This window comes from Oncorhynchus kisutch, linkage group LG5 (genome assembly GCF_002021735.2).
Source record: "Oncorhynchus kisutch isolate 150728-3 linkage group LG5, Okis_V2, whole genome shotgun sequence".
NCBI lineage: Eukaryota > Metazoa > Chordata > Actinopteri > Salmoniformes > Salmonidae > Oncorhynchus > Oncorhynchus kisutch.
Genome location: NC_034178.2, coordinates 59,550,386 through 59,828,924, shown reverse-complemented (window position 1 = coordinate 59,828,924; position 278,539 = coordinate 59,550,386). Strand labels below are relative to the sequence as shown.

Sequence of the window (278,539 nt, the reverse complement as noted above, 5' to 3'; positions counted from 1 at the left end):
GCTAGTACAGTGAACGAATACCATGCTATTGTTTGAGGAGAGTGCACAGTTTTGAAACATGAAAAGTTATTTATAAACCAATTAGGCACATTTGGGCAGTCTTGATACAAGATTTTGAAAATAAATGCAATGGTTCATTGGATCTGTCTAAAACTTTTCACATACAATGCTGCCATCCAGTGGCCAACATCTAAATTGCAGCTGGGCTGGAATAATACATGATGGCCTTTCTCTTGCATTTCAAAGATGATGGTATAAAAAAATACAAAAGAACAGTTGTTTTTTTCTTTGAATTATCTTTTATCAGATCTATTGTGTTATATTACCGTACATTCCTTTCACATTTACACAAACTACAAAGTGTTTCCTTTCAAATTGTACCAAGAATATGCATATCCTTGCTTCAGGGCCTGAGTTACAGGTAGTTAGATTTGGGTATGTCATTTTAGGTGAAAATTGACAAAAACAGGGTTCAATCCTTGACGGCCTACCCCGGTCAAACCCTAACGACGCAGGGCCAATTATGCGCCACACTCTGGGACTCCCAATCACAGCCAGTTGTGATACAGCCTGGAATCAAACCAGGGTCTGTAGTGACGCATCTAGTACTGAGATGCAGCACCTTAGACCGCTGCACCACTCGGGAGCCCCAAACATCATACTTTTTAAATCTTAGCTAGCAAACCAGACAAGTAGTCATCATCATGAATCACGTTGACAATCTATTGGCAAATCCTTTTCAATCCTTGTCATATGAAGAGAAATTATAGATAAAATGTACCGGTGCTCATCGGCCAATGGACATAAACATTACACAACAAGTTGGAAATCGCTAATTCAACAATAAGTGGTTTGGAAGGATTCAGTGGCTGACTACAAGCGTTGCAAAGTAATCACTAGGTTGCTATTCAGTGGAGTTGTGTGGTCCACGTCTGGGTTTAAGGGTCTCTTTTCTAAGCTTAAAAGGATAAATGTTCACATGCCATGGGCCAGAAAAGGTTGAATACATTGGCCATGCTGTCAGTCCAAGATGACTTCTGACGCGTTCAAAACAACTGGGAAGTCGGCACTGGGAAATATCAGACTTCAGTGAGTTCAAGAAAACTGTGAACTCTAGAAAAAAATTTTGCTCTGACTGGGAAAATACGTTTTGAACGGTCATCCAACTCAGAATTCCAAGTCGGGATCTCGGCCTCTTTCTAGAGCGCCGACCTGAAGATCACTGATTCAACCAAACATTGATGATGAAGTTCGATTACAACATTTGCCCACAAGGACCGCCGCGCCACCTTCCTGTTCAAGTGAGCACAACAGTGTGAGTCCTTGTCTTGTATGCTGCTGCATAAATGATGTAATATGCCAGGGAGATATGTATACTGTAGCTAAGAAAGCCTACTATTCTGACTTGGTGGTGCACATGTAGCCTATAACCTGTTTTAGAAAAATGTAATCATCAAATATTGTAAGAGCTTTCATTGTCTGCTTATATGTCCTCTTTATTCATCCTACGGTTCTGACTTGGTGTACAGGGAGAATATTGTAAGAACGGCCCATGTTCTGAATTCTGTCACTGTACATTTCAAAAGTGCTGAACAAATAGTTATATTGACTTCGTCCATCCTAGCTCGCTCATTAATGTCTTAATCGAAATTACAGATTGCCTCTTATCCGCTCGTCGTCCCCTTATGCCATAGTTTGTACATCTCAATTGTCAGTAGAAACCACATTTGTTTAAGCGAGTTAGCCATATCAGCTGTTTTTTTTACAGAAGTAAATGAGGCTGAATGAACTGTTTCGCTGCCAGACAAGGCTCTGCTGATAGCCAGGTGTAGCAGTGGTAAGGATTCATGGTGCTGAAAAGAAAGCTCTGCTGTTGGGACAGCTTTATGTAGGCGCTAACAGTTTGTGGGCACCATTTGTCACTGTTATAGTGCAATTAATGTATTGTTTAGTGTTGTGTAGTGGCTTAGCTGGCATGCATGAACTAAAATATATGAATGTTTATCCCACCAACATTTACATGCTAAAATCGCCACTGCTAAGGTAATAATGTGAGAGATAAAAGAAACAATGGCAAGATGTAAAAATCAAATGAGAAATTTTAACAAACCTTACATTTGAGCAGAGCATTATAATACAGAAATGATGCAGAAAGGCCAGAAAGAAAAAAATCCTTGCCGTTGCGAACCAAACAACCAAAGCCTAATCCTACTAAGTGAAATATCACAAAAGCATTAACACAAATTAAAGTTATGAAGAGTATTTTCCAAACTGTTCTAATAAAGTGTTTAATGTCCTAAAGTTACAGATTAATAATTGGGAATAATTATGAAAGTCAGAGTCTATGCTATTCTCATTCACAGATGTATTTTGAATGACAAATATTTGAGCCCACAATAAGTGAAATTGAGCAAACAATACCAAGATCGAAAAATAAACTCAGCAAGAAAAGAAACAGGACCCTGTTTTCAGGACCCTGTCTTTCAAAGATAAATCGTAAAAATCCAAATAACTTCACAGATCTTCATTGTAAAGGGTTTAAACACTGTTTCCCATGCTTGTTCAATGAACCATAAACAATTAATGAACATGCACCTGTGGAACAGACATTAACATCTTACAGATGGTAGGCAATTAAGGTCACAGTTCTGAAAACTTAGGACACTAAAGAGGCCTTTCTACTGACTCTGAATAACACCAAAAGAAAGATGCCCAAGGTCCCTGCTCATCTGCGTGAACATGCCTTAGGCATGCTGCAAGGAGGCATGAGGACTGCAGATGTGACCAGGGCAATCAATACATTGCAATGTCCGTACTGTAAGACGCCTAATATAGCGCTACAGGGAAACAGGACGGAGAGCTGATCTTCCTCCCAGTGGCAGACCACGTGTAACAACACCTGCACAGGATCAGTACATCCGAACATCACACCTGCGGGACAGGTACAGGATGGCAACAAAAACTGCCCGAGTTTCATCAGGAATGCACAATCCCTCCATCAGTGCTCAGACTGTCCGCAATAGGCTGAGAGAGGCTGGACTGAGGGCTTGTAGGCCTGTTGTAAGGCAGGTCCTCACCAGACATCACCGGCAACAGCCGTGGGCACAAACCCACCGTCGCTGGACCGGACAGGACTGGCAAAAAGTACTATTCACTGACGAGTCGCGGTTTTGTCTCACCAGGGGTGATGGTCGGATTTGCGTTTATCATTGAAGGAATGAGCGTTACACCGAGGCCTGTACTCTGGAGCGGGATCGATTTGGAGGTGGAGGGTCCGTCATGGTCTGGGGCGGCATCATCGGACTGAGCTTGTTGTCATTGCAGGTAATTTCAACACTGTGTGTTACAGGGAAGACATCCTCCTCCCTCATGTGGTACCCTTCCTGCAGGCTCATCCTGACATGACCCTCCATCATGACAATGCCACCAGCCATACTGCTCGTTCTGTGCGTGATTTCAGTGCTCTGCCATGCCCAGCGAAGAGCCCGGATCTCAATCCCATTGAGCACGTCTGGAACCTGTTGGATCAGAGGGTGAGGGCTAGGGCCATTCCCCCCAGAAATGTCCAGGAACTTGCAGGTGCCTTGGTGGAAGAGTAGGTTAACATCTCACAGCAAGAACTGGAAAATCTGGTGCAGTCCACGAGGAGGAGATGCACTGCAGTACTTAATGCAGCTGGTGGCCACACCAGATACTGACTGTTACTTTTGATTTTGACCCCCCCTTTGTTCAGGGACACATTGTTCCATTTATGTTAGTCACATGTCTGTGGAACTTGTTCAGTTTATGTCTCAGTTGATGAATCTTGATATGTTCATACAAATATTTACACATGTTAAGTTTGCTGAAAATAAATGCAGTTGACAGTGAGAGGACGTTTCTTTATAATGAGAAGTCAAAAGAAAATTTGACCTAGCCCGATTCTATATTATTCCAGCAATGTGCAACCTACCTACAATGCATATAGTAGCCTAGGCCTAATAAGAAAGGAGGATGAGGAAAAAATGCGAATTGGTTTATAATTATCCAGTTCTGAGGACAGCAGAGTTGCTCTGCAGCCCATAATGATTTACAACCAATCACCAATCAACAAATCACAACCAAGATGCACATCTTGCAGGGTCTTTGACTGTGTCACTCGCTCCATCTGTGCGCTTTGGGCACACACAGATAGCCAGATAGGCCTAGACTACTACAAATATCTTTCGTGCCACAGCTCCACAAGAGTAGAATAGGCTATTCGCAAAGACTTGGCTCCAATAAATATATTTTGTCAGTCAGGATTCCTCTCGTACTTCCACCAGAGTAGAATAGGCTATTCGTGAAGATTTGGCTCCAATAAATATATTTTGTCAATCAGGGACGTCGCTAGGCCTATTTTAGGGGGGCTTTAGACCCCCAAAGATATTCTTTAGCCCCCCACAAATAAATAAATATATCAGTCAATATATTTTCTCTGTGATTTCTTTTTTTTTCGTCAACCGTTTCATCGCATCTTAAACTTCTTACCGAGCGGGCACTGAGAGGGGGGGGGGGGGCTTCTGCTGCTGCAAAGGCTGCTGTTCGCACTAGTGACAGGTCTACGTGTATCTAACATGTTGGTTAACGTTAGCCACTGCTGTGGCTTGAGATTGCTAGCTAACAGTAAACTGGCAGGAAAAGGCTCTAACAGGACGGATTAATGCAGATAGGCTACGATGTGAATTTGTGGTAAGTTAGAACAGAGAGAGAGAGTATTCAAGAATGTTATCGCAACTATTAGACTTTGGTCATAATCAAAGCTTTCTTAACCAATGCGTTTTTTTTGTGAGGTATCCTACATTTTCTGTCTGCCAATAACATTATTGCATGTCTAATCAAACATTTAAATGAAATAATTCAATAACTGTACATATCTGATCAACCTGTAACCTGTGTACATCTCTCTTACACTATTTTCATACAAATATTAACACTTTAATGCATGTTATTGTGGCATCACATATTTACATATATTACCTGAACTAAACTGAGCCTTTGTTCATAGAATATAAAACAAATAGGATCTAAAATGTTGTTGAAAGAAAGTACAGAAAGTTCAGATGCCTTCATCATCCTTTTTCTTTACTCTGCTCCAGGACCTAGGGGTTGTGCCAAAAATCCAGACATGGATCCAAGTCCAGAACAGACTATGGGAGGTGCACAGTACTACATAGAGCCATGACTACATGGAACTCTATCCACATCAAGTAACTCATGCCAGCAGTAAAATTAGGTTTAAAAAACAGAGAGAAATACACCTTATGGAACAGTGGGGACTGTGAAGCAACACAAACATAGACACATGCATACAAACACACAATAGCATACACACTATACACACATGTACACATGGATTGTTTTGTTATAGATAATTGGTAGTAGAGTAGAGACCTGAGGGCACACACTTAATATGTTGTGAAATCTGTTATGGATGTATTGTAAGGTTTTTAAAATGTATGACTGCCGTAATGCTGCTGCACTCCAGGAACTGCCTTAGCAGTAGCTAATGGGGATCCATAATAAATATAAATACATGATGTCTTCTATTACCAACCACCCTCCAACTTTTCATAACATCATCTACAACCACTGTTATTGTCATGTTGTCATTATCTGCTGAGAAAGTTATTGATCTATCATACTGGGCACATAATGTGAGATAGCTAAAAACACTAGCACTGCAAACACTCAGAACAAAAAGAGCAGCAGGACCTGGACTTTGGATTTCAGTCTATGATTGCCATGTGAGTGTACCAACAAAAATAGCAACGTTTATATATTTAAATCTTAAATATTGCCCGTTTGGTTTTCACAGCTGGTTCACAGGTTGTTCATTGTTGTAAATTGTAACGTATCCCTTGATGGTATTTGTTAGTTTAGCATTATTCATTGTACCCTAGGACCTACAGTAAATATATATTCAACCACAAGGGAGGACGAATGAGCTATGATTCTTTTTTAATAGAGGACTACTGAAATAATATTATATAACCTTACAAATAATATTCTTTCAGTGTAGATAAGAGACGGCCAATGTAAAATAACAACATTCCAGACAAGCCAATGTATGAATCAAATGTATTTGCATATGAATGGAGGGTAAATTAGCTGACTTTGTGATCTGTAAGGTAAGTAACATTAATGTGTGTGGGGATGCATCGAAACAATTTCTTTGGTGTATTACCGCGATGCCTGTTAATTCATAAAAAGCAGAATAGCACTTTGATAATCGGCTGATGTAAAAAAGGGCTTAAATATCAATTTGATTGATAAATTTTTTAAGATAGTAAATATCATTAGCACAATGGTTAGCCTATGCAAATGAATAGGAAAACATTTCAAGCTTATTAATAGGACTACATTTAGCCTAATTGGGAACAAATATAACATGTGAAAAAGTCAAAGGATCCTTGTGGTAATGGCTGGAGTGGAATAGGTGGAATGGTGTCAAATGCATTAAACGGGTCATGTTTCGGAGGATGCATGACTCAACCTTCGCCTCTCCCGAGCCCATTGCAGCAATGAGAGAAGATCGTAATCACGAAATTGGGGAGAAAAAAAGAGGTACAAAAAAATTTAAATATAAAGTGAATGTTTTCATAAGCCTATAGGTCTACCAATAAACCATGTTGAGGCTGAGCAAGACCTTCGATAGACTAGTAGACTATGCAGAAATACTAGTGTCGTTAATCATTGTTATAGCCTAGATCGTTTTATATAATCTAGACCGTTGTGTTTTCCACGGCTAAGCAAACAAGGGGTAGCGTATGTTTTTTGCTTTTAACCATAAGAAATTTCCACAGAAATGTATAGTCTATGCAATAAAATGCAAATTAATTACTTAAAAATCATACAATGTGATTTTCTGGATTTTTGTTTTAGATTCCGTCTCTCACAGTTGAAGTGTACCTATGATAAAAAATTACAGACCTCTACATGCTTTGTAAGTAGGAAAACCTGCAAAATCGGCAGTGTATCAAATACTTGTTCTCACCACTGTATATAAACTCAGCAAAAAAAGAAATGTCCTCTCAGTGTCAACTGCATTTATTTTCAGCAAACTTAACATGTGTAAATATTTGTATGAACATAACAAGACTCAACAACAGACATAAACTGAACAAGTTCCACAGACATGTGACTAACAGAAATGGAATAATGTGTCCCTTGTCAAAATCAAAAGTAACAGTATCTGGTGTGGCCACCAGCTGCATTAAGTACTCTGCAGTGCATCTCCTCCTCATGGACTGGACCAGATTTGCCAGTTCTTGCTGGGAGATGTTACCCCACTCTTTCACCAAGGCACCTGCAAGTTCCCGGACATTTCTGGGGGGAATGGCCCTAGCCCTCACCCTCCGATCCAACAGGTCACAAATGTGCTCAATGCGATTGAGATCCGGGCTCTTCGCTGGCCATGGCAGAACACTGACATTCCTGTCTTGCAGGAGATCACACACAGAACGAGCAGTATGGCTAGTGGCATTGTCATGAAGGAGGGTCATGTCAGGATGAGCCTGCAGGAAGAGTACCACATGAGGGAGGAGGATGTCTTCCCTATAATGCACAGTGTTGAGATTGCCTGCAATGACATCAAGCTCAGACCCATGATGCTGTGACACACCGCCCCAGACCGTGACGGACCCTCCACCTCCAAATCGATCCCACTCCAGAGTACAGGTCTTGGTGTAACACTCATTCCTTTGACGATAAACGTGAATCCGAACATCACCCCTGGTGAGACAAAACCACGACTCGTCAGTGAAGAGCACTTTTTGCCAGTCCTGTCTGGTCCAGCAACGGTGGGTTTGTGCCCATAGGCGACGTCGATGCCGGTGATGTCTGGTGAGGACCTGCCTTACAACAGGCCTACAAGCCCTCAGGCCAGCCTCTCTCAGCCTATTGCGGACAGTCTGAGCACTGATTGAGGGATTGTGTGTTCCTGGTGTAAATGGGGTTGTTGTTGCCATCCTGTACCTGTCCCGTTGGTGTGATGTTCAGATGTACCAATCCTGTGCAGGTGTTGTTACATGTGGTCTGCCACTGCGAGGACGATCAGCTGTCCATCCTGTCTCCCTGTAGCGCTGTATTGGTCGTCTCACAGTACGGACAGTGCAATGTATTGCCCTGGCACCATCTGCAGTCCTCATGCCTCCTTGCAGCATGCCTAAGGCATGTTCACGCAGATCAGCAGGGAACATGGGCATCTTTCTTTTGGTGTTTTTCAGTCAGTAGAAAGGCCTCTTTAGTGTCCTAAGTTTTCATAACTGTGACCTTAATTGCCTACCGTCTGTAAGCTGTTAGTGTCTTAACGACTGTTCCACAGGTACATGTTCATTAATTGTTAATGGGTCATTGAACAAGCATGGGAAACAGTGTTTAAACCCTTTACAATGAAGATCTGTGAAGTTATTTGGATATTTACAAATTATCTTTGAAAGACAGGGTCCTGAAAAAGAGACGTTTCTTTTTTTGCTCAGTTTACATAGACATTTGAAATGTCTTAGTTATTTTGGAACTTCTGTGAGTGTAATGTTTACTGTTCATTTTTATTGTTTATTTCACTTTTGTGTATTATCTACTTCACTTGCTTTGGCAATATTAACATACGTTTCCCATGCCAATAAAGCCCTTGAATTGAGAGGCGAGATCACGTGGGACCATTCTAGCCAATGAGAAGGCAGGTATTGTGTCGCCCTGAAGAAGGCAGTGATGCCGAAACGTTGGTGATTTACCCAATAAATTACTGGAAGTTTATATATGGAGTGTGCAACTCTATTTTTATAGTTTATTGGCCGTTGGTCAGCACCTCCACACAAAATATTTTCTGGGTGTGCGTGCGCCAGCTTGTTTTTTATTCTGGTATCGTGTGACCAACAGGTCATAAATATAAAATACTTTTTCTCCAAGTTGCCGGTTTGCCACGTGGGTATTTATATCATCCATTCGTAACAACCTAAACATCACAAAATGTATTTTCAATCAAATAAGCCTCACATAATAAATAAGATGACCAAATTCCACACTCGCATTGACCTCCATACAAAAACGACTTGCTTGGTGGGCGAAAAAACAAGCAAAAACACCACTTACTTAAAGAGACAGATTTTGAGCCAAGTTACGCCTCTCACTTCTCCTCTTCCTCTCTGCTTGGAACATTCGGCACAAAGGATGTGCAATCGATCTCCAAATCATACATTTTTCTCCGACCAGTACGGTCTTTGTATATTTGCTTCACTGAGTACTTCTGGTAAATAGACAAAAACTAAATACAGAACATATTCTATGCAGTCTTTATTAAAGGAACTTAAGCGCAATAACAGCACAACTCAAAATACCTTTCATGATTGTTTAAGCCATTTAACTTGAGGCTTTAACTTGTTGTCCGATGAAACAAAATCATCTAATATGTACAAACTCAAAACTTAAAATAGTGGTCATCCTCATAACATAGAAATGTAACGGAGTGTACTTTTCTGGTTGCAACAGCTTTCTCATTTAGTAAATACCTTAATCATCGTTGGACCCCCCCCCTCCCCTCCCCTCCCCACCATACACACACACACACACACACACACACACACACACTTCAGCAAGAAATTCAGAATGAACGTGAACATGCTTTAACAGGGAGCTGAAGTCTATAAATAAATATCTTAATGTTATTGTTAGTCTTTATCCAAGTTTCTGTACCATGAGATACAGTTGTGAATTGGCAACCATCGATGCTGTCTCCTCAACAAAAAAAACACACAAGAGATTGTATTTTAAACTGATCTCACAATTTTCACAGGTAATTTCTCTAAACAGGGTCGTTCGTATTCACTATGAACCAAACAGAAGCAAAAGGGATGAAACAGGAAGGGACTACCTGAACTTTGTTTTCCGTTACAAAACACTTTGCTACAGTGTGCACGAATGAATACAACCCTGGTACTATCGCCTTAGATCTCCTTTAACCTCTTCATCCTCATCTCAACTAACTGATGTTGATCTTCATCATGGAACCAATAATGATGCCTGTAGAAAAAAACAAGTCTTTGCTTCTAGTCTTTGAATTTGCATATATTCTGTTCTACATGCTCAACTCAAAGAGTAAACTTCTTTTAGAGTTGCTCTCGATTTGATGGGATGTCAACAAAAGCATCGCAATGGAAGCCACTCTACCAGGGTGGCTAGGGGCCTGGAGTAAGCCACTCTACCAGGGTGGCTATGGGCCTGGAGTAAGCCACTCTACCAGGGTGGCTAGGGGCCTGGAGTAAGCCACTCTACCAGGGTGGCTAGGGGCCTGGAGTAAGCCACTCTACCAGGGTGGCTAGGGGCCTGGAGTAAGCCACTCTACCAGGGTGGCTAGGGGCCTGGAGTTAGCCACTCTACCAGGGTGGCTAGGGTCCTGGAGTTAGCCACTCTACCAGGGTGGCTAGGGTCCTGGAGTAAGCCACTCTACCAGGGTGGCTAGGGGCCTGGAGTAAGCCACTCTACCAGGGTGGCTAGGGGCCTGGAGTAAGCCACTCTACCAGGGTGGCTAAGGTCCTGGAGTAAGCCACTCTACCAGGGTGGCTAGGGGCCTGGAGTAAGCCACTCTACCAGGGTGGCTAGGGGCCTGGAGTTAGCCACTCTACCAGGGTGGCTAGGGGCCTGGAGTAAGCCACTCTACCAGGATGGCTAGGGGCCTGGAGTAAGCCACTCTACCAGGGTGGCTAGGGGCCTGGAGTAAGCCACTCTACCAGGGTGGCTAGGGGCCTGGAGTAAGCCACTCTACCAGGGTGGCTAGGGGCCTGGAGTAAGCCACTCTACCAGGGTGGCTAGGGGCCTGGAGTAAGCCACTCTACCAGGGTGGCTAGGGGCCTGGAGTAAGCCACTCTACCAGGATAACTAGGGGGCCCGGGGTAATTTATAATATCAAAAGCAGCCTTTGCCCTATTATCCCAGAGGACTACTTTCCCTTTTTCTTATTTGTGTATAATTTCTCCACTTCCACGCAAACACAACCCTGTTTATCTCTTTTTTCCTTCCCTCCATCTTCCTCCTCCCCCTCTCACTCTAGTTTGCTGAGAAAGTCCAACAGTGCTTGGTGGAACTCCCAAGGTTTGTCCATGTAGCAGGCATGGCGCGCCCCCTCCATCTTCAGGACTGAGTGGTGTGGGAGCTGCATGAGATTCTTGTGGGACTGGGCCCCCAGGTTGGTGTCCAGTGCTCCAAACACAATCAGAGTAGGAGTCTAAACAGGGACATAGGAGCAAGCAAGGATCAGGAAACAATACATCTACTCAGAGCTGCAAAATTCTGTCCACTTTCCCAACATTTTCTAGAGCTCCAGGTTGGATGATTCCTGGAATCAGGATGGAATAAGAAAGAATATCAGAAACCCTCCAATCAGGAACGTTACCAGAATTTTCCAACCCTACATTAGTGTTTTACTATAAATTTGTGGACAGTATTACTACTCAGATTAGAGTCAAAATAAATGTCAAAGGCTGTTCTCAACGTCTAAAAACAGATTCTGTCATTTGTGCAAATGCATTACAGATACAGGTCACGAAAAATACCACGGTGTCTGGTTAGACTGTAAACTCTCCTTCCAGATTCACATTAAGCATCTCCAATCCAAAGTAAAATCTAGAATTGGCTTCCAATTTCGCAACAAAGCATCCTTCACTCATGCTGCGAAACATACCCTCGTAAAACTGACCATCCTACCGATCCTCGACTTCGGCGATGTCATTTACAAAATAGCCTCCAACACCCTACTCAACAAATTGGATGCAGTCTATCACAGTGCAATCTGTTTTGTCACCAAAGCCCCATTTTCTACCCACCACTGCGACCTGTACACTCTCGTTGGCTGGCCCTCGCTTCATACTCGTCGCCAAACCCACTGGTCATCCACCCTCCAGGTCATCTACAAGTCTCTGCTAGGTAAAGCCCCGCCTTATCTCAGCTCACTGGTCACCAAAGCAGCACCCACGCGCTCCAGCAGGTATATCTCACTGGTCACCCCCAAAACCAATTGTTCATTTGGCCGCCTTTCCTTCCAGTTCTCTGCTGCCAATGACTGGAACGAAATGCAAAAATCACTGAAGCTGAAGACTCATATCTCCCTCACTAGCTTAAAGCACCAGCTGTCAGAGCAGCTCACAGATCACTGCACCTGTACATAGCCCATCTGTAAATAGCCCATCCAACTACCTCATTCCCATACTGAATATATTTATTTATCTTGCTCCTTTGCACCACAGTATCTCTACTTGCACATTCATCTTCTGCACATCTACAATTCCAGTGTTTAATTGCTATATTGTGGTTACTTTGCCACCATGGCCTATTTATTGCCTTACCTCCCTTATCCTACCTCATTTGCACATACAGTATATAGACATTTTCGACTGTATTATTGACTGTATGTTTGTTTATTCCATGTGTTGTATGTGTAGAACTGCTTTGCTTTATCTTGGCCAGGTCGCAGTTGCAAATGAGAACTTGTTCTCAACTAGCCTAACTGGTTAAATAAAGGTGAAATAAAATAAATAAATAAAATACCCATAGCTCCATTCTGCTCCCTGGTGGTTATTTTACATTCAAAACTAGTCCGTGACATTTTTATGTAAACAAAACCTGTAAATATCCGTATCAGAAAAATGACACTGATTTATTACTGATAGAGGCTCTGAGTAATTTAATTTAATTGTGAATAGAGTTAAAACACATCAACTATGATTGTGTGTGAGCCCAGTCAGGGATAACCTTAAACCAATCACGGACTTCCACTGATCTAAGACGACAAGACCTGCTGTTTGGTGTATTTCTCAGTGCCAAGAGAACCATTTAGCTGTGCCCAAGACCATTATGTCAGATACTAACTGCTTAAGAGTGACTATATACAGTAACCCTTACAAAGTAAACTAAATGTACAGTGCCTTCAGAACGTATTCAGACCCCTTGACCTGTTCCACATTTTTTTTGTTACAGCCGAATTTAAAATGGATTAAATATAGATTTGTTTGGTCACTCGTTACCCCATAATGTCAAAGTGGAATTATGTTTTTCTTTTTACAAATTAATAAACAATAAAAAGCTGAAATGCCTCGAGTAAATTAGTATTCAACCCCTTTGTTATGGCAAGTTTAAATACATTCAGGGGTAAAATGGGCTTAACAAGTCACATAATAAGTTGTATGAACTCACTCTGTGTGCAATAATATATTTTAACATGATTTTTGAATGACTACCTCAACTCTGTACCCCACACATACAATTATCTGTAAGGTCCCTCAGTGAATTTAAAACCCAGATTCATCCACAAAGTAGAGGGAGGTTTTCCAATGCCTTGCAAAGAAGGGCACCTATTGGTAGATGGGTAAAAATAAGGAATATCCCTTTGAACATTGGTGAAGTTATTGATTACACTTGGAATGGTATATCAATACACCCATCACACTAAGGATACAGTCATCCTTCCTAACTCAGTTGCCGGAGATGAAGGAAATCGCTCAGAAATTTCACCATGAAGCCAATGGTGACTTAAAAACAGTTAAGAGTTTAATGGCTTTGATAGGAGAAAAACTGAGGATAGATCAACAACATTGTCGTTACTCCACAATACTAACCTAGTTGACAGAGGGAAAAGAAGAAAGCCTTTACAGAATACAAAATATTCCAAAACATACATCCTGTTTGCAACAAAGCAATAAAGTAATACAGCAAAAAATGTGGCAAAAATAATTAACTTTTTGTCCTGACTACAAAGTGTTAAGTTTGGGGCAAATCCAATACAACACATTACTGAGTTCCACTCTCCATATTTTCAAGCATAGTGATGGCTGCATCATGTTATAAGTATGCATGTAAGCGTTAAGGACTGGGGAGTTTTTAGGATAAAAAAATTAATGTGAATGGAGCTAAGCACAAGCAAAATCCTAGAGGAAAACCTGGTTCAGTCTGCTTTCCACCAGACACTGGGAGATTAATTCACTTTTCAGCAGAACAATAACCTAAAACACAAGGCCAAATCTACACTGGAGTTGCTTACCAGGAAGACAGTGGCCAAGTTACAGTTGACTTAAATATACTTGTAAATCCACGGCAAGACCTGTCTAGCAATGATCAACAACCAATTTGACAGAGCTTGAATAATTATTTTTTAAATAAATTGGAAAATATTGCACAATCCAGGTGTGAAAAGCTATTAAAACTTATCCTGAAAAACTCACAGCTGTAATCGCTGCCAATGGTGCTTCAACAAAGTATTGACTCAGGGGTGTGAATACTTATGTAAATTACATATTTATGTATTTAATTTTAAATTAGTAAACATTTCTCAAATATGTTTTCACTTTGGTTTATTGTGTGTAGATGGGTGAGAAAAAAAACATTTAATACATTTTGAATTCAGGCTGTAACAACAAAATGTGGAATAAGTCAAGGGGTATGAATACTTTCTAAATGCACTGTATGCCTTCAAGTAATCATTGCCATCTTTACGGTGACATTTCCGCACTGCTTCCACTGCTACTACTAGAAGCGTCCCACTGGAAGCTGGTTCACAACCCAAAAAAGTATCTAGTTCCACGCAAAAATTCATCCAATTCTTTGCTTTTATTAGGTTTATGTATCAGACTGAACTCCCAACCACCCAGAATTACAGCTCTCACCTGGATGCTCTGGTACTGCTGAGGGGTGTAGCTGCGGGTTCCTACTGGGGCTATGGGGATGAAGCCGTGCAGCTGGGCACTGTGTTTCATAAGGAAGGGGATGGAGTAGTGGCCGCTCATAGAGGGGCTGAGCAGCACCGCTGTCCTCACGCCCAAAGCCTCCATAAACCTCCCCAGAAGGTCCACCCGATGCTGGTCTGTCTTCACAGCATCCGAGTCTGGAGAGTTACCAAATCCTGGAGGGAGAAAAGAGAGTGAGAGAGAAGATAAATAACTGATAAAGCATTATAAAATACCTTCTCCATCCCATTTTGGCATTTTGTGTGGGTGTAAAAAAAACATTTGTAGAATTCAATGAGAACCAAGGAACCTAACTTGATATGTATTTAAGTTCAGTAATTATATTGTTCCCTTCCAACTCCTTCACACTGCCATTTCTAACAGTTGGGTCAGTGATGCTGTGCTACACAGTGAACAACCCCGTGCAGCACATTAAACCACAGATAAAGCTGAAATCTGCAGTAACATTTGTTATTGTTTCGTTGTTGAAACAGAGGAAAAGAGCATCCAGCATCGTGGTTTTAAAAAATCATTACATACTGTTCTATCGTACGTGCAATGATGTCTGAGGGAAAAAAGCAGTGTTGGTTGTTTGAAGTAACTTCTTTGTTGCTGTAAAATCCCAAACAGATGTGGCAGTTTCGCCATTAAGGATTCCAGCTTTAAGTGGGCTTTAACTGCATTTCAGCCAGTTAAACAACATAACATTCTCAGGCTTGAATGTTATTGTAGCTCGAACCTGGTAGGTCCACAGCCAAGGCCTGGTATCCGTTTGTGGCCAGTAAGGCCAGGGTGCCCAGTTCCTCCCAGGTTTTGGAAGAGAAAGCTTGGCCATGGAGAAGGACCACTTGCAGCCTGTATAGGAAAGACAACCAGGTGTTTAAGTCACTATTTATTTCAGTCCTCCCGCACTACTGTAATGGCAATCCAGTGACTAACAGTTGCACAGGGTAATCATAATTATTGAGTAACTACAGTGCTTATGCATCAACACATCTTTAGTTAAATCTGTTTACATGGGCTTGGGTTCTCTGCAATTCTTACTTTATGCAGTTTCAAGATAAGAGGTTGCTAGGCTAGGCTAATTTGTATGAGGAGGGGGTTCGGTGTGTGGATGTCTGACCATTTTTATTGCTGCTGGAGGTGACTACCCTCACCTGGGCAGTATCTGCCTACCAGATCCATCGACCGGCAAAGCTTCCCTGAAGAAGAGTGGAGGGTCCCCGGGTAGCTGCCCTGTGCGGACGGACACGTTGATGGCAGGAGGCGGAGGAGGAGAGACAGCCACCAGGCCCATCCTCTGGACATCCAGCGAAGGCTCCATGCTGCCCTGACGAATGGACGGCAGTAGCAGGTACAACAGAACAGTGGCCAGCAACACCAGGCCCAGCACAACAAGACGGTTACGTAGAAAATTCATTTCAGCCAAAGTTGGATGATCTGGAGAGAATAACAGAGATTCGGGATTTAGTAAGAAGCCAACAAAATGTCCATAAGTAGTTTCTGATATACTAAAATATCCATAAAGAGGTGAGTATTTGCCTGTGGAGTACTCCATAATTAATGCTTCTATGACACTTGTATATTTTGATGATTATGTTTAAAGCACTGAACATTATTATGATAAAGTTAGTGGCTAGTAGTGCTGAACTGAATGGCAGCGAAGGTAGGACACGAAATAGTTCCAGTGTCAATACACCCATCCATGTGAAATTAAGCTAACGTTGTTAGCTACCTAGGTACCTAACTAGCTAACATGCATGATATAAGCCTTCTTCACGACAGTCATTCGTCCCGTGACACAAATTTCATAGCTAACATAAAATTATTTGAAAATATACCTCATAAATAGCTGGGTGCCCGCAGCTGTTATTAGTCTAAGGCAGTAGTGAATGGATGCGTAGTGAAATCCTTTGCTATTTGCAGTGGCAGATATAAAGTGTGTTTCACATAAATAATTCCGGAAAACAACTATTACTTTGCGTTGTTTTCGTTCCAAGACAAATCCAGGTACCTGTAAAACATATACAATTAATATAGCTCAGTATCAATTATGGAATAATTAACTACTGAACTATGACATCTACAAGATATTATAATGAAACGTTTTTCATTTAGATCAAATAAACGGTTGTTTCTAATCGAACACATTTGTGGCTGCACAACAATATGGCGGGGTAAAAGCCAGGTTATGGCTAGACGGGATGCAGCTTTTGTCAAATTACCATCATATTTGACTTTTTGCAGCAGGTTATGATAATTTACGAAGCAGGTTAAGAGAATGAACGTAGCAGGTTAGGATACTTGTGTTAAGGTTATGACAAGAGTTATGGTTAGTGTTAGTAAAATGCTAAATAAATCAACTTTTGGTGTTAATTTGACCAAAGCTGGATACCTTCTAGTCTTGACCGGGTAACCACGGCAGAAAAAGAACGGAGTGACTCGATGTTGTATTAGGTTTGTATCTGGTACATTTGTGAATTTATTAGGCATAGCTATCGTGCTTTCTGTCTCTCTGCGGAAGTTTGTTATTTAGATGATTAGATGGTTCCTCATCCTGAAAGTAGTCTATGGTAGAAAACCGAATCCATGGTTCGGTTTTTTTTCGCCAACATCCGCTAACTTTACCCACAGCTAGCTAGCTAACAGTCAATGGATGTGATATCAACCGTGCAATGTAATTTATTTTTTATCTCAATAATATGAAAGTAACTTCAAACCAAATAATTGAGTTAGTTTGGCCATGATAGCGTTCAACTTTGAGATCCTCTGATAATTTGCATTCTGCTTTGCTTCTCAATTGAAAAGTGCACATCTCGTGTGCCTATCAACAATGAGAAGGGATTCTTTATCTAACATTTAGAAAGATGTTTGTAGATTTATTTTTGTGTGTTTGTGTGCTTCTTTGGTGATACGTCTCAGAATAAGACGATAACATGGAGTCCATTGATTTGGAGAGGGAGGACCCTTCTAGCTCACTATCTGGATATGCCAATGGAGAGATAATGACCCTGGAGATCTCAGACGTCTCTCCAGACTTGCTTGTTCTCGAGGTAAAAGACAACCTACCTGAAAGTAACCATGGCAGCCTAGACATGGAGATGGATGCTGACTTTCATAATGATGATGGGCATGGTAAGAAAAGAACAAGGGTATTGGTTTGTGGGTTAGGATAACTTGTTATTAACTGGGTTAACTGTGAGGTCAAAATAATCTAAATGTTGTACTTGTTGCCTCTGTCTTTTTTAAAGGTTTTGCGAATGTGGAACTCCAGTTCTTTCCATGTGATGCCTGCGAAGCCTCTTTCACTAGTGAACCAGAGCTGGAGCAGCACTTCATAAGCTCTCATTCAATATGTGATGTAGCAAGTGAGAGAGGAAGACCGAAAGCCAAGTCAATGGAAACAGAAGGTGTCTCACCCCTGCACACCTGCATGACTTGTGGGAAGGTGTTCAAATACCTAACTTCATTTCGAAAACATGAGGACACTCATATCAAAGCCCTGTACACCTGCAAGACTTGTGGGAAGGAGTTTAAATACCTAACTTCATTCACAAAGCACCAGGCCACTCACATTGTACCAAGACTGAGAGGAAATGGAAAGTCAATCATAGCAGTAGGCTTAAATGTCAATCAGAAAGTGAAAGGCCTTCACACCTGCAGGCACTGTGGTAAGGCGTTCAAATACCTAACTTCTTTCATAAAGCATGAGAAGACTCACAGGATAACCAAAAAAAGCAGAAAAAAACAGAGGAACCCTTCAAGTTCTGAGATTATTGTACGTCTTGAAGGCAATAGGAAAGATGACACAGAAACTTGTGTAAGGGCCACCAAGAAAAAAAGGAAGAACATCAATGATACTGAGGATCAGGATGCATGTATTCTAATATCTTCTGATGATGAACTAGCCAACACTGCAGAGCAGAAAACACCTGACTCTAACCGTTCTCCTCCTTTTCCTTCTGACTCTAACCGTTCTCCTCCTTTTCCTTCTGACTCTAACCGTTCTCCTTTTCCTTCTGACTCTAACCGTTCTCCTCCTTTTCCTTCTGACTCTAACCGTTCTCCTCCTTTTCCTTCTGACTCTAACCGTTCTCCTCCTTTTCCTTCTGACTCTAACCGTTCTCCTCCTTTTCCTTCTGACTCTAACCGTTCTCCTCCTTTTCCTTCTGACTCTAACCGTTCTCCTCCTTTTCCTTCTGACTCTAACTGTTCTCCTCCTTTTCCTTCTGACTCTAACCGTTCTCCTCCTTTTCCTTCTGACTCTAACCGTTCTCCTCCTTTTCCGGCTGACTCTAACCGTTCTCCTCCGTTTCCTTGTCTGGACTGTGGGAAGGTTTTTAAGTTTTTCAAATCTTACCAAAAACACCAGAAAAGACATGCTTGGGCACAGGGCAGAAGTGAAATAGTGCCTCCTAAACAGGAGCACGGACCAGAAGTGAAACAACAGATTAGATGTCCAGTTTGTGGTAGAGCATTCAACAAGCTTAAAGCTTGCACCAAACACGAGAAAATGTATCATCGGGAAAATAACTTGCGTAAAAACAAATTTTCTTTAACGTGCTGTGAATGTGACCGTCATTTTGAAAAGGCAGATATTTTCCAAAAGCATAAGTGCTTCCACCTGCGTAAGCATGTAAAGGCTTTCATAGAGGCAAGTAGGGTGAGCCAACAGGGGGATATTTTCTATTGTCAACTCTGTGTCCTAAAGCTCACCAGTGGACTGGAGTTTGAGAATCATGCCAGGGAAATGCACCCAGACCAATACCGCAAAACCTTAAAAGCAGTAGGCAATGTCAGGACATGTATCATTAAAGACACCTTGAAAGGCTTGCCGACACAAAGGGATCTGGAGGCAACTGAAATAGACTTAAACACTGTAGGAGAGACAGAGGAAGATGTATCGAGACAATTTATTTGCAAAGATTGTGGGGACTGTTTCATATATCATGTTTCGTTTAATTTTTGTGGGAAATGTTTAAAGGATCGCAAAGACTCTAGGAGAATTCGGGAGAGCAACGTAAAAGCCTCCAAGCTGCACCACTGTGAAAAATGTGGACTTGACTTTGGCCGAAAAGATCACCTAAAGCGCCACAGCTGTTCTCATTCTGGCAGTTCCTTTATCTGTTTTGATTGTGGCGTTGGATTCAGGGATCCAGGAGAGTTGCGGACGCATGAAAAGACTCATCAGGTGAGAAACCACATCTTCCAACTGCGTGAGAAGCGATGTGAACATCAAAAGGAACTGATGTTGCATCATGAAGTTGATCATCCAGGACCAGACGGTTATACATGCCACCAGTGTGGCAAGAAATGTAGTACTGGGGAAAAGCTGGGGAAACACAGAATGATCCATTCGGCCAAAACTCCCCATGTTTGTTCATATTGCGGTACAAAGTTCAAGAGGCGAGAGCATTTGAGACGGCATGAGAACCTGCACACCAATGAGAAACCTCACCTTAGTCATTGTTATGGAGATACATTTGGGCGGCAGGAGGACTTAAAGACCCACCTCGGTAAAATGCACACAATGTTGAGAAGTTTTCTTTGTAAGACTTGTGGGACAACGTTCAAGGACCGTAACTCTCTCCGGAGACATAGATATCACACTCACACAAAGGCAGGTAAGGTGTTCCAATGTGAAGAGTGTGGCCTAAGCTTCAGCCGGGCGGATCATCTGAAGCACCACAAGTACACACATTCTACTGAAAGGCCCTTCTCATGCTCAATGTGTTACAAAGTATTCCACATTGCAGAAAACCTCAAGAAGCATGAGCGAAATCATAGAAACAAGTGGTTGGAGTACCTCAACACCCACCGCCACAATAACACACCCAAGCAGGAGAGCCATGTTTCTGAGCACTCCAAGTGGAAACTGGGCTGGTCTGAAGCATCTGCCCTACTAAAGCTCATTCAGAGCCACTCCAAGCAGCAACATCATACCTGCTATGTTTGTAAAACTACTTTCAGAGGGCTTTACTATCTGAAAAGACACCGTCTACTAAACTGTCTTGGACAAAGGAGTAAAATTATGAATTCATTCTGATATGGAACTGTTCAATAACTCACTTTGGTGTTGATAATATGAGAGATTTAGAAGATTAATTTAATTTTGTAGAACTTGTTGTGTATTTGTATATAGTGAGCTGTGGTTTGGTATCTTGTTATTTAAATGTTATTGTAGACCCTCATAGCCATCATACCAGAGCCAGTGTTGCCAATATTAGACTGCTGTGCTATAGTAGGATTACATTAGGCACAGACGTCAGTTCAACATCTATTTTACATTTTTGTAAACTAACGTGAATTCAAAATGAAATCAGCAAAACATTTCACCATGACATTGGATTTAGGTACCAAGTTGGGTGAAAAAAAATCCTGTACGTTGATGACTTTTTGCAAATACGATCATTTTCCCACGTAGATTCAAAGTCATCACATTGTTTCCACGTCATTTCAACAAAAACATCTATGTTGATTAAACCAGTTTTTGCCCTGTGGGATTTCTGGGGAAAGAATCATTTCCTTAAAACTGGTGCAGAAGAATGGAATGGTGTACCAAACCTTATAAAATCCATCCCTACACTAGGGAGTTTTAAGAAACCTTAAGAGGAAATAAATGGTTTATGGTAAAATGCTGTAAAACTACACAAGCTAAAAGAAAGTATAATTGTATCAATGAACATTACTTGGTCATCTATTTTATTCCTTTTACTGTTTCCTCCCTATTGATGAGATATATTTGAGATGTTATAATTAAGCAATAAAGCCTGACGAGGTGTTATATATTGCCAAACTACCACAGCAAAAGGCTGTTCTTAGGTGCAACGCGGCATGCTTTGATACAGCCCTTAGCCCATATAAAGCAAACTCCTGATGTGCCTTAATTATATTATAAACTGGTTACCAATGTAATTAGAACAGTAAACAAGTAATTATGCATCATACCTGTGGTATATTTAAGCAATACGGCCCCGGGGGGGTGTGGTATATGACCAACATACCACGGCCAAGGGCTGTTCTTATGCACGACGCAACGCGGAGTTCCTGGATACAGTCCGTAGCTGTTGTATATTGGCAATATGCCACAAACCCCTGCGGTTACAAACGTAATTACAATAGTAAGGAAGTAATTATGGGTCATATCCGTGGTATATTTAAGCAATAAGGCACCTCTGGGGTTTGTGGCATATGGCCAAAATACCAGAGCTACGGGTTGTATCCAGGCATGCCACGTTGTGCCTAAGAAAAGCCCTTAGTTGTAGTATATTGGCCATATACCACCCCCCTCTGGCCTTATTGCTTAAATATACCACGGCTTTCAACCAGTCAACATCCAGAACAAAAACTACCCGGTTTATAATCTTGTGTATATTTTGTTTTTGTGTATTTTCAAGGGGACCACAATGGAAATACGTTTTAAATTGTGTGGTTGTATTGTGTTTAAAATGGTCCAATTCTATCATGCATTTCAACAATGACAATTATAAAATCAAACAATTCATTTTGTTATCTTGTTTCCTGTATCAAATACCCACTGAAGAATGTCTATAGGACCAGGCATACATATCAAAATATCCTTCAACATTTTGTTATTGAAGCAGTTAGGAAGCTTGCATGCATACTTTATAGTATATTCTTACTCTTACCTCTTTTGTAACATTTTGGAAATGAACAATGAAACAGATGTTGATGATCAATAAAACAAAGAGATGGTGTAATAAAAAAAACACTATCCTTTTTGTTCCAAAGTATCCTCATGGAGTGATCACAGAGCATCATTGTGGTCCAGACTTGAATAATGACAGATTAGAGGATGGTATTGTGTTCATCTCTCACCATCCACACCTGGCGTTTCACAATACCTTGGTTTTCTTCTCTTACATCTAACTCGTATTTATTTAAGACGGCTTCTCTTTCTAAACAATTAATACCATACAGTATACTCTCACATATACAAAAAATCCTGTATAAGAAGGTAACGTTCACTGAAAAAGGTCAGAAGTATGGATTAACTGCTCAGCATCTGACCGTAAGGAGCTACAGAAGGTAGTGCTTACGGCACAGTACATCACTGGGGCCAAGCTTCCTGCCATCCAGGACCTATATAATAGGCTGTGTCAGAGGAAAGCCCATTAAATTGTCAGAGACTCCAGTAACCCAAGTCATAGACTGTTTTCTCTGCTACCGCACAGCAAGCTGTACCGGAGCGCCAAGTCTAAGACCAAAAGGCTCCTCAGCAGCTTCTATCCCCAAGCCATAAGACTGCTGAACAATTAATCAAATGGCCACCCGGAGTATTTACATTGATCCCCCCCTCCATTTGTTTTGTACACTGCTGCTACTCGCTGTTTATTATCTATCCATAGTCACTTCACCCCTACCTACAGTTGAAGTCAGAAGTTTACATGCACCTTAGCCAAATACATTTAAACTCAGTTTTTCACAATTCTTGACATATAATCCTTGTAAAAAATTCCCTGTTTTAGGTCAGTTAGGATCACTACTTTATTTTAAGAATGTGAAATGTCAGAATAATAGTAGAGAGAATTATTTATTTCAGCTTTTATTTCTTTCATCACATTCCCAGTGGGTCAGATGTTTACGTACACTCACTTAGTATTTGGTAGCATTGCCTTTAAATTGTTTAACTTGGGTCAAACATTTTAGGTAGCCTTCAATAAGCTTCCCACAATAAGTTGGGTGAATTTGGCCCATTCCTCCTGACAGAGCTGGTGTAACTGAGTCAGGTTTGCAGGCGTCCTTGCTCATACATGCTTTTTCAGTTTTGCCCACAAATTTTCTATGGGATTGAGGTCAGGACTTTGTGATGGCCACTTCAGTACCTTGACTTTCTTGTCCTTAAGCCATTTTTCCACAACTTTGGGTCATTGTCCATTTGGAAGACCCATTTGCAACCAAGCTTTAACTTCATGACTGATGTCTTGAGATGTTGCTTCAAAATATCCACATAATTTTCCTGCCTCATGATGCCATCTATTTTGTGAAGTGCACCAGTCCCTCCTGCAGCAAAGCACCCCCACAACATGGTGCTTCACGGTTGGGATGATGTCCTTCGGCTTGCAAGCCTCCCCCTTTTTCCTCCAAACATAACGTTGGTCATTATGGCCAAACAGTTCTATTTTTTTTTTCATCAGACCAGAGGACATTTCTCCAAAAAGTACGATCTTCGTCCCCATGTGCAGTTGCAAACCGTAGTCTGGATTTTTTATGCCGGTTTTGGAGCAGTGGCTTCTTCCTTGCTCAGCGGCCTTTCAGGTTATGTCGATATAGGACTCGTTTTACTGTGGATGTAGATACTTTTGTACCCGTTTCCTCCAGCATCTTCACAAGGTCCTTTGCTGTTGTTCTGGGATTGATTTGAACTTTTTACACCAAAGTACGTTCATCTCAAGGAGACGGAACGCGTCTCCTTCCTGAGGGGTATGACGGCTGCGTTGTCCCATGGTGTTTATACTTGCATACTATTGTTTGTACAGATGAACATGGTACCTTCAGGCGTTTGGAAATTGTACAGATGAACGTGGTACCTTCAGGCGTTTGGAAATTGCTCCCAATGATGAACCAGACTTGTGGAGGTCTACAATTTATTTTCTGAGGTCTTGGCTGATTTCTTTTGATTTTCCCATGATGTCAAGCAAATAGGCACTGAGTTTGAAGGTAGGCCTTGAAATACATCCACAGGTACACCTCCAATTGACTCAAATGATGTCAATTGGCCTATCAGAAGCTTCTATAGCCATGACATAATTTTCTGGAATTTTCCAAGCTATTTAAAGGCACAGTCAACTTAGTGTATGTAAACTTTGACCCACTGGAATTGTGAATTATAAGTGAAATAATCTGTCTGTAAACAATAGTAAAAATTACTTGTGTCATGCACAAAGTAGGTGTCCTAACCGACAAGAAATTACCTAACCGACAAGAAATTTGTGGAGTGGTTGAAAAACGTGTTTTAATGACTTCAATCAAAGTGTATGTAAACTTCTGACTTGTACATGAACAAATTACCTCACCTAACCTGTACCCCCACACACTGACTCGGTACCAGTACCCCCTGTATATAGCCTTGTTATTGTTACTTTGAATTATTTGTAGATATTTTTTACTTTAGTTTATTTGGCTAAAATGTTCTTAACTCTTCTTGAACTGCACTGTTGGTTAAGGGCTTGTAAGTAAGCATTTCACATGTATTCGGCACGTGACAAATAGTTTGATTTGATTTACATTTTCCTATCAATCTAAAAATGTCATAAAGATCCTGTGAATTGGCTAAGATGTTATAGAGCTTTAGTAACATGTTTGTTAATGATTGTTTTGTTTACTTACCTACCAACTAGAGTAACAGCAGTCTTGCATTCACAGTCTATTGATTTATGGAATTCACATCTTGGCCACACATTGCCTTTAATAGTCCAACTGTACACGCATCAATAGTATTACAAGTGCTAGAAAATGTGGATGCTGTTGAATGAGTGAACAGCAGTACCCTTCCTCCTGGAGGGTCGGAACTGGAAGATTGGGGGGGCTTGAAGTCTGGTTTTAGTTATAAAACAAGGCTTTCTCTGTACTCCTAGCACAATAATATTGCTTTTGGCACCATGAGATTACCCCCCTTACACTTGGAAGAGATTCCCAAAAACGGAGGGGAAAAAGAGGAAAAGTGAAATGTTGGCAAGACACAGAGGTAGGTAACTCAGGAGAGCAAGTTACCAAGGTGCAAAGGCCTTCACGTGAAAACCTTACCAGACACGTTGCAGCCTGCTCCCCGGGCGCCTGAGGCGATGACGTGGACGTCGATTAAGGCAGCCCCCTGCACTTCTCTGATTCAGAGGGGTTGGGTGAATCCATCCAGTTGTGCAACTGATTAAGTATGGCCTTTTCCCTTACTTTTCTGATGCCATTAAATCCAACTACAACTTAATGTGTCACTGTACTGACCATGAATGGTTAAAACATGCTTTTCCAAAATGTATGTCAAACTGCTCACTGTGTTTGCAACACGTGGTATGTGATTGTGAACTCCGACCCACCATGATGTTAATAACGGCAGCACAACAGCTCCAAGATACAAATTCATTGAGAGCCTTCTCATATTTCAAGTTTAATGTAATAAAAAGAAATGACTAATTACACTTAATTACAATTACATCAAATGTACATGTAGGAGAGTAAATGAGAATCATGTTTGGGACATAAATAAGAGCATTGAAAACGATAGACCCTCACTGAGGCCCCTGAAGAAGCCTACGAGAGGACAAAGCCATTTTCTTAGGAATTTGGTTTCAGGCAACAGAAGGCAGAATAGAGTAAAGACAAAATGAGCAAAAGTGCTTTCAGCTTTGGTTTACAATCCTCACAAACACTCAGAAAACATCAACACAGAGAAAATGTAGATGCACCAGAATAAGAATCATGACAATAAGGATGATGACCACAGACACGTTATGCCAAACACTCGTTGGGACAGGCACTTCGCACTGTCATCTGTGTAGATGAGTGATGTGTTTACAAATATCAAAGAATATGTTGTGGACTACAAACATTTCTTACACATTCTTAGATGAGTTGTTTCTTGTTAATGTGACTGAGGTGCTAAAGTGTTGCAAAAGCAGTCAGCGTACGACACAGTAGATGAAATGAGTTCCTTGCCACAATGCTAAGCTTTACTGAAGGTCATGAATATTCAAATGAAGCAGTCTTTTCCAAATATTCCAGTTATTTTCCACAGTATCATTAGAGGCATAAAAAAAATAAGACCATAGAAAAAGAGAACATTACAAAAATATGTTGAAAATTGCTGTTGATTTTCCTCGCTGTATCTGCAGTTGGACCAGATCAGAACTGGGTGAGGGGGTAGCAGTCTACCCGAGGTGTGCACAGCACAAGTCTCTTTGGACAGAATCTTCACAGTAGGAGTCCCTTCATAGAAAAGTAGCATTCTTGTGTGATGCGTTAGCTTCTCTGTTGTTGAAGATTCAATTCCCTCATAAGTTTCAACATGAGTAAAAAGAGAGAGGCATATTCTAACAAACTACTGTCTAACTAGTAACCCAGGTACACTTCTAACTAATGACAGTTTACTTAGACACACACACAAACTCAATAATACAGCTGGTTAGCATTCATACACCTTGCAGACATCTTAGTTCTAGTTCTGGCTGTTAGCTCCAGATGTCTTCCAGCTCTGGTGAAGGGAGGGATAGATCACTACAGTATGGACCTTCATTTCTGCCACACTTGCAGCGCACCCACTCCCTAAAAACATCAAGTCAAAATAGAAGGCTTGTTGTTTTGCCCACTTCAAATGCTGTCCCTTTAGCTTGTGTGGGTAACTGAAGGGTACTGAGGGGTATCTTCAGTCCCCTCCTTCCTTCATCATGTTGAGAAGCAGGCACTCCCATGTCCTCTCCTCCATGGATCAGTCCCACAGAGCAGCTAGTGCCCATCCCTGACCAGGAAGCCCCCTGAGCACCAGTAGAGGCCAGGACTAGATCCAGGATCAAGGTGTGGTGGTGGTGGCTTCCCCCATATTGCACGGTGTCAGCTCCTGCTCCTCCCAGCCTCAGTGGAGCACAGTGAGAAGCCCCAGAGGGAGCAGCAGAGTCAGTACAGACCAGACTTTCCAGACAGGGGCAGCACCACTCTTCCCCAGCTCTCTCTGGGCACAGCCCTCGCCCTTGTACCCACTGTAACACTGGCACTGGAAGTGTTGACGGTACCCAGCCAGCTCCCCCTGGCCTAGTTGCCCAGTCACCTTCAGCCTCCCCCTCTGGCTGCTGATGCTGTGGGTGAGGGGGCTGAGGTGCAGGTAGGCATCAGTGTCTGAGTGTTTGCGGAGGCAGCGGCCATGGAAGCCGCACAACTTCTGACTGCACAGTTCTGCTGCTGTGGAGACATTGAATAGGTACCGGCCCAGTGGACCCCGGAGGTACTCACTCAGACTGGAGCAGCTGGCCTGGAGAGAGAGACACACATACATACAGCGAAACACACACACACACACACACACACACACACACACACACACACACATATATATACATACATTGAGACACACACATATACCCACAGAGTGAGACAGAGGCACAGACTCAGAATGGAAATGAGAAACTCAGACAAAAAGAAAGTGGAGAATTGGAGGTCAAGTGTGAAACGGGGCAAACAGAGACACCAACACATGTTAGCATTTAATGTGGATAGACAGGAAATTGTCGTTACATAGTAGCTACAGGGGGGAACACCAGACTGATGACTCAAACTAGGCATAATCTATGAATGATCAAATAGGTGTGTCCCCCAAATGGCAACCTATTCTCTACAGGGCCCTGGTCAAAACTAGTGCACTACGAAGGGAATAGGGTGCCGTTTGGGAAACACCCCAATTGGAACATTCATAGATTATGCATAGTTTGAGTCATTATGTTGGGAATAGGGAATCTTCAGGGACAACACTCCCATTGCTGCAGCCATAAGTATGTTACAGAGGGGAACACCAGACAGAGGACTCAAACTAAGCTATGCATAATATTGAATGATTAAACAGCTTGAGTGATGAGAACACTCACATTGCTGCTGGCGTAGGTATGATCTCCCCAGATGATGACCCCAGATGCTCCCAGGGCTACACTCTCCCCAATAGTGGACACCAGGTCTGTCTGCACACACACACAATCACACACACACACACAAGTTAAGTATGGAAGTTGGCAGGCCATTATGAACATACTGGCCATGTTTGAGATCGACTACATTGCAGTCGGCGACGACCCGTCAAATCATAATGAGTTGTCATCATGACGTCGGGTGATTTGTAGTTCAGTCAGTCTGCAGTGGCTGACTACAGTGACATTAACTGTAACACACGCACCCTCTATGAACAGGAACACACACATCATTTATTCATTTCTTTAACACTGACCAGCTGAGCTGACCCACACCCTTCATGTAGATGATGAGGTCACATTATATGGAAAAGATGGTGATTCAGAACAGAATGTCAGAGGAACTGACACATATCTCTTTACTCCCTGGTTTAAACACACAGACAGATGTGTCACTCCCACGCACATCCTTTCACTCCGACACATCCTTATGGAGGCTTCAGACACACTCAAAGTAAGAAATGAAGCATGATACAATATATAGGCTAACCATGATCTCTCGTTCCTTCAGAATAATCCTACAAACACACCTTCTGTCTCTCCCTCTCTCCTCCAGTGTGTCCAGTCCCACTGTGTCCAGTGGGAAAGTAAACACTGATGCCCAGGCTGTCTAACAGCAATTTATTCATCCACACACAACAAACCTCACTGCAAACATACGCTCACACACATTAGTACCAACCTCTCCAAACGCACCTCTTCAGCTCACACCAACCTCTCATTTAAATATATTCAGGCAGTAATCTATTTCCAATTGTCTTTTGACTCACTACTACAGTGAATTTGTCTAACTCCCCTCTTCTATCCCTTGGTGAAACAGCTGCAGGAAATGTAATCTAAACTGCTGACAGAAATGGGAACCAGCAAACAAACGTCACTCTTCAGACGAGCAGTGGAGTTTTTCCACAGCGTTTTCAACAGAGTGGTTAAACAGTACATTCACATGTACATGCACGCACACACACACCACACACACGAAATTCACTTGAACTTGGAGACAATCTGTCTTCCTTCCTGCATTTGTCCTAAACAGAGAAAAACTGGACAGTAAAGAGCGAAGGGAATTATTTAGACTAGGCTAATGGCTCTACTATGGCCCAATAATTCATTCATGACTCTGGTGTGGGTAAGAATCAGTTGCTGCTTGAGATACTGTATTTTGTGCGCAATGGGTGTGTGTGTGTACTCCAGATTAGTGCATGTGCATGTTATTGGAAGGTTGGCCAAAGGTAATGATATTTGGTGTAGAAACCGCAGAGAGACATATTTAGGTTTCTGGGGAAACACAGGCAACTCTGTGTTGCTGGACATGCGAAGCCTGGTCATGTAGGAGTGTGTGTGGACATGTGAATGTTCTATATTTAGCCCTGACATATTAGCCTGGCTTTCTTTAACACTATGCGATCCAGACAACAATGCATTCAGATCCTCATGGGCCGGTTTCCCGGACACAAGTTAAAGGGATACTTTGGGATTTTTGTCAATGAGGCCCTTTATCTACTCCCCAGAGTCAGATGAACTCCTGGATACCATTTGTTTGTCTGTGTCTAGTACGAAGGAAATTTGAGGTAGTTTCGTGAGCCAAAGCTAACTAGTGTTAGCACAATGACTGTAAGTCTATGGGTATCTACTAGCAGGAGTAATTAACAACCTACTTCAAACTGCACGCAAAGACATAAAAATAGTCCAGGACTTGGCTTAATCTGTGTCTGTAAAACCACCAGCCCTATATTTTTAGGCCCTGGTTAGAGTAACACTTGCCTTGTAAGACCAGAGGGGACTGCACTCTTGGTTAAAACTTGATTTGTTTAACACTTTTTTGGTTACTACATGATTCCATATGTCTTCTTTTTACTATTTTCTACATTGTAGAATAATAGTGACGACATAAAAACTATGAAATAAGACATATGGAATCATGTAGTAACCAAAAAAAGTGTTCAACAAATCAAAATATATCGCAAAGAGTTGCTATTTGAAAAATCTCAAATATAAAATATATTTTGATTTGTTTAACACATTTTTGGTTATTCTACAATGTAGAAAATAGTATAAATAAAGACAAACCCTTGAATGAGTAGGTGTTTAAAACTTTTGCCCGGTAGTGTACATCAGGGTTAATTCAGTCTCACACACAGACACACTTTATCGACAAAAAACAACAACAAAAAACCAGTTGTGGTAAGAGGCAGCTGAGAATTTCAAAGCTATAGTGTGTCTGATTTCTTACCGGAATAACAAAAACAGAGATATCAGGTCTCTGCATAGCACAAGTTATGGTCATGATGAAGAAGGCGAATCATATCTACAGTATAGGGACAGAATCAGGCCTATAACATGGGCCCTCTCACCTCAGTCAGCGGAGTCAGCTCGTTGGCATACGTAGGCCGGGTATAGACAAAGACAGGCCGTGCCAGCGCGTCACCTGCCGATGCCAGACGCATCCCCTCCTTCACCCGGTTGCGGACAAACTGCCGTCCAAACATGGTGGAGCGCAGCACTGTGCTCATGTAGACAGATGGGAACAGGGCCGTGCTCTCAGTCCATAGCCAGGTCAGCTGGTCATTGCGAGCCACCTCCACGTCAGGGCAGCGACCAGTGTAGTTCTCCAGGCCGCTTCGGTAGTCATGGTTGTAGCAGTCTGGAAACAGGTAGAACCCCCACAGCTGGTTGGGCCGCAGGCTCTTGGCCAGCCGCAAGGTCTCCAGCATGAATTTCCGGGCCGACAGCTCAAACTCCTGCTGGGCCACTTTCCCCACGCGCTCCAGGGGCCACTCCAGGTTTTTGCTGGCCACCAGTTGCCGGGATTGGTTACGGTATACGTCCTTGATGTCCCAGTTGCGGATCCACAGCGGACGCCACTCCTCCCAATCGATGACGGCAAGGCCTTTGGCGTTTGGTTCACTTATGTACTTGTGAACACCTTCGGGCATCTTCTCGTAGTGCTGCGTGAGGCTGGCAGCCTGTGGGAGCCCACCGTTCACCGCGGTGCCGTCCCGCTCGTAATACGGATACAGCCCTAACCGGTCCTTATAGAAGATGGTGAGGTTCTGTCTGACAAAGCCCTCGTTGGGCGACGCCACTATCTGGAACTGCTCCAACGGGAAACGCACACCATGCCGGGGGCGGCAGTCCTCTGTCGGGGCATTCCAGGCAAGGAGCAAAGGCTTCTGGGAGAACATGGGCCATCTAGTGGGCTTCAGTTCTTCAACTCCGAGGACATTCCAGGGAGTGAGCAGAGCCAGGAGCAGCAGCCAGGGCAGCTGGCCAGTCAGGGCCAGGAGAGAGTGAGGCGCTACCCCCATGGCCACCTTCTCTGCCCTGGAAGAGAGACACAATGTCAATGTAGCTCTTTACAATCACAGCCTAGGAAATGAGCCTCTCCAGTTTCTCAGTAGACTATATAATTTGGCAGTGATACAAAGAGAGCTATTTTTACTGAATGAAATGGCATGTTTACTTAATATACATTTCTCCAGGTGCCCTCACAAACCATTTCTAACTGTGTTATGTAATAATATGCCTTGAGCAAGAGTGTGTGTGTTTTCAACTTCAAATCAACATTAACTTCCTTTCACAACACTGATTGGCACACATATGGTAGGAGATTGCCAACCATTATGACAGGGCTAGCTTGTAGGATATCTCTGAAATATAAGAGAGTATCTTGGTACTACTAAATAAAATTTGATTTGATTTACTCTTCATACTAACATTGTTGGAAGGTCATGTAGCCCTGCAGTAAATAACACAAACAAAAGTCTGACAATGCATGGGGAGATAATATTTCCAGGGTTGGGTAGGTTACTTTCTAAATATAATCCGTTACAGTTACCTGTCCAAAATTGTAATCAGTAACGTAACTTTTGGATTACCCAAACTCAGTAATGTAATCTGATTACATTCAGTTACTATTAGATTTCTTTCCCCTTAAGACACATTAGAAGAAGACAAAAATGTATGTTACCAATTGAACAACATCTATTGCAGGATAAATCAACGTTAAAGTTTACATAGCTGCCCATATATGGATGTAAAATGTTACTTTATGGGTTGGTTATGTAGGCTTCTTCTAACCCATTGCTTTCTACTACATATAAAAATAATATGATTAAATTATATATTTACATTAAAAACCAAAGTCTATCAGAATTCCAGTCATTCAAATAAATATTATACCCCTTGATCTTCAAGAATAGGATTTGGAAATATGGAATTATAGATTAGACAAATTGATTTACCTGAGCATAACTCCAAAACGAAGGACTTATTAGCCAGCACTACTCTGTTCTTTATGATTTTGTGGTCATGGAGGACTGATTGGGCTCATTGATTCCAGTTAAAAAATAAATGCTGCACTCATGGAATGACATGCTTTGAGCACTACTGAAAAGTGCTATTTACATGTGAAAAATGAATGCTTTATGCTGCATTTGCTATAGACCTATTGTTGACCTTTTTGTTGGTGACACTTTTTGATATCTTGATAATATGCAGCTGTTTATTGGGCAAATCCACAGATGAAACAATAACAAAATCTCCACCCCGCCTCTGTTTTGGTAAAAAGCTGAGGGATGTGCCTGGAGAAATGTAACCACTCTCAGATTAATAGACAGAACTACGGATGGTAGGACTGACCATCCACGATATCAAAAGTATTGTTTTAACCATGTTATGAGGCTATACAGTGTTTGTTCACATTTACAAACATTTGAGAAAAACAAGATGATATTTTGAGATCTCATGGAGTGTGACAATTGAATTTAGCTCATGAGGCATTATAAATTATATTATTCAAGAATCAAATAGATATATATATAATCTATAAGTCAAAAACATTATGTAGCAACTACAGATTGCCCCTTTAAATCTATCAAAAATGTGATTTTGAGCATGTGTCCATTAGGCCTATGGATTTTTATTTTATCAGCATGAATTTGATTGAGCAATAAAAGCCCCACTTTTATTCCATAGGCCGCTGTTGCAAGAGTGTACTTTTCACTGGATGTCCACTGGTTTCAAAAACAATGACTGCAAGGCAGTTTAAACTTCTTGAATTCAACCATTATTGGGTTCAAATACACATTTAGATTTGTGAACAGCCATGCACAACAACCACAATCCGTAAGGCGCAAATAACTAAATGAGAGCAGTGTGATTCACATCAATGCGCTATGTAGATATCAATAACAAATTAAATCCATATCACCGTAGAGTACACCACTGCTGTTATCCTCACCTCCAAGCGTTAATTCAAATTCGATAATCTTTGGATGCCGACAGTAGTCGCAACATTGGACAGTAGCCTTCAAAAGCCTATTCCTGCGATCGATCAAACACATTTTGTGTGTCATCATAGTGGTCTCTGACTTGTGGTCAGACTCGCTCAAGTGGAACAAATTTTAAACTTTTTTTCAATGCTTGAATGTCATTGGGAAAACAAGTCTAAAATATGTTTTTCGCTAACATCCTTTCTGAATTTAAAAGTAACCCTTGAAGTAATCATCTAGTTTTTCAAAAGTATCTGTAATCTGATCACAATATTTTTGCTGGTAATGTAACGAATTAGTTACCGTTTTTGTAATCCTTTACATGTAACGGATTACACCCCAACCCTGATTATGTCTGTGGACCCAAAAAATACCGATGACTGCATTTTACCCTGTTTTCGTGTTTATGCTGGCCTCGAAACGAATCGAACAATACACTCAAATGTAAAACCAAACCAGCTCACCAGTTTCAGACAATGTGAATGATTATCATTACTTGCTAATTCGTTAATCAAATAAGTAATTATATGCATACCAAATTCACCACAAACTAGTACGAACACGCGACGTAGTTGTACACGCGCACAACGTTAGCACGAGCTAGTTTCACAGTCCTTGCATTTACTCATCACATTGTAGCCAAATACAATAACTGAAATTGAACGATACAGTTGCGAACTGTGCAATAATGTTACACTACTTGCTACTGTAGCAACACACGTTTCACTAGATGACCAGGGGAATCTGACCTGTAGCAGACGACTAGATCAGGACAACGGTTTATTCCACTAATGTGGTTTCAAACAAAAAACGACAAGAATCTGCCGGCATCCTGGTATACATATCTCCTCATGATGGAAATGTTCCACCAGTCTTCTTGCTAATAACATATTATAATCAATACATTTTTCGGGAAAATCCACTCTTGCCAACAACGCATCGCGCCCAGTTCCAAGCAGAGAAACAATGCTCCGATGTGCTACGAGTTTAGAACTGCTCGTTCCATTCTACGGGAAAGGGGGGGATACGTTCAGAAATTGACTTCAATGTTTAGGTCACTTCGTCTTGATGAAGAGTAATACATATATGTCATTGGACAAATTAGTGTCAATATATATTTATGTGTATGTTAAAGCCATACTAATGTATTTGTAGCGTTTTTGGTTTGACGTTTGTTTACGATTACTCCCTTTAAATGTCAATAGTGGCTTAGTCTTCGAATTTCGCTGAGGGGTAGGATATCACCCCGAAATGTGTTCTTTAAATTAAGATAGGAGATAGTCACATGTACGAACCAATCCAATTAATTATGTTTATGTAGGTTTAGGTAGCAGATATGTGGGTGACTAGCACTGCTAGCTAGTCTATAAATACCACGTGTTACAGGAGTGTGGATGTCCACTTTAAACGAGCCAATCCTACTTTTAGACTGCGTGTTTGTTATAATTCAGTCATCTTAATGTAGTCCTTACTGATACTTCTCAGTAATTGACAAGCTATGTGACCATACTCTTTCAAATCTTTCAGGAAACAGAAATAAAGCATACAGCTGTCTAACTTCATTCACACATTTGCAGTTCACCCCCTAGAAAGCATGATGTCCACTGACCATGTGCTGTGGACATAGCTGCTGTTCCTGTGAAAGTTGGGAGCGACCACTGACTCTCCGTGCTGACTCACCTGACAGGGTCAAACTTATGAAGGGGAAAGCGTCTCTCATGGCTGCTGACCAAGCAGGTTAAGACCTACAGCAGGATTTTCTCGCTCTCTTTCTCACTCTGTTTGCTTGTTCGCAGATGTAATTTCAGTACAAGGAACACAGAAGACCAGACCATTTTAAGTCAACTGGGATACCTTAAAGTAACGTATCATGTAAACAGGGCCTGCCTGCTTTACATCAGTCCCAGGTGTATCTGCCTGTAGTCTTGTCTATCGCCACTGAATGTCCATGGTTTAAAGCCTTCCCCTCTCTCTAAGCCCTGTGGAGCGGGCAGTAACCAGGAATTGCTACTAACTAACACACACCTGGAGGTAAACTACAGTAGTAGTGAAGCCACCGTGCTTCTACCTCTTCATTGCTTAACTGTTCTTTTAGGCTGGGTTTCTGTATAACCACTTTGTGACAACTGTGGATGTAAAAGGGGCTTTATAAATACCTTTTGATTGTATATAACCTGGTTATTGTTATTCTTATTGTGTTACTTTTTATTATTACCTTTATTTTAGTCTACTTGGTAAATATTTTCTTAACTCTTCTTGAACTGCACTGTTGTTTAAGGACTTGTAAGTACGTATTTCATGGTAAAGTATACACTTGTTGTATTCGGCGCATGTGACAAATAAAGTTTGATTGAATGATTGACCACAGTAGAGTGCATTTACCGCAATGCAATCAGTGCCTTAGTATGCCACCCACACACAGCTAGGCAGCTACAGGCACAGATGTGTGGTGCTTTGAAGTCTGGCCTAGGGTCCACTGCTGTGAAATCCAGACAGGAATCTACTTGACAGGAACAAATCATTCAGCAAACCAGAGGTGATTTGACAGAGTGTTTTTTGAGAGGAGGGCAGTGCAGTGCAGAGAGGAATGACAAAGATGTTGTGGAAATGTGTTTTGTAGTTTGAAGTAATTATCCAAGGAAGAAACTCTCTAGCGGGGAAGTTTAGGGGTGGATTTGTTTTATGCTACACTCCCTAATTGATAGCATGCTAACAAAACTCATAACTTTTAGACAAGAATCTCCTATGCATAGACTACACACATGAAACTACTATGAAGAAGCTGAAAACACATGAAAATAGATGTTAGAGTAAATTGGAATATTATCAAATTAAAATGACCTAACACACTGTGTGTGATATGTTTAGACATTTTACAAAAGGCATCAATGTGATGTACCTCCTGCCATAGCAGTGTTACACTCATCGTTGGATGATAAATGACCGGACCAAGGTGCAGCATAGTAGGTTTGGAGAACTTAACACTGGGAAAAACAATGAACATAAACCGAACACAAAAGCTAGTTGTGTCTTAAAGCAACAAACAAAAACGAAAGTGCACAATTCTGTAAGGCAAAATAAACTATACAGAAAACAAGATCCCACAAAACCCAAAAGGAAAATGACAACTTATATATGATCCCCAATCAGAGACAACGATAGACAGCTGCCTCTGATTGGGAACCATACTCAGCCAAAAACACAAAGAAATAGAAAACATAGTTTTTCCCACCCGAGTCACACCCTGACCTAACCAAACATAGAGAATAATAAGGATCTCTAAGGTCAGGGCGTGACAAGCAGACAATGAGAAATGGTGTCTGAAATGCAACTGGTAATCAACCTTGGTTAATTGATTCAGGAGTAGAGCACATTACTTTTAGATGATGGATACATGCATAGTAAGAAATGGAGTAAAAAAAAAAGGAATGCAGACAAATATGTTATAGTCAAATGTTGAATAAATCGGTCTCTGAAGTTTTTCCCACTTACCCAACAGAGGCTAGACTCCTTTTCCTTGCAAATACACTGAAGAGGACTGGATGTGTTGTACAGACCAGTTTCTTTCCCCACTATAATGTTGGCTGAAGTGTCCTGGGTCCCCCTGCATTGACAATCCTTTGAGTGTGTCAGTAGTTAAATGCAGAGATCCAGCCTTACATCTTATTTCAACCTCTGACAGACCCCACCTCTGTCCCGCCCATGCAACCATGCCAAATAGACATCAGGCTCATGAACTCAATAAAATATAACTCACCCCTCTCACCAAGGTTAGGTTTAGTTAGACTTAGGGCTCAAACAAACCAGAAGGTACTTCCTTCCCTCTCATGCTCATAAGAGTCAATTCCGCCCTATCCCTTAATTTAATGGTTAACTGACAGGTTGTTGGATCAGGTATTATACTAGGTATCAATTCTGAGGCATAAAGATTACTTATTTTACTAGACTAATTATGAGAAGACAATCCCCAAATGCCCAAACCCTACAAAAATCCTGTGTGTGTGTGTGTGTGTGTGTGTGTGTGTGTGTGTGTGTGTGTGTGTGTGTGTGTGTGTGTGTGTGTGTGTGTGTGTGTGTGTGTGTGTGTGTGTGTGTGTGTGCGTGCGTGCATGCGTGCGTGCGTGCGTGTGTGTGAGAGAGAGAGAGAGAGAGGCACATATTAGGGTTTAGTGTCGAAGCCAGGGGTTTCCTTTGTTTTTGTCACTGATCATCTGACTGAAGTATGACCTCAAGCGTCTCCCATTGTCCAGCTATTGTCCTGCTCAGGGTATAAAGTTAATTCTGACCCTGTACTGGGGGAAAGGGTATGCCTGGGGTCACACACACACACGCACACACACAGACACGATAACGCTTAGGGCTAGCGTGAAACGTCTCCGGCAACCCATAGTTTTTAGTCTAATCAGCACTTTAAATGCTGTTGAAAGTACATTCAAATGAGCATGAATGTACATACTGTTCTTTGCATTGGGTATTTTTGGTGACTGTTGACACAAAAGACCTCTGTGGTAGGAACATTGCCACTTTGTGCTGCATTGTGTTGAGCCCTATATAATAGACACTTTCTCATTGCGTGATAGACACTGTCCTTAGTGTGTCCCTGTATAGGCAGAAACAAAAGCTGCTTTTATACGCTGGGCAAAAGCAAGGTCATAGATCAAAGCCAATAACAGTCACTAAACTAAGAAGCTAGGCTTGTGAATAATCATTAGTGCCAGTTAGTGGGGTTGGTGCTGAAGTGAGATGGATAAGGGTAAAATTAGGGTAATAATCACAGTATTAACTATGTTAACTATGATCATCAAGTTCTGACCTTCATCAGGTTACTCAGTCTGAAATATATGTAGGGTTTAGCAGGAACTTTGTACTAGTCTCGTGCTACCAGACATCACACAATATTCTAGTTTGTTTCTATGGATAAACATAGAACGACTGGAGTCAAGGCTATCTTGGTACAGACTTTCAGCTTGTGTTATGGATGTGTAGCTACTGCTAGTGATGGTAGTAATTATCCTTTTCCTTGCCACCATCATATTTCACATTACATAACTATAGGATAGAACTGGGAAGAGCCTTCGGATGCCTCCAATCAAAATGGTTTGCATTCCGCTCATGCACAATGTAACAGTTTAGAATTCCGAACTCTGAAGAGGTAACCCGAGACGAGACAGGGCCGGTTCAAAGACTCCGGTCTGACTGTCCAGCAGGGAGAATGTCACCTTTGACCCTGCATTAATCTACATCCCCATAAAACCACAGGTCTGTTAGGACATACGAGATGGCCAGGGATAACAGAAAACCCACACCAGGATGTGGAAAATGGCTCCTTGAATCATTGGCTTTCCAAATAGCTTCTAGTCTTTCTTTGGCTTTCGTTTTCTTTCCTATCCTTTGGCTTTTCTGATGTGTTTACATTTGATTACAGTTTGGTTGGCTCCAGTCCCACCCACAAACATGTTTCATGGTAATTCACTAATTACAACATTAAGCAAAATTCTTTGAAATGACAATTACAATAAGTACTATGCAAAACATTCTGAAGTGAGCGCCTTGCTATATGACAGCCAGGGACAGAAAAAAGAATGGTTCCGTTCTTGGAAGTGTGATGCTAGAAAGAACTCTTCTTCTACTAATACTTGTTCTTTCCCTAAACTGAAAGAAAAATGTCCTCCAGAGGGAATGGGCATTGAGTTTCCTCATAAATACTCTGAGACTGCCACAATAAGGCCTACAATATGTGAAATAAAAACAATATGCTTGTATAAAAGCCAACGTGAACAAATAAGACACTCATTATCCCTTTTCTTTGGACCCAAAGAGAATTTGGGGTTTCTTGAAAGCCCCAAAGAAAGATTATGAAGTTCAGAACACAACCTACCAAAAAAACAAAACTTTCCATCTCACCTGTGCATGGCCCTTCACCAAACCTCTGGAATATTATTGTAGCTTTGTGGAAAAGTACAGAGATAAAACAAACTATTAACCGTTGTTTAATCTCCCTCCTGTGACGCAGTGCACACAGCGACTCACAGCAGAGTTTTTTGAAGGCTGAAAAGACTTGAACAAAACCTTGTATAAAAGCAATAAAGTGAAGTGGACCATGACACAGCATTATTTTATCCTCTAAGCAGACAATAACACAGACTTCTTTGCAGGACAAACACACACATTCAACATACACTTTCAGATGGGCAAAGAACAGGGTGCTAAAAGACACCTGAGTCATTCCATGTCATATCAACAAGCCATGACACCCACCATCTCACATGGTTCTGAAATCATTTCTGTAGTTAGAAACAGATTCGCATTCCTGCAACATTATTTTGTTGAAATATAGTTTGATCGCTGAGAAATTAAGCTAATTGATTGCACACAAATTGGCCATTTTCATTTATATGAGAAATATAATATTCAATAAATAAAGTACCTAACATCCAATTCTAACAGTGAGTAAGACATGAGGAATTCAAAGAAATTGTCGAAAGCCACCCACACCAATACTACCCTAACAATGAGTATACAATATCAGTTCTCTATGTCGGAGAATTAGTATGCAGCTGCGGCTCTGAGAATGTGTTATTCATGTAATGTATTCTCAGTGAATTTGGTACGTTTTTTCCTGCCCTGTTCAGAAAAATGTGTTATTGAAGTTATTTCCCATCCTACATACTGATATTACCAGGTCTGACTAGATGGTGCTGTTTCTGCTGTTAGGTGATGTAGGATGTAGGATGGGACATAAACCTAACAACTTCAATGACCCTGGGTGGCTTTTGTCAATTTCTCTGGATTCCTCACTGTTAGAAAAAAGCTTGGTCCAAACCGGATGTTAGGTTAAATTAAAATGGCATATTTGGGTGCAATCAACTTAATTTCTCAGAAAAAATTCAACAAAATAATGTTGCAGGAATGCTAATCTTAACTGTCTGAGATGTGTCCGTAGAAAAACTCTTTCTTGTGGTTTTTGGAGGTGGAACGACCCACCTTCCTCATGAGTAATAAATAGGAAAAGGTATGAGAGTGAAAGGTAGCCCCACGAACACCAACACACCGACCAGTATACCTGCTGTTGGCCTCTGCTGTTTCCTGTGCAGTACACTCTTAGAAAAAAAGGTGTTATCTAGAACCTAAAAGGGTTCTTTGGTTGGCCCCATAAGAAAACCCTTAGAATAATTATTTTTGGTTTCATATAAAACCCTTTCCACAGAGGGTTCTAGATTGAACCCCAAAGGGTTTTACCTGGAACCAAAAATGGTTGTCCTATGGAGACAGCTGAAGAACCCTTTTGGAAGCCTTTTTTCTCGGAGTGTAGTTGGGGTTGTTTCCTCCACCCTGTGTACACGTCAGTGACATCCTTCCCAGGTTTCAATTTCCCCTCTTAGCATGTCCAGACCCATAGAGGACGGGGGACAGGAAGACGCCTTCCATAACAACATTGGTGGACTGTGGCTGCAACTACAGCGTGACAAAGTTGACCGCACATCAGCAGAGTACCCGCTATTGTGACACCAGGGCCAAGGACATGCCACATGCTGTTGCTGAACATAATGGTATTGCCCTGGGAGCAATCTACAGCTGCCAAATGCGCCAAGGTCAAGGGCACACACAGACTCACACTCGTGTTAACACAGAGCTTCACAGCCTTCAATAGTTTTATAATGTGAGACGCAAAATAATGTCTCTCAAGCCTGTCAACCAGATCTAATGTTAACCTCTGTAGTGAAATAATGTTTGAAGTAGTGCCTTTAGTAATCTTAGTAAAACAAAGTTCTATGCAATATCTACAATTCACTTTTCATAGACACAATTTAGTGGATGACAATTACAACTTTTCAAGTAGTGTTCTCCAGACGACACATGCCTAGATCAGTGGTAGAGAAACTGCAGCAGAAGCAGCGTCTGTGGCATCTATCCACTACTCTGAAGTTTAATGAAGTCACAGCATAAGTACTGTGGGTCATCTGCTAGCAATCAGACAAACACAATTTACAACAGAACGGCATGCTATGTGCAAAACACACACACACACATCCTCCAACCTAGAATAGTGACAGAGCGGAAGGACCACTTTAGAAGTTATTTATAATGTGTAGAAACACACCCTTACATGATTGCTGAACTCCATCCTCTCCTCCCTCTCCTCCCAGACACGGTACCACCCTGGTTGTCAAACAATGAGTTACTGGGCTTGTTCGAAACTGCAGCCAGCCTTGCATGAGACTGCCGACTGACTGATCTACAAATAACCTTACATCATAAATAATTACTCATTATTATTTGTAGATCATTCAGTCACAATTGACTGAAAATGCATCACATTGGCTGCAATGTCAAACATGCCCAATCACTTTCCTAACAGTGTAAAATGATTTTTTTAATAATATGGCTTGACACTGCAGGAGTCATCTGTGCCCAGAACTCAAGCACAGTCATGTACAGAGCCTTCTATTTACAATAGAGACATTTACATTAGAAGGCTCCCGTCATGTCTAGCTAGATTTGACCACTATGTATACCTCTTCCATGGAGCTCAGAGTTAACTGAGGATACAAGAAGCAATTTATCAGACAAAAGCCCATAAAACAGACAGACATGATGGGCCCATATGGCATAGATTATAAGATTAGAAACTCCCACCCCTTACCCAATTAAAACATATCTTGCTGTCTGCAGGGATCTCAGAGTCTGTCCTCAGAAGGAAATTAGAGACTACAGGGGACCCGTGTGTGGGTGAGTAGCCAATGGGGCTCGGAAATTAAATTAACGTCCCCCTGAGAGGCAGGCTAGAGAGGTGCGTGTCTGTGGACATGGTGATTCAACAGATTGTGCCATTGTGAACATGAATGTGCTCTGGCCCAATGTTGATCTTTTCCACTTTAGGCAAAGGTCTGGAAGTATACACCCGTTAGATAGGGCAGGCTTCCACCACTTCAATATGACTGGCCGATAAAGTCATCTGAAAAATACAACGTCTGAAAATTTCCCTTGGAGCAATGCTCTTATCAGTTTGTCAGTACAATGATGTTGTATTGGGCAGAGGGAATCACCTTTCTGTTGGGGTCGCTAGGGGAAAAGCTTGAGCCAATCACTAGTACAGGAGGCTAAAGGGCAAAGATCAAATGACAAATACTGCCCCTTGTGGCTGAATCAGGCACAACTATTGTTACCAAACAAATAACTAGCCTACTGATATTGTTGCACTTCCTTTGTATAGTGGTCTCAGGCCTAGTTACATGGTCTGTAACGTGATTGAATGTGTGCGTTTATATACTGAACAAAAATAAATGCAACATGCAACAATTTCAAAGATTTTACTGTTACAGTTCATATAAGGAAATCAGTCCATTGAAATAAATAAATTAGGCCCTAATCTATGGATTTCACATGACTGTGCAAGGGTGCAGCCATGGGTGGACTTTGGAGGGCATAGGCCGACCCACTTGGCAGCCAGGCCCATTCACTGGGGAGCCAGGCCCAGGCAATGAGAATTTGTTTTCCCCCACAAAAGGGCTTCACGACAGACAGAAATACTCCTCAGCACACCCACACCCCACCTCAGATGATCCCGCAGGTGAAGAAGCCGGATGTGGAGGTCCTGGGCTGAAATGGTTGCACGTGGTCTGCTGTTTGGAAGTACTGCCAAATTCTCTATTACGACAGTGGAGGCAGCTCATGGTAGAGAAATTAACATTCAATTCATCATTGGCATTGTGTTGTGACAAACCTGCACATTTTAAAGTGACCTTTTGCCCCCAGCACAAGGTGCACCTGTGTAATGATCATGCTGTTTAGTCAGCTTCTTTATATGCCACACCTGTCAGGTGGGTAGATTATCTTGGCAAAGGAGAAATGCTCACATTTGTGCACAGAACGAAATAAATAAGCTTTTTGTGCATATGGAACTTTTTGGGGATTTTTTATTTAAACTCATGAAACATGGGACCAACACTTTACATGTTGGGTTTATTTTAGTTCATTGTATGAGAAATCAGTGTTTGAGGACCGTGTTGGGTGCACATGTGCCCAGGGAGACAGCAACCTTGCCTTAGGTCCAGCTCTGACTTGACTCCTTTGGGTTGGCGAGCCCAAGCGGATTATTATGTTTAGATGGTGACGGAAACAAATGTATAAAAAACTACAAACAAGCATACCTAAACTAAAGAGACAACATCAAAACGAAATGCTTTATGGCCACCAAACCAACCCAGCAGCCTCATGGCTCTCAAGCTGGGACACTGACCAACTGAATTGGCAGCACCTGATGTGCTTATCAACCAGGCTCAACACCTGGACAAGGTTGCTGCTGCCCCCTGGCAGGGGAATGGAGTGTGGAAGTGGTAGTGAGCGGTCTCAACTAAGTAACCTATTCCATAACACAGATATGGGGAGAAGAGAACACAGAAATCCCACAGTTGAAAGAGGGAGACATCAGTTTGTGTAATGGTATGTAGAAGACAAAGGGACCATGACCCAACTGGATACATTTTGAGTTGTAATTAAAAATAATGCCATTATAACAGTTCAAATAAATTAACAGTGAAATGTATTACGCTAAAGCAGTGAAGGAACAGAGGACTTTCCCAGGGGGACTAAAGTTCGTGCTTCTCTGTACATGTGTCTGAAGCCTGGGCCAGTGCTAAAAAAAAAGAGACAAAAAAAAAGCAATTCAGTAGGTTTGCAGAGCTAGGATCAGACCCCAGCCCGTCACTCAAACATTTCATAAAGCCCTGGTCTTGACACCATGATCACCACAGCCAGTCAAACATTACAACACGTTACATTAAGATAAGCTTACATCACATTGGCCACCAATTGTTTAGCTCCATCATGGGGAAATGAGAAGCAGAGCCATCGTCACACATGGTGGAAATTATATCAAGCCATGGTGTTTTTTTGTTTTACTTGTAAACATAAAATGTGCATTAAATATTTCTATATCTCTGACCTCAGGATATGGCCCTAATAGCTGAAGCCCTATCATTACTCTGGAAGCTCTGAAGACTGAACAGGTATCGGAAAATCTCACCCCTTAATGCGTACAGATGGTAAATTAACTCTCTAGGGCAGGGTTTAAAGATATAGGATTGCCGGCCTATTTTGAGAGACTCTACTTAACAGCCCATGGTTCAACTCATATTGTCCCATTACATTCTTCTTACAACGTACAATGGATCCTCCTACCAGAGCACACTGCTGCTGTGAGACAGGCAGACAAGCTGTTGTCACACTTCATTCCATATCCACTAACACACATACTGTATATATTGAACAGGTTGAGGGTAACGTGAGCAATAATTATGTCTTCAGCCATCTTAACTGACGTGTTTCACAGATCATCGACGGTCTCCGTAAGTGGCCAGGTACTACTTTGTGTAACGTGACTGCACACAGGCCACACTTTACAGAGTCCACATGCAGGGGCTCAACACAATCATGTGTTTAGACAGCCTGTCTATCATCACAGGTCAGGGCTCCGGCCAAACATCATCACAGGGAGACCACGGTGGTTTAGAGGGCTTCAGGGTTAAGTATAGGTGGAGAGGGAAACAGGGGGACGGAGTTGACACATTGGCTAGTCTGAGTCTGGTCTCAAAACGTGGCTCCAGGCTTCATCAAACCTCACAGAGAACGACAGGGAAATCCACATGGATGCAGGGGTGCTCCAGCTTTATGGTTCCCTATATGAAAAAAAAACAAAAAGAGACAGAATGATGAACTAAAACACATGATCATTCATTAGTTACCTAAACATTCAGATGTGAGATCAGGATATTGGATATCGCCATATCGGATATACTGGTGTGGGTGGGGGTGGGACAATTTTCATCATGCATACTAGGGGGGTGTCCAATAGAGTTTATATTGGAGAAATTCAGATTGGAAGCAAACAGGAACTTTTGTATTTGTATTCCAAATGGGGGCCGTTACCTGACAGAGGGGGCCGTTACCTGACAGAGGGGGCCGTTACCTGAGGTATGAGGTTTTTCTGGATCTTCTTCAGTTTGGCCCTCTTGCGGCCATTCTTCGTCACAACCGTCTCCTCATAGAACTCGTGGGCCAGGTCTCCATCCTCGTCGAAGTACAGGGAGCTGAAAGCAGATAAGACATAAGGGTTACTGCTGGGTGTGGTCTAGTCTGATTAATCAGGCTGTAATAAACAATTAATTGGTATGTACAGCCTTGGACTAATTCCTGCAAAATCGTGTAAATGTTCCTTACAAGCCAGAATGTTGAATATAATATAATTTAAACTTACTCTACCAATTGTGAGGTTTATCCGTAAGCTGCTCGATTTTTTAAAACAAAATATCCACAGGAAAGTATTGCTTATCACAACTTTTTAGAGAGCCGGGTTGATTCGGTTCAGTACCAAGAAAAGTTTGTTTTATATTCAATATTCTGTTCTCTCAACAATAGCTATTGAACCAAGCATTCCATGACAATGAACAGTGGTACAGTCTGAATTAGGGGAGGATGGAGAACAAATAGACACCTTTTTTGTATGCCAATTTCAATTGTTCTCCATCCTCCCAAATCAGAATATATAAATGTTCATTGTCATGGCATGCTTGGTTCAATAGCTATTGACAAGAGAAAACCAAATATCCAACATAAAACAAACTTTACTTTGGTGCTGAACCGAACCATACACCTACTGGCTCTCTAAAAAGTTGAGTAAACAATACTTTCCTGTAGATATTTGGTCAAATTTCAAGCAGCTGAAGATCAAACCACACAGACAACCAGTAGAGTAAGTTTAAAATGTAATTTTATTCAACATTCTTTCTTGTAAGGAACATTTTAATTATTTTGCAAGCATTAGTTTGAGGCTGTATATACCAATTAATTGTGTTACAGCATGATTAATCAGACTAGGTGTTCTCCACAGATACACTACCTGTTTTAGAACACCTACCGGTACTCATTCAAGGGTTTTTCTTTATTTTCTACATTGTTGAATAATAGTAAGACATCAAAACTATGAAATAACACATGGAATAATTTAGAAACCAAAAAAGTGTTATATAAAATACATTTTGATTTGTTTGAGACTCTTCAAATAGCCACCCTTTGCCTTAACGGCAGCTTTGCACACTTTTCAGCGGCAAGGACTGGGAGACTAGTCAGGATCGAGGGAAAGATGATCGGCGCAAAGTACAGAGAGAGATCGTTGGTGAAAACCTACTCCAGAGCGCTCAGGAACTCCAACTGGGGCGAAGGTTCACCTTCAAACAGGATAACGACCCTAAGCACACAGCCAAGACAACGCAGGAGTGGCTTCGGGACAAGTCTCCGAGACCTGAAAATAGCTGCACAGCGACGCTCACCATCCAACCTGACAGAGCTTGAGAGGATCTGCAGAGAAGAATGGGAGAAACACCCCCAATACTGGTGTGCCAAGCTTGTAGAGTCATACCCAATAAGATGGGGTATGCTACAATTTCTAAAACCCTGTTATTGCTTTGTCATATGGGGTATTGTGTGTAGATTGAGGGAATTTAAATTAAATCTATTTTAGAATACGTCTAACGTAACAAAATGTGGAAAAAGTCAAGGGGTCTGAATACTTTCCGAATGCACTATAGGTACTTATGATGCTGTATTTACCTTTGTCTGGTAAACACGAAGGGCGTCGCCCTTTGGAAACTTCGGAGCCTCGCCAGCGACTGTTCGTCGACTCCCTCTTTGGTTGGATCACCATCAACACTGCCTGAACCAGCAAAAGGCCAATAACCCTTGGTTTTGGAGCCACTACCTCCCATCTTCAACTGTAGGACATTATTTTCTTGGCCAGACTGCACCCAGGAGATGTAGCTAGTTGGTGCTCGATGAAGGTGTTGACAGTTCGAGACAGGGACGTTGTTAATCAAGTAGAAGACAGTAGCTAGCTCGAATCTAAAGGAATTACAGAGAAAGGAAGTTACTAGAAGCTAGATATGGATGAATGGTGACAAACATTTCCCTGGCAGCTGCTGGTTTTGCGAGAGACCACATTACCTGCAGTCTTAGCTATGTTGACATCTTTTGCTAGCTAGCTAGCCATTTGTTACTATTTAGCATGAGTTAGTGGTCTTTCATCTAGTATTCTATACTCAAGCAATAAGGCCAGATGGGGTGTGGTATGTGGCCAATATACCATGACTAATGGCTGTTCAAGATCACAACACGGAGTGCCTGGATACAGCCCTTAGCTGTGGTATATTGGCCATACACCACAGACCCCCAAGGTGCTTTATTGCTATTATAAACTGGTTGCCAATGAAATTAGAACAGTAAAAGTAAATGTCATACCCGTGGTATACGGTCTGTTATACAACAGGTGCTTCTAATCCTGAATGCTAATTGGTTAAAACCACTTTCCAGCCGGTGTCTATTCCACAAATTACCACCGGCTAAATCTGACGTTAAAATGCCCATTTACTCATGCCCATTCCATGTGACTACGCAATCCACTGTCTCATCAACCCAGCCGGGCAATATATAAAGTTGATCTCCACTATAAAAAGCGTCTAGACATTCTCACATTTGTGGGCTCCTGAGTGGCGCAGCAGTTTAAGGCACTGCATCTCAGTGCTAGAGGCATCACTACAGATCCTGGTTAGATTCCAGGCTGTATCACAACCGGATGTGATTGGGAGTCCCAACTTTCCCATTGTAATGGGAATGTCAAGAGTCAGGATGAGATACAGCCTCTCAGCCAGTAGAAATCATGAATCAGATGGTATTGTTTTTACAGATATATACAAAGAAATGTCATTTGAAAAAAGCTACAAGAAACAAAGTACTGTTTACACTTTCCAGCTTCAGTTTGAAGTGATTATGTTAGTTGTGTTGTTGGCTAGCTCCTATCAACAACAGTGACGTGAAGAGAGAGCACATTTTCTATGCCAGGCGAAATCACGTCTCATTTGCTCATTGTTATAGATGTAGCCAAATAAATGTCACTAGAAAGCTGCTTAAACAAATGCAGCTACTGTTGTTATTCTGGCTGCACTGTTTGGCGTGACTAAGTTAGCCATAGTTGGCTAGCCAGCAAGCAAGGGATAAGAACGTTGCCAGCCAGTATGGTAATAGAACATTTAGAACGAAAGACTGGGTCGCGTCCATAGATACAGGACAAAAAGACTGAATGGCTGGGTCGCGTCTCTGGCAACCGAACTGATAGAACGAAAGACCAGCCAGCCAGCTTGGATAGCAACACAAATTGTCAGGACTATAGCTTGTGGAAGGATGAAAGAGTATGAATAAGTTAATCAAAATAACATGAACATGTCAATCATTATTTGAATATGTTGCTAACCCGTTGCATAAAATACTTTGCCTCGTCCCTAACACCACCCCATGCCAATATACACTCCAAACACCAGCTTCTCGGTCATTATCACTTAATTATAAACTTGCTGGTTCAGCTCTGAATGCTAATTGGCTGACAGCCATGGTATATCAGACCGTAGAACACGGGCATGACAACATTTATTTTTACTGTTCTAATTACGTTTGTAACCAATTTATAATAGCAATAAGGCACCTTGGGGGTATGTGGTATATGGCCAACATACCACGGCTAAGCGCTGTATCCAGGCATTCCGTGTTGCGTCGTGATTCAGAACAACCGTTAGCCGTGGTATATTGGCCATATAAACACACCCTCGTGCCTTATTGCTTAAATATACCACGGCCGATCAGCATTCAGGCCTCGAACCACCCAGTTAATTTTTTAAAAACATAGCAAACGAGCATGGTAGGATTTGAGGCTGGCGTTAGTTTCCCAAACCAATATAGCTTAGCTAGCTGTTAGCGAGCTGTTTACACCAACGACGCCCTGTCATCATCCGTAGCTATCTAGCCGACAACTCACTTATAGCTTTCCTGTTAAATAGCAGCATGTCATATCTGAAACAGGTTGAAGTATTGAGCTTGGCAGAACATTCCAGCGTGTCTGAGGCGTGATATGCTAGTTGTAGCTAAGGCCCTTCAGAATATCAGATAGCTAGCTACAAAACGCCATACGTGCTGTCACGTTTCCATTTGATTGTTACATGCTTGAAAGCGCATTCACTATCGCCATACCCAGAGTAATTTCAGCGTGATGTCGATTGAAATCTAGGAAGTGTCAACTTCCTTTGACGACGAATGCCTTCAAAACACAAACAGCTCTCTCACGCTGAAAAAGCTAGACACAGCTTTCAGCCTCTCCCTCACTTCCGTCAAATGGAGGGAATGTACCTGCGTCACTTCCAGTCTATTTGTTTTATTACTTTCCTTGTTGGGAAGGAAAGGAGATGAGGAAAGAGAGCAGATAAGCAAAATAGTCTACTCTAAAGTGGGTGATGTAACGTTAAGTCAAAGTAACTTATCTTTTTATTATTGGAAATATGAACACTGCAAAATATATTTCTTTCCTTAGATATGTAATTCCCATAATAAAACATGCATGACACTGGCTAATTAAAAGTTTAAAGGATTTATCTGAGTCATTTTGACAAATGGCTTCCCAGAAAGCTGGGCCATGTGCAGTAGGAAGAAAATATTTTTTTAAACAGGGAGAGACCTAAACTGTCCCTGTAAGAACACAGATTTTTGTTTTTGATTGAAATACATTTTTGCTACAGTATGCACTACTGAACACAGCCCTGGTCTAAAACGGTTGTCAAGTTTCATCACACGTCCCTAAACTAAGATAGAAATCTAGAGAAAGCCCACAACAGATTGGCATGTCAGACGCATTCAATGATCCCTTTATTAACAAGGGGAATTATTGGAGTAACAACAGCTCAATACAATTACATTTTCAGTTATTGCAACCTCCCCCAACATCTGAGCAGCAGAATACATTTTCCCAGTGGAAAAACTCCAGTTCTCCAGTTAAGCGGTGTCCATAGCAGGACATCTACTGGGTGTCCAGTCAATGACGTTATCGTCGGTCCTCACTCCTCAGACAACTTCTTCCAGTCATTCACAGTAGTGCCCAATCCAGGCCTCACAACACCCATAGTAGTAGCCCACATGTTTGCTCTAAATATCTCTACCTTCTCTCCTAGCTTACACTACTATGTCCCTGGGCTGAGTTAGTCGGCAGGCGACTGCCGACTAACTCATCTACAAATAACGACTCATTATTATTTGTAGATCAGTCCGTCAGTCACAATTTACCCATGATTCATTACAATGTTGATCCTCTCGAACACGGCCAAAGTCTGTCTCAAGGACATGTTCATGATTGATCTAACCCCCTTTGGCCGTAGTTGCCATCAACAGCTGCAGAGGTTGTTGTGCTGTGCTCTGCTACATCAAGGACAGCTCTAAAGACCTTTGAACATATGGCATATTGTGTACCATGCTCCTGGTGGCTGCTGGTCAATAGTGTGCATGCCTCTCCACCATGATGCCATTACATCACATCAGCCTGGGGTGGTGATGTTGGCCACTGCCTCCTTCACCCTGTCCCTGCCCAGAGCGTAGCAGAGTAATTACTCTGTCAACACTTTACAATACACTTCATTTTCAGTATTGTGCATATGAGAGCCCTCTTTGTGTATTTTTTGGACATAGAAATATATTTTATTTCTATGGTTTTGAAGATGACTCACATTGACCTCCCCAGTCTCATTCAACACCAGACTGAGGACTATCTCACTAGGTCCAGCACACAGACGCAGGTGGAGCGGCCGCTCGTCAGACAGCTTACGGAGGTATACTAGAAAAGTAAAACAAAGAGAGATACATAGCCATAATATGACCTTTGAACAGTCTCTATTCCTTTGATACTTTTTTGAGTTTAATGTTTACTGTTCATTTTTGATTGTTTATTTACATTTTGGCAATGTAAACATGTTTCCCATGCAAATAAATAAATAAGAGAAAGAGAGAGAGGACATGTTCATACATTGTGTTTGGTATCATATTAAGTTGAAATTATTTGAGCACGTTCATGACAGTGCTTTTAGGTTATATTGCCTATGGACACTCACTCTGGTTTTGACGTTCACTTCGCTCAAACAGGGCGAACTTGGCCGGGTTGTCCACCACAGTGAACTTGTTGAGCAGGGCCTCTATGACCTCTCGTACCTGTGTCCGGGAGCCTATGTGCAGGTGTTTGGCTGTATCTTTGGGGAGGTAGAAAGAGGTCCGGCACTTCATTCCCCCATCCAGCTGCCCCGATTCCTGTGGTGAAGATGCCTTCCAAGGGGGTGGGAGTGACACGGGACGAGTCAGCTTAAAAAGGACCCTGATGAAGCCAGTGTATGATCCGTCTCGGTTCTGAAAAAAGGATACAGGAACATAAGTCCTTAGATGGATTGTCAATGGGCATGTCAATACAGTGTGAACATAACGTGCCTGAGGAACTCATACACTGAACAAAAATATGAATGCAACATTTAAAGTGTTGTCCCTATGTTTCATGAGCTGAAATAAAAGATCCCAGAAATGTCCCGTACGCACAAAAAGCTTATTTCTCTCAAATTTTGTACGCAAATTTGTTTACATCCCTCTTAGTGAGTATTTCTCCTTTTCCAATATAATCCCTCCACCTGACAGGTGTGGCATATCAAGAAGTTGAATAGTTGAATAAAGTTGAATAAATAAATGCAATATAAATATAGGACAAAACACACATCACAACAAGAGAGACAACACTACATAAGAGACCTAAGACAACAAAATAGCAAAGCTAGTGAGCTCTATCCCAAATGGATCACTAGACTATACACCCTTGTGGAGATCTGAGAAGACTTGATTGCTATAAGAAACATTGTGAAACTTCCCCCTAGCCTATCAGAGGGCAAGGGGGAGCTATTACAATTTTTACATTTACATTTGAGTCATTTAGCAGACACTCTTATCCAGAGAGACTTAAAGTTAGTGCATTCATCTTAAGAAAGCTTAAGATACCACATGTGACATCTTCTCTGGTCTGCACAAGTGCATAGGGTCTAGGGGCCCACTTGGGATTGGCCATATATTTTTGATGGCCGTTGCAGTTTCCTTCTTCACTTAAAATACACAACACAGAAAAACATGCAGTCCAAAGGTTATTTTAGAAGACAAGAATGTTCCCATGCTCCTGCTATCCCCTATGCTCTAAAAACACCAGGTTTCCTGCTGATAGGGTCGTGCTCTGGGACAAGCTCTCACCTGATTGGATGAGAAAACAAATCCAAAAAGCAGGCGGTTTGTCTCATGGAGTAGTTCACATATTTGAGAAATAATCGACTTCATCTAAAGTAGTTTGATTAGTTATCTTTATTAATATGCAATAAGACAGATCTGATTCCCAATCAATAAACATCCTATTGGGATGAGTACACAGTATATGGGAGAAATATAAGGCTCTATCACACTATAGGAAAAAGAGATTGCTTCAGAAAACATGCTCACACGCTTATATATATATATTCCTTCTTGTGTGAATGTCTGACTCTCTCAACTCTCACACAAATTGACATGGATATACACTGAATAACAAATATTAAGAATACCTTCTCTTTCCATGACATAGACTAATCAGGTGAATCAAGGTGAAAGCTATGATCCCTTACCGATGTAACTGGTTAAATAAACTCAAAATCAGTGTAGATGAAGTGGGAGGGGAGACCAGTTAAATAAGTATTTTTAAGCCTGGAGACCATTGAGACATGGATTGCGTAGGTGTGCCATTCAGAGGGTGAATGGGCAAGACAAAATATTTAAGTGCCTTTGAACAGGTATGGTAGTAGATGCCAGGCGCACAGATTTGTGTCAAGAACTGCAACACTGCTGGGTTTTTCACACTCAACAGTTTTCCGTGTGTATCAAGAATGGTCCACCACCCGAAGGACATCCAGACAACTTTGACACAACTGTGGGAAGAATTGGAGTCAACACTTTTGACACCTTGCAGAGTCCATGCCCCGATGAATTGAGGCTGTTCTGATTGGTGTACTCAGTGTATATACCCACAAACCAACACACATACAGTGATCGCATGCACACTCACACGCACACACTGGGTTGGATACTTACTCGCACAGCTCAGGCTCTGTTTGTAAAGGCCCTAGATGAATTCTCCACACAGGTCGCACCATGTGATCTGGGTGTAGCTGCAAGGCTGGAAGTCATGTCCCTTCCCACCCTGCCCTGTGAACAACGAGGGCCCCTCAACTCTCACACTGTCCTCCACCAGCTGGACCACCTGGCTGGACCTCTGGGAATCTCTCACCTGCCTGGGAGTCAGGGGTGCTGCTGGGGACGGAGCGGCTGGTGGTTCCGGTGCCAGCTCAATGCGATCATTTAGGCTGAGATCTTTCAGCTCAATCAGCTCACACTTGGAGATCCCGTTGACCCAGGCAAACAGCCGAGCAATGGCCTGTGGGGGCTCACTGCCCATGGTTAGCATGGACTACACCTACACCTGGTCCATGCAGCGAACTCAGTCTCGCTGTTATTAATCCGTCCACGGACCATCGCACCATCCGTATTTTAAGCCTTGATCATGTCAGATGATGTCTATCTTGCAGAGAAAGTGTTGGCGTGATGAGCAGTGATGAGCAGTGTGCCAGAACAGGTGTCAGCTGAACAACATCTGTTCTTGGAGTCCTCTTCAGGCTCTGTCACAGACCAGCCAGGCTTTCTAAATCAGAGGGAATTTTAAAAATAAATCTTTCTACAGGAGTTCTTTAATCACAATCAGACTTCATCACATCCCAGTATCCTGACTGCTGTCTATACCTGGAACAGAAAGACAGAAGATGAACCAGCTGACTGCACTCATTCCTTTCACCATGCCATTCACAGACTTCATTTTCATCCACCAAAACTAGAGAAAGATTTAAATTCTGTTTAACAGTTCAACAGCAAGAAAAGTAGTTGGTAGAATACAGCTGGCTCTGGCTACATATGAAATATAGCCTACAAATGGAGAAAAATGTAGATTAATATTTGTTGGCCAAAACCAGGATTCATAAGATTATATATAAAATGTGGGACAAGTTGACTAGTTTAATCTTGCACGAGAGCACAGCAGAGAGCATAGCTTTCACGTGACAGCAAATGAGGAAGATATTTCAGACATTCAATGGAAACTTTTGACATGACAGAAACATGACAGGCCACTGGTATTCATGTGACTGTTGGGAAAGAGGCACTCCGAGGGGATTGACATGAGGAAATTATCCATGACTATACAGACTGTAGACAAAAAGGCACTATTCTACTAGGGAATGCATACAATTGAGAGGTTGAATGAAAATTGCCTATCTATTGCTATTCCAAGCATGTGCAGTATGCTCATTTAGGCTATAACTCCTGGAATAGAATAAAGGATTTCCTTCACTCTGAATTGAAAGTGATATATCTTGGCTAAAAGAGCAGCCCTGACAGAGGTCGACCCCCTAGACCCCCTAGCTGTGACCAAGTCAAGTGCAACTATAATATTTTTGATATTACGAATGCAGTTGTTGGAGTTGGAACGATTGTGTCCCCTATAGCGTAATGTATTGACAAGAATAAGAACAGGCGCTGCACGGTCACACCTCGCCAACTGGGCTACCGCTACGTGTAGCTCAGCAACAACTATCCACATTGGTTACAAATTAGTTACACAGACTCGACCATGTTTAACAGTTTTTTTAAAAATCTATAGGATAAAAAAAAGGAAAGCCTATAGTGTATATTGGTGTTAAATTGTAATTTACCATTGGAGATGTTATTGAGGTCATCACATCGTTTCTTTAAACGCAATTTCACACTAGGCTATAGATATATATACATTCCAGAACATCACTATTCTCGATGACAATGCTAATAACGACCAGTTAACCACCCGTTTTAATCCGATGGCTACCCAGTTTTAGTGACACCGCGCGCGACCCCCCATGTTGCACCACAAACTTTACGTTCGTAAAAGAGGATTTTGGAAGTCTGCTCACCTCCTCATCATTGGTTACGTATTAACCGTGGGCAAATGTTGACTGGGGTCCAAGGTTTAGGGCCACAGGTTAGTTTTTTTCTCCCCCCAAAACTGTCAATGCCATCAATGTTTGCGCATGCACACTGTCGTCGAGAGATTACCGATGCCTAATCCGGTCCTGTTTCATGTCGTTCCCCACTCATCCGTTTACCCGGATAGCTTCTTCTCCATCAAACAGAGCAGAATATTTCTACATTTACTACTTCCAAAGGCTACAAATTCCTGGAAGTAAAAAAAAAATGTAATTGTTCACATGAAACAAATTGCAAGTACATGCCAATAGAAAGCTGTCCAGCGCTGAAGGTGCTGAAATCGATCAGCAGCAAGGTCTGAGAGAAAGTAAGACAGTCCATTTTATGAGATGTGATATTAAAATACTAGACTAGGTATGTCATTTTGAATATTAAAATATTAATCAGATATGATATTCCAAGACAGTGTGTAATTTCTAATTCACCAAATGCCCTATAGAGAAGTTGGCTGTCTGACTGATTAAATATTAACATGTTCAATGTTTTGGAAATCATCCGAAGAGAATCCTCGGGTTAGAAATATGGAGCCATGTTCTCCAAAACACACAGTGGAGATGTAAGCAGAGAAGTTAGGCTATATTGTATGAATTTTAAAGGCAATATATAGAACAAGATGAATGTGTGATAAAGTGATAAACAGCAGGTGTGGGCTATGGGGAGGCAGACCCCCCCCCCTATAGTGATCTGCATGGTTGGCATATACACGATCATGTTCCCTGCCGTTTATGGTTTGCGCCCAGCATGAGTTTATGTTCATCCTTGATCTTCTTCCTTACTCAGAGAGGAAGTCCTATCTTTATCAGGGCCAAGGGAGGGACTCCAAGAGGCCCATAGTAGATAACAAACACTGGGCTGAGAGAGAGTCTGACACTGGGCCATGGGTCACAATAGTGGGAGGAATCCTCTACTTCTCTCCCATTGGAAAAAAAACCCACACTTTTAATTGTTTTTCAATTCTGAAAAGTGAAATGAATCCCCTCATTTCAATGAATCAATCAGAGTAGGCAGTACTCTGCAGAGTAAACCAACATTAATGAACAGGATGCAAAACTGATTCACAAGAAATATGTTGGATTATTAATATTGACCCAGTTGGAAATCCTGAACCGAAACCATTTCATGAATTACAAGAAAGTGTATTCCTACCTTTTGTTGTGTTGTATAAACAGTTTCTTTTCTCATTCTTGAAAAAGCAAATAGAAGGCAAGAGGAAAAGGTCATGATGGCAAACAGCTTGTTTCCTTCCTGTCCATTTGTACACAGTTGAAATAGAAACTAAGATACAAGTAGTGTATAATCAAAACAGACAGACAGACAGAAAGAGAGAGGAAGAGAGAGAGAGAGAGAGAGAAAGACACAGATAGAGTGACAGAGAGAAAGAGAGAGAGAGCGAGACAGAGAGATAGACAGAGAGAGAGAGAGAGAGAGACCGCACCAGCTCCCCTTGGGCTCATGCGGTGGAGGAGATCTTCGTGGTCTGTACTCAGCCTTGTCTCAGGGTAGTAAATTGGTGGTCTGTTGATATCCCTCTAGTGGTGTGGGGAATGTGCTTTGGCAAAGTGAGTGGGGTTATATCCTGCCTGGTTGGCCCTGTCCGGGGGTATCATCGGATGGGGCCACAGTGTCCCCCGACCCACCTCTGTCTCAGTCTCCAGTATCTATGCTGCAATAGTCTATGTGCCGGTTGGCTAGGGTCAGTCTGTTATATCTGGTGTAATTCTCCTGTCTTATCTGGTGTCCTTGTGTGAATTTAAGTAAGCTCCCTCTAATTCTCTCTCTCTCTCTCTCAGAAGACCTGAGCCCTAGGATCATGCCTCAGGACTACCTGGCCTGATGACTCCTGGCTGTCCGCAGTCCACCCGGTCGTGCTGCTGCTCCAGTTTCAACTGTTCTGCCTGCGGCTAGGGAACCCTGACCTGTTCACCGGACGTGCTACCTTGTCCCGGACCTGCTGTTTTTGAATTTCTCTCTCTCTCTCTCTCTCTCTCTCTACTGCACCTGCTGTCTCGACCTCAATGCTCGGCTATGAAAAGCCAGCTGATATATACTCTGTGAGGTACTGACCTTTTGCACCCTCTACAACCACTGTGATTATTATTTGACCCTGCTGGTCATCTATGAACGTTGGAACATCTTGAAGAACAATCTGGCCATAAATGGCCATGTACCCTTATAATCTCCACCCGGCACAGCCAGAAGAGGACTGGCCACACCTCAGAGCCTGGTTCCTCTCTAGGTTTCTTCCTTTTTCCTATCCACATCTGCAATGTTTGCTGTTTGGGGTTTTAGGCTGGGTTTCAGTATAGCACTTTGTGAAATCTGCTGACATAAAAAGGGATTTATAAATACATTTGATTGATTGAGCGAGAGAGCACATGGTGTGAGCACATGTGCTTTTCGAGCACAAGTAGACAGACAGTTGGTTGCAGTGTCTTCATGTTCAAATCAATTCAAATTTTATTAGTCACATGCGTGGAATACAACAGGTATAGGTAGACCTTACAGTGAAATGCTTACTTACGAGCCCTAACCAACAATGCAGTTTAAAAAATATGGATCAGAATAAGAATTAAAAATAACAAGTAATTAAAGAGCAGCAGTAAAATAACAATAGCGAGACTATATACAGGGGGGTACCGGTACAGGGTCAATGTGCGGGGGGAGGTAATTTGTCCATATAGGTAGAGCATGACTATGTATAGATGATAACAACAGGGCGTAGGGCAATGCAAATAGTCTGGGTAGCCAATTGATTAGGTATCCAGGAGTCTTATGGCTTGGGGATAGAAGTTGTTTAGAAGCCTCTTGGACCTAGACTTTGCACTCTTTTCAGTTGGCGCTATTCCTGTGGGGGAATAGCTTTTGTCATGCCCTCTTCACCACTGTCTTGGTGTGTTTGGACCATGATAGTTTGTTGTTGATGTGGACACCAAGGAACGTGAAGCTCTCAACCTGGTCCACTGCAGCCCCGTCAATACCAGGCAGTGATGCAACCAGTGCTTTCAATGGTGCCGCTGTAGAACATTTTGAATATGTTACGCCCTGACCTTAGAGGGCCTTTTTATTTCTCTCTTTGGTTAGGTCAGGGTTTGATTTGGGTGGGAATTCTAGTTTTCTATTTCTTTGTTGGCCGGGGATAGTTCCCAATCAGAGGCAGCTGTCGATCATTGTCTCTGATTTGGAATCATACTTAGGCAGCCTTTTTCCCACCTGTGTTTGTGGGTAATTATTTATTTTCTATGAGTGTTTGTGTGCGCCACGTTCTGATTTACCAGTTTTTTTTGTGAAAGGTTTCACTTCGATTTAAGATGTGGAATTAGATGCACCCTGCGCCTTGGCTCATTTATGATATGGAGTTTGAAGACAGCGAATGTGACAGAGGAACTGAGTACCCATGCCAAATCATAGTCCACAATCATCTTCTTTGTCTTGAACATGTTGAGGGAGAGGTTGTTGTCCTGGGACCACATGGTCAGGTCTCTGACCTCCTCCCTATAGGCGGTCTCGTCATTGTCTGTGATCAGGCCTACCACTGTTGTGTCATCGGAAAACTTAATGGTGTTGGAGTTATGCCTGGCCATGCAGTCATGAGTGAACAGGCAGTGCAGGAGGGGACTGAGCACGCACCCCTGAGGGGCCCCTGTGTTGAAAATCAGCGTGGCGGATGTGTTGTTACCTACCCTTACCACCTGGGGGTAGCCCGTCAGGAAGCCCAGGATACAATTTACAGAAGGTGTTTAGTCCCAGGGTCCTTAGCTTATTCATGAGCACTATGGTGTTGAACGCTGAGCTGTAGTCAATGAATAGCATTCTCACGTAGGCGTTCCTTTTGTCCAGGTGGGAAAGGGTAGTGTGAAGTGCAATAGAGATTGCATCATCTGTGGATCTGTTGGAGTGGTATGCACATTTGAGTGGGTCTAGGGTTTCTGGGATAATGGTGTTGATGTGAGCCATGACCAGCCTTTCAAAGCACTTCATGGCTACAGATGTGAGTGCTATGGGTCGGTAATAATTTATGCAGGTTACCTTAGTTTTCTTGGGCACAGGGACTATGGTGGTCTGCTTGAAACATGTTGGTATTATAGACTTAAACAGGGAGAGGTTGAAAATGTCAGTGAAGTCACTTACCAGTTGGTCAGCGCATGCTCGGAGTACACGTCCTGGTAAACTGTCTGGCCCGGCAGCCTTGTGAATGCTGTCCTGTTTAAAGTTCTTACATCAGCTGCGAAGAGCGTGATCACACAGTCTTGCGGAACAGCTGGTGCTCTCATGCATGTGTTCAGTGTTCTTTCCCTCAAAGCAAGCATAGAAGTAGTTTAGCTCATCTGGTAGGCTCGTGTCACTGGGCAGCTTTAGGCTGTGCTTCACTTTGTAGTCTGTGATAGTTTGCAAGCCCTGCCACATGACGAGCGTCAGAGCCGATGTAGTACGATTTGATCTTAGTCCTGTATTGATGCTTTGCCTGTTTGATGGTTCGTCGGACAACATCATGTGACAGATCATGTGACACTTAGATTGCACACAGGTGGACTTTATTTAACTAATTATTTGACTTCTGAAGGTAATTGGTTGCACCAGAACTTATTTAGGGGCTTCATAGCAATGATGATTTTTTGAAACATGTAATTTTTTTCATTTCACTTCACCAATTTGGACTATTTTGTGTACATCCATTACATGTAGTTGATACCCCAAATATGTATTTTTTGATTTTATGAAAAAGTGTCTAAAGCATGTAATACAACACTCCAAACCAACTCGTATTACATCACACTCTCAATCTGATTAAAGCTTTTGCACTCACATGTTTTTTTCACTGTGACATAAATCAATGTTTGAATAATGCCGTTTACAACAACTAAAATGTGCAAATATGTATTCATAGAACAGTGGAAAACAAAAATTGAGTGCAGAGATATTATCCAGAATGAGATTCTGTTGTAATATGAGGTAGTTTGGAGTGTTTTATAACCAGTCTCTCTGTGTTTCATAATTTTTGTGTAGCCCATCTGATGTTGTCTGGTCAAAAAGAGTATGACACTATTGCCGCCCATAGCATTGAATGCAAGGGAAGCCAGTAAGCATTTAACCTCCCTTGATAAAAAAAGTATAAAATTATATCCAATTAGCGTTGAGCTAAACTGAGTGAGCTCAACTGTGAATTTTTTATTTATTTATTTATTTTACCTTTATTTAACCAGGTAGGCAAGTTGAGAACAAGTTCTCATTTACAATTGCGACCTGGCCAAGATAAAGCAAAGCAGTTCGACAGATAAAACGACACAGAGTTACACATGGAGTAAAAACAAACATACAGTCAATAATGCAGTATAAACAAGTCTATATACAATGTGAGCAAATGAGGTGAGAAGGGAGGTAAAGGCAAAAAAGGCCATGATGGCAAAGTAAATACAATATAGCAAGTAAAATACTGGAATGGTAGTTTTGCAATGGAAGAATGTGCAAAGTAGAAATAAAAAATAATGGGGTGCAAAGGAGCAAAATAAATAAATGAATTAAAATTAAATACAGTTGGGAAAGAGGTAGTTGTTTGGGCTAAATTATAGGTGGGCTATGTACAGGTGCAGTAATCTGTGAGCTGCTCTGACAGTTGGTGCTTAAAGCTAGTGAGGGAGATAAGTGTTTCCAGTTTCAGAGATTTTTGTAGTTCGTTCCAGTCATTGGCAGCAGAGAACTGGAAGGAGAGGCGGCCAAAGAAAGAATTGGTTTTGGGGGTGACTAGAGAGATATACCTGCTGGAGCGTGTGCTACAGGTGGGAGATGCTATGGTGACCAGCGAGCTGAGATAAGGGGGGACTTTACCTAGCAGGGTCTTGTAGATGACATGGAGCCAGTGGGTTTGGCGACGAGTATGAAGCGAGGGCCAGCCAACGAGAGCGTACAGGTCGCAATGGTGGGTAGTATATGGGGCTTTGGTGATAAAACGGATTGCACTGTGATAGACTGCATCCAATTTGTTGAGTAGGGTATTGGAGGCTATTTTGTAAATGACATCGCCAAAGTCGAGGATTGGTAGGATGGTCAGTTTTACAAGGTTATGTTTGGCAGCATGAGTGAAGGATGCTTTGTTGCGAAATAGGAAGCCAATTCTAGATTTAACTTTGGATTGGAGATGTTTGATATGGGTCTGGAAGGAGAGTTTACAGTCTAACCAGACACCTAAGTATTTGTAGTTGTCCACGTATTCTAAGTCAGAGCCGTCCAGAGTAGTGATGTTGGACAGGTGGGTAGGTGCAGGTAGCGATCGGTTGAAGAGCATGCATTTAGTTTTACTTGTATTTAAGAGCAATTGGAGGCCACGGAAGGAGAGTTGTATGGCATTGAAGCTTGCCTGGAGGGTTGTTAACACAGTGTCCAAAGAAGGGCCGGAAGTATACAGAATGGTGTCGTCTGCGTAGAGGTGGATCAGGGACTCACCAGCAGCAAGAGCGACCTCATTGATGTATACAGAGAAGAGAGTCGGTCCAAGAATTGAACCCTGTGGCACCCCCATAGAGACTGCCAGAGGTCCGGACAGCAGACCCTCCGATTTGACACACTGAACTCTATCAGAGAAGTAGTTGGTGAACCAGGCGAGGCAATCATTTGAGAAACCAAGGCTGTCGAGTCTGCCGATGAGGATATGGTGATTGACAGAGTCGAAAGCCTTGGCCAGATCAATGAACACGGCTGCACAGTAATGTTTCTTATCGATGGCGGTTAAGATATCGTTTAGGACCTTGAGCGTGGCTGAGGTGCACCCATGACCAGCTCTGAAACCGGATTGCATAGCAGAGAAGGTATGGTGAGATTCGAAATGGTCGGTAATCTGTTTGTTGACTTGGCTTTCGAAGACCTTAGAAAGGCACGGTAGGATAGATATAGGTCTGTAGCAGTTTGGGTCAAGAGTGTCCCCCCCTTTGAAGAGGGGGATGACCGCAGCTGCTTTCCAATCTTTGGGAATCTCAGACGACACGAAAGAGAGGTTGAACAGGCTAGTAATAGGGGTGGCAACAATTTCGGCAGATAATTTTAGAAAGAAAGGGTCCAGATTGTCTAGCCCGGCTGATTTGTAGGGGTCCAGATTTTGCAGCTCGTTCAGAACATCAGCTGAATGGATTTGGGAGAAGGAGAAATGGGGAAGGCTTGGGCGAGTTGCTGTTGGGGGTGCAGTGCTGTTGTCCGGGGTAGGAGTAGCCAGGTGGAAAGCATGGCCAGCCGTAGAAAAATGCTTATTGAAATTCTCAATTATGGTGGATTTATCAGTGGTGACAGTGTTTCCTATCTTCAGTGCAGTGGGCAGCTGGGAGGAGGTGTTCTTATTCTCCATGGACTTTACAGTGTCCCAGAACTTTTTTGAGTTAGTGTTGCAGGAAGCAAATTTCTGCTTGAAAAAGCTAGCCTTGGCTTTTCTAACTGCCTGTGTATAATGATTTCTAGCTTCCCTGAACAGCTGCATATCACGGGGGCTGTTCGATGCTAATGCAGAACGCCATAGGATGTTTTTGTGTTGGTTAAGGGCAGTCAGGTCTGGGGAGAACCAAGGGCTATATCTGTTCCTGGTTCTAAATTTCTTGAATGGGGCATGTTTATTTAAGATGGTTAGGAAGGCATTTAAAAAAAATATCCAGGCATCCTCTACTGACGGGATGAGATCAATATCCTTCCAGGATACCCCGGCCAGGTCGATTAGAAAGGCCTGCTCGCAGAAGTGTTTCAGGGAGCGTTTTACAGTGATGAGTGGAGGTCGTTTGACCGCTGACCCATTACGGATGCAGGCAATGAGGCAGTGATCGCTGAGATCTTGGTTGAAGACAGCAGAGGTGTATTTAGAGGGGAAGTTGGTTAGGATGATATCTATGAGGGTGCCCGTGTTTAAGGTTTTGGGGAGGTACCTGGTAGGTTCATTGATTATTTGTGTGAGATTGAGGGCATCAAGTTTAGATCGTAGGATGGCTGGGGTGTTAAGCATGTTCCAGTTTAGGTCGCCTAGCAGCACGAACTCTGAAGATAGATGGGGGGCAATCAGTTCACATATGGTGTCCAGAGCACAGCTGGGGGCAGAGGGTGGTCTATAGCAGGCGGCAACGGTGAGAGACTTGTTTTTAGAGAGGTGGATTTTTAAAAGTAGAAGTTCAAATTGTTTGGGTACAGACCTGGATAGTAGGACAGAACTCTGCAGGCTATCTTTGCAGTAGATTGCAACACCGCCCCCTTTGGCAGTTCTATCTTGTCTGAAAATGTTGTAGTTTGGAATTAAAATGTCTGGAATGGTCCTGCACACCAAAACAAAGTGTCAAGGGAAGCCAGTTTGGATCTATCTTCACTCCAAACACATCATATCAAAGTACCAAACAACAGACAGAAAACTTGAATTGTTGCATCTCATTGTGTTGTTGTCATCCGATGGCTAAATAGCTAAAATGAGCCCTTTCCTAAATTAGCCATGAACGGAGATAGGGATTTGGACTTATGGTTTTAATTATTTCTCCATACTGGCCAATCATTATAACGGTGATTCTGATCTAACCATAAATTCATACATTGTGCCCCTGTCTGAAGAGGATGGAAGTTCAAAATGTGGCTAGATGTAGTAGGCTAATGTTAACTATTTGGTTCATTGTTGCCCATGAAAGGAAGTTAGACTAGAGAGCAAGCATTTTAGTCAGGTAGCCTAGGTCAACAACTAAAAGTGTGTACTGTATGCCAGAGTCATAGACTGTTTCGTCAACATGAAAGAGAGGAGGATGACATTGGGGTTTCTCTACAAGTAGGGTTAACATGTTTTTTCTACTTGCACGCACACACACATACGGAGAGAAATCAGAACCATGGACAGCCACATCATGTTTAGCTTATGTTGATTGGCCAATTTTTTTGTTGTATCTTTTAGTTGTCACTGTGAGCATAGGGGATTTGATGTTGAAATGTTGAAGTTGAAATGGTGCTGGAATAGTGGAGGCTGTTCCTGTTTTCTTTCCGACTTGCGGTAACTCTCTGTGGTTATAAATTAATAGTTGTTTTAGTAGTCTGAAAATGTAAATATTAACTTGCTTGCTGTATGTCATGTAACCGTTACATGCAATATGCTTTGTGGACTTTACCGGACCTAGGTAGCTCTCCGGTTTTGTGATAGAAAAAAATGTGCGGTTCAATTTATTCTGCCACTGTTTCTTCTTATTGTCCCTGCCTTCGGCCTATTTATCACAGTGGCAAGGCAAATGATCAGGTTATAAAGAAAACAACGCAATTATCACAACACATAGGTTGTAAAATGGCATTTTCTTCTGGCTTGGGTTCCCCAGTACTTTTACCCACACACCGCTACTGTTTATAACATGCTTAGACACATTTTCATGATGCATTGTAGTCCATATAGCATGTGATGACTCAGCTAAATGTGACAACCAATTTTCTCTGTAACGAAACAAAATATTTAAAAAAGGTTTGGGGGATCAACTACAAGCACAGAAAGAGTGAAGATAAGGCCACATGTAAAAATGGGTGAACTTCTCCTTTAAAGCATTAATAGAAGCTTTACTGTAGAGCTCTTTGGAGGACCAACATGCATTATGCCTAGTGCCCAAAAATATCAGTGGTTTACATTAGTGCAACTTTGTTTTGGTCACATCTACTCCTGAACTAGTTTTAATGTCAAAGTGGAAGAGCATTTCATAGCTTGGTAATTGTTTCAAATTGTGTGTTAACTTTACTTTGAGCAAAGAAGTGGTATGGAATCACCAATAAGGATATAATTGGATAGCACATGTCAGCATGGCCTAGTAGAAAAGTGTTGTATAGAAGAGAATTACACAGTAGTGTAGTAGTGTATACTTACTAACTTCATATGTGGAACACAAAGCGTCCATGAGACAGCGCTGTTGCTGCCGATCATCTGCCTTTCTGGGGATGTTTTTTCATGACAGGCCTCAGTTCTTCATCTCCTTCACGGTTCTTTTGGGTGGCCAGCAGAGGGTGGTCTTTGGAAGTATTTAGTCATGTAAAAGTATTTTGTATCTGAGAGCCAAGGAGAAAAGGACAGTTGGTTTTGTGTCTAAAACTGGAAGTGGTGATATTGGTTGTTGATAATGATGTTGCTTCTTTGTTTTCTTTGCATTGCCTTTAGGCTTGAATGGACCAATGCACATTTCTTGCGATTCATTTATTTTCTCCAAAGTTGACACTTGTGCAGTGCCCCCAAAATGGCAGGTCTTGAAACCAGAGGACTAGATATCTGCTAATATTGTACTAGTTTTAACACTCAGGTATGAAATTCCAGCCAAATACGTAAGATGTCATATTTACAGATGTGGAAGACTGACTGCAATGTCGTGTCAAAAAGCCGTGCAGTATTTGCTTCCATCCTATCTGTAACTCCCGCACCTGTCTTACTATAAGGACATACGCATCATTTTTCATCATATCCAAATCCATTATCCTTCACAGATTCCCAGCTGCAAGAGTGCAATTGAAGGTTGAGTTGAACATAAATCTTGCAATTTCAATAAAAATACATTTAGCACATTGGTTTGTGTTTCCATGTGAATATATGTTCAAAAAACATCTGTGCAAAGAGCATCACGTCAGTGTAATACACAATCAAAATGATGTAATAACGCAAGTTAAGTGTTTTATTCACTGTTAAAATGATATTAACAAAGTAACACAGTCGTCATTTTATGCTCGCCTCTATGCTGGATACATGTGGTGACTGACTTCCTGATCTCACACAGTCAGTTTGCAACACTGGTCTACTCTTTCAGACACTGGTCTGCTCTTTCAGACACTGGTGAAAAGATCAACGTGGATAAAAAGAGAATAAAAAATGAGAGTATAATGTACAAAAAAAAGACAGATGAATTCATTTAGATCATTATAAATAAATAATTTTGGTAAATTCATACATTGAAATAAAAGGACAAACTAGTAGAGGCGAGCCAACATCAAGATGTTAAAAAAAGAACATTGCTACTAAGAAAAACTAAAAATAACATATGGATATGGAGTTCTCCTCATGATGACACTTAAAACAAACAAAAAAGAAGCACAGTAAAACAATTCTGATTGGGAGGGAGGATGGGGCTTCTTCCTCCAAGGAAATAATCATCTCTATTAAAAAGACTGGGATGATTGGCTGAATCATTTGATGGACACAAGACCGGGCCAACTAGAAAAAGGTTAAGGAGGTTGCGAGGTGAGGTGGAGGAAAACATCCAACATACATGATCGACTAGAAACAGGCTGTAAGGATAAGGACAGGTAAGTAAGCAGGGTAGAGTTGAGGTTGTGAGGGGTGTGTGGTGGAATCCCCCATTCTTTTATAGTCCAATAGGTGGAATAGGGAGTTGAGACTAAACTGAAACTCCACACAAACGTGGGTAATATATATATTTATATATATATATATATATATATCAGACATTTATCCTGGCTCCTGTAGCCCAACTTGAGTTCCATGTACAATTCCAGTGGAGAAAAATAACCCGGAGGCCCGATCCATTCCCCTCACGTTATGATTTTGAGATGACATCACAGAAAGAAAAACGTATCAACCAACCACAGAACAGCACAGACCAGCACAGACAGACCCAAAGCACTGTAGAGCTACAGAGATACACTACTGAGAGAAGCTACTTACACGGACTGTCTGTCTGCCGTGCGGTCAGGGATACACCTAGCTACCTCTGACAGGCTACACCTGTGTGCTGCTTGCTTCTCATTGGGTAAGGCCATCAATCCATCCATACCTACACAACGGGCTGGCTTAACTATGCCACACAAATGGCCACATGGTGGGTTACCGTAGTCATTGTTAACTACTGTAGCTAAATGGTTGTGGGTTTGTCGCTTTCTGCAGGTATACACCCAAGTCATGCTACAGAGTAAACCTATGGCTCCAATGGATGCTTTATGGACCTGTACTCATAAAAGGGTCTCAGAGAAGGAGTGCTGATCTAGGGCTAGTTTTGCCTTTTTGATCATAATGAAAACATTAGATGGACAAGGGGACCTGATTCTAGATCAGCACTCATACTGAGACACTTGATAAATATGGGCCCAGAACTATAAACTGTTTGTGACTGTATATGATCCATATCCCTATTTGTATAGTGCAAGTGTCTTAGTGTTTTTGTAGCTCTGGTCCAGGGTGTTACGTGCAGCTTGCAGAGTGTTGGCAAGCTGCACGTAATGCTCTGGACTAGAGCTAGTGGAGCCTGTCCCTTGAGATGGACACCAACCTGTCTGGATGCTCAGTAGTTCTGTCTGAAGTCGTTACGAAGGGGAAAGGGTGTACTAAAGGTGTAAATGCTAAGATTCAAGAAAAAGACCCCTTAGTGTCGTTTAAGGCTAAACGAACAAATGAGAACACATTGTCCGAACCCACCCAGGTCAGCCCCCTGTGTTATCAAAAGGCTGACATGGATGTACATTCATTTGACCTTTTAAGGTCTCTCTTTGAAATAAAAGTAACTCAAATGGCCGCCTCGGCAACCAAGCTAAGGGCGCCGCCGTCATTATGACAACTTGATCATAAGAACATACTGTCTCTCTATCCAACCCTTCCCCTTGAACTTTTAACTCAACCCTGGCCCAGTCTGAACTCTCTGTATAAACAACGAATGATTATAACCACCATTTACAAAATATCAACAAGATCAGTTTAGAATATTAGTAGAATCAAAACATCCAGGTCACATATACTGTATTGTCTTGTCATCCTTTCCAACAGGGGGACGCTACAATATCTAGCAAACAGCTAACGACTCTAAAAGCACTTTTTTTTTTTTATGCAAACGGTCCAACAGATGATTACATCGTTCCATCTGATGTGAGTTCAGTTCAGACAGTGTCCTGACTGGCCTCAGAGATCGTCATGGGGGTCTAATAAGGGGATGGCGGGCAATGCTAGAAGATATAGCCGGAGAGGGAGTGCTTGTTCATCTCAACTGGTCCCTCTCAACAAAACGTCAATCCATTCCCATCCATGGTCTCCAGTGCTCAGCCTCACCAACCTCAGGGGCTTGGGCAAATCTTCAGTCTCTTCTTCAGTAAGATATTCAGCATAAGGATTTGTTACTCTGTCTTGGTTAGCACATGAGGTACAACTCATTCTCTCTCACTCATTCGCTCATGGGAGAGTCTGTGTGTGTGTGTGTGTGTGTAGGGGGGGCTATGAAGGTTAGCCATGTTAGAGCTGGGATGGGGGGTTGTCAGAGTCTAAGAATGCTCATTGTCCTGTCACCTCAATGACATCATCGTCCGAGCTGCTGCCACCGTTCTCTGTGGCTAGATGGTGGGAGTCAGGCTGGCTGAGCGCTGCACCCAGGAGGCTGGAGGGGGAAGAGGGGTAGTGGGAGAGGAAGTTGGAGCTTCCTCCAGTGCTGGCCGGGCCTCCTCCCAGGGTGTTGGGGTACATCGTGGGCTCAGGCAGGAGGGACTGACTGTAGTTCAGAGGGAAGCCTGGGGACAGCAGACCAGTCACGCTGGGGTTCATCAGGAAGGGGGGAAGGGTGGAGGAGGAGGAGGATGTTGAGGCCGAGGACATGGGCATGGTGTTAATGGTGGAGGAGAAAGAGGTGGAGGACAAGGAGGAGGTGGAGGATGAGGGGAGGTGTCCATTGTTTCCTGTGGCTGAGGAGGCATGGCTGAGGAGATCCGCCCCTGCCGAGGGGAACATGGTCTGCAGGTCTCCCAGAGTCTGTCCTGCTGACTGGAGGAACGGGGACGAGGAGCTGCCTCCCATTAGCATCGGGTGGCTCATGTGTCCCCCCAGCAGGGCCTGGTTCAGGGGGGGGAAGTTGAGCCCTCCACTACCCAGGGAGAGACCCGGGAACCCGGTTGCAGATGAGCTGCGTTTGCCCCCCGCCTGCTTGTGTCCACCCGCTGCTGCGGTCATCTTGCGTTTGGAGCATCGCAGAGCCTCACTGATGCTCATTCCGATGTCCTCTCTGAGCTGCCGGCTGAGGTCCGACTCCGTGTTCTGACTGTACTGCTGCGTTCTGCTCCCTCCCTCTCCATCCCCTGTAACCATGTCCGACGGCGACGGCAGCTCATTGCCCATGGCGACGGTATCCACGTTGACGGCGTAGCGGCTGAGCTCTCTGAGAATCTCAGGGCTCTCGGGGGTAGAGGGACGGGATGCGCTGTCGGGGCTCAGCCGCTGGCGCTCCATGGGAGACAAACAGCCGTTACCGATGGCGTGGAGCAGGGAAGCCTGGGAACCTGCGGCAAAGAGGAGGGTAAAAAGAGTAATTATTCCCATAACTGAGCATGTTGATCTTGTCTCACCACAGGTGTCCCGCAGGGCTCCGTACTAGGTCCTCTCTGGTTATCTATGTAGTCTGAACACCAAGTCACGTTGTTTTGTCATATCCTGTCACATGGATTCCTCATCATGTAATGTAAAGTACTTTGTGTATGTACAGTGCACCTCTGTTAGTAGCAGATCCTCCCTGCACTGCTCTGCTGAGCTTCCCTGAGCGGATGGCAAAAATCCTCCCGTCATTGGTCCTGATGTAGGTACCTGTGAGGAAGACAGCAGTTAATGGCGGATATCAACTCAAACTTGATTTGTCATATCCACAGGATACAGAGAAGTGTGCACAATGCAATGAAATGCTTACTTGAATGCTCTCCTCTCATGACATTAGTTAATAAAACTATACAAATATTCAGGAAAAAATAAGGCAAAGTAAGAAACATAAAAATAAGCATGCAGGGAAGCACCAGTCAGTTTTGATTCTTAGGTTAAAGTACCGAGCCCTTTCTATAAATGAGATAACAACCTGGGAATTCAGGTGTCCATGTGGATATTGTAAACCGCTCTCCAAGGTGTGCACAGTATTTCAATTAGAGTATGTAGAGAATTAATTGAACTACACATGCAGGTAGATAGGAGGTACATCTTCTACTGTTTTTGTTATTATCACCTTTTGACCCTTTGATCACATGGATGCTCTCTCCTGCACCGATACGTGCCTGGACATCCGTGGTGCTGTTGGCTCCAGGGATCACTATATCTGAAGGGGCAAACAGAAAGAGTTAAATTATTTCCAAACAATACCACGGGAGTATCCCAAATACACCCTATTCTCTATAGGCCCTGGTCAAAAGTAGTATACACCCTATAGGGAATAGGGTGTCATTTGGGACGTAGCTCCTATATCACTGGTCTATCCTAATGCAGCCCCAAAGCATTTCACCTGACACAAGACCAGGAGTTATTCCTAACCCGTCGTGTTCATTAGGCCCAAAACAGAAGAAACCGCTCCGAAACAGGGAAGTACCATCTGACCTTGTCCAATAAGAAAGGCTAATTTTCATTGTACGTGACAAAACGTTTTGACACGATGTGCCCTAATGAACGTATGTGCCCTAATGAACCCTTACCAAGAGTATCAGTGTCTATCAGTACCAATTCAATTAAAACGTTATTGTCCCTGCAGGGATATGTATTGTACCAGTGGTAGTGACGATCCTCTGGACATAAACACCGGCCTTCTGCAGGTAGTTGACCGGGAAGCTGACCCCGGAGCTGGAGCCGGCCATGCCCATGCCCGCCATGCGAGGCATCATAGGGATGGGGGTGGACTGGACGGGCCGGACGCTGGCCATGGGCTTCTCATCACCCCGAGCTATGGGACGCCTAGGGGATTCAAAAACACACGAGGATCATACCATTACACAGTCTGATGTGGGACAGTTTTCTAGACTGATGATATCTGCAGATGGCATGGTTGAGTTTGGAGGCTAGAATGATCATTTGTACGGATAGGCTGTTGTTTAGGCCTGCTTAACAGGCTTACACAGCGCTGTTGAAGGATTGGTTATGGATGCTGTGTGATAGGGGTAGGATAACGAATTCATTGGACGACTCGCCAGTTGCGCTGGTTGAAGGCTGGGATGTTGGTGAGTGTCTGGTCGCTGGTTGGGTAGTAGTGGGCGTAGGAAGGGCGAGAATAGGGCACAGAGGCACGCTTCTCGTCCTCATAGCTCTTCTTAGCAGCTCTCTTCTCTGCTTTAGTAAGCTTGGACTCCTTCCGGTCTACAAGCAGAGACTCATGATGGAAGGGTTCCTGGTGGGGTACAGATCAACAGGGATGTTAGTGTGGGTGGTGTGTGTGTACCATATTAATACAGTATCCATGACGGTGTGTATAAATATTTAGTGGCCTGTTTACTAGGTACACCAATCTAGTACCGGGTGTACCTAATAAACCGTGTGAGTGTGTATCTGTGTGTACCTTAGTGATGAGGTGGGGGTAGATCTGACAGGCTTGGCTGATGACCGTCTCCATCTCTTCGTGAGATTGCAGAGGGGCTTTGGCCGGGTCAGGCTCCTCCTCTGCAAAGTGCAGCAGCGACTCCACCTCCTTGCGGGTGAAAGTCAGTACTGGGTTCAGGTCGTCCACCACGCGGTCTGGACACAACCAATCACAGTGTGTTACTGACCACTGGACATAGCCAATCACAGTGTGTTACTGACCACTGAGATTCCCCTGTACTATGCCGCCATTTGCATTTCAACTTCAATATCATGCCATCCCACATTCAATATATTTAACCACACACACTACACTCTTATCAGACATGCCCTGTCACACACACAGGAGCATAATCACCGTCACTCCCCCCCCCACTCTCTCTCCCTCTCTTACCAGACATGCCCTGTCACACACACAGGAGCATCATCACCGTCACTCCCCCCCACTCTCTCTCCCTCCCTCTCTCTCTCTTACCAGACATGCCCTGTCACACACACAGGAGCATCATCACCCCCCCCCCCCCCCCCACTCTCTCTCCCTCCCAACCTCCTTCCCTCCCGCTCTCTTACCAGACATGCCCTGCTTGGAGACCTGCCGGTCGTAGATCTTCTTCTCCAGGGTGAAGTCACAGACCAGGCGGTAGATGTGGCAGCGCTTCTTCTGGCCGTAGCGGTACACCCGACACACCGCCTGGGCATCGTGACACGGGTTCCATGACGCGTCGAATACCACCACCCGGTTGGCCCCGATTAGGTTCACACCCAAGCAGCCCGCCCTGCAAGTCACAACCCAGGCTTATTAACAACTTGCGCAAGTGTGTTTGTGTAAGTGAATGGCTGATCATGTTTTTTTAAAAGGGACGGAGAATATATCCAATGTGTGTGAATAAATATCTTTGTGTGCACAGGTGTGTCTAATTGAGTGTATATGGCTGCGTTTACACAGGCAGCCCAATTGTGATATTTTGTCCAATTATAGGCAAAATAGTTGATCTAATTGTTCAAAAGACCAATTAGTGAAAAAATGATCAAAATTGGGCTGCCTGTGTAAACACAGCGTTTGTTGTGTATTTGAGTGAAGAATATATAAGCACAGAAATATAATTACTAGAAGGGGCAGAGCTCATCAGACCACAGCAATTTCACTTACATTTCTATGTGTGTGTATCAGTGTGTCTGTACAGTCTATTACCTTGTTGACAAGAGGAAGACCCATGTGGAGGTGTTCTCTGGGTCGTTGAACTGGTTGATGAGTTTCTCTCTCTCGGAGGCAGACGTACTCCCATCCAACCCTGGGGGAGACAACCGACACATTCACTACATAAGCATCATGGGGTGATTCTAGACAAATAGGTGATGTCCCAAATGGTACTCTATTCCCTATGTAGTGCACTACTTTTGAACAGGGCTCATATAGGGGTCTGGCCAAAAGTAGTGCACTATTTAGGGAATATAGTGCCATTTGAGACACATACACTGTATCTAGTGTAGTGTGGTAGCCAATCCAGTAGGGGGCAGTATATTTAAATAATTAACCCAGAGATCGATGGCTGAGAAAAAGCATGGCTCTTTCTTAATTCATCTTTCATGAATTTCTCACATTGTCTCTTATTGCCTCCATTTCCAAACCCATTGGAGAAGAAGATCTGATGGAGACCCTGGGCCTTTCCTTACAAGACAGTTGAGAAGGAGGTGAGGAAATAGGATAGTGATGCACCGCTATGACATTTTTGGCCGATACCGATATCCGATATTTTCCTTGCCAAAAAAACCCCCAATACGATACCGATATTAATTTTTTTTGCTGCCTTTTAAGCACTCTAATACAGTTAAATAGTTAACACACACACGGACGCAGACGGTCTAAGGCACTGCATCTCAGTGCAAGAGGCGTAACAGCAGTCCCTGGTTCAAATCCAGGATGTATCACATCCGGCCGTGACTGGGAGTACCATACGCACAATTGGCCTAGGGTCGTCCAGGCCGTCATTGTAAATAAGAATTTGTTCTTAACTGACTTGCCTAGTTAAATAAAGGTCACACACACACAAAAAAGTTATTTTGATTACATTTACATATGTCCCCATTACCAGTAAAACATAATCAAAACCTATTTCTTTCACTTACTTGCTGTGCTGTTTCATTGTTAATTTATTCAGTCGTTTCCAGGATTTCTATGGAATGGCGTTTGGTTCTTTGCATGTCAAAAAAGATACACATAAACTAACACTATTTGTCGTGTCAACTAACACTATTTGTCGTGTCAACTAACACTATTTGTCGTGTCAACTAACACTATTTGTCGTGTCAACTAACACTATTTGTCGTGTCAACTAACACTATTTGTCGTGTCAACTAACACTATTTGACGTGTCAACTAACACTATTTGACGTGTCAACTAACACTATTTGACGTGTCAACTAACACTATTTGACGTGTCAACTAACACTATTTGACGTGTCAACTAACACGATTTGACGTGTCAACTAACACGATTTGACGTGTCAACTAACACGATTTGACGTGTCAACTAATACTATTTGACGTGTCAACTAACACGATTTGACGTGTCAACTAACACGATTTGACGTGTCAACTAACACTATTTGACGTGTCAACTAACACTATTTGTCGTGTCAACTAACACTATTTGACGTGTCAACCAACACTATTTGACGTGTCAACTAACACTATTTGACGTGTCAACTAACACTATTTGATGTGTCAAATTAGCTTGTTGACCAATCAGGACCTGAATATGACGGCACGTCACACAATAAGTTAACGCGTTCATAAATCTTTTACGTAGTTATTACACATTGATTACACAATCACTCATATTTCATATGTCTCAACGGTTCATCGATACGTATGTTATGATGCTGGTAAAGTTGTCTCGCAGTCATAAAAAAAGCAAGCTAGCTCATGGATGCAAACAATGTTCTTCCCCAAAACATAGCAAAACAACAATCTGTTTCAGTAGCTATAGTTAGCTAGCTAACTACATAGCTAGGTGTCATCATCTAAAATAACCCTAATTTATAAGACAGTTCTTATTTGATTAATGGTGGTCGGACCCATCTATATGAAGCTAGCCACAATAAGGATTCGCCACAATAGTGGACTTTGCGGTTAGCCTTCAAAATAAAAGTATGTAATTGACAGTGATGCAAATGAATACAAATAGTAGAATTATGCCCAATTCTACTATTTGTATTCCTTTGCATCACTGTCAATTACATACTTTTATTATCAAGGCAAACCGCAAATTCCACTATTGTGCCTAATTCTTATTGTGTCTAGCTTCACAACACATAACCCGGTCCGGTCAAGCATCACTAGCCAGATGAAGCTAGCTGGCTGCTTATAAAGTTAGCTTTGGGCAACAGGGTTAAGTAGTTGGTTAACTATTTATTTTCATGAACTGAAGTTCAATTTCAATAGGCGAACAACAACTGGCAACCTAGCTAATACTTACTCACAAGGATTCCTAAATCATTGCTAAGAATAATGAAAATGACTTCAGTTTCTACAGGTCATTGTTTTCAGGCTGGTTGTATTGGTGCTAGCGAGGTACCAAGCTAAAGCTAGCTACCCCAGACGTTGCGGCCCAACAAATGATGCTTTATTACCAACGTGGTATTGTAAACACATCGTTCGTAGCCGGTGTTTGTAGACTATTTTGTACAGCTTTGACAGTGCTACTGTATCTTTTTTGACATACAAACACCCAAATGGCATTCAATAGTATGCATGTCATGAAGCTAATAGCAGTGACACTATTACTGTGTAACTCCGGTAGGGCAACACCTGAAAAATAGAGCACTTGGTAGTATGTACCGGTGTTCGACCAGTCGGTGAAAGCCAACATCACTCACGACAGTGAATGGTTGATTGTCAAGGGCAATGAATTCCATTATCTTGGCTTTAATGGATTTTCGCCTTTAGTTGTCTTGCTGAAATGTTCTTACTCTTTCAAATGACTGCTCGATCCACACAGCAGACATTGTGTGGGCTAGGTTAGGAATGCTGTGCTGCACATGTAGCGCAAAATTTTACATGGCATCATTACGTCATGTACCTACGTTTATAGGTATGCACGGTAGCTTTGACACCGGTTTTTAACATTGGCGTTAAACTAGACATCGGGCCGATACCGATGTTGGCATTTTTAGCTACTATTGGCCGATTCCGATATGTTCACCGATATATCGTGCATCCCTATATAGGATATGAGGAATCACAGAAAGACTGATTGAGATTAGAGACCATAAGTGAGAGTAGATTTGTTCAGTTAGCGGATTGAAGCCAAAATATTCCACAGGACAGGATGCTGTGAAAACAAGCTAACTAGTCTAATCGTCTGGAACAACAGAGTACATTAGTGGGATCTGGGTTCAAATCACAGCTGAGCTAGCACAAATGAAGAGTCAAAGGGTTGCCATGGAAATAATAATGACAGGGTCTGGGTAGTAGTGGTTGCCATGGGAACAGGGTTGTGCCGTGTGTGTGTGTGGATGATGACTCACTGTAGTAGTTGATGTTGCGGACCCAGGTCTGGTTCTGGCCTTGGTTGTCGGGGGAGACTCGGCCTGCTGGCAACGGCCGTCTGGACAGGAAGCCTTCAATGACCGTCAGGGTGGACAAGCTCTGACTGATGGACATACGTCAAACACACACAGATTAAAAATACATTCAAGTCAGTTAGTATCACATGGATACTTCGAGGTGAAAAGCAAAAACACACATTTCCAGTCTCTCTAAGGACAATAAAGTCTAAGTATGACTATGCTCATAGGGAGTGTTTGGATGAAGTGTTCCATGTCAAACATAGGAAGAGGTCCAACCTGAAGACCAGGATCTTGTCTCCTCTGCTCACACTCTCGTCAATCAGGTGGAAGAGCAGCAGCATCTTGGCAGAGTTCTCCAGAACCCCAGTCTGGTAGTTGTTCATGATGTCCTTGGCCTGGAGTGACAGAGATACCGGACAGGAGATGGGTGAATGAAGGTCATTCTTTCACACCAATGAGGACATCTTAGGTTTTACTAGAGATGTGCATCTTTCCCTTTCAAGATGATTCGATACATGGGCTCTGATATGATACAGGAACAATACTTTTTTGCTTGATTAGATTAGGTTCAATGCGATGCACTAACATTTGTTTCATAAACACATTCAAAAAGCAAACATTGCCCCCAACTGGTAGTGGTGCCCAGTTTCCCTTGTGGCTCAGGTGCCTACATCCACCATACTGTTCAAAAGTTTGGGGTCACTTAGAATGTATTTTTTAATATTTTTTAAAGAAAAGCACATTTTTGGTCCATTAAAATAACATCAAATTGATCAGAAATACAGTGTAGACATTATTAATGTTGTAAATGACTATTGATTTTTTTATGGAATATCTACATAGTGGGCCTCTGTACACCGATCACTCCAGTGTTCCAATGGCACGTTTTGGTAGCTAATCCAAGTTTATCATTTTAAAAAGCTAATTGATAATTAGAAAACCCTTTTGCAATTATGTTAGCATAGCTGAAAACTGTTAAAGATTAAAGAAGAAATAAAACTGGCCTTCTTTAGACTAGTTGAGTATCTGGAGCATCAGCATTTGTGGGTTTGAGTACAGGCTCAAAATGGCTAGAAACAAATAACTTTCTTCTGAAAGTCGTCAGTCTATTCTTGTTCTGAGAAATGAAGGCTATTCCATGTGAGAAATTGTCAAGAAACTGAAGATCTCGTACAACGCTCCCTTCACAGAACAGCGCAAAACTGGCTCTAACTAGAATAGAAAGAGGAGTGGGAGGCCCCAGTGCACAACTGAGCAAGAGGACAAGTACATTAAAGTGTCTAGTTTGAGAAAATGACACCTCACAAGTCCTCAACTGGCAGCATCAATAAATAGTACCCACAAAACATCAGTCTCAACGTCAACAGTGAAGAGGCGACACCGGGATGCTGGCCTTCTAGGCAGAGCTGCAAAGAAAAAGCCATATCTCAGACTGGACAATAAAAATAAAAGATTAAGATGGGCAAAAGAACACAGACACTGGAACTCTGCATCCTGGAGTCGCCTCTTCACTGTTGAAGTTGAGACTGGTGTTTTGCGGGTACTATTTAATGAAGCTGCCAGTTGAGGACTTGTGAGGCGTCAGTTTCTCAGAACAAGAAAAGACTGATGAGTTTGTTTCTGGCCATTTTGAGCCTGTAATTGAACCCACAAATGCTGATGCTCCAGATACTCAACTAGTCTAAAGAAGGCCAATTGTATTGCTTCTTTAATCAGAACAGGTGCTAACATAATTGCAAAAGGGTTATCTAATTAATGATCAATTATCCTTTTAAAATTATAAACTTGGATTAGCTAACACAAAGTGCCATTGGAACACAGGAGTGATGGTTGCTGACAGGTGTACAGAGGCCCATTATGTAGATATTCCATTTAAAAAAACAATAGTCATTTACAACATTAACAATGTCAACACTGTATTTCTGATCAATTTGATGTTATTTTAAATGGATAATTATTTTCTTTTTTTCTTTTAAAAACAAGGACATTTCTAAGTGACCCCAAACTTTTGAACGGTAGTGTATATGGTGGATGTAGGCACCTGAGCTGAGCCATAAGGGAAACTTGGCATCTACCAACACACTACCAGTCGGGGGGCAATGCTTGCTTTTTGTCTCCTCCCACCATCACCCACGAATGAATGTCATTTTTGCAGATTAAAAGTGTTTCAGCAAGTAATGTATCAACATTGATCTGTAAAATGAGCTATGACATAACCAATGAATATATAGCACAACTTTGGATTCCACCCCCATCTAATAATCGAATGGTTAGTGAGATTCTCTTCTTCTGCCGCTTCGACCGTGTAGTGTGGGTCGAAAAAGTGATCGCTGTCCTCGTTATGAAATGATCAACTTTACCCTGTATATCTACAAATGACCATATACTGATTGCTTCAAGTAAAACTTGCAGAATTTATGCTGATGGTGAACCTGAACAATGGAAATAAAATGTAATGTAAACCCTGATCAGCATGTATAGTCAGATGAGTTGTGTCTCCGGCAGTAGCTTAAGCTACTTTTATTCAGGTAAAACACAATTTTCAAAGCGCATTATATAAAAATAACCTATCAAATTACACCGGTTGTCACTCAACTAATCAAGACTAAGATTGTGCAAGCAATTTTACAAACATTTGAATGCTATCCTGCGACACGTAGATGTGTCAAATGGGCGCACAGCATGCAGTTTGACTTGGCTACTAATATTGCCTGGGGTTGTTTGGCATGCAAAATGACATGTAGATCAAAGACTGTCAACATAACGGCATGCTTACTTCCGACCCTTAAGAAGAGGAAGCAGTGGTCACAAAAGATTAGGTATTTTCTGAAGGTAGAAAGTTATTTGAGCAGCCCCCAAAAAATTATGAACAGGCGATTCGTAACGTTTGAATTCGTTTTCTGACCGATGAATGCTACATTTGGATCGGTTTGGGGTCCCGTGTACCAATGCGCTCATATCTTAAACATTTAATCCGGGGAACGATGCGTATTGGTGAATCGTTACATCCCTAGGTTTTACAATATAACTTCAGAATCCTTACTGTGGAAATTCATGCAATAATGAGAACAGCATTCAGTCTGGTTTAACCAGGGTTGTATTCATTAGTGCACACCGCAGCAAAATGCTTTGCAACTGAACATGAAAACAAGCATTTCTTATTGGACAAACTCAGGTAGGTGAGGCTATAGGTTTCTACCCGTTTCGGCCCGTTTTCTTACTAATGAATAGGACCCAGGCTAACATAGGAGAAGTATCTAACAAGTTCCCAGCTAGCCTGTGGGTAGAGAGTGGTGTTGTGGTGATACGTACCCATGCCAGCCTGTGGGTAGAGAGTGGTGTTGTGGTGATACGTACCCATGCCAGCCTGTCGGTTGAGAGAGTGGCGTTACGTACCCATTCGTAGGTGATGACTTGATTGGCTCTCTCCTGGATGGGGTTGAGTGGGGGTAGGGCGACGTTGATCCGGCTGTTGGCTGAGTCGGCAACTTTGGCCTTCAGGCTGGCGCCAGGGCAGCGAGGGTTGGCGGCCGCCGTGATGTCATCCAGGTCTAGGTCCTGCTCGTTGGCTAGGTTCTCCTTCTGAAGGGTCTCGTACAGCACGTCAGGGTGGTTCCAGATCTACGTACACATCAAAGGACTGACTTTAATAATGTTACTGATTCCAGGTTAAGATCGGGGTGTAATTCCTGGCTATGCTAACTAACCCACAGCAGTACCCTATCGTCACTATGGTCTATTGCAGAGGTATTCAACTCTGTTCTACCTGATCATTAATTGCACCCACTAAATCAGTCTCTTATTTGTAAACAACAGCTGGTGCACGAAATCTAAGGCAGTCTCTAGATTTTGCACACCTGTTGTATTCGGCGCACGTGACAAATAAACTTTGATTTGATTTGAAAAAATGCAGTGGAACTGACTTTGAGGTCCAGAGTTGAGTTTGAGTGGTCTGTTGTATGCCTGTCTGTCTCTGTCTAATCCCACAGCACCAGTACAGCAATCTCAACCTCACCTTGCAGCAGACGCAGAAGGCCTTGAGTGGGTTAAGGCCCAGCCAGCCGCTGTTGCCTGCCTCTCTGAAGCGGTTCATAAACTCAGTGTAAAGGGCCCTCTGCAGCGGTGACAGGCGCACCATGATCACATGCTCTTCCTTGGAGGGGAGCTGGTCCCGCAGTACGTCGTGGCCTCGCCTGGGACAGACACAGATTATTATCAGACTGCATATACACCTAACCAATCCTTCACAGATCTATAGGAGAGAGTAGGGGCTAAGAGTGAGGGGTTGATTTAGGATGAGAAACCATACTTGACAAGAGAGAGGCTGGAGAAATCGTGAAAGAGAGAGTGAGAGAGACAGAAAGAGCGATATAAAAAGCAAAAGGTGAGGAGAGGTAGGTGAATAAATAAAAAAATAGTCTGCACTCTTCTCTGCTCTCACCTCTGCACGAAGCCCTCCAGCAGACTATGGAGGACGTGACTTCGATATCTCATCACCCTGGCATCCTGCGGCGTGCTGTCCACACACTGCCCGTTCAGAATGGGCCTCTCGAACATGTTACTGAACTCCTGCCTGGTGCCCAGGAAATCAGGCCTGACAAAGTCCACCATGCACCAGTACTCTATCAGGTTGTTCTGCAGGGGGTATCCTGTGAGGACCACACGTCGCCTGGAGCGGATATTCTTCAGGGCCTGCGAGGTGCTGGCATGGCAGTTCTTAATGCGGTGGCCCTCATCACAGATCACCACGTCTGGACCGGGCCTGGCCAGGGCCTTCTCCATACCTAGAAGGAGGAGGAGGAGTGAGAGAGTAAAACACAAGGTAGGAGAATGTGTGTGTGTTTGTAAGTTGTGAGAAAAAAAAGAGTAACATAACTAATAACATAAATGATGATGAATGGATGAAATAATAACATTCTCTGATCTATTATTAGTAGTAGAATGTCATTGCAATTCATCAGCCTTGGCATTTTAATATGGTCATTTATGCAATTTTTTTCAAAGCATTACTCATCCAGTGTCTAGTGAACTGCTGTCAGCCTACAGTTTTGTATCTTTATATTGGTGATACATTATCTCATATTCATAAAGCTTCTCAGAGTCAGTTTTGCATTTTAGGATCACAATAAATAATATTAGCTGGACATGTGGGACCTGATCCTAGATCAGCACTCCTAATTTGAAACTACTACTACTCCGGCCCCAGAACACCTATAGTGGGCCCTGCAGCGACCTCTAACCACTGACCCCTTACCTTTCATGAGCTCCTGCTGCCTCTCCTCTTCGTCCAGGTCGATGATGACGGGTCCCTGGGGCTTCTTGGACTTCCTCTTCCTGCCTGTCACAAAGCTCTTCTTCAGGGACAGCAGGCGGTACATCTCATACCCCATCAGGAGGACACCTCCATCCCTGGACCAGTCCTCCACTACCTTAGCCCGAGCCACCGTGGTTCTGTAAGGGCACACACAATCATACGTAAGCAATGTTACGTACACATGCTCTCTCACACAGGCACACATCAGGGCTGTCATTAAGTACCTCATGGCTATACCGTACACACGGCAGTACACAAACGGTGGCAGCACACACGGCAACGCACGCGTACACACACACACGCGGCAGAACACACACACGGCAGACCCCACACACACGGCAGAAGACGAACACACACACTCGGCAGAACACACACACGCGGCAGAACACACACACGCGGCAGAACACACACACGTACGCACGCGGCAGAACACTCACACTCGCACGAACACACGCACGCGGCAGAACACAGACACGCACCCGGCAGAACACAGACACGCACCCGGCAGAACACACCCACGCACCCGGCAGAACACACACACGCACCCGGCAGAACACACACACGCACCCGGCAGAACACACACACGCACCCGGCAGAACACACACACGCACCCGGCAGAACACACACACGCACCCGGCAGAACACACACACGGCAGAACACACACACGGCAGAACACACACACACACACACACATGGCAGAACACACACACACGGTAGAACACGTGGCAGAACACGCACACACACACGGCAGACCCCACACACCCGGCAGAACACGAACACACACACACACTCGGCAGAACACACACACACGGCAGAACACACACACACGGCAGAACACACACACACACGGCAGAACACACACACACGGCAGAACACACACACACGGCAGAACACACACACACGGCAGAACACACACACACGGCAGAACACACACACACGACAGAACACACACACACGACAGTATACAATTGACACAGTGCAGTGTGTTAGTCAGCTTTACTATATAAAATGTCACATACTTGTGCTCGTCATTGAGGATGTGGACTCTGAAGGTGCGTCCTGTGACGATGGCAGGGTCACTATCAGGGGGAAGGGCCTCTTGGGTGGGAAGCCACAGGTTAAACTCCGCCAGCCAGTTCTGAAGGGTGTTCACCTGGGGAGAAAGAGAGAGATAAAGACACAGCTGTGCTCACAGACAGACACACAGGGGAGATGAACAGAGAGCAATGGGAGAATAGAGACAGAAAGCAAGAGAAGAGAGCGAGACACACTCATCATCTCCTTAACGGTCTACTCACAGGGACGATGGCCAGTACGGTGTGGGCCCCGGTGTGTCTGAGCAGGATGTCTATAAAGGAGATGACCTGCAGGGTCTTACCCAGACCCATGCTGTGGGCCAGGATACAGCCAAACCCGCTGCTGCCCTTATAGCGCTCCAGAGACTCCACCAGGTTATCATAGAGGAACCGGATCCCACCAACCTGGGGAGGGAGGGAGAGAGGTAGGTAAGAAGGGGGAGAAAAGAGATGGAGCGAGAGAGGGGGGGGTAAGTGGGGGAAGGAGTGAGAAGGAGATGAGGGATGGAGGAAGAGAGAATGAACTAAATTAAATAATGCATGCAGTGTTAGTGAGTTAGTGTACCTGGTGAGGTTTGCCAGTTGTGGGGTGAGATACAGGTCTTTCTCCTCTGTGGGGTGCTGCAGTGTGTGTGTGTATGCGTGTGCGCGCGTGCATTAGTTAACGTACCTGGTGAGGTTTGACGGCCCGGGCCAGCTGTGGCGCGAGGAACAGGTCTTCTTCCTCTGCGGGGTGGTTGATATTAACTAGGACCCTCCCCTGGGCATCTGGTTGGTTGAGCGAGTCGTTGATATGCGCGCCACTGCTCTCCGCCGTGCCCCCCACACCTTCGTCCTCGTCCTCATTGGCCGACTCACTGCTGATCTGCAGGGCGTCGTCGTCCCCAGAGCTCAGCTCGATCACGTCTGGGAGGAATTTCATCGATTAGATGTATTTATTATTCGGGTAAACAACGACACAGTTAAAAACATCAAAATAACACACTTATTTCCACTGTGGTCCTGGAAGACAGCAGGCATCATTAGTTCCGAGCAGGAAAATTGATATTCATAGTTCATGCCATTAAGCGTTCGTAACCTGACAGCTAACCAATTACTGTGTATATATATATATTCCTGTTAGTCCAACCAAGGAACGTTATAACTTCAAGGTCCTACCTATAACATTCTTTGCCCTTCTAGAGATCTGAAAGGATTGGACAGGTCTAAGAAATATGTTAATAGCACCGCCTTACCTTCTGATAGATAGGCTATGGGGAAGTTACACCATATTATGTACACCAATCGAATAGTCTCAGATCTCCACAAGTGCATAGAGTCTCGGGGTTCAATTTGGTACACAGCCAGAGAGTTGTGGTTGTTCCCTTTATTTGAGCAGTCCTCCTACAGTCTTACCGTCTCTGATAGCAGGTCTGACAGCAGGTCTGATAGCCAGTCTGATAATGGGGATAGCTGGTGGCTTGACATCCTCCTGCTTCTCCTCCTCCTCACTACTGTCACTGCTGTCCAGGCAGATGACGTCCTGCCTGGCTAGGAAAGCAGCCTCTAATGACCCCTGACCTTGACACTCCTCCTCCCCAGGCCTCAACACCGATTCTATTGGAGGAGAAAGGGAAATGCACTGAGAACAATGCGAGAAAGAGAGAAAAAGAAAGAGAGAGACACAGACAGGCAGAGCAGGATACGGGTAACATGGAACCCAATCCTGCTGCGTGCGTGCGCCATCGTGCATACATTTATTTTGTCCCCCTACACCAAACGTGATCACGACACGCAGGTGAAAATATCAAAACAAACTTTGAACCAATGATATTAATTTGGGGACAGGTCGAAAAGCATTAAACATTTATGGCAATTTAGCTTGCACTTGCTAGCTAATTTGTCCTATTTAGCTAGCTTGCCGTTTTTAGCTAAATTGTCCTGGGATATAAACATTAGGTTGTTATTTTACCTGAAATGCACAAGGTCCTCTACTCCAACAATTAATCCACACATAAAAAAAACGGTCAACCGAATCGTTTCGAGTCATCTCTCCTCCTTCCAGGCCTTTTCATCATTTAACTTATATGGTGACTGGCATCTAAACTTTCATAGTATTACCACAACAACCGGCAACAGTTCGTCTTTCAATCACCCATGCGAGCAGTGTGGGTGCAATAATTGAATAACATAGATTCCTACATTTATTTTGTGACGCGGGTGGTGTAGACAGGGTATAAGTGAAAGATCGAAAGAGAAGGGATGAGCACAGTACATCAGAAAGTATTACATTTTTTGCGGGGGCTTTGTCTAAAATGTACTAAAATTATCTATTTGACATAGGCGGGTTGGTTGTTTCGCAAGAAAACCGACATATGCACAACTATGGGGCAAAACAGACGGGGTTGGCTAAGATTGTTGACAATATACCAACTATATTTTGTCTCCAATGTTTACTGAAAACCCAAATACATTTGCAGAATGAGCACTTGTTGTCTCAAATATATCGTTACAGTTGTTGGTTAGCTAGCTAGTGAATTTTTGCCGTATTAGCATATACGTGACATGAGTCAAAACATGGTATCTAGAACAAGATAAAACTAGCTGAAAAGTGCCACCTACAATTCCCCACATTGCAGCTTCTTGCTAGCTATCTAGACATTCAGAATCACAACCCCACACAGACCTCTGCCCCAACTACATTTTAATAAAACAGTTTGACAGTGTTATTGAGTGCACCCCATAAAAAAGAGGCACTGGTAGAAGTGGCGCTACAGTCATTGGCTCCATGTGTAGCCAGTGAAGTGGGAGATTTCGAATCAATGTTAAATGTAATTTAAATAACCAAATTAAGTTGGCTAAATAAGAAGGCTTAGGCTACAATGATCAACCAACAAGTAGGCCGTTTCATATCAATAGAGTTGTTGTAGACAAGGACGCCTCAAAATGGCCTTAAGTAGCCTTGCTACTTTAGCTAGCTAGTTGGCTACTGTAGCTAGCTAGATTCTTTACAACGATTTTATACAGCAAAGACAGGCCGCAACAAATTTGTCTAAATTGCACGAATCGGTTTGGTTACTTTCTCCCTTAGTCCTACACACATTGACTGTCACATTCACTGGCCCCCACCCTTCCCCCACTCTTCTGCTGAAATAAGCAGAGCTCTCTCGCAAGAGTGTTTCCATTGAAGCCCCCCCCAAATGTATTTTCTTTGTCCAGAGGGTGGTTTGGGGTAGAACTCTCACCTGGGGGAGGACAATCTGTGACAGGTGGTGCTGTATAGTCCTTCCTCTGCTGCTCTAGACGCCTCAGCCTCTCTAACTCCTCCTGCTGGGCTGCCTTGGTTACTGCTTCCATCTGGTGCTCCTTTAGCAGCTTCCTGTTCGGAGGAGAGGACGACGGGTTAGAGGAGAGGAGGACTTGTTAGACGAGAGCACAGAAGACTGGTTAAAGTAGATGAGGACAGTGGACAGGTTAAAGGAGAGGAGGACAGGTTAGAGGAGAGGAGGACAGGTTAGAGAGAGGAGGACAGGTTAGAGGAGGAAGAGGACGGGTCAGAGGAGGAGGATGAGGACAGATCAGAAGGGAGGGGGGGACGGGTCAGAAGGGAGGGGGACGGGTCAGAAGGGAGGGGGACGGGTCAGAAGGGAGGGGGACGGGTCAGAGGAGAAGGCGGGGGCGGGTCAGAGGAGAAGGGGGGGCGGGTCAGAGGAGAAGGGGGAGGCGGGTCAGAGGAGAAGGGGGGGCGGGTCAGAACAGAGGAGGGTGGGTCAGAAGAGAGGAGGACGGAGGGGGGGGGGGGCAAGTCAGAAGAGAGGAGGACGGAGGTGGGGGCAGGTCAGAAGAGAGGAGGACGAAGGTGGGGGCAGGTCAGAAGAGAGGAGGACGGAGGGGGGGCGGGTCAGAAGAGAGGAGGACGGAGGGAGGCGGGTCAGAAGAGAGGAGGACGGGTCAGAAGAGAGGAGGTCGGAGGGGGGCGGGCCAGAAGAGAGGAGGACGGAGGCAAGTCAGAAGAGAGGAGGACAGAGGTGGGGGCAGGTCAGAAGAGAGGAGGACGGAGGGGGGGGGGGGTCAGAAGAGAGGAGGACGGAGGGGGGCGGGTCAGAAGAGAGGAGGACGGAGGGGGGCGGGTCAGAAGAGCGGAGGACGGAGGGGGGCGGGACAGAAGAGAGGAGGACGGAGGGAGGAGGGTCAGAAGAGAGGAGGACGGAGGGTCAGAAGAGAGGATGATGGGGGGTGCGGGTCAAAAGAGAGGAGGACGGAGGGGGGGCAGGTCAGAAGAGAGGAGGACGGGTCAGAGGAAAGGAGGACGGGTCAGAGGAAAGGAGGACGGGTCAGAGGAAAGGAGGATTATACATTGGCCCCACCCTATCAAACAAATACCTGATGTTCTTCCTCATGTGTGCTGGTTTAGAGGTCTTAGCAGGCTTAGGGTCCTTAGACTTGGAGACCCTCGGTTTCTTCTTTTTGCCCGCAGAGGGCTTGTTCTGGCTGGGGCTCTCAGGACCGGACGAAGGGGTTTGGGACTTTGAAGCCTTGGAGGCCCTTGGTTTCTTCTTTTTGCCCACAGAGGTCTTGTCCTGGCTGGGGCTCTCAGGACCGGACGAAGGGGCCTGGGACTTTGAAGCCTTGGAGGCCCTTGGTTTCTTCTTTTTGCCCGCAGGGGGGATGTCCTGGCTGGGGCTCTCAGGACGGGACGGAGGCTGGGAGCGAGATGCAGGTCTCGAGTTGGGCTGAGAGGAAGGCCTGGAGGCAGGCTTTTTGTCCACAGAGGGGATGTCCTGACTGGGGCTCTCAGGACGGGATGGGGGCTGGGAGCCATCGCCAGACGGGGGCTTGGATCGAGACGCAGGTCTCGAGTTGGGCTGGGAGGAAGGCCTGGAGGAAGGCCTGGAGGAAGGCTGAGACGGGGGCCCAGAGGTAGGCTCTTCCGAGGGTGAGGTAGCTGAGGGGGAGTCCCTCCCTCCCTGGGTCTCCATCTCTGTACTGCCATGGCCACTCTCTGGCCGCTCTGTGGGACAGAGGAGCAGAGAATGACATCAATCAGTCAACTAATTATTAAATCAGTGTCTGGGAAACTGGCCAATAGGGTTAGAGAAATAGACAAACCCTTTTGGGAAAGCATTGTTTGTTGGGAACTTTCTCCAATCCCCCTTGGACACTATTGAATGGTGTTGAATGCATTCAGTTGTACAACTGACTAGATATCCCCCTTTCCCTTACAGAAGCATTGGTTGATCAGTTTCTGGGGTACTTTCAATGGAGAATCTCAATTGAACAACATTCTAAGTCCAGGATCCGGCTTAATGATGTGTCTTGGAAATCGTCCTTAAATCCTAACTCTTGTATTCTTTAATGAGACAAATAATCATTTTCTCTATGGTTCATTCATTGCTATTACTGTATGACCCCAGTAAGACATGTTACATACAGTGTTTGCGTCCCAAATGGAACCCTATTTCCTTAATAGTGCACTACTTTTTACAAGGCCCTTAGGGCCCTGGTCAAAGGTACAGCACTAGAAAGAGAATAGGGTGCCATTTGGGATGCATCCAGTGTCTTCATTAGTCTCCCATCCTTCTCGGCAGCCAGGCTGTGAGAGTTAGTGGGGCCTTGCCTGGTGTTCCTTACCCCTGGAAGCCTCTCACATTCTTGGCATTGAACACATAGTTTGGAGGCGTTGCTCAGAGCAGATGCAGGCAGCTCCAGGATGGAAGTTTCATTCCAGCAGCATTCATCAGAACCTGCATTCTCCTGCCTGTGGTTCTGTCTGTTCTAACATGTTGCTGACACTAGTCCGTCTGTAACAATGTGGGACACGGTGGCTCCGAGACTCTCTCCAAGTGCCTGGCTCACTACCTGACTGTTGTGTCCCCCAAATGGCACTCTATTCCCTCTGTAGTGCACTACTTTTGACCAGGTACCATAGGCCTGGTCAAAAGTAGGGAATAGGGTGCCATTGGGGACACGTACTCTGTGTAATTGATTGGTTGACTACATAAGTTCACATTTTAAATAAAGATGTTTTGCGTCAGACTGCTGTACAACAATTTTAAAACAGACTCTGCGATATGACGTTGCAACTGAGCAGCAGGATGAAGTGAGAATATTAAGCGCAATGCAAGAAGATGCACTCGCACAGAGTATCTGCAAATGTGGATGGGTACGGTTCGCTCTGCTGCAACGTGGTAGCTGCAGCACAACAGTGGACAAGTGCGGTTTACTTTATGTATCACCTACTCTACCTTTAACAGATATAGTATTTAAAGTGAATTAGAATGACTTCTAGAATGTATTAATTGTGAGTAGTAAACTAGAGGCAAATCTACGGAGGTGACACCTTCCCCCCCGCCACTCACCGACTGCTTCATCTTCATCATCCCCATCGTTGTCACCCTCATCATCAATCTCCTCCTCTTCCAGATCCTCCTCTTCACTGTTAACGCTGGGGTCCAGGTCACTTCCTGAGATCGATTCTTCAGACATGGCGTCCCACAGAGCATTACCTACACATCCTCACTTGGGGTACCTGCAATCAAATAGAGCACACACCGCTTTAGCCATTATGTCAAACAACAAAGCAGAGACCCCATTTAAAGGGGTAGGTGACCTAGGCCAATTCAGGGTAAGGAAACAAATATGTAATTTTGGCGAACTCTCTTTAAGCTTGGCAAAATGTGCAGAGTTTATTGTTGTGAAGTGGGCTATCTTGTTGGCGGTTGGAAAATGTAACGAAAATGTGGAAAAACAACAAAAGCATGATAACATAAATCACATCAGCAAGTAGATCGTTATCAATCACATGGTTTCATTTTCACTTTCGTCATCTAAGACAGAGAAGTGCTTGCAATAGAACAATACAGTGAATTATAAACTGTCATCACTTTACTCTGCCTCTTCTAAAGCTTGCATTCTCAAAGTGTCAGAGAGAAAAGAGTAAAAGGAGCTTGTGTGTGTGTGTGTGTATTTATGTGTGTGAGCGAGAGACAGAGAGAGCGTGAGCGAGCTGGCCAATTACATAAGACCTAAGTTACATAACTGGCCATTGCCACTCAGGCTGTGCCTTCCCTTGAACAGGCTAACCCAATAGACACACAGAGCATGGTCTCTCTGCCCCTTTCTCTCACCTCACTCACATACAAAAGCCTACATACAGTCTCAGGGCAGGTCCGAAACGGTTCGTTCAGATGGTTATGAAACGACTGTGTCAGGTCCGAGTGTCACAGATCCCGCCCACACACGCAAGACAGACATTCTCTCACGCACTTTAAGTCTACCGTTCTCCTATCAATGAAAGATGCAGAGTATGCTGCAAAGCTAGAAATTAGATATTTTATGTCATGTCTCTTATAAATGTGTGGAGTAGCAAACTTGGCAAGGCTCATACTTGGTCATAAGAGTTGACGGGCAAACTACAGTGCCTTCAGAAAGAATTCACACCTCCTGAATATTTCCACATTTTGTTATGTTATAACCTGAATTTAAAATGGATTACATTTAGATTTTGTGTCACTGACCTACACACAATACCCCATAACGTGAAAGTGGAATTATGTTTTTCAACATTTTTACAAATTAATTCAAAAGGAAAAGCTGAAATGTCTTGAGTCAATAAGTTAGTGTTTCCAAACTCAGTTCTCGGGAACCCAAAGGGTGCACGTTTTGGTTTTGCCCCCAGTACTACACAGCTGATTCAAATAATCAACTAATCTTTAAGCTTTGATTGTTTGAATTGTCTGTGTAGTGCTCGGGCAAAAAACTAAATGTGCACCTCATGGAGTCCCGTGAACAGAGTTTGGGAAACACTGCAATAAGTATTCAAACCCAGCGTCATGATACGCCTAAATAAATTCAGGAGTAAAAAGGTGATTAACAAGTCACATAAGTTGCATGGACTCACTCTGTGTGCCATAATAGTATTTAACATGATTTTTGAATGACTACCTGATCTCTGTACCCCTCAGTCAAGCAGTGAATTTCTAACACAGGTTCAACCAAAAAAACAGGGAGGTTTTCCAATGCCTCGCAAAGAAGGGCACCTATTGGTAGATGGGTAAAAATTAAATAAAAAGCAGACATTGAATATCCCTTTGAGCATGGGGAGGTCAATTAATTACACTTTGGATAGTGTAGCAATACACCCAGTCAGTACAAAGATACAGGCGTCCTTCCTAACTCACTACAGACCCTGGAAACCGCTCTTGGATTTCAGTGAGGCCAATGGTGACTTTATTAAAACAGTTAGGAGTAAACGGAGGATTGATCAACAACATTGTAGTTACTCAACAATACTAACCTAAATGACAGAGTGAAAAGAAAGCTTGTATGGAATAAAAAATATTTCAAAATATGCATCCTGTTTGCAATATATGAAAAAAAACTGCAAAAAATGTGGCATAGAAATTAACTTTATGTCCTGAATACAAAGCATTATGTTTGGGAGGCAAATCCAACACAACACATCAAGGAGTAACCACTCCACATATTTTCAAGTCTGGTGGTGGCTGCATCATGTTATGGGTATGCTTGTCATCAGCAAGGACAAGGGACTTTTTTGGGGGGGATAAAAATAAATGGAATAGAGCTAAGCACAGGCAACATCCTTGAGGAAAACCTTGATCAGTCTGCTTTCCAACAGACAAATGTACCTTTCAGCAGGGCAATAACCTAAAACACAAGGCTAAATATACACTGGAGTTGCTTACCAAGACGACACCGAATGTTCCTGAGTGGCTTAGTTACAGTTGACTTAAATCTGCTTGAAAATGAATGGCAAGACTTGAAAATGACTGTCTAGAAATGAGCAACAACCAGATTTAAGAATTTTAAAAAGAGCAATGTGTAAATGTTGTACAATCCAGGTGTGCAAAGTTGTAATCGCTGCCAAAGGTGATTCTAACATGTATTGACTCAAGGGTGTGAATAGTCATATAAACGGAGATATTTCTGTATTTCATTTTCAATACATTTGCAAACGTTTCTAGAAACCATAAAAGGAGGCTTGTATAATGCAGAGATGACACTTTACTTAAATATGTATTTTATTTAAGATATTAGACACAATGTTGAAGTAAAGACCCCTGTCATCTAAAATCAACACTTGTATTTAGTTGGGGATAAATTATTTGCCTTCAGTTAGTTGGGGATAAATTATTTGCCTTCAGTAAGTTTAAGAAACATTGCGTTGTGCCTGGTAATTCTGTTACCAAAAACCCATGTCTCAGAAATGTTCTAATTTCTCTCCCTCGTGGAGGATAATGAAAGTTCACAGAAGTAACAGAAGTTAGTTGTAGTGTTTTACAGATTTTTTATTTATTAATTCAACTAGGCAAGTCAGTTAAAAACAAATTCTAATTTTACAAAGATAGCCTACCCCAGCCAAACCCTCCCCTAATCCGGACGACGCTGGGCCAACTGTGCGCCGCCCTATGGGACTCCCGATCACGGCCGGTTGTGATACAGCTCGGGATCGAACCAGGGTCTGTAGTGACGCCTCTAGCACTGAGATGCAGTGCATTAGACCGCTGCCCCACTCAGGGGACCTGACATCAAGTTTGTTTAGGAATTATTAAGTGATTAAAACTCTAATTTCCCCCCCAAAATCAGTAACAGAATTTCGGGCATTGAATTAGCTACAATGGGGAATCATAGTAGTCACAAACCACAGTTTGCCACTGTCCTCCCACTGACATACTGTTATGTTCAGCTCAGAAGTTATTTTTCTTCTTCTATTTCTGTCATCTGGTGCTCAAAGCAAGACTGTGAAAAGAGTCTGGACAACCCTCCCTCCCTCCCTCTCACTAACCCACTCGCCAGTTAATGTCACCTACCCTCATTCCATTTACTGTAACAAGCATCCTGAAAAGTAGTTGAAATCTGGTGTCAGCCCTGACCAGACCGAATCTGAACCAATCATAGACGTCTATGTTTCACAAGTTTGGACAACACAGTAGAGAAGTTGTATGATTTGTTAAACTTAAAATCAATGGCTTTTGTTTGGCATGCATTTTAAAGTGACAAATGAGTCAAATCATAATTATGTAACCGTGGAATTGCCTATATCTATCTCACTAGCTGTGTTATTCAGGTTTTCTATGTAGGCTAACAGGGACTGTATTCATAGAGTGACTCACAGTAGGAGTGCTGATCTAGGATCAGGTTCCCTCTGTTCATAAATTATTATATAAAAGGCTAAACTGATCATATACCAGCTTTGTGGATAGGGGCCCAGAGCTGATTGAGAGAACACTAGAGGTGAAAACCGTGTGTAAAAAAAACTAAATATAGTGTCAAATCTGACAGAGGAAGAAAGCTGCAGCATTGAACACAGTCAGAATCACAGATCGCCGCCTGCCTCTCAAACTCAAGAATCTCAACATTCAGTTTCTTTGTGATCGGTATCCATGGTGAACCCAGATAGAGTCAGCCGATACATTATAAGGTTTTCAATAATACATGCATGTCCAGCATAAAATATTTATACATTCCTGCACAGCTGCTTACAAAATATCAACTGTATGGCCACTACACTGAGCAGCATGTAATAATACCTCTCCTCCTGCATATCAAACTAGGATCCCAAGGCAATAATTGTGTGTTATTTGAATTTAGATTGAAGAAAACATAACTTCCTCTCCCACACACTACTACTGAGCCATAGTGCAGTGTGTTACATAAACATGCTAAATAAATGCAAAATATTATATCCAACTCTAGCTTCTGTAAGTAGCTATGACGAACAGCCATAAATAGGTAGCTGATACCTGGCTTACTTGTTTTCTGTACCCACCCTCCTAATGTTTAATATGTTATTAGTTAGCGAACATCAACATTATAAAAAATGTCGAATCTACGAATATTAGCAAGCAAATCAGATACTGGGTTTTTTAACGCTAATCTGGGTTGGAACACTGCTAAGAAATAGCTAGTTAGCTAACGTTAGCACTAGCTACCGTGCCCATTCAAAAGACAGTATTATTCTAAGGCTGGGTAAACTAGCTACCGCGATAGCTATAACCAGATTATCTACTATCTTTTGTTTTGCCACAATTAGTTAGCTAGCTAAATCTGAACGATTTCTATGAATGTGAACAAACAAGTCGTACTAAATACAGCCAGATAGCAGCTAGTTCGTGCGTGATTGAGCAGCTAGCTTGTTGTTAGCGAGCTAGCATCATGTTAGCATACAAATCGCTGTTTTCAGCCAACGTCTATTGTCCAGGGGATGGCTAATCTAGAAAGCCCCTTATGTTACTGAAAAACAAGTTAAATTCGAAACAAAAAGGTGCCAAACTATGTACTTACATTTTGATTTCCCTTAGGAAATAGTGACGATATGTTAATGATTAATCTTTTTTTTAATAAACAGTGTAGCTAGCTATTTTTTGATTCCCCCCTCACAGTTTCTTCAAGGGTAACAGTAACAATGTTCCCTGCACGCATGGAAAAACAACACGCCAGAACATAGTTCCGGAGGAACACTCGAATTCCCCAAAACGGTTTAAAAGCAGCCCAAAACTGCTTTCAGGCAGGGCCCAAAATTCCTATTTTATTTAAGTTTGTGTTGTACTCAGCAACACGAAATAATTGACTCAATGATAATAGCATAGTAATTAGAGCATTTATGTAATTTGCCTATAAATGCACACCACGAGAAAGTATATTATGGCGCCATCTGCTGGATAAATGGATTGAATGACGGTCGTCACTAGTTACCACAGCCACAAAGTCATAATTATGGCTAAACCAGTTTCCCACTGTACTGTTTTTGTCTAAATCCCGTCTATTTCTAAAATGTATCTGATTTTAAACCTAACCACACCGCTAACCGTATACCTGACCCTAACCTTATATTAAGACCAAAAAGCACATTTTGTTTTCATGAATTTGTATAATAGAGCAATTTTAGGTCGGCTATCTAGTGGAAACCTTCTTGAACGCGACTCTATCGAAGTCGCATCTAAATTACGTAGATTTCAGGCGTCCGAGCTGTCATTCTTTTGTGTTTATCTCTCAACTAGCTACGACGTTTTAGAAATGCATTTTTCTTCGTTCCGTTAGCTAATTGGATAAACTATATGTAGTGATTCTATAAATATGGACTGGCGGACTAGATTTAATATCAATTGACTGTGTGTACATGCAAAAATGAACAAAGGGTGGCTGGAGCTCGAGAGTGACCCGGGTAAGAAGCTAACGCTAGCTAACATTAACCAATTCGTTGTCAAATCTAATCTGTAATCGAAATGTTTTATAATCTATGTTTTACTGTCACCAAACACATCAACACGTTTAATAATAGCAATTAACGTTATAGTCGTATGTCATTACCACAGCTAACGTTAATCGCTATATTGTTCCTTAGCCAGTTGCACAAGGAGGAATAATAATCTCTATGGTCGATGCCATAGTGTTAAACGCTTCATTAACGTGTGGGTTTTCTATGGTGTTTGCAGGGCTGTTCACGCTCTTGGTGGAGGATTTTGGTGAGTTGATTTGACAGGCTGGTTGTTAAAGTAACATGTACTAGATAAGTTTGAATAGCACATACTTTGAGCATCCCTTTGTGTGTTTTGCATGTGTGTTTATAATGTAGGTGTGAAGGGGGTCCAGGTAGAGGAGATATACGACCTACAAAGCAAGTGTCCAAGGTATGGAGTCATGCTAATCAGGCTAATGTCACTATCTGAAATGGCACCCTATTCTCCAGCCAAAGATGTATTCTTAAGGAGCCTATCGTTATACCCCTATGTTATTTTCAGAGGTAGGCTGGCTCTGTCTGCCAAAATAGCCAAATACTCCATCTAAACGTGAATTGATACACAGTTGTGGTACGGTTATAGAAACATAAAGCCCTCTACTTTAATTTCACAAATGCAAAATACACACTTAGTGTTTTAACTGACATTATAGCCAAAAGTATTTTTCAGTGACAACACGTTTCTGGCGGCCTTCTTCCATTACACACAGGTGTTTCAGAGTTATCTAGATAGATAGCTAGCACAGGTGGTCCCTCTGTCTTCCGTAAACACGTGCTGTAACATTGCTGCGTGGGAACACTAACCCTATAAAGGTGTATCAATTTATAGTTTTATTTTTTAAAGTTATTTATTGCTAATATGAAAGACACTATACAGTTGAAGTCGGAAGTTTACATACACTTAGGTTGGAGTAATTAAAACAAGTTTTTCAACCACAAACTATCGTTTTTTGCATGCCACGAGTAATTTTTCCAACAATTGTTTAGACAGATTATTTCACTTATTATTTCACAAAATCACTGTATCACAATTCCAGTGGGTCAGAAGTTTACATACACTAAGTTGACTGTGCCTTTAAACTAGAGGTCGACCGACTAAACGGAATGGCCGATTTTAATTAGGGCCGATTTTCAAGTTTTCATAACAATCGGTAATCGGCATTTTTGGACACCGATTATGGCCGATTACATTGCACTCCACGAGGAGACTGCGTGGCAGGCTGACTACCTGTTATGCGAGTGCAGCAAGGAGCCAAGGTAAGGTGCTAGCTAGCATTAAACGTATCTTATAAAAAACAATCAATCTTAACATAATCACTCGTTAACTACACATGGTTAATGATATTACTAGTTTATCTAGATTGTCCTGCGTTGCATATAATCGATGCCGTGCCTGTTAATTTATCATTGAATCACAGCCTACTTCACCAAAAGGGTGATTTAACAAGCGCATTCGCAAAAAAAAAGCGCTCTCATTGCACCAATGTGTACCTAACCATAAACATCAATGCCTTTCTTAAAATCAATACACAAGTATATATTTTTAAACCTGCATATTTAGTTAATATTGCCTTGTAACACAAATTTCTTTTAACTAGGGAAATTGTGTCACTTCTCTTGTATTCTGTGCAAGCAGAGTCAGGTTATATGCAGCAGTTTGGGCCACCTGGCTCGTTGTGAACTGTGTGAAGACCATTTCTATCTAACAAAACTGTAATTAATTTGCCAGAATTGTACATAATTATGACATACAGCAATATTTAGACTTAGGGATGCCATCCGTTAGATAAAATACGGAACGGTTCTGTATTTCACAGAAAAAAATAAACGTTTTGTTTTCGAATTGATGGTTTCCGGATTTGACCATATTCATTTCTTTTTTTTATTGAACCTTTATTTAACCAGGTAGGCTAGTTCAAATCAAATCAATTTCTTTTTGTCACATACACATGGTTAGCAGATGTTAATGCGAGTGTAGCGAAATGCTTGTGCTTCTAGTTCCGACAATGCAGTAATAACCAACAAGTAATCTAACTAACAATTTCAAAACTACTGTCTTATACACAGTGAGTGATGGTACAGAGCAGCATAGGCAAGATACAGTAGATGGTATCGAGTACAGTATATACATATGAGATGAGTATGTAAACAAAGTGGCATAGTTAAAGTGGCTAGTAGTTGAGAACAAGTTCTCATTAATGACCTAAGGCTCGTATTTCTGTGTTATTATGATTAAGTCTGATTTGAAAGAGCAGTCTGACTGAGCGGTGGTAGGCAGCAGCAGGCTCGTAAGCATTCATTCAAACACCACACAAATGCAGGAGCATTTGCCAGCAGCTCTTCGCTCTGCTTCCAGCATTGTGCTGTTTATGACTTCAAGCTTATCAACACCCGAGATTAGGCTGGCAATACTAAAGTACCTATTAGAACATCCAATAGTCAAAGGTATATGAAATACAAATGGTATAGAGAGAAATAGTCCTATAATAACTACAACCTAAAACTTCTTACCTGGGAATATTGAAGACCCATGTTAAAAGGAACCACCAGCTTTCATATGTTCTGAGCAAGGAACTTAAACGTTAGCTTTTTTACATGGCACATATTGCACTTTTACTTTCTTCTCCAACAATTAGTTTTTGCATTATTTAAACCAAATTGAACATGTTTAATTATTTGAGAATAAATGGATTGTATTGATGTATTATATTAAGCTAAAATAAGTGTTTATTCATTATTGTTGTAATTGTCATTATTACAAATATGTGAAAAAAAATAAAATAATTGGCCGATGAATCGGTATCGGCCTTTTTTGGTCCTTCAATAATCGTTATCGGCATTGAAAAGTCATGATCGGTCGACCTCTACTTTAAACAGCTTGGAAAATTCCAGAAAATTATGTCATGGCTTTAGATGCTTCTGATTTGAGTCAGTTGGAGGTGTACCTGTGGATGTATTTCAAGGCCTACCTTCAAACTCAGTGCCTCTTTGCTTGACATCATGGGAAAATCAAAAGAAATCAGCCAAGACCTCAGAAAAAAATGTGTAGACCTTCACAAGTCTAGTTCATCATTGGGAGCAATTTCTAAATGGCTGAAGGTACCACGTTCATCTGTACAAACAATAGTACGCAAGTATAAACACCATGGGACCACGCTGCTGTCATACCGCTCAGGAAGGAGACGCGTTCTGTCTCCTAGAGATGAACGTACTTTGGTGCAAAAAGTGCAAATCAATCCCAGAACAACAGCAAATGACCTTGTGAAGATGCTGGAGGAAACAGTTACAAAAGTATCTATATCCACAGAAAAACGAGTCCTAAATCGACATAACCTGAAAGGCCGCTCAGCAAGGAAGAAGCCACTGCTCCAAAACCGCCATAAAAAAGACAGACTATGGTTTGCAACTGCACATAGGAACAAAGATTGTACTTTTTGGAGAAATGTCCTCTGGTCTGATGAAACAAAAATATAACTGTTTGGCCATAATGACCATCGTTATGTTTGGAGGAAAAAGGGGGCTTGCAAGCCAAAGAACAGCATCCCAACCGTGAAGCACGGAGATGGCAGCATCATGTTGTGGGGGTGCTTTGCTGCAGGAGGGACTGGTGCACTTCACAAAATAGATGGCTTCATGAGGTAGGAAAATGATGTGGATCTATTTAAGCAACATCTCAAGACATCAGTCAAGATGTTAAAGCTTGGTCGCAAAGGGGTCTTCCAAATGGATAATGACCCCAAGTATACTTCCAAAGTGGTGACAAAATGGCTTAAGGACAACAAAGTCAAGGTATTGGAGTGGCCATCACAAAGCCCTGACCTCAATCCTATAGAAAATTTGTGGGCAGAACTGAAAAAGTGTGTGTGAGCAAGGAGGCCTACAAACCTGACTCAGTTACACCAGCTCTGTCAGGAGGAATGGGCCAAAATTTACCCAACTTATTGTGGGAAGCTTGTGGAAAGCTACCTGAAACGTTTGACCCAAGTTAAAACAATTTAACAAATTTTTGTGGACCGCTGTCTGTTGACTAACTCCTATCACCCCCCCCCCCCCCAGCCCTGTGTATGGCTTCATCTTCCTGTTCAAGTGGATCGAGGAGCGAAGGTCTAGGAGGAAAGTCTCCACTTTGGTGGATGAGACCTCTGTCATTGATGATGACATTGTTAATGACATGTTCTTTGCCCACCAGGTGAGTCTGTTTAATCCTTGACTACACTGTACGGTTCAGGGCAGTCAGTTTGCCTTAATACATATTTGAATGCATGGAGGCTACAGTGCTTTCGGAAAGTTATCAGACCCCCTGACTTTTTCCACATTTTGGTAGGTTACAGCCTTATTCTAAAATGTATAAAACAAAATGTTTTCCTCATCAATCTACACACTAACCCATAATGACAAAGCAAAAGCAGGATTTTAGAAATGTTTGCTAATTTATTTTAAAAAAAACATTTACATAAGTATTCATCCCCTTTACTCAGTGCTTTGTTGAAGCACCTTTGGCAGCGATTACAGCCTCCAGTCTTCTTGGGTATGACGCTACAAGCTTGGCGCACCTGTATTTGGGGAGTTTCTCCCATCCCTTCTCTGCAGATCCTCTCAAGCTCAGGTCAGGTTGGATGGGGAGTGTTGCTACACAGCTATTTTCAGGTCTCTCCAGAGATGTTCGATCGGGTTCAAGTCCGGGCTCTTGCTGGGCCACTCAAGGACATTCAGAGACTTGTCCCAAAGCCAGGTTTTCTTCAAGGATCTCTCTGTACTTTTCTCCGTTCATCTTTGCCTCAAACCTGACTGGTCTCCCTGTCCCTGCTGCTGGAAAATATCCCCACAGCATGATACTGCCACCACCATACTTCACCGTAGGGATGGTGCCAGGTTTCCTCCAGAAGTGACATTCAATCTTGGTTTCATCAGACCAGAGTCTTGTTTCTCATGGTCTGAGAGTCTGTACGTGCCTGTTGGCAAACTCCAAGCGGGTTAGGTGCCTTTTACTGAGGAGTGGCTTCCATCTGGCCACTCTACCATAAAGGCCTATTGGTGGAGTTCTGCATAGATGGTTGTCCTTCTGGAAGGTTCTCCCATCTCCACAGAGGAACTCTGGAGCTCTTTCAGTGACCATCACATTCTTGGTCACCTCCCCGACTAAGGCCCTTCTCCCCAAATTGCTCAGTTTGGCCTCAGTTTGGCTAGCTCTAGGAAGAATGATGGAGGACATTGTGTTCTTGGGGACCTTCAGGGCTGCAGAAATGTTTTGTTACCCTTCCCCAGATCTGTGCCTTGACACAGTCCTGTCTCTGCGCTTTACGGACAGATGGCTTGGTTTTTCCTTTTATATACACTGTGATCTGTAGGACGTTTTTATATAGACTGGTGTGTTCCTTTTCAAATCATGTCCAATCAATTGAATTTACCACATGTGTACTCTAATCAAGTTGTATATCTAAAGGATGATCAGTGGAAACAATATGCACCTGAGCTCAATTTTGAGTCTCATAGCAAAGGCTCTGAAATGTTTTTTTAAATTTTGCATAAATTAGTAAAAATGTTTTCGCTTTGGATTTATGGGGTATTGTGTGTGTAGATTGCTGAGGATTTTTTTTTAGAGTAAGGCTGTAACAAAATGTGGAGTTGTCAAGGGGTATGAATACTTTCCGAAGACACTGTATATTGTTGTCAGAAAGTGGTGCATTCCGTCATTTCCTACGGTGTCCTAGGAAGGCATTGTTTTTCTTTTTATGCCATTAAGTTCCTTTCAGTTATTATTTTTGTGTCTAGCTGATCCCAAACTCCTGCGCCACCCATGCACTTCTGAGTGTGCTCCTGAACTGTAGTGGGGTTGAGTTGGGCACTACCCTCAGTCGCATGAAGACTTTCACTAAAGGCTTCGGCCCAGAGGTGAGGTGTACACACGCCACACACCTCTCTACAATTTTTACTGTGGTGTCGTGATTAATCAATTTTACATGATGGTATTTTATGTTCTTTCAGAGTAAAGGCTACGCCATTGGAAATGCCCCAGAGCTGGCTAAAGCACACAACAGCCATGCCAGGTAGGAGGCACTGTTGCACCTGTCCCTCCCTATTGTGTATGCCCCTTCATTCTGGGTCTAGCACAAGGTTTTATTCACTAGGCACGTAAGAAAAGACTGAAACAGGAAATGACCTACCTGAACTTGTCCAATAAGAAACGATTGTTTTCATTTTTCGTTGCAAAATGTTTTGCTATGCTGTGCACTAACAAATACAACCCTGCTGTATACAAATGTGGCACTGCCACCATGATTGACTGGTATTGCATTTATTTTCTATTTAACTAGGTCAGTCAGTTAAGAACAAATTCGTATTTACAATGACGGCCTACCAAAAGGCAGAAGGCCTCCTACGGGGCTGGGATTAAAATAATAATTTAAAAAAATCTAGGACAAAACACACCACTATATAGACCTAAGACGACAACATAGCATGGCAGCAACACATGACAACATGTTAGTAACACAACATGGCAGCAGCACAAGGTACAAACATTATTGGGCACAGACAACAGCACAAAGGGCAAGAAGGTAGAGACAACAATACATCACGCAAAGCAGCCACAACTGTCAGTAAAAGTGTCCATGATTGAGTCTTTGAATGAATAGATTGAGATAAAACTGTCCAGTTTAAGTGTTTGTTGCAGCTCGTTCCAGTCGCTAGGTGCAGCGAACTGAAAAGATGAGCGACCCAGGGATGTGTGTGCTTTGGGGACCTTTAACAGAATGTGACTGGCAGAACGGGTGTTGTATGTGGGGGGAGTGAGGCCTAAGAGGGTTGTGGAGGATGAGGGCTGCAGTAGATATCTCAGATGGGGGAGTGAGGCCTAAGAGGGTTGTGGAGGATGAGGGCTGCAGTAGATATCTCAGATGGGGGAGTGAGGCCTAAGAGGGTTGTGGAGGATGAGGGCTGCAGTTAGATATCTCAGATGGGGGGAGTGAGGCCTAAGAGGGTTGTGGAGGATGAGGGCTGCAGTAGATATCTCAGATGGGGGGAGTGAGGCCTAAGAGGGTTGTGGAGGATGAGGGCTGCAGTAGATATCTCAGATGGGGGGGGGAGTGAGGCCTAAGAGGGTTTTATAAATAAGCATCAACCGGTGGGTCTTGCGATGGGTATATAGAGATGTCCAGTTTACAGAGGAGTATAGAGTGCAGTGATGTGTCCTATAGGGACCATTGGTGGCAAATCTGATGGCTGAATGGTAAAGAACATCTAGCCGCTCGAGAGCACCCTTACCTGCTGATCTATAAATTATGTCTGTCATCTAGCATGGGTAGGATGGTCATCTGAATCAGGGTTAGTTTGGCAGATGATCGAGGGAACCAGGCCTAGATTTAACTTTACCCTGCAGCTTTGATATGTGCTGAGAGAAGGACAGTGTACCGTCTAGCCATACTCCCAAGTACTTGTATGAGGTGACTACCTCAAGCTCAAAACCCTCAAAGGTAGTAATCACACCAATGGGGAGAGGAGAAATCTTCTTACCAAACCACATGCCCTTTGTTTTGGAGGTGTACAGAACAAGGTTGCGGGCAGTGAATGGAAAGGGCTACCAGTGATGTTTAGCTCTGTCCAATTCTCACACCTCTTCCTTCTCTTTCCATGGAGACCGGAGCCCAGGCACCTGCCGGAGAAGCAGAACGGGATTAGCGCCGTGCGGACCATGGAAGCATTCCACTTTGTCAGCTACGTGCCCATCAAAGACCGCTTGTTTGAACTAGACGGCCTCAAGGCATACCCAATTGACCACGGTAAGAACTGCAAACTGTGATGGACTTTGTGGTACAATGCTGCTTCTCTAACTCACGTTGAGACAGCCTGGCGCCTTCAAAGCACCTTGACTTCTCTAATCTACAGCGTGGCTTTATAATATAACAATATAACGACTGAGGACTACTGTTAGACTACAATGGCTGTTTCCCAAAAGCTACCCTATTCCAGGTATAGTGCACTACTATAGTGCTAGGGCTTGGGTCAAAATGTGTGCACTATATAGGGAATAGGGTGCCATTTGGGACACACACTAGGTGTACACTTTAATTTTCTCTCGCTCTCTCAGGGCCATGGGGAGAGGAGGAGGAGTGGACGGATAAGGCACGGCGGGTCATTATGGAGAGGATTGGCTTGGCCACGGCTGGGTGAGTCAGGGGCCAATCTCCTACCTCAGTAACACTGAATGAGATGTTCAGACTCTAGCTCTCTCTCACACACACTTTTCTCGCCCCTCCCAGAGAGCCCTACCATGATATCCGCTTCAACCTGATGGCAGTGGTTCCGGACCGCAGGGTGAAGTATGAGTCAAAACTGGAGATCCTGAAGAGGAACAGACAGATGGTACTGGAAGGTCTACAGCAGGTCAGGAGACACAGGGGTGTGTGTGTGCGTGTGTGAGCACACGGTGGCAGGGAGCCTAGCGGTTAAGAGTGTTGGTCCAGTAACCGAAAGGTTGCTGGTTTATATCCCTGAGTCGACTAGGTAAAACAAATCTGTCAATGTGCCCTTGAGTAAGGCACTTAACCTTCATTGCTCTGGATAAGAGTGCCTGTAAAATGATTAAAGTGTGTGTGAAATTATAACTATCAAACGGTTCTGGAGTGGCTACAGTAGATCTGGACACAGACAACGGAGCCCACTGATACCGCCCAGTGAGACTGTGCGTGTCTGTATATCTGTTTATATGTGTCTGTGGGTGCATTAGCTTGCCTGGTGCCCTTGGTTAGCTAAAATGAATGCACCCATAGACTCATACACACAGATATACAGACATGCACAATGTCTGTCTGATTGACTTGATATGAGTGTGACCTGTTCCCCAGCTGATCCGGGTCACCCAGCCAGAGCTTGTACAGGACAGGAAGAAGCCAGACTCCTCCCCCTCAGACGACACACCCCCTACTATCAAAAAAGAAGAGGCGGACCCTCAACCTGTTACATCACAGGGGGCTGAGCAGACTCCTCCCACAAGTATTAAATTCAGCTCTGAACCTCCCCAATGTTGATTATCTTTATAGACATGAGAATGTGAGTCTTATGAGTCACCCTATTGCCTTTATTGTCCACTACCTTTGCCCAGGGCCCTGTCAAAAGTAATGCACTATATATGGAATAGGGTGTCATTTGGGATGCTGCCTGTTGCAGGGTATGATGTGCTTCAACTGGTACATTGACATTCATGAACTCTGACCATGTGTTCCCCTGTTGTGCAGACACAGCAGCCCAGTCCCAATTGGTCCCGAGCTCCTCAGGCAAGGGGAAAGCCATGGGGAAGCCAGCTGCCCCATTGGGGGGAGCGGGGACCTCCCAGCCTGTCACCAGCCCCATCGCCCCTCGCCTACCAGCCTTCTTGGACAACCACAACTACGCCAAGTCCCCCATGCAGGTCGGGGGGATGGGTTTTGATGTGACATAACTCAACATTTCCATACAAATCTCTAATGCATGATGATTTTTACAACAGTCTTGACTTACATACTCCTATCTCAAGTTAGGATTTGACTCGAAGCCAATACTGTATGTTTGCCTTGGCAAGGTCGCTGATTGTTCTCTGACAGGAGGATGAGGATCTTGCGACAGGGGTGGGTCGTCCCAGGGTGCCCGGTGCGCCCCAGCCCCCCTACTCTGATGACGATGACTATGAGGATGAAGAGGAGGAAGAGCTTGGCACACCAACCAGGTCAGCTCCTTCACATCACATGGGCCCGTATTCACAAAGCGTCTCAGTGTAGGAGTGCTGATCTAGGATCAAAATTGGCAATTGGAATTGGAGTGCTTGAAATGTATTGGTTATGTTTGTGCATTTGTCTGTGTATTTGTGTGCGTAGGTTCAGGCGTAAAGGGGTGCTGCGTTCCCGTACAGGCCGTGTCGGGGGAGGCAGCGGCGTAGAGACCAAGCTGGCACTCGGCGTCCTGGCCGAGAAACTCAAGAAGGAAGTCCAGAGGAAGGACTCTCTGGCCACGCCCCTCTCCGTCCGTACCGAGGGCCGCACTGGGGGCATCGTGATCACAGCCGCCTCCCAGCCCTCGCCCACACCCAGCAACGAGAGCACCGACACCGCCTCGGAGATCGGCAGCGCCTTCAACTCACCACTGCGCTCCCCGGCCCGCTCCCAGGCGGCCACGCGGCCCTCCAGCCCTGTGGCATCCCACCTGTCCCGGGTATTGTTTGGGGAGGATGAGGGTCTGCTGAGGCTGGATGCCAGACAGAACCGGGCAGTCAGAGAGCTGGGGCCCTCCGTCAGCACCGCCCTGCTGCACCTACAGGAGGACGGGGTTATATACACTGTACCACCACCCGGTGAGGAAGGACGGGTGTGTGCGTGGGTGGGTGAGAGCGATTTGAAATTGAGGTATTGGACCTGTGGGGAAGCGAACATGGGCACTTGATTAAGATCATCGTAAATTACATTTCAAAGAGCATCTGTTTACCTTCAGACCTAATTACATTATCCATATTAATACCTGGATTATACTAATCTAATACCAGAGTCACACCGCTCTTGAGATGCATATGGAAGACGATATCACTGAGTTGGAACCAGACCTGGGTTCAAGCACTATTTGAATTATTTTAAGACTATCTGTGCTTAATTGCATTCCAGGCAGGCTAAAGCAAACACTCAAAGTATTTGAAAGATTTTAAGAGTATTTGGTTTATAGCTGCTAAATAGGTCTGTTTCTTGCCTGTACAGCTGATACAGCTCTTGAAGAGAAGAAGGCAGGTGCTCCAGAGAAGGTAAAAGAGCAAGGTAGCAATCCAGCAGTAGAGGGGGACGGAGTGAAGGAGGAGGGGAAGGAGGGACCATCGGTGGAGGTGAAAGAGGAAGAGATCAGAGATGCAACAGAGGTCAAACCCAGCATGGAAAAGGTCATCTCCACAGAAACTGTTGGAAGCAACAAGCCATCTGGGGAAAAATACTCTCCTAAAGTAAGTCCTTTCCCTCTTTCTTAGAAACATATCTAGTGATAAACTCAGAAAAAAAAGAAACGTCCTCTTACTGTTAACTGTGTTTATTTCCAGCAAACTTAACATGTGTAAATATTTGTATGAACAAAACAAGATTCAACAACTGAGACATGACATAAACTGAACAAGTTCCACAGACATGTGACTAACAGAAATGGAATAATGTGTCCCTGAACAAAGGGAGGGTCAAAATCAAAAGTAAGTGTCTGATGTGGCCACCAGCTGCATTAAGTACTGCTGTGCATCTCCTCCTCATGGACTGCACCAGATTTGCCAGTTCTTGCTGTGAGATGTTACCCCACTCTTCCACCAAGGCAACTGCAAATTCCAGACATTTCTGGGGGGAATGGCCCTAGGCCTCATCCAACAGGTCCCAGACATGCTCAATGGGATTGAGATCCGGGCTCGCTGGCCATGGCAGAACACTGACATTCCTGTCTTGCAGGAAATCACGCACAGAACGAGCAGTATGGCTGGTGGCATTGTCATGTCAGGATGAGCCTGCAGGAAGGGTACCACATGAGGGAGGAGGGTGTCTTCCCTGTAACGCACAACGTTGAGATTGCCTACAATGACAACAAGCTCAGTCCGATGATGCTGTGACATACCGCCCCAGACCATGACGGACCCTCCACCTCCAAATCGATCCCGCTCCAGAGTACAGGCCTTGGTGTAACGTGCATTCCTTCAATGATAAGTGCGAATCCGACCATCACCCCTGGTGAGACCCCTTGTCAGTGAAGAGCACTTTTTGCCAGTCCTGTCTGGTCCAGCGACGGTGGGTTTGTGCCCATAGGCGACGTTGTTGCCAGTGATGTCTTGTAAGGACCTGCCTTACAACAGGCCTACGAGCCCTCAGTCCAGCCTCTCTCAGCCTATTGCGGACAGTCTGAGCACTGATGGAGGGATTGTGTGTTCCTGGTGTAACTCGGGCAGCTGTTGCCATACTGTACCTGTCCCGCGGGTGTGATGCTCAGATGTACCGATCCTGTGCAGGTGTTACACGTGGTCTGCCACTGGGAGGACGATCAGCTGTCCATCCTGTCTCCCTGTAGCGCTGTATTAGGCAGCTCACAGTACGGACAGTGCAATGTATTGCCCTGGGCTCATCTGCAGTCCTCATGCCTCCTTGCAGCATGCCTAAGGCACGTTCACGCAGATGGGCAGGGACCCTGGGCATCTTTCTTTTGGTGTTTTTCAGAGTCAGTAGAAAGACCTCTTTAGTGTCCTAAGTTTTCATAACTGTGACCTTAATTGCCTACCGTCTGTAAATTGGTAGTGTCTTATCGACTCTTCAAACAGATACATGTTCATTGATTATGGTTCATTGAACAAGCATGGGAAACCACGTTTAAACCCTTTACAATGAAGATCTGTAGTTATTTTAATTATCTTTGAAAGACCGGGTCCTGAAAAAGGGACTGAGTTTATATAATTAGTACTAGTCAAGTTTGGACACTGTTTTTTACTGTTTTCTACATTGTAGAATAATAGTGAAGACATCAAAATTATGAAATAAAACAGAATCATGTAGTAAGCAACAAAAGTGTTAAACAAATCAAAATATTTGAGATTCTTCAAAGTACCCACCCTTTGCCTTGATGAAAGCTTTGCACACACTTGGCATTCTCTCAACCAGCTTCACCTGGAATGCATTCAAATGCATTAAATCATCTCAACCCAATTGAGATGGCTTGGGAACCAAAAGCAGCCAACAAGTGCTCAGCATATGTGGGAACTCAAGACTGTTGGAAAGGCATTCCAGGTGAAGCTGGTTGAGAGAATGCAGAAGTGTAGAAATCTTTAATCAGTGCAAAGCGTGGCTACTTTGAAGAATCTCAAAATATATGGTTACTACATGATTCCATATGTGCTATTTCATAGTTTTGATGTCTAAAATATTATTCTATAATTTTAGAAAAGAGTTCAAATAAATGAAACCCCTGGAATGAGTAAGGATAGAGCCTACAGCAGCACCTGGATCCTCTGCACAGATTATGTCAGACCTGGACTGACTGGAAATCTCAGTAGGACAAAAATGTTGGTGTTCCAAAAAAGGTCCAGTTCCCAGGACCACAAATACCATCTAGACACCATTGCCCCAGCGCGCACAAAAAACTATACATACCTCGGCTTTAACATCAGCGCCACAGCTCGTTCAAAAAGCTGTGAATGAGCTGAGCGACAAGGCAACAGCTCGTTGTGACGCTGATATTTAGGCCGAGGTATGCATCATTTTTTTTGTGCTCTAGGGCAACGGTGTCTAGATGGAAGCATATCAGTGATATCGTCTTTCTATGCTATCAAAGGGAACATAAAATTTGACATACCAAATAGGATCTGGCTAAAAATACAGTTATAGATCTGCTCACCAACCAAGAAAGGGACCAACCAAATTCAGAGACTCCATGAAGAATTCTGCAAAAATATCCCCAGCGTACAATGTAAACCTTTCATAACAAAGCCATTACCTACAGTGAGATGAACCTGGAGAAGAATCCCCTAAGCAAGCTGGTCCTGGGGCTCTGTTCACAAACCGACCCCACAGAGCCTCAGGACAGCAACACAGTTAGATCCAACCAAATCATGAGAACCAAAAGATAATTACTTGACACATTGGAAAGAATGAACAAAAACAGAGCAAACTACAATGCTATTTGGCCCTAAACAGAGAGTACAGTGGAAGAATACCTGACCACTGTGACTGACCCAAACTTAAGGAATGCTTTGACTACGTACAGACTCAGTGAGCATAGCCTTGCTATTGAAAAAGGCTGCAATAGGCAGACCTGGCTCTCAAGAGAAGAAATGCTATGTGCACACTGCCCACAAAATGAGGTGGGAACTGAGCTGCACTTCCTAACCTCCTGCCAAATGTAAGACCATATTAGAGACGCATATTTCCCTCAGATTACACAGACCCACGAAGAATTTGAAAACAAACCCAAATTTTGATAAACTCCCATATCTACTGGGTGAAATACCACAAGATTTGTGACCTGTTGCCACAAAAGGGCAACAAGTGAAGAACAAACACCATTGTAAATATACCCATGTTTATTTATTTTCCCTTTTGTACTTGAACTATTTGCTAAGACATTTGAAATGTCTTTTATTCTTTTGAAACTTCTGTGAGTGTAATGTTCATTTTTATTGTTTTATTTCACTTTTATCTACTTTACTTGCTTTGGCAATGTTAACATATAATTGGCTTGCCAATAAAGCCCTTGAATTTAACTGAATTGAGAGCGAGTGTGTCACAATTTGTTGTTTCTCACTTGTTTCCTGCAGGAGCTGCTTGCTCTGCTCAAGTGTGTGGAGGCCGACATCGCCAACTATGAAGTGTTTCTAAAGGAGGAGGTGGAGAAGAGGAAAAAATACAAGGTTATTGTAGTTGCTCTAAAGCAGAGCCATTAAAACGTTTAATCACAGACCTCCAAATCTATGTGTTTGTGTTCTGCATTTTGTGTGTGGGTTTTGTATGTTGGTGTGCCAATCTCAATGTTCACTCATGTTTTGACCAGATTGATGACCAGAGGAGGACCCATAATTATGACGAGTTCATCTGCACCTTCATATCCATGCTGGCACAAGAAGGTAAGGCCACCTCTTTCCTTTGGTATAGCAACCTAGGTGGATTTTCATGCACATTCTGTCTTTTCCTCTACCTCACTCTCTCCTTTCACTCATATGAACTAATGGCACATCCCTATATTTCACCCCTACTGCCTGCTGTGCAGTCTGAGACCCATGCTGGTTGAGAGTAGTTAATAAATTATGCTTTTTCTTCTCTGACAAGGGTTTTCATGCAGGAATTGTTTTAATATATATATATATATATATCTCAGGCAATTTTACAAGAACCTCTTTTAAATCAAATCAATGGAGTTCAGTCATTGTCATTTCTCCTCTGATCAGCTTTCTGTCTGCAGGCATGTTGGCCAGTCTGGTTGAGCAGAATATCTCTGTGCGTCGTCGCCAGGGAGTGAGCATCGGACGTTTACACAAACAGAGGAAACCAGACCGCAGGAAACGCTCGCGACCCTACAAGGCCAAGCGCCAGTGACCCCAGGAAGTGCTCGCTTGGGTTCCCTCTGCACCAATCATGGCAGAGAAAAGGCAAAAACCCTTGTTGCACTCACGACACTGTCCTGGGACTTCAGGGAGAAAATTACTCATTCATGTTGTTGTATTTTAGTGTCATTTTTTTTTTTCATCCAATGGACCATCTGTTGATTAGCTGAACCAAATGATGTAACGTTATGCTTTCCTGTAACATAAAAAATGCATGTTAGAGTCCCAAATGGCACCTTATTCCTATATAATGCACTACCCTATGGGCCATGGTCAAAATAGTGCACCATATAGGGAATAGGGTGACATTTGGGATGAACACCTAGTCTCCATGTTAAAAGGACCTTTGTCTGTGCCATCACACTGTGTACTGGGTCATGTTCATTAGGGCAGAAAATGTTTTGCAATAGGAAAATAAGCATTTGCAATTCCCGGATAGCCATTCCATTGGGGGCCTAATGAACACACCCCAGGGGTGACTCAACTGACTGTGAGGGACACAGGAAGCTGCTTGGAAGTCTGGGAGTTAGTCTGATCATGTCACGTGATATAATCCTCATTCCTGGCAAGCAGGGCTGGTTCACCACTATTTGCTTGCTTGTATCATGCTTTGGCAGTACTGTATGTGGATGTATCCCAGATGGCACCCTATTTCCTATAAAGTGCACTACTTTTAGGGCCCAAGGGCTCTGGTAAAAGTAGTGCGCTAGGGAATGGGGTGCCATTTGGGACTTAGTCTAAATCTCTTTGGAGGTCCTGTAACTGTATAGATGAGATCTACTCATTTAATGTTTTATCTGTAAATCTCTCAATTAAGATTCTGATCATTGGAGAGCATTGTCAGTGTGTTTTTGTACATACATACTGTATCTGTCTGCTCAGCATCAGTGGTAATGGAAGTGTTTTAAAACATTTAAAAAATGTTATCCTAGTCACATGAATAACTACAATAAACTCAACAAAAGCACTATGGACCTCACTCATCATGTCATAGGTGGATGTCTGGGTCATATTTGGTGAGCTGAAAAATCACTGGGGCCTGGCTTTGACAGTGCATTTGACAGTGCATTTGTTTCATAACTTGAATCGCTTTATACATGGTGAGACTCCACTGGAGCTGGATAGGACACGTTTCTATGAAAGAACACAGACTCTATTCCAAGAATAGCTGTCCATTGGACACCAGAGGGGAGGCTCAAGACAACGTGGCGGAGAACAGTCGAGACAGTTACAACATCAGCAGGGCCACAATGGAGAAGAGCCTTTGTTGCTGCGCTATGCTATGCGCCAGTCAGTGCTACAGGGTTATGGCTAGAGGGTGATGGCTAGAAGCTTTTGTCAAATTAACATCAAAAGTTGAAATGTAACGCTTTTCTTAATCTAATTATCCTAACCTGCTGCATTAATTATCCCAACCTGCTAAATTATAACCCGCTACGAAAAGTCTGACAAAAGCTGTACCCCATTCAGTCAAAACTGCGCGATGGGGCGAGTGAGTAATGCTTGTTGAGAGAATTGCCAAGCAGGCGTTTTGTGCAGTTGCTGCCGATGTCCACTAGGTGTAGCTGTGATTACAGGATGAGTGCTGCTGAACTTATTCAAGAGATGTATTCAAAATAGCTTCTGATGTTTTGTAATACGTGTTCATTCAGTTCATAAAATGTGCCCGTTTGTCCATTTCCTGAAAAGTTACAGGGAAGATGAAACATTTTAAGGAATTATGACTTGACATGCTTATTTAACATTTCCATGGCAGATGTACATGCACACCAGTGCTGATCACACAGAAACACTAACCATTTCTTACAACAACCACACATCCATCATTGTCTTTGTGTCAGTGAACCTATCTATCTGCCAATCTCTTTCATCCCATTCGGTCCAAAATGAACCATTGACTGGCTTTTCACAGAAGTATTAATGCTGCTGAGGGGAGATAATATAGATAGCCCTGTCAATGATGGAGTAGCCTGGGCTAGAGAGGAAATGAGATATGTTTATTCCCTTAGGTCCTGCAGAGCACAGCGTCTGGTCAATAGTCTGATCAGGTGACTCCTCAGTTCTCACCGATACACAGTGGCCAGAGAGGACTGACAGGGGAAGGGGACAGAGAGTCTGTCTACATCACGTATAGCATCCTACTCTCTATATAATGCACTACTTTTGATCAGAGCTCAATGGGCCCTGGTCAAAAGTAGTGCACTAAATAGGGAATAGGGTGCCCTTTGGAATCCATCCTGTCTAGTACCCTTTGAGAATGTACCCTTTTAAGAGAAAGAGAACGTGCAGGCTTCATTGAAGATTTATTTTCTGCTGTTTAGTGGTTACTCATTTTCATTCTCAGAGATTCATTCTCAGTACAACCTGGTTAGCACCACTGACATCCCTCTCCATGGAGCATACAGTAGGTCTATAACAAACACTAGGTCTACACATGCCTTAGAAAATGGAGATGAATAACAGGTCACATGGATCAAATTTCCTCTATATTGGAAAAAGGTCTGTTTTCATAGTGGTTCGGTGGGTTCAAGTGTCTTGCCCCCTCCTCGGGCACTGCGTGACCCCTACGCCTCATACTAGGATCTATTTAGGCAGCCGAGACAAATTAGGATTTAGGGCACGCGCCCGTACGAGCGCTCTCCCGTTTGCGTCCTACCGGTTCTGCCAGTGCGCGAGCTCCGTGCAGGAAACTGAATTGTAGGTGATGATGGCGGAAGGAGAGCAGCGTTGAGTTGTCTATTAGTTTTTATTCTAACTGTAGAAACCTCTGCTACATCGTTTCTCTCCTCCTAATCATCTCCCGAGACGATGGGAAATGAAGGCAGCATCGAGGGAGAGGGCCAGCCGGGACAGCCCGGCTCCACTGTTCCTTCTGCGAGTGCTCCATCTTCCATTTCAGCACCAGCGGGCTCTGGACAGCTCATCAAGCCCAGCAATGGTGCGCCAACAGGAGGTACAGGGACCGGACCCGGCCCGGGGATTAACAGGTAGGCTACAATCTAGAACAGTTCTCTGCAGAACCGTGACAATAAAACGACAGTGTTTCCATTTCGAGGATATTTATTTATCGTGGCGGATGTCATGTAGCCTAGCCTATAGTGACCGTTTTTCAGAATGTGGAGAAAATACAGCTGGTGTTTTAATTATTAATTTACAATATCGCCGTAACACATACTGATGATTCCTGATGATTCCTAGTTTTAATATTTTGGTTACAATGTAGGGTATGTTTAGAATATAGGCTACATTTACAAATGTGATGCATGCATACAATAGAAAAAACCTCACGTTAACAGGCGGGTAAGATAAAGGCTATTGTATAAGCTATAAAGGGGAAGAAGACATTTTAAATCGTGAATGGCCACAGCTCTAAACTGTGTAATTTACAGCGTGCGTATTGTAGCCACCAAACTGAACATTTTCATTGATGAAGATTCCACGCCCGCCCTCGCACGGTGAGTGTGGGCCATCAGATTGTAGCTAGACTAGAGGGGCCATCTCTTTGTAAAAATGGACCGAAACACCTTGTTCATATTATTTTACGTTTTCTTTACGAGCGATACTATCTAAAACATGTACCTGTATTTAGCTGATAAGCAATTCCATTCATTTTTACGCTTTGATTCCACGATGGGCGTGACTTGTGACGATCAACAACTGCTGTGACCGTAGTGGCCTTCTCACGTGACGTAGATTCAGAGAATATCGATAATGGGCTATCCATGAGACCAATTATTCTTTCCCACCAATGATCAAAGTCGCCTGATAATTGCCCGTCTAATAGGCGACCGTTACTCACTAGAGTTTAAAAAACATAGCCTATCGAGATTATTCCAATAGAAAAAGAACAACGTTTATTAGGCTAATATTCTATAGAGGCGGGGTGAGGGGATGGAAGCATAGGGAGCCAACGTGTGTTCCCGGTAGCCTCTGAATCATTTGTATCGCCACACATTGTAAATGGTCGCATGTGTTGTTGGAACACCGTATCGTTGATGAAACATCAATATTTTACCACGAACGAGACAATGAAGTGTATTGTGCAAACTCGAGTTTACAAGCTACATTCATGATTAATGTTAATGTTACAACAACGCCGAATTTTAGTGAATCATATGCCCCATGTGAATAATAGTGCTTTCCCTCCCCACGTGGCCTTTAGTAAGTTGTACAGTGTAGCCTCCTATGGTGTGTTTGCTGTTAATATTAATTTACAACTCATTATTCAATTGTAACACACACACACAGAATGCTGAGATGAAGACCTGTCTGTGGTGAGTTTGTATGTGTAGATTACCTACAGATGGATGGTCCCTAGCATCGGTGTGACTGGATGATAAACTGAGGAGACCAGAATACTCACATACAGCTGCCTGCTTTTACTGTGTTATCGTCCCAAATGGCACCCTACTCCCTACATAGTGCACTACTTTTGACTAGAGACCTATATAGTGAATAAGGTGCCAATTAGGGCGTAACCTCATCCAGTGTGTAGCTTACCTCTGACAGCCTGTATGTCTGCTGAAAAAGGTTCTCTGTTGTATAGTGTGAAGGCATGTATTTTCTGTGTGTTACAGTATGTATGTAGGACTATTCTTGTCTGTTTGGCATGACAATGAGTGACAAGGATTTGTCACTCAGGTTCTATTTTTACATGTGCAATATAATATTGATTCCTCACGTGTCAGTGTCTTTCCAACTTGCTGGATGGTGGTATCTCACACATCACCAAGCGGTGACGAGCACAGATGGGTTGACGCTTGGTTCTGTTCGCTCTGCATTTTCTCCAGCTATGTTTTATGATGATACACTGTATATACAAAGGTATATGGACACCCCTTCAAATGAGTGGATTCGGCTATTTCAGCTACACTCGTTGCTGACTGGTGTATAAAATCTAGCACACAGCCATGCACTCTCCATGGACAAACATTGGCAGTAGAATGGCCTGTACGTGGCACAGTCATAGGATGCTACCTTTCCAACAAGTCATTTTGTAAAATGTTTGCCCTGCTAGAGCTGCCCCGGCCAACTGTAAGTGCTGTTATTGTGAAGTGGAAACGTCTAAGAGCAACAACAGCTCAGCTGCAAAGTGATAGGCCACAGAAGCTCACAGAACGAGACCATCAAGTGCAGCAGCTTGTAACGCGTAACAATCGTCTGTCCTCGGCTGCAACACTCACTATGAAGTTCCAAACTGCCCCTGGAAGCAATGTCAGCACAATAAATGTTCGTCAGGTGTTTCATGAAATGGGTTCCAATGTTCCAACATCTAGTGGAAAGTCCTCCCAGAAGAGTGGAGGCTGTTATAGCAGCAGAGTGGGGACCAACTCTATATTAATGGCCATGATTTTGGAATGAGATATTCGATCAGGTGTCCACATACTTTTGGTCATATAGTGTATCTCAGCCAATAGCCCATGCAAATGAATTGGTGCGAGACTGCAACATAGATGTGTGTCGCTGTCTCTCTGGAGAGAGAAGAGAGAGGGAGAGAGAAGATAGAAACCCACTGTGATGTCTCATTTAAAAACCCAGTAGGTGGTTTAAAGGCTCACTGCTATCGTAGCCTCATATTCCTGACAACTGCCTTAAACAGGGAGACCCAAATCCAAAGGGAACAGATAGACGCTGGCGCTGTCTCAATAGCACCCTTATTCCCTTTGTGGTCCACTACTTTTGACCAGGGCCCACAGGGAATATAGGAAGGAATAGGGGGGCCATTTGGACCGCTGGCCATGTGTGGTGACTGAGCCATGGACTCGCTGTCTTTACATCTAAGCTTTATTGACAACGTTTTCCCCATTGGTCTTCATCAGACATGATGAGGGTGGATAAAGCACATGGGAGCATAGATAGAATGCAGTATGCAGCAGACCTGGGATAATATTTGAATACAGATCCCCCTTTTTAAAACTATTTCTCAGGAAGTGACACATTTTATTAAAACTATTGGATTGGCTGCCTTCAACTAATGGCAGGGCTGTATCTGCAATTGCATAGATATAAATTGAATGAATAAAGCACACACAATCTCCTATTCTGTATATGTCTATCTGACAGTCATATTTGATCTACACCATACATTATCTACATGTACATACTACCTCAATCAGCCCGACTAACCGGTGCCTGTATATAGCCTCGCTACTGTTATAGCCTCGCTACTGTATATAGCCTCACTACTGTTATAGCCTCGCTACTGTATATAGCCTCGCTACTGTTATAGCCTCGCTACTGTTATAGCCTCGCTACTGTTATAGCCTCGTTACTGTATATAGCCTTCGCTACTGTATATAGCCTCGCTACTGTTATAGCCTCGCTACTGTATATAGCCTCGCTACTGTATATAGCCTCGCTACTGTATATAGCCTCGCTACTGTTATAGCCTCGCTACTGTATATAGCCTCGCTACTGTATATAGCCTCGCTACTGTTATAGCCTCGCTACTGTATATAGCCTCGCTACTGTTATAGCCTCGCTACTGTTATAACTTCGTTACTGTTATAGCCTCGCTACTGTATATAGCCTCGCTACTGTATATAGCCTCGCTACTGTATATAGCCTCGCTACTGTTATAGCCTCGCTACTGTATATAGCCTCGCTACTGTATATAGCCTCGCTACTGTTATAGCCTCGCTACTGTATATAGCCTCGCTACTGTTATAGCCTCGCTACTGTTATAACTTCGTTACTGTTATAGCCTCGCTACTGTTATAGCCTCGCTACTGTTATAGCCTCGCTACTGTATATAGCCTCACTACTGTTATAGCCTCGCTACTGTATATAGCCTCGCTACTGTTATAGCCTCGCTACTGTTATAGCCTCGCTACTGTTATAGCCTCGTTACTGTATATAGCCTTCGCTACTGTATATAGCCTCGCTACTGTTATAGCCTCGCTACTGTATATAGCCTCACTACTGTTATAGCCTCGCTACTGTATATAGCCTCGCTACTGTTATAGCCTCGCTACTGTTATAGCCTCGCTACTGTTATAGCCTCGTTACTGTATATAGCCTTCGCTACTGTATATAGCCTCGCTACTGTTATAGCCTCGCTACTGTATATAGCCTCGCTACTGTATATAGCCTCGCTACTGTATATAGCCTCGCTACTGTTATAGCCTCGCTACTGTATATAGCCTCGCTACTGTATATAGCCTCGCTACTGTTATAGCCTCGCTACTGTATATAGCCTCGCTACTGTTATAGCCTCGCTACTGTTATAACTTCGTTACTGTTATAGCCTCGCTACTGTATATAGCCTCGCTACTGTATATAGCCTCGCTACTGTATATAGCCTCGCTACTGTTATAGCCTCGCTACTGTATATAGCCTCGCTACTGTATATAGCCTCGCTACTGTTATAGCCTCGCTACTGTATATAGCCTCGCTACTGTTATAGCCTCGCTACTGTTATAACTTCGTTACTGTTATAGCCTCGCTACTGTTATAGCCTCGCTACTGTTATAGCCTCGCTACTGTATATAGCCTCACTACTGTTATAGCCTCGCTACTGTATATAGCCTCGCTACTGTATATAGCCTCGCTACTGTATATAGCCTTGCTACTGTATATAGCCTCGCTACTGTATATAGCCTCGCTACTGTTATAGCCTCGCTACTGTATATAGCCTCGCTACTGTTATAGCCTCGCTACTGTATATAGCCTCGCTACTGTTATAGCCTCGCTACTGTATATAGCCTCGCTACTGTTATAGCCTCGCTACTGTTATAGCCTCGCTACTGTATATAGCCTCGCTACTGTTATAGCCTCGCTACTGTATATAGCCTCGCTACTGTATATAGCCTCGCTACTGTATATAGCCTCGCTACTGTTATAGCCTCGCTACTGTATATAGCCTCGCTACTGTTATAGCCTCGCTACTGTTATAACTTCGCTACTGTTATAGCCTCGCTACTGTATATAGCCTTCGCTACTGTATATAGCCTCGCTACTGTTATAGCCTCGCTACTGTTATAGCTTCGCTACTGTTATAGCATCGCTACTGTATATAGCCTCTCTACTGTTATAGCCTCGCTACTGTATATAGCCTCGCTACTGTATATAGCCTCGCTACTGTATATAGCCTCGCTACTGTTATAGCCTCGCTACTGTTATAGCCTCGCTACTGTTATAGCCTCGCTACTGTTATAGCCTCGCTACTGTATATAGTCTCGCTACTGTATATAGCCTCGCTACTGTATATAGCCTCGCTACTGTTATAGCCTCGCTACTGTATATAGCCTCGCTACTGTATATAGCCTCGCTACTGTATATAGCCTCGCTACTGTTATAGGCTCGCTACTGTTATAGTCTCGCTACTGTTATTTTTCAGTCTTTTTACTGTTGTTTTTTTTCCGTTAGTTACCTTTTGTTCACCTAATACCTTTTTGCACTGTTGGTTAGAGCCTGTAAGTAAGCATTTCACTGTTCACTGTTGTATTCGGCGCACGTGACGAATAAACTTTGATTTGATTTATGTCTGAACATTCTGTAAATGTCCATTCTCCTGAATGTCAATTGCCCCAGGTATATATCATCAAGTCAAACCAATTAACCAATGATATTTTCTACAGATAAGTACAAATAAGTTGTGGCACTCAACTACAGTATGACTATGGGCCCTGGTCTAAAGTAGTGTACTATAAGGGAAAAGGGTGCCATTTAGGATGCAATTCCAGCACTATCTGCCTCTACTGCTGACATATTGAATTCACTGCTACCTACCATGTTCATAAAGGAAACACTCATTGCCTGTCCATTTAGTTCAATATACTGTATATTAAGTATAGATTAGAATAATTCACAGTTAAAAGGCCTCACATGAAGAGTCATTAGTGAGAACAACCCAGTGTCTGTTCTGAGGTCAGCTCTGTCTGTGTGTTCATCCCAAATGGCACCCTGTCCCTATATAGTGCACTAGTTTTGATCAGGGACTATAGGGCTAGGTAAAACGAAGTACACTATGGAATAGGGTGCCATTTGTGACAGAATCTCTGTCTCTTCTGAGAGAAGCTCTGTGTGCTGAATGTAGCAGCTAGGCCCCGTGTCTGCACTGAGAGTATACACTAAGTAGTTTAATTTGTAATGACTGAGAATATAGCTGTTGTTTTAAAGAGTATACTGTCAATAGCTGTAGACCTTCTGCAGTTGCACTGTTGACCTGTGTAGGTAAGCAATGCTGATCATTTGATCGTCAGTGACATTGGTATTTGGATTAGACTGGCCCTAACTCTAACCCTGTCAACAGAGTGCTATTCACTGGCCCTATCCCTGTCAACAGAGTGTTATTCACTGGCCCTAACCCTGTCAACAGAGTGTTATTCACTGGCCCTAACCCTGTCAACAGAGTGTTATTCATGGGCCCTAACCCTGTCAACAGAGTGCTATTCACTGGCCCTAACCCTGTCAACAGAGTGTTATTCACTGGCCCTAACCCTGTAAACAGAGTGTTATTCACTGGCCCTAACCCTGTAAACAGTGCTATTCACTGGCCTTAACCCTAACCCTGTAAACAGAGTGCTATTCACTGGCCCTAACCCTGTAAACAGAGTGCTATTCACTGGCCCTAACCCTAACCCTGTAAACAGAGTGCTATTCACTGGCCCTAACCCTGTCAACAGAGTGTTATTCACTGGCCCTAACCCTGTAAACAGAGTGCTATTCACTGGCCCTAACCCTAACCCTGTAAACAGAGTGCTATTCACTGGCCCTAACCCTGTAAACAGAGTGTTATTCACTGGCCCTAACTCTAACCCTGTCAACAGAGTGCTATTCACTGGCCCTAACTTTAACCCTGTCAACAGAGTGCTATTCACTGGCCCTAACCCTGTCAACAGAGTGTTATTCACTGGCCCTAACCCTGTCAACAGAGTGTTATTCACTGGCCCTAACCCTGTCAACAGAGTGTTATTCACTGGCCCTAACCCTGTCAACAGAGTGCTATTCACTGGCCCTAACCCTGTCAACAGAGTGTTATTCACTGGCCCTAACCCTGTAAACAGAGTGCTATTCACTGGCCTTAACCCTAACCCTGTAAACAGAGTGCTATTCACTGGCCCTAACCCTAACCCTGTAAACAGAGTGCTATTCACTGGCCCTAACCCTGTCAACAGAGTGTTATTCACTGGCCCTAACCCTGTAGACAGAGTGCTATTCACTGGCCCTAACCCTAACCCTGTCAACAGAGTGTTATTCACTGGCCCTAACCCTGTAAACAGAGTGTTATTCACTGGCCCTAACTCTGTCAACAGAGTGCTATTCACTGGCCCTAACCCTGTCAACAAAGTGTTATTCACTGGCCCTAACCCTGTCAACAGAGACTTATGCACTGGCCCTAACTCTAACCCTGTCAACAGAGTGCTATTCACTGGCCCTAACTCTAACCCTGTCAACAGAGTGCTATTCACTGGCCCTAACCCTGTCAACAGAGTGTTATTCACTGGCCCTAACCCTGTCAACAGAGTGTTATTCACTGGCCCTAACCCTGTCAACAGAGAGTTATGCACTGGCCCTAACCCTAACCCTGTCAACAGAGTGTTATTCACTGGCCCTAACCCTAACCCTGTCAACAGAGTGTTATTCACTGGCCCTAACCCTGTCAACAGAGAGTTATGCACTGGCCCTAACACTAACCCTGTCAACAGAGTGTTATTCACTGGCCCTAACCCTGTCAACAGAGTGTTATCCACTGGCCCTAACCCTGTCAACAGAGTGCTATTCACTGGCCCTAACCCTAACCCTGTAAACAGAGTGCTATTCACTGGCCCTAACCCTGTCAACAGAGTGTTATTCACTGGCCCTAACCCTGTAAACAGAGTGCTATTCACTGGCCCTAACCCTAACCCTGTCAACAGAGTGTTATTCACTGGCCCTAACCCTGTAAACAGAGTGTTATTCACTGGCCCTAACTCTGTCAACAGAGTGCTATTCACTGTCCCTAACCCTGTCAACAAAGTGTTATTCACTGGCCCTAACCCTGTCAACAGAGACTTATGCACTGGCCCTAACTCTAACCCTGTCAACAGAGTGCTATTCACTGGCCCTAACTCTAACCCTGTCAACAGAGTGCTATTCACTGGCCCTAACCCTGTCAACAGAGTGTTATTCACTGGCCCTAACCCTGTCAACAGAGAGTTATGCACTGGCCCTAACCCTAACCCTGTCAACAGAGTGTTATTCACTGGCCCTAACCCTAACCCTGTCAACAGAGTGTTATTCACTGGCCCTAACCCTGTCAACAGAGAGTTATGCACTGGCCCTAACACTAACCCTGTCAACAGAGTGTTATTCACTGGCCCTAACCCTGTCAACAGAGTGTTATCCACTGGCCCTAACCCTGTCAACAGAGTGCTATTCACTGGCCCTAACCCTAACCCTGTCAACAGTGTGCTATTCACTGGCCCTAACCCTAACCCTGTCAATAGAGTGTTATTCACTGGCCCTAACCCTGTCAACAGAGTGCTATTCACTGGCCCTAACCCTAACCCTGTCAATAGAGTGTTATTCACTCGCCCTAACCCTGTCAACAGAGTGTTATCCACTGGCCCTAACCCTGTCAACAGAGTGCTATTCACTGGCCCTAACCCTAACCCTGTCAATAGAGTGTTATCCACTGGCCCTAACCCTGTCAACAGAGTGCTATTCACTGGCCCTAACCCTAACCCTGTCAACAGAGTGTTATCCAGATTTTCTATGGGGTTGAGATCTGGAGACTGGCTAGGCCACTCCAGGACCTTGAAATGCTTCTAACGAAGCCACTCCTTCGTTGCCCGGGCAGTGTGTTTGGGATCATTGTCATGCTGAAAGACCCAGCCACGTTTCATCTTCAATGCCCTTGCTGATGGAAGGAGGTTTTCACTCAAAATCTCACGATACATGGCCCCATTCATTCTTTCCTTTACACGGATCAGTCGTCCTGGTCCCTTTGCAGAAAAACAGCCCCAAAGCATGATGTTTTCACCCCCAGGCTTCACAGTAGGTATGGTGTTCTTTGGATGCAACTCAGCATTCTTTGTCCTCCAAACACGACGAGTTGAGTTTTTACCAAAAAGTTATATTTTGGTTTGATCTGACCATATGACATTCTCCCAATCTTCTTCTGGATCATCCAAATGCTCTCTAGCAAACTTCAGACGGGCCTGGACATGTACTGGCTTAAGCAGGGGGACACGTCTGGCACTGCAGGATTTGAGTCCCTGGCGGCGTAGTGTGTTACTGATGGTAGGCTTTGTTACTTTGGTCCCAGTGATGATCCATGGCACGAAGCCGCCAGTGATGATCCATGGCAAGAAGCCTCCAGTGATGATCCATGGCACGAAGCCTCCAGTGATGATCCATGGCAAGAAGCCTCCAGTGATGATCCATGGCAAAAAGCCTCCAGTGATGATCCATGGCAAAAAGCCTCCAGTGATGATCCATGGCAAGAAGCCTCCAGTGATGATCCTTGGCACGAAGCCTCCAGTGATGATCCATGGCAAGAAGCCTCCAATGAAGAGTCATGCCACGAAGCCTACAACGACGGTCCCAAGTCCGGAGCCTCCAGCGACGGTCCCTAGTCCGGAGCCTCCAGTGACGGTGTCTCCAGTCCGGGAGCCCGCAGCAATGGTCTCCAGTCCGGGAGCCCCCAGCGACGGTCTCCAGTCCAGGGCCCTCTATGAGGGTCCCCAGTCTGGGTCGGCGACGAGGGTCCCCCGCACCAGAGGTGCCACCAAAGTGGGGTGAGCCAGTGGTGGAGCGGGGTCTGCGTCCCGCACCTGAGCCGCCACCGCGGATAGATGCCTACCCAGACCCTCCCCTATAGGTTCAGGTTTTGCGGCCGGAGTCCGGGGGGGGGGGGGGTACTGTCACGCCCTGACCTTAGAGATCCTTTTTATGTCTCTATTTGGTTTGGTCAGGGTGGGATTTTGGGGTGGGTATTCTATGTTCTATTATTTGTATTTCTATGTTTTGGCTGGGTAGGGTTCTCAATCAGGGACAGCTGTCTATCGTTGTCTCTGATTGAGAACCATACTTAGGTAGCCCTTTTTCCCACCTGTCTTTGTGGGAAGTTTACTTTGTTTATGGCACATAGCCTTAAGCTTCACGGTTTGTTTTGTAGTGTTTATTGTTTTGTTCTGGGTCTTTTTCTAATAAAGAGAACATGTACGCTCACCACGCTGCACCTTGGTCCACTTCTTTCAACGACCGTGACAATCACCATAATGACCACTCAACACTATAATAACAGTGTTTCTTTCTGTCATAGAAACAGAGCAGTAGTAGAGTCCATTGTGATTACAACTGAGATATCCATCACTTTGCCCAATGTAGAACGAAATGCTTGCGGTTTTCTAATAAGAAAGTAATTAATTTCATAGATTTGTATTTGATGTAACCAGGAGCCTAGCTCAGCTCAATTCATTTGGCTCATTAATACAGATTCTATTGCGGAAATGGCACACCGCAGGGAAAACTTTTATGGACAGATTTTGCCAAGCCTTTATAGTGCTAGTGTTTCTGTGAACAGGTCTTAGGTGAACAGAATGATTCCTGAAGAGAGAGAGAGACAAAGAAAGAGAGGAACTGGGTGATTTGTGCTGCTTCACAACCAGCTGCTCTGCTCTACTCTGCTCAGCCCATCTTCAGTGACTCACTGTCACAAACAATTCTATTTTAATTCTCTCTTCCCTCATTTCCATCTCCCACCCTGGAAGTGGTGGCTGGCTGCCGAGCAGAGTACTGACTACTGGCCTTTGAAGAAGATGTGAGCGACAAAACAAGGCCTGCGTAGCGTTGTTGTTGTGACAGAAAGCAGAAAGCTATGATTTCTATTTTAATTGCTGTGGCTAATCCACGGGCTGGCCGTGGGTGTCTACAGGCCAGAATGACAGAGACAAAAGAGAAGTTATTAGTGCTGCAGACATATGATAAACCATTGTTCTTCTCAACTCATCTCGTCACTTTTCGTTTTTTAATTTCTCTTCTCTCCGCTCCTCCTCTTGTAAGGGGTGCGTGACTGGCTGCAGGGAAGTCAGGCGCAGGAGAGCAGAACTGGGTAATAACCGGAGCAGTTTAATATGCAAAACCAACGGCACCCAGAACAACAAAATATGGGTACAAAATAACCCGTTGCAAACCAGTCAGAGTGCACAAGCACTTTACAACAAGCAATTTCACACACAGACATGGGAGGAACAGAGGGTTAAATACACGACAAGTAATGAAGGAATGTAAACCAGGTGTGACGGAAAACAAGACAAAACAAATGGAAAATGAAAGGTGGATCGGTGATGGCTAGAATACCGGTGACGTTGACCGCCGAATGCCGCCCGAGAAGGAGAGGAACCGACTTTGGCGGAAGTCGTGACACCTCTCCTCGTCTCTCCTTTCCTCTCCCCTCCGTCAAGAGAGAGACATGGCAGCAACACATGACACATGAAGTCGGAAGTTTACATACACCTTAGCCAAATACATTTAAATGTTTTTCACAATTCCTGACATTTAATCAGAGTACAAATTCCCTGTCTTAGGTCAGTTAGGATTGCCACTTTATTTTAAGAATGTGAAATGTCAGAATAATAGTAGAGAGAATTATTTATTTCAGCTTGCTTTTCTTTCATCACATTTCCAGTGGGTCAGAAGTTTACATACACTGAATAAGTATTTGGTAACATTGCCTTTAAATTGTTTAACTTGGGTCAAACGTTTCGGGTAGCCTTCCACAAGCTTCCCACAATAAGTTGGGCGAATTTTGGCCCATTTCTCCTGACAGAGCTGGTGTAACTGAATCAGGTTTGTAGGCCTCCTTGCTCGTACACACTTTTTCAGTTCTGCCCACAAATGTTCTATAGGATTGAGGTCAGGGCTTTGTGATGGCCACTCCAATTAAATTAGTTAAAAACCTGAATTTCCTCCTAGCAGGGATGTTTTGCATGTTTCAGTGCAACATAAAAAGAAGTGTCACCTTTTTGGGCCCTCACCAGTTTGCATCCTAAACCTTGCATAAGCCGGCAGACACTACCATATGAACTGAACACAGACCACTACAATGTCTATTCCATATGTACTGAACACAGACCACTACCATGTCTATTCCATATGAACTGACCACAGACCACTACCATATCTATTCCATATCAAATCAAATGTATTTATATAGCCCTTCTTACATCAGCTGATATCTCAAAGTGCTGTACAGAAACCCAGCCTAAAACCCCAAACAGCAAGCAATGCAGGTGTAGAAGCACGGTGGCTAGGATAAACTCCATAGAAAGGCCAAAACCTAGGAAGAAACCTAGAAAGGAACCAGGCTATGAGGGGTGGCCAGTCCTCTTCTGGCTGTCCCGGGTGTAGATTATAACAGAACATGGCCAAGATGTTCAAATGTTCATAAATGACCAGCATGGTCAAATAATAATAATCACAGTAGTTGTCGAGGGTGCAGCAAGTCAGCACCTCAGGAGTAAATGTCAGTTGGCCTTTCATAGCCGATCATGAAGAGTATCTCTACCGCTCCTGCTGTCTCTAGAGAGTTGAAAACAGCAGGACTGGGACAGGTAGCACGTCCGGTGAACCAGTCAGGGTTCCATAGCCGCAGGCAGAACAGTTGAAACTGGAGCAGTAGCACGGCCAGGTGGCCTGGGGACAGCAAGGAGTCATCATGCCAGGTAGTCCTGAGACATGGTCCTAGGACAGGATAAGACAGGAAAAGTACTCCAGATATAACAGACTGACCCTAGCCCCCCGACACAAACTACTGCAGCATAAATACTGGAGGCTGAGACAGGATGGGTCAGGAGACACTGTGGCCCCATCCGATGATACCCCCGGACAGGGCCAAACAGGAAGGATATAACCCCACCCACTTTGCCACAGCACAGCCCCCACACCGCTAGAGGGATATCTTCAACCACCAACTTACCATCCTGAGACAAGGCCGAGTATAGCCCACAAAGATCTCCGCCACGGCACAACCCAAGGGGGGGCGCCAACCCAGACAGGAAGATCACGTCAGTGACTCAACCCACTCAAGTGACGCACCCCTCCTAGGGATGGCATGGAAGAGCACCAGTAAGCCAGTGACTCAGCCCCTGTAATAGGGTTAGAGGCAGAGAATCCCAGTGGAGAGAGGGGAACCGGCCAGGCAGAGACAGCAAGGGCGGTTCATTGCTCCAGAGCCTTTCCGTTCACCTTCACACTCCTGGGCCAGACTACACTCAATCACATGACCCACTGAAGAGATGAGTCTTAAAGTAAAGACTGAAAGGTTGAGACCGAGTTTGCGTCTCTCATATGGGTAGGCAGACCATTCCATAAAAATGGAGCTCTATAGGAGAAAGCCCTGCCTCCAGCTGTTTGCTTAGATATTCTAGGGACAATTAGGAGGCCTTGTGACCGTAGCATACATGTAGGTATGTGCGGCAGGACCAAATCGGAAAGATAGGTAGGAGCAAGCCCATGTAATGCTTTGTAGGTTAGCAGTAAAACCTTGAAATCAGCCCTTGCCATGACAGGAAGCCACTGTAGGGAGGCTAGCACTGGAGTAATATGATCATTTTTTTTGGTTCTAGTCAGGATTCTAGCAGCTGTATTTAGCACTAACTGAAGTTTATTTAGTGCTTTATCCGGGTAGGCGGAAAGTAGAGCATTGAAGTAGTCTAACCTAGAAGTAACAAAAGCATGGATTAATTTTTCTGCATCATTTTTGGACAGAAAGTTTCTGATTTTTGCAATGTTATGTAGATGGTAAAAAGCTGTCCTTGAAACAGTCTTGATATGTTTGTCAAAAGAGAGATCAGGATCTAGAGTAACGCCAAGGTCCTTCACAGTTTTATTTGAGACGACTGTACAACCATCAAGATTAATTGTCAGATTCAACAGAAGATCTCTTTGTTTCTTGGGTCCTAGAACAAGCATCTCTGTTTTGTCCGAGTTTAAAAGTAGAAAGTTTGCAGCCACCCACTTCCTTATGTCTGAAACACAGGCTTCTAGCGAGGGCAATTTTGGGGCTTCATCATGTTTCATTGAAATGTACAGCTGTGTGTCTTCCGCATAGCAGTGAAAGTTAACATTATGTTTTCGAATGACATCCCCAAGAGGTAAAATATATAGTGAAAACAATAGTGGTCCTAAAACGGAAACTTGAGGAACACTGAAATTTACAGTTGATTTGTCAGAGGACAAACCATTCACAGAGACAAACTGATATCTTTCCGACAGATAAGATCTAAACCAGGCCAGAACTTGTCCGTGGAGACCAATTTGGGTTTCCAATCTCTACAAAAGAATGTGGTGATCGATGGTATCAAAAGCAGCACTAAGGTCTAAGCGCACGAGGACAGATGCAGAGCCTCGGTCTGACGCCATTAAAAGGTAATTTACCACCTTCACAAGTGCAGTCTCAGTGCCACACTGTGATCTAAAACCAGACTGAAGCATTTCGTACACATTGTTTGTCTTCAGGAAGGCTGCGCAACAGCTTCTTCTAAAAATATTGAGAGGAATGGAAGATTCGATATAGGCCGATAGTTTTTTATATTTTCTGGGTCAAGGTTTGGCTTTTTCAAGAGAGGCTTTATTACTGCCATTTTTAGTGAGTTTGGTACACATCCGGTGGATAGAGAGCTGTTTATTATGTTCAACATAGGAGGGCCATGCAGAGGAAGCAGCTCTTTCAGTAGTTTAGTTGGAATAGGGTCCAGTATGCTGCTTGAAGGTTAAGAGGCCATGATTATTTCCATCATTGTGTCAAGAGATATAGTACTAAAACACTTGAGTGTCTCTCTTGATCCTAGGTCCTGGCAGAGTTCTGCAGACTCAGGACAACTGAGCTTTGAAGGAATACGCAGATTTAAAGAGGAGTCCGTAATTTGCTTTCTAATAATCATGAACTTTTCCTCAAAGAAGTTCATGAATTTATTACTGCTTAAGTGAAAGCCATTCTCTCTTGAGAAATGCTGCTTTTTAGTTAGCTTTACGACAGTATCAAAAATAAATTTAGGATTGTTCTTATTTTCCTCAATTAAGTTGGAAAAATAGGATGATCGAGCAGCAGTGAGGGCTCTTCGATTCTGCACGGTACTGTCTTTCCAAGCTAGTCGGAAGACTTCCAGTTTGGTGTGACGCCATTTCCGTTCCATTTTGTCTGGAAGCTTGATTCAGAGGTCGGGTATTTTCTGTATACCAGGGAGCTAGTTTCTTATGACAAATGTTTTTAGTTTTTAGGGGTGCAACAGCATCTAGGGTATTGCGCAAGGTTCAATTGAGTTCCTCAGTTAGATGGTTAACTGATTTTTTCCCTCTGACATCCTTGGCTAGGCAGAGGGAGTCTGGAAGGGCATCAAGGAATCTTTGGGTTGTCTGAGAATTTATAGCACGACTTTGATGCTTCTTGTTTGGGGTCTGAGCAGATTATTTGTTGCGATTGCAAACGTAATAAAATTGTGGTCCGATAGTCCAGGATTATGAGGAAAAACATTAAGATCCACAACATTTATTCCATGGGACAAAACTAGGTCCAGAGTATGACTGTGACAGTGAGTAGGTCCAGAGAGTCAATGATGGCTCCGAAAGCCTTTTGAAGAGGGTCTGTGGACTTTTTGAATGTTTTAATATTATCTGCTGTCACTACAAGGTCCGATAGGAATTCAGGGAACTTAGTGAGGAACGCTGTATATGGCCCAGGAGGCCTATGAACTGAACACAGACCACTACCATGTCTATACCATATGAACTGAACACAGACCACTACAGGTATGCCTGCTCATCAGCTCAGCTCTTCAGCGGACAGTAGGGTTAGGAAGGTGCGTGTACGTGTGTGTATGATTGAGAGGGTGAGTGTTTCTTTAGTTGCCTACTGCCTCCTCCAGAGTAACTTTACTGTGAGGAAACTGTCTGTGTCAAATAGAACCTTATTCCCTATATCGGACCCTGGTCAAAAGCAGTGCACTATATAGGGAATAGGGTGCCATTTGAGACACAGCCTATGTCTTTTCCACTGCCAGGGGTCAGAAGGCCGAAAGCGTGGGTGAGGAGGAGGACGAAGTGAAACAGAAAGGAAGAAAAATTCTCAGCTCTTTGAAAATCCTGTTCTATCCTTATCTCATCAAGATAAAACCGTTTATTTTTCCAACTCACCCACTCTTCTTTTTTCATGTACCCATATTGGCATTGGTCAAAGCAAATGTCCCACTTGTAAACCCTTTCATTCAAGATTCATCGCCATACATGGTTGTGTATTTGTGCTTGAGGCATATACTGCTCTACCTAGCAAATAGGCAGTAACTGCTCATAGCATGGAACTGATAAATATGGCTTTTATTTACCTTGGTTTCACAGTAACCTTATGCAGTTACTGCTAAACATGACCCCCCATCTTCTCCAAAACACAATGCAATAGAGGCAGGATACATGTCCACTTGACTAAGCATGTATTTAATGTAGCAAAAATGACATTAACTAATTGTCGACCAAATGAGCAGTTACTGCCTTTTTGCTCTGTAGGGCAGTATAGTTGCATCTACACAATCAATGTTGTGTGATATGGTTTCATTTTGACATCAGACTACTTTAGAGGTCTGAAAACATCTGACAAAACTTTGATTTGAAAGTGTATTTTCCTATTTGTAAAGCTCTGCTTCAAAGCCCCGGCCTTTAAAGCCATGCTGTTCTGAGATGTAACACAACATCCTCTCACAAGAGTCTACCATATATCTGTCATCCACAGCGTCTCTGGAAGACCCCCCCAGCCAGACCCAGGGTCCAGCCCCAAGGCGGGGGTCCAGACTGGGCCTGGTACAGGGGACCGCCTGGCATCCCAGGGGGAGCAGCAGGGCCAGGGCCACGCCGCCCGTAAGAACCTCCAGGTGGACGTGGGTAGTAGCAGGATGGGACGTTCCCCGTCGGTGTCCCCCGCCATCACCCCCACCTCCCCCTACTCTGTGCCCCAGATTGCCCCCATGCCCAGCAGCAAGCTGTGCCCTGTCTGTAAGACAGCTGACCTGACAGGCACCACGGAGGACAACCAGCCAAACTGCAGCACCTGCACCCAGTGCCGATCCATGGTGTGCAACCAGTGTGGCTTCAACCCCAACCCGCACCTCACCGAGGTAGGAACAAACAGTGGATCATGTGCTACTGTGCCTACTGATGAGTTTGTTTGTTTATACAGTGTCCATATTAGGACATCCTCAGTTTTCTTTCTGAGACGGAATCACCTCCCACTGACACAAAGGCTGTCCTAATATGGCCACTGTATTTATATCAGTATATTTGACATTGTATGATACGTTTGAACTGGTTAGGACATCAGGAATAGAGAATGTGGTTAGGATTATACAATGTGGTCTGGTTTATACAATGTGGTTTGTATTTGTATTAGTTATGGATCCCCATTAGCTACTCTTCCTGGGATCCAGCAAAATGAAGGCAGTTATAACCTTTTATAAACACTACAATACATTTCACAACAGATTTTGTCATGCCACTACTCTACTACCACATATCTACAACACAAAATCCTGTGTGTGTGTGTGTGTGTGTGTGTCTGTGCCTGTGCCTGTGTGTCTTTTCACAGTCCCCGCTGCGTATTGATTATGAAAACTATATGCATTTGGCTAAGGTTTATGTGAACTTCCGACTTCAACTGTATATGTGTTGTTTATAATTTTCTATAGGATTGAGGTCAGGGCTTTGTGATGGCCACTCCAATAACTTGACATTGTTGTCCTTAAGCCATTTTGCCACAACTTTGGAAGTATGCTTGGGGTTATTGTCCATTTGGAAGACCCATTTGCGACCAAGCTTTAACCTCCTGACGGATGTCTTGAGATGTTGCTTCAATATATCCACATAATTTTCCTGCCTCATGATGCCATCTATCCTGTGAAGTTCACCAGTCCCTCCTGCAGCAAAGCACCCCCACAACATGATGCTGCCACCTCGTGTTTCACGGTTGGGATGGTGTTCTTCGGCTTGCAAGCCTCCCCCTTTTTTTCTCCAAACATAATGATGGTCATTATGGCCAAACAGTACTATTTTGGTTTTATCAGACCAGAGGACATTTCTTAAAAAAGTACGATCTTTGTCCCAATGTGCAATTGCAAACCGTAGTCTGGCTTTTTTATGGCGGTTTTGGAGCAGTGGCTTCCTCCTTACTGAGTGGCCTTTCAGGTTATGTCGATATAGGACTCATGGATATACTTTACTGTGGATACAGATACTTTTGTACCTGTTTCCTCCAGCATCTTCACAAGATCCTTTACTGTTGTTCTGGGATTGATTTGCACTGCGTGGTCCCATGGTGTTTATTATTGTTTGTACAGATGAACGTGGTACCTTCAGGCTTTTGAAGATTGCTCCCAAGGATGAACCAGACTTTTCTGAGATTTTCCCATGATGTCAAGCAAAGAGGCACTGACTTTGAAGGTAGGCCTTGAAATACATCCACAGGTACACCTCCAATTGACTCAAATGTCAATTAGCATATCAGAAGCTTCTAAAGCCATGACATCATTTTCTGGATTTTTCCAAACTGTTTAAAGTCACAGTCAACTTAGTAACTTAATAATCTGTCTGTAAACAATTGTTGGAAAAATGACTTGTGTCATTGACTTGTGTCACAAAGTAGATGTCCTAACCGACTTGCCAAAACTATAGTTTGTTAACAAGAAATTTGTGTAGTGGTTGAAAAACGGGTTTTAAACTTCCAACTTCAACTGTACATATGGACAGTACCAAAATAATAATCTAATTCCTGTCTTTTCGCAGCAAAATCTGCAGAGCTTAGAAGGTTGTATTCCTCAAATATATCAAATTAAACATTTAAAAACTGAATCAAATGTATTTATATAGCCCTTCTTACATCAGCTGATATATCAAAGTGCTGTACAGAAACCCAGCCTAAAACACCAAACAGCAAGCAATGCAGGTGTAGAAGCACGGTGGCTCTGAAAAACTCCCTCGAAAGGCAAAAACCTAGGAAGAAACCTAAAGAGGAACCAGGCTATGAGAGGTGGCCATTCCTCTTCTGGCTGTGCCGGGTGGCGATTATAACAGAACATGGCCAAGATGTTCAAATGTTCATAAATGACCAGCATGGTCAAATAATAATAATCTCAGTGAACAGGTCAGGGTTCCATAGCCACAGGCAGAACAGTTCAAACTGGAGCAGCAGCACAGCCAGGTGGACTGGGGACAACAAGGAGTCATCATGCCAGGTAGTCCTGAGGCATGTTCCTAGGGCTCAGGTCCTCTGAGAGAAAGAAAGAAAGAAAGAGAATTAGAGAGAGCAAACTTAAATTCCCACAGGACACCGGATACAGAAACCCAGCCTAAAACCCCAAACAGCAAGCAATGCAGGTGTAGAAGCACTCCAGATATAACAGACTGACCCTAGCCCCCCGACACAGAAACTACTGCAGCATAAATACTGGAGGCTGAGACAGGAGGGGCCAGGAGACGCTGTGGCCCCATCCGATGATACCCCCGGACATATAACCCCACCCACTTTGCCAAAGCACAGTCCCCACACCACTAGAGGGATATCTTCAACCACCAACTTACCATCCTGAGACAAGGCTGAGTATAGCCCACACAGATCTCCGCCACTGTCACGGCCGTCGAAAGAAGAGGACCAAAGTGAAGCGTGACGAGCGTGCATTTGTATTTTTATTTAAAATGTTGCCAACAAAACAATAAACGAAAAACAACCGTGAAGCTTACAGGGCTAAGTGCCACTAACAAAGTTAACTACCCACACTGAAAGGAGAGAAAAATGGCTACCTAAGTATGATTCCCAATCGGAGACAACGATAGACAGCTGTCCCTGATTGAGAAGCATACCCGGCAAAAACATAGAAATAAAGAAACCTAGAAAAGAAAACCTAGAATTCCCACCACATATCACTCCCTGACCTAACCAAATTGAGAAATAAAACGTCTCTCTAAGGTCAGGGCGTGACAGTACCCCCCCCCAAAGGTGCGGATTCTGGCCGCAAAACCTGAACCTTTAGGGGAGGGTCCGGGTGGGCATCTATCCGCGGTGGCGGCTCTGGTGCGGGACGTAGACCCCACTCCAACTCTGGCTCACCCCACTTTGGTGGCGCCTCTGGTGTGGGGACCCTCACCGCCAACTCCGGAGAGCCCCGGACTGGGGACCCTCTCTGCGGGTCCCGGACTGGGCATCCTCGTTGCGGGCCCCGGACTGGGCATCCTCGTTGCGGGCCCCGGACTGGGCACCCTCATTGCGGGTCCCAGACTGGGCACCCTCATTGCGGGCCCCGGACTTGGCACCCTCGTTGCGGGCCCCGGACTGGGCATCCTCATTGCGGGCCCCGGACTGGGCACCCTCATTGCGGGCCCCGGACTTGGCACCCTCGTTGCGGGTCCCAGACTGTGCACCCTCGCTGTGGGCCCCAGACTGGGCACCCTCGTTGCGGACCCTGGACTGGGCACCCTAGCTGCGGGCCCCGGACTGGGAACCCTAGCTGCGGGCCCCGGACTGGGCACCATTGCTGCGGGCCCCGGACTGGCCCGTGGAGCAGGTACCGGACTGGGCACCCTCGCTTCTGGCCCCGAACTGGACACCCTTGCTGGAGGCCCCGGATTCGCCCGTGGAGCAGACACCGGACTCACCAGGCTGGGGAGACCTACTGGAGGCCTGGTCCGTGGAGGAGGCACAGGATAGACCGTCGCTGGAGGCTCCGGACTGGAGGCCGTCGCTGGGGGCTCCGGACTATGACTCCTCACTGGAGGCTTCGTGCCATGGATCATCACTGGAGGCTTCATGCCATGGATCATCACCGGAGGCTTCTTGCCATGGATCATCACCGGAGGCTTCGTGCCATGGATCATCACCGGAGGCTTCATGCCATGGATCATCACCGGAGGCTTCGTGCCATGGATCATCACTGGAGGCTTCGGACAGTTAGGGACACACAGGAGGCCTGGCTCTGGGAGCAGGCACAGGCCTCACCAGGCTGGGGAGACATATTGGAGGCTTTGTTCTTGGCGGAGGCACCGGATACACTGGGCCGTAGAGACGTACTTGCGGCCAGATGCGCTGAGCCGGCACCCTCCGACCTGGCTGGATGCCCACTCTAGCCCGGCCGATTCAGAGAGCTGGAAGGTAGCGCACCGGGCTTTGAACACGCACTGGAGACACCGTGCGCTCCACCACATAAAATGGCACCTGACCAGTACGACGCTCGCCACGGTAAGCTCGGGAAGTTGGCTCAGGTCTAAACTCCGACTCCGAAATTATTTTTGGAGCTGCCTCTCGGGCTTCCGTGACCGGGTCTTGTCCCCTGCCATTCTCTCCTCCCCAGTCCAGCTCGTCCTCCAGGTTGGCGCACGCTGCTTGGTCTTTTGGTGGTGGGTAGTTCTGTCACGGCCGTCGAAAGAAGAGGACCGAAGTGCAGCGTGGTGAGGGTACATTTCTCTTTTTATTTAAAATGTCGCCAACAACACAACAAAAGAAAAACAACCGTGAAGCTTACAGGGCTAAGTGCCACTAACAAAGTTAACTACCCACACTGAAAGGAGGGAAAAAGGGCTACCTAAGTATGATTCCCAATCAGAGACAACGATAGACAGCTGTCCCTGATTGAGAAGCATACCCGGCCAAAACATAGAAATAAAGAAACCTAGAAAACAAAACATAGAATGCCCACCCCACATCACACCCTGACCTAACCAAATAGAGAAATAAAACGGGGGGGGGGGGGGGGGGTGCCAACCCAGACAGGAATAACATTCTATTGGCTGCCAGAATTTTATATAATGATTCAAATAGACAATTTCTATGTTTTGAATCCGTTGACGATTTGCGTATCAGTTCATAAACCATGTGCCATGGAATCGGTACGTCAAAAATCTCTTCCCAACTATTTTGCTATCTATATGGCAGAGCTGTCATTTTTTTTGTTCTTAAATTAAATTAGTATATATTTTTCTTCATCACAATTTTCTTTAACCAATTTTGGTCTTTAATTTAGGGCCGACAGACAAGTTCCTTACTTTTCCCCCTTGCTTTTGCCTCGTCCATTTTTGCGTTAATGCTGAAATTAGTTGGTTGTAATTTTAGGTAGAGCCGACATTTCCATATATTTTTGTTCACTGCATGTGTGACATAACTCTACCAGTCCTATTTATGATATAATGTACAAAGATTTATGTTTTTTTTTATCAATCAGTATATATGAGTTTAACCACAATATTTGTTGTGTTATTTGTTCTTGTCACGTTCTGACCTTAGTTCTTTTGTCATGTCTTTGTTTTAGTACGGTCAGGGCTTGAGTTGGGTGGGTTGTCTATGTTAGTTTTTCTATGATTTGCTATTTCTGTGTTTGGCCTGATATGGTTCTCAATCAGAGGCAGCTGTCAATCGTTGTCCCTGATTGAGAACCATATTTAGGGAGCCTGATTTCTATTGTGTTTTGTGGGTGATTGTTTTCTGTTTTCTGTTGTGTGTCTGCACCAGCCAGAACTGTTTTCGGTCGTTTGTCTTTGTTATTTTCGTGTTCATTTAATAAATATGGACACATACACTCTGCACCTTGGTCCTCACCTTCTTCCACCGACGACGACCGTTACAGAATCACCCACCACCAAAGGACCAAGCAGCGTGGTAACAGGCAGCAGCAGCAGGAGCAGCGCTATAAGGAGGAATGGACATGGGAGGACATTCTGGACGGCAAGGGTTGCTACACATGGGAGGAGATCCTGGCTGGAAGGTATCGCCTCCCATGGGAACAGGTGGAGGCAGCCAGGAGAGCGGAGGCAGTAGGTAAAGGGAGCCAGCACTTTGAGGGAACACGGCTGGCAAAGAAGCCCGAGAGGCAGCCCCAAAAATGTATTGGGGGGGGGGGTCACACGGGGAGTGTGGCTAAGTCAGGTAGGAGACCTGAGCCAACTCCCCGTGCTTACCGTGGAGGGAGAGGGACCGGGCAGGCACCGTGTTATGCCGTGAGGCGCACAGTGTCCCCGGTGCGCAGGCATAGCCCGGTGCGGTACATAGCAGCGCCTCGTATCGGCCGGGATAGAGTGGGCATCGAGCAAGGAGCCATGAAGCCGGCTCAGCGCATCTGGTCTCCAGTGCGTCTCCTCGGGCCGGGGTACATGGCACCAGCCCTACGCATGGTGTCCCCGGTTCGCCAGCACATTTGTTGTATTATTTGTTCTTGCCACGTTCTGACCTTAGTTCTTTTGTTATGTCTTTGTTTTAGTACGGTCAGGGCTTGAGTTGGGTGGGTTGTCTATGTTAGTTTTTCTATGATTTGCTATTTCTGTGTTTGGCCTGATATGGTTCTCAATCAGAGGCAGCTGTCAATCGTTGTCCCTGATTGAGAACCATATTTATGGAGCCTGTTTTCTATTGTGTTTCGTGGGTGATTATTTTCTGTTTTCTGTTGTGTGTCTGCACCAGCCAGAACTGTTTTCGGTCGTTTCTCTTTGTTATTTTGTTATTTCCGTGTTCATTTAATAAATATGGACACATACCACGCTGCACCTTGATCCTCACCTTCTTCCACCAACGACAACCTGAAATTGCAATCAACTTTCTATGGCTTGTTTTAAATATAACTATATTTTGGAGATTCCGAAAGTGAAGTTGTAATCTGAGTAAAGGGAAAAAGGCCATTCTTGAACATGGGGTGAGACATTCTTACTATTTTGCTCGGATTTAAGTATAACTTTTGTATGACTGATGCATTTAGTGAGAGGTTTAATGCTTTAATATCGAATAATTTCTGCCCTCTGAATTAATATCTGAATTCATATTCTGTCACGGTCGTCCTCATCTTCATCTGAAGAGGAGAGGCGAGAAGGATCGGAGGACCAAATTGCGGCATGGTATGTGTTCATCATGAATTTTAATAAAGAAAACACTGAAACACTATACAAAAACAATAAACGAAATAACGACCGTGACGCTAATGAGAACTGTGCTGACACAAGCAATCAACATAGACAATCACCCACAAACAAACAGTGAAACCCAGGCTACCTAAGTATGATTCTCAATCAGAGACAACTAATGACACCTGCCTCTGATTGAGAACCCTACTAGGCCGAAACATAGAAATCCCAAAATCATAGAAAAACAAACAGACTGCCCACCCCAACTCACGCCCTGACCATACTAAATAATGACAAAACAACAGAAATAAAGGTCAGAACGTGACATATTCATTATATAAATAGGCCTTCTTAATTTTGTCTGGCTTGCCATTCCAAATAAAATTGTATATGTTTTGCTCATATAATTTAAAAAAACGTTCACTAGGTGTAAGCAAGACCATAAGAAATTAGATCAACTGGGATATGACTAAAGAGTTCATCAGAGTGATTTTTCCACAAATGGACAGGTATTTTCCTTTCCATGGTAGCAAGATCTTATCTATTTTTGCTAACTTTCTATAAAAATGTATTGGAGTGAATTCATTTTCTTTTGGGATATGTATACCGAGTATGTCCACATCCCCGTTAAACCATTTTATTGGTAAACTACACGGTAATATAATTTTTGGGGGAGGTGATCCAATACGTAATATAGTACATTTGTCATAATTTGGTTTTAATTCAGAGAAGTTACTTTTTCTATCTAGATCCTCTGTCAGGCTGTGGGGGGATTTAAATTGTGGATTTAAAAGAAACCATGAATCGTCAACGTTCAATGACACCTTTGTTTTTAAGCCCTGGATTTTTAACCCCTTAATATTATTGTTGTATCTGATTTTAACAGCTAACATTTCAATGGCAATAATAAATAGAAATGCCGATAATGGACAACCTTGTTTTACTCCACTTGACAGTTTAAAACTTTTTGAGAAGTAGCCATTATTTACTATTTTACACCTAGGGTTACTATACATAACTTTAACCCATTTTATAAGAGACATACTTTATCAAAGGCCTTCTCAAAGTCAGCAATGAATTTCAGGCCTGGATTCCCAGATTTTTCATGGTGTTCTGTTGTTTCTATTGTTTCCACTTGTCTTATATTATCTCCAATGTATCGTCCATGTAAAAAACCTGTGATTAGGATGAATAATATCCGCCAATACCTTTCTAATTCTATGCGGTAAGCGTTTTGCTAGCATTTCACAACACTGAAGTGTGAGGCCTCCAATTTTTTTATGGACTGGATCTTTATATTTACCACTTGGATCCTGTTTCAGTAATGTCACATAAAGTTGGAAGCACAGAATTGTCAACAATGTCATTATATGCTGTAGCGTTAAGATTTTGCTTCACTGGAACTAAGGGGCCTGAACCATGAAAAACAGTCCCAGATGGTGAAGCGTGATTCATCACTCCAGAGAACACGTTTCCACGGCTCCAGAGTCAAATGGCAGTGAGCTTTACACCATTCCAGCCAACGCTTGGCATTACACATGGTGATCTTAAGCTTGTGTGCCATGGAAACTCATTTCATGAGGCTCCCGACAAACAGTTCTTGTGCTGATATTGCTTTCAGAGGCAGTTTGTTACTCGGTAGTCAGTGTTGCAACCAAGGACAGATGGTTTTTACTTGCTTCAGCAATTGGCGTTCTGTGAGCTTGTGTGTCCTACAACTTCACGGCTGAGCCGTTGTAGCTCCTCTCTCTAACCACTAGGCTACCTGCCTCCCCTCTCTAACCACTAGGCTACCTGCCTCCCCTCTCTAACCACTAGGCTACCTGCCTCCCCTCTATAACCACTAGGCTACCTGCCTCCCCTCTCTAACCACTAGGCTACCTGCCTCCCCTCTCTAACCACTAGGCTACCTGCCTCCCCTCTCTAACCACTGGGCTACCTGCCTCCCCTCTCTAACCACTAGGCTACCTGCCTCCCCTCTCTAACCACTAGGCTACCTGCCTCCCCTCTCTAACCACTGGGCTACCTGCCTCCCCTCTCTAACCACTAGGCTACCTGCCACCCCTCTCTAACCACTAGGCTACCTGCCTCCCCTCTCTAACCACTAGGCTACCTGCCTCCCCTCTCTAACCACTATGCTACCTGCCTCCCCTCTCTAACCACTAGGCTACCTGCATCCCCTCTCTATCCACTAGGCTACCTGCCTACCCTCTTTAACCACTAGGCTACCTGCCACCCCTCTCTAACCACTATGCTACCTGCCCCCCCTCTCTAACCACTATGCTACCTGCCTCCCCTCTCTAACCACTAGGCTACCTGCCTCCCCTCTCTAACCACTAGGCTACCTGCCTCCCCTCTCTAACCACTAGGCTACCTGCCTCCCCTCTCTAACCACTAGGCTACCTGCCTCCCCTCTCTAACCACTGGGCTCCCTGCCTCCCCTCTCTAACCACTAGGCTACCTGCCTCCCCTCTCTAACCACTGGGCTACCTGCCTCCCCTCTCTAACCACTGGGCTACCTGCCTCCCCTCTCTAACCGCTGGGCTACCTGCCTCCCCTCTCTAACCACTGGGCTACCTGCCTCCCCTCTCTAACCGCTGGGCTACCTGCCTCCCCTCTCTAACCACTAGGCTACCTGCCTCCCCTCTCTAACCACTATGATACCTGCCTCCCCTCTCTAACCACTGGGCTACCTGCCTCCCATCTCTAACCACTGGGCTACCTGCCTCCCCTCTCTAACCACTGGGCTACCTGCCTCCCCTCTCTAACCACTGGGCTACCTGCCTCCCATCTCTAACCACTGGGCTACCTGCCTCCCCTCTCTAACCACTAGGCTACCTGCCTCCCCTCTCTAACCACTGGGCTACCTGCCTCCCCTCTCTAACCACTGGGCTACCTGCCTCCCCTCTCTAACCACTAGGCTACCTGCCTCCCCTCTCTAACCACTAGGCTACCTGCCATTTATTTTTGTTTCACGGTACAGTTTCTCCTTTTTTAAGTTTATTCACATGATTTCTAAATTTACTGTATGTTTGCCAATCGGCTGTGCAGCCAGACTTATTTGCCATTCCTTTTGCCTCATCCCTCTCAATCATACCTTATCTATCCACAGGGATTTAACTGTTTTTACAGTCATTTTCTTAATGGGTGCATGCTTGTTAGTAACTGGTATAAGCAATTTCATAAATATGTCAAATGCAGCGTTTGGTTGCTCCTCATTACACACCACAGACTAGCAAGTGTTCTTAACATCTTCAACATAGGAATCACTGCAAATGTCTTGTATGACCTCTTATACACTATATTAGACCGAGTCTTTGGAACTTTGGTTTTCCTAGTTATAGCTACTATATAGTGATCCCTACATCTGATGGATGTGGATACTGCTTTCGAGCAGATTTCTGCAGCATTAGTAAAGATGTGATCAATACATGTCGATTATTTAATTCCTGTGCTGATTATAAATACCCTGGTAGGTTGACTGATACCCTGAACCATGTTGCAGGCACTGGTTACAGTTTGAAGCTTTTTCTTGAGTGGGCAGCTTGATGAAAGCCAGTCAATATTTAAATCACCCAGAAAATATACCTCTCTGTTGATATCACTTACATTATTAAGCATTTCACACATATTGTCCAGATACTGACTGTTAGCACCTGGTCTATAGCAGCTTCCCACAAGAATGGGCTTTAAGTCAAGCAGGTGAACCTGTAGCCATATTACTTCAACCGTATTTCACATGAGATCCTTTCAAAGCTTTACAGGCATGTGGCTCTGAATACAGCAATATTGCCCCCATTGACATGCCTGTCTCTTCTGAAGATGTTGGATTCATGTATTCCTACCACTTTATCATCAAATGTATTATGTGAGTTTCAGAGATAGTATATGAATGTTGTCAGTTACTAGCAAGTTATCGATTTCATGAACCTTTTTTCTTAGGCTACATATGTTAATGTGGGCTGTTTATTGAACTTTTCTGGGATTCTCGATTGTTTTTATTGCTTTACTGGGAGGCTTATCCGAGGTAGACATGAGAGTGATAGTTATGTTTGGACTGATAGTGCCGGATGAGCTGCAAAGCCCTTGGACAATGTACATTTGCTGCAGCACTACGACAACTCAGCGACACAATGGTAGAGATGATCTGAGCAGGGCTTTGGTCAATGATAGAGACTGTGGAGACTTTGGTCAAGATTATAACAGAGTCATTTAGTGAGTGTGGTCAAGGTTATAACAGTGTGGTCAGAGTTATAACAGAGTCATTTAGTGAGTGTGATCAAGGTTATAACAGTGTGGTCAGAGTTATAACAGAGTCATTTAGTGAGTGTGGTCAGGGTTATGACAGTGTGGTCAGGGTTATGACAGTGTGGTCAGGGTTATAATGAGTGTGGTCAGGGTTATAATGAGTGTGGTCAGGGTTATAACAGTGTGGTCAGCGTTATAACAGTGTGGTCAGCGTTATAACAGTGTGGTCAGGGTTATAACAATGTTGTCAGGGTTATAACAGTGTGGTCATGGTTATAACAGTGTTGTCAGGGTTATAACAGAGTAATTTAGGGAGTGTGCTCAGGGTTATAACAGTGTGGTCAGGGTTATAAGTGTTGTCAGGGTTATAACAGTGTGATCATGGTTATAACGGTGTTGTCATGGTTATAACAGTGTTGTCAGGGTTGTAACAGTGTGATCAGGGTGGTTGGGCTGCATCCCAAATGGGAGGGAGGGAGAGACTCAGTGGATATTGGTATTTTTCATATTGTTGTTTCATAAGAGGGCTTAGTTCATTAGTACATGCACAGCCTCCGATGCAACCTTTAGCACAATGCCAAAGCTCTGTGGGAGTGGTAGCTAGCAAGTATGCATCCCAAATGCCACCGTATTCCCTATATCCCTATATAGTGTACTACTTTTGGGAATAGCATGCCACTTGAGACACAGATTTAATGTTCAGCACACAGCAGCTTTTTCATTGACTTCCTCTCACAGTTGATTCATGATATACCCAATGTGCCATCCTGATCCTGGCGGAATGGAGCCCTATTCCCTATTTAGTGCACTACCCATGGGCCCTGGTCAAGTAATGCACTAAATAGGGAATATGCTGCCATTTGGGATGCATATATTGTTGGTAGACTGTGAGACTGGAGGCTGTGTAAAAACAACATCATGACAGCCATACAATTGAGTGACTTAACAGGGGGTAACATTATTGCTAGGATATGCCATTAACCAATTGCAGAACTGTCAATCATCCATGTTCGTCCAGTCATCTGAAATGGGTGTTGTATGTAAATGTAAATGAATACACAAAACATTAAGAACACCTGCTCTTTCAATGACATAGACTGACCAGGTGAATCCAGGTGAAATCTGATCGATGTCACTTGTTAAATCCACTTCAATCACTGTAGATGAAGGGTAGGAGACAGGTTAAATCCTTATTTTTAAGTCTTGAGAAAATTGAGACATGGATTCTGTATATGTGCCATTCAGAGGGGGAATGGGAAAGACAAAATATGTAAGTGCCTTGAACAGGGTATGGTAGTAGGTGCCAGACGCTCCGATTTGTGTCAGGAAAGGCAACTCAGGGGGGGACAGGAACAAACAACAACACAAAGAGCTACCTATCCAAAATGGAGATGTATGGATAAACAATTTCTCCAACCTTTTCGGCCATATAACAAAGAACCAAAACCCAAAACCTATCACATCAAAGCAAATTTTATTGGTCAAATTCACATGGTTTGCAGATGTTATTGCGAGTGTAGCGAAATGCTTGTTATTCTAGATCTGACAGTGCAGCAGTATCTAACAGGTAATATCTAACAATTACACAACAAAACCTAATACACACAATCTAGTAAAGGAATGGGATAAGAATATATAAGTATAAAATATATGGATGAGCAATGACAGAGCGGCTAAGATTCTATAGATAGTAAAGAATAGATAGTGAAGGATACAGTATACAGTATATACATATGAGATGAGTAATGCGAGATATGTAATCATTCTTAAAGTGGCATTAATAAAGTGTGTAGTGTTTCATTTATTAAAGTGGCCAATGATATCAAGTCTGTAGGTAGGCAGTCGATGCTCTGTGCTAGTGGTGGTTGTTTAACAATCTGATGGCCTTGAGATAGAAGCTGTTTTTCAATCTCTTTGTCCCAGCTTTGATGCACCTGCACTGACCTCGGCTTCTGGATGGAAGCGGGGTAAACAGGTAGTGGCTCGGGTGGTTATTGTCCTTGATGATCTTTTTTGCCTTCCTGTGACAGCAGGTAGGTGTCATGAAGGGCAGGTAGTTTGCCCCCGGTGATGCGTTGTGCAGACCGCACCACCCTCTGGAGAGCCCTGCGGTTGTGGGCGGTGCAGTTTCCGTACCAGGCGGTGATACAGCCCGACAGGATGCTCTCGATTGTGCACCTGTAAAAGTTAGTGAGGGTTTTAGGTGACAAGCCACATTTTTTCAGCCTCCTGAGGTTGAAGAGGCGCTGTTGCTCATTCTTCACCAGACTCTCTGTGATATGTACACGGAAGAACTTAAAACTTTCCACCTTATCCACTGCTGTCCTGTCAATGTGCATTGGGGGGGTGCTCCCTTTGCTGTTTCCTGAAGTCCACGATCATCTCTTTTGTTTTGCTGACATTGTGTGAGAGGGTATTTTCCTGACACCACACTATGGGGGCCCTCACCTCCTCCCTGTAGGTTGTCTCGTCATTGTTGGTAATCTATCACTCCAGGGTTTAATTGCTAAATTGTAATTATTTCGCCACTATGGCCTATTTATTGCCTTACCTCCCTTACCTCATTTGCACACACTGTAGATATACTTTTTTATTGTGTTATTGACTGTATGCTTGTTTATTCCATGTGTAACTCTGTGTTGTTGTTTGTGTCGCACTGCTTTGCTTTATTTTGGCCAGGTCGCAGTTGTAAATGAGAACTTGTTCTCAACTAGCCTACCTGGTTAAATAAAGGTGAAAAAAATCAAGCCTTCCACTGTCATCTGCAGACTTGATGAGTTGGAGGCGTGCATGGCCACGCAGTCGTGGGTGAACAGGGAGTACAGGAGAGGACTGAGAACGCACTCTTGGGGCCCCAGTGTTGAGGATCAGCGGAGTAGAGATGCTGTTTCCTATAATTCCTACCTTCTATACATGATAATTTACCAAACGTAGAGTCAGCTATTAAAGACTACCAGAACCCACTGAATTCTCCAATTACATTGGATGAGCTACAGGACAAAATACAAACCCTCCAACCTAAAAAGGCCTGTGGTGTTGATGGTATCCTAAATTAAATGATAAAAAATACAGGCCACAAAATCAGCTTTGATCCACAATATTTGGAAATAAGTTCTGGTCACCCCAATCCACAAAACTGGAGACAAATTGGACCCTAATAATTACCGTGCAATCTGTGTCAACAGCAATCTTCGAAAAATCCTCTGCAGTATCATCAACAGCAGACTCCAACATTTCCTCAGTAAAAACTATGTCCTTGAGCAAATGTCAAATTAGCAAATGTCAAAATACCATACGACAGACTTGTATACACCCTGCACACATTTATTGACAAACAAATAAACACAAACAAAAGCAAAGACTTCTTGTATTTTGCGAATTTCAATTAAAGCTTAACTCAATTTGGCATGAGGGTCTGCTATACAAATTTATGGAAAGTGGTGAAGGAAAAACATGACATTATAAAATCTATGGACATTAACAACAAGTTTAAAATCGGCAATAAACATACATTTCTTCAGGGCCGCGGGATGAGACGGGAATGCAGCTTGAGCCCAACCCTTTTCAACATATATATCAATGAATTAGTGAGGGCGCTAGAACAGTCTGCAGCACCCTGCCTCACCCTAATGGACTCAGAAATCAAATGTATACTGTTTGCTGATGATCAGGTGCTTCTGTCCCCAACCAAGGAGTGCACCTACATCTTCTGCAAAGATTCTGTCATACTTGGGCTCTGACAGTATATCTCAGTAATACAAAAATAATGGGTTTTCAAAAAAGGTCCAGTTGCCAGGACAATAAATACAAATTCTAACTAGACACTGTTGCCCTAGAACGCAAAGAATTATGCCTACCCCGGCCTAAATATTAACACCCCAGGTAATTTCCACATGGCTGTGAACAATCTAAGAGAGAAGGCAAGAAGGGCCTTCTATGCCATCAAAAGGAACATCAAATTCGACATTCCAATTTGGATCTGGCTAAAAATACTTCAATAAGTTGTAGAACCTAATGCCCTCTATGGCTGTGAGGTCTGGGGTTTCTAAAAATCTGTTTTTGCTTTGTCATTATTAGGTATTGTGTGTAGATTGATGAGGAAAAAAAACAATTGAATCAATTTTAGACGTAACAAAGTGTGGGAAAAGTGAAGGGGTCTGAATACTTTCTGAATGTGCTGTATGACCACATTAGAGAGCCATATTTCCAACAGATCACACAGACCAACAAAGAATTTTAAAACAAATCCAACACTGATAAACTCCCATATCTGTTGGGCGAAATACCACAATGTGCAATCACAGCAGCAAGATGTGTGGCTTGTTGCCATGAGAAAAGGGTAACCAGTAGAGAACAAACAACATTGTAAATACCACCAAAACCTATCTGTATATCTTTCCCCACTATTCAAAAGCCACTCCTCAGTAAAAGGCAAATGACAGCCCGCTTGGAGTTTGCCAAAAGGCATACAAAGACTCTCAGACCATGAGAAACAAGATTCTCTGGTCTGATGAAACCAAGATTGAACCCTTTGGCCTGAATGCCAAGTGTCACATCTGGAGGAAACATGGCAGTGGCAGCATCATACTGTGGGGATATTTTTCAGCGGCAGGGACTGGGAGGCTAGTCAGGATCGAGGGAAAGATGAATGGTGGAAAATACAGAGAGATCCTTGATGAAAACCTGTTCCAAATTGCTCAGGACCTCAGACTGGGGCGAAGGTTCACCTACCAACAGGACAACGACCCTAAGCACACAGCCAAGAAAATGCAGGAGTGGCTTCGGGACAAGTCTCTGAATGTCCTTTAGTGGCCCAGCCAGAGCCTGGACTTGAACCAAATCGAACATCTCTGGAGAGACCTGAAAATAGCTGTGCAGTGAAGCTCAAGTCCAACATGACAGAGCTTGAGAGGATCTGCAGAGAAGAATGGGAGAAACTCCCCAAATACAGGTGTGCCAAGCTTGTAGCGTCATACCCAAGAAGACTCGAGGCTGTAATTGCTGGCAAAGGTGCTTCAGTAAAGTACTGAGGAAAGGGTCCGAATACTTACGTAAATTGTATTTTTCCATAGCAAACAAAATGTGACAAAATGTGGAAAAAGTCAAGGGGTCTGAATACTTTCTGAATGCACTGTATGTACAGACTCAGTGACCATAGCCTTGCTATTAAGAGAGGCCACCATAGGCAGAACTGGCTCTCAAGAGAAGACTGGCTATGTGCACACTGCCCACAAAATGAGGTGAAAAATGAGCTGCACTACCTAACCTCTTGCCAAATGTATAATTAGATTAGAGACACATATTTCCATCAGATTACATAGACCCACAAAGACTTTGAAAACAAATCCAATTTTGATAAACTCTCATATCTATTAGGTGAAATATCATGATCATGGCAGGAATATTTGTGACCTGTTGCCACAAGAAAAGGGAAACCAGTGAAGAACAAACAGCATTGTAAATACAACCCATATTCATGTTGATTTATTTTCCCTTTTGTACTTGAACTATTTGCACATCGTTACAACACTGTATATAGACATAATATGACATTTGAAATGTATTTATTCTGGAACTTCTGTGAGTGTAATGTTTACTGATCATTTTTGTTGTTTATTTCACTTATCTATTTCACTTGCTTTGGAAATGTTAACGTATGTTTCCCATGCCAATAAAGCCCTTAAATTGAAATTAAATTGAGAGATGGAGAGCAGTGGCACAAACACTCCAGTGGTCTCTTACCAACCATCATGTAGGGAAGGATCTGCTATGCGATGGTCTCCTTCTCTATTTATAGACCCCCCCACTCTCTTTCTTCCCCCCCTCTCTCTCCCCCTCTCTCTCCCCCACTTTCTCCTCCCCTCTCCCTCTCCCTCTCTCTCTCTCTCTCTCTCTCTCTCTCTCTCTCTCTCTCTCTCTCTCTCTCTCTCTCCCCCTTCTCACTCTCTTAGTCTCTCTCCCTACCCTTCTCTCCATCTCTCTCTCCCTTTCTCGCTCTCTCTTCTTGAAATTATTTCAGAGTACAAGAGTGGGAGAGTTGAGAGGGGGAAATATATATAAAGAGGAGAGGGGGATAGAGAGAAACGGATAGACCGGGGGGGGGGGGGGGGCACAACAGAAAAGAGTGAGAGACCCGAGAGATAGGATAGACATGATGAGAAAGATACAAAATAGTTGTCCCTTTTTTGAGGGCTTCTATCGCATGATATCTTTGGCATAGCATCAATAACTGTTTGTTTATTTATTATTAAAGCCATTACAATTAAACTGAATGGAATTGAGGCACAGAATAGCCTGGAGACAATAAAATTAACAAAGCTAAGAAAGAGAGAGGACCGATAGAAAGGCGGAAATGAAATTAGAGAATAAGTCGATAAAAATTGGACGTGGTTAAACCATATTGTGAAGCCATGGAGGATTGGCTGATTTCAGAGAATTCACATAAGGAGCGGACATGGAACCATCATGATTTAATAAAAAATACATTAATGATTTAGTCAAACAATCAAAACCAGCTGGAGAGCAAGCCTGCTGACTTTTGGCTGGAAGTTTATTTCAAAAACTGCCTGGTCTAAAAACTGGGTTAGCTGCAGCACTGAGAATATGTCTTGCATCCTAAATGGTACCCTATTCCCTTCATAGTACACTACATTTGACCAGGGCCCATATGGGAATAGGGAACCATTTCGGATGCACTCTAAACCCTCCTATCCCGAGGCTCAAAGATTTCTGCTACTATCTCTCCAAGAAGCCCACATGTCCTAATTCCATTAAACACCAACCATAGTAAACATCGTATTTATAAGTTATAATAACTCATTATCGATTGGGTACACACATGTCTCGTTGCTTCAGGGAATTTTACAGTAAATCCAAGACATCAAGACATTCATACTGTAGCGCATGTCTATCTAATATGCAATGAAAATGTTTTAAAATCAAACCTACCGTCAAGGGTTGAAAAAACGTTACCCAAATTCCCAGGTTTTTTCCAGAAATCACATTTGGAAGATTCTCAAAATCAGGAGGGAATAAGAAGGAAATGCGAAATCTTCTAACCAGGATTTGTGGAATTTGGGTTACCGGAATGTTGAAAACCTACAATCAATAATAAGCCAGAGCAGACTAGAGTTGAGGTGTTGTGAGGGAGTGTGTTCCATTCAGCAGACTGGCCTAAATAGGTTGAGCATCCCATCGAGATGCAACACACTCAATTTTTCAGACACAACAATACAAAGAAAACCACCAGGTATGGCATGTAAGGGAACGTTTTTTTTTGTTCCACATAATATTCTGTGAACCATTGAATATGTTTTTACTATTTTCTTGTGCCATTTCTTTTTAATTTCTTCCAGTCTATGACTGCATCCCAAATGGGACCCTATTCCATATATAGAGCACCACTTTTGACCAGAGCCCTATGTGCGTCATTTGGAACAGCCTATTTCTTATTTTTTTCCAGGCATTGTACACTCTTAGAAAAAGGGTTCCGAAAGGGTTCTTTGGCTGTCCCTGCAGGAATACCGTTTTTGGCACCGGGTAGAAACCTTTTTGGTTCCAGGTAGAACCCTCTGTGGAAAGGGTTATACCTGGAACCAGAAGGGTTCTACCTGGAACCAAATAGGGTTTTTCAAATGGTTCTGCTATGTGGAGTGTAGAAAGGGTCCTCTCCTTTCAACAGGAAATATTTAAAAAATATGAAAATCAGCTCTTGTGCTGCCACTCCATAAGGGAGTGGATAGTAATGATCTTAATAATTATCGGCCCATTTCAAGGCTTCCTTGTCTAGCTAAGATTCTTGAATCTTTGGTCAATGTACAACTTTGCTCTTTTTTATCTGAGAAATGTATTTAGAATGTAAACCAGGGTTTAGGCTTGGGCATAGCACTATTACAGCAACCACTATTACAAGCAACTTTAGTTTTTTATTATCTCGTCAATGACACGAAAATGAAATGTCCTGGTTTGTTTGTGGACCTGTGTTGGGGATGAATCAGAATTAGTTAGGTAACATTCATAAATAAGATGTTTTATTTTCATAATAATGCTTATGTGAGTTAAGAATGACATTAGAATGTCTTATTTTGGATAATACTGTTGGCAGTTTGCAGTTATCTCTTCTCCCAGGGCTTAGTCACTAGGGGCCCAGAGAGGGGAGAGGTCAGGCCTGTCTTCAAATGTCAAGGTATCTGTTAAACCATGTGATGCTATGAAGAATATCAGAAGGGGAGGAGGACAGAATGGAGGATTGTCTTATGGGAATGTGTCTGTAACTATTGTATGTCCCCTCTGAGGTTGCCCTTATCTTGATCTAGTATATGACCGAAGAGGCTCACTGTCTAAGTGAGCTTGTCCAGGAGGAGGTGTATTTGAGATGGGAGTATCTAGAATTGACAATTGATATATGCCTTTGGACGAGGTAATGTTTTGGTCCTAAGTGGTACCAAGAATGAGATTAGAACCTTGTCTAAGAGCGCAAACTGAACAATAATTTATAGCTGATGCTATTTGTGTAATGTTCCTAAGATCTGTTATTCGTCATGTGAGTTGAGATGGGTGTGTCTTGGCTATAAATGATACTAAGAACTGTTTTGTAAGCATTCTCAGATGATTAATTTATAGACACTGAATTGATCTGAGAGTCAAAAAGGGCTATGGTGTAACGAAATTCGTCTTCCTCTGATGAGGAGTATGAAGGATCGGACCAATATGCAGCGTGGTACGTGTCCACGTTGATAATTTATTAACATTGAACACCAAAAACAAAATAACAAGGAGAACAAATGAAAACGAAACAGTTCTGTCTGGTAAAGACACAGAGATAGAAACAATAACCCACAACTAAAATGGGGACAACAGGCTACCTAAGTATGATTTTCAATCAGAGACAACGAACGACACCTGCCTGTGATTGAGAACCATACCAGGCGAAACACATAAATACTACATAGAAAATAGAACATAGACTACCCACCCCAACTCACGCCCTGACCAAACTAACACAAAGACACAATAAAGGAACTAAGGTCAGACTAAGGCCATCGTGATTGATACTGTTAAGTCTGAATTTCTTGGAGTACTTAAAGGTACCGCAGGGGTCGATTTTGGGACCTATTCTCTTCACAATTTGTATAAACACCATTGGTCAATCTGTACAAAACGGTAAACTTAATCTATATTCGGATGATACTGTTATGTATGCTATTGCCCCTAACTGTTGATCTGGCTGTGTCAGAACTACAGTCATATTTTATAGCTATGCAGGAATCCCTTGCTGATTTAAAACTTAATGCAGGCAAAATAAATGCATGTTGTTTTCAAACTCTCGTAAGAATGTTTCAGATGAACTACATGTTCACTCATTAGATGGTTTTCAAATCGAATATGTTCCCGCATATACATACTTAGGTATTTGGATTGAAATGGATTTGATGTTTAAAAAACATACATGAGCTGGTTAAGAAGCTAAGATTTAAAGTTGGCTTTTTCTACTGAAACAAATCATGCCTTTCTCTAAGCAGTAGAAAGCATGTTATTCAGTCAACCTTTTTATATTTTCTTGATTATGGTGATATTATTATTTAGCAAAGTGCAGCTGCTACTATTAAGATTTTGGATGCCATCTACCATAATGCCCTTCGTTTTGTGATAATTTTGATACTCATCACTCATCACTCATCCTGTATCAAAAGAGTGGCTGGACTTTGCTAATTTACCCGTAAATCTCTACTAGGGCTGTGGCGGTCACAAAATTATGTTAGCAGGTGATAGTCAAGCAAATAACCAGTCTCACCGTAATTGACCGATAATTAACAAGCACATTTAGCATCTCCTGGCTTGAACACAAGCCACTGATGCAGACCTATAGCCTACACCTTCACAATAAATCCATTATTTATTTTAGACAGGTCTAAAGAAACATGATATGAAGAAAATATGTACCATACTCTGAGTTGTCCTTATGTTAGGTCCTCCTCTGGCTATGCCATATGGCTGTGGGCTACACTAACTCATTTAGCAGGCAAGATTCACTTAGAATTCTGTGGCATTATTATATATTATTTTATATAACGAAGAATACAATTGAACAAAGCTGAGTAAAATAGAAGGGATATTTTCTCCAAACGATGAGGGAGTGCGCACGTGCGCTGTTGAGCGGTTAAGCTCTACGGGATCGGTATCCCTCCATGGAATGGTTGAGCGATCTTAAGCTAATGTGATTAGCATGAGGCTGTAAGTAACAAGAACATTTCCTAGGACATAGACATCTGATATGGGCAGAAAGCTTAAATTCTTGTTAATCTAACTGCATTGTCCAATTTACAGTAGCTATTACAGTGAGCGAATACCATGCTATTGTTTGAGGAGAGTGCACAATTATGTATTAATAAACCAATTAAGCAAATTTGGGCAGTCTTGATACACCATTTGAACAGCAATGGTTCATTGAATCAGTCTAAAACGTTGCACACACACTGCTGCCATCTAATGGCCAAAATCAAAATTGTGCTTAACCTGGAATAGTGCATTGTGACCTTTCTCTACCCTTTCAAAGATGATGATCTTTTACCAGATCTAATGTGTTATTCTCCTACATTACTTTCACATTTCCACAAACTTCAACGTGTTTTCTTTCAAATGGTTACAAGAATATGCATATCCTTGCTTCAGGTCCTGAGCTACAGGCAGTTAGATTTGGGTTTGTCATTTTAGGTTAGAAAAAAGGGTCTGATCCATAATTAACAAATAAATAGTTACTCCTAATTTAGAGTTAATAATGTAACTTTAGTTGTTCTACAAACGTTGGGCTATATGTTTTGATTTTAATATATTGTAAGGCTACATGATTCAACTCTAATTATGATTTTAAAAAGTCACATGAAAGGCATGAGCTCTGCTTAGTTTTTTTTGCGCAGGCTATACACACTTCATCAGTCTCTCCTTCACAATTTGACAAGCACTTGATAATGCCTCAAATTTCCCGGCGGCAGCCCCTTTGTGTGGCCGTAATGCCCCCTAAAAAAAATCCATGCCTTTTGCGGCAAGTGGCCGAATATAATAATTATAATTCGCTTCTCCCTGATTGCTGCATTCCCTGAAGCACCTCTCACTTACATGGCTCTCCATCATGTTATTGGGTCTTTCTCACAGGCTACAAGAGAAGACAGATACATTGGGGACGGAACTGCACATGTTCTTATCCAATTCCGAGGTGCATATTGAAGATATTGGAAGAACTGTCCACATTTACTTTTCATCAGCCAACAAGATGATTAGGCCTAACAAACAGCAAAAGCACTAGCCTATGTCATAGAGCATTGGGCCAGTAACCGAAAGGAGCTGACGAGGTAAAAATCTGTAATTCTGCCCCTGAACAAGGCAGTTAACCCACTGTTTCCTGGTAGGCCGTCATTGTAAATAAGAATTTGATCTAAGCTGACTTGCCTATAAAGGCTAAATTATATATATATTACAAAAGTTTACCTATTCTGTGTGAGAAATAAATATTCCAAACATAGTCTGGGACAGTTGTGGGATGCGATAGATCCCAAATTAAAACAACCACTAGCATCAGAAAAAAGTTTTTACGCAATGAGGTTGACGCAACAGATCAGAACGTTTAGTTTAAAATGTTGATAAACTATTAAGCAATTTCTTCACATTATAAGTGTAGCAATGCGCACACGGCAGTAGGCTATAAGCACGAATGTTCCATTAGTGGGAAAACACCATTATCAAAAGTGACCACAAATGTGATTATGAATGTAATGCTTTTATTATAAAGGTGTTTTTTTATGGTGAAACTCACGAGCTGCTTATGTATGCCAGTTAGGCTCTACACCCCTTGTAAAATGGATAAATGTGCTTAATTTTAAGACGTTATTTGGCCACAAACCTTATCAAATCACAGACCTCCCGAGTGGTGCAGCGGTCTAAGGCACTGCATCTGGTTCGATCCCAGGCTGTATCACAACCGGCCATGATCAGGAGTCCCATAGTGCAGTGTACAATTGGCCCAGAGTCGTCCGGGTTAGGGCAGAGTTTGGCCGGGGTAGTCGTCATTGTAAATAAGAATTTGTTCTTAACTGACTTTCCTAGTTAAATAAAGTTTCAATAAAAAATAGTAAAATGGGCAATGCTACATGAGGTGTGCGACTATGATTAGAAAAAGTTGCAAAAAAAGGCATTGTTTCTTGCCTTACGCTGGGCATCATTCACAAGCGATAATATATCATTTACAAGTGATAGGCTAATATTGTCACCCATCAGACTATTCATGATTTAATCTTGTCTTTACATATGCTAAATAATATATGTGTGAAGTTTGTTTTGATTTAGAATGGGCAATTATTATGCACCTGTCTCCAAACAGCGGCAGCGGAAAAAAATACTTACATTTAAAAATAAAAAAATAAAAAAATACACTTAAATAGCGAATGGAGGACGATTTTCCCGTGGTTAATTTTCATGCCAGCCAGGTAGGGTAAAGAGACGGAATGTGCTTAATATTAGGAAAGTTGAGAAATAAATATAGTAGGCCTAGCCTAGAGAAGCTGATGGGATCCTCCTCTTTTTAATAGAGGCCATCACTCTGTTTTCTCACAGAATTGCATAACCTATCTCATGAAATGTTTGATTAGATTTTTTGAATACATCTGCATCAGAGTGATTAGAGGGACAATTGAGTGCTGAGTACCAGGCAGTTAGCAAGTTTGGTAGGCTACTAATGACCATCAGCAGCATCAGAGCTTGGAAAAGCCTAATTTGCGTGATGTGGAATTTGACTGTCTTCATGACTTGTGACCGCCAGTTTGACGGTAATACAGCCCTAATCTCTACATTACTAATTTTTGATGACAAGGCCCTACTTCATAAAGTTCTGTCTTATCTAACTTTGCTGTTGAAGTATAGACACCTGAGTTGCCTAGTTAAATAGAGGTTAAATAAAAATAAAATGTATAGGATTGGTTAACTTGTGAGGTTCCTAGGGACTGCACCGAGCCAGGTAAATCTGCTTTTAGTTTTAATGCACTGTATTGCTGGAACAAAATTCAATATAGATTTCATCTTGATGTTCTGGTGCCATTCCGGCAAATTGAAAGTATTTATTGGGGACTTATTTGTGGAGGAATGTAACTGTTTTTCTGGGGGATTTATGATGTTTGTGCTTCCCATGACTGTGTTTTTGTATTTTATGTGTATATGTGTGGGTATAATGTGTATATTTATATTGTATATACAGGGCGCATTTGTAAAACAGACCAAGGTCTCAATATTTATTTACCTTTATTTAACTAGGCAAGTCAGTTAAGAACAAATTATTATTTTCAATGACGACCTAAGAACAGTGGGTTAACTGCCTGGTTTAGAATATGTTTTCCCTGTTAAAATAAAGGTAAAAAAAGTATTATAATATTCTGTAGGAGGCTGTTGGTTGAGTTGGTTAGGTACATTTCAGTGACAGGTAACATACGGATTTACAACAGGCTGCCCGTCACGGGACAGAGTGACAGCTGTCGCCCAGGGTAGGGGACTGGAGTGTGTGTGTTTGTGCACGTGTCTCTGTGTGTGCGTGTGCGTGAGTGTGATTGCGGGTGCACACGTGTATGTGTGTGTTCCGTCTTTGAATGCATGTGTCACCTTTGCAGAATGTTACATACTTCACCTTGGTAGAGAGTTACACACTTTTAAGAATCTCTTCACATCCCAAGCCTCACGTTGACAACATTTTGCATGCCTTACCTGAATAGAACATTCCATGTCTTTCTTGACCTAGTGGAACTGTCCATGCATTACTTGGGCAGACGTTCCATGTCTGCGTCCTAAATGTCACCCTATTCCCTATGGGACTTGGTCAAAAAGTAGTGGGTTTTATAGGGAATAGAGTACCATTTGGGATGCAGATTATAGTCCACTCTGGTAAGCACAGGGTTTCTCAACTTTCTTTATACTAGGCACAGGAAAGTTGTGTTTTTTCCTCCTTTGGGGACCGCTTGGCACTTGCATTAGGTTACAACTAGCACTGTAGAACTGACTTAAAACTATTGTTTTCATCTCATGGATGGTCAGTCCATATCTCCATCTATGAATTTGAGAGTCATTACATTTCTCCAACCCCATCCTTCAGCTCTATACCCAAAAAGTTGTGGGGTGATCCTTTGTTGTGGTTTGAATCCCAGATTGACCCTTTTAATTAGTGTCAGTTAACCAGCTCATGGACCGGTCAGCAACATAACATAGACAAGGTTGAGAAACATTGGTGTAGAACACTGAGCAGCAGTGGAGGCTGGTGAGGGGAGGACGTATGTATGTTTGATACCGTTCAATCCATTCCGTTCCAGCCATTACTATGAGCCCATTCTCCGACTTAAAGTGCCACCAGCCACCACTGAGCAGAATACTCTGGATCTCACCTGAGTCAGTCGGAGTGTGTATTATTCCATTTGATGCTTGTCCTGTGGGAGCCTCTGGTGGGCCTATGACAGCCTGTCATTTACTGCAGCACAACATTGAGATGTGGTTTTCACAACACCAAGAGGTTTCCACTAATCACCTTTAGGACGTGTATGATCATATTTCTTCTAACCGCTGAAGGTTTCTGCTTTAGATAACTGTAATGCCAGCCTAGCAACATTTAGTAATGAGGCAAATGCCTTTTGGAGAAAGTATGTGTCTGTGCGTGTGTATGTGTGTTTGTGTGTGTCTTCATTCATTTGAGTGTGTGTTGCCTACAAAGTCCTTTTGATGTCACTTGGCCCTGTTTTAGTTAATAAACAACTGCAGTTGAAATCATCCTTTCTCCCTAAACTGCAGTCCTCAGTAGCTCCATGTAGCCTAGCCTGCTGCAGCTTGGTGAGACTGCAGAAGACTGGTCTGCAGGGCATGGCTTCTCCATCTGTCTACGGCTATGTCTGTCTCTGTCTCTGTCTGCTCAAACGTTACTCACAGCAGCACTGTGTCTGGCGGTGGCGGCGTCCCAAATGTCACCCTATTACCTACAGTTGAAGTCAGAAGTTTACATACACCTCAGCCAAATACATTTAAACTCAGTTTTTCACAATTCCTGACATTTAATCCTAGTACAAATTCCCTCTCTTAGGTCAGTTAGGATCACCACTTTATTTTAAGAATGTGAAATGTCAGATTAATAGTAGAGAGAATGATTTATTTAAGCTTTTATTTCTTTCATCACATTCCCAGTGGATCAGATGTTTACATACACTCAATTAGTACTTGGTAGCATTGCCTTTTAAATTGTTTAACTTCAGTCAAACATTTCGGGTAGCCTTCCACAAGCTTCCCATAATAAGTTGGGTGATTTTTGGCCCATTCCTCCTGACAGAGCTGGTGTAACTGAGTCAGGTTTGTAGGCCTCCTTGCTTGCACACATTTTTTCAGTTCTGCCCACGAATGTTCTATAGGATTGAGGTCAGGGCTTTGTGATGGCCACTCCACTACCTTGACTTTGTTGTCCTTAAGTCATTTTGCCACATCTTTGGAAGTATGCTTGGGTCATTGTCCTTTCGGAAGACCCATTTGTGACCAAGCTTTATCTTCCTGACTGATGTCTTGAGATATTGCTTCAATATATCCACATCATTTTCCTGCCTCATGATGCCATCTATTTTGTGAAGTTCACCAGTCCCTCCTGCAGCAAAGCACCCTCACAACATGATGCTGCCACCACCATGCTTCACAGTTGGGATGGTGTTCTTCGGCTTGAGCGTCTCCTCCTTTTTCCTCCAAACATACCGATGGTCATTATGGCCAAACAGTTCTATTTTTGTTTCATCAGACCAGAGGACATTTCTCCAAAAAGTACGATCTTTGTCCTCATGTGCAGTTGCAAATCTTAGTCTGGCTTTTTTCTGGTGGTTTTGGAGCAGTGGATTCTTCCTTGCTGAGCTGCCTTTCAGGTTATGTCGATATAGGACTCGTTTTACTGTGGATATAGATACTTTTGTACCTGTTTCCTCCAGCATCTTCACAAGGTCCTTTACTGTTGTTCTGGGATTGATTTGCACTTTTCGCACCAAAGTACGTTCATCTCTAGGAGACAGAATGCGTCCTCCTTCCTGAGCGGTATGGCGGCTGCGTGATCCCATGGTGTTTATACAATTGTTTGTACAGATGAACGTGGTACCTTCAGGCGTTTGGAAATTGCTCCCAAGGATGAACCAGATTTGTGGAGGTCTACAATTTTTTTCTGAGGTCTTGGCTGATTTCTTTTGATTTTCCCATGATGTCAAGCAAAGAGGCACTGAGTTTGAAGGTAGTTCTTGAAATACATCCACAGATACACCTCCATTTGACTCAAATGGTGTCAATTAGCCTATCAGAGGCTTCTAAAGCCATGACATCATTTTCTGGAATTTTCCAAGCTGTTTAAAGGCACAGTCAACTTAGTGTATGTAAACTTCTGACCCACTGGAATTGTGATACAATGAATTATAAGTGAAATAATCTGTCTGTAAACAATTGTTGGAAATATGACTTGTGTCATGCACAAAGTAGATGTCCTAACCGACTTGCCAAAACTATAGTTTGTTAACAAGAAATTTATGCAGTGGTTGAACAACGAGTTTTAATAACTCCAACCTAAGTGTATGTAATCCTCCGACTTCAACTGTATGTAGTGAACTACTCTGGTAAAAAGTAGTAGTCTATGTAGGGAATAGGGTGCAATTTCAGACACGTCCAGTGTGTTTGTCTGCCTGCTTGATTATATATCTGGTCCAAGGATCCGTCAAAGGTTTTGCACTGTACAAAAGTAGAGCACTATGTAGGAAATATGGTGCGATTTTAGATGTAGCCAGTGTATCTTTCTATTTATAAGAGAGTGTGGCTGGCAGATTATGTCTAGCATTAGACCGACATGGCAGCCAACAAAAGATAGATCCTGATTAGACTTGATTAAAAGCCCAGTGCAGTCAAAAATGTGATTTAATGTGTTTTATATGTATTTCCACAGTGTGAGGTTGGAATAATACCATGAAATTGTGAAAATTATGATAATGCCCTTTTATTGTAAGAGCTGTTTGAAAAAACTGCCTGAAATTTGCACCTGTTTTGGAGGGATGGAGTTTTGGACTGCCTTTTGACTTCACCAGACGGTAAATGATTTAATAGACAATAACAAAGAGAGTTACAAACATCTCTGCCAATAACAGCTAGTTTTCAGTTCCCCCTCCCCACTCAGACCACTCTCAGACAGTCCTAGCTGCATTCGTGCTTGCTAAATTTCTCTTTGCTATTTTGTACCATTTAAATTTTTTACAATCACAGTAAGGTACTTAATTGTTACCCATAAATGATTTGTTATTGAGATAAAAATGGCTGCTTTGGACCTTTGACATATGGCATTTAGTCAGTGTGTGTTTAGTATGATATGTGGGAGTGCTGTGGTCTATCCCTGTAATAGATTTTTATAGATCCAGCTCTCTGCAGGCTCCTCACTGCTAAAAGATTCTGTTTCCATATGTACAAGCACACAGGCGTATGCTTTCTCTCTCTTTCCATAAAGCAGCGATGCCTGAAGCGCTGCTGTGTAATTTGTGTTTCAATCAATGGCAGGAAGTGACAGGTGGCAGGATCTAACACCCACGCCCACACACATGCCCACGCCCACGCCCACACACACACGCCCACGTCCACGCCCACACACACACGCCCACGCCCACACGCCCACGCCCACACACACACGCCCACACACACACACGCCCAAACACACACACACACACACACACACACACACACACACACATACAGAGGGATGGGCAAACATTGTAAAATGCCAATAAGATTAATGTATCAAATTCAACTACAGAATTCTTGTATTTTGAAATGTATTGAATGAATTGTATTGTATTTTGTCTTTTAAAATACAGAAATACATTTGCAAGTAGCCAGCTCGAACAGCAACAACATTGTCAGTAACAAAACGTTTTACTTGATATAACTGTGATATGTTGTTGTTTATCTACCTTAGTTGAATGCCCTAACTGTAAGTCACTCTGAATAAGAGTGTCTGCTAAATGATCAAAATGCATATGTGAAAATGAACATACCAAAATTAACTGCAATGCACACTGGGTATTATTATTGCTCTTGTTTCGGGGTCATGTCTAGATGGGATACAGCTTAACCTAATTCTCCTAACTTTCAACAATTTTGTCAATTTTGACAAAAGCTGTATCCCTTCTAGACAAAACTGACAATACTCAGCAGACTTTGCAATTGTCCATTTTTACATACACATTTATATTTAGTTCATTTATCAGACACACATACAGTATCACATGATAATGCAACCAGACTTCTGACACCAATGCAGGGGGAAAGGGGGCAACAAAATGGTGAACCGCTATAAGAATGGTATAGAAAAGTATGTAGTTTAAAAATAATACAAATTACAGCTTGTGAAAGTATCTTCTTACAAAATACATTGGAGTGTAGTTCAACCCAGTGTAATACCAATATCAGAAACAGGGAGAGATTGGTAAATAAGTGCTGGCTCTCTGTGAAAGATCAGATTTCATTGATTAGAGATCATCAGATTAACATGATTGTCTGAAGCTATGGTGAGTGAGTGAGTGAGTGAGTGAGATTGCTCTCTGGGCCCGATGATAAAGACTTGATTTGATCAAGGCCCTGGCTTGTTTTTTTCCCAGATATATTTTCCCTGCAGCCCACGGTTGTTCTGAGCACACCCAGTGTCCCAGGGGTGTAACCCCGCCTCCTACCCTTCCCTCCTGGTTGATTGAGAGTTCAAACTCTGGCTTCGTCACTCTCAGCTCAGAGAAACTACAGGGGACTAAAGACAGGGTCTGGAATACTGCTGTGACTGAATGACTGATACGGACACATGCACGTGCAGGCTCATGCACGCACACATGCACACACACACTGATAGACTGTCAGAGTGACTGACTGACTAACTGACTGACACACAGAAACACACAGACCATAAACAGACATTAAATTAAAGATGTAGCCTGAAAATGATGTCCTCTCAACTTGTGTTTTGATGATGAAATGAAACAAGAATGTCTGGGATGACTACACCTTTCTTTCCCAACCCAGAGAGTGTTGTGTGTGTGTGTATGTCTGTCTGGCTGTGTGTGTTTGTGATGACTGTAAACAGTATACTATACAGTATGGTTGGTGAGTGAAACTACCTAGGGCCACTTGGACCTGTGTCACTTAGTTCCAAAGGTCAGTCAGAGGGGAAGACCACACCCTCCATGTCCCTGTTCCCCTCCTAATGGCATTCATTCTGTAACAGACATTTTTTATATATTTTTTATTTTACTAGGTAAGTCAGTTAAGAACAAATTCTTATTTTCAATGACGGGTTAACTGCCTGTTCAGGGGCAGAATGACAGACCTTGTCAGCTCGGGGGTTTGCAACCTTCCGGTTACTAGTCCAACGCTCTAACCACTAGGCTACCCTGTCGCCCCATGACACTAACGGTGGCTGTGTGTGTGTGTTTGTGGCAGCAGCTGTCAAATCACCATAATGATAATTATCAACCAGGTCTATGGGCCAGGCCACCATTCTCACTCTTACTCTGACTCTCACTCCCACTCTGACTCTCACTCTCACTCACCCTCTTACAGTATTTGCCTGAGATAGGCGGAGACAGGGAGAGGGGAGAGGGAGAGAGGGGGAGAAGGAGGGCGTCACTCTATTCTTCTTACAGTATCTGCCTGAGATAGGCGGAGACAGGGAGAGGGGAGAGGGAGAGAGGGGGAGAAGGAGGGCGTCACTCTATTCTTCTTACAGTATCTGCCTGAGATAGAGGGAGAGAAGGGGAGAAGGAAAGATAGAGGTAGAAAGCGCTGGAGATGGGGAGAGATATAGGATGGGATATTTTTTTATTTTTTTATTGAACCTTTATTTAACTAGGCACGTTGTTTAAGAACAAATTCTTATTTAAAGGATGGCCTACCCCAGCCAAACCCTAACCAGGACAATGCTGGGCCAATTGGGTGCCGCCCTATGAGACTCCCAATCACGGCCGGTTTTGACACAGCCTGGAATCGAACCAGGGTCTGTAGTGATGCCTTTAGCACTGAGATGCAGTGCCTTAGACCGCTGCGCCACTCGGCAGCAAAATAAAGAGAGGGAAAGATAAGAAGGCGATAGGATGGGGGAAAGAGGGAGAGATAGAGGCTGATACAAAGGGAAAAAGAGAGAGAGGGTAATAGGATGAGAGGGAGATATAGAGGGAGATATAGAGGGTAGTAAGATGAGAGGGAGATATAGAGGAAGATAAAGAGGGAGATATAGAGGGTAGTAGGATGAGAGGGAGATAAAGAAGGAGATATAGAGGGAGATAAAGAGGGAGATATAGACGGTAGTAGGATGAGAGGGAGATATAGAGGGTAGTAGGATGAGAGGGAGATAAAGAGGTAGTTATAGAGAGTAGTAAGATGAGAGGGAGATAAAGAGGGAGATATAGAGGGTAGTAGGATGAGAGGGAGATAAAGAGGTAGTTATAGAGGGTAGTAAGATGAGAGGGAGATATAGAGGAAGATAAAGAGGGAGATATAGAGGGTAGTAGGATGAGAGGGAGATAAAGAAGGAGATATAGAGGGAGATAAAGAGGGAGATATAGACGGTAGTAGGATGAGAGGGAGATATAGAGGGTAGTAGGATGAGAGGGAGATAAAGAGGTAGTTATAGAGAGTAGTAAGATGAGAGGGAGATAAAGAGGGAGATATAGAGGGTAGTAGGATGAGAGGGAGATAAAGAGGGTAGTAGGATGAGAGGGAGATATAGAGGGAGATATAGAGTGTAATAGGATGGAGAAAGAGAGGGCAGGGACAGAGATGGTTAAAAGGGATGAAGACATGAAAGGCAAAGAGAGAAAGGAGGAGAGTAAGACCAAAACACAATAACGTGAGAGAGGATGATGACTGATCGAGAGGTAGACGAGGAGAGATATGGAAGGAAAGAAGGAGTTAGAGTTGTAAAGCCTGGATAATCAGGGGGATCCGTCTTGTTTTATTGAAGGAGCCCCTAGCTCAGTTTATCCCATGTGTCTGTGAACTGCAAATATCATCATTTATCACTCCTGTTTACCAACAAGATGCTCCTAGTGGGGCAAGCCAACACCAGGTGCCATATGTTTGAAACGTCTCAGAGTAGGAGTGCTCATTTAGGATCAGTTTTGCCTTTTAGATCGCAATTAATAACATTTTACAGACAATGGGAACCTGACCCTAGATCAGCACTCATACTCTGAGATACTTGATACGTTATTCGGTCCCAGTTCTCTTGCTCAATGTATATTTTACATATGATTTATAAGCAATTTGTACCATTCATTGTCTATTAAGTATTTTTGTTAGTAAAACCAGTGAGTCACTGCTCAATTGATTTGAGTGAATTCAGTTGGTGGAGTATGTATAGTATATTGTTAATACTCTTGTTTTATTTCCTCTTTAATGCTGCCATAGGTCCAGGAGTGGCTGTGTCTGAACTGCCAGATGCAGAGAGCTTTGGGAATGGACATGGAGACACCTCGCTCCAAGAGCCAGCAGCAGATCCACTCTCCGTCCCACCAAGCCAAACTAGAGCCCATCTCTGAACCTCAAACTCAGCCCCCACCCCAGCCCCAGGTCCAACCCCAGCCCCAGGCCCAACCTCAGCCACAGGTCCAACCCCAGCCCCAGGTCCAACCCCAGCCCCAGGCCCAACCTCAGCCACAGGTCCAACCCCAGCCCCAGGTCCAACCTCAGCCCCAGTCCCAAGACACACCTCAGGCACAGCCTCTAACCCTGCACCAGGCTCCGACACAAGCCCAGCCCCCACCAGGCCCTAACAGACAGACTGGTCCAGGCCCTGGCCAGACCCCTCAACAGCAGAGAGGTCCAGTGGGTCCAGTTCCAGTCCAGGGTCAGGGTGGGGCTCGTCTCCCCCCAGGAGCCATCCCTCTCCCAGGCATGGCCAAAGCCCCGTCCCAGCCTGACCTCCGTGGCTCTCCCGCCCACCAGCCCCTGCCCCTCCGCCAGGACCACACCCGCAGCGCAGGGAGCTCCCCATCCCGCCAGCCCCCGCCCCCGGCCGCCGCTCCTGAGCAGACCTTTGGAAAGCTGTTTGGAGGCTTTGGTGGCTTCGGTGCGTCCCTCCTCAACCAGGCCAGCACCCTCATATCAGTGGACCCGGTACCCACCCCGCCCCAGCAGCAGCAACATCCCCCCAAACCTGCCCCTAAACCAGCTGGACCCCAAGAACCTGCAGCTGGGGCAGGGAAACCACCAGGACCCCATCCAGGCCAACAGGGCCCCCATGCACCCCAACGGGGACCCCATGCACTCCAACAGGGACCCCATGCACCCCAACAGGGAACCCATGTACTCCAACAGGGACCCCATGCACCCCAACAGGGCACCCATGCACCCCAACAGGGACCCCATGCACCACAACAGGGCCTCCATGCATCCCAACAGGGACCCCATGCACCCCAACAGGGACCCCATGCACCTCCCCAGCAGCAGCAACAGCAGCAGGATAAAGGTGCCTGCTGTCCCCTGTGTAAGACAAGTCTGAATGTGGGCGTGACTGCCCAACCACCCAACTACAACACCTGTACCCAGTGCCATGCCCAGGTCTGCAACCTGTGTGGATTCAACCCTGCACCGCACCTGGAGGTAAGGCCGCTCTAATCTCTAATCTCTATAGATCAGAGTCTTCTGAGAGTTGGTTGTGGCTTCTCTCTCTCTGTGTGTGTGTGTGTGTGTGTGTGTGTGTGTGTGTGTGTGTGTGTGTGTGTGTGTGTGTGTGTGTGTGTGTGTGTGTGTGTGTGTGTGTGTGTGTGTGTGTGTGTGTGTGTGTTTGTCTCTGTGTGTGTGTTTGCAAGAGTTCATCAATCAATCAATCAAATGTATTTATAAAGCCCTTCTTACATCAGCTGATATCACAAAGTGCTGTACAGAAACCCAGCCTAAACCCCCAAACAGCAAGCAATGCAGGTGTAGAAGCACGGTGGCTTGGAAAAACTCCCTAGAAAGGCCAGAACCTAGGAAGAAACCTAAAGAGGAACCAGGTTATGAGGGGTGGCCAGTCCTCTTCTGGCTGTGCCGGGTGGAGATTATAACAGAACATGGCCAAGATGTTCAAATGTTCATAGATGACCAGCAGGGTCAAATAATAATAGTCACAGTGGTTGTCGAGGGTGCAACAGGTCAGCACCACAGGAGTAAATGTCAGTTGGCTTTTCATAGCCGATCATTCAGAGTATCTCTACCGCTCCTGCTGTCTCTAGAGAGTTGAAAACAGCAGGTCTGGGACAGGTAGCACGTCCGGTGAACAGGTCAGGGTTCCATAGCCGCAGGCAGAACAGTTGAAACTGGAGCAGCTGCACGGCCAGGTGGACTGGGGACAGCAAGGAGTCATCAGGCCATGTTGTCCTGAGGCATGGTCTTAGGGCTCATGTCCTCCGAGAGAAAGAAAGAAAGAAAGAAAGAAAGAAAGAAAGAAAGAAAGAAAGAAAGAAAGAAAGAAAGAAAGAAAGAAAGAAAGAAAGAAAGAAAGAAAGAGAGAGAGAGAATTAGAGAGAGCATACTTAAATTCACACATGACACTGGATAAAACAGGAGACAGGGCCAAATAGGCAGGATATAACCCCACCCACAGCTCCCACACCACTAGAGGGATATCTTCAACCACCAACTTACCATCCTGAGACAAGGCCGAGTATAGCCCACATGCGTGTGTGTGTATGAGAAATCGAGAGAGACAAAGAGAGAGAGAGTTTTATGGCTTTGTGTGAAGTATGTGGGTGGATTCAGGGTCGGAATAATGTGATAAAAGTGGGCCAAGTACCCTGTGATGAAAGTGGGCCAAGTACGACCTGTGATTAAAGTGGGCCAGGTGCCCTGTGATAAAAGTGGGCCAAGTGCCCTGTGATAAAAGTGGGCCAAGTGCCCTGTGATAAAAGTGGGCCAAGTTCCCCCTATGATAAAAGTGGGCCAAGTGCCCTGTGATATAAGTGGGCCAAGTGCCCTGTGATATATGTGGGCCAAGTGCCCTGTGATAAACGGGGGCCAAGTGCCCTGTGATAAACGTGGGCCAAGTGCCCTGTGATAAAAGTGGGCCAAGTGCCCTGTGATAAAAGTGGGCCAAGTGCCCCCGCGTGATAAAAGTGGGCCAAGTGCCCCCTGTGATAAAAGTGGGCCAAGTGCCCCTTGTGATAAAAGTGGGCCAAGTGCCCCGCGTGATAAAAGTGGGCCAAGTGCCCCCTGTGATAAAAGTGGGCCAAGTGCCCCCTGTTATAAAAGTGGGCCAAGTGCACCCTGTTATAAAAGTGGGCCAAGTGCGCCCTGTGATAAAAGTGGGCCAAGTGCCCCCTGTGATAAAAGTGGGCCAAGTGCCCCCTGTGATAAAAGTGGGCCAAGTGCACCCTGTGATAAAAGTGGGCCAAGTGCACCCTGTTATAAAAGTGGGCCAAGTGCGCCCTGTGATAAAAGTGGGCCAAGTGCCCCCTGTGATAAAAGTGGGCCAAGTGCCCCCTGTGATAAAAGTGGGCCAAGTGCCCTGTGATAGAAGTGGGTCAACTGCCCTGTGATAAAATAGATGATAGAATGGTTTATGGATGGGTTCCTCAAAAAATGCCTTGTCATAGTACATTAGAATGTCTTCCTCTGGCTACCCTGGTCTTTCTTGGTCTTTCTCAGACCTGCGTTTTACTAAAGCTTTGGATTTGAAAAGGAAACAGAAAATACATCAGGTTTGTTGGACATTCAGGCTCATTCTCAATTCACCTTTCCTTGTTTCCTTTCCTTGCTTCCTCTCTCCAATCCTCCTTTTCAAAAAACATTTGAGAAGTAGGATACAAGGAATCAAGGAACGATTAATTGAGTTTAAGCCTCAGTCTCTGTCTGCTCTGGTCCAGGGGTTGGCAGCCAGCACACCACTCTGCATGCTCCTGCCGGGGCGGCAGGGTAGCCGAGTGTTGGACTAGCAACCGGAAGGTTGCAAGCTCAAACCCCGAGCTGACAAGGTACAAATCTGTCGTTCTGCTCCTGAACAGGCAGTTAACCCACTGTTCCTAGGCCATCATTGAAAATAAGAATTTGTTCTTAACTGACTTGCCTAGTTAAATAAAGGTACAAAAAATATATGCTGCTTCCTGTCTGTCTGTCTTTCTGTTTGTCTTCAGTAATCAGGTGGGATTGAGTGGCTCCAGAATGTCCTGTGACTGATCTCACCAGTTAGGGTCACTCCAGAAGTGAACCCCTATGACTGATCTCACCAGTTGGTGTCACTCCAGAATGCCCTGTGACTGATCTCACCAGTTTGTCTCGCTCCAGAAGTGAACCCCTATGACTGATCTCACCAGTTTGTCTCGCTCCAGAAGTGAAGCCCTATGACTGATCTCACCAGTTAGTGTCGCTCCAGAAGTGAAAACCTATGACTGATCTCACCTGTTAGTATCACAGCAGTCCCTCCTGTCGTAAATAGAGAGATTTAGCTGCATCCCAAATGGCACCATATTCATTATGTAGTTCACTACTTTTGACCAGGGCCAATGGGGAATAGTATCCCATTAGGGATACAGACATGGCCAATACAACCTAAATTGGGGTTGATCCTTCCTGATTAAAAGATGACTCATTCATTAATATCAATGTGTCATAATGAAATATGTTCTGATGTTCTCCTATGGGGATCCACAGGTCAGTGTGAGTGACTCACCCCTTTATTCTCTCCAATGGTACTTAACACTGCTGGTTAGAACAGACTCTTGTTAGGTTTTCAGGCCAATCACCCAGCTTAATTATACAAATCAGGCCCAATTGAATGATGGCAGTAACAACAGGGTTGGTGGCTGGTGTTGGGCTTTTAATTGGCCTGCCTTGTCTTCCTCGGCATCTGGCTGTCACCAGCAGTGGCACAGGCCATTCATAGATGGATAGATTGCTATGGAAACACAGTGCTATCGTTTGTCAGGCGTTGCTTTCATGCTTGGGTGGATACAGACGCAGCGGAATGAGCCAAGCTACCAAATAGTTTTATGAGATGTCCAAAGAGAGCAGGAAGTTTAAGAGTGATGTGATGAGATGTCTCGCTGGTGTGTTGTGTGTATGATGTCCATATTAGGACAGCCCCAGTCTCAGCAGGACTTGTTTCAATCTCAGAAGGAGCTGCACTGTAGTTGTTTAACTCTATGGACGGACAGCAGTGTGAAGCCTGCATCCACATACTAGGTTTCTTGTTCTGGCACTATAGTGAAACACCACATTACAATGCCTGTATTGAAGTACCCCCCCCCCCCCCCTCTTGTGGGTGTGGTTGTGAGCTGCTCTAATTGGCCTAATGCATAGGGAAAGGAGGAGAGAACCAGAAGTGGAGAGGGGGAAAGGAGGTCCATGCTACCGTGGGGTTATTTATGACCGGAAGTGTGAGCCTAGGTGTAGCTATCACCCTTTCTCTCCTGGCAGGGTGTTTCTGAGTGTATTCAGCAGCAACCCCCTGGACAGCTCCCACTAGCCAATCCACATTCAGCACCCCCCACCCAATAGCTCCGCTAGCCAATTCACATTCAGCACCACCCACCCAACAGCTCCGCTAGCCAATCCACATTCAGCACCACCTACCGAACAGCTCCGCTAGCCAATCCACGTTCAGCACTTAAGTTGAAATGGGCACGTAAAGCCATAGTTTCATGTAAATAATACATGATGTCAATGGAAGGTTTGTGTGTGGATCTAGGATAGGGGCCAGTGATAATAGCCCTGGACAGGCACATAAGGTGCATTCCAAATGGCACCCTATTTACTATATAGTGCAATACTTTTGCTAACCCTATGTGTGGGCCTATCTGTGTTTTAGCTAGGAGCTACTGCATGTATTGGCTGAGTTGACTGTACAAATAACAGAGGGGAAAGGAATTATGTGACCATGGTTTTTGATGAAAAACCAGGAAATCTTTAGGGTAGAAAATGTGGTATTATTTATGGAATCACAATGCCTCTTAGCCCATGAGAACCATAATGCATAATACATTGCCTTTGAATAGACAGACTGTGCCATACCGTATATCAAATGAAGGCTCAGCTTCCATTTTCAACTGTACAGTTTGCTGAGAAGAGAGGGAGAGAAAGCAATGTGAGAGAGAACATGAAAGTGAGATGGAGAGAAAGGGGGGGGAGAGAAAGCAATGCGAGAGAGAACATGAAAGTGAGATGGAGAGAAAGGGGGGAGAGAGAAAGCAATATGAGAGAGAACATGAAAGTGAGATGGAGAGAAAGGGGGGGGAGAAAGCAATATGAGAGAGAACATGAAAGTGAGATGGAGAGAAAGGGGGGAGAGAAAGCAATGTGAGAGAGAACATGAAAGTGAGATGGAGAGAAAGGGGGGAGAGAGAAAGCAATATGAGAGAGAACATGAAAGTGAGATGGAGAGAAAGGGGGGAGAGAGAAAGCAATGTGAGAGAGAACATGAAAGTGAGATGGAGAGAAAGGGGGGAGAGAGAAAGCAATATGAGAGAGAACATGAAAGTGAGATGGAGAGAAAGGGGGGGGGAAAGCAATATGAGAGAGAACATGAAAGTGAGATGGAGAGAAAGGGGGGAGAGAAAGCAATGTGAGAGAGAACATGAAAGTGAGATGGAGAGAAAGGGGGGAGAGAGAAAGCAATATGAGAGAGAACATGAAAGTGAGATGGAGAGAAAGGGGGGAGAGAGAAAGCAATGTGAGAGAGAACATGAAAGTGAGATGGAGAGAAAGGGGGGAGAGAGAAAGCAATATGAGAGAGAACATGAAAGTGAGATGGAGAGAAAGGGGGGAGAGAGAAAGCAATGTGAGAGAGAACATGAAAGTGAGATGGAGAGAAAGGGGGGGGGAGAAAGCAATGTGAGAGAGAACATGAAAGTGAGATGGAGAGAAAGGGGGGGGGAGAAAGCAATGTGAGAGAGAACATGAAAGTGAGATGGAGAGAAAGGGGGGGGAGAGAAAGCAATGTGAGAGAGAACATGAAAGTGAGATGGAGAGAAAGGGGGGGGAGAAAGCAATGTGAGAGAGAACATGAAAGTGAGATGGAGAGAAAGGGGGGAGAGAGAAAGCAATATGAGAGAGAACATGAAAGTGAGATGGAGAGAAAGGAGGGAGAGAGAAAGCAATATGAGAGAGAACATGAAAGTGAGATGGAGAGAAAGGGGGGAGAGAGAAAGCAATGTGAGAGAGAACATGAAAGTGAGATGGAGAGAAAGGGGGGGGAGAAAGCAATGTGAGAGAGAACATGAAAGTGAGATGGAGAGAAAGGGGGGGAGAGAAAGCAATGTGAGAGAGAACATGAAAGTGAGATGGAGAGAAAGGGGGGAGAGAGAAAGCAATGTGAGAGAGAACATGAAAGTGAGATGGAGAGAAAGGGGGGGGGAGAGAAAGCAATGTGAGAGAGAACATGAAAGTGAGATGGAGAGAAAGGGGGGAGAGAGAAAGCAATGTGAGAGAGAACATGAAAGTGAGATGGAGAGAAAGGGGGGGGAGAGAAAGTGACCGAGAGAAACAGCATAAAAGTGAGAGATGGAGGGAGAGAGAAATAAAGTGAGAGATGGAGGGAGAGAGAAATAAAGTGAGAGATGAGGGAGAGAGAAATAAAGTGAGAGTCAGATAATGAGTATGAGAGAGAGAGGGATGTAATGTTACAGTAGCCTGGGTGATTCACATCCATCAGAGCTGTGGGATTCCTGCAGGTCTCTAGTGAATACGATGTCTGTGTGTGTGTGTGTGTGTTACTTCCCCCATGTTGCTTTTCAGAGTAGATTAGAGATAAATATCTCATTGTCCTTCTGGTTGTAAATATGATCGTTTTTCTACTGATGTGTGAGCACACTGTCTAATTTACATCTGGGTCTGCTAGGAGTTGGTGGTGTGTGTGTGTGTATGACCGTGTGTGTGTGGGGGGGGGGGGGGGGGGTGTGTGTGTCTGCTTTAAATTGCTTGCGGTTTATAAAGTAAATGCCATGGCACAGGTTGAACATACCTCTAAAATATATACCATCTGATAGAAAACAATGTGTTTGTGTACGCGCATGCAGGTGTGTGTGTGCGCGCATCGGAGTGTGAAGCTGTCTCCTCCTGTGTCTTAGGTTACATCTCAAATGTTACCCTATTCCTTATATAGTGCACTACTTTTGACCAGAGCCCTATGGGTCCTGGTAAAAAGTAGTGCACTAAATAAGGAATAACATGCCATTTGGGACACATCCTTAGATTGTCCCCCTGATTGTAACATTTACAATAGAGAATACTAATTGATTATAGTTTTCAGCCCCTATACTTTAATAATGGCAGGAAATGGTTCCCTCCCACACTCTTGTTACGATTCTGTCTCCTTTAGCAGTAATGACATGTGTGCTTCTGAAATGGCACCTTATTCCCTATATAGTGCACCACTTTTGACATGGGTCCGTCCAAAAATGGCACCCTATTCCCTATATAGTGCACCACTTTTGACATGGGTCCGTCCGAAAATGGCACCCAATTCCCTGTGTAGTGCACCACTTTTGGGCCCTGTTCAAAAGTAGTGCACTATATTGGGAATAGGATGTCATTTGAAACGCAGCCCTGGAAAAGAGAAATGTGCCCTGAGTGGGTCGTTAGTGAGGGGACTAGATCCTTCATAGAACAGTACACAAAGTGCAGAGAGAGGAATAGAAAATATAACTAATCAATAATTTAGGCATGGAGAACATTATTAATAGTGTATGTGGAACAGGGAGAGTGCTGTGTTTGATCCCTGGTGTCACACAAGGCCTGTGTGTCTGTCTGTGTGTGTGTGTGTGTGTGTGTGTGTGTGTGTGTGTGTGTGTGTGTGTGTGTGTGTGTGTGTGTGTGTGTGTGTGTGTGTGTGTGAGATGCAGTTTCACTAGCGTCAAGGAATTTATTTTGGTCTCTTTCAACATCTCCCCTGGTGTGTTGGGTGCACAGTGATCATGGGGCATATGATGTATTTCAACCAATGACAAGAGTGCTTGGGGTTTTGTATCTGTAGCTATGACGACTTAGTCTAATTATGTGTGATGACACTCCCTGCAGGTTACAATCTCTATTTCTGTCCATCTCGGACCATTAGATAGACCATTTGCAAGGTAACCTATGGGACTGGGCTAACACTGCTATTTAATTAAGAACTGGTTCTATCCATTCCATTTCATCCACTGCGATGAGCCCATCCTCCTACATATCAGACCACCAGCCTAATGTAAAAGTAAAAGGTAGACAGAGTAAATCAAGATGAAACGTACAGCATCAGAGGGGTCTGTTTTTTAATCTTTTCTCAAATACTGTTGGTCCATCAACGCTTGAATAGAGCGTAGTTCACACCCCAGATTTTGATGCCAACACAGTTGCTACATTCCCATTAGTTTTTATTGCAACCTCGTTTGAATGCCGTGGTTACGCAAAATTGTGTACGAACACCGTTAGGTAGCTGCAGAGTAAATGAAGAGCACAGAACACCTTGACTTAATCAGCTCCTTTGTCAGGGCTCCTCTGTTTCTCTCCATGTCCCATCAAGGCCCCTGAGTGGCCCTTGTGATATCCAGGTAGAGACCCTGTCCAGACTGGCTGTAGACAATAGCCATATTCCAATATCCGCACCTGTCTAGAACACTACTGACTTAAACAATGTTATAAACATGCATTGTAAAGTGGTATGCTAGTATGATCATTGGCTGCAGCCTGGAAGGCTGACTGAACCAGGGATTACTGCCCCTTTGCCCGCCGGATTGAATTGCCTCTTGTAGTCCAGGGATTATGACTGTGTAAAAGGGTTTGGGAATGCCAGGAACCGACGAAAATATCCTACTGCTCACACACACACACACACACACACACACACACACACACACACACACACACACACACACACACACACACACACACACACACACACAATGTAACACACATTCACTCAATTGCCATTTTTGTTTCCCATAGACACAGGAGGCACATGTATCACTCTCTCTTTCTTCCCATTTTGCTCCCGCTCTCTGTTTTTCTTTCTCTTTCGCTCCCTCTCTCACACTCTCTTTCTTCTTATTTTGCTCCCTCTCTCACACTCTCTTTCTTCTTATTTTGCTCCCTCTCTCCCTCTCTTTCTTCTTATTTTGCTCCCTCTCTCTCTTTTTCTTTCTCTTTCCCTCCCTCTCTCTCACTCTCTCTTTCTTCCTATTTTGCTCCCTCTCTCTTTTTCTCTTTCTCTCCCTCTCTCTCACTCTCTCTTTCTTCCTATTTTGCTCCCTCTCTTTATTTTTCTTCCTCTATCGCTCCCTCTCTCTCTCTCTCCAAAACACACAGGTGTGCCCAGCTGTGATAGAGCAAATTTGAATGGTCTAGTAGGTGTAGACGAGAGCGAGAGAGAAAGACTTTTGACTTTTTGTCTTTCTTTAATGAAACATTCTCATTTCATTAGAATCTCACTACCCCCTCCCCCCTTAAAACAAGACACCAGAAAACCTCCTGTACTGCAGTACTGCATATATGTACCATACTCACCTTGCCCTCTACACCACGATACAAAACAACACCACACATCAAAATAACCAAAACCTCACCACTTCTACGACTCCCGGTTCAACCCTTGCCAACCAGCTGTTAGTGGCCAGGATGTAGAATCCTCCACTGGAGGTCCCCTGACCTCTTTGGTACTGGGAGTTTGTAGAGCCCCCTCCATCTAAAACTCACCATACTCTCCACCCAACATACCCCCTGGCACTGATGTGCCTTCACTCCTGTTAGGCTCCTAATGTTCCTCACCTTAATGCAGAGGTTGTAGAGGGCTTTACCTCCCACCCCCTCAAACTCCCCCAGGCTCAGAGTGTTAAAATCTAACAAATCCTCCAGACCCCCTTGCCAGTACCCAGTCTCTGCCTTCACCTGCAGTGGCGGAAACATTGGTGTCCCCTCCCCCTTTGGCTGCTCAAACACCCCCCTTATCGGCTCAGACAGTGCCTCCTGGACCTCCTCCAGGAATATCTTCAGCAGCCTAAGAGACGTTATTCCTGTTTGTCGTGCCAGGACTTCCGAGGTTTTCCACCCAGCAGTCGCAGGTCACCCAGCCTTAGTAAACCCGCTGCCATCAGTCGCCTCTGCAGGGTGGCCTACTGAACCAATCTCAAAGGGATGGCTGGATTGTGGAAGATAGGCTCCTCCCACACCTACAGCCCAGGTTCCACACCCCCTTCTCCTGTGGGCCTTAGCAGCTGCCAAGCCCTCAGCACTGCATAGTAAAAATCAGAGAGGCCTGCTGTACTCAGCCTCTCCAGCTTCATGAGGAACAGCTGCCGGTCCAACCCTAATCCGCCAGCTCTCCTCAGCAGTGTGCATGCTGGTTCCCTCCAGCTTCATGAGGAACAGCTGCCGGTCCAACCCTAATCCGCCAGCTCTCCTCAGCAGTGTGCATGCTTGTTCCCTCCAGCTTCATGAGGAACAGCTGCCGGTCCAACCCTAATCCGCCAGCTCTCCTCAGCAGCGTGCATGCTGGTTCCCTCCAGCCGTCATCAGTATGGTACAACAGTCTCTGCACCGCCTTTAGTCGGAAATCAGCCATCCTGCTCTCCAGTTCCACCAGGCCCTGTCCTCCTTCGTGAACGGAGATGTACAACACTGCCGCCCTCAGCCAGTGATGGCCCGACCAAAAAAAGTCCACCAGCTTTTGTTGCAGGTCTGTGAGCAGACCGGCGGAGGGGTTGAGGACAGCCAGTTTATGCCACAGGGAAGATGCCACCAGCTTGTTGATTATCAGCACCCTCCCTCTATATGAGACTTGGGACAGGAGCCACCTCCACCTGGCCAGTCTTGACACCACTGCCTGTGACAGCCACTCCCAGTTCTTCCTGATCCACCTCTCCGAGCCCTGGTACACCCCCAAATTGTTAAGCCCTTCACAACCCCACTGCAAACCCGCTGGAAGCAGAGGGGGGGGGGGGGGGGCACCCCCCTCATGCCCCACATTCTAGAGCTTTGTTCTTGCCCCAGTTTAACTTGGCTGACGAAGCTCCCTTGTACACCTTCAAACTAGTCTCTTGTGCCTGCATATCCTGCCCATCCCTGACCATCACAGAAACCTCATCTGCATACGCTGACACTGCTATGCCTGTCAACACACCCATGCCCGTTCAGTATACTCCCTGTAGGCTCAATGCCTGGTGTATATAACTGCCCCGATAGGGGGCATCCTTGTCTAATGCCCCATCTCACCATCAGCAACTCTCCTACCCCTACTCCCCAGAATTTTAAAAATAAAACTCCACTGGGAGTCCATCGAACCCCGGTGCGTGGCTGGGGGACATCTGTGTTACGGCCTCTGCTAGTTCATGGGACAACAGAGGAAAGTCCATTTCATCCTTCTTTGCCGGAGAGAGCTTAGGGAGTTCTGCAAACAAGACCGGATCACACAGTTTTGCCCTATATAACTCAGTATAAAACTCAACAGTCCGCTCCCGCATCTACCCTCCACAGAGTTCACTCGCCCATCAGACAGCTGGGAGGGTCCATCTCCTTGAGCATGGAGAACCTAGCTCTTACAAGTCCTTCCTTTGCTTTAACCTGGAAAAACTGCCCAGGTTCCTACATAATTCAGCTAAATTACCCTGGAGGGCTACATTGCCTTGCCCCACCATCTCTACCTCCATCTCACTAATACTATGCTCGAGTTTCTCCAATACTCTCTAAGCCTCTGAGGATGAGAGGGCTGTATACTGTCCCCATCCCACCATTGACTCAGAAACTCAGACTCTCTTTGCTGCCCCCACCTTTCCCAAAAATCTGTAAACCTGAGCAAAAGGTGGCATCTTGTAAGAGCTTTACATTAAACTTCCAATAGGATTCCTGCCGAGGTCCTGGTGAAATAGACAGCCGAGCCATGTGGTGATCCGAAAAACCCAACGAGGAGAATGGTAGCGCCCAACAGCCTATTGCTCTGATTCCTGGACATGTAAAATCGATCTAGCCGGGCTGCACTCACCCTAGTCCCAAATACCTTCATCCATGTATACTGTCTTTTGTCAGGATATCTAGTTCTCCAAACATCCACTAGTTCGAACTGATTAATGATGTCCCTTCACTCCAACTGACCCTGAATGAGGCTCTGCCCGATTTCTGTCTTTCGTAAAATCCATTGTATAGTTCCAGTCCCCGCTGACCACCAGCCTCTCCTCGGGCGCTACCTGTGAGAGTTCCTGTCTAAGACACCCATATAGAACCCCCCCTCTCTCTCCCTGTGTTAGGCGCATACACATTTATAAAGTCAAAACCCATGTTATTAATTTCTGCTTTTACTACAAGCAGCCTACCCCTACACACCTCCTTTGAGGAGCACATTTTTACCGACAGACCTTGTACAAAAAACACCTCCACCCCTGCACTAAAATTTGTCCCATGGCTCAACACATTTGCCCCTTTCCACCAATTGACTTCATTCACCACATCACTATGCATCTCCTGCAGAAACTCCTGCAGAAACACACTACTTTTTTTGTTTTACATATTCACCCAACACACTCCTACCCGAAGAGTCTCCATTAGAAGTGGGAGAAAAGCCACCATAGACAATAGCCATTGTGTAACGGCCATTGTTGGTGGAAGAAGAGGACCAAGGTGTAGCATGGTATGTGTCCATATCTTTTAATAAAGAACTTGAACACTGAACAAAAACAATAAAGTGACAACAGAAAACAGTTCTGGCTGGTGCAGACACACAGCAGAAAACAATCACCCACGAAACACAATAGAAAACAGGCTCCTTAAATATGGTTCTCAATCAGGGACAACGATTGACAGCTGCCTCTGATTGAGAACCATACCAGGCCAAACACTGAAATAGCAAATCATAGAAAAACTAACATAGACAACCCACCCAACTCAAGCCCTGACCGTACTAAAACAAAGACATAACAAAAGAACTAAGGTCAAAACGTGACACATTGAAAGAAAAGACCAAGGAAAAAAGTCTGGAGCCTATTTCCTATTAAGTGCACTCCTTTAGGGGCTCTGATCAAAAGTAGTGCACTATATAGGGTGTCATTTGGGATGCAGTCAAGTGGCTGCTGTGATGTCACTGGGTAGCAAGCAATGGAACAATAGTGGAACATGTCGGAAAAATGGGGAGCATGCTGGGACATCCCGGAACAATGGGGAGCATGCTGGAACAATAGTGGAACATCCCAGAACAATGGGGGAGCATGTTGGAACAATAGTGGAACATCCCGAAAAAATGGGGGATGGGGAAGTGTTACTGCCTCAGTGTTGGTACTAGCTAGGCTCTCTTGCTCAGGAGGCACATGCTGAGCCAGATGGCTGCCGGCACCATGGTACCATCCATCCAGGCCTGCCACACTGTGCCCAGCCTGCCTGGCCTCTCGCATAGGAATTAGGAGGGAAGGGGTGGGGGGAGGTGAAGAGGGGGGGGGGGGGTGATGATGTAGTGTGTTTCCATCATTCCCGTGAGGCACACACACGTACACATATGCACACACCGTCACCAACACACACATGCGTGCGCGCACACACATACATAACGACACACACACACAAAGAACACACACACACACACACAAAGAACATGAACACAGGAGGCTGTGCTGTCGTCATAGCAGGTCCCACAGAGAGCTCACCTTCCTGGTTCTGCTGTGCCAATTGAAAAAGATGAGCATGAAGTCATACTATCTCCCCTCTGGGACCATAGGCCTTGCTGGCATGCATAACTCTCCTGTTGTGATAAGACCCAGCCGGCATCCAGAATGGCACCCCATTCCCTATATAGTACACTACTTTTGTCCAGAGCCATTTGGGACAAACACCGATAACATTATTGGAAACATATTTCATCAGTGCTGTTATTAGCTTACATCTTAACTATACACCATTAATATCATTACATGGTAGAAGTCTGTGCGGGACAGATTTCTTCATGCACCCGCCTGCACCTGCACCTGCAGCTTTTCATACTGCACCCGCCCACACCCGCTTGGCTTTCTGTCCAACTCTCTGGTCCCTAACCCAACCTCAAGGGTTATTTTAGGCGTTTGTGATGCAGCTCACTTGCCAGCCATGTTCCCAGCAATTTTGAGCCCTATAGGCAACATCAAAATCCACAAAAATAACTTAAGAAGTAGGGTTTGGAAAACCATGGCCGAGCATATTCTCTTTAATTGCGACCACACGCGCACCTGATCTCCATGTATGGCTGCTGAACTTGAAGTAGCAAGAATGATGAGAGTGGACACTTGGGTGTTTCTCTTGAGCAACGCTTTGCATATAGGATATAGCCTACCTTTTAGGAGAACGATTTGCAGGTAAGACAAATAAAAGGGTAATCAATATTTATTGAAAATGAAAAGGCGCAACATTCACTCGCCTATGTGCGCGTTGTGCCTATCCTTTTCAATGATGATAAAACATTTTGATTGCAACCCGACTCACGTTGGTTGAGCGCCCTCCACTTCTTTTCATTATCACTATTTATTTACAGACACTGTGGTAAACTATAGTGTAATCATATTTCATTTGATTTCCTTGGAAAGGTAACTATCACGTGCTTCTCTGCCCATGCATAGGCTGCCTACTTTATTTCATTGAGACCACACATACACTAGGCACATTTGATCTGTATGCCCAACGAGGAGAGGAGAGGTCGGCTACTGAACTTGTAGCAGCGAATTCTGAGAGTGTGAATAATGTCACAAAGATCTGCTGTGAATACAGTAGGTCTAACACATTCAAATCTGAAAGACGACTGTTTCCAAATACTCTGCGATGCTACAAAAAATATTTTCATCCCAAATTTGTCTGTCTGACCACCTGCTTCCACCAGCAGCATGAAAAATACTGACCGCAACGCACACGTCCCATGGACATCCCGTGGAAATGCGGTCTTCTATTTCAAGTCCTTGGTCTAGTACACTGTGTCCCTGGCCTGGGTTGTGTTCATTAGTGCACAACGTAGCAAAATGTTTTGCAACTAAAATGACCGTTTCTTATTGGACAAGTTCAGGTAGTCCCTCCCCGTTTCGGTCCGTCTTCTTCCGTTTGGTGTCTAGGGAATACGACCCTGCACATCACAATCTTATCACTGCATTGTTGTGCCTGGGTGTCTCCATCTTGCTATTCCTTTGTTTCTTTGTAGCTTTCTGTTGCTGTTTGTCTGGGAATATAATCTCCAGTCCTCTCCTCTTTCCATGTTTCACTGAAATGGGGGGAAGAGAGAGGGATGGGGGTAGAGAGAGAGAGATGAATTGGAGGAGAAAGGGCAATGAGGAGGATGATGTAGAGCAGGGCTCTCCAACCCTGTTCCTGGAGAGCTACCCTCCTGTAGGTTTTCACTCCAAACCTGTTCCTGGAGAGCTACCCTCCTGTAGGTCTTCACTCCAACCCTGTTCCTGGAGAGCTACCCTCCTGTAGGTTTTCTCTCCAACCCTGTTCCTGGAGAGCTACCCTCCTATAGGTTTCCACTCCAACCCTGTTCCTGGAGAGCCACCCTCCTGTAGGTTTACTCTCCAACCCTGTTCCTGGAGAGCCACCCTCCTGTAGGTTTACTCTCCAACCCTGTTCCTGGAGAGCTACCCTCCTGTAGGTTTTCACTACAACCCTGATCCTGGAGAGCTACCCTCCTGTAGGTTTTCTCTCCAATCCTGTTCCCGAAGAGCTACCCTCCTATAGGTTTTCACTACAACCCTGATCCTGGAGAGCTACCGTCCAGTTGTAACTGACCTTATTTATCTTATAAACCAGCTAATCATTAGAATCAGGTGTTCTAAGTAAGGGTTGTAGTGAAAACCTACAGGATGATAGCTCTCCAGTAACAGGGTTAGAAAGCCCTGAGGAAGAGTGACCTAATAGGCCAGGGTGTTGATGGCTTAATCCGTCTTAAGGGAATATTGCTATCCCCTTGAGCATGGTGCTTAACCTCAACAAACTATTGTAAAGATCCACCCACAAAAATACATGTCATCTGAGAATACTGTCTAGAGTAAGCCTTGTAAAATGATTAAGCAGGGCTACAATGCTGAAATAATGAATTTGTCTGATGAGTGAGTCAGATTGTGGCGGAACTGTGTGTTTGTGTAGTATTCTGTACATACAGTACATTAATAATTAAGGTGGTTCCAACAGCACGGTGATACATTTCATTATGTTTGGTCCATTTCAACCAGTCACCTTAAATCCATTAATTTTTTTCTTTACGTAATCCTGCCCGCCTCTGTTCCAAAGGTGATTTGAAGTGGAGGTGACAACAGGAAGTGGAGGTGTCAAACAGCTTTGACAGCTTCCTGTGTGGATTAATATGGCACCCAGCACAGATGTTTTCTGGTTTTGGAGGAGCATAAACACCATCCCCCCACTCTGCAGGCATTATAGGCAATTAGCAAGACACCCCCAATAAAGGAGTGGTTCTGCAGGTGGGGACCACAGACCACTTCTCAGTTGCTATGCTTCCTGGCTGATGTTTTGGTCTCTTTTGAATGGTGGCGGTACTTTCTAGTGGTAGCATGAGACGGAGTCTACAACCCACACAAGTGGCTCAGGTAGTGCAGCTCATCCAGGATGGCACACCAATGCGAGCTGTGGCAAGAAATCAAATCAAATCTAATTTTATTTGTCACATACACATGGTTAGCAGATGTTAATGCGAGTGTAGCGAAATGCTTGTGCTTCTAGTTCCGACAATGCAGTAATAACCAACAAGTAATCTAACTAACAATTCCAAAACGACTGTCTTATACACACAAGTGTAAGGGGATAAAGAATATGTACATAAAGATATATGAATGAGTGATGGTACAGAGCGGCATAGGCAAGATACAGTAGATGGTATCGAGTACAGTATATACATATGAGATGAGTATGTAAACAAAGTGGCATAGTTAAAGTGGCTAGTGATACATGTATTACATAAAGATGCAGTAGATGATATAGAGTACAGTATATACGTATACATATGAGATGAATAATGTAGGGTATGTAAACATTATATTAGGTAGCATTGTTTAAAGTGGCTAGTGATATATTTTACATCATTTCCCATCAATTCCCATTATTAAAGTGGCTGGAGTTGAGTCAGTGTGTTGGCAGCAGCCACTCAATGTTAGTGGTGGCTGTTTAACAGTCTGATGGCCTTGAGATAGAAGCTGTTTTTCAGTCTCTTGGTCCCAGCTTTGATGCACCTGTACTGACCTCGCCTTCTGGATGATAGCGGGGTGAACAGGCAGTGGCTCGGGTGGTTGTTGTCCTTGATGATCTTTATGACCTTCCTGTAACATCGGGTGGTGTAGGTGTCCCGGAGGGCAGGTAGTTTGCCCCCGGTGATGCGTTGTGCAGACCTCACTACCCTCTGGAGAGCCTTGCGGTTGTGGGCGGAGCAGTTGCCGTACCAGGTGGTGATACAGCCTGCCAGGATGCTCTCGATTGTGCATCTGTAGAAGTTTGTGAGTGCTTTTGGTGACAAGCCGAATTTATTCAGCCTCCTGAGGTTGAAGAGGCGCTGCTGCGCCTTCTTCACGATGCTGTCCGTGTGGGTGGACCAATTCAGTTTGTCTGTGATGTGTATGCCGAGGAACTTAAAATTGCTACCCTCTCCACTACTGTTCCATCGATGTGGATAGGGGGGTGTTCCCTCTGCTGTTTCCTGAAGTCCACAATCATCTCCTTAGTTTTGTTGAGGTTGAGTGTGAGGTTATTTTCCTGACACCCCACTCCGAGGGCCCTCACCTCCTCCCTGTAGGCCATCTCGTCGTTGTTGGTAATCAAGCCTACTACTGTTGTGTCATCCGCAAACTTGATGATAGAGTTGGAGGCGTGCGTGGCCACGCAGTCGTGGGTGAACAGGGAGTACAGGAGAGGGCTCAGAACACACCCTTGTGGGGCCCCAGTGTTGAGGATCAGCGGGGTGGAGATGTTGTTGCCTACCCTCACCACCTGGGGGCGGCCCGTCAGGAAGTCCAGTACCCAGTTGCACAGGGCGGGGTCGAGACCCAGGGTCTCGAGCTTGATGACGAGCTTGGAGGGTACTATGGTGTTAAATGCCGAGCTGTAGTCGATGAACAGCATTCTCACATAGGTATTCCTCTTGTCCAGGTGGGTTAGGGCAGTGTGCAGTGTGGTTGAGATTGCATCGTCTGTGGACCTATTTGGGCGGTAAGCAAATTGGAGTGGGTCTAGGGTGTCAGGTAGGGTGGAGGTGATATGGTCCTTGACTAGTCTCTCAAAGCACTTCATGATGACGGAAGTGAGTGCTACGGGGCGGTAGTCGTTTAGCTCAGTTACCTTAGCTTTCTTGGGAACAGGAACAATGGTGGCCCTCTTGAAGCATGTGGGAACAGCAGACTGGTATAGGGATTGATAGAATATGTCCGTAAACACACCAGCCAGCTGGTCTGCGCATGCTCTGAGGGCGCGGCTGGGGATGCCGTCTGGGCCTGCAGCCTTGCGAGGGTTAACACGTTTAAATGTTTTACTCACCTCGGCTGCAGTGAAGGAGAGGCCGCATGTTTTGGTTGCAGGCCGTGTCAGTGGCACTGTATTGTCCTCAAAGCGGGCAAAAAAGTTATTTAGTCTGCCTGGGAGCAAGACATCCGGGTCCGTGACGGGGCTGGTTTTCTTTTTGTAATCCGTGATTGACTGTAGACCCTGCCACATACCTCTTGTGTCTGAGCCGTTGAATTGAGATTCTACTTTGTCTCTATACTGACGCTTAGCTTGTTTGATTGCCTTGCGGAGGAGATAGCTACACTGTTTGTATTCGGTCATATTTCCGGTCACCTTGCCCTGATTAAAAGCAGTGGTTCGCGCTTTCAGTTTCACGTGAATGCTGCCATCAATCCACGGTTTCTGGTTTGGGAATGTTTTAATCGTTGCTATGGGAACGACATCTTCAACGCACGTTCTAATGAACTCGCACACCGAATCAGCGTATTCGTCAATGTTGTTGTCTGACGCAATACGAAACATATCCCAGTCCACGTGATGGAAGCAGTCTTGGAGTGTTGAATCAGTTTGATCTTACCAGCGTTGAACAGACCTCAGCGTGGGAGCTTCTTGTTTTAGTTTCTGTCTGTAGGCAGGGATCAACAAAATGGAGTCGTGGTCAGCTTTTCCGAAAGGAGGGCGGGGCAGGGCCTTATATGCGTCGCGGAAGTTAGAATAGCAGTGAAGGTTTGCTGTGTCTGTCAGCGTAGTGTCCAGAGCATGGAGGCGCTACCAGGAGACAGGCCAGTACATCAGGAGATGTGGAGGAGGCCGTAGGAGGGCAACAACCCAGCAGCAGGACCGCTACCTCCGCCTTTGTGCAAGGAGGAGCACTGCCAGAGCCCTGCAAAATGACCTCCAGCAGGACACAAATGTGCATGTGTCTGCTCAAACGGTCAGAAACAGACTCCATGAGGGTGGTATGAGGGCCCGATGTCCACAGGTGGGGGTTGAGCTTACAGCCCAACACCGCGCAGGACGTTTGACATTTGCCAGAGAACACCAAGATTGGCAAATTCGCCACTGGCGCCTTGTGCTCTTCACAGATGAAAGCAGGTTCACACTGAGCACGTGACAGACGTGACAGAGTCCGTAGACACCGTGGAGAACGTTCTGCTGCCTGCAACATCCTCCAGCATGACCGGTTTGGCGGTGGGTCAGTCATGGTGTGGGGTGGCATTTCTTTGGGGGGCCGCACAGCCCTCCATGTGCTTGCCAGAGGTAGCCTGACTGCCATTAGGTACCGAGATGAGATCCTCAGACCCCTTGTGAGACCATATGCTGGTGCGGTTGGCCCTGGGTTCCTCCTAATGCAAGACAATGCAAGACCTCATGTGGCTGGAGTGTGTCAGTAGTTCCTGCAAGAGGAAGGCATTGATGCTATGGACTGGCCCACCCGTTCCCCAGACCTGAATCCAATTGAGCACATCTGGGACATCATGTCTCGCTCCATCCACCAATGCCACGTTGCACCACAGACTGTCCAGGAGTTGGCGGATGCTTTAGTCCAGGTCTGGGAGGAGATCCCTCAGGAGGCCACACACAGTACTGAGCCTCATTTTGACTTGTTTCAAGGACATTACATCAAAGTTGGATCAGCCTGTAGTGTGGTTTTTCACTTTAATTTTGAGTGTGACTCCAAATCCAGACCTCCATTGGTTGATAAATTTGATTTCCATTGATAATTTTTGTGTGATTTTGTTGTCAGCACATTCAACTGTGTAATGAAAAAGGTATTTAATAAGAATATTTCATTCATTCAGATATAGGATGTGTTATTTTAGTGTTCCCTTAATTTTTTTGAGCAGTGTATGTCTGAAGACTGTTGACACCTTGAGGAAGCGATAGGAAAAGGAATCTGGTTGATATCCCTTTAAATTGAGCAATGGGGGGCTATGGAACATGGAGTTTTCAAAATAGAAGCCACTTCCTGGTTTGATTTTCTCCGGGTTTCGCCTGCAATATCAGTTCTGTTATACTCACATACAATATTTTGACAGTTCTGGAAACTTTGGAGTGTTTTCTATCCTAATCTGTCAATTATATGCATATTCTAGCATCTGGTCCTGAGAAATAGGCCGTTTACTTTGGGAACGTTATTTTTCCAAACATAAAAATAGTGCCCCCTAGCTTCAAGAGGTTAAAAAACGTCTGACCTGTTGCATTGCTGTGTGCAGAATATAAAATGATATCTAATTGTCTCTCAAACAGGTTAACATAATATCTGGGGCTGTTGGTCCATAAGGACAAGTCTTACTGTGTACCTGACCACTCCATTGTTGATAACTTGTTTCTAATAAGAGATGTTTCAGATATTTGTAAACTGTCTGATGTGAATGTGGGTTTACTTTCTTTGGATCAGGAGAAGGTGTTTGACCATGTGGACAACCAGTACTTGTTCAAAACATGAGCTACATGTATGGTGAAGGTGGGGTGTGGTTTGAGTTGCCCTATCCCCGTTCAAAGGGGTATCAGGCAGGGATGCCCAATTTCAGGACAGTTATATAGTCTGGCAATTGAACCAATGTTTTGTTTTTTAAGTGCGAGGCGTACTGGTTTTTCTGTGCCAGGGGTAATGAAGGATCCCACGATAGCACTGTCAGCGAATGTAGATGACGTGACAGTTTTATTACAGGGGGTGAGGATGTTAAGGCTCTCTCAAACACTTTAAAGGTGTGAGGGGGCCTCCCTCAGTTAGAGTCAATTGGAAAAAGAGTGAATCGCTGTGGGCAGGTCAGCTTCAGAAAGGGCCTGCTCCACGGTTACCATCTGGGAATCAGTGGGGCAGAGATGGGATGAAGACTTTGGGGGGTTTTCTAGGCTCCAATGTCTTTCAGAAAAAGTACTGGCAGGGTGTAGTGGAGAAAGTGTGTGCCAGATTGTCAAGGTGGAAATGGATGCTACCCCAGGTGTCTTATAGGGGAAGGGTGCTGGTAGCCAATAATCTAACCTCCTCTACCCTGTGGCACAGACTAATGATTTTACAGCCCCCGGAGGGGTGGGGGGGGGGTCTGATAAGAGAGCTTCAGAGGACCCTTGTCAATTTCTTCTGGTCTGGACAACATTGGATTAATGTTGCTATGGGTTCAGCCAGCCTACGTTCATGCCTGTTAGGTGTGGAGTGTACCAAGCTAGGTCATCTGATGCGGAGCAGGAGCAGATCGTTGGAGGAGCTGGGAGAAAGAGCAGGGATCCGATCATCTCGTCTACTCAGGAAGGTCTAGGCGGTTCTGTGATTCCTTGCCATTACTTCACTGACACTTCCAATTCTGATCGGTGGACAGAGGGTCTGGATTATGTGTTCCCTGCACTGAATGTTAGTGCTGCGGTGGAGGCATTCGAGGAGGACATGGGGATGCTGCTTTCCTACCCGGAGCTGGAGGAGTTCAAGGCCATGAGAAAGAAGGCCATTACAAAATCCGTGTAAAAGTGTCCCGTGCTGCTTCCCTGGAAGGGGTCAAATCGACAAGGTGGGTGGGTGTGTTTGGTCCAGGTGCCTCCCCAAAAGGCTGTTGGCTGTCTTTATATGAACTGCCTATTGAAAAGAGGACAGCTGACCTTCAATGGAGGATAATACATGGAGCCATAGCCACCAACATGCATCTGGTACACCTGGACCCTACTGTTGGGGAGGGGTGTCCATTCTGTGTTGAGTCTGAAACTCTGGCACATCTGATCTTACAGTGTCCCAGGTTGGTCTGGATGATTGACCTGCTCACTAGTTGGTTCTCAGCTATGGGAGAGATTTTCTCTTCCCAAGAGTTTATATTTGGGCTAAAGTACTCGTTTAGTTGAAATGGTTTAGTTCTCTTGCTTAACTTTGTGTCAGGGGCATTAGCAATTTGGAAGACACGAAAGAACAGAATTCGGGGACAGGGGTCTGTGGATGTGGTGGGAATGCTGGAGGGGATGTTGGCAGCGAGACTGAGGGTTGAGTTTGCTTATTACACATTTGTTAACTACATTGGGCTGTTTATGAGTATATGGGTATTCAGAGGCTTTTGTGTTTAGTTACTGTGGAGGAAGGTTTGGTGTTGTGTTTTTAATTGATGTTTAACCATAGTTTTGTTTGTTTGAGTGTTTTTCTCAGTGTGTACATAGCCTGTCTTCTCTTGAGAGCCAGGTCTGCCTTCGACAGCCTCTCTCTCCCTGTCTCTATCTATCTGAAGAAGGTTCGGGAGCCTATAAGGAATCTCGGCGTTGGCTTAATCACATCTTCACAACTCATCATTGGCAGGGCCTGGTGGCTGTGCTAACAAGCTCCAGCGGCCCCTGGCCATGCTGTGTATCTTCCCACTGTCAGAGCCCTCCCCCCACCCCTCCATTAGGTCCCCTTGTCTCTTCACATAATTTCATCTGCCTCATCTGCACTCTTCCTCCTGCACTGTTCCCCAACTGTACACCCACTAACGCTAGCATTATTTTAGAGAGAAAGGAGGAGATGAGGAAGAGTGTGCAGAGAGAGAGAGAGAGAGATAGAGAGAGAGAGAGAGAGAGATACAGATGGGATGTAAAACCCCTTAATCCTTGCTGTGAGTCCAGAGCACTCTATAGCATCACTCAACCAGAAGTACTGGTCTACTGGCCTACTGTATCACCGACAACTCCCATTAGTAGGAGCACTACAGCTCCATTTGCAGTGCATCTCTCCCACGGTGGGACAGAGGGAGACCACAGAGCTCAGTCCTGGGACAGGAGTATAAGTCAATCATTCTTTATTATTGTGAGGCCTTTTTGTCTTCACAGGGCTAGAGGATTTGTCCCAATGGCACCCTATTCCCTTTATAGTACACTAATTTAGACCACGGCTATAGGGCTATGGGTCAAAGGTAGTGCCCTATATAGGGAATAGGGTGCCATTTGGGATGCTGACAGTGTCTCAGGGTTCAGAGGGCTGGACTGGAACATTGACAATACATCATTGTGTGACTTGATGTATTGTCAATGAGCTTTATGATGAAGTCGTTTTGTCTCTCTTACTGTAATATTCAATCTAGGTTTAGAAAGATGGAGGAATTTGTATATATTATGGATCCCCATTAGTTCCTGCAAAGGCAGCAGCTATTTTTCCTGGGGTCCAGCAACACAATACAGTTATAAACCATGTAAAATACTACATTACATTACATTTCATAACACCTTACGCAACCCATTCAGTGTGCTCCCTCAGGTAGGCGATGTCGCTAAGCCTGCTCTTCTGTTTGAAGGCTTGGGTTCTGCATGCTTTTTTTAGAGGAAGATGAAATATTAATAGTGATTAGTGAGATCACAGGGCTTTTTTTGGTGCAGGTTTAATAGAGATACCGCTGTAGCTACAGTACTGATGATGCATCAATGCCAGCAGGACAGACCCAGCAGTCAGAGCTGGTTGAAAATGGTTATAATTATGTCATTACACTCTTGGAACAAAATGTGCTATCTAGAACCTAACATTATTATTCGGCTGTCCCCATAGGAGAACCCTTTGAAGAATTATTTTTAGTTCCATGTACAACCCTTTACACAAGGATTCTACATGGAACCCTGAAATCAAAAAGGGTTTCCCTATGGGGACAGCCGATGAGCCCTTTTGGAATGCTTTTTTCTAACACAACCAGAAACTGAAAAAACGGATTTTGACACGCTTTTCCCGCTGAGGAGTGCTGTATTTTGGTACCTGATGTTAGCTTCCTGGATCAAAGGCTTTGACCCCTCACACAGGTCCCCTGTGTCCAATCTGATCTCACAGCTAATATTGGTTATGAGCACATCTCCCTCAAACCAACAGAGCCACCATCTTGGATACAGTTGGCTCGAATAGCCCACATGTTAGTTCTAATTAGAGCATTCAGAACTCCCTTTGCCTCTTGTGTCAGTCCCAAGGCCCTGGATCTAGGATATTCCAGTAGATTAGCCCGAAGGACCACCATTCTGGCTCTTCATATCTAAATTGAAGCCAGTTTTTCCATTCAGTCCACTTAGTCCATGTGTCTGGAAGGTCAGAACATCAGTCTTTTTTTAGATTACTGTTGTGGATCTAATGTGTACTTGTCACGCCCTGGCCATAGAGAGGCTTTTTATTCTCTATTTTGGTTAGGTCAGGGTGTGACTAGGATGGGCGTTCTATGTTCTTTTTTGTATGTTTTTGTATTTCTTTGTTTTTGGCCGGGTATGGTTCTCAGTCAGGGGCAGCTGTCTGTCGTTGTCTCTGATTGAGAACCATACTTAGGCAGACTGTTTTCCCACTATAGGTTGTGGGTAGTTATTTTCTGTTTAGTGTGTGTTGCACCTGACGGAGCTGTTTCGGTTGTGCCTTTTGTTACTTTGTTATCTAGTGTTCAGTTATATTTAATAAAATGCCAAACACGTACCACGCTGCACCTTGGTCCTCACCTTCTTCCACCAATGACAATCGTTACAGTACTGCTCTATTAATTAGTGTAATGTTGCTGAGAGATTGATGTCTTTCTGTCTCAGTGTGTTAAATGTGTTTTAGAGTTTTATACTGACCACAGGACTTTTGTTAATACCGCACTCTCTTTATCCAATGTTCAGTCAGATGAATACATCTCCTTGATATCTTCCTCTAGACCTCTGACTTTACTAGGGTATGGCAACCTGTTCCCTACATAGTGCACTACCCTATGGGCCCTGGTCAAAAGTAGTGCACTATATAGGGAATATGGTGCCATTTTGGTTGCAGACCCTTGAGTTTGCTCTCATTGTTGAGAGACATCACTCCCTTCTGAGAACATCATCACATGTCAAAGTGCTGGCAACAAGTGGTCAAACATTTTATTATGAATGTCAAGCAGTGTCTTTGAGAGTCTTTGTTATACACACCAGTGGAGGCTGCTGAGGGGAGGTCAGCTCATAATAATGGCTGGAATGGAGCGAATGGTATGTGACAAGTATTAATGCCAAAATAACATGCAAAACAGGCAACCCAAACAACAACAAACAAACAAACAAAATAATTTAATGTATTTTTGGGTAAAAATGTTGAGAGCCCCACCTGCCCTGAATGACAGGTTGCCACTGGTCCCCTACCAAAGTTACCCATCCCTGGTCTAAATAGTGACGGCAGGGCTGGCTTGAACTGCATGACTTTCTGAATAGATCATGGGAGACAAAATTGAGAGGCAATAATGGATAAAGATGCTCAAACAAGCACATGTATCTGTAGTGGGTGTTCTTCAACTCTACACTGTGTAAGACAGAACCCACAAAGAAAAGACAATAGGCAAATGCATATGTGGTCCCAATGTCTAAATCGTAACGGCAGGGTGAGTTCAAACTGAAGTAGGATGGTTCTCCTCACAGCTTAATAGATCATGGGAGACAAAAGCGAGTGACAAGAATGAATAAAATAAATCATCACAGCGATATAGTTTGTGAGCTATAAAATAACATCCTGACAGTCTGAGGCAGGGTGCTCTGCAATCATCCTACTCCAACTATTCTTCTTAAAAATCTTTATTTAACTAGGCAAGTCAGTTAAAAATAAATGATTATTTACAATGACAGCCTACCGTGGAACAGTTCAGGGCCAGAACAACAGATTTTTACCTTGTCAGCTCGGGGATTCAATCCAAAAACCTTTCGGAAACTGGCCCAACGCTCTAACCACTAGGCTACCTACCACCCTATTAACAGGCATAATGTGGCATTTGTTATTTGCCAGTATGAATGAAATTAGTGGGTCCTGCCTTGATGACTGAATTTGATTTACACTACTTGTCCTATAGATTTTTGTAGATTAAACTATTCCTAGAAATAAACTGATAGCTTTTTGTAGTCTTAAATCCTGGATTGTAAGCTGCATTGATGCAACCTTTATTTAACTAAGCAAGTCAGTTAAGAACCAATTCTTATTTACAATGATGGTCTACACCGGCCAAACACGGACGACACTGGGCCAATTGTGCACCGCTCTATGGGACTCCCAATCACGGCCGGTGTGTCTGTAGTGATGCCTCAATCACTGAGTTGCAGTGCCTTAGACCGCTGCGCCACTCGGGATCCCGAGTGGGAAGAGGTCTGTCTGTAATAAAGTGCTGCTCTGCTTCCTTGACATCGCTATCAACAAAACAAGTCTTACAGGCCATAGTTTTGTTGCACCTGGACTACTGCCCAGTCATGTGGTCAAGTGCCACAAAGAAGGACATAGGCAAATTATAGTTGGCCCAGAACCAAGCAGCAAGGCTGGCCCTTAAATGTACACAGAGAGCTAACATCAATGACGTGCATGTCAATTTCTCCTGGCTCAAAGTAGAGGAGAGATTGACTGCATCACTACTTGTCTTTGTGAGAGGTATTGACATGTTGACAGCAACATCTGCACAAAAACTGTTCGTTGGGAGTTTCATGAAATTGGTTTCATTGGCCAAGCCTATGATCCCCATCCGCAATGCCAAGCTTCGGCTAGAGTGGTGTAAAGCTTGCTGCCATTGGACTCTGGAGCAGTGGAAACACGTTCTCTGGAGTGATAAATCACGCTTCACCATCTGGCAGTCCAACAGATGAATCTGTGTTTGGTGAATGCCAGGAGAACGCTACCTGCCCCAAAACATAGTTCCAACTGTAAAGTTTGGTGGATGAGGAATAATGGTCTGGGGCTGTTTTTCATGGTTCGGGCTAGGCCCCTCAGGTTCAGGGAAATCTTTACGCTTCCAACTTTGTGGCAACAGTTTGGGAAAGGCCCTTTCCTGTTTCAGCATGACAATGCCCCCATGCACAAAGCAAGGTCCATACAGTTTTTGACTGATATACGCCCACACCATGCCATTGTTTCCTAACAGGCCAGGCAGGGTCAAAGAGAAAAGCTGCTTTTTAACATCCCTAATTATATATATATTTTTGGAAGGAAATCTATTTAATTAATTCATTATAGGTACTGACATATTTCAGAGTAATCCGGAACACGAGACATGTGAGATGTCCCCATCACTAATCTGTGCTGACCTGCGTTTGTGTCTGTGTGTGCTGCCTGGCTCTGTGGCAGGGGGGAAATAAACCCTGTAATTCATCCTCAAAATACTCCCTGAAAATTAGCAGACTTGACAGATTAACCTTAATACTAAGAGCATGAAATAGAAACAAAAATCTAAATGTAGGATCTTGGCAAGCAACTGAGTGGTACAATATGGGTGTGTTCTGTGTGTGTGTTTGTGTGTGTGTGTGTGTGTGTGTGTGTGTGTGTGTGTGTGTGTGTGTGTGTGTGTGTGTGTGTGTGTGTGTGTTTGAGCACGTGAGCAGTATTTATCTATGTTGTAGTCTAATGAGAGAACGGAAAACAGAGAGAGAGAGAGAGAACAGCAGGTGAACACACTCCAGCACAAAAAAAATAGTCCAGCACAACAACACCCTCTCAACCAGAGCTGAAGGTGGAGAGAAACATGTCTGCACTCTGGACTGTGGTGAGACCACATCAACAGGACAAAGAGCAGGAGCAGGGGAAGAACAGAGCACGAGAGGAGAAGGTGAGAGTGCTGGGGGAGAAGGTGAGAAAGATGACATGTGACAGAGAACAACCCATTAGAGGGCTTGCCACCCCCACAGTGAAGCCAGCAGAACAGCCCACCTCAGATCATGACCAAAGTCTCGAAACCCAAGCAGAACAGTCCACTCAAGACCCTGACCATAGCCTCGACATCACAGCAGGACAGACAAAATGAAAAACCCCAAGCTCAGGGGATCCCACCCCCTCTGAGCACCCCCCCTGTATGCCACCCTGACAGCCCTCCCGACAACCCCCTCACACCCACTGAGGACATACACCAGCCACACAGATTGTACTCCTTATGGACTCAAAAGGGAAATATATACAAGAAAGTAAACTTTTTCCCAAACATGCGCCCTAGACCTTCTGTCTGAGGATAAACTATGGTCACCCAGCCACATAATAATACTCACAGGCACAAACAACCTGAGAGCACAGCAGGAAAGGGTGGCCACAGCATTAAAATGAGTGATTGAAAAAGATTCTTATTTTTTCCCCCAACGCACAAATGGTTATCGTCCCCCTGATACCACGAAAAGACTTCCACCCTGCTACCATTCAGCAGATAAGCGCAAGTATTTTCCGTGACTGTGCCACAAAAACAAATATTTACCTGGCCCACTACTCCACCCTGGACTTGAATAGCCTTTACGACTAGGTCCACCTCTACAAGGCAGCAGTGCCCACCTTCGCCAGGACCGTAAAGGACATCGCCCTCAACCGCAGCCCCAACACCTCACACAGGAGCAACAGATCAACAGACACCCCGCCCAGACCAGCCGTACACTCTCCCAGACCTACACATAAAAGACCCACGCTGAGAGGACCTACATCCAGACCACAGCAACACCAGTCACATCCACACCCCCACCAATCAATACCCCCTCAAACCAACCATGCCCACACCCCATATAGGCCCCCTCAGATCAAACCTATGCCCCTCCTGCCCAGCCCATGCCCCCCACTCCCGCAAACAGGGCCTCAACATGAAAGTCACACATACGCCCAGGCCATGAGCAGGCAAACAGGCCCAATCCCCTCTCTTACACTAGCCCAAGCCAACGGCATGTACCAGATGCTCAGTAGGCTCTGCTCACACTAATTGGTCTAAGGCCAAACCACATGACTAACAACATTGGACACTTTATGGGGCACAAAGCCTTCACTATCTCATCCTGGAATATCCATGGCCTGAGGTCATCTGCCTTTGGCCTAAAGAGCAGGAACCTGGACTTCACCAAAGAACTCAGAAATACAGACATTGTCATCCTACAAGAAACATGATATAGAGCAGATGTACCCACTGGTTGCCCACTAGGTTACAGATAGCTAGTAGTTCCTTCCACCAAACTACCAGGTTTGAAACAGGGAAGAGACTCAGGGGGTATGCTAATTTGGTATAGACCTCACTCTATTAAATTAATCAAAACATGAACATTTTACATTTGGATAGAAATTCAAAAGGAAATGATCTCATAGAAAAATTTGCTACCTATATTCCCTCACTAGAATCCCCATACTTTAATGAAGAAAGCTTCTCCATCCTGAAGGGGGAAATCAATCATTTCCAGGCCCAGGGACATGTACTAGTCTGTGGCGACATAAATGCCAGAACTGCACAAGAACCTGACACCCTCAGCACACAGGCGGACAAACACCTACCTGGAGGTGACAGCATTCCCTCCTCCATATGCCTCCCTAGGCATAACTATGACAACATAACCAACAAAAACAGGTCACAACTCCTGCAGCTCTGTCGCACGCTGGGTATGTACATAGTCAATAGTAGGATTCAAGGGGACTCCTACGGTAGGTACACCTATAGCTCATCTCTTGGCAGTAGTACTGTAGACGACTTTATCACTCACTTCAAGCCAGAGTCTCTCAGAGCATTCACTGTCAACCCACTGACACCCCTATCAGACCACAGCAAAAGCTCAGTCTACTTGAACAAAGCAATACTCAATCATGAGGCATCAAAGTCAAAGGAATTTATAATATTAAGAAATACTATAGATGGAAGGAAAGTAGTGTGGAAATCTACCAAAAAACAATTAGGTAAATTGAAATGTTTCAAGGAGAAAACCTAAGAAAATGATCAACAATGACAAATGGTTTGAGGAAGAATGCAAAAACCTAAGAAAGAAATGGAGAAGCTTGTCCAACCAAAAACATGGAGACCCAGAAAACCTGAGCATCGCCTTCACTATGGTGAATCACTAAAACAGAAATACACTATGGAAAAAGAAGGAACAGCACGTCAGAAATCAGCTCAATGTAATTGAAGAATCCATAGACTAACCACTTCTGGGAAAATGGAAAACACTAAACAAACAACAGCACGAAGAGTTATCAATTACCGTACGACAGACCACGTATTCACCCTGCACACCCTAATTGACAAAGAACAAAACAAAACAAAGGCAAAGTCTTCTCATTCTTTGTTGATTTCCAAAAAGCTTTTGACTCAATTTGGCATAAGGGTCTGCTATACAAATAGATAGAAAGTGGTGTTGGGGGAAAAACATATGACATTATAAAATCCATGTACACAAACAACAAGTGTGGCAAAAAACACACATTGCTTTCCACAGGGCCGTTTGGTGAACAAGGGAATCAGCTTAAGCCCCACCCTCTTCAACATATATATGAATGAATTTGTGAGGTCACTAGAACAGTCTGCAGCACCCACCCTCACACAACTAGAATCTGTCTACTGTTTGCTGATGATCTGGTGCTTCTTTCCCCAACCAAGGAGGGCCTCCCGCAGCACCTAGATCTTCTGCACAGATTCTGTCAGACCTCGGCCTTGACAGTAAATCTCAGTAAGCCAAAAATAATGGTGTTCCAAAAAAGGTCCAGTTGGCAGGACCACAAATGCAAATTCCATCTAGACACCGTTGCCCTAGAGCACACAAAAAAACTATACCTACCTCAGCCTAAACATCAGCACCACAGGAAACTTCCACAAAGTGTTGAACAATCTTAGAAACAAGGGAAGGAGGGCCTTCTATGCCATCAAAGGAACATACAATTTGACATACCAATTAGGATCTGACTAAAAATACTTGAATCAGTTATAAAAACCCATTGCCCCTTATGGTTGTGAGTTCTGCTCACCAACTAAGAATTCACAGAATTGGACAAAAACCAAATTGAGGCTCTGCATGCAGAATTCTGCAAAAATATTCTGAGTACAACATAAAACACCACATAATGCTTGCAGAAAAGAATTAGGCCGATATCTGCTAATGATCAAAATCCAGATAAGAGCCGTTAAATTCTACAACCACCTAAAAGAAAGGGATTCCCAAACCTTCCATAACAAATCCATCACCTACAGAGAGATGAACCTGAAGAAGAGTCCCCTAAGCAAGATGGTCCTGGGTGTCACGATCGTTACAATGAGTGGACCAAGATGCAGCGACCCACCCTAGTCACACCCCGACCTAACCAACATAGAAAATAAAAAGCTCTTTATGGTCAGGGCGTGACACTGGGACTGATCCAAACTTAAAAACTTCTTGATTCACCCATCCCGTTAGCGGGATCATTTTCGTCAACATCCGCTGAATTGCAGAGCGCCAAATTCAAATTAAATTACTAAAAATATTTAATTTTCATGAAATCACAAGTGCAATATAGTAAAACACAGTTTAGCTTGTTGTTAATCCACCTGGTGTGTCAGATTTCAAAAAAGCTTTTTGGCGAAAGCATACCAAGCGTTTATGTAAGGACATCTCTCTCAGCAGACAAAACATTACAAACAGCTAGCAGCCCAGTAGATTGGTCACGGAAGTCAGAAAGGCAGTAAAATGAATCGCTTACATTTGATGATCTTTGGATGTTTGGTCCTTTTGTTCGATTAATTCCGTCCATATATATACAAAATGTATTTTGTATATTTATTTGGCGCGTTTGATCCAGAACAAAACAACTTCCAATTTACGCAAAGTCACTACTAAAATATTTCAAAAGTTAACGGTAAACTTTGCCAAAACATTTCAAAATACTTTTGTAATACAACTAGGTATTTTTAAACGTTAATAATTGATCAAATTGAAGAAGGGTCTATCTGTTTTCAATAGAGGACGAGAGGAAACTAACGCTACTTTTCAAGTCTTGGCCAACTCTCAACAGCGTTACCCTTTTCCAGGATGGCCGTACTTCTTCATTGCACAAAGGAATAACCTCAACCAAACTCCAAAGACTGGTGACATCCAATGGAAGCGGTAGGAACTGAAAATAAGTGCCTAAGAAATATTGTTTCCCAATGAGAACTCACTGAACAGACAGAGACCTCAACAACAACAAAAATTCTGATCGGTTAGTCCTCGGGGTTTTGCCTGCTACATAAGTTCTGTTATACTCACAGACATGATTCAAACTTCAGTGTGTTTTCTATCCAAATCTACTAATAATATGCATATCTTATATTCTTGGCATGAGTAGCAGGAAGTTGAAATTGGGCACGCTATTTATCCAAAAGTGAAAATGCTGCCCCCTATACCTTAAGAAGTTTAAGGAGCTTTTTGGTCCTAGACTTGGCGCTCCGGTCCCACTTGCCGTGCAGTAGCAGAGAAAACAGTCTATGTCTTGGGTGACTGGAGTCTCTGACAATTTTATGGGCTTTCCTCTGACCCTACCTATTATATACGTCCTGGATTGCAGAAAGCTTGGTCCAGTGATGTACTGGGCAGAACGCACTACCCTGTGTAGCGCCATATGGTCAGATGCCACGCAGTTGCCATACCAGGCGGTGATGCAACCGGTAAGGATGCTCTCGATGGTGCATCTGTAGAACGTTTTGAGGATCTGGGGACCATTGACAAATCTTTCCAGTCTCCTGAGAGGGAAAAGGTTTTGTCGTGCCCTCTTTGCAAATGTCTTGGTGTGTTTGGACCATGATAGATCGTTGATGATGTGGACACCAAGGAACTGGAAACTCTCGACCCGCTCCACTACAGCCCTGTTGATGTTAACGGGGGCCTGTTTTTCCCGCCTTTTCCTGTAATCCACGAACAGCTCCTTTGTCTTGCTCACATTGAGGGAGAGGTTGTTGACCTGGCACCACACTGCCAGTTCTCTGACCTCCTCCCTATAGGCTGTCTCATCATTGTCGGTGATCAGGCATACCACTCTTGTGTCTTCAGCAAACTTAATGATGGTGTTGGAGTTGTGTTTGGCCACGCAGTCGTGGGTGAACAGGGAGTACGGGAGGGGACTAAGTACACACCCCTGAGGGGCCCCAGTGTTGAGAATCTTCGTGGCAGATGTGTTGTTTCCTACCCTTACCACAAGGGGGCAGCCTATCAGGAAGTCCAGGATCCAGTTGCAGAGGGAGGTGTTTTGTCCCAGGATCCTTAGCTTAGTGATGAGCTTCATGGGCACTATGGTGTTGAACACTGAGTTGAAGTCAATGAACAGCATTCTCACATAGGTGTTCCTTTTGTCCATGAAGGAATGGGCAATGTAGAGTGTGATTGAGATTGCATCATCTGTGGATCTGTTGGTGCAATATGCGAATTGGAGTGGGTCTAGGGTATCCAGAAGGATGCTGTTGATGCCTTTCAAAGCTTTTCATGGCTACCGACGTGAGTGCTACGTGGCAGTAATCATTTAGGCACGTTACCTTCGGTTCCTTGGGCACAGAGACTATGGTGGTCTGCTTGAAACATGTAGGCATTATAGACACAGTCAGGGAGAGGTTGAAAATGTCATTGAAGACACTTACCAGTTGGTCCACGCATGCTTGAGAACACGTCCTGGTAATCCATCTGGCCCCGCGGCTTTGTGAATGTTGACCTGTTTGAAGGTCTTGCTCACATCAGCTATCGAGAGCATTATCAGACAGTCATCCACAACAGCTGGTGCTCTCGTGTATGCGTCAAATCAAATCAAATTTTATTGGTCACATACAAATGGTTAGCACACGTTTTTGCTTGTGTAGCGAAATGCTTGTGCTTCTAGTTCCGACAATGCAGTAATATCTAACAAGTAATCTAACAAATGTACAACTGCCTTATATACACAAATGTGGGGGTGCTCCCTCTGCTGTTTCCTGAATATATTATAGTATATTATCATCTCCTTTGTTTTGTTGACATTGAGTGAGAGGTTGTTTTCCTGACACCACACTCCCAGGCCCCTCACCTCCTCCCTGTAGGCCGTCTCGTCATTGTTGGTAATCAAGCCTACCACTGTAGTGCCATCTGCAAACTTGATGATTGAGTTGGAAGTGTGCATGACCACACAGTCGTGGGTGAACAGGGAGTACAGAAGAGGGCTGAGAACGCACCCTTGTGGGCCCGGTGTTGAGGATCAGTGGGGTGGAGATGTTGTTTCCTACCTTTACCACCTGGGGGCTGCCCGTCAGAAAGTCCAGGACCCAGTTGCACAGGGCGGGGTTGAGACCCAGGGTCTCGAGCTTAATGACGATTTTGGAGGGTACTATGGTGTTAAATGCTGAGCTGTAGTCAATGAACAGCATTTTTACATAGGTATTCCTCTTGTCCAGATGGGATAGGTCCGTTTACAGTGTGATGGCGATTGCATTGTCAGTGGACTATTGGGGCGGTAAGCAAATTGGAGTGGGTCTAGGGTATCAGGTAGGGTGGAGGTCCTTGACTAGTCTCTCAAATCCTTGACTAGTCTCTCAAAGCACTTCATGATGACAGAAGTGAGTGCAACGGGGCGATAGTCATTTAGTTCAGTTACCATAGCTTTCTTGGGAACAGGAACAGTGGTGGCCATTTTGAAGCACGTGGGGACACTAGACTGGCTGGTATGTCCGTAAACACACCAGCCAGCTGGTCTGTGAATGCTCTGAGGACATGGCTAGGGATGTCATCTGGGCCGGCAGCCAAGCGAGTGTCAACAAGTTTAAATGTTTTACTCACGTTGACCACGGAGAAGGAGAGCCCACAGGCTTTGGTAGATGAGCCGTGTCAGTGGCACTGTATTGTCCTCAAAGCAAGCAAAGAAGTTGTTTAATTTGTTTGGGAGCAAGACATCAATGTCCGTGATGGGGTTGGTTTTCTTTTTGTAATCCGTGATTGACTGTAGACCCTGCCACATACGTCTCGTGTTTGAGCCATTGAATTGCGACTCTACTTTGTCTCTATACTGATGCTTTGCTTGTTTGATTGCCTTGCGGCGGGAATAGCTGCACTGTTTGTATTCGGTCATGTTTCCACTCGCCTTGCCATGATTAAAAGCGGTGGTTTGCGCTTTCAGTTTTGCGCGAATACTGCCATCAAACCACGGTTTCTGGTTAGGAAAGGTTGGGTACAACATCTCTGATGCACTTGCTAATTAACTTGCTCACCGAGTCAGCGTATACATCAATGTTGTTGTCTGAGGCTATCCGGAACATATCCCAGTCCACGTGATCAAAGCAATCTTGAAGTGTGGAATCCGATTGGTCAGACCAGCGTTGGACAGACTTGAGCATGGGCGTTTCCTGTTTTAGTTTCTGTCTATAGGTTGGGAGCAACAAAATGGAGTCATGGTCAGATTTGCCGAAGCCAGGACGGGCGAGGGCTTTGTATGTGTCGCGGAAGTTAGAGTAGCAATGATCCAGAATGCTACCAGCCCGTGTCACGCATTCAATATGCTGATAGAATTTAGGAAGTCTTGTTCTCAGATTCGCTTTGTTAAAATCTCCAGCTACAATAAATACAGCCTTGGGATGTATGGTTTCCAGTTTACATAGTGTCACGGATCCCTCCGGAACATTCATTACGCACACCTGGCCCCTATTCCCAGTGATTAGTAATTGTATAAGTGTGCCCTTGGTTCACCATTGTCTTGTTAATTATTGTTACTTTTTCCATTGGTGCGTGTGAGTACCTGAGCTGTGTGTTTTGGGCTTCCATGCCATTGTGGATTGCGCAGATGATTACGGGTCTTGTCCCGTGTGTTAATCATTGTGCGCGTGTGTTATTTATTCGAGGTACTCCTCGCTCTTTTGTTTGGGTTTCAACCCTGTGTTATTGTATAGTGTTTGTTTGGTCTTCGTCCCTGTGCCTTTACACGGCACACCGTAATTTGGGTGTTATTTATTCGAGGTACTCCTCGCTCTTTTGTTTGGGTTTCAAACCTGTGTTATTGTATAGTGTTTGTTTGGTCTTCGTCCCTGTGCCTTTACACGGCACACCGTAATTTGGGTGTAATACAAACCCTATTACTCATTCCCGTGTCTGTCTCTCGATCCTTCATGCCAACGTGACACATAGAGTCCAGTGAAGTTCTTTCAGGGCCGACACGGTATTGGCTTGGGGGGGATATACATGGCTGTGACTATAATCGAAGAGAATTCTCTTGGAAGATAATGCGGTCGGCATTTGATTGTAAGGAATTCTAGGTCAGGTGAACAAAAGGACTTGAGTTCCTGTATGTTGTTGTGATTAAATCATGAATCGTTAATCATAAGGCATACACCCCCACCATTCTTCTTACCAGAGAGATGTTTGCTTCTGTCGGAGTGATGCATGAAGAAACCGGGTGGCTGTACCGACTCTGACAACATATCCCGAGTTAGCCATGTTTCCATGAAACAGAGAATGTTACAATCTCTGATGTCTCTCTGGATGACAACTCGTGCCCTAATTATTATTATTTTTTTCACCTTTATTTAACCAGGTAGGCCAGTTGAGAACAAGTTCTCATTTACAACTGCGACCTGACCAAGATAAAGCAAAGCAGTGCAACAAAAACAACCAAACCGAGTTACACATGGAATAAACAAACATACAGTCAATAACACAATAGAAAAAGTCTATGTGTGTACAGTGTGTGCAAATGGCGTGAGTAGTTAAGGCAATAAATTGGCAATAGTAGCGAAGTACTTACAATTTAGCAAATTAACACTGAAGTAATAGATGTGCAGATGATGATGTGCAAGTAGAAATACAGGTGTGCAAAGAGCAAAAAAAGTAAATAAAAACAATATGGGATGAGGAAGGTAGATTCGATGGGCTATTAAGCTGCAGCGACCGGTAAGCTGCTCAGATAGCTGATGCTTGAAGTTAATGAGGGAGATTTAAGTCTCCAACTTCAGCAATTTTTGAAATTCGTTCCAGACATTGGCAGCAGAGAACTGGAAGGAAAGGTGGCCAAAGAGGTGTTGACTTTGGGGATCACCAGTGAGATATACCTGCTGGAGCGCGTGCTACTGGTGGGTGTTGTTATGGTGCCCAGTGAGCTGAGATAAGGCGGAGATTTACCTAGCAAAGACTTATAGATGACCTGGAGCCAGTGGGTCTGGCGACGAATAGGTAGCGAGGGCCAGCCAACGAGAGCATACAGGCCGCAGTGGTGGGTGGTATATGGGGCTTTGGTGACAAAATGGATGGCGCTGTGATAGACTGCATCCAGTTTGCTGAGTAGAGTGTTGGAGGCTATTTTGTAAATGACATCGCCCGAATTCGAGGATCGGTAGACTGGTCAGTTTTACGAGGGCATGAGTGATGGAGGCTTTGTTGCGAAATAGGAAGCCTATTCTAGATTTCATTTTGGATTGGAGATGTTTAATATGAGTCTGAGAGGAGAGTTTACAGTCTAGCCAGACACCTAGGTATTTGCAGTTGTCCACATATTCTAAGTTAGAACTGTCCAGACTATTGATGCTAGTCGGGCACTCTGGTGCGGGCAGCGATTGGTTGAAAAGCATGCATTTAGTTTTACTAGTGTTTAAGAGCAGTTGGAGGCCACAGGAGAAGTTTTGTATGGCATTGAATCTTGTTTGGAGGTTTGTTAACACAGTGTCCAAAGAAGGGCCAGATGTATACAGAATGGTGTCGTCTGCGTAGCGGTCGATCAGGGAATCACCCGCAGCAAGAGCGACATCGTTGCTATATACAGAGAAAAGAGTCGGCCCGAGAATTGAACCATAGAGACTGCCAGAGGTCCGGATAACAGGCCCTCCGATTTGACACACTGAACTCTATCTGAGAAGTAGTTGGTGAACCAGGCGAGGTAGTCATTTGAGAAACCAAGGCTGTTGAGTCTGCCGATAAGAATACAGTGATTGACAGAGTCGAAAGCCTTGGCCAGGTCAATGAAGACGGCTGCACAGTACTGTCTTTTATCGATGGCAGTAATGATATTGTTTAGTATCTTGAGCGTGGCTGAGGTGCACCCATGACCAGCTCGGAAACCGGATTGCACAACGGAGAAGGTACGGTGAGATTCACAATGGTCAGTGATCTGTTTATTAACTTGGCTTTCGAAGACTTTAGAAAAGCAGGTCAGGATGGATATAGGTCTGTAACAGTTTGGGTCTAGAGTGTCACCCCCTTTCAAGAGTGGGATGACTGCGGCTGCTTTCTAATGTTTAGGGATCTCGGACGATACGAAAAAGAGGTTGAACAGACTGGTAATAGGGGTTGCAACCATAGCGGCGGATAATTTTAGAAAGAGAGGGTCCAGATTGTCTAGCCCAGCTGATTTGTACGGGTCCAAGTTTTGCAGCGCTTTCAGAACATCTGCTATCTGGATTTAGGTGAAGCTGGGAGGCTTGGGCAAGTAGCTGCGGGGGCGCGGAGCTGTTGGCCGGGGTTGGGGTAGCCAGAAGGAAAGCATGGCCAGCCATAGAGACACTCTTATTGGAATTCTCGATTATCATGGATTTATCGGTGGTGACAGTGTTTCCTAGCCTCAGTGCAGTGGGCAGCCGGGAGGTGCTCGTATTCTCCATGGACTTTACAGTGTCCTGTATTAATCCTGTATTGACGCTTTGCTTGTTTGATGGTTCGTCTGAGGGCATAGTGGGATTTTTTATAGGTGTCCGGATTAGTGTCCCGCTCCTTGAAAGCGGAAGCTCTAGCCTTTAGCTCAATGCGGATGTTGCCTGTAATCCATGGCTTCTGGTTGGGATATGTACGCACGGTCACTGTGGGGACGACATCATTGATGCACTTATTGATGAAGCCAATGACTGAGGTGTTATACTCCTCAATGCCATTGGAGGAACACCAGAACATATTCCAGTCTTCGAAACAGTCCTGTAGCGTACGATCCGCATCATCTGACCACTTCCGTATTGTGCGAGTCACTGGCCCTTTCTGCTTTAGTTTTAGCTTGTAAGCAGGAATCAGGAGGATAGAATTATGGTCAGATTTGCCAGATGGAGGGCGGGGGAGAGCTTTGTTTGCATCTCTGTGTGTGTAATCAAGGTGGTCTAGAGTTTTTTTTTCTCTGGTTGCACATACTGGTAAAAATGTGGTAAAACTGATTTATGTTTGCCTGCATTAAAGTCCCCGGACACTAGGAGCACCGCTTCTGGGTGAGCATTTTTTTGTTTGCTTATGGCCTTATAGAGTTGGTTGAGAGCGGTCTTAGTGCCAGCATCAGTCTGTGGTGGTAAAGAGACGGTTACGAATAATATAGATGAGAACTCTCTTGGTAGATAGTGTGGTCTACAGCTTATCATAAGACACTCTATGAGCATTACCTTGAGTGTGCAATAGTGTGCAATCACAGCAGCAAGATTTGTGAACTTTTGCCACAAGAAAAGGACAACAAGTGAAGAACAAACACCATTGTAAATACAACCCCTATTTATGTTTATTTTCCCTTTTGTACTTGAACTATTTGCACATTGTTACAACACTGTATATAGAATGCCTTTCTTTTTTTGGAGTGTCATGATTACTGTTCATCTTTTAAATGGGCAGCTAGTGGAAACAGGCCAGCTCCTAGTTGGCACCACTCCTCCAGGGATGTAAACTAGTCACCTTCCGGCGAAATTCACCATTTTGAATCCAAAATAGGTGACCTACGTGATCCGTGTAGATCAGATGAGAAAAGATGACTACCGGCTGTAAGCGAACGAGTGATGCTTGTTTGCAGCAATACTGGCTGCTGTATCTAAGGCTCAGCCAATCGTTTACATAACAACAGAATGCAACGCACCACGCGACTGAAGACAGAAGAGACAACCAACTTACTAGTTACAGCAAATTATTTATTTTTTATTTGATTTATTTCACCTTTATTTAACCAGGTAGGCTAGTTGAGAACAAGTTCTCATTTGCAACTGCGACATGGCCAAGATAAAGCATAGCAGTTCGACATATACAACAACACAGAGTTACACATGGAATAAACAAGACATACAGTCAATAATACAGTAGAAAAAAAGAATAGACAGTGAGTGCAAATGAGGTAAGATAAGGGAGTTCTTATGGCTGAGATCCCGCTAACGGGGTCGATATGACAACAGCCAGTGAAAGTGCAGGTCTCCAAATTCAAACAACAGAAATCTCATAATTAAAATTCCTCAAACATACAAGTATTTTACACCATTTTAAAGATACACTCCTTGTTAATCCCACCACCGTGTCCGATTTCAAATAGGCTTTACGGCGAGAGCACCACAAACGATTATGTTTAGGTGAGTGCCTATTCACAGAAAAACACAGCCATTTTTCCAGCCAAAGAGAGGAGTCACAAAAAGCAGAAATAGAGATAAATGAATCACTAACCTTTGATGATCTTCATCAGATGACACTCATAGGACTTCACGTTACACCATACATGTATGTTTTGTTCGATAAAGTTCATATTTATATCCAAAAATCTCAGTATACATCGTCGCGTTATGTTCAGTAGTTCCAAAAACATCCAGAGATTTTGCAGAGAGCCACATCAATTTACAGAAATACTCATCATAAATGTTGATGAAAATACAAGTGTTATACATGGAACTTTAGATAAACTTCTCCTTAATGCAACCGCTGTGTCAGATTTCAAAAAAGCAAACCATGCAATAATCTGAGGAAAGCTCTCAGAGACAAAAACAAGCCAAACAGATATCCACCATGTTGTGTAGTCAACAGAAGTCAGAAATAGCATTATAAATATTCACTTACCTTTGATGATCTTCATCAGAATGCACTTCCAGGAATCCCAGTTCCACAATAAAAGTTTGATTTGTTCGATAAAGTTCATAATTTATGTCCAAATATCTCCTTTTTGTTAGCGAGATCAGCCCAGTAATCCAAATTCATGACGCGCGAGCAGACGAGCAGACGAAAAGTCAAAAGGTTCCGTTATAGTCCGTAGAAACATGGCAAACGATGTATAGAATCAATCTTTAGGATGTTTTTAACATAAATCTTCAATAATGTTCCAACCGGAGAATTCCTTTGTCTGTAGAAATGCAATGGAACAGAGCTCGCTCTCACATGAACGAGCGTCACCAGCTTGTGGCTCTCTGGCAGACCCCTGACTCATTCCCCTCTCATTCCCCCCTTCCTCACAGTAGAAGCATCAAATAAGGTTCTAAAGACTGTTGACATCTAGTGGAAGCCATAGGAAGTGCAACATGACCAATATCCCACTGTATCTTCAATAGGGAATGAGTTGAAAAACTACAAACCTCAGATTTCCCACTTCCTGGTTGGATTTTTTCTCAGGTTTTGCCTGCCATATGAGTTCTGTTATACTCACAGACATCATTCAAACAGAGTGTTTTCTATCCAAATATACTAATAACATGCATATCTTAGCTTCTGGGACTGAGTCGCAGGCAGTGTATTCTGGGTACCTCTGGGCACCTTATTCATCCAAGCTACTCAATACTGCCCCCAGCCATAAGAAGTTTTAAGACAATAAATAGGCCATGGTGGCAAAGTAATTACAATATAGCAATTAAACACTGGAATGGTAGATGTGCAGAAGATGAATGTGCAAGTAGAGATACTGGAATGCAAAGGAGTAAAATAAATAAAGAAATACAGTATGGGGATGAGGTAGTTGGGTGGGCTGTTTACAGATTGGCTATGTTCAGGTGCAGTGATCTGTGAGCTGCTCTGACAGCTGGTGCTTAAAGCTAGTGAGGGAGATATGAGTCTTCAGCTCCAGTGATTTTTGAAGTTCGTTCCAGTCATTGGAAGCAGAGAACTGGAAGGAAAGGCGGCTAAAGTAAGAATTGGCTTTGGGGGTACCCAGTGAGATACACCTGCTGGAGCTCATGCTACGAGTGGGTGCTGTTATGGTGACCAGTGAGCTCAGATAAGGCGGGGCTTTTTGTAGATGACCTGGAGCCAGTGGGTTTGGCGACGAGAGTGAAGCGAGGGCCAGCCAACGAGAGAGTACAGGTCACAGTGGTGGGTAGTATATACTGCATCCTTTTTGTTGAGTAGAGTGTTGGAGGCTATTTTGTAAATGACATCGCCGAAGCAGAGGATCGGTAGGATGGTCAGTTTTATGTTTGGCAGCATGAGTGAAGGATGCTTTGTTGCGAAATAGGAAGCCAATTCTAGATTTAACTTTGGATTGGAGATGTTTGATGTGAGTCTGGAAGGAGAGTTTACAGTCTAACCAGACACCTAGGTATTTGTAGTTATCCACACATTCTAAGTCAGAGCCGTCCAGATTAGTGATGCTGGACGGGCGGGCAGGTGCGGGCAGTGATCGGTTGAAGAGCAGTTCATGGCGAGTTTAACTGAGTTTATGGTGTGAAAATGAGCTTGCTAATAAGTCTGACAGCTAACGTTAGCTAACATCAGATGAGCAAACATTAGATAACTGTTGATCCATGGAGAGTTTGTGTCCACGAAAACCTTATTTGAGGAGGGTCTGTATTCATAAAACTGAGGGCTGATCTAGGATCAGGTCCCCTAGAATCAGGTCCCCCTGTCCATGTAATCTTAGAACAGAACTCCTACTTTAAGATACTTTGTGAATATGGGCCTGCCTTGCTGACATATGATCTGTCCAGATCGGGAATGATACAGTAAACATTTATCTAACCATCGTAATATTCCTTTTTCCATTCCATCAATCACCCTGGTTAGTGGAGAAACAGGAAGTGCTGTCAGATGATCCCCCACCCTAAACACCTGAGTAATTGAGTTGTTTGTGCACAGTACTCCTGCTGCATTTCCCTAATGGAGATGGTTAATGAACAGTTTCCTTTGTTTACAACACAGGCACATTAACACCATGCATTTACAATGCTAAATGATTAATACCATTCAGCAGACACTTTTATCCAAAGTGAATTATAGTAGTGTGTGCATACATTTTCTTATGGGTGGTCCCAGTGGGAATCTAACCCACAACCCTGGCACTGCAAGCACCATGCTCTACCAACTGAGCCACCATGCTCTACCAACTGACCCACCATGCTCTACCAACTGAGCCACCAAGCTCTACCAACTGAGCCACCATGCTCTACCAACTGAGCCACCATGCTCTACCAACTGAGCCATTATGCTCTACCAACTGAGCCACCATGCTCTACCAACTGAGCCACCATGCTCTACCAACTGAGCCACCAAGCTCTACCAACTGAGCCACCATGCTCTACCAACTGAGACACCATGCTCTACCAACTGAGCCATTATGCTCTACCAACTGAGCCACCATGCTCTACCAACTGAGCCATTATGCTCTACCAACTGAGCCACCATGCTCTACCAACTGAGCCACCATGCTCTACCAACTGAGCCACCATGCTCTACCAACTGAGCCACCATGCTCTACCAACTGAGCCACCATGCTCTACCAACTGAGCCACCATGCTCTACCAACTGAGCCATTATGCTCTACCAACTGAGCCACCATGCTCTACCAACTGAGCCACCATGCTCTACCAACTGAGCCACCAAGCTCTACCAACTGAGCCACCATGCTCTACCAACTGAGACACCATGCTCTACCAACTGAGCCATTATGCTCTACCAACTGAGCCACCATGCTCTACCAACTGAGCCATTATGCTCTACCAACTGAGCCACCATGCTCTACCAACTGAGCCACCATGCTCTACCAACTGAGCCATTATGCTCTACCAACTGAGCCACCATGCTCTACCAACTGAGCCACCATGCTCTACCAACTGAGCCACCATGCTCTACCAACTGAGCCACCATGCTCTACCAACTGAGCCACCATGCTCTACCAACTGAGCCACCATGCTCTACCAACTGAGCCATTATGCTCTACCAACTGAGCCACCATGCTCTACCAACTGAGCCACCATGCTCTACCAACTGAGCCACCAAGCTCTACCAACTGAGCCACCATGCTCTACCAACTGAGACACCATGCTCTACCAACTGAGCCATTATGCTCTACCAACTGAGCCACCATGCTCTACCAACTGAGCCATTATGCTCTACCAACTGAGCCACCATGCTCTACCAACTGAGCCACCATGCTCTACCAACTGAGCCACCATGCTCTACCAACTGAGCCACCATGCTCTACCAACTGAGCCACCATGCTCTACCAACTGAGCCACCATGCTCTACCAACTGAGCCATTATGCTCTACCAACTGAGCCACCATGCTCTACCAACTGAGCCACCATGTTCTACCAACTGAGCCACCATGTTCTACCAACTGAGCCACCAAGCTCTACCAACTGAGCCACCATGCTCTACCAACTGAAGCACCATGCTCTACCAACTGAGCCACCATGCTCTACCAACTGAGCCACCATGCTCTACCAACTGAGGCACCATGCTCTATCAACTGAGCCACCATGCTCTACCAACGGAGCCACCATGCTCTACACATTGAGCTAAAGTAAATTAATACGAATGTGAATGGTTTCAATATTAGAGAGTTCTGTGTTAAATAGTGGTTTCTTTTTCTCTCTGTGAGAGTCATTTGAAGCTGCAGGTATGGAGGTGGAGCAGTGCTACTCTTTCAGCTCTCAGGCCCGTGGAGAATTGAATGGGAGTATCCTGTCCACTGCCAACATAGAGCCAGATGATAAAGATCAACTTTCATTTGCCCGCTTCGACCAGAGCACATTGAACAGAAATCAAACATCATTCTAACCCCTCATATCATTGCATCAATGTATCAAATCACCTGCCTTGCCAAATAGATCTGGCCATGTACTGTGGTACACATACAATGAGCGTTGTACAGTATCTGGTCTGTAGCGCTGTATGTCTAGTCCTGGCAGTAGCTGTGGCTCAGTCCCTCTGGCTAGGTCTGTAGATGATCCTTAATTTCCTCTCTAATCCTGCAGACCTGGTCATGTGACCCTCATTGAAGGAGTCCCAGGGGATTGACCCATATACCTGCTGACTCGGCCTGACCTGGGCTGTACTAGTGATGGGGTGTGGAGTAGCCTGGCCTGAGCTGTACTAGTGATGGGGTGTGGAGTAGCCTGACCTGAGCTGTACTAGTGATGGGGTGTGGAGTAGCCTGACCTGGGCTGTACTAGTGATGGGGTGTGGAGTAGCCTGACCTTGGCTGTACTAGTGATGGGGTGTGGAGTAGCCTGACCTGAGCTGTACTAGTGATGGGGTGTGGAGTAGCCTGACCTGAGCTGTACTAGTGATGGGGTGTGGAGTAGCCTGACCTGAGCTGTACTAGTGATGGGGTGTAGAGTAGCCTGACCTTGGCTGTACTAGTGATGGGGTGTGGAGTAGCCTGGCCTGAGCTGTACTAGTGATGGGGTGTAGAGTAGCCTGACCTGGGCTGTAGGGTGAAGCCTTATGCTCTCTCTCTCTCTCTCTCTCTCACTCTCTCTCACACACACACACACACACACACACACACACACACACACACACACACACACACACACACACACACACACACACACACACACACACACACACACACACACACACACACACACACACACACACACACACACACACAGACACAGACACACAGGTGTGCTGTAAGGGTGTTACTGACTACTACTGCTACTTCTACTACTACTACTATTATTATTATTATTATTATTATTATTACTATTCTACCACTATTATGATTATTACTACTACTACTGTTACTTCTACTACTACTGCTGCATTACTACTACTACTATTACTTATACTACGACTACAACTACTATTACCATTACTACTATTACTACTATTAGTACTACTACTATTACTGCTATACTACTACTATTACTACCACTACTATTACTACTATTAACACTACTACCATTGCTACTATTAATACTACTACTATTACTACTCTTAATACTACTACTATTATGTTTATTACCACTATTAATACTACTACTATTACCAATGTTACTACTATTAATACTACAATCCGTACAACTATTAATACTATTACTACTATTAATAGTACTGCTATTACTACTATCATTACAACTACCCATATTACTACTATTACTACTATTACTTTTATTACTACTAATACTACTAGCATTACAACTACCTATATTACTACTATTATTTCTATTACTACTATTAATACTAATCCCACTATTACTTACTTCTATTACTACTATTACTACTATTAATGCTACTACTACTATCACTACTGTTACTTCTATTAATACTACTACTATTACTATGTTGACTTATTTTGCTACTATTAATACTCTTACTACTCTTATTTCTATTACTACTATTACTACTATTACTTATTTATTTTACCTTTATTTAACTAGGCAAGTCAGTTAAGAACAAATTCTTATTTGAACAAGGCACTAGGAACTAGGGGTAGAACGACAGATTTGTACCTTGTCAGCTCAGGGATTTGAACTTGCAACCTTTAGGTTACTAGTCCAACCACTAGGCTACGCTGCCGCCCCTATTGACACTAATATTATTACGGTTACTACTGTTACTACTACTACTATTAATACTACTACTACTACGACTACTACTACTACTACTACTATTACTTTGACTACTACTACTATTACTATTACAATTATTACTACTACTATTATTACTACTGCTACTACTATTATTACTACTACTACTATTACTGTTACTACTACTTCTACTGCATTACGATTACTACTATCACTACTATTAATACTACTACTATTACTTCTGTTACTAGTATTACTACTATTAATACTACTACTACTACTGCTACTATTACGACTATTAATACTACTACTACTATTAATACTGCTACTACTACTACTATTACTACTATTAATACTACTACTACTATTATTACTACTATGGTGATGAAAGAGTAGTGATATGATCTCTCTGTTTGCTGAGCCCGCTCTGTGTGTGTGTGTGTGTGTGCGTTCGCCCATGTGTGTGTACGCTTACATCCAAGTGTGTGTGTGTTAGACACATTTCCCCAGTCACCTCAGGCTAACCCCATTCTCACCTGGCTGGCAGTGGGGTCCCCTGCTCTGCTGACGTTAATAATTAACAGTGACACTGGGCCACACTAACCTTCACTCTTCAACCATTCATTCTCAGCTGGATGTTTCTCCTCTGCTGAGCAGCATCATTATCCTGGCCAGCTACTACGCTGTGCATTAATTATGACCTCCATCTTTCTTGTTTACTCATCATCATACACTAGGTACTCCATCTCAGCTGTTGTTGCTTTAACAGTGAAGGTTAGGACAGGAAGGGTCAGATGTGGTCCTCTGACCAAGGGTGCGTCCCAAATTGTGTAATACACTACTTTTGACCTTGGCCCCTTACATAGGAAATAGGGTTCCATTTGGTACGCACACCAACGCTTTGTCCTCCTCTCAGAGCTACTCTTTATAGAGGGCCTATTGTACTCATGAGTACGGTGTCCATGTCAGGACAGCCCCAGTCTCAGTACAGATGAATCAAGAACAAAGCTGTTTCAGTGGTGATTTTTAGCTGCCAAGGTAGTGATTTTGTGAGTGACAAGTGATGGAAAGATATGAGGAGCAGGGCCAGAGGTGTGAAAAGAGAGAGAGATGATACATATTGATAATGAGCACCTGAGATATTCCTGGCCACCGGGCCACCACTGTGTTGTGACATTTAATGGTGGCTGACATTTCATGGTCCCAGTGTGTGTCCCAACGCCCAGTAGAGAGCATGTGGGAGAGAAGGTCCTGCTGTGAACTGGTTATCTCCCAGGAGTACAGTAGCCTGGATGTTCCCTAATGGCACCCTATTCCCTACACAGTATAGTGCAATACTTTTGACCAAAGCCCTATGACCAAATTCTGTGCAAGTCTGGGTAGGGTTATTATATCAAAGTGATAGGCTTCTCTAGGCATTATGAAGATATGTTGATTTGCACAGAATCTGTATAAATGTCAAACACACACATTATATGTGAGAGCATATGTGAATGGCTGCATTATGTGTGTAGTATATATATATATATGGCCATATATATATGTTTTATTGAATGGCCCTGTGTGCATGTGCCCATATTTTCCTCTTCCCAGGTGTGTCACTGTCCCAGGTGTGTCACTGTCCCAGGTGTGTGACTGTCCCAGGTGTGTCACTGTCCCAGGTGTGTCACTGTCCCAGGTGTGTGACTGTCCCAGGTGTGTCACCGTCCCAGGTGTGTCACTGTCCCAGGTGTGTCACTGTCCCAGGTGTGTCACTGTCCCAGGTGTGTGACTGTCCCAGGTGTGTCACTGTCCCAGGTGTGTCACTGTCCCAGGTGTGTCACTGTCCCAGGTGTGTCACTGTCCCAGGTGTGTGACTGTACCAGGTGTGTGACTGTCCCAGGTGTGTCACTGTCCCAGGTGTGTGACTGTCCCAGGTGTGTCACCGTCCCAGGTGTGTGACTGTCCCAGGTGTGTGACTGTCCCAGGTGTGTCACTGTCCCAGGTGTGTCACTGTCCCAGGTGTGTGACTGTACCAGGTGTGTGACTGTCCCAGGTGTGTCACTGTCCCAGGTGTGTGACTGTCCCAGGTGTGTCACTGTCCCAGGTGTGTGACTGTCCCAGGTGTGTGACTGACCCAGGTGTGTCACTGTCCCAGGTGTGTCACTGTCCCAGGTGTGTGACTGTACCAGGTGTGTGACTGTCCCAGGTGTGTCACTGTCCCAGGTGTGTGACTGTCCCAGGTGTGTCACCGTCCCAGGTGTGTGACCGTCCCAGGTGTGTGACTGTCTCAGGTGTGTGACTGTCCTAGGTGTGTCACTGTCCCAGGTGTGTCACTGTCCCAGGTGTGTCACTGTCCCAGGTGTGTGACTGTCCCAGGTGTGTGACTGTCCCAGGTGTGTCACTGTCCCAGGTGTGTCACTGTCCCAGGTGTGTGACTGTACCAGGTGTGTGACTGTCCCAGGTGTGTCACTGTCCCAGGTGTGTGACTGTCCCAGGTGTGTCACCGTCCCAGGTGTGTGACCGTCCCAGGTGTGTGACTGTCTCAGGTGTGTGACTGTCCTAGGTGTGTGACTGTCCCAGGTGTGTGACTGTCCCAGGTGTGTGACTGTCCCAGGTGTGTCACCGTCCCAGGTGTGTGACTGTCCCAGGTGTGTCACCGTCCCAGGTGTGTAATGAGGCTGTATATCCCAGTGTGTGTGTCCAAGTTTGTTTGTTTCTTTCTATGTGAGAATGTGTCGACAAGCAATGCAATGATGATGTGTGTGAATGTGTGCATGCATATGTGGCTCTCTGTGTGTGTCTGTAATGATTTGTGTATGTGTATTTGTGATCATCTGTGTGTGTGTCTTTGTGTATGCTTGTGTCTGTTCATTCATGTTTGTGTGTTGGTGTTATGGGTGTGTGTACTTCCCAGTCTGCACTCTGCCTGCCTGCTTCCATTTCCCTGTCTATGTTTCAGATGAGAAAGTGTTGTCTCTGGCTCCCTCCATAGGTGACAGGTGTTAAAACTCCTATAGCCTTCTCCTATAGCCTCCTCCTATAGCCCTCTGTACTCTACTAGCCTTCTGTACTCTACTCCTGCAGCCCCCTGTACTCTACTCCTATAACCCTTCTGTACTCTACTCCTATAACCCTCTGTACTCTACTCCTATAGCCTACTGTACTATTTTCCTATAGCCTTCTGTACTCTACTCCTACAGTCTTCTGTACTCTACTCCTATAGCCTTCCATACTCTACTCCCATAGCCCTCTGTACTCTACTCCTATAGCCTTCTGTACTCTACTCCTATAGCCTTCTGTACTCTACTCCTATAGCCCTCTGTACTCTACTCCTATAACCCTCTGTACTCTACTCCTATAACCCTCTGTACTCTACTCCTATAGCCTTCTGTACTATTTTCCTATAGCCTTCTGTATTCTACTCCTATAGCCCTCTGTACTGTACTCTACTCCTATAGCCTTCTGTACTCTACTCCTATAGCCTTCTGTACTCTACTCCTATAGCCCTCTGTACTCTACTCCTATAGCCTACTCTACTCAACTCTTATAGCCTTCTGTACTCTTCTCCCATAACCTTCTGTACTCTACTCCTATAAGCTTATGTACTCTACTCATATAGCCTTCTGTACTCTTCACCTATAGCCTTCTGTACTCTACTCCTGTAGCCTTCTGTACTCAACTCTTATAGCCCTCTGTATTCTACTCCTATAGCCCTCTGTACTCTACTCCTATAGCACTCTGTACTCTGCTCCTACAGCCCTGTACTCTACTCCTATAGCCTTCTGTAGTCTACTCCTTCCCTATTGTCTTTAATAGTACTTCAAACATCATTCAACTTCTGTTGTTAACACTCAGGAAAAGACAATGCTCGCTCGCCATTATTATTTTATTTATTTAAACATCCAGCTTCTTAAAAGTAATTATGTTATTTTAAAATGATCTGAAAACTAAGCATCTCAATAAAAAACAAAAAGTTATGTCTAATTCCAGTCTGAAGGAAGTTTGCTTCGAATTAATTTCCCTCTCATTAGGTGTGTTTTTGTCAACCTCCCTTCTAACGAGTCCTTGTGAGCATGAGAGAGGAAAACAGAAGGGTCATAATATTTTGTAGCTTAAACTGTTCAGACGCCAGAGTCAATTTCATGTGTAGAAACAATTATCAACATGCCACATAGGCACTAAAAAAAGCTACCAAAACGTTAGAAACTACAGACATCCACTATAGTATCTGTCAACTTGGCACTGAACGTCAAATTTCATCAGGGATTTATGTGCAGATATTTTATTAATGTTCAGAATTGATCAAAGGGCTAAAGTAATAACAGGATGGATCTGTTGAATAGCCCCGGTGAAGCTACTTATCAAACAACACAAATGTGTCTGATGACTCTGTTACATTCCCGAGTCAGTCAGCCAGTCAGCCAGTCAGTCAGCCAGTCAGTCAGCCAGTCAGTCAGCCAGTCAGCCAGTCAGCCAGTCAGTCAGTCAGTCAGTCAGTCAGTCAGTCAGTCAGTCAGTTGTCATCGTGCTTTGTGAACTGGTGGAATGTATGTAGAGAGGGGCTGCCTAGGACTGCCTGTGTTGTTCTTTGAAGTGGATCTAACACCCAGTATGACAGGCAGCACCATCTGTGTTATTTTCTGTGTTACACCTCTATGGAGGTGTGTATGGTGTGTGTGTGTTTGGGGGAGGGGCTTTTGTGTGTGTGCCTGCGTGTTTTGGAGACAATGGGAAAAGAGGACGGTAGTGAGTGACCTACCTGACCCATCTCACACCAGAGAAAGAGAGAGATACTAGGGAGTTTGTGTGTGTGTGTTTGTCTCAGTTTGCCGCTTCGTTCTGTAAACGAAGGCCATTATTCACTGACACAGACTTTCTGTAGCAACAAAGCATCCTATCCTATGGGAGAAGTTACCTAGTGACCTATTGTTATCCTTACATTACTGACTGTATAATCATCCTTCTCTTGCTTACATTATGAGGTTGTTTCTGGCTGGTGTTAGTCTTATCCAGACTTTCTGCTTTTCCTTCACTCTGCGGTCCAACTCATCCCAAACCATCTCAATTAGGTTGAGGTCAGGTGATTGTGGAGGCCAGGTCATCTGATGCAGCACTCCATCACTTTCCTTCTTGGTCAAATAGCCCTTACACAGCCTGGAGGTGTGCTTTGGGTCACTGTCCTGTTGAAAAACAAATTATAGTCCCACTAGGTGCAAATGGGATGGCGTATCGCTGCAGAATGCAGTGGTAGCCGTGCTGGTTAACTGTGCCTTGAAGATGAGTCTGTTACTTTTTTTGAGATGTGAGATGTGTCTGTTACTTGAACTCTGTGAAGAATTTGGTCTGCAATCTGAGGTGCAGTTTAACTCTAATGAACTTATCCTCTGCAGCAGAGGTAACTCGGTGTCTTCCTTTCCTGTGGCAGTCCTCATGAGAGCCAGTTTCATCGTAGTGCTTGATGGTTTTTGCGACTGCACTTGAAGAAACTTTCAAAGCTCTGACTGACCTTCATGTCTTAAAGTAGTGATGGACTGTCGTTTCTCTTTGCTTATTTGAGCTGTTCTTGCCATAATATGGACTTGGTCTTTTACCAAATAGGACTATCTTCTGTATACCACCCCTACCTTGTCACAACAGAACTGATTGGCTCAAACGCATTAAGAAGGATAGAAATCCTACAAATGAACTTTTAACAAGGCACACCTGTTAACTGAAATGCATTCCAGCTGACTACCTCATGAAGCTGGTTGAGAGAATGCCAAGAGTGGGAAAAGCTGTCATCAAAGCAAAGGTTGGCTACTTGGAAGAATCTCAAATATAAAATATATTTTGATTTGTTTAAAAAATGTTGGTTACTACATGATTCCATTTGTGTTATTTCATAGTTTTGATATCTTCACTAGTATTCTACAATGTAGAAAATAGTTTTTTTTTTTAACTACTTGAATGAGAAGGTATGTCCAAACTTTTGACTGGTACTAATTATATAAACCCTTTTTCAGGACCCTGTCTTTCAAAGATAATTAGTAAAAATCCAAATAACTTCACAGATCTTCATTGTAAAGGGTTTAAACACTGTTTCCCATGCTTGTTCAATGAACCATAAACAATTAATGAACATGCACCTGTGGAACGGTCGTTAAGACACTAACAGCTTATAGACGGTAAGCAATTAAGGTCACAGTTATGAAAACTTAGGACACTAAAGAGGCCTTTCTACTGACTCTGAAAAACACCAAAAGAAAGATGCCCAGGGTCCCTGCTCATCTGCTTGAACGTGCCGTATGCATGCTGCAAGGAGGCATGAGGACTGCAGATGTGGCCAGGGCAATAAATTACAAATTACATCACACCTGCGGGACAGGTACAGGATGGCAACAACAACTGCCCGAGTTACACCAGGAATGCACAATCCCTCCATCAGTGCTCAGACTGTCCGCAATAGGCTGAGAGAGGCTGGACTGAGGGCTTGTAGGCCTGTTGTAAGGCAGGTTCTCACCAGACATCACTGGCAACAACTTCGCCTATGGGCATAAACCCACCGTTGCTGGACCAGATAGGACTGGCAAAAAGTGATCTTCACTGATGAGTTGCGGTTTTGTCTCACCAGGTGCGATGGTCAGATTCACGTTTATCATTGAAGGAATGAGCATTACACAGAGGCCTGTACTCTGGAGCGAGATCGATTTGGAGGTGGAGGGTCCGTCATGGTCTGGGGCGGTGTGTCACAGCATCATCGGACTGAGCTTGTTGTCATTGCAGTTCATCTCAATGCTGTGCGTTACAGGGAAGACATCCCCCTCCCTCATGTGGTACCCTTCCTGCAGGCTCCTCCTGACATGACCCTCCAGCATGACAATGCCACCAGCCATACTGCTCATTCTGTGTGTGATTTCCTGCAAGACAGGAATGTCAGTGTTCTGCCATGGTCAGCGAAGAGCCCGGATCTCAATCGCATTGAGCACGTCTGGGACCTGTTAGATCGGAGGGTGAGGGCTAGGGCCATTCCCCCCAGAAATGTCTGGAAACATGCAGGTGCCTTGGTGGAAGAGTGGGGTAACATCTCACAGCAAGAACTGGCAAATCTGGTGCAGTCCATGAGGAGGAGATGCACTGCAGTACTTAATGCAGCTCTTGGCCACACCAGATACTGACTGTTACTTTTGATTTAGACCCTCCCTTTGTTCAGGGACACATTATTCCATTTCTGTTAGTCACATGTCTGTGAATCTTGTTCAGTTTATGTCTCAGTTGTTGATATTTGTTATGTTCATACACATATTTATTTTTTTGTTAAGTTTACTGAAAATAAACGCAGTTGACAGTGAGAGGACGTTTCTTTTTTTGCTGAGTTTATATATATCAACAAATTGGCAATGGAACTAGAACAGTCTGCAGCACCCAGCCTCACACTACTAGAATATACTAGAATCTGTCTACTGTTTGCTGATGATCTTGTGCTTCTGTCCCCAACAAAGAAGGGCCTACAGCAGCACCTAGATCTTCTGAACAGATTCTGTCAGATCTGGGCCCTGACATACATTTCAGTAAGACAAAAATAATGGTGTTCCAGAAAAGGTCCAGTTGCCAGGACCACAAATACAAATTCCATCTAGACACCGCTGCCATAGAGCACACAAAAAAACGATACCTACCTCGGCCTAAACATCAGCACCACAGGTAACTTCCACAAAGTGTTGAACAATCTGAGAGACAAGGCAAGGAGGACCTTCTACGCCATCAAAATTAACATAAAATTCGACATCGCAATTAGGATCTGGCTAAAAATACTTGAATTTCAGTTATAGAACCAATTCTGCAAAAACATCCTTTGTGTACAACTTAAAACACCAAATAATGCATGCAGAGCAGAATTAGGATGATACCTGCTAATTATCAAAATCCAGAAAAGAGCCATTATATTCTACAACCTCCTAAAAGAAAGCGATTCCCAAACCTTCCATAACAAAGCCATCACCTACAGAGAGAGATTATCCTAGAAAAGAGTCCCCTAAGCAAGCTGGTCCTGGGGCTCTGTTCACAAACACAAACAGACCCCACAGAGCCCCAGGACAGCAACACGATAAGACCCAACCAAATCATGAGAAATCAATAAGATAATTGCTTTAGACATTGGAAAGAATCAACCAAAAAACAGACTAAACTGGAATGCTATTTGGCCCTAAACAGAGTACACAGTAGCAGAATACCTGACCACTGTGACTGACCCAAATTGAAGGAAAGCTTTTACTATGTACAGACTCAGTGTAACGAAGACGAAGGGAGTCAGGAAGCAGGTGCAGTTGGAGAGTTTATTAAGAACTAACATAGAGTGAATACACAAATAAGAATGGCGTCTAAACATGAACACAGAAACAATACTGTCTGATGGGTGATAACAAGGGAGTGCTAGATCAAGAGAGAGTAATCAGGGAAGTGATGAAGTCCAGGTGTGCCTAATGAAGGTGGCCAGGTGTGTGTAATGATGGGTTGCCAGGACTGGTGGTTAGTAGACTGGCGACATCGAGCGCCGGTGAGGGGGACCGGAAGTAGACGGAGGGGTGTCATGTGGGACGGCATCCGGCAAGGGACCAGGAACCACCGGCCTGAGGTGAAAAGAGTGTTGAGATCCGGTAGTTAGTGGGGAGCTGTAATTAGTAAGTTACTTCATTGACCCTCCGGAGGACTTTGAATGCCCCACAAACTGGGGGCTCAGCTTTCGTCAGGGTAAGCGGAGTGGGAGGTTCCTGGTGGAGAGCCAGACATGATCACCAGGATGGAATACGGGTGCCTCACTGCAGTGGTGGTCCACCTGCTCCATCTGACGGCAGACAGTTCATTGGAGCCTCACGTGGGCAGCTTTCCAAACCTCCTCTACTCACCGGAACCACTCGTCCACTGCAGGGCCTTCAGTCTGGCTTGGGGTACACAGGGCCAGGGCCGGCGAGCACCGGAGAGGGGGAGTGGGAGTAGACGTGACACTCAGTGAGCATAGCCTTGCTATTGAGAGAACACAGGCGATGTGCACACTGCCCATAAAATGAGGTGGAAACTGAGCTGCACTTCCGAAACCCTTTCAAATCAAATCAAATGTATTTATATAGCCCTTCGTACATCAGCTGATATCTCAAAGTGCTGTACAGAAACCCAGCCTAAAACACCAAACAGCAAGCAATGCAGGTGTAGAAGCACGGTGGCTAGGAAAAACTCCCAAGAAAGGCCAAAACCTAGGAAGAAACCTAGAGAGGAACCAGGCTATGTGGGGTGGCCAGTCCTCTTCTGGCTGTGCCGGGTGGAGATTATAACAGAACATGGCCAAGATGTTCAAATGTTCATAAATGACCAGCATGGTCGTATAATAATAAGGCAGAACAGTTGAAACTGAAGCAGCAGCATGGTCAGATGGACTGGGGACAGCAAGGAGTCATCATGTCAGGTAGTCCTGGGGCATGGTCCTAGGGCTCAGGTCCTCCGAGAGAGAGAAAAAAAGAGAGAACTAGAGAGAGCATATGTGGGGTGGTCAGTCCTCTTCTGGCTGTGCCGGGTGGAGATTATAACAGAACATGGCCAAGATGTTCAAATGTTCATAAATGACCAGCATGTTCGAATAATAAGAAGGCAGAACAGTTGAAACTGGAGCAGCAGCACGGCCAGGTGGACTGGGGACAGCAAGGAGTCATCATGTCAGGTAATCCTGGGGCATGGTCCTAGGGCTCAATGTATGATTTCCAAATGTATGATTATATTAAAGACACATATTTCCCTCAGATTACACAGAACCACAAAGAATTATAAAACAAATCCAATTTTGATTGTTGCCACAAGAAAAGGAAAACCAGTGAAGAACAAACACCATTGTAAAAACAACCTATATTCATGTTTATTTATTTTCCCTTCTGTAGTTTAACTATTTGCACATCGTTACAACACTTTACAAAGCCATAATATGACATTTGAAATATCTCTATTCCTATGAAAATCCAATTCAATAAAATTCAAAGGGCTTTATTGGCATGGGGAACACATTGCCAAAGCAAGTGAAATAAATAATAAACAAGAGTGAAATAAACAATCAAGTTAATTTCTGATTGTTTATTTCACTCGTTTATTATCTATTTCACTTGCTGTGGCAATGTAATCATATGTTTCCCATGCCAATAAAGCCCCCTTTGAATTGAATGAAATGGATAGAGAGAAAGAGAACAAGGGGGTAGAGAGAGAAAGAGAGAAGGGGATAGAGAGAGAGCGAGAGAGAGAGAGAGTATGGGGATAGAAAGAGACACAGAGCGAGAGAGAGAGAGAGAGAGAGAGAGAGAGAGAGAGAGAGAGAGAGCGAGAGAGAGAGATGGGGGTGGCTGCTTTAAAAGCCAAAGCACTCCACATGAATAATCCTTCTCTCTATCCTCCTCTCTCTTTCTCTCTCTCTCTCTCTCTCTCTCTCTCTCTCTCTCTCTCGCTTTATCCACTTCTCTTTCTCTCCTCCTTCCCTCTCTCTCCCTATCCCTCTTTCCTCTCTTCCCCTCCCCTCTCTCATTCTCTCTCTCTGTCTCTCTCTCTCTTGAAATCTCCCTTCCCTCTCTCCCTCTCTCTCTTTAACCCCCACCCCCCTCTCTCTCATCTCTCCCTTTCCCACAAAGTGACATTACACCGAATCAGTAAAGGAACACGAGAGGGGCATGTTGGGCAGCACAAACGTGTGACAGGAAGCGAGCTGCAGAAATTCTTAATAGCATTCCCTTATTAGCATTTACATTAACATCTTCCTGCTGTTTGGGTGTCAGCCAGTGATAAGCCTGTAGTTAATGGATGGGGTCTTCCAGCTGACATAGGAGTCCACAGGGACCAGGGCCTGTGTGATGTTTGCCTCTATCGCTCTCCCCCTTCAGGCCAACTCCTCCAGATGTCTGTGTGACAGTGGGGGGGGGGGGGGGGGGGGGGGGACTATGTATGATTGTATGTGTGTGTGGTTTGTTACTGTGTTAGGATGGTTTAATGAGTCTGAATATGCATGTCTGGGTTCGTCTGACAGTATGTGTGTGGGCCCTTGAGGTTATAATATTATACAAAATATGGAAATTGTTTGTCTTTTTACTCTCCCCTTTTTTCTGTCTTCCTCCTCCCACAAACACAACACACACCAACACAACACAAACCCAACACACACCAACACAAACCCAACACACACCAACACAACACAAACCCAACACACACCAACACAACACAAACCCAACACACACCAACACAAATCCCACACACACTCACACAAACCCAACACACACCAACACAACACAAACCCAACACACACCAACACACACCCATACAAATCCAACACACACCCACACAAACCCAACACACACCCACACAAACCCAACACACCCACACCAACACACACCAACACAAATCCCACATGCACTCACACAAACCCAACACACACCAACCAAACACAAACACAACACACACCAACACAAACCCAACACACACCCATACAAATCCAACACACACCCACACAAACCCAACCCACACCAACACAAACCCAACCCACACCAACATAAACCCAACCCAACCCACACCAACATAAACCCAACACACACCCACACCAAGACAAACCGAACACACATCCACACCAACACACACCCACACAAACGCAACAAACATGCACACACACTCAGATCATATTCCACATATTCCATCTCATTGAGCTTTTTCCATGTACAAGCAAACTGCACAGATGGTTAGTTCTGAGAGCCCTGGCTGCACCTGTTTATATTTAGCTCCTCAGTAAAGCACTTGAGGGAGAGAAAAACAAAGTGTGTTTAGTCTGTTTCCATGCCATGCTCCACGCTCCCTTGCTGTCTCGCTTCAACAGCCAACTAAGTTGTGCAGGATTTGGGCAGAATTAGCGAAGGCATTATCTGGCTCACAGAGAGCTGTGGGTAGAGATACTCTCTGCTGTCTGCTTATGTAACACAGAGATATGAACTATAGCCCCTCCATCTCTCTCCTTTGGTGTTGTTGGGCCGTTTATTTGTGGTTGCCCATGGGTTGCATCCGAAATGGCACCATATTTCCTATGTAGGGTGCTGCAGGTAGCCTAGCAGTTAAGAGCATTGGGCCGTTAATCGAAAGATTGCCGGTTCGAATCTCAGAGCCAGGAAGGTGTAAAAATCTGGCATTCTGCTCTTGAGCAAGGCAGTTAACCCCGATCAACAACTGCTCCCTGGGCGCCGACGATTAAGGCAGCCCCCCACACCTCTGATTGAGGGGTTGGGTTAAATGCAGAAGACACATTTCAGTTGAATGCATTCAATTTTGCAACTGACTAGATATCCCTTTTGACCAGAGCCCGTGCTCTATACTCTTAGAAAAAAAGGAGCCATCTAAAACCTAAAAGGGTTCTTCATCTGTCCCCATACGAGAACCCTTTTTTATAACTTTTTTGGTTCCAGGTAGAATCCTATTGAGTTCTACCTGGAACCAAAAATAGTTATCCCATGGCAATGTTTCCCAACCCTGGTCCTCCAGTACCAACAGTACACAGTTTCATGTAGCCCTTGACAAACACACCTCATTCAACTCATTGAGGGCTTGATGATTAGTTGAATCAGGTGTGCTTGTCCAGGGTTACAATAAAAATGTGTACCGTTGGGGGTACTCAGGAACCAGGGTTGGAAAACACCGTCCTATGGGGACAGCCAAAAAAAACTTTTGGAACCCTTTTTTCAAAGTGTACAGAGGGAATATGATGCCTTTTCGGATGCAGACTCTGTGTTTGGATGTGTTGATTGTTCAGGCTTGGTGCCTATTGTTGTGTGTGTCTAATGTACCTCCAATATCACAAGAGTCGTGTGCAGGGAAAACTTAGCTTTGTCCTTGAAATGTACAGACTCTCTTTTTTTCCCTCTCTCTTGCCAAACCTTTGACAACTTCCTCCTATCCTTCCCAGCTGGAGAAAATGACATTTTCCAACTGCCCACTTAGATAAAAAATCTCTCTCTTCTTGCTCCGCTATGTCTCGCTGGTGACTGAACCTCCTAGTTACTGGAAAATCAGTAGAGCTGGGGAGCAGATCTGATGGAAGCCAAATGTACGGTGTCCATATTAGGACAGCCTCAGTTTCAGTCCTGCTAATGAACTGATTATCCAGTAACAGGGAGGTGTCTGAATATGGACACTGTACATATGGTAGATGGAAGCAGCATTATGCTGATGTAGTGCCTATTTTCATATCTCTAATGGTTCCAAATGAGGTCATGTCTAAATGATGTGTTTGCTTAAGTCATTAGCAGCCATGTTGCACACTGTCCCCAATTAAACCATTACCAACCATGGAAAACCTGATGTTACCATCACCATTACATTCATGTTATTACTGTGTACTGGATGTGGTGGTTATTGCATTGATCACTCAGTGCTAGAGTCTAAGAAAAAAGGGTTTCAAAAGGGTTAATCGGCTGTCCCCATAGGAGAACCCTTTTTGGTTCCATGTAGAATTTTTGCAGTTCTAGGTGGAACCCTTTAGGGTTCCATGTAGAACCCTCTGTGGAAAGGGTTCTACATGGAACCCATGAGGATCTTTCCTGGAACCAAAAAGGGTTATTCAAAGGGTTCTCCTATGAGGACAGCCAAATAACCCTTTTAGGTTCTTGATAGACCCTTTTTCTCTAAGAGTGTATACCACTAATGACTAAGATGTATAGTTGACTTATTGGTTTGGAACAGCCTCATCTACTAGTACATAATGAGGATATCAGATGATATAGTTTGTAAGAAAAACTCTTCTGGAATGATATTTTCATACAGGCTAGGCCTAATCATACATAAATCGGGTATCGGACTCAGCCTGGAATCAAAGTGAATGACTGCCCAGAATCAGCCCAAGTACATAGGGCCGTTTCTGTCTAACGGAATTGAGCCAACTTTGCCTGATTTAGTCATTTAAAATATTACTATTATACATTTTATACATAGAAATTATACTCATCTACAAAAAAAAGTTTTGTGTTGAAGGAAACACCCCACACCTGGCGACGGTGTCATGCATGCACCTAGCCCGCCACAGGAGATGCTACAGCGTGATGGGACAAGGACATCCCGGCCGGCCAAACCCTCCCCTAACTTGGACGACACTGGGCCAATTGTGGGTTGCCTCATGGGTCTACCGGTCGCGGCCGGCACAGGTCTCGAACCAGCATCTGTAGCAACACAGTTTGCACTGCGATGCAGTGTCTTAGACCGCTGTGCCATTCGGGAGGTTCTATCCACAAAGTTTTTAATGCTTATCAATTGCCTTGCACAAAGCATCAAAATACTAAAATACTACATAGGACTCATTTAAATTTCATTTAAATGTTAATTGTATTCTTTGATCACAGAAGCAAGAGATAAATATGGAAAAATAAGTAACTAATTAAATGTTAATTATATAAAGCAGAGAGTAGCCAGAGAGTAGCCCAAGTCGGCTCGAGCCCCAAGTAATACATTTGGGCCAGATAACTCTCTCCGGAATAGGCCCAAGCCCCAAGTAATACATTTGGGCTAGATAACTCACACCGGAATCGGCCAAAGCTCAATCCCCACATCCTAGCCATAAGTAATAGTGCCCAGACTCGGGCCACATGACGTTGGCCGAGTCTGACTCTCAGCTGGAATTGGCTCAGATCCACTGTGCTAGCTGGGTAGGTGGTTTGTGCCATTATTGTTTTATGGTCAACTACAGTCTGATTGGTAAGAAGATGGATGCACTCACTCTGCATTATGTGTTGTGTGCAGTCATCTCTGAACATAATTCCTTCTTCATTCCTTTTCATCTAGTTAGATTGGCCTTTTATTTATATTCGTATCTGTCTACTGTATGTGTGAGGTTGGACAGGTGTGCTGGGTGTGTTTGAGAGAGTGGTGTGTTTGTGTGTGTATGAGTGTGTGTGTGTATGTGTATGTGTTTTTTTGTTGCTTAGGTTCACTTCAGTGTTTCTGCACCATTATAATGTTGCACAACCAGACCAGAGCAGCTCCACCTGAGGGCACGTAGGTGTACTAATAAACCCAGACTGGAGAACACAATAAGCAAACACACACACAAAATCGAGATTGCCTCACAGCTCTAAGATCACTACAACTCTAACATATTAATAATTACTGTTCATGCACCTACAGCCCGACACCTGCACATTTACAGAACAAATCAAATCAAAGTTTATTGGTTGCGTAAATAGATTTGCAGGTGCAGCAAAATGCTTATGTTTATAGCTCCAACAATGCAGGAATAATACAACTATACAAAACTATACTCACATAATCCAAAAATAAAAATAAAGAAATGAAGAAATATCAGAAAGACCAATGTCAAATTCTGGAACATATATATGGTATTATTCACCTCAAATCTGAAATCCACAATAGAAGCTAGCCAGAAGCTAGCCAGTTTACTGGCTAACGTTAGTATTCAGCTAACCACGGTTGGTGGTCATCAGCTATCCTTTAGCTCGAAAAGCTATCGCCAGTTTTGTACAACGCGACTCAGACCAGAGCATACCGGACCTATTTTCTCCCCATAACCCCTGAATTTCTACCGCAAGCTCTAGACATTTACACCTGGCTCTTGCAGCTAGCTAGCGGCTATCCAAATGACTATTGCTTACGTCGGTCCCAGAGCAAATATCAATTATTCCGGAGCTAGCCAGCTGAAGAGTTCCATCAGCCACTCCTGGGCTACAATCACCTATCCGGACCCGCTTTACTGCCAACGCGGAGCCCCACCGGGCCTTCACGACTGGACGTCCAACGTTATCTGCCTGAGGGAGTCCAATCTGGGCCCTCTGTCACGACGTTACCTGAACACCCATCTGCGGCCCGCTAATCGTTAGCTGTCTTATCGGCTGCTATCTGAATATGTCTATCAGACAATTTTCTTGGGTCACTATATCTATTTTGCCAATTGGATTGGTCCCCTCTACCACACGGAACCCCACTAATCTACCGACGGAAACGCACAAGGTGGCTAAAAACAGACCTCCATCCTCTGCTAGCTTGCTACCCATGGCCCGGCTAGCTGTCTGAATCGCCGTGACCCCAACCAACCTCACTACTCACTGGACCCTTATGATCACTCGGCTAAGCATGCCTCTCCTTAATGTCAATATGCCTTGTCCATTGCTGTTCTGGTTAGTGTTTATTGGCTTATTTCACTGTAGAGCCTCTAGCCCTGCTCATTATACAGTGCCTTGCGAAAGTATTCGGCCCCCTTGAACTTTGCGACCTTTTGCCACATTTCAGGCTTCAAACATAAAGATATAAAACTGTATTTTTTTGTGAAGAATCAACAACAAGTGGGACACAATCATGAAGTGGAACGACATTTATTGGATATTTCAAACTTTTAACAAATCAAAAACTGAAAAATTGGGCGTGCAAAATTATTCAGCCCCCTTAAGTTAATACTTTGTAGCGCCACCTTTTGCTGCGATTACAGCTGTAAGTCGCTTGGGGTATGTCTCTATCAGTTTTGCACATCGAGAGACTGACATTTTTTCCCATTCCTCCTTGCAAAACAGCTCGAGCTCAGTGAGGTTGGATGGAGAGCATTTGTGAACAGCAGTTTTCAGTTCTTTCCACAGATTCTCGATTGGATTGAGGTCTGGACTTTGACTTGGCCATTCTAACACCTGGATATGTTTATTTTTGAACCATTCCATTGTAGATTTTGCTTTATGTTTTGGATCATTGTCTTGTTGGAAGACAAATCTCCGTCCCAGTCTCAGGTCTTTTGCAGACTCCATCAGGTTTTCTTCCAGAATGGTCCTGTATTTGGCTCCATCCATCTTCCCATCAATTTTAACCATCTTCCCTGTCCCTGCTGAAGAAAAACAGGCCCAAACCATGATGCTGCCACCACCATGTTTGACAGTGGGGATGGTGTGTTCAGGGTGATGTGCTGTGTTGCTTTTACGCCAAACATAACGTTTTGCATTGTTTCCAAAAAGTTAAATTTTGGTTTAATCTGACCAGAGCACCTTCTTCCACATGTTTGGTGTGTCTCCCAGGTGGCTTGTGGCAAACTTTAAACGACACTTTTTATGGATATCTTTAAGAAATGGCTTTCTTCTTGCCACTCTCCCACCTCAGCTGTAGATCTCTGCAGTTCATCCAGAGTGATCATGGGCCTCTTGGCTGCATCTCTGATCAGTCTTCTCCTTGTATGAGCTGAAAGTTTAGAGGGACGGCCAGGTCTTGGTAGATTTGCAGTGGTCTGATACTCCTTCCATTTCAATATTATCGCTTGCACAGTGCTCCTTGGGATGTTTAAAGCTTGGGAAATATTTTTGTATCCAAATCCGGCTTTAAACTTCTTCACAACAGTAACTCGGACCTGCCTGGTGTGTTCCTTGTTCTTCATGATGCTCTCTGCGCTTTTAACGGACCTCTGAGACTATCACAGTGCAGGTGCATTTATACGGAGACTTGATTACACACAGGTGGATTGTATTTATCATCATTAGTCATTTAGGTCAACATTGGATCATTCAGAGATCCTCACTGAACTTCTGGAGAGAGTTTGCTGCACTGAAAGTAAAGAGGCTGAATAATTTTGCACGCCCAATTTTTCAGTTTTTGATTTGTTAAAAAAGTTTGAAATATCCAATAAATGTCGTTCCACTTCATGATTGTGTCCCACTTGATGTTGATTCTTCACAAAAAAATAAAGTTTTATATCTTTATGCTTGAAGCCTGAAATGTGGCAAAAGGTCGCAAAGTTCAAGGGGGCCGAATACTTTCGCAAGGCACTGTACCTTATTCAACCTTTCAGTTCCACCACCCACACATGCGATGACATCACTTGGTTTCAATTATGTTTCTAGAGACAATATCTCTCTCATCATCACTAATGCCTAGGTTTACCTCCACTGTATTCACATCCTACCATACCTTTGTCTGTACATTATAACTTGAAGCTATTTTATCGCCCCCAGTAACCTCCTTTTACTCTCTGTTCCGAACGTCCTAGACGACCAATTCTTATAGCTTTTAGCCGTACCCTTATCCCACTCCTCCTCTGTTCCTCTGGTGATGTAGAGGTGAATCCAGGCCCTGCAGTGCCTAGCTCCACTTCTATTCCCCAGGCGCTCTCTTTTGATGACTTCTGTAACCGTAATGGCCTTGGTTTCATGCATTTTAACATTAGAAGCCTCCTCCCTACGTTTGTTTTATTCACTGCTTTAGCACACTCTGCCAACCCGGATGTCTGAATCCTGGCTTAGGAAGACCACCAAAAACTTTGAAATCTCCATCCCTAACTACCACATTTTCAGACAAGATAGAACGGCCAAAGGGGGCAGTGTTGCAATCTACTATCCAGGTCTGTACCCAAACAATTTGAACATCTACTTTTAAAAATCCAACTCTCGAAAAACAAGTCTCTCACCGTTGCTGCCTGCTATAGACCACCCTCTGCCCCCGACTGTGCTCTGCCCCCCATCTATCTTCAGAGCTTGTGCTTCTAGGTGACGTAAACTGGAACATGCTTAACATCCCAGCCATCCTACAATCTAAGCTTGATGCCCTCAATCTCACACAAATTATAAATGAACCTACCAGGTACCGCCCCAAAGCTGTTAACACGGGCACCCTCATAGATATCATCCTAACCAACTTGCCCTCTAAATACACCTCTGCTGTTTTCAACCAAGATCTCAGCGATCACTGCCTCATTGCCTGCATCCGTAATGGGTCAGCGGTCAAGCGACCTCCACTCATCACTGTCAAACGCTCTCTGAAACACTTCAGCGAGCAGGCCTTTCTAATCGACCTGGCCCGGGTATCCTGGAAGGATATTGACCTCATCCTGTCAGTAGAGGATGCCTGGTTATTTTTTTTAAATGCCTTCCTTACCATCTTAAATAAGCATGCCCCATTCAAGAAATTTAGAACCAGGAACAGATATAGCCCTTGGTTCTCTCCAGACCTGACTGCCCTTAACCAACACAAAAATATCCTATGGCGTTCTGCATTAGCATCGAACAGCCCCCGTGATATGCAACTTTTCAGGGAAGCTAGAAAGCAATATACACAGGCAGTTAGAAAAGCCAAGGCTAGCTTTTTCAAGCAGAAATTTGCTTCCTGCAACACAAACTCAAAAAAGTTCTGGGACACTGTAAAGTCCATGGAGAATAAGAACACCTCCTCCCAGCTGTCCACTGCACTGAGGATAGGAAACTCTGTCACCACCGACAAATCCACTATAATTGAACATTTTTCTACGGCTGGCCATGCTTTCCACCTGGTTACCCCTACCCCGGTCAACTTTACTGTACTCCCCACAGCAACTCGCCCAAGTCTTCCCCATTTCTCCTTCTCCCAAATCCAGTCAGCTGATGTTCTGAAAGAGCTGCAAAATCTGGACCCCTACAAATCAGCCGGGATAGACAATCTGGACCCTTTCTTTCTAAAATTATCTGCCGAAATTGTTGTAAACCCTATTACTAGCCTGTTCAACCTCTCTTTCCTGTCGTCTGAGATTCCCAAAGATTGGAAAGCAGCTGCGGTCATCCCCCTCTTCATAGGGGGGGACACTCTAGACCCAAACTGCTACAGACCTATGTCTATCCTACCCTGCCTTTTTAAGGTCCTCAAAAGCCAAGTCAACACACAGATTACCGACCATTTCAAATCCCACTGCACCTTCTCCGCTATGCAATATGGTTTCAGAGCTGGTCATGTGTGCACCTAAGCCACGCTCAAGGTCCTAAACGATATCTTAACCGCCATTGATAAGAAACAATACTGTGCAGCCGTATTCATTGACCTGGCCAAGGCTTTCAACTCTGTCAATCACCACATCCTCATCGGCAGACTCGATTGCCTTGGTTTCTCAAATGATTGCCTCGCCTGGTTCACCAACTACTTCTCTGATAGAGTTCAGTGGGTCAAATCGGGGGCCTGTTGTCCGGGCCTCTGGCAGTCTCTATGGGGGTGCCACAGGGTTAAATTCTTGGGCCGACTCTCTTCTCTGTATACATCAATGATGTCGCTCTTGCTGCTGGTGAGTCTCTGATCTACCTCTACGCATACGACACCATTCTGTATACTTCTGGCCCTTCTTTGGACATTGTGTTAACAACCCTCCAGACGAGCTTCAATGCCATACAACTCTCCTTCCTTGGCCTCCAACTGCTCTTGAATTCAAGTAAAACTAAATGCATGCTCTTCAACTGATCGCTGCCTGCACCTGCCTGCCCGTCCAGCATCACTACTCTGGGCGGTTCTGACTTAGAATATGTGGACAACTACAAATACCTAGGTAACTGGTTAGACTGTAAACTTGTCTTCCAGACTCACATCAAACATCTCCAATCCAAAGTTAAATCTAGAATTGGCTTCCTATTTCACAACAAAGCGTCCTTCACTCATGCTGCCAAACATACCCTCGTACTTCTGACCATCCTACCAATCCTCGACTTCGGTGATGTCATTTACAAAATAGCCTCCAATACCCTACTCAATAAATTGGATGCAGTCAATCATAGTGCCATCCGTTTTGTCACCAAAGCCCCATATACTACCCACCACTGCGACCTGTACACTCTCGTTGGCTGGCCCTCGCTTCATACTCGTTGCCAAACCCACTGGCTCCAGGTCATCTACAAGACCCTGCTAGGTAAAGTCCCCCCTTATCTCAGCTCGTTGGTCACCATAGCAGCACCCACCAATGACTGGAACGAACTTCAAAAATCTCTGAAACTGGAAACACTTATCTCCATCACTAGCTTTAAGCACCAGCTGTCAGAGCAGCTCACAGATTACTGCACCTGTACATAGCCCATCTATAATTTAGCCCAAACAACTACCTCTTCCCCTACTGTATTTATTTATTTTGCTCCTTTGCACCCCATTATTTATTTCTACTTTGCACATTCTTCCACTGCAAATCTACCATTCCAGTGTTTTACTTGCTATATTGTATTTACTTTGCCACCATGGCCTTTTTTTGCCTTTACCTCCCTTATCTCACCTCATTTGCTCACATCGTATATAGACTTATTTTCTACTGTATTATTGACTGTATGTTTGTTTTACTCCATGTGTAACTCTGTGTTGTTGTATGTGTCGAACTGCTTTGCTTTATCTTGGCCAGGTCGATATTGTAAATGAGTTCTCAACTTGCCTACCTGGTTAAATAAAGGTGAAATAAAATAAGAAATATATACAGTGGGGCAAAAAAGTATTTAGTCAGCCACCAAGTGTGCAAGTTCTCCCACTTAAAAAAAATGAGAGAGGCCTGTAATTTTCATCATAGGTGAACTTCAACTATGACAGACAAAATGAGAAAAAAAATTCCAGAAAAACAAAACGAAAATGAAACATGGATCGGTGGTGACTAGAAAGCCGGTGACGTCGACCGCCGAACGCCGCCCGAACAAGGAGAGGGACCAACTTCGGCAGAAGTTGTGACACTGATTGAGAACCATACCCAGCCAAAACATAGAAATAAAGAACACAGAGTTTCCCACCCAAGTCACACCCTGACCAACCAAACATAGAGAATAAAAAGATCTCTACGGTCAGGGCGTGACACTTAATTGCAAAGACCTTCTTTGCCATGCAAATGAACTGAATCACCAAAAAACATTTCCACTGAATTTCAGCCCTTCCACAAAAGGACCAGCTGACATCATGTCAGTGATTCTCTCGTTAACACAGGTGTGAGTATTCTTCCATGTAAAACTGATGGAGGCCACTGTTTTCTTGGGGACCTTCAATGCTGCAGACATTTTTTGGTACCCTTCCACAGACTGTCACTCGACACAATCCTGTCTCTGAGCTCTATGGACAATTCCTTCGACCTTGGTTTTTGCTCTGACATTCACTGTCAACTGTGGGACCTTATATAGACAGGTGTGTGCCTTTCCAAATTATGTCCAATCAATTGAATTTACCACAGGTGTACTCCAATCAAGTTGTATAAAAATCTGAAGGATGATCAATGGAAACAGGATGCACCTGAGCTCAATTTCGAGTCTCATAACAAAGGGTCTGAATACTAATATAAATGAGGTATTTCTGTTTTTAGTTTTTTAAATAAATTTGCACACTTTTCTAAAAACCTGTTAGGGGATATTATGTGTATATTGATAAGAAAAAATACGTATTTCATCCATTTTAGATTAACGCTGTAATGTAACAAAATGTGGAAAAAGTCAAGGGGTCTGAATACTTTCCAAATGCACTGCAGACAGTATGGACAGTATATGAATAGAAAGGTGTGTCCAGTAGTAGTTATATAGGATGAGCCTTGACTACAATACAGTATATACAAATAAGGTGGGTAAAACAGTATGTAAACAGTATTAAAGTGACCAGTCTTCAATGACTATGTACATAGGGAAAAGCAGTATCTGAGGTGCAGGGTAGAGTACACGGTGGTAGCCGGTTAGTGACAGTGTCTACAGTCCTGGACAGTGTACCGGCCGGAGGCTGGTTAGTGATGACTGTTTAACAGTCTGATGGCCTGGAGATAGAAGCTGTTTATCAGTCCCTCGGTCCCAGCTTTGATGCCTCTGTACTGTCTCCTCCTTTCTAGATGGTAGCTGGGTGAACAGGCCGTGGCTTGGGTGGCTGGGGTCCTTGATGATCTTCTTGGCCTTAATATGACACGTGGTGCTGTAGATGTCCTGTAGGGCAGCCAGTGTGCCCCCGATGAAGCATTTGGATGACCGCACCACCCTCTGGAGAGCCCTGCGGTAGCGGATGGTACAATTGCTGTACCAGGCGGTGATACAGGCCAACAGAATGCTCTCAATGGTGCATCTGTAGAAGTTTGTGAGGGTCTTAGGGGCCAAGCCAAATTGCTTCAGCATCCTGAGGTTGAAGAGGCACTGTTGCGCATTCTACACCACACTGTCTGTGTGAAGAGACCACTTTAGGTCGTCAGTGAAGCTTTTGACCTTCTCCACTGTGGCCCCATTGACGTGCATGGCGGCGCGCTCTCTCTGCTGTCTCCTGTAGTCCACTATCAGCTCATTTATTTTGTTGACGTTGGAGGAGAGTTTATTTTCCTGGCACATCTCCGCCAGGGCTCTCAAATCAAAATCAAATCAAATCCAATTTTATTTGTCACATACACATGGTTAGCAGATGTTAGTGCGAGTGTAGCGAAATGCTTGTGCTTCTAGTTCCGACAATGCAGTAATAACCAACAAGTAATCTAGCTAACAATTCCAAAACTACTACCTTATAGACACAAGTGTAAGGGGATAAAGAATATGTACATAAAGATATATGAATGAGTGATGGTACAGACCGGCATAGGCAAGATACAGTAGATGGTATTGAGTGCAGTATATACATATGAGATGAGTATGTAAACAAAGTGGCATAGTTAAAGTGGCTAGTGATACATGTATTACATAAGGATGCAGTAGATGATATAGAGTACAGTATATACGTATACATATGAGATGAATAATGTAGGGTATGTAAACATTATATTAGGTAGCATTGTTTAAAGTGGCTAGTGATATATTTTACATCATTTCCCATCAATTCCCATTATTAAAGTGGCTGGAGTTGAGTCAGTGTGTTGGCAGCAGCCACTCAATGTTAGTGGTGGCTGTTTAACAGTCTGATGGCCTTGAGATAGAAGCTGTTTTTCAGTCTCTCGGTCCCAGCTTTGATGCACCTGTACTGACCTCGCCTTCTGGATGATAGCGGGGTGAACAGGCAGTGGCTCGGGTGGTTGTTGTCCTTGATGATCTTTATGGCCTTCCTGTGACATCGGGTGGTGTAGGTGTCCTGGAGGGCAGGTAGTTTGCCCCCGGTGATGCGTTGTGCAGACCTCACTACCCTCTGGAGAGCCTTACGGTTGTGGGCGGAGCAGTTGCCGTACCAGGCGGTGATACAGCCCGACAGGATGCTCTCGATTGTGCATCTGTAGAAGTTTGTGAGTGCTTTTGGTGACAAGCCAAATTTCTTCAGCCTCCTGAGGTTGAAGAGGCGCTGCTGCGCCTTCTTCACGATGCTGTCTGTGTGGGTGGACCAATTCAGTTTGTCTGTGATGTGTACGCCGAGGAACTTAAAACTTACTACCCTCTCCACTACTGTTCCATCGATGTGGATAGGGGGGTGTTCCCTCTGCTGTTTCCTGAAGTCCACAATCATCTCCTTAGTTTTGTTGACGTTGAGTGTGAGGTTATTTTCCTGACACCACACTTCGAGGGCCCTCACCTCCTCCCTGTAGGCCATCTCGTCGTTGTTGGTAATCAAGCCTACCACTGTTGTGTCGTCCGCAAACTTGATGATAGAGTTGGAGGCGTGCGTGGCCACGTGGGTGAACAGGGAGTACAGGAGAGGGCTCAGAGCGCACCCTTGTGGGGCCCCAGTGTTGAGGATCAGCGGGGTGGAGATGTTGTTGCCTACCCTCACCACCTGGGGGCGGCCCGTCAGGAAGTCCAGTACCCAGTTGCACAGGGCGGGGTCGAGACCCAGGGTCTCGAGCTTGATGACGAGCTTGGAGGGCACTATGGTGTTAAATGCCGAGCTGTAGTCGATGAACAGCATTCTCACATAGGTATTCCTCTTGTCCAGATGGGTTAGGGCAGTGTGCAGTGTGGTTGAGATTGCATCGTCTGTGGACCTATTTGGGCGGTAAGCAAATTGGAGTGGGTCTAGGGTGTCAGGTAGGGTGGAGGTGATATGGTCCTTGACTAGTCTCTCAAAGCACTTCATGATGACGGAAGTGAGTGCTACGGAGCGGTAGTCATTTAGCTCAGTTACCTTAGCTTTCTTGGGAACAGGAACAATGGTGGCCCTCTTGAAGCATGTGGGAACAACAGACTGGGATAGGGATTGATTGAATATGTCCGTAAACACAAACTCACCTCCTCCCTGTAGGCTGTCTCGTCGTGATTAGTAATCAGGCCTACCACTGTTGTGTCGTCAGCGAACTTGTGATTGAGTTGGAGACGTGTGTGGCCACTCAGTCATGGGTGAACAGGTAGTACAGGAGGGGGCTGAGCACGCATCCTTGTGGCGCCCCTGTGTTGAGGATCGGCATAGCAGAGGTTGCATCATCGCCTGGTATAGCAACTGCTCAGCATCTGATCGTAAGGCGCTCCAGAGGGTTGTGCGTACGGCCCAGTACATCACTGTGGCCAAGCCTCCTGCCATCCTATAGACTGGGCGGTGTCAGAGGAAGGCCCAAAAAATTGTCAAAGAGTCCAGTCACCCAAATCATAGACTGTTCTCTCTGCTACCGCACCACAAGCGCTACCGGAGCGCCAAATCTAGGACTAAAAGTCTCCTTAACAGCTTCTACTCCCAAGCCATAAGACTGCTGAACAATTAATCAAATGGCTACCTGGACTATTTACATTTTTACTCGGCTGCTACTCGCTGTTTATTATCTATGCATAGTCCCTTTACAAATTACCTTGACTAACCTGTACCCCCCACACATTGACTCTGTACCAGTAACCCCTGTATATAGCCTCGTTATTGTTATATAATTTCCTGGTGTTACTTTTTTATTACATCTTTAAATATTTTATCACCTTAGTTTATTTTGTAAATATTTTCTTAACTCTATTTCTTAACTCTATAAATATACTTAAGTGTCAAATGTAAAAGTATTTAATCATTTAAAATTCCTTATTTTAAGAAAACCAGACGGAACAATTTCTGTGTTTTTTTTATTATTTATTAACGGATAGCCAGGGGCACACTCCAACAGTCAGATATAATTTACAAATTAAGCATTTGTGTTTAGTGACTCTGCCAGATCAGAGGCAGTAGAGATGACTAGGGATGTTTTCTTGATAAGTGTGGGAATTGAACCATTTTCCTGTATTTATTATGGATCCCCATTAGCTTCTGCCAAAGCAGCAGCTGCTCTTCCTGGGGTCCACAAAATGAAGGCAGTTTATACAATTTTAAAACATTACAATATATTCACAACACACTGTGTGCCCTCAGGCCCCTACTCTACCACTACCACATATCTACATGACTAAATCCATGTGTATGTATAGTGCGTATGTTATCGTATGTATGTGTCTGCATGTGTGTATGCATGTGTCTGTGCCAATGGTTGTGTTGCTTCACAGTTCCCGCTCTTCATACGTTTTTTTTTTAAATCTGTTTTTTAAATCAAATTTTACTGCTTGCGTCATTCAAAGTACTTTTGGGTATCATGGAAAATGTATGGAGTCAAAAGTACATTATTTTCTTTAGGAATGTGTGAAGTAAGAGTAAATGGTGTCAAATATATAAAGTACAGATATCCAAAAAAGTACTTAAGTAAAAATACTTTAAAGTACTACTTAAGTACTTTACACCACTACTCTAATGATTTTTTTGATGAGGAGTGGACGTAAACCCTGGAACCCCAAAGTACTTCTGGTGTGTTTGTGAACAACAGCTGTTCTGTCGTGGCTGTAAACAGCAAGTTAGCTAAGCTAGTTAACTTAGTATAGTTGTTTTCTCAAGGTCAAGCATTTTAACCATTGTATTCGCGGGTGGGATGGTCCTTACGACCGGGGACAGCTCTATTTTTGAAAAGGAAAGTTGATCATTTTCCCAAAGAAGCATCGCAGCAGGCTGCATTGCCTGCATGGATAGTAACTTTAGCAGCAGGAGATGGCGACGCCAGGATGTTTTGTAGCACACGGGTAAGTTGTTTATCATGTTAACCATCTATTTTAGGTAACGTCAGCTAGCTAGCTATTATTTATTTTTATTTTTAGCAGATCAGGGTACCGTTTATGTCATAAAATCAAAAACAAATATTAATAATAATATTATTATTATTATTAATAATATTAATATTTGTTTTTGATTTTATGACATAAACGGTGGGACCTTCATCCGCAGACAGGGTTTAGTAGCTTTCACAGGTCTCTGGATCTGAGGTTTGGAAACGTAACATTTAGACCAGGACTTGCTTCATTATTCTCAAGTGATATAACATTTGATATTTCGTTGCAATTGTGTTTCTGTATTGTCATAGTTCTCTCTTTGGGACTGGAAATCTGTTCATTAGCTAGCTATCATAGCTACTAGCGAGTTGGCTAACATTGTTATTTTTTGCAGATCAAGGTACCGTTTATGTCATACAATCAAAAACAAATATTAATAATATTATTATTATTATTAATCATATTAATATTTGTTTTTGATTTTATGACATAAACGGTACCTTGATTTGCTAAAAATAACAATGTTAGCCAAGGAGGGTATATGGTCTCTCCAAAAGGTTATATAGGCTATTGGTTTCCTGTTAGAATTGGTTGTAGTAATACAACAATACTGGTAAAAGTAACAATGCATAGACCTAGAACATGCATGGCCAACCTTGCTCCTAGAAATCTAGCTACTGGGTGTGCAAGTTTCTGTTCCAGCCCAGCCCTGACATTCTGCTTATTATTTGTATTAGACATCTATTTGTATTCATTTAAATATTCAATAATCTCTTGTTTTGGAGTCAGATTGATGTCTAAACTAACTAACCATATACATAAGTGTTCTTTGTATGATATTAAATAAAGTGTTGATTCTTAGAATTTAAAGCTACAATATGGGTGTCGTCGTCTGATGAGGAGGAATCGGCGTGGTAAGTGTTCATGGCTTTTTATTTAACTGAACACTGGAACAAAGTGCAAACCGAAACAGTCCTGTCAGGTGCAGAAACCACTAAACAGAAAACAACCACCCACAAAACATAGGTGGGAAAAAGCTACCTAAGTATGGTTCCCAGTCAGAGACAACGATAGTCAGCTGTCCCTGATTGAGAACCATACCCGGCCAAAACAAAGAAATACAAAACATAGAAAAAAGGACATAGAATGCCCACCCAAATCACACCCTGACCAAACCAAAACTAGAGACATAAAAAGCTCTCTAAGGTCAGGGCATGACAATATGTACATTTTTGGGGCAAACCAATGAAATTCACATAGAAATGTGTGTTTCTGTCATTCTGAGAATCCTGAGAATCTGTCATTCTCAATGAAAGCACGTCTAAAAGGTGATAGAACAGATCTATGTAAGCTATTTCTATGCTTCCCGTTCTTAAGTTTTGTTTAGCATCTTTTACTTTTGGTTTGTACACCAGCTTCCAACAACTGTAAATACAATATTTTTGATTATGGAAAATATTTTTCCAGTTTAAGTTTAGATGGCACAATGATTCTGTACACAATGACTGCTTGTTTTGTCACATAAACTGAAATTATGTGAACTATTAGAATTTTAGCAACCAGGAAAATTGAGTGATTTTTGCATTTTTAAGTTTAGTGTATTTTTTGGTCATTGAACATTCCCTGTTTGTCTGTTTTATTTGGTTGTCACTCTCATTTTGTCTGATGATATTGCACAGATTTGAAGCTGATACAAAAACCATGATCTTGGTTGGGCTAGGATAACAGTCATTTATGTTTCAGGGTGGGTGACATCACCACACGATGGCTACTAGGGCTTTGTCTCACTTTGTCTTTCCTTGATTACTCACATCCTATCTCCTCACCTGTATTGTATCAAAACTGTATTGGAGGAGAAGGTTAAAGGTCCCTCCCCTCTAACCTTCTTCTCCAATGGGTTTTGAGAAGGAGATCACAGCAATCGAGGAAGGATGAATTGAGAAAGAGCCTAGCACTCACCTGTCAACTAGCTCACATGAGCTACACACTCACCCCTCTGCTACTCACTGACCTCATTCTCTGCATCAACCTCAACACACTCACCCTTCTGCTACACTCACTGACCTCCTCCTTCTCCGTATAAACCTCAGCAGCCAGCAGAGCAGACTGTGTGAACTGAGTCAATCTAGCACCCACAGAACTGTTTTTTGGGGTATTTCATTCTGCTAAACTGACTCAAATCACCCACTCGGCAGCTGAGTTATACTGTCGGTGGCGTAGAAGGTGGTGAAAGGTGTGTGACTGTAGCACAGGTGAGCTTAAGGTGAGTTCTAGTAGCCACTGTGATGTGATGTCATCCCCCCTAAGTCTAAGTAGTGTCTTCTGTCTATCATGAATGTATCAATATGAGTACCGTAAGCATCTTTTTGTTTCATTCTGCGACACTCACTGTCCTCTAGTGGTTGGCATGCTACCTTCAAGTGTAATTTCATTAGGGTGTGCGTCCTTGCCCGGTCAGGGTATTTCTCTCTTGCCTCTGCTATCTGTGTTCTACCCTTTTGGTTCCATTGCTTACAGTGGATTTGAGCTTATTTATGGCATGCAAAGCAGACATACTATATGATGTGATCAGTGTTGGCCTCGTGGGCATGTCCAATGCGCTTGTACATGTGGCTTGTCATTTTTATGCTGAAACAGGATTAGCTAATCCTCACACATTGTTTATATTTTGAGATCGAATTTAATTAAATTTGTCACATGCGTGGAATACAACAGCTGTAGACTTTACTGTGAAATGCCTACTCACGAGCCCTTTTCCAACAATGCAGAGTTAAAGGTAAGACAATTTACAATTTTTTTCATTTTTTTAATAAAAAAAAGGACATAGTAACACAATAAAATAACAATAACGAGGCTATATACAACGAGTACCGGTACCAAGTCAATGTGCAAGGGTACGAGGTAGTTGAGGTAATATGTACATGTAGAAGTGGCTAGGCAATCAGGATAGATAGTAAACAGTGTGAAACTGTGCCTGTATGTTTTGTGTGTGTGTGTGTGTGAGCGTATGTAGTGTGTATGTGCGTGTTTGAGTGTTGATTTAGTATGTGTGAGTGTGTGGGTAGAGTCCAGTGAGCGTGGATAGAGCCAAATCAAATTTTATTGGTCACATACACATGGTTAGCAGATGTTAATGCGAGAGTAGTGAAATGCTTGTGCTTCTAGTTCCGACAGTACAGTAATATCTAACCTGTAATCTAACAATTCCCCAACAGTGCAAGAGAGTCAGTGCAAAAAAAAAGGGGTCAATGCAAATATTCCAGGTAACCATTTGATTAACTGTTCAGCAGTGTTATGGCTGCTGTTTATGAGCCTTTTGGTCGCAGACTTGGTGCTCCGGTACTGCTTGCTGTGCGGTAGCAGAGGGAACATTCTATGTCTTGGGTGGCTGGAGTCTTTGACAATTTTTAGGGTCTTCCCCTGACAACTCCTAGTATGGAGGTCCTGGATGGCAGGGAACTCATCTCTAGTGATGTACAGGGTCATACCTACTACCCTCTGTAGTGCTTTGCGATCAAATGCCAAGCAGTTGCCATACCAAGCGGTGATGCAAGCAAGTCAAGCTGCTCTCAATGGTGCAGCTGTAGAACTTTAAGGATCTGAGGGCCCAGACCAAATATTTTTAAGCTCCTGAGGGGGAAAAGGTATTGTCATGCCCTCTTAACGACTGTTGGTGTGTTTGGACCATGATAGGTCCTTAGATATCTAAGCATAGTCACTTTACCGCTACCATGTACAAATTACCTCGACCAATCTCAGTACATTGACTCGGTACCAGTAGCCCCTGTATATAGCCTCTGTATATTGCCTCATTATTGTTATTTTATTGTGTTACTTTTGACATTTTTTTTTACTTTGTTAATTTATAAAATAATTCCTAACTCTATTTCTTGAACTGCATTGTTGGTTAAGGGCTTGTAAGTAAGCATTTCACCGTGAGGTCTATACCTGTTGTATTTGGTGCATGTGACAAATAACATTTTATTTTATATTTGCTAGCCAAATGTAGCTCACACCACCAGAGCAAATGGATAATAAATCTGCTCGTCGAATCTCATTCAAAAATCATGGGCAATAATATGGAGTTGGTCCCCCCTTTGTTGCTATAACAGCCTAAGGCTTTCCACTAGATGTTGGAACAGTGCTGCAGGGACTTGCTTCCATTCAGCCACAAGAGCATTTGTGAGGTTGAGCACTGATGTTGGGCGATTAGGTCTGGCTCACAGACTGCGTTCCAATTCATCCCAAAGGCGTTCGATGGGGTTGAGGTCGGGGCTCTATGTAGGCCAGTCAAGTTCTTCCACATCTCAACAAACTATTTCTGCATGGACCTCGCTTTGTGGACAAGGGGGTAGTCATGCTGAAACAGGAAAGGGCTTTCCCCAATCTGTTGCCACAAAGTTGGAAGCACAGAATCGTCTAGAATGTCAATGTATGCTGTAGCGTAAAGATTTCCCTTCACTGGAACGAAGGGACCTAGACCAAAGCATGAAAAACAGTCGCAGACAATTATTCCTCCTCCACCAAAATTTACAGTTGGCAGTATGCATTTGGACAGGTAGCGTTCTCCTGGCATCCGCCAAATCCAGGACTGCCAGGTGGTGATGCGTGATTCATCACTCCAGAGAATGCGTTTCCACTGCTCCAGATTCCAATGGTGGCGAGCTATACACCACTCCAGCTGATACTTGGCATTGCGCATGGTGATCTTAGGCTTGTGTGTGCCTGCTCGCCCATGGAAACCCAATTCATGAAGCTCCCGACAAACAGTTCTTATGCCGATGTTGCTTCAAGAGGCAGTTTGGAACTCTGTAGAGTGTTGCAACTGAGGACAGATGATTTTTACGAGCTACGTACTTCAGCTCTCGGCGATCCCGTTCTGTGAGCTTGTGTGGCCTACCACTTGGCGACTGAGCCGTTGTTGCTCCTAGACTCGTTTGTTCAGTTTTGGTGTTGGATCAAAAAAGATGTGCTTGTCATTTTGTGCTGTCTAGCCAACTATCTAGCTAGCTAACTAACTCATAATTATGGTGTGCTGCAGCAACGGATGTTCACTGGGGAACCTTTTGGTTGGCATGCATATAGAACGTTATTGTTTTGAAAGTTGAAAAGGTTCGCTGTGCAGTGAGCAGGTTACAAGTAGAGGAATCTCTCGTGGACAGTTCTACGTAAACATAACTGGTAGCATAGAATCTGTTGGAATTGGAATGGGATGCGTGGGATAACAAGCAGCAGTAATTCTGATGTTTTTTTTTTTTTGTCACTGGTTATTTGAAAAAAATTACGATTTTGCAGTTGTTAGCGTCGTTCGAATTTCTGAAGGGGATGGGACATTCGGCCCAGCAGCTTGCAAAGAGATAGGGTAGAGCTCCTCATTCCATTTCTTGTTCTATCATCTCTTCATCTTTCTCTTAACACATATGGACCCAGAATTTAATTGAGCAGCTGACCAATTGAGGGAGACTAGTTCAGGCTTAAAGACATTACAAGAAGAGTAGCTCACTTTTTGTTGAGTTGTATTGCCATATTATAGTTGCAGACATATTCAGCAGGCTGTTTTTCTCATGCTGCTACTACACACTGAATTCTTGAAATGTAACCAAAAACCGAATGCATTTTAAATATTACATTCTAAAAATAAGATGCTTTTCAAATGAGTTTACAATAATGTAATCTAGCGGTGGTGAAATAATGTAATCTAAAATGTTCTGCAATGAATTATGGAAGCATACTGTAGCAGAGATGTCCTCTCTGACGTTATTAACACCTGTGTTGTGCTTTCCTTTATGAGCTTTATGCTGTGGGATGGTTTTCTAATATGTTGTTGTAGTCTTCATTTCCTCCTCAGAGGTTAAAGAAGGCATAACAATAAAGGACACCATATACAGGATATGATTTATGGTACAGATGGTAATTGTTTATAGAGGTGTTTATCAGGTTATATTATTGCCTTTGTGAGTGAAGACTACAGTACACAGACACCATTTCTCCATGCCTAGGCCTGATCTAGGCTTGATCCTAGATCAGCGTTTCTACTCTGAGACCATTTGAATGCAGGCCCTGGGCTACAAACATGGTGCCACCATGTCCCTTTTCAATTCTCATAACCGGTAATAGAAGCATTTTTACTTTCCATTGGTCTGAGAATAAAACTGCTAAGACTGAGGCTGTCCTAATATGGAAACTTCAGATCCGTCTCATTGATCAGCTCCTTTGATCTGAAATGGAATGTGTTTCTGCTAATATTGTCTTTGATAGGTTTACACCCTTTTTCTCAGAATGAGTGTTGACAATCTGTGGTGGGAAGTATGAATGTGAGGGATGAGTGCCTGTGTCTAACTCTCGGGTTACATCCGAAATTGCCTATAGTGAACTACTTTTGACCAGGGCCTATAAGAATCCTGTCAAAAGTAGTACATTATATAGGGATAGGGTTTCATTTTTTATGTACCTTTTGTTGATTGAATGTGAGGGGTGACAGTCTGTAACTCTGTTGTGTCATCTGCTCCATGGAGGATTACATCTGAACAGTTGACTGTGGAACTACTTGCAGTTGGGTCTCTGTGTCTCACCACTAACAATAGTACTGATTTGTATTCATAGTGGCATCATCTCATGTGCTTCAAAGCGCTTAACAATGTCTGGTGATTAAGCCTTCTCATACAGATGAAAGACTTGATTTAGACAGCCTTTTGAAATGTACAACTACAGGGGTTTGACTGTGTCCTTTAGCCAGCTCTGACCTATCCTGTCAAGGGCCACACTGCAGCTACTGCCATGCTTGAAATACCTAATCCGACTTTAAAGGTCATAGATATTTGGTTCAAAATGTAGGAAGGAACATTTTTGTTGAGCGTATACTTAATCCAATGCCTGTCGGTTTTAATCTGAGGCAAATTATCACACTCCGAAATTCAGGTTAGGGTTGAAAGGAGGGAACCTGTTACCAAGATTTACTAGGATTTCCCACCCAAAACCACTCCCCCAATGCATGTAGACTTCTCATCATGGTAACTTTCTCTTGTGACAGGTAGGCCTACATTTTATGCAGCATAGCCTATGCTAACGTAATATAAAGACCGAATGCGCGTCTAATTTGCCCGTCTCCATCTGGTTTTCGGGGATCAACTTGTTTTTTTAATTGTAAAGATATGTTTTATTTTATTGCAGCTGCAGAGTATTAAAACGTCCTATCACCAGTGTTGGAAAAGTACCCAACTGTCATACTTGAGTAAAAGTAAAGATACCATAATAGAAAATGACGTCGTCACCCAGTAAAAGTCTAGTATTTGGTTTAAAATATACTTCAACAGTAAAAATAAATCATTTCCAATTCCTTATATTAAGCAAACCAGATGGCACCATTTAAATGTATTTATTTACTGAAAGCCAGGGGCACACGCCAACACTCAGACATAATTTACAAACAAAGCATTTGTGTTTGGTGAGTCTGCCAGATCAGAGGCCGTAAGGATGACCAGGGATGTTCGGTTGATAAGTGCGTGAATGACTATTTTCCTATCCTGCTAATTTCAAAATGTAACAAGTAGCCTACTTTTGGGTGTCAAATGTATGGAGTAAAAAAATTAAATATTTTCTTAAGGAATGTACAGTAGTGAAGTAAAAGTAGTCAAATGTAAATATTAAAAGTACAAATACCCGAAATAGCTACTTTACAGTACTGCCTAGCACTCGAATATTGTTGCTTTGAATCAGTACACGCGCGAGCACTCCATCAACTCTTCTAGATTGACACGTAAAGTATATAGGCATACATTTAATGCAGTATTAGCCTTATATTTAGCTAATTGATGAGTTATGCATAATAAGCATCTAATGTATAGCCTGTCTCTTGCGCAATACGCAATCACCGGTGCTTGTAACGTCTGCTTCCAACTCACTCTCAAACGCGTAGATAGATCCCCTGAACGCAGCTCACGCTCTCAAACACAACATTGTGTGAACAATCACCTGTAGGTCATTATCACACACTAGTTCAGTTCTTTGCGAGGTATTGCTTGTTTTGTGACACGTCTATTCGGAGCGCGGGTTTCCCCCTTGTGATCTAAGCCTCCCGTGTATGATCGTTTTGCCTGCCTCACAAACGACACCTTTGCCTAGTCACTGCCTGTGTTTTAGCCTATCGGATTTCCTGTTATCAACGTTACGTACGCCGCTAGGAAGAGGGTACGCAACACCCTGCTATAACTCCACTCCCCGTGGAGTGAAAGAGGGTACCGTTCACATGGAATTTATTCCGTCACACGGTAATGTTGGGGAAAAGGGGCTGGACGGAACCAAAGCAAAGAAAGTAAAATGTCAAAGCCCCCTCTCCTACCTACCTTAGGACCACCTGGTGCGCCAACCAAAATATAGGGGGTGGTCCGCCCAGGTCTTGCCTAGAGTGTATAGATAGTAAATACAACGGGTTATGTATACCCGCCTGCCTCTTGCCTAAGCACTCCCTAGGTGCCTTCCCCCCCCTGGGAGCAAATGAAACAGAATATAAAAAATTAATAAAAACATTTTAAAAACACAGGACACCAAATAAGCTCTCTGACTAAGCAACAAACTAACACAGAACATAACCATCAGCTCTCTCAGCAACAACTAACATAGTACATACCAAATCTGTTTGAGAAACAACCAACACAGGTTATCACCCTCAACTCGCTTACCAACACAGGACACACTAATCATCTCTCTTCTGAGCAACAGAACACTGGTTTATACAGCTGGAGAGGAGTCTGTAATGGGATACAGCTGTATCCTGACGAGGGGGCGGGGTCAGCTCCAATTAGCTGCTTGGGGGAATTTCAGGAAGCCATCATTTATTTTGAAATTTAAAAAAAAAATTTTTTGTATATTTTTAAATTAAAATTTTTTTTTTTATTTTTTTTTTTTTTAATTATTAACAACAAATCAATACATAAAGCACATGAGGGAACACAAGCATACATTGATTACAAATAATAGACAATCGAGCTAGGGGGTACAATATCACATTACAATTACACAAGGACCTTAAGGGACATGCATATACTTACAATTCTAACAGCTTTTTTGTTAGTAGAGCATTTAACCGTCTTAAAATACAGTTCAATTTCTTTTTGTAGGGTACGAAAATGTGGTTTTCTGTTTGTAAATTTACATTTGTGTATATGAAATTTGGCCAAAAGAATAATGAAATTAATTACATAAAAATGATTCCGCTTATTTCTATTGTATGTAAAGAATCCAAACAGTACATCTCTCCACAATAGTGTAAAATCTTCATAAATGTGTTCAATTATAAACCTACTGATGTCTTGCCACAGTTTTCTTACATGCATACAATGCCAAAAAAGATGCACAACTGTTTCTGGGTGGTCATTACAAAAGGAGCTATTTGAGTTTTGTTTCATCCTGAAACACACACATACAAACAAAACCACAACACAGAAACTGGGGTACGTAACAAACGTATTACCTGATTTCCCGAACGACGTTACTAGCCTTTTTCCTGCCTGTTTGGAACCTCTGTGCATGACCGTCTGCCTGCCCCTGGACCCAGCTACCCCCTGTGGTCCTTTACAAATTAACACCTGTTTCGCCTTGCGCTTGAAACCAGTTCAATGTCTTCCAACGTGTTCATTACGTGCTCTGCTGGCTTCCTTATTAATGCTCCTTAGCTCTTTGGATATTGACTATAATAGCTTGCAGGACATTATTATGGTTTGCATTTCTTATAACAATAGCCTATTCTAAGAGGGATGCAAACTTCTTTTTGTTGTTGCTGAACGTTAAATACAGCAGCCAACAGAACTCAGGGTAGTTTGAAAGAAGAGTGAACATGCGGTTGCGGTAGGCTATAACAGTTATTAATTTAGATCTATAATCATTCAATCTTCGTGAAGAAAAGTGAAAGCCTTCTGCATCTAATTCCAGTCCTATATTATACAAGGATGAAATTAGAATGAAGATGAGGATAACGAAACGTATTTTAACTGTTGAAAGCGAGGAAGGACTGAAGCAAGAAAGATGAGGTAGGTTAATAACATTAGGGGAAATATTATGGAAGGTATATATGCGTTAGCCTACTAATTATACAAATAATCAAATCAAATTCGCTAGCCTATACTAGCGAAGGCCGCATGTGCTGCCTAGTAATCGCACGTTCTCTTCTGCTTTATCATGGTTTGGTTTGAACGATGTGCGCAATTCCAGCCCACATAATACAGTACATGTAGTAACCCATGGAACTATTAATGCTTTGAAAGGCGTGAGGGAGCAGCTCTTTATACACCGATTACTTTACTACTAACCCTTGAGCATGGTATAACAGGCAGGCAGTCGCAGCTGCACTCAACCTGTGTATTTGAGTGCATTTCAATACTCTAGCAATGACACCAGTGTTTAATTGCTAAATTGTAATTATTTCGCCACTATGGCCTATTTCCTTACCTCCCTAATCTTACTTCATTTGCACATACTGTATATAGACTTATCTATTGTGTTATTGACTGTACGTTTGTTTATTCCATGTGTAACTCTGTGTTGTTGTATGTGTCGAACTGCTTTGCTTTATCTTGGCCAGGTCGCAGTTGTAAATGAGAACTTGTTCTCAACTGGACTACCTGGTTAAATAAAGGTGAAATAATAAGAGAATACCCCTCGGTACTCAAGTCATACACCCCCTGGCGGCGTGTATATGTAATGACGTTAATACCACATTACCACAGTACAGTAATACAGTTCACACACAACAAGATTAGCCTACTGGATGGAGCTAGTTTATTTACCCAAGAGAGCATATAGCTAGCTACATCTATGGGCTTTTATGTTTTTCTGTTGTGGGTAATGTGCAGCATATCATATATGTAGGCCTATTGGATAACGTCAATCATTCTGGCTTGGGCTCATTAAATATCAATGTAGGGCTCATCAGGTTCAGGTAGCATCAGGTTGGAATTTTCATGCTGATCAAAGCTCTAATCAAATCCAGACATATTTATATGCTTTATGATGCCTTTGAACGACACTACAGGTTTTGGCGGGAAATACCGGGTTACCCAAGAGAAAAGGGATTTATTCTCGAGATGGAACATTTGTAATATACCAGGAAAATATTCAACCCTAGTTCAGATCCTGAACACGAACAGCCAAAATCATGTTTTTCATGAAATTGGATGATATTTGGATGAAACCAGATCTAACGATGAAAAATGACACTTGCTTCTACATTGAGAAATGTTGATCAAAAGGTACTGGTCCCTCACCCCTTTTCAAACACTTGGATTAATGAGGTGAGATTATTAATGGTATCGGGTGACATCACCCTAACTCTAATTTTAATAAGTACCACCTTCTTACCAACATCGGAGAAGACATGTTTGCAGTGGGGCATGGTTTATATAGCTAGATACTTTTGGTCATGTAGTGTATGTGGACACCTGCCCGTCGAACATCTCATTCCAAAATCATGGGCATTAATATGGAGTTTGTCCCCCCTTTGCTGCTATAACAACCTCCACTCTTCTGGGAAGGCTCTCCACTAGATGTTGGAACATCGCTTGCTTGTACTTGTGTCCATTCACCCACAAGAGCATTAGTTAGGTCTGGCACTGATGTTGGTCAATTAGGCCTGGCTTGCAGTCTGCGTTCTAATCCATCCCAAAGGTGTTCGATGGGGTTGAGGTCAGGGCTCTGTGCAGGCCATTCAAGTTCTTCCACACTGATGTCAACAAACCATTTCTGTATGGACCTTGCTTTGTGGACAGGGGGATAGTCATGCTGAAAAAGGAAAGGGCCTTCCCCAAACTGTTGCCACAAATTTGGAAGCACAGAATCATCTAGAATGTCATTATATGATATAGCGTTAAGATTTCCGTTTACTGGAACTAAGGGTCACAGCCCAAACCATTATTCCTCCTCCACTAAATTTACAGTTGGCATCATGCCTTGGGGCAGGTAGCGTTTCCTGGCATCCGCCAAACCCAGATTCGTCCATCGGACTGCCAGATGGTGAAGATTCATCACTCCAGAGAACGCATTTCCACTGCTCTAGATTCCAATGGCGGCAAGCTATACACCCCTCCAGCCAATGCTTGGCATTGCGCATGGTGATCTTAGGCTTGTGTGCGACTGCTTGGCCAATCCATTTCATGAAGCTCCCAACAAATAGTTATTGTGCTGACGTTGCTTCCAGAGGCAGTTTGGAACTCGGTAGTGAGTGTTGCAAATGAGAACAGACAATTTTTACGCGCTACATACTTCAGCACTCAGAAGTCCCGTTCTGTGAGCTGGTGTGGCATACCACTTCACGGCTGAGCTGTTGTTGCTCCTAGACATTTCCTCTTCACAATAATAACACTTACAGTTGACCCGGGCAGCTCTAGCAGGGCAGAAATGTGACGAACTGACTTGTTGGAAAGGTGGCATCCTATGACGGTGCCATGTTGAAAGTCCCTGAACTCTTCAGTAAGTCCATTCTACTGCCAATGTTTGTCTCTGGAGATTTCATTGCTGTGTGCTTGATTTTATACAGCAAAGGGTGTGGCTGAAGTAGCTGAATACACTAATTTCCACATACATTTGTATATTTTGTATAGCTACTCTACTGGTGCCAAAATTTGACTGTAGGGTGTCAGCAAATATAATGGTTTACACTTCATCTTTGGCAAAGATACTTATGTTTCCCCTTTCATCTGTGTCTGGTGTTAACTAATTACTGGCTAGCTAGGTCTTCATCTGTGTCTGGTGTTAACTAATTACTGGCTAGCTAGGTCTTCATCTGTGTCTGGTGTTAGCTAATTACTGGCTAGCTAGGTCTTCATCTGTGTCTGGTGTTAGCTAGTTACTGGCTAGCTAGGTCTTCATCTGTGTTTGGTGTTAACTAGTTACTGGCTAGCTAGGTCTTCATCTGTGTCTGGTGTTAACTAGTTACTGGCTAGTTAGGTCTTCATCTGTGTCTGGTGTTAACTAGTTACTGGCTAGCTAGGTCTTCATCTGTGTCTGGTGTTAACTAGTTACTGGCTAGCTAGGTCTTCAGCCAGCATGGAACAAAATAGGGTGAAGGGTCATCCCAAACTCTGAAGCAGTTCCCCTGTCAACACATCCATCACTGCTGCTGTGAACTGCATCAAGAGACATGCTAAACGGGAAATGTATTTTAAAAAATGGACATCATTGCTTTGTGTATCACCAAATTAGCTTGAAATGCTTTTACTGCAACACTGCTCACTGCATTCAAGTTGCTTGACAAAGAGCTGTCAGTCAAGGCGAGCTCATGAATATAAGCTTCTCGCCCACTCAGCCTATCTTTTAAAACTTTCTGGTAGTTAGCCATGAGAGAAAAATATATTTTTCAAAAATGTTGAGTATTCCTATCCTCCAAAAATATTATGGGTGATATATATATTATGGGTCACTCTAAAGTCTATTTTACATGGGAATCCGAATGACTGTTCCAGATGAAAGAAAAATAGTGGTGTCCGAAATGCCACTGTATTTCCTATAGAGTGCACCATATAGTGCACTGTATTCCCTATATAGTGCACTGTATAGGGAATAGGGTGCTATTTGGGACGTAACGTTGGTGTAAATTAGCGGCTTAAACCTTCTACGAGACAGCTGATTTATTGGAGAGTTGTGTTTTTATATTATTTCAGTTAACAGGACATGCTTAATTTTTAAGTGCTGCTGTGAGTGCAGCGGGTAGTGCAGACAGCGGGTAGTGCAGACCGCAGTAGTGCAGACAACGGTAGTACTATTCCTGTCCTGTCTTATCTTAATGTTACTCAAGCAGACTCACCGTGTTGGACAAGTAAGGCACCTCTTCTCAGCTCCCACCATCCCACTTCTACCACATTATGTGTCACTGTGGTATGTGTGGGGCTGTTTGTTGTTTCTTCCTGACTATGTTTTATTAATTGTTTCTTGATTGTAAATGTTCTTTGACTGACATTGTTATTGTCCCTTTTTGAATGATCATTATAGAATAATCTTCAGTTTGCAGTCAACTGACAATGTTTGTTTTGATACAATCCTGTACCTTGCAGTTTTCTAAAGGCCTCTTTTTTGTTCTGTCTGTGTTTCAGAATAAAGAATGGCTCTGCCTGAACTGCCAGACCCAGAGAGCTTTGTCTGGGGCCCTGGGAGATGCTCCACTTCCTGTTCCTCAGCCAATGGGATCCCCACGGCACTCAGCTCCAGCCAATCAACAACAGCCTCAGCAGAGAGGGCCCAATCAGCAGGCAGGGCTATGGCCCACTGATCCTCAACAGCAACAAAAACCACTGGGTGCCCAAGTAAGTGGCCCTCCTTTCTCCCCTGCCAAACAGAGCAAGGGGCCTGCCCAACCCTCCCCTGCCAAGGTACAACCCTTCCCAGGTAAGAGTGCACACTCCCCTGCCAAGGGTGCACCCTCCCCCACTAAAACAGCATCCACCCCTGCTAAGGGCACACCCTCCGCTGCCAAAAAGATAGGACCCACTGCCCAGAGTAAGGGTACTACCCAGCCCTCCCCAGCCAAGGGTGGACTGTCCTCTGCTAAAACAGCATACACCCCTAACAAGTGCACACCCTCCCCTGCCAAACAGACAGGACTCACTGCCCAGAGCAAGGGTTCTGCCCAGCCCTCCCCTGTTAAATTTGCATCCACCCCTACTAAGGGTGCACCCTCTCCTACTAAGAGTGCACCATCTCAACCTAAACCCAACAAGCAGGCCGGTAAACAGCAGCAGGGCCAGGATAAAACTAAAGTCATCCCCAAAGCTCATAAGGAAAATGAAGCCAAAGCCTCGCCCAAGAAGGGAGCACCTGAAGCCATCACCACATCACATGATGAAAAGAAGAAACTCGTTGAAGATTCACAGAAGTCAAAACACCATGACGTGAGCTCCCTGCAACTTTTCAACTTCAGCATCTTCACCACCGTAATTCTTCTTGATTTACCACCGGAATTTAATTTACCTCATTTTCGTAATCGTCATACTCGTCATCGTTGTTGTCACCGTCATCATCACTATGATCATTATATCATTCTCATCCCCCTTCTCCTTGTCATCTCTATCCCCAAGCATCAGCCGTTTACCATGCATCACCTTTGGTGTCTTTTCTTCATGTTTTTATTAGTTCAATCATAATGTTAAGCCTGTATGATCTGCATTACCTGTATGATGCGCCTAGTGGTTAGAGAGTTGGACTAGTAACCGAAAGGTTGCAAGTTCATATCCCCGAGCTGACAAGGTACAAATCTGTCGTTCTGCCCCTGAACAGGCAGTTAATCCACTGTTCCTAGGCCGTCATTGAAAATAAGAATTTGTTCTTAACTGACTTGCCTAGTTAAAGGTAAAATAAAATAAAAATTATAGTTATCCGTGTCTGATATTGTAATCATGACTAATCAGTGTTATTAGCTAACATGCAATGCAGTTTTTTTAACTTAATCATTATATTTTGATCAGCTTGTTTATTTTTACCATCATTCATCATTCTTCAACAATGGCAGAGATTTCATTGCACATTTAATTATACGAACATGTAACCAAAATATCATGTTTTTTCTTGCCGTTTTCTTGTTGTTTTTCGTTTTGTTGTTTTTGTCACTTTTTATCTTAACCTTTTTATAGTCATATTTGTGTGCATTTCATTGTCTGTAATTGTTGCCTGTGCTTTAATAACGTTCCTTACATTATCTGTTATAGTTGCATGAGCTTTAATAACGTTCATTACATTATCTGTTATAGTTGCATGAGCTTTAATAACGTTAATTACATTATCTGTTATAGTTGCATGAGCTTTAATAACGTTCATTACATTATCTGTTATAGTTGCATGAGCTTTAATAACGTTAATTACATTATCTGTTATAGTTGCATGAGCTTTAATAACGTTAATTACATTATCTGTTATAGTTGCATGAGCTTTAATAACGTTATTTACATTATCTGTTATATATAGTTGAAGTCAGAAGTTTACATACACCTAAGCCAAATACATTGAAACTCAGTTTTTCACAATTCCTGACATTTTATCCTAGTAAAAATTCCCTGTCTTAGGTCAGTTAGGATCACCACTTTATTTTAAGAATGTGAAATGTCAGAATAATAGTAGAGCGATTTTTTTTTTTTCCCAGCTTCCCAGCTTCCCAGCTTCCCAGCTTCCCAGCTTCCCATTTTTTTTTCTTCCCAGCTTCCCAGCTGGGAAAAATCACTCTACTATTAGGTCAGAAGTTTACATACACTCAATTAGTATTTAGTAGCATTGCCTTTAAATGATTTAACTTGGGTCAAACGTTTCAGGTAGCTTCCACAAGCTTCCCACAATAAGTTGGGTGAATTTGACCCATTCCTCCTGACAGAGCTGGTGTAACTGAGTCAGGTTTGTAGACCTCCTTGCTCACATACTCTTTTTCAGTTCTGCCCACAAATCTTCTATAGGATTGAGGTCAGGGCTTTGTGATGGCCACTCTAATACCTTGACTTTGTTGTCCTTATGCCATTTTGCCACAACTTTGGAAGTATGCTTGGGGTCATTGTCCATTTGGAAGACCCATTTGTGACCAAGCATTAACTTCCTAACTGATGTTTTGAGATGTTGCTTAAATATGTCCACATAATTTTCCTGCCTCATGAAGCCATCTATTTTGTGACGTGCACCAGTCCCTTCAGCAGCAAAGCACCCCCACAACATGATGCTGCCACTCCGTGCTTCACGGTTGGGATGGTGTTCTTCGGCTTCCAAGCCTCCCCCTTTTTCCTCCAAACATTACGATGGCCAATATGGCCAAACAGTTCTATTTTTGTTTCATATGACCAGAGGACATTTCTCCAAAAATGTGCAGTTGCAAACTGTAGTCTGGCTTTTTTATGGTGGTTTTGGAGCAGTGGCTTCTTCCTTGCTGAGCGGCCTTTCAGGTTATGTCGATATAGGACTCGTTTTACTGTGGATATAGATACTTTTGTACCTGTTTCCTCCAGCATCTTCACAAGGTCTTTTGCTGTTCTTCTGGGATTGATTTGCACTTTTCGCACCAAAGTTAGTTTATTTATAGGAGACAGAATGCATCTCCTTCCTGAGCGGTATGACCGCTGCGTGGTCCCATGGTGTTTGTACTTGCGTACTATTGTTTGTACAGATGAATGTGGTACCGTCAGGTGTTTGGGAATTGCTCGCAAGGATGAACCAGACTTGTGGAGGTCTACAAATTTTTTTTATGGGGTCTTGGCTGATTTCTTTTGATTTTCCCATGATGTCAAGCAAAAAGGCATTGAGTTTGAAGGTAGGCCTTGAAATATATCCACAGGTACACCTCCAATTGACTCAAATGATGTCAATTAGCCTATCAGAAGCTTCTAAAACCATGACATTATTTTCTGGAATTTTCCAAGCTCTTTAAAGGCCCAGTCAACTTAGTGTATGTAAACTTCTGACCCACTGGAATTGTGATACAGTGAAATAATCTGTCTGTAAACAATTGTTGGAAAAATGACTTGTGTCATGCACAAAGTAGATGTCCTAACCGACTTACCAAAACTATAGTTTGTTTACAATAAATTTATCGAGTTGTTAAAAAACAAGTTTTAATGACTCCAACCTAAGTGTATGTACATGTCCAACTTCAACTGTATTTGCCTGTGCTTTGATGACTGAATTATTTTCAATGTAATTATTCTCATGTCTTGCCAGAATAGTAATACAGCCTGTATAAACTCCAGTGCTTTTATTCCAACCCCTATCATCTGTGAAATAAAAGTAACTCTGCCGATGAGTTAGGTGAAACGATAGGAAAGAAAGGGTGCACTGTTGCCTGTAATATACTTTTGGCTACAGAAATTATTTCAGTCAGGGGGCAACAGGACTGATGCTAATACTGGCCTCTGACTTGTTTCTCTTGTTTCCCTCTTTCCTTTAGGATTCCAACAAGTCCAGCACGCAGAGCCTCAGTGACACGGGATACTCCTCAGATGGGATCTCCGGCTCCGTGGGCGAGATCACAGGCCATATCCGTGAGGATCCGGGGTTAAAGCTGAATGAACGTAGCCTCTCCAGCCCCTCTGAGATCACTAAGCTAGAGAGCTCCATGCGGCCACTGCTAGAGCCCAGGTCCAAGACCGCTACAGACCAGGGCGGGGAGAACAACTCTGACGGGGAGGTGTCGGACGATCTCAGCTCCAAGCTGCGCCACGACTATGTGGAGGACAGCAGCGAGAGTGGTCTGTCCCCCTTACCGCCCAGGCAGAAGAAGTCCCATAAAGAAATGACAGATGAGGAGTTCATGAGGAGGAAGATCATGGAAATGAGCGCTGACGAGGACGAGATGGAGGAGGAGGAAGGGTACAGCTACCAGAAAACGAAAAACAAAAAGGATTTGGGGAAGGAGAAACGACGCAGCCTCACCCACCATTCCAGTAGTTTTGAGGAGGACACCAAGGGGGTAGATGACGAAGAAGATGAAGGTATGATGGCTTCCCAAGGAGGCCTGCGGCGGTTTAAGACCATTGAGCTGAACAACTCAGAGCATGACCTCAGAGAGCCAGAGCTGGAGATGGAGAGTCTGACTGGATCACCAGAGGAGCGGTCGAGGGGGGAGTATTCATCCACCCTTCCTGCCACAACTCCCAGTTACACATCTGGCACGTCCCCTACCTCCTTGTCCTCCATGGAGGATGACAGTGACAGCAGCCCCAGCCGCAGGCAGAGACTGGAGGAAGCCAAGCAGCAGAGGAAGGCTCGCCACCGCTCCCACGGCCCACTCCTGCCCACCATCGAGGACTCATCAGAGGAAGATGAGCTGAGAGAAGAAGAGGAGCTTCTGAGAGAGCAGGAGAAGATGAGAGATCTGGACCTGCAGAGGATCCGAAGTACAGCCAGGAAAACCAAGAGGGACAAAGAGGAGCTAAGGGCCCAGAGACGTAGAGAGAGATCCAAGACTCCCCCCAGCAACCTCTCGCCCATCGAGGATGCCTCCCCGACAGAGGAGTTGAGACAGGCAGCGGAGATGGAGGAGCTCCACAGATCCTCCTGCTCAGAGTATTCCCCTTCCATGGACTCAGAGGCAGAGAGCTTTGAAATGATGAGCTCCAAGCTCTACAAGTCAGGAAGCCACCACAACCTACCCACCTTCATGTCTCTCTACTCCCCCACTGAAAAACATACTGCCACTTCACCGTTGGACAAGACACTGAAAAGTGCAGAGGAGGTGTATGAAGAAATGATGAGGAAAGCAGAGATGCTGCAGCAGAGACAGCCAGGAAGACCAGGCCAACAACAAGGAAGTCCGCAAAGGCAACCGGCTGGAGCACCTCAGCCTAGCAGCAAACAACATCTAGGCACTGGAGCACCTCTAACCCCTGGCTCCAGCCCCACACAAATCTCTGCACCTGTTTCCTTCTCCCCAAACGACCCACATGGGGCTGGAAAAGGGGTCCCACCAGGAATCAGTGTGACACATCTATCGAAAGAAACCCAAGACCGGATGAGGACGCAGACTGCCAAAATAGGGGGTGTTATCCCCCCAGTGGCTGGAAGACCAGGTCCTCAGGGACCAGCACAGGGGGCGCCTCCTCCTGACTCTGGAGCGCCCTCCATTGCATCCTCCCTCTTCTCCTATTTCAAAGGCCCCAGTCCTCCTGTTTCCCCTTCCCCCTCTCCCTCACAGAGTCCCACTCATTCCCTGTCCCTACGACCTACAGGGTCTGGGGTGTCCCCACAAGATTCTCAGCCTGGCGCTGGTGGCGCAACCTCCCCAGTACCACCGCAACAACATGGAGCCCAGATGCCTCGAAGAACAGCATCGCCATGCCTTGCAAGACAAGAGTCCTCCTCCGACTCACCAGTAATGGGGATAACGCTGGGCTCTAAGACCACCACCAGTCCTGCCAGGCCTCTGACTGTAAACTCCTCCACTTCTCCCCTGTCCTCGCCAACACAGGCTATCCGTCAACCCATGTATCAGCAATATATTCCTTCAACAAGCTATCCAACGTCCCCACAAATGCATCTATCGCAACAATCCCCTCAACATGGTTTACAGAGGCCCCAAAATGCAGATAGGGTTAATATTGGTATAAGCATGACAATGACAACCATAGCTACCACATACAGTCGTGGGTCAGTATCAATGGAAAATATCTCCCTATGTAGGATCTCCAATGTCCCAGGTACCTCTAGGGTCGTAGAGCAGGGCCAAATGCAAATGCGTCCGACTAGACCTGCATCAGTAGTGGACCTGAGAGCACCAATGAAGGCCGCCCCAATCATCATGACAGACCAAGGCATGGATCTAACATCTCTGGCAACTGATACAAGAAGGTATTCCCTCGATGCTGAACAACCCCACAACCATCACAAATCGGTGCAGCCACTGAATGCTGCCGTGAACCTGAATGCACAAGAGCAGCCGCACGTTTCGGCGTCCACTCCAACAACAGTCAGCGTCACCGTGGCAGCCTCCATGTTTATATCTCAGCCGAAGGGGCATGCAGTGATTTACGGAGATCCCCTGCAGAACCGTATGGATCTGGGGCAAGGCGTTGGGTCAGCAATGTGTCTTACACAAACTAAGCCACCCATTACTGACCCGTCCATTCCTAAGATTGATGCGTGTCTGGAGGATCTGGGCATCCAGCAGCAGCAGCTCCAGATGCAGCAGCAGAAGCTCCTACAGCAACAACAGCTCCTCGAGCAGCAGCTCCAGCAGCACCAGCAGTCTTCCTTTGCTCGCTATAACCTAGCGAACCAGGTCCAGCCTCTGTTGCTGAAGAAAGACCTGGTGGTTAGCCAGACGAGCATTGGCAGTGCCCAGCCTGTGGTCAGTGTGATTCCTAGAGTATCTCCCATGCCGCCCCAGCCAGCGTCTATAGTTCTACCTCCCTCTAACAATCATCATGACTATGGTCAGAGTGGGCTTGCCTTGGAGTTGAAGAACAAGCCCACAGTTATGAACCTGTCTACTGGAAAGCCCCATGTCATGATGGTCCAACTGGAAGATAGCAATGCGTCTCAGATGACCACTGTGACTCAGCTGGTCAAAGACCCTCCTCCTCCCCAGGTCCTGGACCTCACTGGTGGACAGATACAGAAACCAGAGAACCAAGTGGCTTGTTGTGACGTTGTTTACAAGCTACCCTTTGCTGGTAGCTGTGCAGGTAACTTAACTCAGAAAAATTCTACCACTGAATCTTCCCAAGTCACTCTTCCACCCCCTGCCCCACACTACAGTGTAGGCCAGCAGAAACAACAACAACAGCCACAACAACAACAACCACCACCACCTGGTAATAATGGCTACCAGGCAGCAAGCATGCAAGGAGCACCAGAGGAGCGTAAACCGATGCAGGGAGTCCCTCTATACCCTATACCCCTTGGAGGCAGGCTTCAACCTTCCATGTCTGACACCAACCTGTCTAATACAGGTCTTCAGTACTATCAGAGGACTGACCCTGGGGACCTGGCAGTGGATCTGAGCACCATGAATCAGGTCTACGAAGGAGGATATCTTGGCGTGGGTGCACAATACGGATCCTACACAGACTTAAGTCATCAAGGAGATGTTGCAGGTCCTCCCTTGCCCCTACGAAGGTACGGCTCCATGTCCAACATCAACCAAGACTATGGCTATGGTCAGGCAGGTTTCCCGGACGCCAACCTGGCACAGTATAGTGCCACCACTGCCAGGGAGATCAGCCGAATGTGTGCAGCTCTGAACTCTATGGACCAGTTCGGTCAACGGTACAGCAACCCTGAGATGATGCAGTATGGTTCTGGAAGTGGCGCAGGGCCTGCAGCCAGGCTCAACCTACAGCAAAGCTTAGCATCAATCCGAGCCAACCTACTCTATGGCCCTGATGGGAGGCCCACTGCACACGGCCAAGCCCTAACCAATCTGATCAATGCCAGACAAGCAAATATACAGGCTTTATATCCATCTGCAATGAGAGGAGCTGACGGTATGACATATTCCACCATCAACACCCCAATAGCCTCTACTTTGCCAATAACCACCCAGCCCTCCTCTGTTCTGCAACCTATGCCACAAGGAATATACCGACCTTACCCTGCAGGTGTGACCGCTGTACCACTGGCGAGCCTCACCAGGTTGCCTCATATGACCCCAAAGATGCCTCTGTCCACACAGGGACATTACGGTTACCCTCCTCCCAACCAGTTCCCTACAACGGCTGGTGTTCCTGGAAGTGTACCTGCCACGAGCACCTCCACCCAAGACGCTCCTGTCTACCTTGGGAAGCCTTCTGCAGCCATCTCTGTGCACATGGCTGCAACCTTACCACTGGCCCAGCCAATTTCTCATATGGGTGGACAAACTACTGCAATGCCAATTCAGTCTGCAGTAGTCCCTGCAAACCAACAGACCCCCCAAACTCAAATCCAAGCGCAGAATGTTACGACACACCCTCATACTCAAACTCAAATGCAAGTCCAAATGCAGCAACAAATACAGTCTCAAATACAGCAACAAATACAGTCCCAAATACAGCAACAAATGCAATCTCAAATGCAACAACAAATAGCAACTCAAACTCAAGCTTCATTTCTGACTCAAACCCAGTCCCAGCCTATAACTCAGCCTGCTCCACAGGCTCTAGTGCAGCCCCATCTGCAGACCATTCGCCAGATTGCTTCTACTGCAGCAGCCAGCACCACCATCACCACTTCGGTCGACCCAGAGCTGGAAAAGGTAGAGGAGCGTTTGAGACAGCAACAGGAGCAGATGCTGCAGATGGAGCGAGAGCGTGTGGAGCTGGAGAAACTTCGGCAGATGCGCCTGCATGAGGAACTAGAGCGAGACCGCATGGAGCTCCAGAGGCACAGGGAGAAAGAACAAATGCTGGTGCAGCGTGAGATTCAGGAGCTGCAGACCATCAAACAGCATGTCCTGCATCAGCAACAATCAGAGAGGGAGAGCCAGCTGGTCATGCAGAGGGAACAGCTATCCCAGCAGAGGATGCAACTGGACCAGATCCAGTCGCTACAGCAGCAGCTCCAGCAGCAGTTGGAGGAGCAGAAGAGGCAGAAGACTGCAGTGGTGGAGGCATCAGCTGCAGCCGCAGCAGCCGCTGCATCTGCAGCAGCATCTGCTGCAGCCACTTCCACTCAAGGTGCCATACAAGGGGTAGTAGGAGGAGGAGGAGGAACTCCTCAAGGTTTCATCATCTGTGACCAGAGTGGTAGGGTGATTCAACAGGACGGCCAAAGTGTACAGTTCTGGCAACCCCACATGGAAGGGCAGGTGGTCCAAGCAATGGTGACCCCAAGGCCCATACCAAGCTCTGCTTCTGAGATGTCCTTGAAAAACAGTGAGAATCAGTTGGGGTCCAGGATCATGAAGAAGCAAAACTCTATGCCTCGTCTTAGGGATGGATCGGAGGAGGAGCTGGTGAGGAGGATTGCAGATAGCTGCGTGCAGACGGACGATGAAGAGGGTGAGGACAGGTACATGAACCGCAGGGGCAGGAGAACCAGGCGGATCGCCGACTGCAGCGTCCAGACAGACGACGAGGATCAGGCAGCTTGGGAGCAACCGGTTAGGCGCAGGAGATCACGCTTATCCAAACATTCAGACTCTAGCGGCGATGTCAAATCCGATGGAACCGCCAAAGTGTCCTCCTCCAGCATAGCCATTCAGACCACCAACGACTCCTCATGCCAGACTGAGGCCGACCAGTTGGGCAGGATCTCACCTGCAATCCACATCACTGAGGCTGAGACAAATAAGGTGGAGCTGCTTCACTACATCTCTGCCCCAGAGAGAACCCATACGGGTGAGAGCTTGGCCTGTCAGACAGAACCGGAGGCCCAGTCTCAGGGGGTGGTGGCCCCTCAGCTCAGCGTCCCCACCACCATCAGCCCATATTCCACCTCTATGCAGATGGTGGGCTCCACCCCACCTCCTCCCCAAGGGGTGGCTAAGTTCGAAAGGAGGAAACCCGACCCTCTGGAAATCAACTACCAAAGCCAGCAGCAGAACGAGTCCCCGTCTCGCCAGCCTCCCAAGTCTCCCCAGGTGCTGTACTCCCCTGTGTCCCCGCTGTCGCCCCATCGGATGCTGGAAACCACCTTCGCCTCCCAGGAGAAGCTCAACAAGGCGCACGTCACGCCCCAGCAGAAAGCTTTCACTGCAGAGTCTCCTCAGCGTCACCAGAGCCTCCCCAGACCTATCAAGAGTGTGCAGCGCTCCATGTCGGACCCCAAACCCCTCAGCCCCACCTCAGAAGACCCTGCCAAGAACAGGTTCTCCCCTTACCATCAGCAGGCCCTCTCCAACAGTCAGGTAGGTAATAAGTTACATTATTACTGTTTCTCTTTCACTTCAATAACTTACACATTAACAAAGAGTAAATCATAATGTGACCTGATATGAAAATAAATAGTTAGTGTAAGTTATTAAGGAAAGAACAAGACAGGAGACATTTTTTCATGACTATGCTATATACAGTAGAGAGCAGAGAAAGTACGTACTGAAGAGAGTGTGATACTGAATAGACTAGATTGTCTTGTGTGAGAGCACAGATGCATCACACAGGGTTTGGCATCGAAGGACGCGACAGAATGTTCTCAGGAGAGCAGCTGTCCATGCTAGGCACTAGGCAAGCTTTCCCTCTACTCCATTATGCCATCCTCTCTTTTTCTCTCTCCATAGCTTTCTCTGATATCCCTTTCTTTTTTCTCCTTTGCCTTTTCAGTCTGCTTTTTCTCTCCGTCTCTTCTCTCTCTCTCACACACACATACACGCACACACACATACACACACGCGTAAACACACCCCCCTTCCTTTCTTTCTCCTTTATTCTTTCCCTGCTATATCTGGCAAAGCCGTTAGAAATGCCAGAGGGAGACATAATGTGGAGGCATCCTGGTACAGCCCTGCTGTCTTCCGGCATGTTAGCAGCTGTTCAAAGTAAAGTCAGATCCTTCTGTACTCAGTGTGAGGGTTGTCCGATGAACAGGCACACATAGGAATCATAAGAGGATTTTTACATATATTTCTTGTTTTATTTGTGCTGGCCATACATCAACATTTGAATAAAATGACATTCTCACGGATACTTAATACATTCACTATGGGTCTACACAACTCCTAAACTGTAAGTAGAAAGAAGAAATCTAGCCATGTTTGAATGTTTATCATTACTCTTAGTTTGTTGTTGGCATACATTTTCTAGATAAGTGAACAGGATGAAGGACGTTTTTTTAATTAAAATTTTATGATAACGTGTATGACTATGTTATGATTAGAATCTTCTAATGCTCTAAAAATGATTCATATGAATTATTTATGCTGAGAATTGCTCCCAAGTTGCCCATTCTCTCTCACTTAGACATCATTCTTCATGGTTGTAGCACTCATCTTATCATATTATTTATGACAAAAGTATTGTTGAATGGACCCACACAAATCTAAACATATAATTTATACATTTTACCTTAATTTTACTGCAGTGAGCTAAATCAGGGTCACACAGAGCTTTCTTGGTAGTCTTAAACAAATCTACTGAAACAAAAGTATCCACCTCACACATGGTAATAGGCTTCAATTAAAGAAGACATCTGTACCATGTCAGATATAGAGAAATGTATTCAATTTTGAGTTTACATCCCAAAATTACACTTTATATACGTCACAGCAGACTGAAATATAACAAAAACTGTTTTTTAAAATAATGTTTATTAATTATGACAAATATTCCACGCATGAGGCCACTAGGTCATTTTATTGCAGGAAAGGGCTACATTGATGCTAATTAGTCTATAACATTGCCATTTTCTGAATTAAGCTATAGAAATGACAAAGTATCAAGGTATAATGATTAGAATATGGGAATCAAGGTGTAATGAGAAGAATAGGGGAATCAAGGTGTAATGAGAAGAATAGGGGAATCAAGGTGTAATGAGAAGAATAGGGGAATCAATGTATAACGATTAGAATAGGTGGAATCAAGGTATAATGATTAGAATATGGGAATCAATGTGTAATGAGAAGAATAGGGGACTGGACTAGAATCTTCTTTAGTTAGTCTGATTTCCATGCAGGCATTCTGTTCAATGTTATGTGAATGTTATCCTGATGGTGTTTCTCTGCCTCTCTCCAGATGGCCACCCTGCAGCAGCAGCAGAACTCTCTGATGAGAAAGGTGAAGAGGACCCTACCCAGCCCACCTCCAGAGGAGAGCCCTCCCCCCATCGTCACCCCAGCCATGTCCCACATGTACAGCAGCTCCCCGGGGATGCAGCCCCAGAGGGTGCTGCCCAGGCCTGCCCAGGGGGTCACCAAGGCCGGCCTGCTGAGCGAGCTGAAGGCCGTGGAGCAAGAGTCCACCAAGCTCCGCAAGCAGCAGCAGGAGCTAGAGGACGAGGAGAAGGAGATTGACGCCAAGCTGCGGTACCTGGAACTAGGCATCCATCAGCGCAAGGAGACCCTGGTGAAGGAGAGGGAGAGGAGGGAGCTGGCCTACATGCGCTGCATGGGCGACGCCCGCGACTACATGTCAGACACCGAGCTCAATAACCTGAGGATGGTGGCGGCCACGGGAACATTCGACGGTAATGGTCTGCTGACGAGGCCCAGCACGGCGCCACTGAGCCAGTTCCCCAACGACCTCGGCCCAGCCTCCCAGTACCCGCCCACCTCCTCCTACATGGCCTATCAGTACCCACAGAGCCAGCCCACGCCCACACAGCAGCCAACCGCTGCTTACCAACAGATCGGTTTCCAGCCCCCTCAATACCCTATAGCCTCCCAGCCCCAGCCAGGCACCTTCCAGCCCCACCCACCCCAAGGCCCAGGCTACCAGACTCAGCCAAGCTACCCAGCCCAAGGGGGCTACGGCCAGACTTCCTACCCGACAGACCTGGGCATGCAGCAGCATGGCCACCAGGGTTTCCAGCCTCCCAACCCCTCTATCCCGGGCCAGAACCTCCCCTACCCAGGCCAGAGCCCATATTCTGGCCAGGGCATGTCCTTCCTGCCGCAGGCTGAGATCCTCACGGTCCACCAGAGGCCTCATCAGACCTCCTTGGCTGACCTGGAACAGAAGTTGCCCACCAACTACGAGGTGATCAGTAACCCTGCTGTGTCGGTGGCCACATCAGCTCCAGACACAGGCTTTGGCTCAGTCTATGCCTCCAACACCATGCCCAATGCCTATGGGCAGTACCGCCCCCCGGACCCAGTCCTGACACACGGTGTGGATAGCCCCACGTCGTCCTACGCTGCAGACGGCCTCTACACCGCAAACCTGGAGCAGAACATCCCCAGGAACTATGTCATGATCGACGACATCAGCGAGCTGACCAAAGAGAACACAGGCTCGTCTGTTGACGTTCTGGGACATCCTGTTGCAGGACGCTATGGTGAGAATGGCCCTGCGCACCAAACTGGCTATGGCAATGAGCCTGTGGACCCGTACATGTCTGCAGGCACCACAGGCTACCACCAGCAGGGCTCTGTGGACCCCCGGACCAGCACCACTATAGGTGGTGGGGGATCTTCTTATTACTATGACGACTATAATAAACACCCCAGCACAACACGCCCGGGAACCCAGAAACACCCATCCAAGAACCTGGCTCCCGCAGTTGTCTCCTCCGGTAAGCGCAGCAAGCACAGAAAGCAGGGCATGGAGCAGAAGATCTCCAAGTTCTCCCCCATCGAGGAGGCACGGGACGTGGAGTCCGACCTGGCCTCTTACACCATGACCACCTCCACCGGCGGCAGCTGCACTGTGGTGTCTCGGTCCGGGGTGAAGAAGAGCGGTTACGACCAGCGGAAGTACTATGGTGGCCACCCGGGAAGCCGGGAAGCCCTGGAAGAGGAGGACCGGATGTACGGCTCGGGGAGGTCCCGGTCTACTGGCTATGGCATGGACAAGATCTCCTCCAGGGACTCCTCCAGGAGCAAGTCCTACGAGAGGGAAGCCATGGAGCGGTCTCAGAGAGGCGGTGGCGGACGGCCCGGACTGCGCACCCATAACTCGGAGGAGGAGAGTCCCCTCAGCCCCGTGGGGAAGCCTGTGGGGGTCGGACGAGGTGGCACAGGGGTACCAGTGGACCCCCATGACGTGAGGAACCAGTATGGCTCCAGCCACTCCCTGCCGGATGTCCAGGACCACCACATGAAGGACCTACCCAGGAGCCACGTGTACAAGCCAGATGACCCATATCTCGTAGACGATCAGCACGCTGCTGTGTCGGACAGTGAAGGTAACTGGTGCTGAATGCCACTAACTGCCTGACTTCCTCTGTCTTTCTGTCTGCTGGAAAGAGTCTGCATGCCAAGATTCTTCAGAGTAGCATGATGGCTTCTTCTGTTTTGTGACTGTGAATGTTGTGCCCAATGCATGAAACCGCATATGCCTGTTTTCTTTTTGCCTGCTGAAACATTTTTCTTTTTTGTGATTTTGTTGTTTGCTGTTTTTTGTTTGACTTTGAAAGACTTTCCATGTTTTTGAGACTTTGGGCCCGTCTTTTTGTCTTTCGTCTGCGTGGCTTCAGTTCAGACTGTATGTCTCTCTCTCCTTTTCCTCTCTACACATCATAAAGCAAAAGTAAACTGACTGATGATAATCTTTGTTGTTCAAAAAGCCTATCATCTGGGTCAGGAGGAGACGGACTGGTTTGAGAAGCCAAGGGAGGCTCGCTCCAACCGCTCCAGACACCATGGGAGCGCAGGGCACATCTCCACTGGTAGACAACAGACCGGCGCCAACGTGAAGCACACCTACCATGACTATGATGAGCCTCCCGAAGAACAGGACCTGTGGCCTCAGGACGAGTACAACAACCAACCTCGCCACCCCTCGTCCACCTCATCATCCCGCGACCACCGTGGTCACCAAGGCAGCAGCGGCGGCAGCTCGGGGAGGCACTCCTCTTCCCGCCACTCCGGCGAGGAGCCTCGGACGTCCAGCCGCTCCTCCAGAACACACCCCAAAGACCAATCCGCCCGCTCTGAGGGCCGTGGATCCTCCTCCACCCAGAAGAGGGGAGGCTCGGAACCACGCTCCTCCCGGGATGGCTACCGGGACCGGGACTCTGGAGACTACTCCTCTCGTGACCCGGCCTCCGGCCACCACCGCGAGGGCACCAGTGGCAGGGGTCAGAAGCCGCCAGGCTCATCCTCCAGGAGACAGGAAGGGGTTCCTTCTGCAGGGGCCAAGCAGGGTCTGGGGCAACAGCCCCAGGGTGGTCCAGGCGGGCAGCACCAACAGCCCCAGGGTGGTCCAGGCGGGCAGCAGCAACAGCCCCAGGGGGGTCCAGGCGGGCAGCAGCAACAGCCCCAGGGGGGTCCAGGCGGGCAGCAGCAACAGCCCCAGGGGGGTCCAGGCGGGCCGCAGCAACAGCCCCTGTCAGGCAGACAGCCTGGATCCCAGGGGCCAGACGGGGGCCAACCGGCCCAGCAGCAGCAACGTACCCAGCAGCAGCAGCCTTCCCAGACCATAGCCGGGGGCCCTCAGGCCACTCCAGTCACTGCAGGCCCAAGACCCATAGCAGGACCAGGGCCGGCACAACCGCAGGCTAAACCTGGCCAGACTCCGGCACAAGGCCGGCAGCCAGCCGGACCTACCGCAGGCCAGCCAACAACCACAGCCGTGAGTACACCTGAGATGGGTTTGGTATTTCAAGATAAATTGAATTGTGTATCCTGGCAATACTCATGAAATGACTGGGCCTATGTAATTTCCCCCTCTTATTTGTCACCCTCTTGATGGCGTGTCTTTGGTTATGCCGGATTAAGTGATATGACATGCTATTCAATAAAATAATTTCTCCGTAATTAATATTACCTGATTGAGCTAATCATGTAAATGTAATTAACTAGAGAGTGGGGCACCACAAAATAGTATTTATAGAGCTGTTATCTTCCGAATAAACTCTTAAAGACCTAATAATATTTTACATCAATAGCAGTCAATATTAATTGTCATCTTAATTCAGTCTCATCTGAAAGTTGTAAATTCTTGGTTATCTGCACGAACCCTGGCTAACAATTTGAATCAGCAATACAAAATTGGGTTTAATTATTTATTTACTAAATACCTAACTAATCACACAGAATTACACATACACATAATTAAACACATAACAAATTACATCATAAAGGAAAACGTCCCTAGCGGGTGGAACAGATATGCCAGCTTGTTACACAAAGGAAAAGGGCTGGGTTTGAGTGAAAGAGCGGGAAGACTGAGGGACACAGGGAGAAGCTGTGCTATCGTGAATGTAGTATCTGATGCATTCTAAATTACTGCCCATTTGGAAAAGGAAAATGCAATAAATATTGACTCTGAGCTGCGCTTCGGTAGGTTGGTGGTAGATGGAAGGCCGTGTTGCCAAACCGAGTCCTTTGAAGAATGTCTCTGGTTGTCAATTGGATACGTTTTAGTAAAGTCGTTGGGTGATAGACGGGATACTCTGTCTGTTCCTTCCTAACTCTCGTTGCATCTACTGTTGCTAACTCAACATAAGGTATCACTTCTGTAGTGAATAATCTTATGAAAACCCAAATCTCACATTTTAGAAGCTAAAATCACATTTCATCTCATCACGAATAATTTCATATTCAAACATTTAAATTGAACAACAATTCCATGTGAATCCGATAACTCTGATGTGTAGACTTTCCACTGTAGAGTTTGTCATCTTATCATTGATGAGAATGTCTCAGATGACAACCGAACTGACATCATATTCATCATTCCATTGGTCGGATTACCAAAATAAAGTTAATTTACCCCCCACCTTCTGATGTTCCCAGAATCTCTATGTTAACCAAGGGTTTTGCAAATGTAACCTCAGTAGGGTAGAGAGAGAAAAAAGGGGGGAAGAGGTATTTATGACTGTCATAAACCTACCCCCCAGGCCAACGTCATGACATTGGTGAACAGCTGGACAGTAACAATTTTGTTTCTGTTCTGCAAAAGGTGACTTCTGCCACACCTGCAGCAGCTATTGGAGGGATGAAACCTGCAGCAACGATTGGGGGGGCAGCAGCAGCACACCCACCCAAGACAGCTACACCACCACTCACAGGCATCGGTGAGACTGACACCTCCCTCGCAGTCTAACACTGCATTAATACATTACTGTCGTTAGACTCTCTCAAACCCAAACAGAGAATGACATGCTACCCAAACAGACATGACATACTACCAAAACAGAGAGTGACATACTACCAAAACAGAGAGTGACATACTACCAAAATAGAGAATGACATACTACCCAAACAGAGAATGACATGCTACCCAAACAGAGAATGGCATGCTACCCAAACAGAGAATGGCATGCTACCCAAACAGAGAATGGCATGCTACCCAAACAGAGAATGGCATGCTACCCAAACAGAGAATGGCATGCTACCCAAACAGAGAATGACATGCTACCCAAACAGAGAATGACATGCTACCCAAACAGACATGACATACTACCTAAACAGAGAATGACATGCTACCCAAACAGAGAATGACATACTACCTAAACAGAGAACAACATGCTACCCAAACAGACATGACATACTACTCAAACAGAAAAGTATATACTACCCAAACAGTGCCATCTGATAGTGCGGTTGTTGTTTCTCTGCAGGCTCTAAAGCAACTCCCCCTGGAGGGATAGGTAGCCGGCCTGGTGGGATCGGGAGTGCAGTGGCAGGCCAGCCCCCAGCAGAGGGCGTCAACGTTCTCACCAATATCCTGGGAGGGGCGGGAGGCGCAGCTGAACAGGCGGGGAAACTGGGAGATGGTAAAGTCCTGAGACCCTGAACACTGGGAATGGCACCCTATTTCCATATATACACCCCTTCTACACAATATTCTGTGAAAAGTACTAATGTCCTAACTTTCTATACTGTACTAAATATGATATTCTGTGAAAAGGACTCATGTCCTAACTTTCTATACTGTACTAAATATGATATTCTGTGAAAAGGACTCATGTCCTAACTTTCTATACTGTACTAAATATTTTTTCCCTCTTACCCCATCTATTCTCTATCTCTTTTACACAGCTATTTCTGGCCTCGGGAAGAAGTTCACTTCATTTTGGTGAATGGAAGAAAGGAGGGTAAATGCAATGGATTTCTTTGTGATTTTTCATAGATGTAAGGTTTAAGTAGTTGACACTTTGTGTGTTGTGGAAGTCCCAGGTGTGAGGGGAAGCTTGTGTTTGTCTTGCAGGGTATGAGGAGTTGCGATGGAGGGGGATTGGAGGCTTGGTACTAGAAAAATCTATGAAACTGTTTTCGGCATTTTATACATTTCACTATCACAATGAAGCGGAGAAGGAGGAGGAGGGTACCTGAGTGCATCAGTGAGTATCTCATGAAATGAATACGTCTTTACACATTGGGGCGGTGTGTCTCATCTTTGGAGAAAAATGTTGACCATATTTGTGATAATCTGCACTTTACTCTTCATATTTTCATGATGTATATGAGTGTAGATTAAATATTTAAATAGCGTTCATCTTTTTAGTAGCAGATGGATATTTGCATAGATTAATATAGATCCATGAGTAGCCAATGGAGGGCCTCTCGGGTGGCGCAGTGGTCTAAGGCCCTGCATCGCTGTGCCACCAGAGGTGCATGGGGCGACGCACAATTGGCCCAGCGTCGTCCTGGTTAGGGAGGGTTTGGCCGGCAGGGATATCCTTGTCTCATCGCGCACTAGCAACTCCTGTGGCGGGCCGGGCGCAGTGCACGCTGACTAGTCGCCAGGTGTACAGTGTTTCCTCTGACACATTCGTGCGGCTGGCTTCCGGGTTGGATGTGCGTTGGGTCTAGGTTGGGTTGTGTTTCGGAGGACGCATGGCTTTCGATCTTCGCCTCTCCCGAGTCCGTACGGGAGTTGCAGCAATGAGACAAGACTAACTACTACCAATTGGATACCATGAAATTGGGGAGAAAAAAAATCAAATTAGCCAATGGATAAGCAGACTAGCCGTGGGATTACATGTGCACACGCACACACAAACTGGGGCCCACAGAATGATGACTCATTACACTATAAAAAAATCCCTCATTACATTGTAGAATGGGCTAACACAGAAAGCAGCACAGTTAAATTGTTTTCTAAACACAACAGATTTGAATGCATTTTTATTGGGGCCCCATTTAAAACACATCATGACTATCACATGATGCTATTTGGGCCCCGCTTTCTCCCTATGAACACTACTGTGTCTGTCATTGTGCTAGTGCAGTTATTATAGGCTCTGCCTAGGTTGGGTTGACTCTTGGTTTGATATCATAGGCCCTTGATGCCGGGTTCCTCACATCTCTAGTGTGTGTGAAGGGATGTGTGTGGTAGGGGTGAGAGATCCAGTGCAGGGATCTAGAGATAAAACCTTCTCAGTGCCTCTCTGACCAACAGGTAAGCCTACTCAGCCCTGAGGATTACTGACAATCCCAGCAGGGCTCTGATTGGCTGCCACCGCCCTGGTGGAGGGGTTTGGGACATGTAGGGTGAGTAGTGGAACTGGAAGCACTCACCATGGCCATCTTGGGACCGTTGTGAGGTCTTAGATAGGGGATGTGGTCTGTTTTAATGAGGTGTCGGCTCGTGGTGGATGTGGCCTATTGCTATACAGTCACAGGAGGTATAGTGTATCTAGTCTGTGACGAGAAGGTTACAGAACTCAGTAAATTAGCTACAGTACAGTCAAACCTTTCTAAATCAGTCATAGTGCAGAGATTGTATTTATAGCCCTATTTTAAAACGCAGAGCTTTCAAAGTGTAGATGCTGTACTACATTGATCTCATATCAATATTACTTTTTTTAAGAAAACATTTATTATCGAGAATTTTCACAGAATTCACTGGGATATGGGTGTGGGATTGGTTCCCATGGTAATTACAGCCTGGCACTACAGTGTTGGCCACTGGGTAACCCTCCAGGGTGCATAATCTCTGGCTCAGTGGTTCTTTTCCCTCTTTTTATCAGTCTATTTCTCGCTCTCTATTCCTGTCTCTTTCTCCTTCTCTCTCTATGGGATTCTGCTCTGCTGAGCCATGTGTAAGGAATGAGAATGGAATTGTGTGTGTAGGTGTGTGCACAAGGTAGGTAGTTATCCCTCAAGCAGTACAGTACTACAGCTCTCCTCTTCCCCCTGTAGGTGTAATCATGTCCCGAAATCTTTCAGCACTAACTATGAGACAATAATGCACACATTTTACAATCTGTCTCTGTGTACTGTATTTTGCCTGTTTGTGGGAAAAGGGGCTGAGCTGGACCCAAGGAAAGAAACATTAAGTATTCAAAAACACCCATAAGCTAGACTAGCCTATTTCAACAACAGCTAACTAACTAACCAAAAAAATACAGTGGGTGGTCCGACCCAGTTCTAACTAGTGTATTTAACTAAGTTTACCTACGGGTAGTGTATGCCCATGGGCGACTTGTCTTGTTTCCCCCTTTTCCCACCAGCAAACAAACACCATAACCAAAAACAATACTCACAGGTGAGGACAACATGATATGGAGGTGCTCAAACAAAAGATAGCTCAAAACATGAAGAGAGTGAAACAGAGAGATCTACAGACATGGCATTTACAGAGAGATTGAGCTCCACAGCAAACAACTGACAGGGTTTTTAAACAAAGGGAAAGGAACGGTGATTGGGTAGGAAACAGGAGGAGGTGTGTCTTCTGATTGATGATTGGGGAGTGATGATTTTCACCTGTGAGGGTAGAAGGAGAGAAAAGAAACACACACACAAGGATACACACACAGGATACTTGTATCCGTAACAGTCATATTATTCAAATGTCTGTGACATTGGATCCTAATGCGACACAGACCGTATAAATTCTGTGTATATTGATCTCGTAGGGTTTTAAAATTCCGGTAACTTTCCCAAAATTCAGTAAAAATTATCTCTTGGTGAGAGACACTAAACTTTGACTTCATGTTTTCAGATGCACCAGCAGAATGCCAACGAGAGCCTACCTCACAGCTCCCGTAGGAGAGGGAATGAAGATACAATCCTGTCTGTCTCACCTCCCTGTTTGTCTCTCTGCTTACTGAGAGAAATAACACCTGATCCAGGAACAGAACAGGGAGCTGTCACACACCGTAGGCTTGGCTTCCGCATCACTCAGCTCAGAAGGACAACAACGGGGGATGCTGCTTCTTCACCTAAATCTCTGTCATCTTGGAGAGCACACTGAGTTTCGTCAGAGCTCTCCCATCACTCACTGTGGTTCTGTGATTCTAAGACAAGGCCAGATGGGAGCCATTGTAGAAGGAAATGTCACATCTGGTCAAAAGTAGTGCACTATATAGGGAATAGGGTGGCATTTGTAATGCAGACTCTGAGGAGTCCACATCTGACCAGAATCATTCACAACTCCACACTTTTGTGGTCAGAGGGCCTTATAACACCACCACCATTATAACACAGTGGAGGAGGGAGATAGATACACAGCTCATAGGTTTTACTAGTACCAAAGAGACCTCTGCCAACTATGACACTAACTACTACACTGGAGAAGGCAAGGCAAGACAAACAAACGGCGACAGACAAACAAACAAACAATGCCCTGGTTATGAACCACTTGAATGCTTGGTTTCTATGATCTCTACATTCCAGGGAACGATGACCCTTTCTTTGAATGTGTTTTTATTTCTCCTCCACATGTTGTGATGATATGATGTCTACAGAATGCAACATGTACATGTGGACACTGGAATGCACGTACAATAATAATACAAAAATAAACCCATATCTTCTTAACACTTTTTCACCACTACGTCCAGAAGAGGGTTCACCAGACATTACTAGACGAGTAGGATAAAGAGAGGAGAAGCTACCAGTGTGCCCACCAATAGAATGTGAGATCCACACAGGAGAGAGGACCAGATGGAACGCAAGCAAGCGTGACCATGGCTGTCTTTTAGCCATGGCAAAGCCATCACTTGTCAATCCCAGAGCACTTTGGGATTTCTTTTTTTTATATATAAAAAGTATTTTCATCTTGTTTAATTTCTTATCGTTTTTGCCTGATATTATTCTGAAAAGAAGAGCCTTATTCAGTACATATTTTTTACCTCATATGTTTTGAAACGTCCATGTCATACCTTTCTTAATTTTGTTTTGCACAACTGTATACTTTTGTATGTACATAAATCTATCGAGAACACTAATGTAAATGATTAATTTGTGTTTTTATTCATTTATATTCATGTGACTTCTGTTTTTATGTTTTATGTTTTTGTTTGGTAAATCTATTTATTTTATGGTCTATTGTTTTCCTATTTATTATCTTACATTTGAATAATTTTCTGGTTGATTTAAAAGCAATAGCATGCATAAAATGATATACAGCACATTGGTGTTAATGTTGTTTAAATTCATGGATGGGAATATCTGAAACATGTTGATAAACATCAGCAATATGTCAGAGAGAGTTGCACAACTACACATACACACCTAAATTCTCTATGTTTACACTTACTCACACAGAGACATACATGCAATCAAGCAAACACACACACATGCAGGAGTGGCTGGAAGCAATCATTATTTTAGGGTACGGCCCGAACAATGTTAGACCAATCATCATTTCAAATGTTCTATGCAATGATTAATTTTGAAACTGGAACAGACAAAAAACTAAGTTTAATTCCATAATGACCAATGTTACTCACTAGAATCCAACAACATTGTGAACTGAAAGACATCAAAAACCGTTCTGAACATATTTGTACTTTGCTAATTGTATTTATGGATCTGAATATTTAACTATTGAATGTAGACTTTTATTTTCGTGGCATGTTTTATAGTACCCCATTACTCCCCATATGGGGGGACTTGTTGCCAAAGGGTTGACTGTGTAGACTGTCAGTCATGAATGTCCATCTTAATGCTTGAAGCATGATTTGCTTGGCTTTGTCCGGCTGTTTGTATGCTCTCATTCAGTCCTGGTGTGTGTGTGGCTTGACCAGGGCCCCACTGTGCCATGGCGTTTTCAGCTGTCCAGTCCGTGCTGCTATACAAACCTGTGAGGCGGTTGGTCAGGAATTCTCATTATAAAATGTCAGTCAGTGTGCGCATCGGCTGTCAGTGTATAACCTGAAGGGTGGAGGATTCATTTCAGGTATCTGATTGGTTGATCAGACTGTACAACAAATAGAATGGTTCCTTATGTCTCTCTGCATTAGGAATGGCATCATGTAGTAATAGATTATGAGGGAAACAACTTGATGGGCTTTGAAGCCACTAAAAGTTGCATACAAAGAACAACATCAAGGTATCATTAGTAGTTGGAGGAACAAATGGGAGAAATCCTAACCTCCACTTAGTCATGCATTGCATTTTAAGTTGAAGTTAGGATTCGCCCTTAGATGAACAGTCTAGAACTCAATCAGTGGACCACTGAACCTTCCATATCCAAGGCTAGTCTAGAGGGAATCTAGAGGGTACCACAGTACTGTCAATCAGGTCAGAGAAACACAACATTCTGCTGAGCCCAAGTCAATCATTCATCCAATCAGGGCATGTTATAATTAAAGCACAAGCCTGACTGGTATGTAAAGACAGAAATATAACACCAATAGCATATGTGTTATTGATTTCAAGGAGAGGTAAAAACAAATGTGTTATCTCACAGTAATAATATAAATGAGAGTGCAGGATGAATCCAAAGAGGGGCCTTGGTATAGATAGCTGCGAGCTCACCATCTTTATGGAGACGTTGTGGTCGATAAGAGAAGCATGTGACCAGACAGCCTTCACTGACTGTAGCTGTCCAAATGGACAGACAGACACACAAACACACATTCTCACTGTAAATACAGATGGATTCTTCTGTACAGCGTTTGAGTTCATAGTACGGTCGTCTTGTGCATTCCCACACCGTACTTGCTGCCAACTTTTGTGCTTTTGTGTATAAAATAATATTTATTCTAATTAAATAACATGATTATGAATATAATGATGAAATAAGCATAGTGTATCTGGCTGGCTCGTATTGACTGTTGGCAACATTGGAATAAACTTGTATTCAGATACATATTCGGTCTGTGTAGAGTTTCTATACATATTGTGTTTGTAAAACAAGGAGAAATACCTCCATGGTAAAAGTTTATCCAGGCGTTCTATTGTCATTCTATCGGGAGGTTTCAACGTTGATGAGAAATGATACATTTTTTAAAAAGAGATTGAAATAAGAGGAAAAAGCTCATTGAAAATGGAACAAAAAAATCCAGAAAAAGTCTAACTCAAGTCATTCACTGTTGTAAGTGCAATGGGCGAAACGTCAGTCGTGTATCCATTGTGAAACCTTGTGTTCTATTCAGTGTATTCCTGTAGACAGATAGAGTAACATTTTGGTGCATCATGTCATGTAATGTGATTAATGAAAATATTGACCCTGCGATTTCTTTCCAATCAGGAAAAATAATAAAGAGAAAATCAAGAATCTCTCGTAGTTATTTATTTGTCATCCACTGTACTGTATTTCCTTGCTCTCTGCCTGCCTGACTGACTGTGTGAGGACAGGCGCTGGGAGACGAGAAGCAAGTACAGGGAGTGAACATTTAATAAACAATGGACAAGAAAAAAACAAGGGCAGCGTCTGGACAGGGGAAAACGCAACGACAATAATGCTGACACGGGGAACAAACTGAGGAACAGACAGATATTGAAGGGGCAATCAACAAAGTGAAGGAGTCCAATGAGCGCCGATGCGCGTAATTATGGTGACAGGTGTGTGTAATGATGGGCAGCCTGGCGCCCTTGAGTGCCCGAGAGGGAGCAGGTGTGACTGCCTGCCAGACTGACTGATTGCTTGACTGACTGCCTGAATGACTGCCTGCCTGACTGAAATGGTTTCCAACAACAACCACTCACTGTTCACCACAGTGTCTTCAAAGAAAGAAGCACAAAGCACTGCTAAGCTCTTTGTAGCATTGAATGAACATTGCAGTGGTTAAGAGCTATCCATAGTGCTGAATGATTTTAGGCTGCTGCTGCAGTGTGCTAACATGGCGGTAGGGTTGCGAAGGGAGGGTATAGAGTATTACTGGAAACTTTCAAAGTTCCAGTAAACTAACAGAATTTTGGTAACTTTTACGTTATGGGAAGAGGGGTTTTGTCAGATGACATCTAGTTGCCTTTTTGGTTACTTCAGATTACCACTGTCACGTTTACTCCCGCTCGACGTCGCCAGTTGTGTCATCATTACTCACACCTACCACCATAGTCACGAGCACCTGCGCCTCTTGAGACTCACCTGGACACTATCACCTATCTGATTACCTCCCCTATATCTGTCACTCCCTTTGGTTCTTTCCTCAGGCGTTATTGGTTCTGTTTCTATGTTTCATGTCTGTATGCTACTGTGTTTCTTGTTTTGTTCCATGCTTGTTTATTTATTAAATTCACTCCCTGTACTTGCTTCCCGATTATTAGCGTAAATGTTACAGAATAACGCCTCACCAAGGGGAAGCAACAGGGATCTTTTACACATTTTTTTTACTGGTGACGTCAGTTCCATGTGCCGCTGCCGAAGCAACGCATCTCCGCAGGATCGTCAGGCTTCCAGGCCACAACCGGCTGGCCACGCGCCACAACCGGCTGGCCAGGCTCCCCGCGCCTCAACCGGCTCGTCAGGCTGCCGCGCATCAGCCGGCTCTATAGGTTCCCGCGTGTCAGCAGAAGCGACTGGCCCGCTCCTGGTCCTCGGGACCGTTCCTCTGGTTGGCGAAGTGCCACCATCGTTTTACTCCAGTTGTGTCATCGTTACGCACACCTGCCACCATCATTATGCACACCTGCGCCTCATGACAATCACCTGGACTCCACCATCTTCCTGATTAACTCCCCTATATCTGTCAATCCCCTTCGCATTATTGACTCTGGTTCTCTTTATGTTTGTAGACTACTCGTGTTTCTTGTTTTGTTCCATGTTTGTTTATTCATTAAATTCACTCCCTGTACTTGCTTCCCGATTATTAGTGTACTCTTTACAACCACAGGGTCTGTAATTATATCTGTCCCTCTGTGTAGCCTTACCACATGTAGAATATATTAGATAATCAAATAAGATTATTTTAAAAAAAGAACATTGCAATGACAAAACTGTAACTTTATCCAAAATATATCCCATTAACATAATGAATACCATTAGTGTTTAATATGAGGGTTTCAGCATCCTTTATATATTTTTTGACACACTTGTTTATTTTACTGTGTCAATGTCTATGTTGTAAAATGTGTGGCGCCAAACTTGTGGCAGTTGTGAAAAAAGTCAATAGTTGGAAGAGTTGCAGTGTTCAATGAAAATCGTGCCATGTTGATTAGATGCTTTTTTCCCATTATTTTGGCTATTTTCTCTTGAACCATATGGTCCACAAGAAACCACAAGAAACGAATGGACAATATGGACACAGATATAAAAAGGAATACTATATATATGAATACAAATTTTTGTTATGTTATTCAAATCTAAATTACCATAGATTAACTAAATTACCAACAATTCCAGTAAATTTGCTAAATTACAGGTAGCTTTGCAACTCTACTTGGCTGTAAGTTCAATTGACTTTACAACAGCCTTCACTTGGTAGTTTTCATCTGCCTGTACTTTAGGTGAACAGAGACAGAAGGATTAGGAGAGAGGATCAGTGAGTTAAGAGAAACAATTCACAGATCCCAGACATTTTTAAGAGACTGTTCTGATAAGACAGGGCTTTACTCATAGAGGCTGTGTTGGCTTGTCACTGTCTAGGCGGGACAGTCAAGACAGCCAGTGGAAAGATCTCTGTTTGTCTGCTGAGGATGGAGGTGTGTTCGATGTGTTTTCTTTCATTCTACAGTTCAAAAGCCAGTGTTGATAAATATTGTCATTTTGAAATGAAAGTCCGTTTCCAACTGTGGTTTCTCAACTGCACCTGAGCTACATTTTCCTGGTTACTGATTATTTTACAGTACAGTAAATCCAATACAAAACCTGAGGTTGGGTTGGATCAATTGTCTCTGTCATAGCTCAAACAAACCTTTTTTCTGACTGTTAATGCCACAGGGCCCTGTGTTTGGTTCCTAGGAACCATATCTAGGAAGAGAGCAAGTGTTCTTTTGTCTTTCACTAATCTAGTGATAGTTGTGAATACAACATACTGCTGATATCAGAGAAATGGAGATCAAGAGACAAAGTGCCTGCATTAGTCATGGCAATCTCTCATAATTGTATTTTACCTTTATTTAACAAGGCAAGTCAATGATGGCCTACCGGCAGAACAGTGGGTTAGCTGCCTTGTTCAGGGCCAGAACAACAGATTTTTACCTTGTCAGCTCGAGGTTTCAATCTTGCAACCTTTCGGTTACTAGTCCAACACTCTAACCACTAGGCTACCTGCCGCCCCAATTAATCTCTCATTCCATTGTTGCCTCCCGATTCCCCCATCTTCTTTCCTTCTAGGAAGCGATGCCAGTTCGTTTCTATCCAGGAGAATAGTGGACCATTCGCTTTGGTCACAAGTGTTCATGTTGTGTCAAATGTCTGTGCTGACATACGACTACATAGTCCTTCCAACTACACCTTACGGCTTTATTATCAACCAGAGTGACAACCTTACTTCTGTCCACACGTGATGTTACTGAGTGAAATAAGGTAAGCATGTCCTATCCCTCCATTTTATTCATCATTTAATCCTGTGCAATATGGCCACTCTATAACAGTACAGAATATCAACGTTAAGAACACATCATGCAGGGTCAACAACATCAAATCCAGTTGTTATTTGAACTATACTTTCCATTGAGTGTTGATAGTCAGGGTCACGTAGTTTGCAAAAGTTCAATCAGGAAGGCTGGTCTGAATGGCTCGTCACAGTAAGCATATCATACCCCCTAGAGTGGATATTTTGAATATTGAATAGCTCCCCGTGTGTTAAGGCTAGAGATTGACATAACTTTATCTTGTAATGGATGCAGCTCAAGCCTCTTTCTCCGCTGATATAACGTTTGCGCCTATTCCAATAACATGAGATTTGTGAAAGCGTCCTTTTTCGACACATGAGAGCATCAGGACAGGAAAATTGTCATGAAATCGTCTTTAAAACCTGAAAAGTGTGAG

General features: G+C 44.1%; 7 protein-coding genes across 18 annotated transcripts; 3 read left to right on the top strand and 4 right to left on the bottom strand.

Annotated features, from left to right (window-relative positions):
* Nucleotides 1-9,295: 9,295 nt before the first annotated feature.
* Nucleotides 9,296-16,699, bottom strand: abhd14a (abhydrolase domain containing 14A). Its single transcript, XM_020482262.2, has 5 exons — nucleotides 16,571-16,699; nucleotides 15,887-16,169; nucleotides 15,469-15,584; nucleotides 14,670-14,905; nucleotides 9,296-11,239 (listed from the first exon to the last, which is right to left on the bottom strand). The coding sequence occupies exons 2-5, from the start codon at nucleotides 16,147-16,149 to the stop codon at nucleotides 11,057-11,059; spliced, it is 798 nt and encodes a 265-aa protein (XP_020337851.1). The 5' UTR covers nucleotides 16,150-16,169; nucleotides 16,571-16,699; the 3' UTR covers nucleotides 9,296-11,056.
* A 208-nt stretch (nucleotides 16,700-16,907) lies between these two features.
* LOC109891628 (zinc finger protein 616-like) lies at nucleotides 16,908-22,483 on the top strand. The gene is made up of 3 exons (XM_031825553.1): nucleotides 16,908-17,186; nucleotides 17,652-17,864; nucleotides 17,981-22,483. The coding sequence occupies exons 2-3, from the start codon at nucleotides 17,666-17,668 to the stop codon at nucleotides 20,773-20,775; spliced, it is 2,994 nt and encodes a 997-aa protein (XP_031681413.1). The 5' UTR covers nucleotides 16,908-17,186; nucleotides 17,652-17,665; the 3' UTR covers nucleotides 20,776-22,483.
* Nucleotides 22,484-25,829: 3,346 nt separating this feature from the next.
* Nucleotides 25,830-37,289, bottom strand: LOC109891357 (hyaluronidase-2-like). Of its 5 annotated transcripts, none has more exons than XM_031825552.1 (4): nucleotides 37,177-37,289; nucleotides 30,766-31,735; nucleotides 28,319-28,408; nucleotides 25,830-27,708 (listed from the first exon to the last, which is right to left on the bottom strand). In XM_031825552.1, exons 2-4 carry the CDS (start codon nucleotides 31,717-31,719, stop codon nucleotides 27,316-27,318), a joined length of 1,437 nt encoding a protein of 478 aa, XP_031681412.1. In that variant the 5' UTR covers nucleotides 31,720-31,735; nucleotides 37,177-37,289; the 3' UTR covers nucleotides 25,830-27,315. The 5 variants fall into 5 exon arrangements, with proteins under 5 accessions (XP_031681412.1, XP_020339421.1, XP_020339420.1 ...); XM_020483832.2 differs by lacking the exon at nucleotides 37,177-37,289 and adding an exon at nucleotides 35,365-35,805; XM_020483831.2 differs by lacking the exon at nucleotides 37,177-37,289 and adding an exon at nucleotides 34,434-34,698.
* A 6,294-nt stretch (nucleotides 37,290-43,583) lies between these two features.
* Nucleotides 43,584-55,570, bottom strand: LOC109891356 (tumor suppressor candidate 2-like). 6 transcript variants are annotated; one of them, XM_031825548.1, is made up of 8 exons: nucleotides 55,359-55,570; nucleotides 53,689-54,295; nucleotides 51,657-51,945; nucleotides 51,276-51,382; nucleotides 47,293-47,580; nucleotides 45,653-45,773; nucleotides 45,308-45,362; nucleotides 43,584-44,320 (listed from the first exon to the last, which is right to left on the bottom strand). In XM_031825548.1, exons 4-8 carry the CDS (start codon nucleotides 51,293-51,295, stop codon nucleotides 44,274-44,276), a joined length of 531 nt encoding a protein of 176 aa, XP_031681408.1. In that variant the 5' UTR covers nucleotides 51,296-51,382; nucleotides 51,657-51,945; nucleotides 53,689-54,295; nucleotides 55,359-55,570; the 3' UTR covers nucleotides 43,584-44,273. The 6 variants fall into 6 exon arrangements, with proteins under 6 accessions (XP_031681408.1, XP_031681409.1, XP_031681410.1 ...); XM_031825549.1 differs by having other exon boundaries at nucleotides 43,584-45,362; nucleotides 55,359-55,566; XM_031825550.1 differs by lacking the exons at nucleotides 51,276-51,382; nucleotides 51,657-51,945; nucleotides 53,689-54,295; nucleotides 55,359-55,570 and adding an exon at nucleotides 49,756-49,921.
* Nucleotides 55,571-66,275: 10,705 nt separating this feature from the next.
* On the bottom strand, nucleotides 66,276-94,310 carry LOC109891355 (helicase ARIP4). Its single transcript, XM_020483828.2, has 22 exons — nucleotides 94,176-94,310; nucleotides 89,231-89,400; nucleotides 87,255-87,882; nucleotides 86,117-86,250; nucleotides 84,288-84,488; nucleotides 83,563-83,798; nucleotides 83,115-83,297; nucleotides 82,836-82,969; nucleotides 81,756-81,952; nucleotides 80,943-81,285; nucleotides 80,517-80,694; nucleotides 79,898-80,122; nucleotides 76,778-76,896; nucleotides 76,460-76,584; nucleotides 73,122-73,221; nucleotides 72,500-72,705; nucleotides 71,910-72,085; nucleotides 71,545-71,741; nucleotides 71,127-71,311; nucleotides 70,596-70,685; nucleotides 70,097-70,189; nucleotides 66,276-69,888 (listed from the first exon to the last, which is right to left on the bottom strand). The coding sequence occupies exons 2-22, from the start codon at nucleotides 89,355-89,357 to the stop codon at nucleotides 68,894-68,896; spliced, it is 4,872 nt and encodes a 1,623-aa protein (XP_020339417.1). The 5' UTR covers nucleotides 89,358-89,400; nucleotides 94,176-94,310; the 3' UTR covers nucleotides 66,276-68,893.
* A 379-nt stretch (nucleotides 94,311-94,689) lies between these two features.
* Nucleotides 94,690-111,173, top strand: LOC109891354 (ubiquitin carboxyl-terminal hydrolase BAP1). 3 transcript variants are annotated; one of them, XR_004210096.1, is made up of 17 exons: nucleotides 94,690-95,055; nucleotides 95,327-95,356; nucleotides 95,467-95,521; nucleotides 99,187-99,319; nucleotides 100,903-101,022; nucleotides 101,116-101,177; nucleotides 102,766-102,908; nucleotides 103,217-103,295; nucleotides 103,389-103,512; nucleotides 103,974-104,121; nucleotides 104,364-104,536; nucleotides 104,709-104,830; nucleotides 104,979-105,477; nucleotides 105,846-106,081; nucleotides 109,412-109,504; nucleotides 109,645-109,717; nucleotides 110,053-111,173. XR_004210096.1 is itself a non-coding variant. In XM_031825546.1 (17 exons), the coding sequence occupies exons 1-17, from the start codon at nucleotides 95,019-95,021 to the stop codon at nucleotides 110,107-110,109; spliced, it is 2,172 nt and encodes a 723-aa protein (XP_031681406.1). In that variant the 5' UTR covers nucleotides 94,697-95,018; the 3' UTR covers nucleotides 110,110-111,173. The 3 variants fall into 3 exon arrangements, 2 of the variants coding, with proteins under 2 accessions (XP_031681406.1, XP_031681405.1); XM_031825546.1 differs by having other exon boundaries at nucleotides 94,697-95,055; nucleotides 104,979-105,451; nucleotides 110,039-111,173; XM_031825545.1 differs by having other exon boundaries at nucleotides 94,707-95,055; nucleotides 104,979-105,451.
* Nucleotides 111,174-112,832: 1,659 nt separating this feature from the next.
* Nucleotides 112,833-274,884, top strand: LOC109891625 (protein bassoon-like). Its single transcript, XM_031825544.1, has 12 exons — nucleotides 112,833-113,181; nucleotides 129,903-130,284; nucleotides 162,749-163,942; nucleotides 250,544-251,338; nucleotides 254,362-260,739; nucleotides 262,559-264,668; nucleotides 265,050-266,056; nucleotides 267,389-267,503; nucleotides 268,050-268,205; nucleotides 268,471-268,526; nucleotides 268,640-268,772; nucleotides 271,379-274,884. Exons 1-10 carry the CDS (start codon nucleotides 113,003-113,005, stop codon nucleotides 268,509-268,511), a joined length of 12,357 nt encoding a protein of 4,118 aa, XP_031681404.1. The 5' UTR covers nucleotides 112,833-113,002; the 3' UTR covers nucleotides 268,512-268,526; nucleotides 268,640-268,772; nucleotides 271,379-274,884.
* The last annotated feature ends 3,655 nt before the right edge of the window (nucleotides 274,885-278,539 follow it).

Excerpts from the sequence above, each read along its gene's own strand:
- abhd14a (XM_020482262.2), bottom strand. The coding sequence starts at position 16,149 with ATGAATTTTCTACGTAACCGTCTTGTTGTGCTGGGCCTGGTGTTGCTG. Across the intron at positions 15,585-15,886 it reads GGTAGGCAGATACTGCCCAG|GCTGCAAGTGGTCCTTCTCC; the intron begins GTGAGGGTAGTC and ends TTTCCTATACAG. Across the intron at positions 11,240-14,669 it reads AGCAGTACCAGAGCATCCAG|ACTCCTACTCTGATTGTGTT; the intron begins GTGAGAGCTGTA and ends GTCCCTGTTTAG.
- LOC109891628 (XM_031825553.1), top strand. The coding sequence starts at position 17,666 with ATGGAGTCCATTGATTTGGAGAGGGAGGACCCTTCTAGCTCACTATCT. Across the intron at positions 17,865-17,980 it reads TCATAATGATGATGGGCATG|GTTTTGCGAATGTGGAACTC; the intron begins GTAAGAAAAGAA and ends TCTTTTTTAAAG.
- LOC109891357 (XM_031825552.1), bottom strand. The coding sequence starts at position 31,719 with ATGGGGGTAGCGCCTCACTCTCTCCTGGCCCTGACTGGCCAGCTGCCC. Across the intron at positions 28,409-30,765 it reads AGCTGACTCCGCTGACTGAG|ACAGACCTGGTGTCCACTAT; the intron begins GTGAGAGGGCCC and ends GTGTGTGTGCAG. Across the intron at positions 27,709-28,318 it reads ATACCTACGCCAGCAGCAAT|GCCAGCTGCTCCAGTCTGAG; the intron begins GTGAGTGTTCTC and ends CTCTCTCTCCAG.
- LOC109891356 (XM_031825548.1), bottom strand. The coding sequence starts at position 51,295 with ATGAGACTGGGGAGGTCAAT. Across the intron at positions 45,774-47,292 it reads TTCGTGTTTACCAGACAAAG|CTCCCTGTACTTCGACGAGG; the intron begins GTAAATACAGCA and ends ATCTGCTTTCAG. Across the intron at positions 44,321-45,307 it reads GGATTTCCCTGTCGTTCTCT|CACTGGCCCAGGCTTCAGAC; the intron begins GTGAGGTTTGAT and ends CTTTTTTTTTAG.
- LOC109891355 (XM_020483828.2), bottom strand. The coding sequence starts at position 89,357 with ATGTCTGAAGAATCGATCTCAGGAAGTGACCTGGACCCCAGCGTTAAC. Across the intron at positions 86,251-87,254 it reads CACATGAGGAAGAACATCAG|GAAGCTGCTAAAGGAGCACC; the intron begins GTATTTGTTTGA and ends TCCTCCGAACAG. Across the intron at positions 76,897-79,897 it reads AAGTCATCACCTACGAATGG|GCCAAGGACATCATGAACAA; the intron begins GTACGTAACGCC and ends CTGTCACTCCAG.
- LOC109891354 (XM_031825545.1), top strand. The coding sequence starts at position 95,019 with ATGAACAAAGGGTGGCTGGAGCTCGAGAGTGACCCGG. Across the intron at positions 104,537-104,708 it reads ACGCCAAGTCCCCCATGCAG|GAGGATGAGGATCTTGCGAC; the intron begins GTCGGGGGGATG and ends GTTCTCTGACAG. Across the intron at positions 109,505-109,644 it reads AGAAGAGGAAAAAATACAAG|ATTGATGACCAGAGGAGGAC; the intron begins GTTATTGTAGTT and ends TGTTTTGACCAG.
- LOC109891625 (XM_031825544.1), top strand. The coding sequence starts at position 113,003 with ATGGGAAATGAAGGCAGCATCGAGGGAGAGGGCCAGCCGGGACAGCCC. Across the intron at positions 163,943-250,543 it reads ACCCTGCACCGCACCTGGAG|AATAAAGAATGGCTCTGCCT; the intron begins GTAAGGCCGCTC and ends TCTGTGTTTCAG. Across the intron at positions 264,669-265,049 it reads TGCTGTGTCGGACAGTGAAG|CCTATCATCTGGGTCAGGAG; the intron begins GTAACTGGTGCT and ends TTGTTCAAAAAG.